Raw genomic sequence first — 288358 nt, 5'->3', positions numbered from 1 at the left:
GAGTATGAAGGAATGGTGATTCCATACAGATTGAGAACCACTGTCCTATGTGAGTGTGATCATCAAACCTTACCCTTACCAACACAGCAAACAACTCAGGAGTTCTTCTTCTCTTTGCCATAGATCATTGCAAATGTCTTCTGTTGCAGAGCATGAAGTAGACAGTGTATAAACTTGGCCTTACTTGATGACTGTCAGGAGTCCCTAATCTGATCCTCCTCATGAACAAATTACTACTCAGAGAGTGACAAGCTCTTCTTGTGACCTCCTAATGACCTGCCCTGATGCTATAAAACGCGCATTTGAATGTTGGCTATGAACACTTTCAACATCAGTATTCAGTATTTTATTCTGAAACTTACTTTCTGCAGATCCCAGTAAGTTATCGCTGCCAAGTTTCCTTACATGACAGTCAAAATATTTATGTTGGGGATATTGTCACTCATGTGTCATATGCTAAAAATGAGTAAGCTAAAAAAGTGGGTAGAAAGGGAATTGTGATGACTTTCTATCCCAGTGAGTAAATGTTGAGTTATTCTTCACTATTTAGTCACTTTCGGGTTAACCAGAAAAGTCAGAAGAAAGGAAATCATGGGGAGTCCAATTATCATAAAAACAAAAGTGGCCAAAAGATGGTGCGAAGTAAATTTGATGAAAATTAATCTAGGAAAAACTGCATGTCATGTTCTAAAACGTATTAGCATTATCTAGTGCCACCCTGAAAAATAAGTCAAAGGAGTATAAGTGTAGTCTTCGAAGACAGAAGTTGCAAACTAAGATTGCTAAAGGCACCAGGCAGGCAAGGTAACCTACTGAAGCCGTCCAGATGGGAAATGGCAAGGCTGGTGCCCAGTCCCAAGAGTGAGTGGTTGCTAACCAGCAATAGCCAATTCTTGACTTGTGGGAATGTGTCCCCATGGTTGTCAGTTCTTTGGCTTGTTCCACAAAAAGAATCTGCTTTATTATGAGAAATAATCCAATGTTTAGATGCTGCCAACTAATCTATAGTTTAATTCGATGCAGGCCAAACAGAATATTTCTGTAGATGGTTAGCACTGTGTAACGTGCAGATTAGGAGCACCGACCATCACATAAATTACTTGATGACAAAGGACCAAGAATACCACGAAGGTATTCTTGAGTTGCCGTTGTTGTTCAGCTGAGCCTGTCCCTGTCCTTTCCATACATTTAGTAGAAAGGTTCCCCCTCATCATTATTTTGTATTCTAAAATTGCTTCAGAAATCAAATGAATTGGTGGAGGTCCAGTCTGGGACTTCCACTCTTTCAAATTGCTCAACTTTAAATGTTTGCTCAACATCTGCCTGAAGAAAGAGTGAAGCTTGAGTCGGGTAAAGGTAGACAGGACTCCCCACACCCACCTCATTTAGTCAGTGAATCAGTCCTGCAGTGATTCTAACCCTTCACCTTGGAAGTTCAGAAAATATCTAAGGCAGGATCGCTCAACTTCAGCACTATTGACATTTTGGACTAGGTAACTTTTGGTGGAAGAGGAGGTCCTGTGCAATGTAAGATGTTTAGCAGCATTCCTGGGCTCTACCCACTCAGTGAAGTACCACGCCAACTCAGTCTGATGATCAAAGATGTCTCCAGACATTGCCAAAAGCACCAAGGATGGGCTTCGGGGCAAGGTGACCCCTTGCTGAGAACCACAGATCTAAGGGTATTCAAGCATGCCCCCTGCAGTCCCTCACCTCCTCTCAGACAGCGTACACTGTATTCTTCCTAAGAAGAGCTGTGGAAAATAAAATATGTTCCTCCGTGTTACATTCCCTGAGGTGGTTGATGTCATGGGCAACTGCCCAGCTGTCTGTCCCCTTGTCTTCATCCTGAAGGAACTAGTTTTATGGCTCTTCTCACCTTATGACTGCTCACGAATTTATTTGCTCAACTTTTCTTCCAACTCTTGCTCATTAATCATATGCCAGTGTTTGCATCTGGCTAACCAGCTAGAAGGCTTTAAGTTGCTTTCCATCCTAGTACTTAAAACACCATCTTACTGTGTAGGGAAGATTCATCTACCAAGGGTGTCCAAACCTTTGGCATCTCTGGGCCACCCTAGAAGAAGAGTTGTCTTTGGCCACATGTTAAATACACTGTGACATGTAACCACAAAAAAGATCTCATGATGTTTTAAGTAAATTTAAGATTTTGTGTTGGGCTGCATTCACAGCCATCCTGAGCCATATGTGGCCCTCAGGCCACAGGTAGACAGCCTTCATCCCAGACCCTTGACTTTCTTATGACCAAAATTAAGACAAATAAGCATTGACTTATCAAAGTCATCATCATAAGATTTTTTTCTCTACAACCTTTCCTGTTATATTTCAGTTTGTTTGCAGAATTTTATGACCCTGTTTTGTTTTGTTAATTTTCTCTTTGGAACTGGGAATACTCCATGAGTATTTATGTACTTATTTATTGAATTTAAGTATAGTTGGCATGCAATATTAAGTTAGTTATATTTGTCCCACATGTATAATATAGGATTTGACACTTTTATACCATATAATGTGATCATCCGACTAATTGTAATGTTTTTTATTGGGAATAATTATGGTCATTTATTCAGGTTGTTAGAGAATTACATGAGTCAAATTGTGTAGAACATACTTAACGTGGTGTTCAGCACAAAGTAAGAGCTCAGTCATGTTTATGACAATCTCCACCAGTCAAATTCGCACAGCTTGGAGCAAATAATTGTTCTCAAGTGTCTGAAGTCCATCCCGGTAGGGTGGTCCTGGGAGTGGGATGGGGGGTCCAAAGCCATGGTCAACAATTGCTTCTTTAAGTGGCCAGTTTGGGCAGCAAGAATGTTAAAGGCTGAATATCACAAACCATCTAAAGACTATGTGAAAGGCATGGTCAGTCAAGGAGAACCGCAAACACATACAAAGGGCTCAGTTCACTTCTGTGTGAGCAGGTTGGCTGCGGGAAGGGGGGGCTTATTTAGAGCCTTGTGATGTGTTATCTCTCACCATGATGGATCAGGGAGTCCCAGCAGCCAGACAGAAGAAATATGGCATCTCTAACAAAACTGAGCACAGTATTTCTTACCTGTTATTTGTTACTAGAGTTCTAATTAGCCAGCCAGGGGCATTTAATTACAACTTCATGATATAAATAACTTGCCACATGCCTGTTATTATTCATAATTACTGGGCAGCTTGGAAAATGGGCCTGTGCTCTGAGGACTCCATAATCATGGGTCTGCATGACAGACCCCTCTTTTCCCAAAATTCTGCGTGCCTCTCTCTGCTGGGGAGGTGGTGAGGGGAGGAGCACTGGTCTCTGAATTGAGGGAATGTGGCCTGTAGTTCCAGTTCTGCCACCCGCTTCCTGTGTGGCCTTGAGTGGACATTAACTTCTGTAGGTGTCAGGGGCCTCACCCACGGCACAAGGAAGCAATGCCAGATGACCTTGAATGACCTCTGGCACTAGCGTTCTGTGATTAACCAAATCTGTGCATCTAGGTCACGCTGGTGCCAAGAAGCCACAGGAAAGGGAGGAGGAAGAACAAGGACTTGTAAAGCACTCTTCTCTTCAGCCGATGTAGGAATGTGAAGTGCCAAGCGCCTTTTGAAAAGATTCTAGGTTCTTGAAAGCACTAGGCAAATTTCGTGTTCTTAAAATTCTGCTGCTTGTGTCTTACAGTTACAGCTCTTCACAGTTTAGATGTTGAGGGTGCTTTATCTTTTCTAAAATGTTTTCTGTATCCATGTTTCTTTTTAGTAGTCTGATAGGATCCAATAGTGATCACAAATTCACAATTACCCCAGCAAGCAACCAAGATCACATGGGAAGATTTTCATGAAGTTAGATAGTGTATTAATTTCTTCCTTTTACTCTCAAGTTTGGTAATGCCCCTCTTTTGCTACCCTCAAATTAGGCTTGCTGCTTGTTCTACCCCCTCTTTTATTTATGGACCCAACAATAACTATCCATCAATATGGCAACTGGTTCGTGACATTTAGCCCATCTGCAAAGTTATGAAAAACGTAGTAAAAAGATGATACATGGACATTTCCTTTTAGAGTGAGATTTAAAGTGCTCAATAAACCCATTGATAATTCTGAATTTCCATATGTTCGATGCATTCATATAATCTGTACTAATAATAATACATTGGTAGCCCTGGCTGGCATAGCTCAGTGGATTGAGTGCCTGCCTGCGAACCACATGATCGCGGTTCAACTCCCAGTCAGGGCACATGCCTGGGTTGCAGGCCAGTTCCAGGCAGGGAACGCACCAAAGGCAACCATACATTGATGTTTCTCTCCCTCTCTCCTTCCCTTCCCCTCTAAAGATAAATAAATAAAATCCTAAAAAAATAATAACAATACATTGGTACCACTTTTCTTACCCTGTATAATCAAACAATAATCAAGAAGAGCTGTGACTACTGACAGATGGGACTTCAGAAGCTTTGAGGGCAAATTCATCACCAGCACACATGCAACAGCCACTGCATAGAGTCTTTCCTTTCTTTCTTAAGTGCCCTTGAAACCCAGCAACCGAATTATATGCCAGGCCCCCAAGGAGCGCCACAAGGTTATAATTGTCTCACACGTAATTACATGCGTTGCCAAAGGTGAAGGGACAAAGTCGTTTTTGTACCATTTGTGGAGAAGAAGATTGCTTATGAATTGTGATATCGGCAGCTCACTGATTCGCAGAAAGGGGAAATGTATGCAAGAACCACGTCTAACAGTGATGCTGCTGTAGCAATACACAGCCAAGCCGAGAACAAGCGCCTTCACTGTTCTGGGCCCGGGCCCCCCTCACAGACCTGCTATTCTTTTCTTTCATGGCCGAGCGAGGCGGCTTGTCTTTCCCTTTTCCTTTACAGTTGTTTCTTTCCAGGCCATCTTCTTCTCTGAGTTTCCAAGGGACTGTGAGCTTAGTCCCTGGCCTGGACACCATCCGATATAATCAGAGAAATGAAAAACGCCATAGGAAAGAGAAGTGCTGTTTTGGTCAAAGCTGTACAAGAGAAATGATGCCACATGCAAGGCCTGTTTCCCGTAGCTTCTAGTTCCGCCCGCTCAGGAGGGACGTCAGCTTGCTGGGGTGAGTAAAAGCAATCTGGCCCTCCCGGGGCGGTGGGGAAGTGACCGCTAACTCTGAAGTTTTAAGCAGGCCCAGGATGGAGCAACTTTCCCTTATACCACATTTGAAATGGCATGTGGTTTGCTGGGGGTGAGATCCACATTCCTTTTGTAACAGAACACTGTGTTTTTCTCCCATCGGTTCCGTTAGGATAAGATGATGGCAAATGCTACTTCCTTATGCAATAGAGCTTGCAGCTCAAATGTACCTGACTACGTTTTATGACAAATAATGCATCCCGCGTCCATCCGGTGTGGCCTGAGGATGCAGGTGGCGTTAGTGCCTTGTTCTCAGAGCAGAAAGAAACAGCAGCTTTGAGGCCGAGAGTGGCATCATTACTCTGCTTCCCCACCCCATCTTGATAAACCAAAGCTGGCGCAGTGCAATGGTTTTCAGCTGTAGGTGGGAACTTTGGTTCGCCTTTGAATTCACAGGAGAAGCTGATGCTTTAAGGAAAGTATATTTACTCCCCGGATATTCACTGCTTGTCCCAGAAAAAGCCCCATATGTGCGTGGAGGCACCCTGACGAGCACCTTCAGGATAATCCTACGTTGGCACACTGTTAAGGCTGGGACAAAATACCTCCAACCACCAGTGAAACGTCCGTTTTTTAAAACCCCAAAGCAGGTGGTTGTGTAGCCTGCAAACGTTTTAATTCTGCAAACGTAGAATTCATCTGTCTTCTGGATTTGCTGTACAATCCTGGTCCTGGTAGCCCGACGGGAATTCAAAATTCCAGAGAGGAACTTGACCTCCAAGAGTCAGTCTAGCGCCCTGTTCCTTTTTTCTCCAACAGTCCTTTCTCTGTTTCCAGATCTTACAAGCACACACTCAAGAGTGCTGTGAGTATTATTCCATTAGCAGATGCACTGTTCCATGAGGCCATTAATCAGGCAAATCGCAGATGTTGTTTTCTTTCGGCGTGTTACTATAATTACTCCTAATAACACCTACTGAATTTGTCATTTCATTGCCATTGATGACTCTTTAAAAATGTCGCTGATGATTTATTTCTTAAAGTCATTCTGTATGGATTCAAGTTATATTCGTACCTGGGAGGGCTTAGGATCTGTCCCCTAGTTGTTACCACCTGTTTCCCAAGACTGTGGCCAGGTAACCTCGTATGTGGGTAAAGTCAAAGGGTCTTGAGAGGCTGAAGGTTGAAATCCACAGGCTGTTTGCAATCAGACCAAACTCTCCTGGTGCTGAAAGATGGGCGTTATCATCTTGAGGCACATGGTGCTAATAAATCCAGCTGAAGGAATCTGCGTCCTCACAGGCAGAGCTAGGAAGGAAACTTAGTCCAGCTGCCAGGTTTACTGGGGATGAAGCTGGGACCCAGAGAAAGGAAGGCAGAGTTGCTGAGACAAAACTGCGACCTGAATCCAGGCTTGTGGCTGTTCATCAGTCGGCCCTTTGCCCCACTCAGGATGGTCCTTGCTGTATCAGGAGGGACTAGAGGCTCCTTGACTTGACAGCCAACTGAGATTGGATTTCTGAGTCTACCCACTTAACTCTCCTAAAAGCAAAAAATTCAGACAGACCTTAAATCCTGATTTAAACCTAGGAAGCTCGATCTTCATTGCAGATTGAATATCACTGATCAGTCCTTTTTCAGTGACATTGTTTACATTTTTTTCTACATGATTCAAGCAACTGGAGCCCTTTCTCCTCCTCATCATTTAGTTCTCTGAGAAATACACTTTCATTGAGAGATTGAGTAAATAGATGGTGATAACAGCAGCTGTGCTGTGGCTTAGTAGGAAAGATACGCATTGGGATTGAACTTGGATTGGAATCCCTGTGTTCCTTGTTGTTAATTGGGTGACCTTAGACAAGTTACTTAGCTTCTTAAATCCTCACTCAGGGAGGGGGAGGGGCAGGGAGCAAGAGAGGGGGAGGGAAGAGGGAGAGAACACCATGAGATCACCTAGTGCAATGCAATGACTGCCTTACAGAAGACTTAATAATGATTAGTTATTATTATTAGTAGGAACCAGATGAGAAAGAGTGGTAACTCATGTTTTATGCTCTATAAGGTGTTAATGTCTAGAGAAAAAAATCATTTTCTACTTTTTGTGTCAGTGATCGCTGGCTACTGCTGGTGATGCAGGAAGCCTTTTGGACAACAGCCTGCAAACAACCTATGTTTGGGGGAGGAGGTGTTTGCATCTCTTGGCAGAGGTCGTTGCATCAGTGTTGGTGTGGGGCTGTAGCCGAACTCACTTGGTCAAAGAACAACACAGGAACACATAAGAACACATTGTCTCGTCTGCTTGGTAAAGTAAAAATTTCAGATCCCTATAATCACTAGCAACCTGGCTCACACACGTGCCACCCTGTGTCATCTGCCTTCTTCCCAGGTACCACCCAGAGCAGTGGCTCAGATGTGGTTCCCAGGTGTCAGCATTACTCAGGAACTTGTTAGAAATGCACATTCTCGGGCCCTGCCTCAGCAGTGCTGAGACAGAAACTCAGAAAGACAAAAAGTGTTTTTCCTATGCCTCCAAGGGGTGATGATCCTCTATCAGAACCTGAGATGGTGCTTATATACCACATTGTCTTTCAAAGAGAGGAGTCCATAGCGGACCATCCCCAAAATGATCTGAGCTAGGACAAAGAGGACTTCAAGGGACATCGGAACTACATAGTGAAAGTTTCCCTGCTGGTCTCTTTCAATCCTTCAGTCTCGGTTTACGTTAATGGATCTATAATACTTCTCTAATCATTACTAATCTCCTTTTTCAGAAAAGAGAGCAGGGTACAAATTCAAAGTCTTTAGGGAGCAGCAGAGTCTAAAATGTAGTGACACTTTGGGGTTCTTTGCATTTACTTTCAAGAATACATTTGATTCAGAACACATTGTATTTGTTCTAGATTGAAGCGGCAATAAGAAGTTTCCTTCATAAAAGTTCACATTAGTCAATTTAAAGAGCGTTTAAGAAAACAGTGATGCAGTTGGTATGTGGCTGTGGCTAAAACCATCGATGAAGGGTGAGTTTCTTCAGACCCACACGGGCGCACTGGAGGGAACCCGGGGTAGTACTTTGTAGTACTTTGTCCCATGGTGGCGTTTACTGGCTGCCTTGCTTTCCTTAGACTGGGTTTTCTCATCAGTCAAACGAGAGTGACGATACCAACACCGCAGAAATGATATGAGAACTTAGGTATGAAAAGTGTTGATGTGAGAACTTAGGTATGAAAAGCGTTTGCTTCAGTCCTCAGGAAAGAGTAAGTACTTGCTACATTCTTATCTGTGAAGCTCCATTTGGAAGTCCGATTGCCATGTGGCCTTCTGAATGCCATTTTTCACTTGAGTTTCAGAGTTCTTGCTTCCAAGACAAAAACTTATTCTCAAGGGGCCCTTCCAGCTCTTTCTAACTTCTATGTACTTGTACACACATATGTAGTGTGTATAATATACATATACTACATAAGTAATAAATTCTGTATCCCTTGCCTTTATATAAGCATGCTGTATTTCCTAGACATAAACCTTGAGTGCTTGGAATAATACTGAAAGTGGATGAGCTGTGTTGGAAAAATAAAAGTGTACAAGCTTATGATGTACATGTCAGAGCTCAAAGGTAATTGCATTGTACTTTATTGTCATCTGTCCAATTCAAAGCACAGCAGAGACTAGAAAATAGATTGTCATGGAGGTCTCTGATGACAGCAGTTTCCATGAGTTGGTGTAAATATATTCGGAGAGACTTGTTCCTACTTAATAACCTGCCTTTTTCCTCCTGAGCTGCTGATGCATTCACTTACCACGTTTGAAAGGCAGCTTGTCCTTTGCTGTCAAATGAACTTGATAGAATAATAGAAGATTCTGAAAAATTCAATCAGATCTTGTTGATTCTCCAAGGGAACTTCTTGGCTACTTATTCTATTTAAAGAGAAAAATAAAAGATGGTGTGTCTTTGGTCTTGTACACAACGCTGACCAAGTTCAACAGCACAGGTTCTAGTTAGCAGGGGCCATGTCGTTGCTCTTTCTGAGCATTCCAGGGCAGCACTGCCGGGGTTTGGGGGCCCTTTAGAAGGGGTAAGCAATACCTTTGGGGTTACTACAAGATTGCACTGTTACAAAATCAGAGGTGGTAGCCATCAGCTTATTTACTGCTCATAGCATTCTTGTCAATTGGGAGACTTACAAAATATTTTTCATGGTGAAATCGGGTTCTCTTCATCAGACTATAAAACAGCTTGCACTGTCTTTTATATAATTAACTACCAAAGCACCCCAGAAACGAGATCCTCTCCAATATTGGTGGTTCTGATAAAACACCCCAGTGGAGCAATTCAACTCAATGTAGCTGTCACTTAATTGAAAACTACTATACAAGGTGTGGGGAATGTGCTTGTAGCTGGGCTGAACAAGGGTTCGTGTTACTGTCTCACTATCTCCTAAGTTCCAGTCTCTTCTATAAACTGAAGATAAACTGTTCCTACTTTGCAAGATTGTTCTGAGAATTCATTGAAGAAATGATGGTGGGAATAACCAGAAGAATTAATATTCACTGAGTGTATGCCAATGACTAGGACCACTTCGGCCCTGATAAATCTCTTACGTAGATACTGCCATCCACTCCTGGTTATAGATGTGGAGACAGACCCCAAGGGAACTTCACTGACCTGCCAAACACTATGTAGTCTGGCTCTAGATGCCTCGTAAGGCTTTAAAACACTTGACATTTCCTCAGCACTTGAGTTGAATCAGGTGAAATTACAGATAGTCAACCATTTTCTCCTATATAAATAGCAGTTTCATGTGGTTCTAATTAATAAGTGTTGAGTACAGATTAACAGTAGCTATAATTGCTACAGCTAATAACAATAGCAATAGTAATGTTGTTTTTTTAGCCTTAAATCTCTCAATATAAGTAATGTAGGTGGCATTATAGTACAAAGACCCTGAACTTGGCAATCGGGAATTAGGTGAACTCTAGGTCTCAGTTTCCTCATTTTAAAATAATGAACTTGGCCCTTTTTTTTTTTTTAGCTCTAATAGTTGATGCCAAAGCTTTAAAATCTATCTCTGGAAATAACCCCTTTTCTCTCCAGTTCATCTTAGACCAATCATTAGTCCTGCCCTGAATGACTAAATGCATGGTGCATGTCCCCTCCACCAGGCAAGTTTACTGATCACATGCTTGGATCTCACAGTAGGTCCAAGTCAACATACTCCTTTCTGAACACATGTACTCAACTTGCGTGTTTAACTGTTGTAAAACAGTGATCAAGTGTGCATGACCTGGCACTGGGTCATGAACTCTATGGAGAGTGGCCTTGAAACTCAATGATGAATATAAGTAAATTCTTAAAGAAAAGGGATTGTGTGTGTGTATATGTTCCCCTCTCTTTAAAAATGTATTCTTTGGAGATTAGAACTAAATACAATGAAGAAATTAGGAAATTTTAGAAAGGAAGTCCACAGGTGTATGATACCAATATTACTTGGGGTGTCTGAATAAAATAGAGGAAAGAAAGCAATGTGTGTGCCACACAGTCTGTTAGTCTATTTATTTAAATCTTTCTTTTATTTAAACAATAGCCAACTACCTTCCATGTTGTCATGTTGGAAACAGTAGGGAAATAGAGGAGGTAAATGAAACGTGGTCCCTGTCCTCCAGAAGCTCACAGTCTAGGCAGAGAGGCCAGCGTATAAGCACAGAGTTTCAGAATAATAGATAATGCTCCGAAGGAAAACAAATGGATCCAATTGCTTTAATAGATACAGGACTATTTCAATTTTTTGTTTCTTATATCAATTGATAGGTTTTATTTTTATAAGAATGTGTCCCTATCATCTAAAATTTTAATTTTATTGATATAATGTTCCTTATAATATCTCCCAATGTTTTTTTTTGTTATTTGAATCTTTAATAATATTCGTTTCATTCCCTTTATGCTATTGGCTATTTGTGTCTTTTTATTATTATTATTATTAACCCAGGGTATAACAGTTTTGTTAGTTTTTTTCTCCTAAATGGCAACTTTGGGATTTTAAAAATTCTATTTACAGTTTCTTATTCTTAAAATTTCACTGACTTTTTTCCACTAACATTCTTTGGGTTTCATTTGCCTTTCCCCCAATCTTTCCCCTTGAGAAAGACACTCAGATCATTGATTTTAGTCTTTATCCCTTTCTAGTGTATGTGCTCAAGGCCGTAATTTCTCTCTAAGTATGGCTTTGACTGCAGGCCACAAACCTTGATATGCTGTGTTCATTATCATCCAGTTCAAAATATTTTCTAAATTTTCATGATTTCTTCTTTGAACCACAGGTCATTAGTAGTGTGTTGCTTAGTTTTCAAATTGGAAGAAATGTTTTCTAGTTACCTTTCAGTTATTAACAATATTTGTAGCTTATCTCCACTGCGGTCTGAGAACATATTATGAATGTTTCAGTTTCTTGAAATTTGTTGAGACTTGCTTTCTGGCCAGCTTAGAGTCTTGTTTTGATAAAATGTCCCATATGCACTTGAAATCCTATACAATCTCCTATGCTTAGACACTTGACTCCTCTCCTAAAAATAACACTGCCATAAGTAGCTTTGTGTATGTGTATTGGGGACTGCTGAGGATGTATCTTGGGTATAGACTCCTAGAAGTGGCATTGCTGGGTCAAGGCCAAATGTAGATGTAATTTATTAGCTTGGGCCAAATTGCCCTCTAAGGATTTTGCCTTCCTACCAGTCTGCACGCCTATCAGCCAGCAGCGCAGGACAGTGCGGTTTTCCACGGCCCTAGGAACAAAGTGCATCGTCAAGCTTTTGGATTTCTGCCAATCCAATGAGGGAGATATAGAATCTCCGTGAGTTTCAACTTACATTTATCTTAAAGTGAGTGAAGTTGAATAAATATTCATGCATTAGACTCATGTTTATATATTTTGCCACTTCATGTCTTTTATCCATTTTTCTGTAGGATTATTATTGTTTTTCTCCAAGCCTTTATTGTATATTAAGAATGTGGTCTGTTTTTCTGCAATGTACACTGCAAACATTTCTGTCATTTGCATTTTTTACTTGTTTCTGATGATTTTGTCACATGTAGACACTTTATCAATCCTTCATCACATCTGGAATTTTTAGTCACAGTTAAAATCTTTTCGTTGTAATAGGTGAGCCAGGCTCATTGATATTTATTCTTAGGTCCGGCCCAGGAGAGAGCGATGTCACCACACCAATCTCACTTACATTTATCAATATGACTGTAAGGTTTGGTAAAGTCTGTGATCTCATGTTGTAAATTCTGTGAGCATCGTATTGACCATGTTTCTTTCTCTGTTTGGTGTCTTCTGGTTTTCTCCCTTTGGCTATTTATAATGTGTCATATTTCTGCCAGTGTTTGGCTTTGTATTAATAGTACTTTCGATTCTCTTGTCTGACTCAAACTTTTACTATCTCAAAGCCATCGATGGGTCCCATCTCTGCGGATAAAATCTAGTGCCCTTGCTACAGCCCAGAAGGCCTCCCAACACCCCGTTTCTGACTATTTCTCTTGGTTTTTCCCAGATTTCCATTCACCCACTGAACCCCAGCAATATGGCTTCCTTGGCCTGTCTCAAACAGTTTACTGAATCAAGATTTTTGCAGCTGGGTTTTCTCTATCTGAGTATCTTCCTGCCAGACTCTTACAGTATTCACTCCTTTACTTCATTCATGTCTGGGCTCAAATTTAGCTCCTCTTCCAAAGAGTCCTGACCCCCATATTTAAAAGATCACCATTACATCAATCCCCAGCCCTGTATCCTGCTTGAGTTTTCTTCAAAGCATGCGCTACCACTTGCCATTATTAATTTAAGTCACAGGTAGATTAAAAAGGCCAAAGAAAATATTTGAAGGATCACTTTGAATAGTAAACATTCTCTATGAGGTTTTTTGCATGGTATTATTAAAACGCTCTCCAGCTAAAAATCTACAACTTGGAACTCTAGGTCGGGCATACGGGGGCTTTCAAATCCAGAGCAGAACTGGAAGGACATTCGGAGCCACTGCCTGACAACCAGGCGACAGCCCTGCCTGTGGACGTTATTGTCTAGGCTGTTTCCACCCCACACTTTGGAAGTTTCATCCGCATCTTCCTATGATGGTGTATGTGGGCCTCTGTTCCCATATTCCCTGGACCGTTTTAATGGGAATCCAGACTAAGGGTCCATTCTGAACCCATGAGTAAAGCTGTACAACGTGAAAAGCCCTAGAATGGAGGTCTAGCACCAGCTGTCCAGCGCGGTTTTCCAACTTCATGCCCCATAAAGCAGAGATGAGGGGCATCACGAATTGATGAGGTATAGCACAGTAACCTGAGGCTTCAAAATCTGTGCCAGATGAGAAGGCCATTGGAATAGGCTTCTAAGTGCCCGCATACTCTTGTAATTTTGGCACAAGTTTTGGATGAGAGATAGCCCCGTCCCCAATGGTGCCTGCAATCTGTGGCTATGTTGTACAATCCTGGTACAGAAAAATTTGGTTCTGATAACTTTGCTCAAACTTCTGTGAGGTAACGAATACCTTTCGACGCAGTGATGGTTATTGCATCCTAATGAGTTCATGATAAGTACAGAAATATCTGCCGGGTAAGAATGGGACGGAGAATGGATCATGAGGAAAGAATTCTGACAGTGGTTCTCCAGGGCTACGGGATAAGCCAGATGGTACTCTATTTGAAAAACGGGAGAAAGCTAATTGTAGCTATTTACATCTCTACTCTGAAGGTAATGCCTCTATTTTCTGTAAAATGGCTTTTTTTGCTAAGGACTATTAACTTGAGAGGGGAGAACTACCACCAAATGATATTTTAATGGCCAGCTAAAAAAAATGTGTTACTTTTGCTGTGATTTCATTGGGGGAAAAAACCCAAACAAACCCTGTTATCTCGGTAGAGAACCTTTGATCATATTTTAGAAGCTCTGTTGGGTCTTTCTCATGAAGTAAAATAGTAACAGCATTTAAGGAAGAGAAACGCTGACATGGACTTAACCCCTCGACACCGATCCAACCCAACAAGTGTTTAATGAGCTCTTGCTACGTTATGGCACCGTACGGGGTACCAAGGGAACATAAAGAGGAATTAAATATATCCATTGGCTGCCTCTGTGATTTTTGTGAAAAACTACTTCAACAGCTAAATCTTCCACAGGATATGATAAGAGACAGTAACAATATACAAGTGGCCCACCTCACCCACATTTATATAAGCAACTGATTTTTTTTATTGCTGCTTTTTAGTTGAGAAAAAAAAAAAAACATAAAACTCTTAGACCAGCCCAACAACTTGCAATGTTAGATCAATGTAATCAGCAGTGAGGAGAAACCACGACAGGCTGACTGATGAGGCAGAAAGACTTTTGACTCCCAGAGTATGTGATAAGACAGCAAATCCATAAGCCTTAGAAGCCAAATGATATTCTTTTCCAAAGGTTTTTTTACGCTGAAAAACCTTTTAAGAAAAGAAAAGTGAAATATTAAAGGTATTTTTAGCTTGAACAAGGGAATATTTGATCACTCCAGGAAGAGAATCTATTGCACAACCTCATAGTTCAGGGGGGAAACTGCAAGGAATAATGGCAGTAGGAAACACCAAAGAGAGGAAAAAGGAAGAGATGATGAACAGAGATGGGACATGAAGGAAGGCTTCTTGGAGGCGGTGGCCTTTAATCTCAGGCTTGAAGGATGGAGTTGGGATGAGTCCATGGGGAAAAACGATCATGTGTGAGGAACCAGAGTGAGCAAGCATAGAAATCTTGTGAGGGAAAACGATTTGTCTGCTGGGTTGGCGAGAGCTACAGGAGCAAAGATAGTTGGCAACTAGTTCCCAGAGAGTGTTCATTTGAACTTCGTTCAATCAGCAGTAAAGAAAACAGTGTGAAGACTAATGCGGTGAAATCAGGGTTTAGAAAGATAAACTGGAGGGGCAAAGAACAAGGAGAGTGCCTGTGACAGTTCCGACCAGAGACAGCTCCGTTTCGCTGTGTTCTCTACAAATAACTGGCATACCACGGAGCGCACGGCAGGCATTCCACAAATATTTTATTCACTCAGCACTTGATTATGGCACGTCTACCACACAGAAGCATCTGTGGAGGCTAGAGAGATGGAGAAATGTTCCATTGTTCCCAAGAAATTTAAAATTTTTATTGATTATTCACAAATTTACAAGGTTTTGAAGGTCATCCAAGGTTCAGTTGCCCAATTGTTTTTGAAATGGTTCTCATTCCGTTCTCAAGTGGTTTAGCATTGAATAATTGGGACCCACCTTCAAGAAGAAGCCATGCAAAAGATTACAAATTGCATGAAACAATTAAACTAACTTGGCTCTGTATTACATCTCCACATTATTCTCGCTGATTTATTTCCACTGAAATTGAAATGCTATCTAAGGAACAAGAATGAAAAATACCAGATCAGGCTACAGGGCAGCAATCAGAAATTGTACGGAGGATTTATTCTTTCTGTGTACTTCAGTGCATGAAGAGCAATCCCTGAGTAGAAGCCAAACCCCCTAAGTCCGACTTACTTTTTAGACATTATTCAAACATGTGTAGTGTAGGCAATAGCTGCTCAGCAGACAGGGATTTGGAATCAGGAAGTGGAAAAGACGTGGCAATATTTATCTTCACAATGCCGTGTATGCCCCAAATCTGACTTTACCCTTAATCCCCAAGGACAGAATAAACTGGATTCAAGCCAGCGGGTCAGGATCCAAATGTAGCTCATAAGCTTATTCCTGCTGCAGGCAGGAGGTCCCGGAGAACAGCGAGTTCTGTAAAACCTTGGGCATCAGGGAGGGATGACCATATGTTCCTCTTGCCATTTCTGCTTGTCATTTTCCACTCCCCGTCCCCCTGCAGGTGACCGATAAGCACAAGCTTAACTTTCCTTCCAACAACAACAAATAAAACCCCCACGAGCTATGCATCTCAGCTTGTTGTTCCGCAAGCACAGTCTGTCTCTGAGCCAGTGTTTGGAATCTGAATCGCCAACTCAACGCAATGACTTTGCTTCCCTCTCTCTGTCTCAGATTAACTTTGTGCCACACCTTAATCCAAGGTGTAAGAAACAGGGCTCCAGTGGAATTTAAAAAAACAAAAGTCTTGCAGAGGAATGATTTTTGCTTCACTCTACAACATCTCTCTTGGGTTTTCTCCCACTGAGCATGTGATCAGAGGAGTTTCTTGCCTCATGTTAACCTAATAGTTAGTAACCTGTATCTCAGCTGTTACCCCCAACCGTTTTTTTTTTTTTTTGAAACACCTTGATTTTCAGTTTCTAGAGAACACACAAAATATAATCTTATAGGCCCTGGCTGGCGTAGCTCAGTGGATTGAGTGCGGGCCTGTGAACCAGAGGATCACGGTTCGATTCCCAGTCAGGGCACATGCCTGGGTTGCAGGCTGGTTCCCTGCAGGCCAACTCCCAGCAGGGGATGCATGAAAAGCAACCATACATTGATGTTTCTCTCCCTCTCTCCTTCCCCTCTAAAAGATAAATAAATAAATAAAATCTTTAAAAATAAAAAAATATATATAATCTTATAAGAGACTTGGAAGTGGCAGTGTTGAATGAGGCAGCCCCAAATTTCTGGTAACTAGTTCCATAGTAACAAATCATGCATGGGCTAGAAAGCATGTGTAAAAATATTCTAAAATATCCCACAACAGTCGTGACCAGAGTTTCTCTGCCGGGTGAGAATTTATGTGTGAGGGTCCAGAAGGATGTTGTAAACTGAGAAAATGAGTCCCTTGAGCCCCCTGATTGAGATTTTATTTCATTAACTTTTAAGCAGGGTTCACCCTAATAGCATCTCTCTGCTTGTTTCTATTTTATCCAGGTTTCTGTCCATCAGCAGGAACTTACAGAGAATGTTGTCCTGAAAAAACAACTTCCTTTTGTTCAGATTCATCATATATATCAACAACTCACATTAATTGTTTTCTGCCACATCCAGCCGAGGCTGAACTTGACCAGCCTGGGCAGTATGCCCATTACACTGTAGCAGCATTATGCCTGTAATAGCATGTAAGAATCTGCTGTTGCCCCTTGAAAAGATGGAAGTAAAATATCCTCTTCTAAGAGAAAAGAATGCTTCTCTCTCTCTCTCCTAGGGACAGTCGTTTTCCCTGAAATCATACTGCTGGGATTGGAAAGCCTGCCTCTCATACACAGGCTTTTAGAAGCACTGTGTTGGTGTGGTCACCATTTTCATGTCGCCATCTGGTGCCCTTGGTGGCATGACTACTTCCAAACACAGTAGAACCAAGACTGCCAGTAAACCTTAGGGGGTGCATACATCTATACCGAACTGTGTCCACAGGGACAAGGTTTCCCTCTGAAGTATTTGAAATAGAGTTAAAGTATTTGAATTTCACATGAAAACATTTGGGAATTTGTTTTTAAAGTCACTTTGTAAAATTTCAAATACATTTGCTTGCTGCCAAAATGTAAACGGTACAAAATCACACAACGTAAAACTATGGTTCTTTTTTTTTTCAGTTTTCATTGCTTAGTTGAAATTCTTCGTCTCTTTGTAAGTTATTCGTGTTCCTTCAGCAGATTCTGTAACGTATTTACCATAGTTATTTTGAAGTCTTTGTTTTCTAATTCCCACATCTGAACTGCTTCTGTTGACTACTTTTTCTCTTGATTATGAATGATCTTTTCTTGCTTCTTTGCCTATCATAGCTTTTGGTTGTTTGCTGGAAATTTTGGCTAAAAAGAACTGTAGAATGGAATAAGATGAGTAAGTCCTTGGAAAGAGCCCTTCGGACTGCCGACCGATGTGGGAAGCTGGGTCCACCTGGTCATGTAATCTAGTCCTGAGCTGCATCTGAGATGTGTTGCAGCTGTAGCTAGGTTCAGTTCACCACTGACTTCCACAGATTCAAGGGCAGGGTCAGAGCTTTGTCTGCATCAGGACTTCATATCTTACTATTGAGAGGCTTGCATCCCTAGATACTCTACAATAAAGTGGCCAGCTCTCCAGGCTGTGGGAGATCTCTCTCTTCTTTATGAGATAGCCATGAGCTTTTTAGTTTTCAGCACCTTGTGTCACCTCCCCACCATCCTATCTGCCCACCAGCCTGCAGGAGACTGATGCCTTAAAAAAAGAGAGATGCTTTACGTTTAGCGAAAGCCCATGCTTCTGAGAGGAAATCTCTGTCCAATCCCCTGGCCCACCAGACTTCTGCCCTCGAATCCTGTGCACTTGGGAAGGCACTGTGGGAAGGAGGGGGCAGATGAGCTCATTTTTGCCATGGTTTGGATTTGCTCTGGATTCTAATTCATCATGCCAGCCCACACCTGGCCATGAAAAGATTATTACACATTAGTCTTGTTTGTCCCTGCCCCCATCTATGGCAGGTTTTCTCCTTGTTCTGCGATGACTTCAGGGATGAAAGAAGTTGTGGCATTCTTTTCCCCTGGGACAGTTCTTCTCTTTCATCTGGTTTTATTCCATCTTGCCCCAACAAGGTGTTCAGTGTCTATTTCTCTGTCAGTACAAGTAGAGTCACTATGTACTTTTGAACACTTGCAGAATATTGCATCACATTGGCTGAATTGTTTATCCAAGAAGTTTCTTACTAATAGACATTTAGTTACTGTTTTAATATTAAATAAGTTATCTGTGAACACTCTTATAAAGGTATTTAGAAGGTTTTTTAAAGAATTTATTTAATTTTTAGAGAGAAGGGAAGGGAAGGAGAAAGAGAAGAAGAGAAACATCAATGTGTGGTTACCCTTCACGTGCTCCCAACTGGGGACCTGGCCCACAACCCAGGCATGTGCCCTAACTGGGAATCAAATTGGTGACCCTTTGATTAGCGGGCCCGTGCTCAATCCACTGAGCTATACCATCCAGGGCAGTATTTAGACTTTTATGAGTATTTCTAAGGTTGAATTTCTAGAAGTGAAGTAGCTACTTAGAAGGCATTTAATTCACTTCTTTTATTTTTTTATTTTTTGACTATTTTTTTATTTAATTATTGTTCAAGTACAGTTTTCCGTCCCCCACTCCCATCCCAGCCCACCCGCCCATGCTCCCAACCTCCCTCCCATTTCCACCCCCCTTAGTTGTTTTCCATGTGTCCTTTATACTAGTTTCTGTGAATCATTCCCCTTTTCCCCTGAAATTCTCTCCCCTCTCCCCTCTGGTCCTTATCAGCCTGTTCTGAATTTCAGTGTCTTTGGTCATATTTTGCTTGCTTGTTTGTTTTGTTGTTTAGGTTCCTGTTAAAGGTGAGATCATATGGTATTTGTCTTTCACCGCCTGGCTTATTTCACTCAGCATAATGCTTTCCAGTTCCATCCATGCTGTTGCAAAGGGTAGGAGCTCCTTCTTTTTTTCTGCTGCATAGAATTCCATTGTGTAAATGTACCATAGCTTTTTGATCCATTCATTTACTGATGGGCACCTAGGTTGCTTCCAACTTTTGGCTATTGAAAATTGTGCTGCTATGAACATTGGGGTGCATAGGTTCTTTTGGATTGGTGTTTCAGGGTTCTTAGGATATAGTCCCAGCAGTGGAATTACTGGGTCAAAAGGCAGGTCCAATTTTAGTTTTCTGAGAAAATTCCATACTGTTTTCCATAGTGGTTGTACCAGTCTGCAATTCCACCAACAGTGAACTAGGGTCCCCTTTTCCCCACAACCTCTTCAACATTTGTTGTTTATTGCTTTGTTTATGATGGCCATTCTGACCAGTGTAAAGTGGTATCCCATTGTGTTTTTAATTTGCATCTCTCTGATAGCTAGCAATATCGAGCATCTTTTCATGTGTCTCTGGATCCTCTGTATGTCTTCCTTGGAAGTGTCTGTTCAAGTCCTTTGCCCATTTTTTAATTGGGTTGCTTGTCTTCTTACGGTGGAGTCGAGTAAGTTCTTTGTATATTTTGGAGATTAAACCTTTGTCTGAGGTATCATTGGCAAATATGTTTTCCCAATCAGTTGGTTCTCTTCTTATCTTGATACTATTTTCTTTAGCTATGCAGAAGCTTTTTATTTTGATGAAATCCCATTTGTTTATTCTTTTCTTTATATTCCTTGCTCTAGGGGACATATCAGTAAAAATGTTCCTGTGTGAAATATCTGATCTTTTTCTGCCAATGTTCTCCTCTAGGACTTTAATGGTTTCACAGCTCAAATTTAAGTCTTTTATCTACCTTGAATTTATTTTGGTGTATAGTGTAAGTCGGTACTCAAGTTTCATTTTTTTGCACATAGCTGTCCAGTTCTCCCAGCACCATTTGTTGAAGAGGCTATCTTTACCCCATTTTATGTCACTGCCCCCTTTGTCGAATATTAATTGGCTGTAGAGAGTTGGGTTTAATTCTGGGCTCTCTATTCTGTTACATTCGTCTATGTGCCTGTTTTTATGCCAGTCCCAGGCTGTCTTGATTACAGTGGACTTGTAATATAGTTTGATGTCAGGTATTGTGATCCCTCCTACTTTGCCCCTCTTTCTCAAAATTGCGGCTGCTATTCGGGGTCATTTATGGTTTCATATAAATTTTTGAAGTGTTTGTTCTATGAATGTGAAATATGCCATTGTTACTTTAATAGGTATTGCATTGAATCTGTAAATTGCTTTGGGTAGTATGGACATTTTGATGATGTTAATTCTGCCAATTTATAAACACAGTATTTGTTTCTGTTTGTTTGTGTCCTCTTTGATTTCTGTTTTCAGTATTGTATAGTTTTCAGCATATGGGTCTTTTACTTCCTCGGTTAGATTTATTCCCAGATATTTTATTTTTGTTTTTGATATATCAAATGGGATTTTTTTCTTGATTTCTGCTTCTGCTGATTCATTTTTAGTATATAAAAATGTCTTTGATTTCTGAATATTGACTTTGTATCCCGCTGTTTTGCCCAATTCATTTATTAGGTTGAGCAGTTTTGGAGTAGAGTCTATAGGATTTTCCATATACACTATCATGTCATCTGCAAACAATGACAGTTTTGTTTCCTCCTTTCCAATTTGGATGCTTTTATTTCCCTTTCTTGTCTAATCACTGTGGCTAGAACTTCCAATACTATATTGAATAGAAGTCATGAAAGTGGAGAACCTTGTCTTGTTCCTGATCTTAGTGGAAAAGATTGTAGTTTTTTCCCATTGAGTATGATGTTGGCTATAGGTCTCTCATATATGGCCTTTATTATATTGAAGAATGCTCCTTCTGTTCCCACTTTGCTGAGTGTTTTTATCATAAATGGGTGTTGTATCTTATCAGAAGCTTTTTCCGCATCTCTTGATATGACCATGTACTTTTTGTCTTTGCTTTTGTTTATGTGATGTATTACATTTACTGATTTGCAAATATTGAACCATCCTTGCATTCCTGGGATGAATCCCACTTGGTCATGGTGTATGATCTTTTTGATGTATTGTTGGATGCGATTTGCCAATATTTTACTGAGGATTTTAGGGACTATGTTCATCAGTGATATCAGCCTGAAGTTTCCTTTCTTTGTTGTGTCTCTCTCTTGTTTTGGAATTGGGATGATGCTGGCTTCATAAAAAGAGTTGGGAGTGTTCCATCATTTTGGATTTTTTGGAATAGTCTGTGAAGAATAGGAGTTAGCTCTTCCTTAAATACTTTGTAGAATTCTCCTGTGAAACCATCTGGTCCGGGGCTTTTGTGTGATGGGAGTTTTTTGATTACTGCTTCAATTTCATCTGCCGTTATTGGTCTGTTCAGGCTTTCTACTTCTTCTTCATTCATTGAGTTTTGGAAGATTATATTTTTCTAGAAATTTGTTCACTTCACCTAGGTTTTCAAATTTCTTGGCATACAGTTCTTCATAATAATTCACTTCTTTTAAAAGATCACAGCATAATCTTTTCATGCCACTCCATGACGTGCTTACAACTAGTATCACTGTACTGTTGAATTTAGGTGCCCTGGCCACTTGTTGACAAGTGTTAGGCTGTTTGCATCCAAAGTAGTGCCATGAATATTTCATTAGAAGGGTGTCTGTGGTCAAGTTTGGTCAGAAAGCCCTATGTACCACACCCACACACCCTCCATTCTAAAGTATTCAGAAGGTACTTCAATATATGAAAGACTTTGTGAATCCGTGTAGAAGAACAATCTAGTTAACTTTAACCCAGGGTTTTCCATACCTGTTGATCAAGGAACTCATTCATTGTCTATTACATACCAACATCCTGTGGATAGAACACATTTTGGGAAATATTGCTTTAAATAATTGTTTCTTTAACAATAAATTCAGTTGTTCCTGTTTCTTCTATCTCTTCCTTTATGATTATGCTTTCAGCACTCTCTCACAGCGAGTCACTCTTTTCTCTTAATCTCTGAATCTCCTAGCCCAGAAGGGCTGTTCCCTCTTACAGATGGAGAACCTCTATACCTCTTAGAATTGTCTGTGAACCAAAAATGAGCTGCAGACTTTGAGAGCTGGACAAGCTCCCCCTTGAGTCAACAGCAGAAATTTCAAATGCCTGAACTCTTGGACTTAACTTGGCTTTCCTATAAACTCTTCTTTTCCAGATTCTCATCTGCGTTTTCCTATCAGTAAAGTATGACATCCTTGCCTGTCTTTTGGCATCCTAGTTTGAGAAAGTCTCTTGCTTATGTAAGGCTTAGGCAGGAGGAGTGTGTCCTGCCAGAAGAGAAAAAGTAGGAAATTTCTGTAACTTAATTCCTTCTCAGCTATCAGAAGGGAGCTGTGTAGTTAAACAAGAGAGACCATTTCCTAGACAGAGTCACCATTCATTGTGAACTTACTACATGTCAGCCATGGTGCAAAAAAAATTTACCTGAACGTCTCATTTACTTCACTCAACAACAGACTAATAAAATACTGCCATTATCTTCATGGAGCAGATAAACAACCTTGGTTCCAGTAAAGTGTTTAAAATAATTCATTTAAAGTCACAAAGCAAATGGAGAATCAGGGGCAGGGCCCAGATTGAAAGTATGTCTGCCAGATTTCAAAGCCTGTCTCTAACAACTACACTATTTTGCCCACTGTGAGTGTGTGTATGTGTGTGTGAGAAAGAGACAGACAGACAGAGAAGGAAACTAACCAAAGCTGTTGTTCTGATATTTTGTCAGCTTGACTAGCATGAGAGTTGGGGGGAGAAGGCCAGGCCAAGCCAGGGTAAATTTCCACTTGTCAGTTGTCTGTCTGGATCCCGTTCTGTACGCTGCCCTCATTTCTCCTCTGCAGCTTTCATCGACATCGGTTGTAGAGCGTGCAATACAGCTCTGCACTGCGGATAGAATGTGGAATGGGGACTAGCCAGTATCTCTGAGCTAAGGGAAAAACAACCCCGTCCAGGGAGTTTCATATACAGAAATTTGGTTCAGTTCCTAACAAATTTGCATTACATGAACTCGACACTGTCTTCTCTGCGGATAACCAATCAATACACGTACAAAGGAAGGCTTAGATTAATCTGCAGCTGAAAGCACATTGGAGAAAACAAAGCACAGGTTTTCAAAGCTCAAAAAACTTTAGGCCTTTTGATCTAGCATCAGGGTTATAATTTGTCACATGAAGAAAGCATATTTATTCAGCAAACCTATACTGAGCGTCTGCCTTGCAAGCACCACGTCGGTTGCAACAATGCCTGCACAAACACGCAGTGGCTGCAGAAAAATAAGGAGTGAGCTGCTTGAGTGCAGCTGGGAAGATTATTTTAAAAAAGAAGATTAAAAATGTATAAAAAATATATGCTATTATCTTCTGACATCCCAATAAACACTAGCAGGAAATAATGTAAATGGCATTAGGGAAATGAACTTCATATTAGAAACCTCATATTCATTCAATAAATGTTTGCTGAGGGACTCTTATAGACTAGATATGTGCTGGGTCCTGGGAACGGGGCCTGAGGGTCAGGGACACATGGGACAGCTTTGACCTCAAACATCTCAATGCTCAGTGAGGAAGAGAAACGCAGCTTATTAAGGTATATAACAGTGGCGTAAACCAAAAAGTGAAGAAACTTTCAAAGAATTGATTATATGAAATGAAAGTACATAAAACTAGTTGACATGTTATATTTAGCCTCCTGAAATGTTAAAAAAGATTTAAGGGATTCTAGGCTAATGCCAGTTTTATCAAAGAGGAAACCAGTCACACAGAAAGAAGGGAGCCTGCCCGAGCTAGCCTCTGGCAGAGTGGGACTAGCAGAATTGCTGACACCCTGGCTAGTGCCCTCGGACACAGAGTTGAGAGTCATGCAACCTTTTCTGGCCCACTCCTCCCCTGCCAAGCAGTTGTGCCTACTCATGTTCTTTCCTCAGCCCCGTAGGTTAGAAGGAACATTTGTGATCATGCCCAACCAAAGCAAAATGCAAACAGTGTGAAATAAACATTTTCATTACGCAACGTGACACGGGCCAGTTTTTAGAGAACTAGCTTCCATTAGAATTAAGTGGGAAGTGCCGGTGTTTACTGGAAAAAGCCCCTTCTTGGCACGAGAACAATGCAAATAAACAGCTGCTCTGTTTGTGCAATGTCACTGCCGGAAGGCTGGAGAGAGTACCTCTTTGTCTGTCTCAGATGTATCTCCAGGCCACTAAGAGTGACTTTTCCAGGAGTTAGCTTAATGTCCTTTATTATTCATAAAATAATGAAACCCGGGAAGCCAGTGTGCAGCTGTGAGTCTGTGTGAATTCCCCTTTGGTTTTATTCATTAAACTATGTGCTACGGAGGCAAGGAAGCTTTGTAGAAACTGGTTGGAAATCTTAAGCAGGTTCGTGTACTTCAGCCCCAAATTCTACTTTGTAGAGTTTATCTAAGACAGCTTACTCAAAAGAAAAAAAAAGATTCACTGTATGAAACACACTTTTAATACAACTGTTTATAATAGTCAAAATAATGCCAGCATCGTACATGTCAAATAGTGGAGACAAGCTAGGTGTGTCGGATCGGTTGAAAGAACTTTAAACACCATTAGAAATACTAATTCAAGCTGTATAACTGCATGGGAAAAAAAAGTTTTAATGTAATGCTTGTTTTCATTTCTGACATTATGGCTGAATAGATAAACTTACAAATAGAAATCTTACAAGACAATTTGGCTATATACTGTGAAAGTCATCAACAAGTGAACATAGAACAAACCTCTTTTCATGCATTAGCTAAATACCCAAAAACGTAAAGAAAACCCCAACACATAAAAAACATAAAAGAGGCCCTGGCTGGTGTAACTCAGTGGATTGAGCGCAGGCCTGCAAACCAAAGAACTGAGGTTCGATTCCCAGTCAGGGCATATTCCTGGGTTGCAGGCCAGTTCCCAGCAGGGGATGCAGGAGAGGCAACCATACATTGATATTCTCTCCCTCTCTCCTTCCCTTCCCCTCTAAAGATAAATAAATAAATTTTTTAAAAAAGCATAAAAGAGCAAAAGAGAGAACTCGTGGGTGTGTTATGCTGAAGACCTGAAGTGAGTTTGGGGAGTGGCTGACAGTTTCTATAACATAAGAAGTTAGTATTTTATCACCCATGAGTGGGCCAAAGCCGAGATCTTAGGCCTCAATTATTTGAGGAATGTTGAATTAAGTTGTCTATATAAAAAAGCAGGAACTTCGAAGGACTGCAACTGTGGGGGGAGGGGGGGGATGATGCATTACTTAGAAAGGAATAAAGATGACAATTACTAATTTATAGAAAACATGATTGTGTACCTGGAAAGTCCTCAAAGAAGCTACTAGATTTATAAGTAAACTTAGAAAGGTCATAAAGTAAATATATAAAAATCATTTGTATTTTCATCAACTGAAAAAAATGATTTAATATAAATTTTAAAACACTGTTTAAACAGCATTTTTTAAACCACTAAACCAAATATATTACCTAAACACTCTGCTGAGAGAAATTTTTTGATCTAAATAAATCGATGTTAAATTCATGAATTGGGAAATGCACTGTTGTTGAGATGTCAGTTTTGTTGAAATTTGTCCATGGATTTCACACATTCTCAGTGCAAGCTCTCAAATATCCAAGCAGGCTTTATTGCAGGAATTCAAAAGATGATTCTAAAATGTCCATGAAAGTGCACAGAGCTAGTATAGCCAAAGAAATTGTACAAATGAAAGATAAAGTTGGAGAACTCGTGCTACCTGACTTGAAGCATCACTACAAAGTTGATGTCATCAACCATGTACCATTGACATACTTATGGACACAAATTGATAGAACCCTGGAAATAAGCACATGCCTATGCAATCATTTGGGTTTTTTTAAAGATTTTATTTATTTATCTTTAGAGGGGAAAGGAAGGAGAGAAGGAGAGAAATATCAATGTATGATTGCCACTCGTGCATCCCCTGCTGGGAACTGGCCTGCAACCCAGGCATGTGCCCTGACTGGGATTCAAACTGCGATCCCTTAGTTCGCAGGCCAGCGCTCAGTCCACTGAGCTACACAAGCCAGGGCCAATTGTTTTTTAACAAAGCAGTCAAGGTAATTAATTTGACAAGGAAAAGGTAGTTTTTCAACAAATGGTGCTAGAATAAGAGGCTATCCATATGAGAAAAACAATGAATCTTGAAAAATAAATTGGAAAAATAATGAACTCACAACAGATCTATTATGAAGATCTGTTCTTCAGATCTTAATGTTAAAACTAAAACTATAAAACTTCTTGAAGTTTTAATGATCTTAATGTTAAAACACAACAGATCTTAATGTTAAAACTAAAACTATAAAACTTCTTGAAGAAAAATTCTCTTTCATTTCAATTCTTTCTTTTCTTTCATTATCATTTTCTTGAAGAAAACATTATGCTCTATTCAGAATGTTAAAACTAAAAAAAACTGTATCAAATTAAAAATCTTATAAGAGAAATTCTCATGGGAAAATAAAACAACATAAACTAACAAGAAGCTAGCATAATAAGAAGGAAATAAAAAGCTGATGAGCTACAGAAAAAAATAAAACAAAAAGTCAGTAGTTGATTCTTTAAAAAGACTCATTACATGACATACACTCTTGGCAAAGTTGATCAAGGACCAAAAGAGAAAATACTTTTGAGGTTAAAGAGATGCAGAATATTATGTACAACTTTAGAACAATACTTGCAAAAGCTTTAGATCATATGTTAATGTCTTAAGATGTAATTTATCAAAACTGATTCAAGGAACAAAATAGAACAACTGAGTGATCATTAAAAAGCTTAATATCCAATAAAAGAGCTTAACCACTAAATAGGTTTTAAAGTCTTTTTTCTATCCCCTGTCCCTTCTACACATACCAATGCAGTATTTCAAATGAGTTTGGTTATGTGTTCAAAGAATAATTAAGTTCATCATTAAACTACTCTAGATGGGAAAGAACACTTTTAATCTATATTTAAGGCTAATATAATTTTGAAGTCAAAAGCAGACAATCAGAGTAAGTAAAAAAGAAAAACTGTTGGCAATCTCAAGAATGAGCCTAGATGAAATCTGAAATAACTAAAGTAATTCTCAAATCAAATGATAACAAGTTAAACTAAAATCAACAGATTTCAAAAATATATCTTAAATAAAGATTCAAAAGCAAGCTACAAGCTTGGAAAAGCATTTGAAATCATAGAAACAACTAAGCATTATTTTCTAGAGTCTGATTAAGAAAGCTTACAAATTGGCAACAGTAAAAAACAAGCTAATCGAAATGAGGGCAAGGTCTGTAGCAAGCCCTCAGTTCACAGTCAGACAAGAAACAAATATAATCCTTGCCCAGAATGTTCACAGCCCCGCAAGGGGAACAAGAAAATAAACAGGTAGAAGATCGTGTAGGATGAAGACAGGTAACGAAGGCGAAGCTTCTACAAGCCAAGGAGAGCCAAAGGTTGCCAGCAAACCCTCAGCTAGGAGGAAGGCCCAAAACAGGTCCTCAGAAGGAACGAGCCCTTCCAACACTTGGATTTGGGACTCCTCGCCTCCTGAACTGTGAGGAAATAAGTTTCTGCTATTGAAGCCAGGGTGTAGTATTATGTTACAGTGGCTATTGCAAACTGCACACAGTTGTTTCATGGTAAATGATGAGGCGACGTATTAGAGAACAGAGGAGGACCTGCCTAAGTAAAATGATCAAGAAAATCTTTGGGAGTTGTTTTATTTCAGCTGACATTGGAAGGAGAAGAAGAAGGCAGGCCAAGAGTTTGGGGCAGAACGTCTATTGAGAGAACAATGCGGCCAACCCCACTAAGGCGGGGAACCTACTCAAAGGCAACATGACTGGGGGGAGCAGTGACAAGAATTGATAGAATATAGATTCTCGGGCCTTTGGAAGGATAAACGATTACTAAAAACACAACTCAAAAGTCAAGTTTTTCCCAAATGTCACCAAGACCGTGCTCCCTTTACAAAATCTCCTGACGACCCTCAGAGACAGGAGAAGTGATGATGTCACCCCATTCCTTAGGAAGCTAATACCATCCTCAAGGTATTAGCTTCATAAGGAAGGAGGTGACATCGTCACTTCCAGGGAGGGGTAGAATAGTGAAGTCACAGGTGTATTGGACAGTCTGCCCTTTAGAGTGTGTTTACACCGTCTCTGGTGTCTTCACTGTGTATCCCAAGGTTCCCTGTCCACTCACCCCCTCAGAGCACAGCCCGTTCCGCTGCTCATCGCCGACAAGAAAGTGCATTCCTCACAGTGGGTACAAGGACATGGCACAAATTTTAAATGGTAAAAAAAAAATAGCTTACAGTGAAAAATCAAGCTCCTCTCCTTCCCTTAGCTCCGTTCCAAATAGCTTCCCTTACGTATACAGTCATTACTAGAAGTAAAGTCTGTGCATTTATAAATCTATGTGAATATTTTATTTTGGAACCCAGCCAGAGCTACTGTACACACATTTCTGCTTGTTTTTTTTTTCTCTTGGAGTTTCTGTATTGGTTCTAGAGAACGCATTCTTTTATTTAATAGGTCTATGTATACCTTTCTTCTGTGGTCCTAATTGGTTGCTAGATTCTCTCTTACTGATTGAACTCTGGCTGGACCTCAGTAATTTTTCCTCATCACTCTTCTCTGGAGCCCTTGAAAAGGAAGCTAATCCCACTTGCACTTCTTTGAACTCCTGCATGAAGCAAGGGACATTCCCCTGCAGTCCCTGGAGGCTGGCAGAGGGCTCTACTGCCACACACATCCACAAAAGTCAGGGCGATGTCTGGAGGGCAGTCAAGCCTATTGGTGAAGAAGACGGATTTCCAGATCTGGACTCTGCTACCTACACCTAAGTGATCTGGGACAGGTTACTCAAACTCTCCTTGTCTCTTCAATTTCTCCAACTGTACAGTTCAAATAACAGCGCCCATGCAGATAGGGTTGTTGAGGAGATTAAATAACATTTGTCTAATGCTCAGCACGTGGTAAGAGTTCGATCAAGGCTGAGCGTGGTCATTATCTTCCTTAGAAGATGGAGATCAATCTCCCAAGATGTCTTGGACATCAGTGAAAGGAAACCTCTACTCTGAGCTTGCATTTCTGTCTCCTGAACTTTATTCCCTCAGAGAAATAATTGTGTGAGTGTGCATGTGTGTACTCTTAAGGAAAGATGGCAACGCCCCATTGCCCTCCCAGACTCTGCCTGTAGCTCGTTTTCAGATCCTGTCCTTACTGACTGCAAGGGCAGTTAGACTTGGTCTGTCTCCAGGCAGTGCTGTCGGAAGTGCCCAGCTGCCTTCCCACAGCATCCCCCGCCTCAAGGCTGGGACCATCGGCTCACACACACAGTTGCCAAACTCAAGGATCCAGCAAGAGCATCTGGGCACTTGGCCTTGGCAATGCCTGTGTAAATACTCTTAAATGCCTTGTATTTCACTGTACCTGGGGCCCTGGCAGGCAGCAAGACAGGCTTCTGGCCCTAGAGAAGGTCCGTTAGTCCCAGGTGGGTGTGACCCTGTCAGTGTGGGGACTCAGGAGTGCCGTGAGTGGCCTCGCCAGGCCTCAGACTGACAGCGTTGCAGGCAGGTTTGGTTCAGCTTCTACATGAGCAGACAGCCTGAAACCTCCGGGATGATCTGCGTGGTTTCTGCAGGACACACTGAACAGGCAGATGAGTTTAACAGATGTTGTTAAATACCAGTGGCTGTTTAATAGGAAGCGGCTGAGGAGCTGTCATGTCAGAGATGTACGTTAGTATTAATCACTGCTAAATGCTTTTAATCATCTTTTAAATTTCAATATTTTTCTCAAATTGGGATACTTACGTATGGAATCCTAAGTGATATTATAGTCTTCAAACTCCCTTTTCTCTACAAAATAATAAGAGCTAATATGAATAATGTGTGGGCACATACAATAGGCCAAGCACTATTCTAAGCACTTTACAAATAATACAGTTATTCCTCACAGTAACACCATGAGCTACCTCTATAGTAAATATAAGGACACTGAGGCACAGAGGGGACATATGACCCAGAGTCATACAGAGGGTGATGGAGCCCATGTTTGATCCCAGCGGATGGGATCCGGAGACCACATGCTTAATTTCTGACTATGCTGTCGCCCAGCGATTGCAGACCAGCAAGTGTCCGGTTTCCAAACTCTAGTCCAGTCTAATACTGAAGGGACATGGGCTTTGGATCCGGGTGAACCCGAGTTAGACTGCATGCTTCCCAGCGGTGTGACTGGACTCCTGAGCCTGCTCCTTCACATGGGAAATGTCAGCACTAATGCATGTTCACATGGCAAGGTCACGCACGTGGCACGTAGCAGGACCTCAGGTTCACTCGAGGGCCTTGGTTACAGAGCCCTGTAGGGCCACCTCTGTGACAGACAGAGGGCAGAGCTGAGGCATGAGGGCTGCCCAACACGGCTCGTCTTACAACACACACAGATGAGGCCGTCACTGAGACCGGACAGGTGCCCGGAAGGACAGGGCCGCATGCCCTGTGTGAAGGGGGCTTTGATAGGAGCGTTGTCCGGAGTGAGCGTTCAGCCCTCATCTGAGTTTCCGAAACCACCCACCTATTCTCTAACGCTGCCGTCTTAGCCACTTTAGGGAAATCTACCATTTTGGAAAAAGTCAGTACAAAATTAAGGATGTAAGTGACATTACAACCTAAAAATGATTGCATCAAAAGCATGTCTTTAAGTTATGCAATAAATATTTTGGATTTGGGAAAATGGGGGCGGGCATTTGACAAAGGTAAGAAGCCTCCCTGAGGAGGTGAGGAGCACCTGTACTCACCCCCCTTCCTTCACAGAAGTGGCTGCTTGGCCAGGGGGGTCTACCGGTCTCTGTGCAGGGACACAGGGGTAGGACATTTGATGTTCTGTTTTGTTTTGTTTTGTTTCCCCCCAGGTGAGTTTGAGCATTAGAACTCAGGAGGCCCTCAAAGAAGAGGCTGGGTCAGGGCCTGGGGCCAGAAATTTGCTCCCTAACTCCCTGTGAGTCCTGCAGAATCAGGGTCACTGTTGAGGAAACCTCGGGGCTGCCCTCGTCCAACACACAGGAGGTGCCCAGTAAATATTAGTTCAAAGAATAAACACATCCAAAGCTTAGGGAAAAATTCTGCGATTTACATAGTACCTCACGGTATCCAGAGCTCTTTTTCTCTATATCATGAAGATATAGCTGAGTGGTTGGACTACCAGGTTGAAAGTATTCCATCACCTACAAGCTGTGTGATCTTGAGCCAGTAACATCTTCCTATGCCTCAGTTTGCTCCTCTGGAAAAATGGGGTGCCAAGAGGGTGAGATCCGGTCATGTGAAAGGCACTAGACACAGTTCCTGGCATGGGGTGATCTCCTGGCTATGCTGATCGAGGTAGTGGCCCATGGCCAGGGATGGTGTGGTTGTTTAATCCCAGCAGCACAACGAAATGATCAGTCTTAGCATTCTCCTTTTACATAAAAGAAAGAACTGAGGTTCAGAGGTCTAAGGCTACACAGCACATCAAATCCAGATCAGCAGGGTCTGAAGCCCCCAGGGCTGGTGAACCAACAGGGCGTGTTCAGGGCAGGGACAAGCTATGGGGAATTCAGGGAGGAAAAGGCTGCTCCGGGAGCATGTGCAAGAGTGAGGTCAGCTGGAGAAAACTCCTTCCTTTGAAGCAAGCGGTGAGTGGGCCCTCCGTTGACCACCAACTGTTTCCATCCACCCTTTTTCTGGAATGGGGTCGAAGGAGGCAGAGCTGTGGCACTGGAGAGAAACTGAATCCTTCCCTCCCGTGAGCTCAGCAGGAGAATGATGCGAAGCTGGACAAAGCATGTCGCTCTCCGCTGGGGCCTCTGGGTGCTGCCGCAGCATTGGCTGTGAGTCTGAACCCACGCTGCCCCCCACCTGGTGTGTACTTTCCACTGCTGGGAGGTTATGGCTGAGAGGCTGCAGCTGGGGAAGCAGAGATGCTGTAGCCACTAGCAACCAACAGGAAGCAGGAAGAAGGGAGAAAGGACTCAAGGGCGCTGATCATTAGTCACCAGGCTGTGTGTGGCTTCGGCAGTGTCCTCCATCCTGTGTTTTGGACTGACCCACGCGACAGGGTTTCTCACCCTCTCAGTACTAGTGATGTTATACACTGAATACTTCTCTGTTGTCGGAGGTTGTTCTTTACATTTGTGTAAAAAACCGTTGTGACCGTCAAAAATGTCTCTAGACTTTGCCTAGTGTCCTCCGGGGACAAGATTGCCCCCAGTAAAGAACAGTGACTTGAAAAGCGTTTGTGGCTATGGGTTAAGCCTGTTCCTGTCTTTCATTTAGGGGCAGAACCAAGAGTGTGCGGCCTGACAGTATCTGTGGAAAACTCCCCGTACCACTAGGCTAGATGTTTGTGTTCTGTCTTTGCAAGTTGAGGCAAATCAGGAAGCACTTGGCTCATCACTTTGTCTAGTGTGCAAGGAGACCACCATGAGGCACTCACCTTCCCCAGCTTCTATTAATCTTTCTAAGGCCTACCTACATTTTGGGGGGAAATAGCTTCTCAGCACCTGATATGAGGTGATATGAACCATGGCCAGAGAGGTGAGCTGGAGACAAAAGTTCTTGCCAAAATTCCTTCCGTGCCTCCCTCTCCACGTCCAGACGTGGCTGGAAGACAGCAGCAGGTGGGTGGGGACTCTGACAAGCTGGCAGACACTCATCTTGACCATCATGCCCAGCCATATCCAGCAAACACTGCTTGGGTACATCTTCTGTGCGAGGCGTTGTGCTAGATGATATAGAAGCTGCTAAGAGGAAGAAATTTGCAAAGGTTCGGTCTATCTGGAAGGACCATGTTTGTTCTCTATCTCTAACTAACTTCAAGACTGGAAATTGCCATCTAGATTTGGACTCGGATTTACTGGAACTTGGGGTGTACGTTGCCAGGGTCTGGGGTGGATGGCTGGGCTCTTCCTCAGCATCAATTTGCATTAGGACTTCTGTCTTCCCTGCCTGGATCCCCAGTTTGTAGGGTCAGGAGAACAGAATAAGCATTCATTTATTCATCCCATATGTATTTACTGAGCACAGCTATGCTCAGCACTGTGCTGCTCCGAATGGGAGATGGTGCACAGAGCACATTCCGTTCTTGTTCTAATGGGGAAGGCAGACATTAGGCAGAAATGTCACAGAATAATTTGTAATCACTACTAGTAATAAGAGCTACAAAGGAAAAGATCAGGTGGCCCCATCTCCCAGCCCGGCTGTAGCCTGAGGCTGCTGGGGAGGGGTGCTGCAAGCAGAAGCCAGAGAGCTGCTGGCACGAAGGGCTGGGTGAGCTGGGAGCATAAGCACCATGACTGCAGGATCCTGAAACAAAGTCATGGCCAGCTGCAGGCAGGGCCAGCACCTGCCTTTCTACGGGCAATCAGCACCATTTTACTTCCTGCTGGGATTTGTGGCTTTGGAAGCTCCCGGTGTTCACAGAGGTCCCTGGTGGCAGGGGGTGGGAGGTAAATACATCATTAGTGGTTCCTGGGCTACAGAAATCAAAGAGGAGGCCTGAGTTGTACAAGTTCCTATGACATTCCCCACTAGAAGTCCTGGGAGCAATGCTAGCTGGGACACTCTGGTTTTCACAGCATGAAAGCAAGACCAACAGTCAGCAAACTCTGCATTGCACACATATTGAAACTCTGCATTGCAAAAGAAAGGCCTGGCCATGAGCCCCCAGGTGACAGGGAAGGTGTATGCTCCCAGGAAGAGGCGGACCTTCACCTGAGCCTTGAAGTGCAGATGTTTTAAGTTGGTTCCTGAGCTGGTGTCGTCATTCCCAGATAGTATTGAGGAAGCACTTTCTACTTAGGCCAAGCCAGTATGGAGACTTAAAAGGAAATGGCATATCTCTATGGAATCTATGGAGGAAGAAAAAAAAACAATTGTATTAAGAGCTGAATCAAGGATGAATAGAGTCTATTAAGCAAGATCCAAGACTCTTCTCTGGAAGGAAAGTACTGCCTATAATTTATCAAACCACAAGTATTTACCCAGCATGTACTTTGTGTGAACCACAGTAGTAAGAAGTCTCGATCATAGTGTTATCACTGGTGACATTAATGGATCAAATCCCAGCTCTACCACATTTTAGCTGTGTGATAAAGGGCACGTTTCTTAACCTCTCTGTGTCTTTCAAGTTTCTCATCTATAAAATCTTAATAATAATAATTATAATATTTATGTGTAGAAGCATGCCTGGCATGCAATAAATGCTATACAACTGTTACTATTATTATAGTTTTTATCATTATCATTATTAAAGGCCATATTGTATTATAGGATTTCATTTAATTCTTATAAGATAGCACTTACATTATTTCCATTTTACAGATAAGGAAACTGAGGCCTGGAAAGATCTAGCAATTAGCCAAAATCACTTACCTATGAAGTTGCAAAGGCAAAGCCAGGATTTAAATCCAGGGTGTTAAGACTCAAAGTGCATACTTTTAACCACCACCCTACAAGGATGGGATTATAAGAAATAATGTATATGAAATACCAACCAAGATTTTTGACACTTAATAAATGGCACCTATTATCGTCGATGAAATTGGCATGTTCATCATTATCAATGGCACACAATTTCCTTCTCAATGAGATAATGAGTGCAAAATATTTGGTTGGACACCCTGCACATTGTTAGTGCTCCAAAGCAAAAGGCCTTATTACCACAGGCAAACAGTGAATTCCAAACTCCTCATCAGAAAACTTTGTGTCCTGAATGGAGGAGGATTATGGGTAAAACAATCAGCTCTAAGGGAAGAAGGAAAATCATTTTCTCTCAGACTCTGAGGAGCTGAGAACTCCAAGCCGCATAACCCTGAACACTCCAGAACTTTTTGGCATCTGCCCCACTACCCTATTTGACCATTCTTCCCGGCCACCCCCGCCAAGTTCTGTATTTTTCCACAAGCATCAGCCAGCTACAGCACTCATGAATGGCTTAATTCCAGCTGTGATTGGGCACCTGAAGCCGGTCATCCATTCATTGATTTTTTAGGCACATACTGAGAGTTGTGTTTAGAATTAGAAGAGCCCTTCATTCCTGAAATAAGCACTTTTTGCAGCAATGTCAGCAAAGCAAGCATCCGCATTAATTAACAGTGACTTCGGAAGGTGTAACGTTTTCCACTGGATCCGAAGGGGGCTAGGGAGAGAGGACAGGGGGCAACACGTGTGTGTGGTGGCAGGGAGGAAAGGAGCTAAATTCAGAATGCAGAAGTAGACTCCCGTTTGCCTAAAAATACAAGGGAAACGCTTAGAAGCCTCTGCGGTTAGTGCAGAGACTGTTCAACCAGATGACTGATCTCCCGAGGCCACGCCATCCCCGGTCAGTTGAAGACGCTGTAAGTGGCACAGGCGTCTTAGCCCTAAGTTCCGACGTGGGAAATTGTTCTCAGCATGAAGACTCTTCTCATTCATTTGACGCATCTTTTTAAAACACAAATATGGAAAAAAAAAAGAAGTCCATCTTGTCATTGCCCAGCACCCTTTGATGGATCTCCATTTCACCAGTAACGAAACAGTCTCTTTTCCTTGCTCTCATATGAGTTGCCCAGGGCTACGGTAATGAACCACCATGGTGGGTGGCTTTCAACAGCAGAAGCTCATCCTCTCACAGTTTTGGAGGCTAGCAGTCCTGAATCAAGGTGCCAGGAGGACCATCCCCTCTCTGAAGGCTCTGGGGGAGGGGGGAAGCTTTCTTGCTTCCTCCCGAGCTTCTTGTGACAGCCGGCAGTCCTCGCTTTCCTTATCTTGTAGCCACGTCACCCCAGCCTCGGCCTCTGTCTTCACATGGTCTCCCTCGCTGTGGGTCTTCCTGAGCGTTTCTGTTTTCCTTTCTAATAAGGACACTAGTCGTTGCATTGAGCTCACTCTGCTCCAGAACAACCTCATTTTAACTAGTTACATGGACACAGATCCTGCTTCCAACTAAGGTCACATGCAGAGGCTCTGGGTGGACTTGAATTTTATGGAGACACCGTTCATCCCAGAACACCCCAACTTCACCCGATGAGCTCTGGCCACCGTGGTCTCAGTGGAGCTCTCTGAAGGTATCAGTCTCTCCCACCTGTGCCCTTTGCACCCCCGAGTCTTGTCTGCCTGCCTGGCTGCTGCTCACCCTTCCGGTCTCGGTTTAAATGCCACCACTTCAAAGAAACCTCCCTTTCCCCACTCTGTTAAAGCTCCTTGATCCCGTTATTTCCTCATGGTTTCTCCACTGATTTCTGGCCTAGTATTCAGCCCAATGCCAGTGCTGTGTGCATGCATTTTCTTAGCTTTCTCACTAATTTTCACAACTGCTTTGTTCACTCCTGCTGTGTTTCCCCAGCACCAACCTCATCCCGAAATCGTGCACTAAATAGTTGTTTGTTAAATTAAACACTGGAATATCTATCCTATGCGTGGGGTACGTGAAATATAAGCCCTGCCTTTAAAGAATTGCGGCTGGGGGTGAGGTGAGAGGTGGACCCAAATAATTCTGAGGTTTCCTGTGTTGAGTTTAAGCAAAGAGAGACTGAAGAAGTGTTGTGGGAACAACCCAGAGCAAACAGCTCAGTGAGCTGGCAGGCAGTCTCATGGGAGTGCAGGGACACAGGTGGAGACACACTTCAGAAGTCACTTTCAGAGCAAAAGAGAGCTGGTATTGATGCAAGAGAGTGAGAGTAATTCAGGGTGCATGCCCCGTAGGTAACCTCCAGGAACCAGGGAACATCTGTGGGTCGCAGTCACGGAGCCGTGGGGAGCGGGGTCTGAGCCCAGCTGCAGCACAACCCAGGCAGTCAGGCAGAAGGTGCACAGAGGATGCTTCTTCCATATCGGGTCCCAGGCCCTGGTCCCTGCACCCCCAAGAGGCCTGGAAGCCTTGTATGTTTAATGAGTTCTGACAACATAGGAGTCTCAGGGGAAGCTCCCTTTGCCCACCCTTGGGTGCCCCTGGCAGCTGACGCAGGTCTGCAAGACAGTTTTCTTTAGGTTTCTGCCTCTCTGCCTCCCCTCCAACTCCAGCCTAAGGAGATTGTTCATTAAATCTCCAGGTGAAACTGATGCTCCTGGAGCAAGCGGCACTTGACCTTTTGCTTCAACAGACAGCTGGCGTAGAAAACCTGCCTTTTTCCTACTCCTTCTGGACTCGCTCCTGGTCCTACAGGTGCAGGGGGTGGCGCCTCAGTGACGTGTTCCCTCTCAAGATCCCCACTTCCTGTACGAGTCTGCCCTAGACAGTAAGGCAGAGGGAAGGGACGCCCTTGTCATGCAAAAACATCAGATGTAAGGTCGCCTCTGCAGTCTGCTGGTCAGCCAGATGTCCTGGAGGAGGGACATCTTTAGGAAAGGCACGTGCAAATGGAAAGCAAGACAGCGCTGCTTAGAGTTCCCAGGTACATGACGGTGAGCCTTATACTCTGAATATGTTTGCAAAGGGGTTCGTTTAAGAGGTACCACTTCGGGGGCTGACAAGGAAAATTCATCAAGTTTGCTTAGCACCGTGGCTGCCACATGAAAAACAACCAATGGTAGTAACTGTTAGTCACCATTACTACTATCATTACTGCCACTGTTGTTGTTTCCACCTTGCTCGTGGAAGTGGAAAGCTCTGTAGCACCTACGGTGAGACAGGACCCTCCTTGAGCACTTGCTGATGTGTTGGCGGAGGGGACCCAGAAGGGGAATGAGGATGAGGAAGAGATATGTCACACGGCCGAAGGTAGCTGGGGGACAGAGGTCACAGAGAAAAGGAGGAGAAATAGCAGCCGCCGTGGATGTGGAATGGGAACATGGAATGTGTAGGAAGGACTTTGCTGCCTGACGTGGATATGACGCCTCTTTAGGTTTTGTGTTGATTGTTGAAGTTTCTAGCACAGGCCCAGTGGGGTCACTAATGTGGGGACCTTAGAGAACTAAAAGGTTCTGGGCTAAGGAATCTGAGTCACGTGGTCTGTACAGATGAATGCTGTGTTAGTTTCTCAGCTCTGCCATAACAAATTACTGCAAATTTGGTGGTTAAAAACAATGGAAATGTATTCCTTCACAGTTTCAGAGGCCAGAAGTTCAGACTCACACAGGGCCATGCTTCCTCCAGAGGCTCAAGGAGAGAATCCATTATTGGCCACCTCCAGCTTCTGGTGGCACCTGGCACTCCTTGGCTTGTGGCCACATCACTCACCGTCTCTGTGGTCTCGTTGCCTTCTCCTTTGCCTCCAGTCTGCCTCTGCCTTTCTCCTGTGATGTCACTTGTCGTTGGATTTAGGGACCTTCCATATAATCGAGAACGATCTCCTCATCTCAACTTCTTTTAAATTACTCATATCTGCAAAGACCCTTTTCTAAATAAGGAAACATCCACAGGTTCCAGGAATCAGGATGTGAACATATCACGGGGGGAACTATTTAGCCCACCACAGGCACCTCGGGGCTGGGAAAGTTTAGGTGACTTGCTGAAGGTCATAACGCTAGTGAACAAAGGTGCCCAGTGCAGAAATCTGAGGGACAGAGATGAGAAATGGTTTACTCAAGACAATATGGCGGATACCAGGGTCAAGGCTCCTCTCTACACCATGCTTTAACCCAAAGATATGTGTGATATGGGTATTTCTTACAATGGTTTGAAGATATTTTTGTCTGGGTTAGTGGAGCCTTTAAGCAAGTTGTGTTTTGTTTTGTTTTGCTTTGTTATCTACTGAGATATCCAATCTGAGATTCAATAAATCTTCTCTTCTTAACGACAGTTTTAAAAGATGGTTTGTAAGAAAATAAATGGAGTGATTTCTGTCTAACATGGAGAAACAGTCATCTGCTCATGCATTCCTCTGCTTATTTACTCAACAATCACTAAAGTCCTACCCAGTTCCTGGCTATGTGCTTACGGCTAAGTAGACAATAATAAACAAGGTGAAAGTGCTCCTTGTATTTATAGAACAAAACACAGAATGGAAGAGATAGATGACAACAACAACAAGAAAGCAGAGTGCTATTTTAAAATTTGAAAATTGGCCCTGGCTGGTGTAGCTCAGTGGATTGAGCACAGGCTGCGAACCAAAGGGTCGCCAGTTCGATTCCCAGTCAGGGCACATGCCTGGGTTGCAGGCCAGGTCCCCAGTATGGGGCACAGGAGAGGCAACCACATATTGATATCTCTCTCCTTCTCTAAAAATGAATAAATAAATCTTAAAAAAATAATAAAATTTGAAAATTGCTATGAATGGGATAAACAGTGTTGTGAGAGAGTCTATTGTTGCTGATGCTGCTACTTTGGTGGGGGAATTAGAAAAGATCCCTGTGAAAATCACATGAGATTCGGAGAAGCCCTCCGTGCAAAGAGGCCGGTGAAGGCAGTGTGTTGCAAACACAGCACCCCAAGGGCCCAGCGGGCTTGAACAGTCTCAGAACCATCAAATTGTGGCCAGAACCCAGAGCTGGCTAAGGAAGGTGAGCAGCAAGTGATTGCAGAGGTGGCCAGGGGCCACTTTTCACTTCGTAGTCCAGGAGAAAAGTGGGAACAAAATTCAAAGTACAATGAATTAAAGTTGTTGGGGCAGGGAGGGATCTAATATGCATTTTTTTAAAGATCTATCTGGAGAACAGATTATTGCAGGACAAGAATGAAGCAAGAACCTAGTCTGTAGCCTCATCCAGGCAGCCAATGTTGAGGATTCTGACTTAAGTCGTGACTAGGCATATAGAAATGAGAGGATGGATCTGAGATACTATTTGGAGGTGGGTCCTACAAGTCTTGACTAGTGTACTAAATGTCGGGCATGAGGATAAAAAAGTAACTCAAGAGGAATGCTGGTGCCATTTAGAGAGATGGTGTAGAACAAGGAAGCAACAAAATACCGCGGAGGGCAAGGGGGATCAGATTCCGAAGGGTTACTGTAGAGTCACATTAAGCTGGAGAAGTCCATGAAGGGTCCAAATGGAGATGTCAAATCAGACACTGAACACATGAGTCTACGGCTCAAGGGTATGGTCTAAGCTGGGGATACGATTTAAGAATCATCAGCCTATAGGTGGTATTAAAGCAATGGGATTGGACAAGGTTGCCCAGGAAGAGAAGGATCAGGTACTCCCGCAGAAAACGGATTGACATCTCACTCTGCACCAATATAAGTCTGGGTTCTGATCACCTGTGTATTCTGCCCTTTTCTAGCTTACAGGTAAATTTTCCTCTGCTGCTCTGAGCCCTCTGGACCCTTAAAGTTCCCATGAATAAAACATAATAACCCCCACAAATGGCTTTACATAAAGAAATCAGAATGTTGAAGGACAGCCAATGGGCAAAGGGCTTGGGCGTGACCTTTCCCAAGAGGGGTGTTGAACTCTGCACTGGGGGTTCTCATGGGTGTTACCATCGCTTCCTCTCCTCCCAAATATTGCATGTGTTCACAACGATGGGATTTGTACTTGATGAGGTGTAATTACTTGAAACACACTAATTTCTCTCCTGTGGGCAAGCTTATGTTTACTATTTAACGGCATCCTGCTTGCTCAGTGGAAAAACAGCTTGGCGTAGAACCCACCCCCAACTACTATCTCATACTACCTAGGTAGTATGAGATAGTCAAAATGTAGCTGTACAAAAATTCAGCTCACCTGAAACCTCCCTTGACAAAATTCGGTGAGATTAGACAGAGCGAGAACTTCTTGAGCTAGATTTTCCCTTTTCATGTATCCCTGGTACCTTGTCCCAGAGTACAAGCCAGTCTGCGAGGCTGGAGAACTGGGCCAACTCCTCCGACCTCTCTTCCCATTGTGCCCTTTGTCGCTTTTTATACCTGGCTACGTGGCTTTCTTTGAATCTCTCAGACACACCCAGCTCATTCCAACCTCAATTTGTTTCCGTTTGTTCTGCATGGAGCGCCCTTTCCCCCTGTCTTCATGTGGTTGGCTTCTTTTTAGATTCAGATCTCAGCTCAAATGTCATCTTCCCTTAGAACCCTTCTCTGACCACTCAGTCTAGAGGAGGCTCTGTTTGTGTCTACCCCTACTTTATTTTTTTTATTTTTAAAGTATATTTTATTGGTTATGCTATTACAGTTGTCCATTTTTTACCCCTTTATTCCCCCTGCTCCTTCCAACATTTCCCCTTCCCGCCTTAGTTCATGTCCATGGGTCATCATATAAGTTCTTTGGCTTCTTCATTTTCTATAATATTCTCATGCCCCTGTCTGTTTTGTACCTACCATTTATGCTTCTTATTATCTGTACCTTTTCCCCTATTCTCTCCCTGGCCCCTACCAACTGATAACCCTTCATACGATCTCCATTTCTGGATTTTGTTCCTGTTCTAGTTGTTTGCTTAGTTTATTTTTGTTTTGTTTTGTTTTTTTACATTCAATTGTTGATAGTTGTGAGTTTATTGCCATTTTACTCTTCATATTTTTCGTCTTCTTTTTCTTAGGCAAATCCCTTTAACATTTCATATAATAAGAGTTTGGTGATAATGAACTCCTTTAACTTGACCTTAGCTGGGAAGCACTTTATCTTCCCTTTCATTCTAAATGATAACTTAGCTGAGTAGAGTAACCTTGGATGTAGGTCCTTGCCTTTCATGACTTGGAATATTTCTTTCCAGTTCTTCTTGACTGTTTTCTTTTGAGAAATCAGCTGATACTCTCATGGGAACTCCTCTGTAGATAACTGTCTCCTTTTCTCTTGCTGGTTTTAAGATTCTCTCCTTATCTTTAAACTTGGGTTATTTAATTATGATGTGTCTTGGTGTGGTCCTCTTTGGGTCCAATTTGTTTGGGACTCTATGCTTCCTGGACCTGTATGTCTATGTCCTTAGCCAAATTAAGTAATATTTTCCTTCATTATTTGTTCCAATAAGTTTTTAATTTCTCTTCTTCTTCTCCTTCTGGCGCCCCTATGATTTGGATGTTGAAACATTTAAAATTGTCCCGGAGGTTCCTAAGCCTCTCCTTATTTTCTGAATTCTTGTTTCTTCATTCTGTTCTGGTTGAATGTTTATTTCTTTCTTATGTTCCAAATCATTGATTTGAGTCCCAGTTTCCTCCCCTTTACTGTTGGCTCCCTGTATATTTTCACTTTTCATAGTTTTTCCTTCTTTCTCTATTTTGCAACCCTATTCAGTCATTTCTGTGAGCATCTTGATTACCAATGTTTTGAACTCTGCATCTGATAGGTTGGCTATCTTTTTGTTGCTTAGTTCTTTTTCTGGAGTTTTGATCTGTTCTTTTTTTTTTAATTTAATTCTTGTTCAAGTACAGCTTTCTGTCTTATATTCCCAGCCCTGCCCGCCCCCAACCCCATGCTCCCCACCTCCCTCCCATTTCCAACCCCCACCGTTAGTTATTGTCCGTGTGTCCTTTATACTTGTTCATGTGAGTCCATTCCCTTTTTCCCCTATGATTCTCTCCCCTCTCCCCCCTAGACCCTGTCAGCCTGTTCTGTATTTGAGTGTCATCGGTCATATTTTGCTCACTTGTTTGTTTTGTTGTTTAGATTCCTGTTAACGGTGATATCATATGGTATTTGTCTTTCACCGCCTGGCTTATTTCACTCAGCATAATGCTTTCCAGTTCCATCCATGATGTGGTAAAGTGTAGTAGCTCCTTCTTCCTTTCTGCAGCATAGAATTCCATTGTGTAAATGTACCATAGCTTTTTGATCCAGTCATTTACCGATGGGCATCTAGGTTGCTTCCAACTCTTGGCTATCGTGAATTGTGCTGCTATGAACATTGGTGTGCATAGGTTCTTTTGGATTGGTGTTTCAGGGTTATTCGGATATACTCCTAATAGTGGAATTGCTGGGTCAAAAGGCACATCCATTTTTAGTTTTTGTAGAAAATTCCATACTGTTTTCCATAGTGGTTGTACCAGTCTGCAATCCCACCAACAGTGAGCTAGGGTCCCCTTTTCCCCACAACCTCTCCAGCACTTGTTGTTTGTTTCTTTGTTTATGGTAGCCATTCTGACTGGTGGTAAGTGGTATCTCATTGTGGTTTTAATTTGCATCTCTCTGATAGCTAGCGATATTNCAGTTTTGTTTCCTCCTTTCCAATTTGGATGCCTTTTATTTCCTTTTCTTTTCTGATTGCTGTGGCTAGAACTTCTAATACTATATTGAATAGAAGTGGTGAAAGTGGACAACCTTGTCTTGTTCCTGATCTTAGTGGAAAAGCTTTTAGGTTTTGCCCATTGAGTATGATGTAGGCTGTAGGTCTTTCATATATGGCCTTTATTATGTTGAGGAATGCTCCCTCTATTCCCATTTTTCTGAGTACCTTTATCATAAATGGGTATTGAACTTTATCAAAAGCTTTTTCCATGTCTATTGATATGATTGTGTGGTTTTTGTCTTTGCTTTTGTTTATGTGGTGTATTACATTTACTGATTGGCAAATATTGAACCATCCTTGCATCCCTGGGATGAATCCCACTTGGTTGTGGTGTATGATCTTTTCGATGTATTGTTGGATGCAGTTTGCTAATATTTTACTGAGGATTTTAGTGTCTATGTTCATCAGCGATATTGGCCTGTAGTTTTCTTTCTTGGTTATGTCTCTATCTGGCTTTGGAATTAGGGTGATGCTGGCTTCATAAAAGGAGTTGAGGAGTTTTCCCTCTTTTTGGATTTTTTGGAATAGTCTGTGAAGAATAGGGGTTAGCTCTTCCTTAAAAGCTTTGTAGAATTCTCCTGTGTAATCATCTGATCCAGGGCTTTTGTGCGATGGGAGTTTTGTGATTACTTCTTCAATTTCCTCTGCTGTTGTTGTCCTGTTCAGGTTTTCTGCTTCTTTTTCGTTGAGTTTTGGAAGATTATATTTTTCTAGAAATTTGTCCATTTCACCTAGGTTTTCAAATTTCTTGGCATACAGTTCTGCATAGTAATTTCTTACAGTCCTTTCTATTTCTGTGGTATCAGTTGTAATCTCTCTTCTTTCATTTCTGATTGTGTTTATTTGGGTCCTCTCTTTTCTTGATGAGCCTACTTAAAGGTTTGTCTATTTTGTTTATCTTTTCAAAAAACCAACTCCTGGGTTTATTGATCCTTAGAATTGTGCTTTTAGTCTCTATGTCATTTAATTCTGCTCTGATCTTGGTTATTTCCTTCCTTGTACTTGCTCTGGGCTGTCTTTGTTGTTGTTCCTCGAGTTCTTGGAGGCATTGGGTTAGGTTGTTTGTTTGAAATGTTTCTATCTTCTTTAGGTAAGCCTGTATTGCTATGAACTTCCTTCTCAGGACTGCCTTCACTGTGTCCCATAGGTTTTGGGTTGTTGTGAGTTCATTTTCATTTGTTTCCAGAAGCTTTCTGATTTCTTCCCTAATTTCAATCTTGACCCATTCGTTCTTTAATAGCATACCATTCAGTCTCCATGCTTTTGTGTGTTTTGGGTTTTTTCCTGTGGGGTTAGTTTCCAATTTCAGTTCCTTGTGATCAGAGAAAATGTTTGGTATGATTTCTATTTTCCTGAATTTGTTGAGACTCATTTTGTGTCCTATCATGTGGTCTGTCTTTGAAAATGTTCCACGTGCATTTGAAAAGAATATGTATTTAGCTTCTTTGGGATGGAGGACTCTATTTATATCAATTAGGTCCATTTCATCTAGGGTGTCATTTAATGCTGCAATATCTTTCTTGAAATTTTGTTTGGAAGATTTGTCCATTTTAGACAGTGGGATGTTAAAATCCCCTACTATAATTGTGTTGCTGTCAATATCTTTCTTGAGGTCATCTAGGATGTTCTTTATATATTTGGGTGCTCCTATGTTGAGTGTATATATTTATTTACAATATTAATGTCTTCTTGCTGGATTCTTCCCTTGAGTATTATGAAGTGACCTTCTGGGTCTTTCTTTATGGCCCTTTTTTTTGAAGTCTATTTTATCTGATTTGAGAATTGCTATCCCAGCTTTTTTTTCTTGTCCATTTGCTTGGAAAATTTGTTTCCATCCTTTCACTTTTAGTCTGTGGTGGTCTTTTGACCTGAGGTGGGTCTCTTGTAGGCAGCATATGTNTCTTCTTGGTGGATTCTTCCCTTGAGTATTATGAAGTGACCTTCTGGGTCTCTCTTTATGGCCCTTTTTTTGAAGTCTATTTTATCTGATATGAGAATTGCTATCCCAGCTTTTTTTCCTTGTCCATTTGCTTGGAAAATTTGTTTCTATCCTTTCGCTTTTAGTCTGTGGTGGTCTTTTGACCTGAGGTGGGTCTCTTGTAGGCAGCATATGTGTGGGTCATGCTTTCTTATCCATTCAGCTATTCTATGTCTTTTAATTGGTGCATTTAATCCATTTACGTTTAAGGTTATTATTGAAGGGTACTTATTCATTGCTATTTGTGCACCTGTGTTCCTCTCCGTCTCTCTCTTTTCCTTCCTTTCCTTAAAGCAGCCCTTTTAGTAATTCTTGCAGAGCTGGTTTGGTGGAGGCGTATTCTTTTAGACTTCTTTTGTCTTGGACGCTCTTTATTTGGCCTTCTATCTTGATTGAGAGCCTTGCTGGGTACAGTAGCCTTGGTTGTAGGCCTCTGTTTCTCATTACTTGAAATATTTCTTGCCATTCTCTTCTTGCTTGGAATGTTTCCATTGAGAAGTTAGTAGCCAACCTTATTGGGACCCCTTTGTATGTTACTTCCTTTTTCTCCCTCACTGCCTTTAGGATTTTCTCTTTGTCTTGGAGGTTTGCCATTTTAATGATGATGTGTCTTGCAGTAGGCCTCTTTGGGTTCCACGTGATTGGGACTCTCTGCAATTCCTGAATCCGTGTGACTTTCTCTCTCCTCAACTTAGGAAAATTTTCCGTTATTACTCTTTCAAGTAGGTTTTCTATCCCTTGTTCTTCTTCCTCTCCTTCTGGTATTCCTATTATTCGGATATTATTACGTTTCATGTTGTCTTGCATTTCTCTTAAATTCTCCTCATTTTTCCTGAGTCTCTTTTCCATTACTTCATCCGTCTGGGAGATTCTTTCTATCCTGTCTTCTATCTCACTTACGCGATCTTCCGCCTCATTGATTCTATTCTTCATACCTTCTACTGTGTTCTTCAGTTCAGAAATTGTATTCTTCATTTCCTCTTGGCTTTTACTGATGGTTTCTGTTTCCTTTTTCATGTTGGTATAGTTTCCAGAGAGTTCATTGTAGCTCCCCTGTAGTTTCTGGTAGCTCGTTGTAAGCTCTTTGAATTTCCTGATAACCAGTGCTTTGAATTCAATATCTGATAGTTAGCTTGCCTCGATTTCATCTAACATTCTTTCTGAGACTTCCTCCTTTCCTTTCATTTGGGGATTGTTTCTTTGTCTTCCCATTGTTTGTGTTGCTCTTCTTGTTGGCCTCAGCTTCTTAAAGAGATCTGTTCTGGTTCCCTGGGTTTATGGTGTGAACTTCTGTGATAGGATGCCAGTGAAATTCAGTGGTGCAGTCTCCTGCAGGTATCTTGGTGTTCTCTGCTTCCACCTGCTCCTCTTGTTGGTTTCCAGCTGGTCAAACCTTTTCTTCTGGTCTCACTAGCTGCAGCAGCCTGAGGAGCTATTAGTGTGGCCTTTCTCTTGTCTCAGCGAACTCAGCTGGTCTCGCCAGTGCCCTCCCAAGATCCAGACTGGCAGTGCTCTCCCGCGCTCCACTGAGAGCAGGTTTTTCCCCAGGCTTCCCAGCCCTGGCCTGGCGTGAAGGCAGGCGCTGCCAGCCAGGCTTTCCTGGTCTCGCAGGCGTGGGTTGGACCTTTCCCAGTGCTGTGGCTGAACACACAGGGCAACTCACAATTCTTCCAAGCCGCCAGCCACAGCCTGACTCCCGGTGCTTCTCAGTCTGCGCCCGGCTGGGTAGAGATGGAGCTGGCCACTGGTGCTCTACAAGGGGCCCTGCCAGTAGTCTGCAGCTCCCCGAGACTGTGGGAACACAGGGGTGACTCAGTTCCCCAAGCCAGCAACCACATCCTGACTCCATGGGTTATGAGAGCTCTCTGGTTTGCTTCTCAATGCCCACTCCTCTCTCTGCCACTACAGGCAAACCGATCTCTCCTGGTGTTTTCCAGTCTGTGCCCTGCTGGTTAGAGAGGGTGCCGGTGACTAGTTCTCTCCCAGGGCTGTTGTTGCCCGCCCTCAGCTCTCAGAGACCAGGGCGACCAGGACAGGGCCCTGGCACGGCCCGGCGCAGGGCCTGCAGCCTGTGCGCTGTTCCCTCATACCTTGTTGATCTGCGGTCATCTCCTCTCCTCAACCTCTGGTCAGTCAGTGTCCGCTACACTTTCTGGAGTCCTGCCTTCCTATATGCTGGTTCCCTGTTGAGTATCTGCTGCGTTCCTCTGCAGATCAGCCCAGTTTTTCTCCGGCGCGTGGAGAGAAGCGAAATCCTTTGTCCTACTACGCCGCCATCTTCCCTCTAGATCTGATCTGTTCTTTTATTTGGGCCTACCCCTACTTTATTATCCATGGCCTGTATTACTTCTTTGAATTACTTATTTGTCCTTTTTTTCTCCCTTTGTAACCATCTCCCTCCACTCCACTACAGCAGCTCCTTGAGTATTAGGACCTTATGGGTCTCATCCTCCTATAACGTCGGGACTAAGACAATGTCTAGCTAATAGAAGACACTCAATCAATAAAAATCCGTTTCATGAATATAGATAGCATTAGAACTTTTGATAATATGTCAACTGCTCTGCTTAAAATTTTATAGTTACCTCATTATATTCTCATCAAAAGCCCTCAAGAGTGGATCATTATTATTTTCTCAAAATCACACAGCTGGTTGCTGCGGAAGCCAGAAATCAGAGCCAGGCCTGCCTGGTAGCTAAGCCCTTTTCCTTTAGTGCCACTCTGCTTTGCAGCGCTTCTGGAAAATGGATGAAAATTATGACAGAGATAAGACGATGGGATTTTTTTTCAATCGTAAACTCCTTTCCACCTGGCTGAAGGCATAATCATTGCAGTACCATTCATTCGTTCATTATTCATTTGAGAAATATGTCCTAAGCAACTATTCTGCTGAACATATGTATTGGGTGATAGAGACTTCCAGACAAGTGGACTCAAAAGTAGTGTTCACCTCTCTTTTTTCATCTATTATTTCAACAAATAAGGAATGAGCACCTACTATGGGTCAGTCATTGTTTTTGTATCTGGTCCAACTAGTCTATATCCTTTCCCGCTGCTATGACTGCCTGTCCCTTAATGCCTGCCTTTCCATCTCCCCACCACCTATCTTTACTGGACCTCCTTTTCTATTGAAAAGAGATTTTTTTCATGTGGTAAGAGATACTATCATGGTTGGCTCCAAGATTACATTACCGCAGCCCAGTGACGGCAAATCAAAAAAAAAAAAAAAAAAAAGGAGAAACCTCTTCCTCTCCCTGTTCCTGTATTGAAAATCCCAGAAGACTTTGATTGGCTTAGGTTTGGGTCATGTGACTTCCCTGAACCAATCACTTTGGCCAGAGGAACACAGTACTCNCTTTCTTATCCATTCAGCTATTCTATGTCTTTTAATTGGTGCATTTAATCCATTTACGTTTAAGGTTATTATTGAAGGGTACTTATTCATTGCTATTTGTGCACCTGTGTTCCTCTCCGTCTCTCTCTTTTCCTTCCTTTCCTTAAAGCAGCCCTTTTAGTAATTCTTGCAGAGCTGGTTTGGTGGAGGCATATTCTTTTAGACTTCTTTTGTCTTGGACGCTCTTTATTTGGCCTTCTATCTTGATTGAGAGCCTTGCTGGGTACAGTAGCCTTGGTTGTAGGCCTCTGTTTCTCATTACTTGAAATATTTCTTGCCATTCTCTTCTTGCTTGGAATGTTTCCATTGAGAAGTTAGTAGCCAACCTTATTGGGACCCCTTTGTATGTTACTTCCTTTTTCTCCCTCACTGCCTTTAGGATTTTCTCTTTGTCTTGGAGGTTTGCCATTTTAATGATGATGTGTCTTGCAGTAGGCCTCTTTGGGTTCCACGTGATTGGGACTCTCTGCAATTCCTGAATCCGTGTGACTTTCTCTCTCCTCAACTTAGGAAAATTTTCCGTTATTACTCTTTCAAGTAGGTTTTCTATCCTTTGTTCTTCTTCCTCTCCTTCTGGTATTCCTATTATTCGGATATTATTACGTTTCATGTTGTCTTGCATTTCTCTTAAATTCTCCTCATTTTTCCTGAGTCTCTTTTCCATTACTTCGTCCGTCTGGGAGATTCTTTCTATCCTGTCTTCGATCTCACTTACGCGATCTTCCGCCTCATTGATTCTATTCTTCATACCTTCTACTGTGTTCTTCAGTTCAGAAATTGTATTCTTCATTTCCTCTTGGCTTTTACTGATGGTTTCTGTTTCCTTTTTCATGTTGGTATAGTTTCCAGAGAGTTCATTGTAGCTCCCCTGTAGTTTCTGGTAGCTCGTTGTAAGCTCTTTGAATTTCCTGATAACCAGTGCTTTGAATTCAATATCTGATAGTTGGCTTGCCTCTATTTCATCTAACATTCTTTCTGAGACTTCCTCCTTTTCTTTCATTTGGGGATTGTTTCTTTGTCTTCCTGTTGTTTGTGTTGCTCATCTTGTTGACCTCAGCTTCTTAAAGTGATCTGTTCTGACTCCCTGGGTTTATGGTATGAACTTCTGTGGTAGGATGCCTGTGAAATTCAGTGGTGTAGTCTCCTGCAGGTATCTTGGTGTTCTCCACTTCCACCTACTCCTCTTGTTGGTTTCCTGCTGGTCAAACCTTTTCTTTTGGTCTCACTAGCTGCAGCAGCCTGAGAAGCTATTAGTATGGCCTTTCTCTTGTCTCGGTGAACTCAGCTGGTCTCACCAGTGCCCTCCCAAGATCCAGATTGGTCTCCCGTGCTCCACTGAGAGCAGGTTTTCCCCCAGGCTTCCCAGCCCTGGCCTGGGGTAAGGGCAGGCGCTGCCAGCCAGGCTTTCCTGGTCTCACAGGCATGGGCTTGGACCTTTCCCAGTGCTGTGGCTGAACACACAGGGCAACTCACAATTCTTCCAAGCCGCCAGCCACAGCCTGATTCCCAGTGCTTCTCAGTCTGCGCCCAGCTAGGTAGAGATGGAGCTGGCCATTGGCGCTCTTTTAGGGGCCCTGCCAGTAGCCTGCAGCTCCCGGAGACTGTGGGAACACAGGGGCGACTCAGTTCCCCAAGCCGGCAACCACAGCCTGACTCCACGGGTTATGAGAGCTCTCTGGTTTGCTTCCCAATGCCCACTCCTCTCTGTGCCACTACAGGCAAACAGATCTTTCCTGGTGTTTTCCAGTCTGTGCCCTGCTGGTTAGAGAGGGTGCCAGTGACTAGTTCTCTCCCAGGGTTTTTGTTGCACACCCTCGGCTCTCAGAGACCGGGGCGACCAGGCCAGGGCCCTGGCGTGGCCCGGCAGAGGGCCTGCAGCCTCTGTGCTGTTCCCTCGTACCTTGTTGATCTGCGGTCATCTCCTCTCCTCAACCTCTGGTCATTCAGTGTCCGCTACACTTTCTGGAGGCCTGCCTTCCTATATGCTGGTTCCCTGTTGAGTATCTGCTGCGTTCCTCTGCAGATCAGCCCAGTTTTTCTCCGGCGTGTGGAGAGAAGCGAAATCCTTTGTCCTACTCTGCCGCCATCTTCCCTCTAGATCTGATCTGTTCTTTTATTTGGGCGTACCCCTACTTTATTATCCATGGCCTGTATTACTTCTTTGAATTACTTATTTGTCCTTTTTTTCTCACTTTGTAACCATCTCCCTCCACTCATACAGCAGCTCCTTGAGTATTAGGACCTTATGGGTCTCATCCTCCTATAACGCCAGGACTAAGACACATGTCTAGCTAATAGAAGACAATCAATAAAAATCCATTTCATGAATATAGATAGCATTAGAACTTTTGATAATATGTCAACTGCTCTGCTTAAAATTTTATAGTTACCTCATTATATTCTCATCAAAAGCCCTCAAGAGTGGATCATTATTATTTTCTCAAAATCACACAGCTGGTTGCTGCGGAAGCCAGAAATCAGAGCCAGGCCTGCCTGGTAGCTAAGCCCTTTTCCTTTAGTGCCACTCTGCTTTGCAGCGCTTCTGGAAAATGGATGAAAATTATGACAGAGATAAGACGATGGGATTTTTTTTCAATCGTAAACTCTTTTCCACCTGGCTGAAGGCATAATCATTGTAGTACCATTCATTCGTTCATTATTCATTTGAGAAATATGTCCTAAGCAACTATTCTGCTGAACATAGGTATTGGATGATAAGAGACTCCCAGACAAGTGGACTCAAAAGTAGTGTTCACCTCTCTTTTTTCATCTATCATTTCAACAAATAAGGAATGAGCACCTCCTATGGGTCAGTCATTGTTTTTGTATCTGGTCCAACTAGTCTATATCCTTTCCCGTTGCTATGACTGCCTGTCCCTTAATGCCTGCCTTTCCATCTCCCCACCACCTATCTTTGCTGGACCTCCTTTTCTATTGAAAAGAGATTTTTTTCATGTGGTAAGAGATACTATCATGGTTGGCTCCAAGATTACATTACCGCAGCCCAGTGATGGCAAATCAAAAAAAAAAAAAGAAAGAAAGAAAGAAACCTCTTCCTCATCCTGTTCCTGTATTGAAAATCCCAGAAGACTTTGATTGGCTTAGGTTTGGGTCATGTGACTTCCCTGAACCAATCACTTTGGCCAGAGGAACACAGTACTCTGAAAAGCTAGGCCTGGGTCGCCTGTCTGCCTCTGTGGTTAGCAACCCCATCAGAATCACATGGTTGGAGCAACAGGGACACAGTTGCCCAGAGGAAGGAAATAATGAAGGACAGACAAGATGGAAATCCATCATCCCGCTCAAAATGCAGTGATGCATTAACTGCATACCAGATCTTTAGGAGTAGGAATATTGTCTGTCTTATTCACCACTGTTTTCCCCATGCTGAAGACTGCTCTTAGGGCACATTATTAGCTCCTCAAAAACTGTCTATTGTACTTACAGAATGAATTAAAAGAATGACATTTTATTATCTGAAAAAAATTATTTGCAATATAACATAATTCACAATGAATAAGCAAATGCAACTGTTATGCCACACTATTGTTGGGGACTAAAGAGCTAGGGACTGGGAATACTAATACTTATGCTACATAACTTACCAGGCTTCCCTGATGAGTAAATGCTATTAGATGTGAAAGGGCTTTGAAAAGTATTAAACAACATACAAACACAAGGCATGTGTTGTTAATAGTCAGCTAGAAAATGAATGCTCAGCAGAATTGTCAAAATAGACTTTTAAAGGGGGGTGGCAAAAAAATGGAAGTTTGTAAAGAAAATTTCAAATGTCAAGAAATACTTAGGCAGCAAAAGACAATTTTCTAAAATGATGGGTTTGAGAAGATGAATCAGCAATGAATTTCAGTGCAAAAAATTATTTAGGAAGTCTGGACATACTTCTGATTGAAGATATTTCAGTGGCTCCAGCAGGAGTAATAAAAATGCCAGGCATGAATCTATTCATTTAACTTTCCTAGATAACCAGGATGAAAGAGTCTGAGCTCACACCTCCCATTAAATGCCTTTGGCTGCTCTTAAGAGATGGCATATGCTTATTCAGTTGTATATTCAGTGCTCAAAGTCTAATCATGCTAGGCTAGGTGTCACCCTCCATGAGAAAGTCAAGTGGAAAGAAAGCCAGACTTCTGTCCATAGGCCAACAGACCAATACCCTTAAACATGGGAATGAGTGAAGGCATGGATAACTGCTGTCATGGAGATCAAGCTTAGGAGAGCAGGACTGTGTGCCCCTCACAGTTCAAAGGTGGGAGAGAGGTCTAGGGCAGGTAGGAAGCTTCACAAGGTCATTCTGAGTCACAAACTGGCCCTGAGTCAACATGTGGCTTCCATCTCTGGTTCCAAGGACACTGCTATACTCTTTTCCAGCCAACAGGAAGTGGGGAGAAGGAAGAGTCCTGGCAAGTAGATTTATTTTGATGGAGATGACCCAGAATTTGCCCATATTACTCCCATTCATATTTTATTGGCCCTAACTTAGTCACATGGCCACACATAACCCCAAGGGAGACTGGAAACTGAAATATCTAGTTAGAAGGGATGGGCAAGGGATGGGGGGTGAGTTCTAACAGGAAAAGAAGGCTGGGGATGCAGGGGGACAGACTGGCAGCGTCTGCTCGGTCATGCATACGTTGAGTTGATGCCACGTTTGGGGCTTTCAGCTGTAAGACAGAGGTCTGCACCCCAGAAGGCAAGAGACACTGTCCCAGCCAGGGCTCTCACACAAGGTGGAGTATGACAGGCGGAAGTAGAAACCCAGTGTTATGGAAGTTGGAGGAATGAGGGGGTTATTCCCTCTGAGTGGAATTTAGGAAAACTTCCTGGAAGAGATAAGATTTGAAATGAGCCCTCAAGACTGGACAAGACTAGCATAGATTGGAGATGAGGAAAAGAGGGAGAAAGGGGCCTTCTTCAGTCAGGATGGAGGAAAAGCTTGTACCCCACCCAGAGCCACACCCATGGCTGTGGCCTTTTGAGTATCACCCAACAAGCACTCCCCCCACTCATCCCACCAAATGAGTGCATGAAGGCAGGTATTGTTGGCTACTCCTCCAAATCCATTCTTTCCTATCTCCTTAGTGATGACAATCCTGACTTTTCATTGAGCATATTGTCCTCCTGAACCTTCTTTAGAGTTGTATGTGGTCAGGGGACCAAGCTTTGACCAATGAGATCAAAGGGAAAACAGGATGTGTAACAACTGAGAAGTATTTTTAAAGAAATAGCCTTCCTTTCATACTCCCTCCATCCTGCTGCCTGAGATTCAGACGTGATGGCTGGTGCTCTGGTAGCCACATTGGATCAGAAGAATGAAAGCTAACCCAGGAAGCAGCAGAACAAACAGTGGGGATCAGCCTTCTTTCCTGATGATTCTAGAACCGCCTTGGTAGAAAACCCTAGACTGCCTACCTCAGACATCTTTAAAGCAGAAATAACAACAGCAATAATAGTAATAATAATAAAGACTTTAGGTATTTAAGCCACTGTTGTTTGGGGCTTGTGCCATATCTGGGTACACTGAGTTCTAAGTAGCAGAGCCCCTTCTCTGCCCTGTTTTCTTCACCCACAGCTCTCCGAAGGCTGTTTTGTATAGAGCACCAACAAATGCATATTTCCAAGAATGAATGCATATTGAGTGAGTGAGTGAGTGATTGGTGGGCATCCAAGTCCTTCTTTAGTCAGTTCCCCACAGGGCAGTACGGTCTCATGGTGAAAGGCTTATTCTCTGAAGTCACACATAAGTCCAGGCCCCATCTTTGCGCTTTATTCTACCCATGTGTTTTTCTGGGAACTTCTGTGAGTCTATTTCTTGTCTATAACATGTAATTTATAATTACTGCTTGGCTGTTGTGAGGTTTCATGGAGATAACAGATAAAAAGTGCTTAGCACAGGTCCAAGTAGTCAATGAGGGTTCGCTGTTAATGTTAGTCCAGACCCCTTGCTCGTGCCCACGTGGTCTCCCCTTGGTGGCCAAAGTTAATTTCCAGCTTGCACACCCTTGTTTGCTTCAGTTATCCTGTCCCTCCAGCACTTTATACACACGTATGGATGTGTGCACACACTCATAACCATACCCAAGTATGACTGGAGTCAAAACCAACTTAAATAACATTTCTCCATGAAACCAACTACCACGGCCCTAGTCAAGAATCTATCTCTTCAACTTTAGAATTCTTGGATGATGCTGAATTCATATTTTTTTCCATTTATCACGTACAAATGCTCATCACAGTGTCTGGCTTATGATATAGAAACCTAGCATACTTTGGATGGATGGATTGATGGATGGAAAGTTAACTTATATTCTCTGGCAGTTCCACAGGAATTTGTTTATCTTTCTACCCTCCCTGGTCAGCCTAGTGCCTGACCCACAGTGAGGACTCACTTAGTGTTGTATGGATCGGGATTAGGGGAGAAGAAAATCGGAAAAAGAGAAAATCAAGACCAGCACCCACCTGGACCCATTCTTCTCTCTGTCAAAAGGACTTACTGAGAAGAGAAGCAGGGAGTTGACAGTCACTCTCTGGACTCTCTCCCAGGGCCTTTTTAGAACAGGAAAGTTAATTATGGAACCAGATTAACAGTTTCTTTTTTGATACAGTCGAAGTAAAACCAGCAGGATGCAATTTAGCTCTTCCCGGCTTTCCAAATAGCAGCAAATTTTCATACAAAACAAAGAGACACTTGAATTGCAAATTACTTAGAGAATCAGCTAGCAACCCCAACGGAAGACTATTTCTGCTACTTTGAAAACCTGGCTGTTGCCTTTGCAGATTTAACCGTGTAGTGGGACAGTCACAAAGGCCTGGACAGCTTGCTGTGTCAACTCTAGGCCAGGCAGGGAGGACTAGAATGCCACAGGATGGGCTTTTTGCTCAGAACATGTTTCTCTTCTCCAAGTCATCTCTGACTCTCAGATCATCCATCTCCAGTCACAGGATTAAGGCTGATGGGTTCTGAGAGGTCACTTCTGTCATGGTGGCAAGAGAAAATGCTTCCGAGGGCAAGCAAGGATGGAAATGGATAAAGTGGGCAATTGGGGTGCATGTCCACCTCCCCTGGCGGGTGGGTGAGGACTGGGGTAAACTCCCACGCCGTCACCTTTGCCATGGGGTGATGCTGGGCCATTGCCTGTCATTGCTAGGTAGTTCTGACAGGTCTATAACATGAATTCTGGCCTGAAATATTCTTCTTTTTAACTGTTGGCATATAAGTAATAAATTATTTAAGTACTATCTATTGACTGGATATGGCTCATAGCCAACAGTTTATGAACTACTGATCTACCTCAATTTCCTCCCTTGATGGGGAAACTGAGGCAGCAGGGAATCGTTTATAAAAGGCCACAAAATTGCAGACTCTTCTGGCTTCTCATCCGGTGCCTTGCTGCTCGCCCCACACGGCCTCTCTCAAGTCCCTGTCCCATGCAGCACCCGGGACAGCTTGCTTTTCACAAGAGCATTTATAAGACATTTGTTCTCTGATTCAGATAAATGACTCCTATTTTTTAGAGAATCTAGAAGATAAAGCAAGAATACGGAAACCTAAAATAAAATCATTCCGTGGTGCCACTGTGATTTTCTTTCTGGAGAGTGGGGAGGCTGGGGTGGGAAGCTGGCTAGAGACAAGATGCTTCCAGGCACAGCCACTGGAAGGGGAGGTGGTATCTCACCCAAGTCGGCCCCTAACATGTGGTAGGAAAGGTAGAACGGGGTTGAAATGGGTCTGCTCACAGCAGCGGGGCAGGGGGCAGAAATGAGTCAAGGAGACCCGACAGGGATTGTGGTCATGGAAGTAAACGTGTCCAAAGGACTCAGACAGCATTCAGCTTCAACCCGTGTCACCCTGAGGGAGCGCACACAGTGTAAACAGGCCTTCTGATTTATTTCTAAGTGGAGCTTGAAATCGAAGTTTTTATGTAACATTTTTTTGATGTAACTCAGTTTTTTTTAATGTCAGTCAAACAAAGCACCCAGAGGAGGAGGATTGGGCTGTGAGCTTCCCCTTTGTGGCCTCTGCCCAGTGACTCTCACTTCAGGTGGACCAGGCACTGCGCGCAGGTCAGGCAGCGGCTGGGTGGGGAGATGTTTGTGGTTAGTTCAGTCACAGACCAGCAGACAGGGCTGGCACGGAGATGACAGGGTCAAGAAGACAGACTGAGGAAGCGGAGGTCAACTGTGCCCTAAAGCAGCAGTCCCATGGGGAGAGAGGGCTTCCCCCAGAGCCCAGCTGCAGCCTAGACAGATCCTTCAGGGAGAAGGTTCTCTGTGCAAATCCAACGCACCTGTTGTGGCCTTCTATTGTGTGTGTGTGGGGGGGGGGGAGTAGGGGTGGGAGTGAATGCATGCATGAGCACACACACACATGTAACCATCTTTACTTTGCTAAAATAATAGAGATGAACTATTATCTCCCTTGGTAGCCCTGGGGAAGACTTCTCCATTTTCTCCAAAGCAGAAAGTTCAAGTCTGTATGTCAACTGTTTCTATTGTACTGTAATGAATGACTGAATGAGTAGGCTAGAGACTGCAGTGGAAAGAGCCCTTGAATGGAAGTCTTGACCTCCCTCTCCATCTTTACCTTTCTTTGAGTCTCCATCTCATACTTTGTAAAGTGAAAGCCCTGTGTTAGCGAGGATTTCGGGTTAGAAGGGACAGAAAACCCAACTGGTTTGAGCAACAAGAATATATGCATTGGTTCACACAACTGGAAAGTGACTTTCATTGGCCTCGATCAGGTCCTAAGCCCATTCTTGAGCCAGATGAAGTGGCCAGGAAGATGAGATGCACTGAGTTGGCTGGGCCAGCACGCCTTCCATAGCGCCATCAGGCACTTAGCTGGAGTCTGTGGGAACATGATGTACATGGCGGAGGGCGGCAGGTCGAGCAGCAGACCTGATTCCCTGGTGGGAATAAGTCGTTCCTGTTCAAACAGCTGCGTGGAAAAATGCTCAGCCTGATCTGTAGAGTTCGTTTAGAGCTGGAACCATCCAGATAAAGAGGAAAAGGCAAAATACATGATTACTGCCTGATGCCAAAAAGAGATGGTGCATTTAGTATTTATTTTCTCTCTCATGTCTTGCAGGCTTGCTTTATCAGGAGGGTTGGAACTGGAAGCACTCGTTTTGATGAAAGCAGGGGTGTGAACAGTGAGTCGCTCTTTCTATTATTCATTGGTTGCAAAATGGACTCCTCTCTGGTGCACCAAGATGGGCTATGTTAAACTACCCTTCCTTCCTTCTACCCATTTAAACAAATATCAGCCAACCTTGTTGGTAAAGCAGATGCCCAAGGATATGAATTAATTCTCTCCTGTGTGTGTTACACACAGATGGAGAGGCAGAGGGGTGGAGGTCGGTGGAGGTACAGACATAGGTGAGGATAGAAATAAAAACAGGGATACACTCGGTCCTCAGAGTAACGCAGGAGCTGTCAAGGTACAGATCACTTCAGATGTGTTCTCGGCTGCAAGTAACAGAAAACACAGACTGATGATGGCCCCAATAATAAGAACGAAAGTTATTAGTTCTCATAGTAATAAGTTCTGCATTAGGAAAGCTCCATGGTTGGTTCATTGAATAGCTCGAAAATATCACCAAAATCTGCGTTCTGACATCTCCAGGGGCTGTCCCTTTGGCCAGAACTCTGGCACATACCCTTGCTTAAATCAGTCCCTGGTGAAGCAGATGGGAACAGCCATGATTGGTCTGAGCCGATCATTCGTCCCTTCCCAGGCTTGGGTTGGGGCCCGCATTCCCTGAGGCACATGGCCACATGGAGGACAGTGAATATCTGAACAAAATTAAAGTCTTGTTAAAAAGGAGAAAGGAAGGATGAATGGTCCTGACAAAGGCCTCATATATATCCTGAGCCACTGGAGGAAAAGCAGGCCCCTCGCCTTGGCTTACCTCCCCGCCACATCATGAATAAAATTGGAGAAATGTTTAGAAATAATTTGACTCTGGATATAAAACCCAAGGCATTACCATAAGCAGACTGCTTCTCCAATTTGCATAATTATAAACTCCCCCTCAAAGAGTAAACATTGCTGCCAACTTTTTAAAAAAACAAACTACAAAGCAGCGTTAAATATGCCTTGCTAATTTGACTTTTTAATTTTCCTGGGATCATCGCAGAGATGCGCACAACTCTATAGATCCTGACTGCTTAATAAAACCTTCCACCTGTCTGAAAAGAAATCAAAAGAAAAGAAAAGCTGAAACCCAGGCTTTTTTAAGCCAAAGCATTTGGGTCAATGCCTGGAAATTAGCAGTAGGAGCTCATTGTATTCAAATGACTCTCAGATTCACTATTCATCGTGCGCTGACTCCCGTCATTCAGGTATCGGCCGTTACTTTGTGCAGCAGGAGGAAAATAACATTTTTCTCAGATGTCTCCATTCAGTTTTGAGAGTCATCTGTGAGCTCCCCGTGGTCTTAGAGTTGAATATTTATGGGAAGTGATCAGAGTGCCCCAAATCTCTCTCTCATTGATCTACTTAAAATGTCCACACCACTCCCTGACTTGGGCCCCAAAGGTCTCAGCTACAGCAGAAATACGCTACCGGCTAATGTGGACCATCTCCATTCAGTGCAGCTTGACTTTATTGTCAGCCCCAGTGAGGACCGAGACACGGGATAATGATGTGTAAATACATAGAAATCCTTCTGGAGCTCTATTACTAATTTTATGTACATATATCATTTTATATATTGTATATGCACAATAGAGATTGTACATATGTGTGTAAACTCAACACATGTGTATGCAATGTTACATGAATTGGATTCCTTTTTATACAAGCTATTCTCTCACCTGCTTTTTAAACCCAGCAATAGGTTACAGATATTGTGCATTTGCAGTGTGTGTGTGTTTATATATGTGCCATTTTTTAAATTTTCTTTAACTTTATTCATTTATCTCTAGAGGGGAGGGGAAGGAGAGAAGGAGAGAAATATCAATGTATGGCTGCCTCTTGTGCGTCCCCTGCTGGGAACTGGCCTGCAACCCAGGCATGTGCCCTGACTGGGAATTGAACTGTCATCGTCTGGTTCACAGGCCCACGCTCAATCCACTGAGCTACACCAGCCAGGGCTATATGTACCATTTTTTACCACTGATTAATATTACGTATTAGGAATGAATGGGCATTTATTGACTCAATTCTCTATTGAAAGATATGTCATTACTAGTTTCTATTATTACTATTTTAAAGTATACCAATCATCCTTGTGCACAGAGATTTTCCTCCACACATAAGGTTCTCTCTTGAGCCAAGTTCCTCCGAGGGTGATCTCTGGGGCAGTGAGAGGTCAGCTGGCTGTGTCACAGAGAACTAGAATCTTGACACTGCCCTTGGGCTACCAGAGCACCTTCTGGAGACTCTGGCTACGCCTGCAATGCCTTGAGCTTCTGCAGAAGGGAGAGGTTAAGTGATGGGAGGAGGAAAATTGGAACAAAGTGCACCTGCTGTGAACTTCGCCGTTGCTGCTGTTATATCCTGCGTAATGATGGACCAAAAAAAGAGAATTACTCTTATCACAAGCAATCATTTATTTTTGTGTTCATTTGNACAGAGAACTAGAATCTTGACACTGCCCTTGGGCTACCAGAGCACCTTCTGGAGACTCTGGCTACGCCTGCAATGCCTTGAGCTTCTGCAGAAGGGAGAGGTTAAGTGATGGGAGGAGGAAAATTGGAACAAAGTGCACCTGCTGTGAACTTCGCCGTTGCTGCTGTTATATCCTGCATAATGATGGACCAAAAAAAGAGAATTACTCTTTTTTTGGTCCAAGCAATCATTTATTTTTGTGTTCATTTATCACAAGCAATCATTTATTTTTGTGTTCATTTGAGTAATGTCTGTCTGTGCTAGACTGTAAATACCCTATGGGTAGGAGCCAGGTCTGGCTTCCCATTGTTCACTGATGTACAGCAGATGCCCTGCATATTTACGTTACTGTGTGAATGTATTTTGGGGGGTGAGTGAGTGAATTATAATAGAAAATGCTGCGTGATGGAAAGGGAGTTGGAAGGAAGTTCCTAAAGAGTGAAATGTCTACAGAATCTATTTTCTTCTAATCCTCTCACCCAGTACCAGTTGTGTCTATGATACTGTTTTGCCCGCAACAGTGGGAGTAGAGAGGCTGATGTATCCACTGTTTAAGGGCACTAGCAGATTCTTCTGTCTCAGGGAGTACTCTATAAGGAGCGGGTATTGTAAACGGCCACCCATCCCTGTCAGTCCAGAGTTCATCTTTAACATAATTCACTCAACCCCTGATGGTAGGGTCAAACTATTTTTATGACCAGTATTTGATTAACTTTTACCTTTAACTTCTTTTCCTAAACAAGATAAGCTGCTTTGAGATTATGGAAAATCACAGAAGGGACAAACTTGGAGGTGTGACTTCATACTAAATTCTGTCGCAAAATGAATGGGTTCTGTAATGTTGGGCCAGTTTGATTTGCTCCAAAACACACTGGAAGGATGAGACTGTTTTTCTCTTTCTATAAAACACAAAGTTGCCTTTTTTTATTTCCAAAAATGTTTCCTGTTCTATCATGCAGGGTTTTACCTAATTTTCTCACATTCTGTCATCCTTCCCAGGGCAGTGAGGGCCGTTGCCATGCTCCCTGCCCCACGGAGCCTGTCTGCATGTTGGTGGTCAGCCAAAGAGCTGGCTGGACAGAGACTCCCTACACCCATCAGCCACTGACCATTCCATTGGCTCCTGGACGTAGAGTCGTGATGACCCTAGAAATCCACAAACCATCTCTAAGGAGAAGAAAGGTTGCTACTGGGCTAACTGATTGACATCACCTGGCAGTTCCTTAGGAATGCACATTTTCTCACAACCCTTGGGTGTCTGGTTCACACACACACCTAAAGGACAACCCCTTGGGTTATTCTCACTGTCATCTGGTTTCCAAAATATCTCCTTGCTTTAACCAACAAAAGGAAGCTCACGTGAAATAGAGGATAACTACACACACATTGTGTCAGTAGCTTACAGTATTATCATCATGGGCGGAGAAAATCTTCCAGGCTAATTTGAAGGATATTTTCTCTGTTTACAAACAACCATTTACTCCTTAGAGCATTTTATCATTTCCAAAGCAGTTTTCCCTCAATTCCTTCATTTGTTCAAAATGGCAGGCCAACCGTGAGGCCAAACCATGGTAAACATGAGGGTGAGGATAAGGGGAGCTTTGGTGCTCCCAGCGCCCCCACTTCTGGGCTTGCCTCCCCTGTTCTCTGAAGGTTTCCAGCGCTCTTACACTCTCTGTCTTACCTCAAGCAAAATTTACTATTCGGACTACACACAATGCCAGCCATTCATATGTTATATACTTTTACAGATTTATTCTAATAATTTTTCATCATACCTCTCATGATGAAAGTCTTCGTCTCCCATTAAAAGAACATTGCACAAGAGAAACAGTGAAGCGTTAAGAGGTATTGACAGATTTGGCATATAAGTTCTATCTGTGCAATTGATGACTTCCTGGAGTTCTGTGTTAGGAAGGATTCTGAGCCTGCATCTGGGCTCACCAGGAAAAAAGTGTTTGTGATTAACCAGCGATGTCTGCTGTTGGCATGGAATAAAGATGGAGAAATGTTTCATACCAACATTCACTAAACCTTTGCATGGCATGCAATGTCAAGTCTCTTGCCTGCTGGCTTAGTTACCTATTGCCAAATAACAGCTTACCCCCACATTTAGTTTAAAATAATATTTATTATCTCACCATTTCTGTAAATCAGAATTGTTTGAGCAGTGCTTCTGGTTCTGTGTCTCAGAGTTTCCCACAAAGACAAAGCCGAGGTATCAGCCAGGCCTGCAGTCTTACTCAAAGGCTGGACTCGGGAAGGATCCCCTTCCAAGCTCGCTCATGTGGCCATTGGTAGCATCGCACTTCTCGAGGGTATAGTACCGAGGGTATAGTACCGAGGGTCTCAGTTCCTCACTGGCTCATGTCCAGAGAATGCCCTCAGTTCCTTGCCGCACTGCCCTCTTGAGAGGACAGGTCTGCAAGAAGAGTGAGAGAGAATGTTAGCAAGAGGAAAGTCACAGTCTTTTATAACCTGGTTATGGAAGTGTTATCCCTTCACCTTTGTCTGTTGCGTTCATTAGAGGTAACTCATTGTGTCTGCTCAAGGGGAAAGAGTTATACACGAGTGTAAGCGTTCGTAGGTGGGAATTGTTGGGAACCACCTTACGAGCAACCTGCCACGCACATCTTATCCTATTTAATCTTCACCATGACCTTTAAGGTACATACTGTCACTTTTCACACTTTTACAAGTGAAGAAGCGAGCATAAAGTCATTTATTCAAGATGACACAGCTAATATGGGACGGCTGGGGTTTTGACTCACATCCATCTGACTTTAAGGCTGATGTTATTGTCACTTGCCTTTTATAATCTTTAGAATTATTGCGTTGCCCTGCCCAGGTGGCTCAGTTGGTTAGAGTATCATCCTATGTACCAAAATGTTGTGGGTTCAATCCCTGGTCAGTACACATACCTAGGTCATGGGTTCAGTCCCCCGTTGGGGTGCATATGGAAGGCAATGGGTCGATGTTTTTCTCTCTCAATCTCTCAATTTCTCAAACTTTCTATCTCCCTCCCTCCCCCCCCCCGCCCACCTGCCCCTCTCTCTAAATCAGTAAATATATCCTTGGGTGAGATTAAAAAAAATAGAGCCCTGGGAGTTGTGACGCAGTTAGTTAGAGCATCATTCCATAAACCAAAAGGTCACAGATTCGATTCCCAATCAGGTCATATACCTAGGTTGCAGGTTCGATCCTGCATGCAGGTTGGGGTACATGCATGAGGCAACTGATCAATGTTTCTTACATCGATGTTTCTCTCTATCTCTCCTTCCCTTCCCTTCTCTCTCTAAAATCAATATGTATGTCCTCAGGTGAGGATAGCAAAAACAGAATAATCCTATTGAACAGTCTTCAAAATGTTTTGACCATGAATCTCTATTAGCAAAATCTTTCAGAATACACTTTTATGACATGCATATATATTTGTAAAGTGCCTCTTAATCTATAATTAAATACGAGTAAAGCTTACTTTGAAAAATGATTGTGACTAGAAATTCTTTTATCCACTCCTTAATGGGTGTCTCGCCCTCCCTTGGGTAAGTCCAACATTGGAGACTGCGGAGCTGGCGCCCTTCCAGCTGTGACTTCTACCATCCGCAGTTCCCTAGTGAGCAGTCAGGTGGGCTGACTGGAGATGGAGCTGGAGGCTTCTGCTGCCCAACCACTTAAAACAGGGACAAACCGTCAGCCTCCTCCTCGCCCCATGATGGGCGTTGGGAGAAAGAACGAATGAGTAGGTGTTTGGACAACTCCTTCCTCTCACTTGGTGTCATCAAGTCCCTTAAAGACAAAATGAGAGCAGCCTTCCTCCACCCTCAGAGCTGCGGGACTTCACTATGGGAGGGGGAAAAAACTGTCTTTCAATCTGGCTCCTAATCAGGCTTAAGGGATGGAGAAAAGTTCAGATGCAGCTTCCAAGTGAAGTGCTATCCTTTATTAAAGACCTATTTGTCATTGTCTAAAAATTGTGTGCATGGTTTTTAAAGAGGTAACTTGTGCATGTGGTACAAAAAAAATGTTTTATGCATTGGGGAGACTCAGTGACAGTTAAGCGTTCCACAGAGGCACTGTCCAACCTCTCCACATCGCTCCCCTAAAAGAACCACTTTGGCAGCTTTCAGGTCCATGTAGTTGAGCCGTGTGGGTGGTTCCCCAAATCGAGAAACTGTCACCGGAAAATGGGGGACTGGGTGCTGGCCAGGCATCCACCCGGAGGACGAACTCTCGAGGACATTCAAGCAGTCCTTTTATCAGCAACCCTTTGTCACCGTCACTTTTGTAGCTCTGAATCTCCCTGCCTCTCTCTCTGGTCCTCTCTTCTCAGTAAGACTAGATGGCTTCTGAGATGCCCCCTCCCCCCCACAAGCTTTCCCCAGCTGTGCAATGTGCCGTCCTGCGTGGGGGGAGGGCGGTGTCAGGCGCAGGCACCTGCCTTGCTCTCTTTGGTGCCCGTGGTGCCTGATCAGTCGGAACTCGCCAGATGTGGAAACCCGCCCCTTCCGCTTGCTTGCCTGGCCAGCTGCAACTGGGAACTATTCACAGTTGCCCAACTGGAATGCCTTCTGAATGCACGTGTTTGCTTTGCCTTTCAAATCAGTATTCTGGCCAGGAATTCAATCCTGGAAATCAATCCTGGAATTCCAACTGGGCAGGACTTTTTTTCCTGAGGACAAATTGTTATAAGCACGCGGATGACTAGGCTGACTATATGGTTTCCTTTTACCAAGTGTAGGGGTGGCGAGTGTATTGTTTTAATAATAATAACAGCAGCAGCAGAAGCTACGTTTGAGCTCCTATTCTATTCTGGCATCATTATGAGACACAGACATTGTGCTGAGGAACACAGGACCTGCATCAGTCTAACTGGTTGGGGACCCCATCTCCATCTCTCAGAAGCTGTGTCACCCAGACATGTCCTTCATGTCTCTGAACATTAGCTACACGATCTACAAAAAATGTTTAATAACCCAGTAACCCCACCAACCACATAAGGGCTGTTGTGGTGGTCAAACCAGGCAGCCCGCAGAGAACACTTAGCCCAGTGCCAGCACAGAGTAAACGCACAGTCCCAGCTGGCTATTCTTGGAGCTGTCTCTGCAAGGTGGTTTCTTCCAACTTCATAAAGGTGCAAACTGAGGAAGCAAGCAAGGTGAACCACTTGCCAAAGACTACAAGTAGCAGAACTGGGCTTCGAGCTGGGATTTCAAGGTAGGCCCATCTGCTCAATTCTTCAGCCTTGTGTCCCAAGCACTGGGAGCAGGGCAGCAAGTGAGGAACGCACAGTCTGGGTCCTCATGGAGCTGACATTCTAATGAGGCAGATGACATTGCCTCTGTGAAGCTGCCCCAGCATCTCGTTGAAGTGCCCCCTGGACGCTCTTGATGGCAACTGAAATAGCTAATACTTATCAGGGGCTACTGGGCACTCACTTAATCTCTCCTGCAGCTCTGTGAGGCAGCTACGATTATCATCATCATTTTTACAGATAAGAAATCTGAGGCTTGCAGAAGGCAGAATGACTCATCTGGAAGACAAGTATATAGCTGGAAGATGGTGGAGCTGGGATTTGAGCTCCGCACGGTTTGTTACATTGTCTTCAAGAAGTCACGGTGGCTCAGGACTGGGATCAGAGCTAGGACAAGAAGCTGTGTCACTGCTACAGTTCCCTTGTAATCACATATAAGGTGTATCCCTTTTTTTGTGCCCAGAGTTCCTGTAGTTACTTCCAAGTGTTTAAAAAAAAAACAAACTAGAAGAGACATTTAGCCAGGAAAATGAAGAAATCGGGCACTACCTATAATCAGGCTGCAGGATTTAAACGGATGAACTCTGCTCTCCTAAACTCTATCCAGTCATGTTTTCGAGAACCCCTGCATCCAGGGGCAAGCACCAGCAGGTCAGCCAGTGGCAGGTCCCTGCCCCCTTTGGCCTGTGAAAATGAAGCTTGACTTGTCCGGGTGCAGACCAGCGTGGCCTGAATAGATACAGGCAGAGGCAGAGTCCGGAGACTGGCTGATGAACACAGCCACAGTCTGGTGCCTTCTGCAGAACCGTAAATCACAGACAGGACCGTGTTCAAAGGAGTCAAACAAACTCAGATCTGCCTCTTTGACTCCAAAGATTTGTCTGCATCTCTTTAGGCGCCTGGGGGTGTCCAGCGAGCCAAGGATGCTGGCAGTGAGTAAGATGTCATGGCTCACAGCTCCCAGCCAGCAAAGTGTCTGCACAACCCTGAGGCACCATGAGATTGTTGACCAGGAGTTAAAAACAGGGCAGAGAAGAGAACCTCCCTGCCGAGAACAGAGAGGCCCTGCCCTTCACAAACAAAGCCAAACCCAGCTGGAGCCTGAGTTCAGGTCTGTGTTACTTACAGCAGAGAGCGCACAGCCAAAACAAAGGCTAGGTTTCTTCTCTTATTTGCAACCGGGAACGAAGAAATGTAAAGCAACAAGTCTTTCAAGGATTGGCTCCCCAGCTGCCCCCCCAAAGTGGACAGTCACCCCTGGAAAACATAAAGGACCACCCGGGGCTGTGCTGAGTGAGCCAAGCGTAGTTGGTGGAACCACACAGATGGGACATCATTGTTTTTAAAGGTCGCTGGTCAGCTGTCTCATTTGAACCTCACAGCACCAAGGGAAGGACAGACCCTGGGTATTTCTCTTTAATTCTCACCTGAGGATGTATTTATATTGATTTTGGGGAGAGAGAAAAACATTGATCGGTTGCCTTCCACATGCACCCCAACGGGAGATCAAACTCAGAACCTGTGTGCATGCCCTGACCGGGGATCAAACCTACAAGCTTTGATGTACAAGGACAGCACACCAACCAACTGAGTATTTGTAACTCACTTTACACAAGTACAATTTCTGAATATCCACAAAGGTTCTTGTTAGGTTGGAGCCACTCAAGAAACCAGACAGACCCAGCGAGCCAAGAAGCAGGGCTTATTAGTGGGGAATAAGAGGGAAAGTGGGGCAAACCAAGGGAGGTTGAGGAGCCAACCTAGGGAGGTTAAGACTCCCTCGGTTGTTCTTAGGGCAGGGTTTTTAGGTGTAAAACCCTGCGAAGGGTAACTGGTTGGGGTGTCAGCGTCTGATTGGCCAGAGCCGGTTGCTGGGTGCCGTTTCTGCTGACCGTTGTTCTTGATACACCTTGTCAGGCTCAAGTTAAAGCTGCATCCTGTTATGCCGGATAGGCCGACCCCAGACCCCAGTCTCAGCCGGGCGTCTGTTTGTCCTGGGCAGGGGCGGCAGGCAGTTTCCCACGGCAGGGTTTCCCACGGCAGGGTTTCCCACGGCAGGGTTTCCCAGTTGGTGATTTTCCATTCCTCCTAGGCCTGCCTGGGTCTGTCGGCTCTAAGATCTGCCTAGTGTCCCACAGCAATTTGACAGAAGCGGTGGAACCAGAACTCTAATCTCTGCTCTGGGAGTGCACGTGGACTTCCGCCGCGTCTCTAGGGCAAGTGTGAGACGCCCGCGGGGCGCTCTGCGCTGCTGGTGCCACCCGGGATGCCCTCCCTCCTGATTAGCTGGCAGGAAGTTGCCAAGACCTCTAATGGCTCTTCCCATTGGGCCAAAAGGAAGACCAGTGCCATTTTCTTTGGACGTCCGCCTCCTGGAGTTGCTCCCGCGAAGCTTCTAATGAACCACAGCGGAGGGAAGCATCATTCTCAATTAGACCCCTTAGGAACGCCTGGCGTGCCACATCCGGCCTGTGGAGGAACACGCTGCCTCAAGAGTCTGTGACTGAATACACAGGAGAGGGAGGTATGAGAGCTGTGATCTTTTCACGAAAGCTCGCATGCCTCTACACAGTGGCAAGTGGTCCTTCAGGCTTCAGACTCCCTGTATGGGATTTTTTAAGTGGCTTTTGTCATTTTTAATGGAAACACTGTGTTTTCATCCAGGCAGACTCTGCAATCACACATCAAAGGGGCTGGGAGGTCAGGCTCTGCAGATTGGGACTGTCTGGGACAGAAGCAGAGGTTTCTGGCACCCTGAAACGCTGTCACCCAGAACACGTCCCCACGCCACGGAAGAGGAAACTGGCAAGGTGGCCTAGGATCAGGTAGTATTCCATTCGAGACCTGGATCTGTCACTTTCGAGCAGTGTGACTCTGGAAAAACATGGATGGCTCTGAGCGTGAAATTCCTCACCCGTAAAATGGCACCATCCATACACCTAACAAGTGGTGCATGAAGTATTCATTCAAATCAATGCAACATCCAAGTGTAGCGGAATCATTCTAGTGGGACTGAAACTGATGCTGGAACTGATACCACCTCACCCGCAGGTTCCCAAATCAGCTCAGCCCCACTCAAGGCACTTGTTAAAGATGCGTGTGGCCAGGCCATGGGCATTCCCGTCCCGTGCAGCCTGCTTTTATGCCCTTCACCTTGACCTCTCGCTCCTTGACAGACGATTGCAGAGTCAGTTAAGGTGCTTCCAGTAACAAAGACTATATATATTTTTTGAAATCTCTGCGGCCAGGGACCAAGATGATTCTTAGGCCGTCAGATTAGCAAAAGTCCTTAGCGTGATCTTGGGGAGCCACTGACCTGAGCCCTAAAAAGGCTGAGACACCTGAGGGTCAGGGACCCACAGAACCAATTAGCAAATGATAATAACAAAACAACAAACACCCTGAGGTTTTTTTCATTTCTAGTCTAATGATCTCAACAAGTCAAGGCAACAAAACTAAGGAAAGAACAAGATGGTTGTCATGCTGGATGTCTCAAGTAGGGTCCATGTGGTCCACAGTGTGTTAGCAACTAACTGTTCAGAGCCCAAGCACTTACTGCGTGGTCCAGTTAGAACCACAAACCCAGGGCAGGGTGGGGACCTGTGCACTAAAGCATCGCTGGTTTGCCTTAGGAGAGGCCACATTGCCAGGACTCGAGGCCACGGCTCCACCAGGCATCCCAGCTCCACCCCACGCACACCACCACCAGGTGGCTTCCTGGAAGACAGGGACTGTGCCCAGGGCAAAATGACCGAATCAGAAGAGCACACCTGGCACAGAACCCTGCATGGGAGGGCATGTGTCGTCGATGTGACCTGGGGACGGCATTCAGGAGACCTCCTTTGCCCGGAGAGCCAACTCCGAGCCGGGAAAGGTGCTGAGTATGGAGGTCCCCTCCTGCAGCTGTCCGAGGACGATACTGCTCTTGTTGACCCCCTCCTCCTGTTTATCCTTGTTGTGCCATTCATCATGGCTGAGGATGAGGAAATGCGAGCTGGCGGCCAGATCACAGGTCTGAGATGAGCACAAAGTCAGGGAAAAAAGAAAGAGGAAAGCTTCCAACTTTGACTAAAAAAAGCAAAAATGTACTGTTCGCACACTCTGTAACTGTCAGTTATGACTTTTTTCAATGACAATATTTGTTGCCCTCTGTATTTCGCTAGGCTTCATTTTTTTCTCAGTTGTAAAACAGATTCATGATGTACCTACATCCTAAGATTGTAAAAGATTAAATGATTTAATGCACGAAAAGCACTGAGCCCAGTGAACAACTCGTAACTGTTCAGTGAGTGTTAGATATCGTTGCAATTACTATTATACTGTGATTTGGTTTTTAGAAGTAGTAAAATGTACTCCAGTCTAAGGGTGGGAAATACAGTGAATGATTCGGCTGAGTGCATTTAAATACATGATAATACTATGTTTCTATAATATGATTTCCACTTAGGCCTTTCACTATTGTATTGGCTTTTTATTGCTGTATGACACATTGCCAGGAACTTATTTATTGTGTTACATTTTCTGTAGGTCCAGGCAAGCCATGGCTGGGTTCTCTCCTCGGGGTTTCTACAAGTCTGAAGTGAAAGTGTTCATTGGGCTGTGTTCCCTTCTGTAGCCACTTCCAAGCTATTCAAATTGCTGGCCAAATTCAGTTTCTTGCCTTTGTAGCTCTGTAGTCCCCGTTTCCCTGCTAGCTGTTTTTTAGAGGTCCACTTAATTTCTTGCCATGTGGCTCTCTGTATCCATCTGTCTTCAAAGCCAGTATCAGAAAATCTCTCTCCCACCCATTCCCTCTCACACTTCAAATCTTTCTTACTAGGAAGAGCCCAGTTCCTTTGAGGGGCTCCCCTGATTAGTCCCACTGACCCGGGATCATCTTTCTACCTGAATGTCAACTACTTTGGGACCTGAATTACATCTGCCAAACCCCTTCGCAGAAATACCTGGTATAGTGTTTGTTTGAATGGGAGAAGGCTGGCATGGATCAGGGACCAGGGACCTTGGAGGATCTGTGAGGATTCTTCTTACCACAAATATACTTTCTCACCCACTCAGTGAAAGAGTGAGTGTGACTCCTTTTTATATACAGCTCATAACATGACTCTTTAAAGTCTGTTCTCATTGTTTTAGAATCCTGGAGCATTAGAAGGTGCTTGCCCTAGGACTGAGGCCCGAGTCACGATTCAACCCCAGCTCCATCCCTGTGGGTGAATGTTCCAACCACTCAGTGACTTGAGAGAGGGATGGCTAAAAGGACAGGCAAAGGATAATGACAGAGGAGAGATCGTAGTCTATGACGTAAGAGCGGTGTAGAACACGGCATTATTCACCCAGTGTGCAGTGGGGATGTAAACACAGGGGCAGCACTCATTTCTTCCAAGGCTGCGTTCGCTCTCGGGCCCCCTGTGAGGATTTTTGCCCTCAGTGCAGGCCGTCTGTTCATACTACCTGTAGACTGTGTGTTTTTTTCAACCAACTTTCTTTTCTTATCGATGAGACCATAGTCTTTGGTTTCTTCTGAGTTCATGTTAACATGAATGCATAGCTGTTAAAAGTGTATTGAGCACAATGACCACGTCTCCCACTAGACAGAAAAGTCACACACGTTGAGACGCGCTGCAGGAAGGATGGGAAACGCCCCCTCCTGAATGAAAGGCGGTCCTCTGTGAAGTCCCCCAGGAAATGAACTGAGAGCTCCCCAGGATTTAAAATCCTGATTTTGCTTGTTGAGAGAGTGCCTTGCATTTGAATTCATTTGAAGTTCAGCATAAGGACAGGGAATGGAGGGGTGCATGGTGGGGGGTCATATTAAGTTGAAACAAATGGAAATTATGTCAGGCCCAGAACTTACACTCAGATCTTTTTCATTCCAAGGCCAACTCTTTTTCAAATCACAGCAAGAAATGGGGCAACGGGAAGGAGGCAGCTGAGGAGGCGTGTGGGTTGGGGGAGGAAGAAGGTAGAGAAGGAAAGACAGAGGAAGAGAGGCTGAGAAATGGGCACCCAGAGAGAGAGACAGAGAGAAAGAACATTAGCACAGAAGTGGGGGCGGAGGGATTTGCTAAATTCTTAAGTGAGAAACCTTCCTTGTCACCCATTCGTGGGTTCTGTGGGTTTTCAAGCTCAGAGCCTTCCTCTCGCTTCTCTTTGTGTGTTACTTAGCTGATGGACGGCTCTTGCAGCTTCTTTTCTCTTAAGCCTTTAGACCCCCCTCTCAAAAGCCACGTGATGTGGCTGCTCACAAGGCGGAGTTATAAACTGTGCAACGTGCTCACGATCAGGCCGGTATGAGTCCAGAACCCAAAAATCAAACCTAGGTCCTTGACTCTGCGTCCCTCCCTGTGTGGTCTAAAACTCAGCCACACTTGTCGCATTATGCTAACCAACAGAAAATCATACTGACCAGGGGAACGGGATGCTTCCAATGTTTCCTTTGAACTTTCTACTCTTTGCGAGGTGGTCCTCACCTAGGATTTCTCGCAGCCATTTGCTTCTCCAGGTGGAATTCTCTGCCTTACCCACTGCCTGGCCCAAGAAGCACCACAGCACGGGTTGCTTGGCACCTGGGGAAGCGCACTTCCATTCGGTGTTTTAATTAGGCCCTGACATCTGGTATGGACGGGGGTGCTTACTCCAACACCTGCAGGCTATTAGCTGTGAAGGAGCCCAGCCTATCTGGAGATTACTAGGGCAGATGGAGCCTGTAGACAATGTACTAGAGCAATGGTGTGGGCCTTGTCCAGTGTGCCACCATTGTAAAATGTGTGTCGCCTCTCTCCCCCAGTTTCTCTGTACTGCACCTTATGTAAAGCACATTTTACCTCTTCCATCAACCTCCTTAACAAACACCGTCCATCAGAAGAGCAGCCTTAGAAGCCTTTCCAGGGAGAGGGGAAGAAGAGGTGGGGCTTGGAGAAGGGTTAGAATGTATCAAGACAATGCAGTTTGCCAAGGTCTTCAGTGATCATCGTCCCTCCTCTGTGCACCACTCCAGCCACATCTAACGAGCAGGAAGTCAACCTCTGGCAGCCAGAGGGAAGCAAATGGAAGGGGAGCTAGTCAGAGTAGCCTCCTGAGCGCTTGTGTGTCCTTGGCATTGGAGATGACCCCTTACTGTCCCATGCCCAGAGTTCCAACTCGTGACTGAGGCCCCTGTTTTATGAAACCTCACCTGGATCATCTGTTTTATTTCCCACTGTGTCCCACACACCTCTCTCAGGGCTTGAGGCAGCTTGTGTGCTCAATAGGCATTTGCGGAGAGAAGAGTGAATAATGAGCCTGCTGATGTAATATTGCTGCTGAGACCCATCAGCTTCCGAAATGCATCCCTGTGGATGCTCTCAAAGCTCCGGGCTCATCCTGGGTAACTTGCTAGAAAAAGTCCACCCGTCCATGTGCTCACTGGCTATAAAAGCTGGGTGCTTGTAGTGGGCGTACCCTGTTTGCCTGTGAATCCCTGGCTAGTTTACATTTCAGCGGTGGGTCTGGAAACTTGCAACACAGTGACACATGGAACAGAGTAGAATAATGCCTCTGTCTGGGTACAGGCTGAAAGTTCAGAAGAGAGGGACTTCCTGTGGCCCAGGAAGAGGAGAAAGACCGTGCTTTAGGGCTTGAGTATCAGGAGTCAGAGAAATTGTGCAGGTCTTCCAGATAAAGAGGAAAAGACAGAAAACCGTTGGCAGCATGGATTATGGACACAGCCAGTTTGCATTCCCAGCTCCACCATTTTCCAACCATCTAAATAGCTTAATCTGTCTAAATCTTAGTCTTCTGGTTTATTTTTAATCCCCGCCTGAGGATATATTTATTGATCCCAGAGAGAGAAGAAAGAAACTTTAATCGGTTGCTTCCTGTGCATGCCCTGACTAAGGGCCAAACCCATATGCTCTGACCAGTAATTGAACCATCAACCTTTTGGTTTAAGAGACCAACTGAGCCACACTAGCCAGGACAGTTGTGTTTTGGTTTTTTTTTTTTTAATGGGAATATGCATTTCAGTAAGAATTAGAATTAAATCTAGGAGGCAACATGTGTAAAGGATTTAGAAAAATTCCAAACATATAGCAAAAGCTTAATAAATAACAATGATGGGAGGAGGAAGAGGAGGAAGATGACAAGGTCAGCAGTGACCAGGACCCCGGAGCAGAAAATGACTGACCCGGCTGAATGAGGAGCAAGAGACTCGTGAACTTGGGGAGGAGTTTGGGGGGAATTAGCACCAGATGGGGGAAGGGACCCAATTCAAGGAAACCTGGAAGACTGAAATGACAAAGAAACACAGAGAGAGAAACATTCAGGATGGAAAAGGAAACGTTTCCTTGCAAAGAGCACGAGAAAGTCAGATTTCTGAAGGTCAGGCTCACCACGTGCAGAACACGGGTGTTTAAAGGAACGTACCTTGAAGTCACCCAGGATGGCAGGCATACGTGGTTTGTTCATGGTGGGCAAACAGCCCCTTTTTCACGCTATTGCCATGTTCGTGAAGGTCAGGGCATCCTCTCCAGTCCTCAGCGTCACGAACACATGGGAACACACTGCTTTGTTCGCGTTCCCAGGTTTATGTGAAATAATCAACGTTGTCATATTTAGGAGCCTGGAACCAGTCAGGGTAACCTGTTGTTTCTGTTTTGTTTTGCTTTCTGAGGAATTTTGCTTCTGCTGACATAAGAGCTATGATCCATTTCATGGCCTCGGATATTTCACTCCAAACTACGGATTTTGGAGTCAGACGTGTGGGCTTCAGACTCAGAACTACCATTCAATCAATGGTACTGTGAGCTCAGGCAACTTACTCACTCTCTCTGAAGCACAGGCGTATTATTTGTGGAAGGCAGCTAAAAGTACCACTGTTGTTTATTTTTATGGATTAAAATATAGGTAAGCACTCAGTGTAGTCAGTGCCTGGCACATCAGAAGCATTAAGTCAGAGAGAACAAGTTTTCTCGCATTCTCCAAAGCAGTAACTTTTCTGAATTGTCCTGGTACTTCAAGGAAAATGTGAAGATTAGAATATGGATTAGAACATTAGAAGATGTCAAGATTAGAATATGGACCCCATGACCCTGGGAGCCTGGAACTTCTCGGCTAAACTCAGAAACTCCCCCTGAGACTGAGCGAAGGCAGATGTCAAACTCCAGCTTTCTTTGACCATGTCCTGGGCAAAGGCCCACAAGTCAGTCTTCAGCAAAATGAGAAAAGTTAGGAAAATGTCCTATGTTTTTCATGAATTTAAATTTATGTAAGTTAAGGTACTATCTTTTATTCTAAGATCATGACCTCCCCGGTGTCTTTAACAGAAGAATAACCTCAGTGAGAGTAAAGGTAGTTTAATTTGTTAGTTTTTATATTTATCCTGGGAACATGAAAACTTGCCAATCCTACGTAAGATCCCCCAGTTTCCTTGGAGGCGTTCTTGTGCCATGACATGAAGAGAATGGGAACACTTTCCGGGGAAGTAGAAAACCCTCACTGTGTTGACTGGGACGTGAGGGGCAGTCACAACAGCTTTCCGGCAGGGGTGTTGCGTCTCCGGGAGTGCACAGGAAGGAAGGAGGATCTTGGGGTGAGGAGTCTAGCCCGCTCGGTCATCCTTTCAAGTTGCACGCACACAGTTTGGAAACCCCGTCACACCTCCTTGTGCTGCAATGGGGATGCTGCCGCTCAGTGTTTGTGGAGGGCCTGTTAGCAGCAAGCGGAGGTGTTGACTTATGTTCTGAGGGGAATTTGAGAGTCATACCCTAAAATGGGTAGTGCTTTGTCCAGCTACCTAAGGGTGCAGCTGTGAGAACATCTGAGAAATGCTGAAGACTGGGCCCGCCCTGCTCTGAGCACGGCCTCAACGCTGCCTCACAGCCGTAACTGTGATGAGAGTGGATGCCCAAGGGATGCCCGGGAATGCCCTCCAGAATTCATGATAACCAGCAAATCCCAGAGCAGAGCCTGAGCAACCACAGGGCAGGCATTGCTTTAGCCCCGCCCAAAACAGAATGAAGAAAAGAGGTCCGACCATCAGATTTCCGGAGGAAAGCACCTTCTTCCCTTTCTCCAGAGGAAGGTGCTTCTGAAAGGGAACCAATTCCCCTTTGGTGAGGGTGGAAGATGAAGAATAAAATGTTTGTACAACTTGGTGTAGAGATGATAGGAGGGAGCACAGAAAAGAGCAGACAGAAGGATATCCCTTTGGGTACAGATGTATTGGCTGTTCTTGCACAGCCTGTTGCTAGAGCTATCTACAAAGCATACACTCTCCTGTTGGGAAAGATTAGATTAAGACAGACCTCAGATGTTCATCCAGTTCAGCAAAACACATGGTGAAGCAAGGATCTTTTTTTTTAAGGTGCTTTTTTTTAACGTTCAGTGAAAGGTAATTACAGATGCATCAGATTCTCTTACGAAGAAGATTGGAGCCTTGGAGTGAGTTACGTAGTTACCTGTGTTTTCTTTGTGATGCAATTTAAAGACTATGGTATTGCTCAAAGGATGCATTGTCGTGCCAGAAGGGGCTTTGAAAAAAGTTACAATAGAGATTCATCCACCAGACAGGTACCAGGCAGGTCTTTCCTTATCATGAAAGATACAAAATACTTAATGGTGCCTGTGCCTACAATTCAATGTGAAGTCAGATAATCAAGCAAACTCAGAGAAAACAATTAGAGCTTCAAAGGACCCTGAAAGGCAAGTCCAACCTTCTTTTGCAGATTCTGGAGCATATTTTTTTAATTGGTAAAAGAAATTCTAAATATTATAATTCTTTAAATTCTAATGGCTGGAGTTGCTGGTTTCATGGTTATTTTGTAGTAATAGAGCCTGGGACAATAAGAGACCCAAATCCAGCCCTGCTGCCATTGTGATGGGTTTCCCAGGAAGAACATGTACGATTCTTCCCAGGAAGAATCGTTAACCATGGAAGGATGCAAAACACTACAATACTAAAAGTGGTAGAAATGCTGCAAAGCTCTAATAAAAAGGATAGGGCTTACTGAAGTCTCCATTTCTATTCTTTCCTGACCCCCACTCTCTGCCTATTTCCTATCTAAATCTGGACCCCAGTATTCCGAAACATGCCCACAGGATAAGAGTGATGACCGGGCCTCAAAAAGGGTCCAAGTACACTCACCTGGGGGACATTGAACCAGAAAAAGATGAGGGGCTAGCAGCCTTTCCCATAGTGGCCAGGCCTGCCTTTATCCGCTCACCACACAGAGACAGGAAGGCAGAAGCATAAGAAGGAGACTGAAGCTTTTCAAGGTTGTGAAGTGGAAGTAGGTCCCCACCAGTGGCTTTTGTGTCCCTACTTTGCTCAGTCAGGTAAGGCCTTTCCCTTCCCTTGCAGAGATGCCAGGAAGAGAATGGATGGGGCACAAGCTTTCTGATACTGGGAAAGGTTTCGGAATTGCAGGTGCCTCTGCCTCTGCAATAACAATAACAGTATTGATCATATATCGAGTATATTCTTAGTTCTTAGGTGCTGTTGAGAATGCTTAATGTACATCAGCTCATTTAATTTTCACAGAACCCTGTGGTGTTGACATAATTGTACCCACAATACAGATGAGAAAATTGAGGCTTAGCAAGGTCAGGTGTCACCTACTTTGTCTATCTTTTCAGTGTCTAAATGCTCACTGTGATTTATAGCCTACTGTTGGCATATAATATTAGAAAATCCCCCTTTCACACCACCCCTGCCCTAGGCAGCTTGAGGCTACCATTGGTCCTTGCGGCCATGACTGAGTTTCCCTGCCATTGAAGATATTGTCTCCCTCAAGCCTACTACTCTGAATACCATTCGTACCGTCTCCAGCAGTGGTTCCCAACCACGGCGATCTGCCCCCGTAGACATTCGGCACTGCCTGGCAACAGACTGGCTGCCACACTTGGGAGGGGACTCTTACTCTCGCTACTCATAGAGGCCATAGATGCTGCTAAACCTCCCACAGGGCACAGGCTAGCCCTTCACAGTGAAGAACCGCCCATCCTAAATCATCAGTAATGCTGAGATTGGAAAACCCTGCTCCATTGCTACACAAAGTGAACTGAACTACTCTCTAGAGCAGCCTTCAGGTGTTGGGGGAGAACAGCGATGGCATCTCTGTTTCCTCTACCTTATATCCACCCCCATCCTTACCACACCGACTAGCAAGTCTTCTGTTAATGGCTTGTTTCAATATTTCTCTTTTCTAAAAATGGGGGCTTAGAAGACTAAGTGAACTACTCAAGATCAAATACTAGTGAATGCCAAAGCCAGCCCTAGATTGAAGACCACCTAGTCATATTTTGACTATCTCCCAATCATACCACGTCTAATTTTTCAGTCCACTTATGAGTGGTACAATGTCTCTGTTCTCACCAGTGAATGTTAGCCCAGTCTGCTCCCTACTCATCTGTGTTATCCCCTTTTGCCATTTGATTTTGTCATGTCAGCTTTGAAAGCCAATGAAAAGATTCTAACTATCAAGCCCTTCAAGGAAAGCAGGACTATTTCCCTGTCGAATATAAGTCTGTTCACATAGATCAGTAAAACAGAATAGAGAGCCTGGAAATGGACCCACAAGAGTATAGTCAATTGATTTTGACAAGGGCATCACGGTACTTCAATGGGAAAAAGGTCACCTTCTCAACAGTGCTACGTCAGCCACGTAGTCATACGTGAAAAAAAGTTAAACTTGAACATTACTGCACACCATAAACAAAATGAACTCCAAATTGGTCATAAATCTAAATGTGAGATCTAAAATTATAAAACTTCTAGAAAAAAACAAACCTAAGAGAAAAATCGTAGCGACCTTCTGCTTGGCAAAAAGCTCTTAAATATGACACAAAAGCTTGGACTGGCAAAGGAAAAAAAAGTCATTTAGATTTCTGAAAATCTGAAACTTTGCAATTCAAAAGACAGCGTTACAAAAAAGCAAGTTACAGACTTAGAGAAAAATTTGCACGACATCTGTCCAAAACAGGGCTTATAGCAAAAATATATAAAGTACTCATAACAGTAGCAAGACAGACAATGCACTTTTTAAAATTAGGGAAAAGACTTGAAGAGATATTTCACAAATAGAAAGAAAGAATTTACAGATAACAAAAAAACATGAAAAGATGTACATTTCTTATCATGAAGAAAACGCAAATCACAACCACAATGAGATGCCACTACAACCCACTGAAATGGTTAGAAATTAAGCAGACTAACCCTACCGAGGACAGTCAAGAACATGGGGCTACTGCAACTCTCCTGGTAGGAATAAAAAATCATAACAATCATTTTGTGAAACAGTACAGTTTTGTGTTTCAAAAATTAAACGTATACCCACTATTTGATCGAGTCATTCTCCTCCTAAGAATTTACCCAAGAAAAACAAGAAGTATATATTCCCACAAAGATTTAGAGGCAGATGTTCAGAGAAGCTCTATTTATAACAGCCCCAAAGTCCACCGACAGGTAAACACATAAGTTGTATATATTGTTACAAAAGGAACAGATTAGTCACACAAGCTAAATAAATCTGAAAATATTTACACTCAGTAAAAAGAAGCCAGACACACACCCCCACCAAAAAACAAAAAAGCACACACAGTAGAGGGACTTTAAAACCCTGCAATTTATTTATAAAAATGTGTATTTATTCTTGCATGTTTAAACTTCAGTCACCTTCAAAGTGCTCTCCATTTGAGGCAATGCACCTATTAAGACTTTTTTCCACTGCTCAAAATAGGTTTTGAACTCATTGATTTTGATGCTTTTTAGTGTGTCTGTTGTTTTCTGTTTCACTTCTTCCACATCAGCAAAACATTTGCCTTTGAGGACTTTTTTTATCCAGGGAAAAAAAAAAGTCACCCATCAGATGAATAGGGAGGGTGGAGTATGGGAGTCATGCCTCTGTTGGTCAAAAACTGCTGAACACTCAGCACGGAGTGGGTAGTGTGCTTGTAAATTACCCATCATGAAATAGGCAAACGTGTTGAAAGAGTCTTTAAAAAAATCATTGAAGCCAAACGCAGCCTCTCACAACAATACCAGCTGGTACATTGATACACATGGGTTCCTAGAACACTCACCTAATGAGGAAGCCTATAGAACAAGGGGCCTGCCCTCCAAAAGATAATTCTGATGCTTTTTGGGTTCCCCCTTTGTATACTGTATGATTTTGCTTATAAAATGTTCTAAAAACCATACATTGTCTATAGGTCAGAAAACAAAGCAGAGGTTTTCTGCAGGACAGGGGTGGTGAGGAACGGGGACTTATAAAGGGGAAGAAAGAAAGGTCTGGGGTGATGGCTATATTCACTATCTTGATTGCAATGATTTCCTGACTATACTTACGTTGAACTCATTTACTGTGCACTTTAAATAGGCATAGTTTATTGGACATCAAACATACTCAATAAAACTGAGGACAAATGAGGCGAAACAGAATCAGAGAAGGTGGGTCTGTGGGTCCTTTAGTTCCCAGTCCCCATTCAAGGAGCTGCCACCCGGTGAGAGGCACCTGCTGTACTCCCTGTGGTACTGGCTGCAGGGGCTACACGGCTGCCTGCGTCCTTCAGGGCCAGACCAGTGAGGCCTCCCGACTCCTGTCACCTCTAGAAAGGTTCCCCTGGTGCAGTTCGCCATTCAGTGGTCAGCCAGCCCATCCACAAAGACCTGGAGAGGCAACGATTGCTAAGAAATTGCACGTGGATGACATCAGTGGCCTCATCTTGGGTAATCTTCGTCAGTAAGTGTGGACTGAGTTGCACTTTGAAACCCCGAGAGCATACAAGTCCCCATGTGCTAAAACAGAGTGCCTAAGCATGTCTTCCACAGGACCTGCGGTATATCACCTTTAAGTTCCATTTCACATCTGTATCTGTTCCCCTGGTTGATTACATGCCCTCGAAAGCTCATCAGTTTTGATTTTGGTTTTTCGGTGTCCCTTCCCTGACCAAGCAACAAAATCAGATTCATTTCCCAGCAACCTTCTTCTCGGGTACAGGTATGCCACGTGTGCGAGACTCAGGAATTCACATGGAGGGAGTGCTTGGCAACATGACAATGATGCTCTTTGATGGATTTTTGTCATCTAACCATCAGTTTTTCCCAGTCTGTGTAGAGAAGACAGAGAGTGGCTATAATGTTATGCTCTACATGAGAATCTGCCTGCTGTAGGAGAAACTGACTCAGGCTTCAGACTCCAAGCCTATTTGTGTAGAATTCCCCAGCTATCCGACACTGACTCAGTTGCTTCACTTTTGTGGCCCTCAGTTTTCTCTCCTGTCAGAAGGGATGGAGTTACAAGGGTTTAGTAACATGGACTCTTTAAAGAACTTTAAAGAACTGGACACCATCAAGTAAGTCATTCACATCTCAGGATCTGAAGTCAGACAGCCTGAAGTGACCTTGCCACTTCCTTTTAGTCCTCTGGCGGTGTCCTCATCCGTCAGGGTAGGGATGATATGACACACCTCCTTCGTAACGCTGCTGGGTTCAATGAGTTAATACATGTAAAGCATTTGCGATAGTACTCGGCCAAAGATGAGGAGTCGATAAAGGTTAGATGCCACCAGCATTATGATCACAGGTATTTGTCATGACTAGTGACACCAAAGAGGTGGGCATTGTTCACTTACAACCCTCCGTCTCCTCTGGTTTCCCAAACAACTTCTGTCCCCTGCAGCCATCCCTGAAGTACTTCCAAGAAAACCCAAACATTCTTGAGATCACAGTAAGAATGACACTTTTCCCCCATGTGTGTGTTGTTCAGCAAAGCAAATAGAATAATAACTAATGTGAGATTGTAATTATCACGTACGTCAGGGAGGCTGCCTTGTAAATCAGACTTAATTAATTCTGAGTACTTGCTGCTTCTCCAGTGCTCCTACCAGCTCAGGAGCAAGCCTGCAAGAAATATGCAATATGTAATAAATAGAAGTATGTAACAACTAGGACTATGGAAACAGCGAGGGTGTTTCTAGAAAGGTCGTTCAGAACAAGCTGGGAGCCATCCATACAGGAGCAGTTTCGCAGCGGAGGGTTTAGACTTTCCATCCTGTGTTCCACCTGAAGCGTATATCCCGGAAGAGGCATGATATTTCCTCACTGTAATATTAGATATCATTGGGTTTATTATCCATCGGAAAATGGTCCAACCTTTTTGAGCTGCTGATTTTCTCCTAAGCATCCTCTGGCATACTCCTTAATATAATGGGTTCGGTAATTTATCTCTTATGTGAAACAGTACTTTCTTTTATTTATCCAATGCGTGGTTTTCATGCTTGTTGTGTTTACTCCGACTAAATCTGGCGTGTAATTCACAGAGCGGAAAGCAAGAGGGGCTGGGGGGTGAAGGTTGGGAAATGAAGCCAGTGGCCCCTGACCAAACGCCACACACACCCCTGTCTCCTCCCGCTGCCCCCACCTGCTTCCCCCAAATCCAAAATGTTCTTTGAAAACTTTGAAGACTTTTGCCCTAAACGTACTTGCCTTCAATCAGTTTGCCAAAGAAGGTCTTCATGCCTGTGGGTTTCACAGAAATTCCATGGTCCCTCTGAGCTCACCGGTTGTGGTTTGACCCATTTCTATCCATTGCCTTTAAGCTGCCTACTTTCCAAAGTGAAAAATCCTAATTTTTTAAAAAAAACTATTCTTCCTACCATTCATTTTTCTGATCATTGTAATGACTGAGGGAAAAATAGGCTGAGATCTTCTAAATTTTTTTAATCTGGAAAAAAGCACGAGTGGAAGTTTGGAGTGACTGAAGTCTGTGGATGCCCATGGGGCTGGGAAGGAAAAGGTAGGTTTTTTCCAGCAAATTCTTCACTCATGGACCTAGGGACTCTTCCTTATAGCTTGATACTAAAGATCCACCCTGAGTCTGAAACTGAAGTTGCTCCTAAAGAGACTGGGTGAACTAACAAAGATGAGAAAGCTGTCAGTGGCCATTGCTCCTCGGTCTTGCGAGGGTGAGTCCATGACATGGGAGACCCCTCCCCACGGCCAATGCCCTGTATAACCTCTGAGGCAGAGGTCCCTAAGGGATCAGGGCACAGGTGCGACCTCGAAGTCCTTCAAAATGCAGAGCTCTGGCAGCCCCTCCCAGTTAGTTCATCAGCACTGGCCTGTGTACTAATCTAGTCCAATGGCCAGGTTTTACGTATGGGCAACAGGAGACCAGAGGGTGGAGAATTTGCTCAATATCACACAGCAGATTTGTGGTGATAGCCCTGCCCTTTCACCAAGCAACTCTGGGTCCTTTTCACTGAACACGCTGGAACATCTGTTGGACCCTATCTGAGAATGCCCGTGTTCTTATTCCCCACATCTACACGTACACAGCTGAGAGCATGTCACAGCCCACTTTCAATCTTGAGGTGGTTCCACCCTGACCATTCCGCTGTAGCCTTTTGAGACTGATGCGACTCGCACTACGGGTGGGAGACAGCATCTTGCAAAGGTTAAAGGCACAGGCTGTGTCTGGCCACGTAAAGCTGGACTGACAGCCCTGCTTTGCTGTGGACTTGCCACATGACCTCCAGAACGCAGTCTAACCTCTTAGAATCTCAGTCTTCTTGTGCATAGAGTAAATACCCCTCGCAGGGGTGCTAGGGGGGTAAATCAGATCCTCCATGTGAAACTGCCTAGCACAGGGCCCCAAACGAGGCATGTAAAAGATTTACCCATCAGAGATTTTCTTTCTTCGCTTTCTTCTCTCCTTTTCTCTTCTCTCTTCATTTGGTTCCACAAGGTATTAACATTGCCCCTCTGAGCCTCTTTATTTTTAAAACCAGGGTCATATTAGTACTGACCACACTGGGTGGCTATTAGGAGAAAATGGGGCTACAGCCACAGCAGCGGAAAACTCAGCTTGGGATAGAGAATCTTCTAGAAGACTAACCAGATTGCTTGAGCTTGAATGTCTAGCCCCAGAGGCTTTTTTTCATGCATATTTGTTATTGCCTATGGAAGAGATGCCAAGGAGATGGGGACTGTCCAAAGGCTCAGCTCACCCTTGAGAAGGAGTCCGTTATGATGGGCAGGATGGCTACTGGATGTCAGTGTGCAGGCCCGGATTCTCTTTGAGCCTGTCATGAGCTTGCTCTGTGACCTTTGATAGCTCATGTAGCCCCTCTAGACTTCAGGGTGATCCACCATGCCTACCTCCTAGCACTGGTGACCCAAAAGACAAATGCCCCAGAGAAATCTAAAGACTCTACAAAAGGAAGGAATCGTATTTTTGTCTTTTCCCTGGAACAAAAATGGGAGAGACCTGCCCCCTGGAGTTTGAATCAGCTCCAGTTTATCTTTATTCTATTGCATGCACAAATGTCTTTTTTATGTAAAGTGGGGTTTTTTTTTAAACTTAAGTTTGGAAATGTGGCTGTCCTACTTAGAGTCTGTGAGCAGCCGTCTCTGACTCCTACACCGTCTCCAGCTAGAGGACGCACCCCCATGCCGGCCCCGAGAGTCTGCTTCTGATCTTTACAGTGAAGACTCTGTGTTCGGAGAGTCCCTGAGTTAGTGCGTCTCATGACCTAGTTCAGCCAGGACAGAAATGTGAAACACCACTTCCCCTTTCCTGGCCCCCCTTCCACCACAGACAGACACTTCCCCATGTCCCCACGCACTCACACTCACGCACACTCTTTTCTCCAGACCCTTTGTGTCAAGCATTTCAGAATTCTTCCTGCCAGCGCTTTGTGAGACTCCAGAGGAACAACCAAGGGGAAGACACCGGTGACAGTGTTTGTTCTGATGGACTGTTTTGACCAGCATGGGAGAGTTGCCACAATGATATGAAAGTGCTAGGTTATTGAGAGTAAGTTCTTTGGGCTGTTAGGTATCTAGCAGATGGTGAGATAAATTGTCATCTCTTGCTTGTTATAGAAAAAAGACACACATTTCGCTCCCCCTACAAAGAAAGTGAAAGGACCAGACCGTTATTAGTTGCTGTGGCAACCCAGATGCACTGTATGCTCAGTTTAGCCTGTCACTATGGAAGACCAGAGGAGAAAAAGAAAACAACTCTAAGGTTTTTTTTTTTTCTTTGGTCAAATACTTTGAAGTGACATTTCATGGCATGAACCTGCAACAACTTTTTCTGAACAGAACAGAGAGAAGAACTTGGGAGGGGGCGTGGAATGAGAGAGGAGCGAAGGTCCTGGGGACGTGCTTGACAGGAACGAGCAGCACCAAGGAAACTGAGAGCAATAAATATTTACTGAGCCCTACCACACGCCTGGTGCTGTGCGTAATAATGAACCGTCTGCAGCCTCTCATAGCTCTGTGTCTGGAAAAGACAACTAAACAAATGATTGCAATATAAGGGCACATTCTTCCGGGGCATAAGGACAGGGTGTGATGGGCGTAGGTGGCACACCGTGCTGACATAGGTCTGGGGGGAGTAGATTTCCCACAGGAAATGTTTTATCAGCATCTGAAGAATGAGGAGGGGACACCAGGCAAAAACATTCTGGCACATTCTGGTTGGAGGAGTAAAGTCTCCCCGAGGCCTTGAGGAGAGAGAAACCTGGGGCCTGGACCCCGCAGTGAGGTCACTATGGCAGGAGCAGAGCGTGAGAGCACTTAGCTTGTTCGAGCATGGCTGCAGAGTAGCCAGGCCTACATTGTGAGTTATCTAATAATAAGTCGTATTTTGGGGTTTGGAATTTCTCTGCAAAGCAGTGAGGAGCCCTTGCAGTCTTTTAAGCAGGTTTGCAGCGTAATCGAAGTCGTGCCAGCAGCGAGGGGAGGATGGTTCTGGAGCGGAGCAGTCACGGGGATGGGAGACCCAGTGAAGTTAATAGTGTGAGTGGTGGAGCAGACGAGACTAGTGACCATGGACAGGCACAGGTGGGTTCTAGAAGTTCTAAGAATTAGAATCAATAAACATATCGGGGCTGAAAGAGAGACGTAGAAGTGAAAAGTGAAGCCTGAGTTGCTGAGCAGCTGAGAGAGTGACAGGGCCATTTGCTGTGTGGGGCGCAGGGATGAAGGAGAGGGCTTGGCCTCGTGTTGGTCCGTTACAGAGGGGCCAGGTCGGTTATGCCACGTTAAGCCTGTAGAAGGGTGCCTGTCGACGCTTTTGTGTGACATTGCATGTGGGTGTGCTCCGACTCTGAAACGGACCCCAAGGAACCCGATGAGAAGGTGACACGTTCACCTTAGAACATGATGAGGGACCTTGTGTTGACTCCACCACCAGGTGCATAAGAGCAACTACCGCAGAGCAATTCAGAGCACCTTCTGCTCTCCGTCTCTAATTACAGCCTGTACTCCCTCTGCTTCCTCCTTACCACTGCCGGCCTGAGTGGTCGGGCTTACCCTTAGCCTTAGAGGAAGAAGGAGGTGTCATTCCCCTGTTGCTATTTGCACTGGTATGTTGGAACTTGGCTCTCGTGGAGTCAGACTACTTAGGATTCAACCCTGGCATTTACTAGGTAAGTGGTCTTGGACAAGTCATTGATGAATTTCTGTGTCTTTTTCCTCATCTGTAAAATAAGATAATCCTTCCGCAATGTCCTTATGAGAATTACAGATCATTTATGTGAGGGGCCCAACACAGAGTAGGCAGTAGCCATATTCTTTTATTTATAATAATTTCCAAAAATAAAAAATGAGGGTCTATGCTTTTCCAAACGCTTAGCCCTCCTTCCCTCTCAAACTCTCTGGGAATTACTACAGCTGTGTAGGGATTTCTTCCCTTCCTGTGAAGAGCGTCTGAATGCAGCAGTTATGAAACCAGGTGACATGAACGAGGAAAAACCCTGTCTCTGACTGTCCTGCTCAGAAACCTCAGCCAGCATAAGGCCAGCTGGTCCCTGGAAGTCCCTCCTGCACCTCAGAGCGCCTCTGCATAGCCAGGTCCCATGGGGCTGTGCAGTGGGGAGAACTGAGCTGAGTGAATAGGAGGCAGAGAGCCAGGGAGACACCCAGCTGGGACTGTGCTCCTGGACGCTCCTTCTTACTCAGTGGCTGTGTAAAGGGTGGATGAAGGGTATTTGGTTTCAATTGGGAAATGCTGTCAATTGTCCTAGCTCATTTAAAAATCCATTAGCATTAGGAAGTGGATGGATTAAGCAATGAGGAAGGGAAAAAAGAAAAGCTGTCAATGGCCTGCTTTGTAGGGAGCAAGTGGCCTGTCCCAGCTCCTTTCATCAGCCAGGGATGTGCTGAATGCTAAGGAGCTAGTGGAGCTGATTTGGAGATGCTGGGAAGGGAGGGGGGGGGCCTGGGCCAATTCATTTACAGTCCTAGGCAAGCTTGCTGCTCTCACAGCTCCCAAAGTTGGTACTACAGTGACCCACGGGACGTATTTCAGGTTCCCGCAGCTGATTCTGGCAGCCTGGCCACGATACCACCCAGCTGTGTGGCCATATGGATGCCTGCAGATAGTCACCCCCACTGTCGCCTCTCTGTGTGCCCAAAGCCAAACTGGGCTCAGTGACCTCTTCATCCCGGGGGCACATCAGTCCAGCTCGGAGCCTGCAGTGGACCTGAGGCAGACAGCAACGAGGATGCTAGAGATGTACCCTAGGGTGGATGAGAGGGAGGGACGCCGAAAAGAAGGGAGGACACGAGGACTAAAGCCAGCTCCGAGAACAAGAAGTGGAGGGATTGTGTGATAGGGCTGTGTTTTCATCTCCCAGGGCTGCGGTCACAAAGTCCCACAAACTGGGTGACTTACTCTCTCACAGTCCTAGAGGCTAGAAATCCAAACCCCGGGTGTCTGCAGAGCCATGTTCCCCCTGAGCCTCTAGAGCAGGAGGCGTCCCCTCCGCATCCAGCTCTAGGAGCCCCGACATTCCTTGGCTTGTGGGAGCGTACCTCCAGTGATTATCTTCCGTCGGGGTCTGCATCTGTGTCTCATCTCTTCTTACAAAAACACATCCTAACTCAGCATGACCTCATCTTAACTTGATTGCATCTGCAAAGCCCCTGTTTCCAAATGAGGTCACATTCATAGGTCCTGGGGGTTAGGACTTTAATAGCTTTTCATGGGGACACAGGCTGTTCAGAGGGCTGCTGTCTGGTTAATCCAGTCCAGTCCTATGGAAGGCACAGGGGAGGCTGGAAAAGGACTAGCCAGGAGCTCAGGGTGACAAGTTCAAGTGCCTGCAGAGGCCAGGGAGGCACCACCCAAGTCTGCACCACAGGAAGACGGCAGTTTGTGGGAGGCAGTGAACAGGAGTGCTTATCTCAGGTAAGGGCAGAGACTCCTCTGTGCCAGCCACTGTTGCCTCATGGCACCAAGGCTCCTAAAGGCCAAACCTAGCGAGGAGTCAGGAATCCAGATTTGCATGTGAAAATCTCACAATTTTTTTTAAAAGAAAGCTTTGGCGATGAATTTTTTTTTCCAAAATGTGGTACAGGTCAAACTAAGCCCACCGACAAAATAGGAACAGCCATGAGCAGCCATTTGCCAGGAACAGTAAAGAGACTTGGGTTCAAGTGCAGGCTTGCTGTGTGATGCTGGGTGATTTACATCCCATCTCTGGGCCACAGTTTCCTAACAGGGTATGAGATGACCTTGATCATCCTGCCGACCACAGTGGTGAAAATTCAGAGGGGTGGGACGCCAGCCCACACTGGAGGAGTTTACACCTGAGTTCGGGAAACGACGTTTATAGCTTTAGTGACCTCCTCAGATTGTTCTGAGGATTATGTAAGTGGATCAGTTTAAAGCCCCTAGAAAGTGCCTGCCACAGCCTAATGCTGACTAATTCCTCTCCTCGTGCTTAACCTTCCCAGGCTCCTCTCTGAGGGAGACTCAGCATCTATTTTAGCGCCATGGTTACAAGCATGGGCTCCAAATGCAGACACGTGAGGGAGCTATAACTGAGTGGGGAAGAAAGGCAGACAGGCAGACGCTGATGACTAGAGCTCCTCGTGCGTGTTCTGAATGCAAGGCATCGTACCAAGAGCTTTTAGGATTATTTGCAATTAGTGTTCATGTCGGCTCTGTAAAGCAGATTTTAGGATGATGCCTGTTTCACTGACTGGGAAATAGAAGCTGGAGTTCCTGGGTTTCGGGCGAAGTCAAATTCCTCTCCATCATGGCAACTGAATCGAGTATTTTTTAAGAGGCTATGCCTCTTAAAAAACCCATGTACAAACTGAAGATGAGCAGCCACCAGTTGAGAGCCTTGAATTCCAGTGCCAGCTGGGCCATTTCCTGTGTGACCTCAGATGAATCACGTACCCTCTCTGGGCTGTGACTGAGATATTCAATAACTTGCCAAGGTCACAGAGCTTGTACATGGCAAAGCCCAGGAATTGAACCCAGGCAGTCCAAGGTCACCGAATGTGCTGTCTCTGGACTTGAAAAAACTTACAGGTCTCTGTAAGTGTTGCTGATGCTTGTTTAGGATCCTCCACCAACCAAGCCACCCAGATCTGGATGGAATGCCAAACCCCCCGCACTGGTTGATATCTTGACAAACTCCCATGACAGACAGTGAGAACGAACACGTCTGAAAGGCTAAATAAACTCCTTTGAAAGTGAAGGGCAACGACCAGGCAGGGAGGCCCCTGCTCAGCCCTGCAGTATTTGATCTGAGACTGCTTCATGGAGCTTCTTTTCCTGTCTGTCATGTGACCCTTTTGATTCAGACTTCAGAATAAGGAAAATCTGGTTTTAATATTGGGTGGCATTTAGTCTTAAAAGCCACTAGGTATGAAAATGAAGCTTCCCAGTGGTTTTTCATATTTATTTTTAGCAGAAAACCTTTTTTTTAAAAAAAGGGGGAACCTTATATAGAATGTCAGCATCTGAAATGGAATCAGCTGGTGTCCATTATGTGCTGCTAAAGCATAATGACAATGACCTCGGTAATGACTGTGGCCGCTAATCCTTGCCAAGCACTTGCTGTACACCAGGCACTACTGACTCTGAGACCTGGACCTACACTCATTTAAGCCTTGCAACAACCCCATAGGGAACTGGGGCACGGAGCTGTCAGCTGGTGTGCTCAAGGTCACAGCACCCAGTGTGGGAGTCAGGCAGGCTGCCTCTGGGCTGCCCATGCATGACCTTTCCCCGCCGACTGCTCGGCTGTCCACCTTGGTTTGCTGCTGCAGGCAGAATGCAGCAGCCGACTGCAAATGAGGGCCAACGACGGAGATACGCCTCTGAGTCTTATGATGCGGGGTCAACTGCTGTTTGAATTTATGAGTCACAGGGACTTCACACACGTGAGGTGTTTCTCCCCATTGACAGCTCCGCAGACCTGTCTGTCTTAGGTCATCTGTCTTTGAGGTGCTTCACAGGGTCTTTCCAGGAGATAGTCACATCTGCCTCCAATTGTATATGGTAAGTCAGACTATCCCAAATATTATTCTCCAAGTTTGGTGAAGATCTGTCCAGCTTTTAAAGTGGTTAGGAACCAAAAGGCACCAAATCCCCTATATTTATATAGATTTTTAAAAAAGGAACTACCCTGATCCCAGGGAGACTGAATGCAGTAGAGTCTGGAGTTACTTTCAGGGACCCTTAGGTTCCAGTGGCCTAGTCAGAAAGCCGTGCTTCCAGCCAGGGAGACACACTTGTTTGCTGTCCAGGAAGGGCAGACAACAGCGTCCTGGGCCGGGGAGAAACGACAGCACGTGGGAGCAGAGTCAGCTGATGGGAGGGTGGGTGGGGAGACGCAGCAGTCCCAGGCTCTGGCCCACAGGCCCATGAGCTCTGCAGCCCATCTGAGAGCCCTGATCGCAGCCGCCCTCAGCTGTGCCAGGTCACTGGGGTGTCTGGTTTGTCTGGGACGGAACACCTGCACTGGTCTGGGGCTGATGGCGCAACTAGCAAGATAAACCTCTCTTGGGCTGTATTTTCTTTATGTTCTGCTCATAAAATATAACTCTTAAATAAACCTTGAAACCTAAACATTAAGCTTCTAGAGAGTCAAACCATAACGTGTTTCTAAGCTTTGGCATTGTTGTCATCGGGGCTCAGTGATTCTTTCTTGCAGGAGCTGTCCTGGGCAGTGGAGAGCCTGTAAAAGCATCCCTAGCCTCTACCCACTACGAACCAGGAGCATGACCCCCAGACATGGCCAAATGTCCCCTGGAGGGCAAAGTGCATTACAGGAGAACTCTCAATTAGGTGATTTCAGAGGCACCACTGAGCTATACAGTCCTATGAGCCCTATGATATTTTAGATACATTTTAAATAACATATTTTGCCATATATAATGCATACTTGTTTGCCCAAATTTTTGAGGGAAAAATAAAGATGAGCATTTTACACGGATGTAGTGATCACATGGCATGGGTATAAAAATCCTGTATATAATGTGCATAAGAAAGTGGGTGTGTGTTGTACATGGCAAAGTGCAGTAAGAAGTTTAACTTTCCTTGGCCCCTGTGGCTTGGTTGCAGTGTTGTCCAGTGTATCAAAAGGCTGCCAGTTCAGTCCTGGTCAGTGTGCATACAGGAGGCAGCTGAGCCACTGATCTCTCCCTCTCCCTCCCTCCCTCCGCCCCTGCCACCCCAAGAGCGAACATATATCCTCGGGTGAGGATTAAAGAAAAAGTGAACTCAATGTATTTTTTTCTACTGCTACATTTGTTCTTTGTCTACATGCCCTGGTTCAAAGGTTGAGGCCAAGACCCTAGGGCTGTGTCGTCACTCTGGTCGCCCCTGGCTACATCAACCGAGTTGCTTAACAATTTTCTCCTGAGAAGCAGAGTCTTAGCGGTGAGCCAGTCAGACGGGTTCTTCTCAGCCTTGACTCCGTGAAGAGGCACTGCTGATGCACAAGAGTGGGATCTGGAGAGGGGATGGGTGACTCTCAGCACTAAGAGAAAAATATTAGTGAACATGGTGGGGAAATGTGGCCTCGCCACCAGACACGCACCTGCGCGCCCAGGGGTTGAGCTGTCAATTGGTCGTGAGAACCTCCCTCTTGGTCCCCAAGTCATTGTCTTTGTTTTGTTCTGTTTAGTCAGGCTCAGATTTTAAGCCTAAAACAGTAATTCTCAAAATGCGGTTCACGGACCCCAGGGGACCTCTGAGACCCTTTCAGGATGTCTGCAAGGTCAGAACTATACTGTGATCATATGAAGTCGTTATCTTTCCTCTTTGCGGTGTTGGCATTTGCAGCGACGGTGAGCCAAACCGGAGCGTGGGTCAGACGCTCCGGGCTGAACCGAGGCAGGGGCACCAGGCCGTGTTACTCACCGTTTTTTATTTACCGCCGTGGCTTGGGGCTAAAATACAGGAAGGCAATTTCATTTTAAAATATCCTTGATGAAACAGCAGAAATGACTCATTTCATTTTACAAACTTCATTCCTGGAACTCTTAGCTTCAGTTTTATTATCTGCAAAATGGGGACAATAATAGCAGCCCCCCAGGGTGGTCATGAGGACTTAATAAAATGCAGTGCATGAAGCGTCTGGGAAACTGCTGTGCATAGAGCAAGCATTCAGTACACACTATGGCCACCGCCGTCATCACCATCATAATTACTTTTAATTATCACTTCATTCCCTTTCCTCCTATTTTAGCTGGAAGGATCTGGATGTAATGACTTCAAGGCAGCCAGAGGATTGCTTTAGGGATTTTTGTAAGAAGAATCATTTCTTTAACAGCAATTAAAACTTATTTTATCAGACCTTTCATTCACCAGGAGATTACCAGCCAAGATGTCCGTAGGATGTCTGTGCTGACCTCAGCCAGCACCAGAATCTAGGAAGTCACCAAAGGCCCCCTCAACATCCCCAAATCTCTCTTCCTTTTCTTAGGCACCTACGAGTCCTCCCCCACCCCCTCCACCTTCCCAAATGTAGTTACTGTCATCATTTGAAGTGGCTACACTTGAGTTCAGGATGACAAGGGGGGAAAAAGATCGTTTCCTTGGTGATACTTATTTGCTCAGCCAATGAAAAGCAAAGGTGTGCCAGAAAGAGGTAAATCGCAGGCAGAGTAGCTGCTGCCTCTTTCTCAGGGCCCAGCCTTAACCCCTTGCTGCCTGTGTGTCCCGCATGAAAAATAGCCTTTCGGAATTTGAGAGTTCAAAAGACTTGCTGCCCAGTTTGTTGACATCAACAGAGAGTTCATGGACTCCTATTTCTGCTGTGTAGGTGACCGGCAATGAGGGGTCTAGGTGATGGCTTTTTAAAATATGGAATTAGTATGCTGTGTAGATAGCATCACGCTCGCACATCCTCTGTCTGAGAATGCACAGGCCTGGACTCAGATCCCAGCCCTGCCACCTGGTAGCTGTGAGAGAAGATTACCACCTCACACATTTCAAGACTCTCTCCTGTCCATTATCCCAGATGGTCCCCAGTCTAGCTAGACCTTGGAAGACCAGGAGTAGGTGTCCTTAACTCCATTCAACCAAGAATCAGAGAGGTACAGTTGCCCAAGATTGCATATCAATTTGCTGTGGATCAAAGAATCTCTCTGGCAAGTTATTTGATCTGTGTGAGCTTCAGTTTTCACATCTGTATTTCTCCTGCGTAGGGTCGTTCCAGTGTTTCAGTTTGTAAAGTGTCTGTGACACGTGCAGCCCACAGCCTGGCATCTAGTAGGTGCTCAATAGCTAATTCTGAAAATCATGGTTATTTAGAGAAAGATAATGGTGGCCTACGCAGAGCGGTCTATATGAAAAGACCCACTGCACTAGCAGTTAGGAGACCTACCTGAGTTCGTAGATTTGTCCGTAATTGTTATCTTGACTTACTCTCTCATCTCCAACTGCCAGCTTTCAAACAGGCTAAAATGGGCTTAATATTATCTGCCTGTAATTGCTTAGAAAGATAGTGAAGGGCTCCACCAAGCTACGGGGAAGAAAGTGTCCTTGACAAATGGAAAGCACAAAACATATTGGACTGGTCGCAGTTTTCTCATTCTTTGCATGCTGCTGTGGTCGTTTTTGTTGCATTTGACCCTGGGAATGGCAATGTGCAGGCTGGTTACCCACTGGCTCTGCTAGCACATTCCTAGGCAAGGAGAGACTCCTGCAGACAACCCGAGACAGAGGCAGGATTCGGACCCAAGCCCCTGATCTCTGTCTAATTTCTTTCTCACTCTTGGAGTGGAAGGGGCCCTCCCCTCCTCCCTCCGGGCCTGCTAGGGAAGTTGGATAATTTGACTGATGGCATTAGCAAAATGAAGAGCATCCGATGCTTCTGTGTTGCCATTCTGTTTGCTAAATTTACAGAAGCATTTCTTCAGAGCTATTTGTCTTTCCTTCCTTTCCTAGCTCTTCAGGGTAAAAGAGCGTGCAGCTGCTGACAGCTGGTGATGTGCTTTCCCTGCGAACAGTTCATAAAGCGTGACTGCTTCCAGGAGAGCTGTTTGTGGGAGCCTGGCAGAGGGCTCAGGCCACTGATGGAGGCAGCAGAAACTGCCTGCAGAATAAACACGCGACTTCTTAAAGATCATTATTCCATATTGAATCGCTCCCTGATGGAGGCCGGGGCAAGGGAAGGAAGGCCATTTCTGTTCCTTGCGCTTATAAACTTCCACTGAAACGGGAGCCGAGTTGCTTAGAGGGCTGTCAGGATGGTGATCTCCCAAAGCTGGTCAGTGACATGTTGGGGAGGAAGGTCAGACAAAGGTCCGGAGACTTGCACCCTGGCACCTTCTAGCAGAACTCAGCTGGAGAAACGCAACTAGCGCCATTGGGGGCCTCATGTATTGTACTTCACAGTAGCTAATACTGTTATGTAACTTGAGGACCGATTGTGCTAATTCAGCCTTTGTTTTGCATTGAGGTCACAGGCCTTTGCTGGGCTGATTACAGAAGGGAAGAAAAATCAATCTAGGACTGGAATTGTTTGGTACTAGAGAGGGAAAAAAAAACAGTAGAAGTAAACCCAATAGCCCTTCCGATCTTTGAATAACACTCTCAAGAACTTGAGGTTCAAGTTCCCCACTTGAAGTGTTCAAGCCCAGAGTAGTTTACACACTTTTGCACATGGACTTAGGGCTCTCCTGGAGTTCAATAAAGTCACAGCATGTGCAGACATTAGCGTTGACAGCCTTGAAACAAAAGTCACCTTTGGTCACAGTTTCTTTTTGAAGGTTTTTTAAATTTTATATATATTTATATAAATTATATATTTATATTTACATATAAATTACATATTTTATTTTTATATGTAAATTATACATACATATGATTTTGTTATTGGTACTTGATAAACATGTGTTGAATGAATGAGTGAATTCGTTAAAGTAGCTACAAGAACTTTCTATTGAGCCAGGATCACCATCTGCCTCTCGATCTTGCGTCCCTCCTGACACCACTTCACCAGATCCTCCATCCAGATGCCAGGGGCCCGGAAAAGCATTGAGTGGTGCTTGTGAAAGCCCCTCTCCATGTAATCTTACCCCACAGCAAACACTTACAAAGGTGTCGGGAGCAGCTACGGGCTCGCTTGCCGGAGACTATCCCCAGGTGAAGCCAAACTCACGCACGGAGGATCCGCCCACACGTGGCTCAGCTGGTCTCTGTGATAGAAGGGTGGGTCGGGACCACGTCGGAGTTAACACTTTTCATGTGTTTGATCTCACGCTGTTGTGTTCATAGGTACCCAATCAGTTAAATAGTCTTCTATTTTCTCATCCTTTCTTCATCATTCCCTCCTCCCCCCTTTCTGTCTCTCTCTGTTTCTGCCTCCTTCCCATGCACTCGTTCTCTCTGTTTCCTTTTCTAACCTTCCATCTCCACTAAGGATCAGAGGATGTCACTTCCGTGCATTGTGACTGATGAAATGGCAAACTCAGGGGAACCACATTCCCGCAGCAGCCTTACATTGCCCCACCCCCTAGGGACAGTCCCTGAAGGTATCTGTGGAACAAAGCTAGCTGTCCGGGCGGGATGAACAGGAGTTAACACATTGTAATGATTTCACTCCCCTCCAGATCTGGTGTAAATTGAAGATGAAAATGCGTTTTCCCAAAATGCCCGGGCTGCTGCTGCAGATGTCTGAGCCTGTTTCACCTTTGCTTACATGATAGTCTTGCCCAGGCTTCTCTCTTGAGCTAACAGGGGTGGCTGGATTCACATGCCGGGAAACTTGCCCAAGAAAAGCCCTGCACTTTTCACTGGCATTAGCAAACCGTGCGCCACTCACGGAGAAAGAGTCTGAAGCACCCCAGAGCGACACTGACCTGTCCTGCAGCCAAGTCTTCTGGAGACCCCAAGCTCATGCCATGCTGGGTTAGGCTTGTGCGTCACTCAGCGCCATCCCAGCGCTGCCTGCGATTGTTCTGTTTGGGGGAAAGCCGACCCTTCCCCAGACTCATATTCTGTGATTGAGATCGTCCTTCTACATGCACTTCCCCTCAAAATACTCCTCCTACAGAGCTACAGTCAGGAAGAAGAAGACAACAACACGTGGGTTCAGGGCCTCTGTGTCCAGACGGGGAAAGATCTGAGTCACCAATTTGGCCGCGTCCTTCGCAGCGCCTCTCTCCACAAACATGGCCTTTCAGGGTGATCGGTGATAAGGAGCTCTGTCTCAGAACTCCTCGATAAGCCTGTGACAGAGTCCAAGGCAATTAGAGCTGGGAAAGAGAGTGCCACGTTGGGACATTGCCCTTATTTTTCCCGCAAGGTCTGGAGAGAAAAGTCACTTCTCCGAGATAAAGACACTCTTAATCAGCTGAGTGGGGGACTGACTGATCTCAGGTGATCGGTGAAGACTGAACAGAGGGGAATTAAAACATATATCCAGGCCCTTTTTTTTAGCATATATTCAGACTGTTTTTATCTTTGGCCTCTCTTATTTAGCTTCAAATTATACTTCCCTTTGAGCATTTAGTCCTTTCTTTATCTTACTTGTAGTCATTTCTCCTCTTCCTCTTCTTGATCAAGCGTCATTATCTCTTTTGATCTTAATTTTTTACTATTATCATGTCAGGAAAAGAGGACCTCTTCCTTAATTCAGTAATTAAACAGATATCTGTTCAGTGTCTCCTCCACACAAGCAACTATTGTAAGCAATCTAAAGGATAAAATGGGCAAAACAGACCGAATCCCCTGCCCCCATGGAGTTTATATGGTAGCATAAAGCAAGCAATACAAAAAAACCTTTAAAAATATATATCAGATGGTGATAAATGCCTTGGAAAAATGTAAGGAAGAATGATAAAGAATGCTGAATATCAGATGGTGATAAATGCCTTGGAAAAATGTAAGGAAGAATGATAAAGAATGCTGAGAAATAGGTTGGCTGGGGACATTCCCAATGAAAAAAAATGACACTTGAGCCAGATCAAGGGAGCTTAGCAGGTATCAAGACAGAGGTAACTGCAGGTCCTTGGGCTTTGAGATGGCACATGACTACTATCCCCCTAAGAACAAATAGGAGGTCAGTGTGGCTTCAGCAGACCGAGCAGGAGGTCAGCGAGCTTCAACAGGTGGCCAGAGAAGAGAGGAGTGGCTGAGGAATCCAAACACAAAGGACGTCTACTCCGAGCGGATAGATAGGAGGCCACTTGGAGCATTTTGGGCAGAGCTGTGAAATCACTTGACTTTCATTTTTCAGCTGTGGCTACGCTTTTCAGAATAGGCTCTAAAGAACAAGGATATATTGTCTGGCCAACTAGGAGTTTATTGCAACAAGTCAGGTGAGAGATGGTGGTGCCCCAGATCAGAATACATCAGTGGAGGAGGTGAGCCCTGGTCGGACTCTGTATATTCATTGAGGTAAAGAAGGTGGTATTTCCTGATTCGTTGTATCTTTGGGTATGGAGTCCAATAGAGAGACAGACAAAGAGAAGGAAAAACGACACAACAGTTTGGGGCCAAGAATACAAGGATGGAGTTGCCACATGGTAACAAATCATGATTAACCTCTCTCTGACTCAGTTTTCTCATCAGCCACGCAGGGAAGCGAATCAGAATGATAAGGCTGTGAAAGTTTAATGAGTTGTTACAAGCAAATGCTGAGCACCGTGCTTGGTGCATGAAAAGCAAGTGACAGCTGCTGTTCTCGTGATTCTGGGCCCCTCCATGCTCAATTCCATCATAGAACTCAAGCCCCATCTGGTGGGATAGTGTCTGTTTCTTTTTCTTTGACCTGTCTGCTCCCCACCAAAATGTAAGCTTCATGAGGCCAGGAATCTCACCTGCAAGTTCATCAGTGTCTACAGCAGTGTTTCACCCTTCACAGATGCTTGATGAACACTTACGAGTAGAAGCGTGAAAGAATTTGTCACTCAGCCTGGATTTCCCATGACTTGTCTACCTGACCTATGGACTGTCCGTCTCGTATACTCATACCTGTTGTGCGTTTGCAGGTAAGAAAATTTGGTCACCAACAGTAAGGAGGGCTTTAGGAGGAGGACCGCACGTCGTTTAGACAATGCGCTCAGAAAGATCTCTCTGTGCAATGCCTCGGTGAAGGGGGTCCTTCTAGCTCAATGCAGCCATCCACAGGTGCTCTGAGATTCCAGGCAACGTGGTCTCTCACTGAAATCTCACTGTGGTGTTCTTTAATTAGCAGAGCCGCTGCCCTTGCCTCCACCCCCCGGGTTCCGCTGTCAAGATGCCTCTCATCTCCGGGCTGGTTTTCCATCCCAAGATGGTTTAGCTCGCTGTGCATGGCTGCAGAAAGGCAGGGAAAGGGCAAAGAGGCAATTAGATTGAAATGGAATCTGGTCTTTGGAGGCCCCTTGTCAGGGTGAGGAGTATTGGATGTTCCCAAAGATGACAGATGTTTCTTTATTTGGGCTGATCTCAGGGGCGAGAGGTCAGTTGTAAATAAGATTTGCTCCATTTGGTACGGCAAGTCCTGTTCTCCATGCCTTGCTTTTTTTTTTTTTTTTTTTTTGGTCCCTGAGTTTTGAGTCTTTTTCCCTGTGTTTTGACATGCTCACTGCCAGCAGAAAGGTCATTTGGTGTGGAATGAATATTTCAAGTCCTTGGGAGCTGCTGAAGTAGCAACCAACAGTTAGACAGGCTCAGTGAGTACCCTAGTCATCAGTTCACAGGGAGCTAACACAACCCAATGGGAAGAGAAAAGGGAGAACAACTGCTGTGATGGAGGGAGGCATACATGGGTGGATGAATGGATGGATGCACGGATGAATGAGTGAATCGATGCATGAATGAATGAATCCTCAAAAATTATTTCCTGTGATTTGAGCTAGGAGGAGAGAAGCAAGCTAAATTCTATTACTTCTTCTTTATGGTGTTGGCCTGAATAAATTTAGTATATTCCATAAAATGTAATCTTTAAGTAAATAATACCCCATTATGAATATAAACAAAAATTTTAATCCAAATCAGAGAATTTTTAATTCATACCCATGGACTCATAAGTCCATGAATTGCCTTAAATGTGGTTTTTTTTCATGTATTTAGTTAACAACTACTTATAAAGAAAGCACTTACTCTGGGGCATTCGTTCTTGAATGAATTAGAAATATGATCTCGTGAATCCCCACAACCCTAGTACTAGGGTTGCACAAGGGAGATAGTCGAGATACTAAGAGGGTGAGCAGGACTCACAGCTCGTAAGTGGCAGAGCTGGGGTTTCAGCCCAGGAAGTCTGGATCTGATTGCATATACAGTGTCACAGTAGGTCAAGGCAAGGGCCTGCACGCGGAGTTGTTTTTTGGTCTTGTTCTACTAAGGAGGGAACCCTGGGAGGAATCCGCGGATCTTGTAGAACCCAGGGCAGGCAGAGCAGCTGAAGGCGTAAGGGATGGGCGGCAGAGCGTGTCAGGTCATCGGGAGCCTTTGCTGCCCCTCTGTGGTGTCCTGCTCTCCTTTGTTTGTTCTCCACGAAACCGGCCTGCGCACCCTCCCAGCAGCTTGAACATGGCCCGTGGTAGCCGACCAGTGTACAGCCTCAGCTCCGTAGCCCCTTCTGCCTGGCTCTCACACCAGCCTCTATCAGGGACTCTGAAAAATATAAAGACTGGCCTAAATGGACAGAGTTAAAAAGTGTGACTTCCAGAGGGGTCGTTGGACATTTGGAGTTCTACCGCAGCAACCTGTTCAGAACCCCCATCCCAGGCTCCTGCCTTCACAACAGTGGACCTGGACAGAGGGGCGGCGGCAGGGTTGCCATTAGCCCAGGGATGACCGCGTGGAGATGCAGCAGATCCCTTTTTACCTCTTGAATCTTTGTTTTCCCCCTTTGATAAAACCCATCTTATAAATCTGTTCAATATCACCATAATCACCTATGGCCCCTCATTGCTCGGGAGGTATTAACATTCCATAGGACAGAGTATCACTGTCCTTGAATTCCTAGGTGTTCTGACCCCAAAAGAGCAGTGCGTGTGGCTGCTGTCCCCAGCCTAGGAAAGCCCTACAGGCAATTTCCCACATTTATACTCTATTAGTCATCACACACACACACACACACACACACTGGTGCACACACTCACACAACACCTTGGCACCCACAACCTGCCTTGAAACCCATGTAGCCCAGTTCCCAGCTGACTTAATGACACCCCCAATAATCAAAGACAATATGCTGAGTCCAGAAAGTAGGAAGGTTTTTGATTGCACGGACTAATGAAAACACATACGAATCATCTGCGTCTCCATCAAAGCCACAGTTTTGACCACAGGAGCATCTGTCTTTTGAAAGCTAACACATGTGACGCGTTAAGGATCATTGGAGAGAGAGGGCTGTGAACCCAGGGGGAGGTGGCATATGAACTCATAAGGGCAGTTTAAGGGAGTTGACTTTCATTTTAATTCAGTTCAAAGAGGCCTGGAGCAAAGAAGAGAGCTTAAGAAGCTTGGTAGAGAGAGATGTGCCAGGAGAGAAAGCCAATGTTTTCATTTCAAACTTCATTGCACTCAGATTTTTGTAAGGCCTCTTAAAAAAAAGAAGAGGAAGAAAAATTACAATGTAATTTTACATTCAGTCTTTGACATTCAGTATGTGTGTTTGCAAAAGCACATATTTGGGGGGTTCTTTTTCCCTTCAGATATTTTCATGATTAGTGTTGGGATTTTTATGGTAGATACCATGTCCACAGCGCAGTGCCAACTCGTAACATCACCCCCGTGGGAAATAAGGGCTTACATGAAGTCAACTAGATTTGCCAGCTGAAACAATTAGGTTAGTGGTTGCAGCTCAAGTACATTCAGAGTAGCCGTGAGATCACTGGTGCCCTGGGAGGAGATACGGGACATTGCAGAACCTTTTCTCAAGGAGACAAGCAACTTTTTGACTGCCCTTTGCCACTGCTGCAAAAGGAAGAAAAAAATTCGAATCGCCCCAACAGCCCGAGAGACCTTCACTTAAGTCCGAAGTGGGTCCTCCGTGATCGGTGTGGTCTTCAGGAGGTCACTTAGCCTGGGTCTGGGTCGCTTCCTTGTGACATGGTAATTATAAAATCTACTTGCAAGGTGATGGTTAAGCTGTAGTAACAATCCACTCAGCACCCAGCACGCAGGATGGACCATATCAGTGGTGGCCATAGTTATTTTGTTTCTGACCGTGACAATGACGGTGTTTTTACTAGACATCTGGGATCACTTTCAAAACAACCTGGCTCTCTCTATGGATCTCTAGAATGCCTCCTACAATTCCAGGCCATCATTATAAATCCCTGTTTTCATTTGATAATTCATCTCAATTCAACTCAGCAGCTATTCAGCGAGCATCAGGGGTGAAGTACACATGAATAATACATGGGCTTTGCCCTCAAGAAACGGAAGCTAATTTGGTATTTATTGTTCTGGGTGCTTGGTCCCAATTCAGAGGCCTCCACCAAACCTCCATCCTACTGAGTTGACTTATTATTCATTTATGTGCTCGTTTGTTTATGTAACAAACATTTAGGTCCCTGCCACGCACCAGCACTGTGGCAGGTCTTGAACCAGGCAGTCTCTGTCCTCAAGAAGCTCTCTGGAGGGGAGGAGTGAGCCGAGAGATGCAGGGCGTGGGCGCTGAGCCCTGCTTAAATGTCAGAGAGAAGTGGCGCTGGGGACAGCAGAGTGTGTACACGCTTCCTGGCCAGAGTCCCACCTCCAGCCCCTCACCGCCTCCTGCCCTGCAGAGGCGAGAGCATGGATAACAAAGGTCTGAAGAAGTACTTAGTTCTTCGGCTGTTGACCACTCTGAGCACTTAGTCCCTGGCTTGCCTGCTCCTTCATCTCAGCCTGCCTCTGTGTGACCCGCCCGGATGGAGATCCCACTAAGCCCATGGTAAACCCAGTCTGCTTTCCCACGCTAGACCCAGCATCACATCTTATCCCTGGTTTTTAGATACACACCAAGGGTTCTTTCTTTAGAAGGAGGTGAGGCTGGGTGAGTGACTGGACCTCAGAAGAGCTCGTTGAAGGGGCTCCGGACAGCAAGGTAATTAGGAGCCCAGGTTCAGAGGTCAGGCAAGTGTAGGTTCCAATCTGGACTCTGCCTCTGTGAACTCTGGGAACTTAGGAAAGATATTCAACCTCTGCGAGTCCTATTTCCCCTTCTGAAATATGGAAATAACCGCAGCTCTTAGCTCCAGGGCTCTTGTGAAGATTAAATAAGTTAATGCTTGCAAAGACCTTAGCTTAGTGCTTGACATTTGATAAGCTCTCAGCCAATTTAGTCCTGTTAATGCAGGCACACTCCCAAAATACTGCATTTTGGAACAAACTGTCTTGGGTTCGGTGAGGGCTTCAGATCTCAACAGGGGAGGCAGTCTGGGAGCATCTAGACTTTCTCCTACAAGAAGAGGGGATGCACAGCCCAAAAGGAGAGAACTGGAAACCCCGAAAGACGCACCAGGCCTTACCCTCCACCCAACTTACCAAATTTTAACGCCGTGTCATTTTTGCTGTTTTTTTTAAGTTAGTGTGGAAGTTCATTGTAGTATCTCCCTGTCTTAATGCCTCTCCTTCCCTCCTTCTCCAGAATAACTATTGCCCTAAATTGAGTATTAATAGTTCCCATGCATGTTTGTTTTTGTGCTATAATAAGTATATATAGGTCCATAAATAATATGTAGTGTCATTTTAAACCTTATATAAATGGTATTTATGACAGAAGTCTTTAGGTACCTGCCCGATATTTACTTTTCTTCATGGAGCACGTAGTTTATTCTGGACAACAAGGTACCCAACTGAAGGATTACATTTCCCATCTTCTCTTGCAGCTATAGGGCCAGCTGTGGGGTGGAAGCAAAGCTCATTGGGCAGGGCTTCTTAGATGATCTCTCAAGGGTCTCAGCGAGCTGTGTGCCTTTTGCTCTTCCTCCCCTTCTTCTTCTTCCTTTGCGGAATGTGAGTGTGGGAGACGAAGCTCCAGCAGCCCCTGGGTTCATGACCCCACCTTGAAGTTGGCACGGTGCTAAGGATGCCAGAGCAGTAAGGCCTCGGTCTCTCACGGCCTTGGAGCCTCATTGTTGCTTTTGTTTGTTTCAAATGTAGCTGAACCTAACCCTGAGTAATAACCATGCTGCATATCGCCTTCCAAATTGAAATTTTTGTTCAGCATTGTGCTTTTATTGCTTGGTAGTCATTGTGTTTATTTTATGAGGCAGGTATAGTGTTTAAATCACCAGTTCTAGCCCTGGCTGGTATGGTTCAGTGGACTGAGTGCCAACCTGTGAACTGAGAGGTCACTGGTTCTATTCCTGGTCAGGGCACATGCCTGGGTTGCAGGCCAGGTCCCTGGTTGGGGGCATGAGAGAGGCAACCGATTGATGTTTCTCTCCCTCTCTTTCTCCACCCCTTCTCCTCTCTCCAAAAGTAAATAAATAGAATCCTTAAAACATTAATTAATTAATCACCAATTCTAGAATTAGACTGGATCATTCACAGCCCAACTCTGCCGCTGACAGCTATGGAACCTTGGGTGATTAACCTCTCTGTACCTTAGATGACTCATCTACAAAATGGGGGGATGATATTACCCCCATCACAAGATGGTCAGGAGAATGAAATGAGTTAATATTCACATGCAAAACACTTAGAGTAGTCCCCACAGGAAAATAATGACTAAGCCTACAGGGACTTTTAACTATTCCTTCAAGCGCCGTATGATATTTCACTTTATGCGTGTGACAGTTCCGTTTTCCATTTTATGTTTGGCAGGTACTGGAGATCTTTCCAGTTTCTAGCTTTTAGGAAATGATACGCTGAACACGTCTGCACACGTCTCCTGGTGCCCACGTGTGCTCGTTTCACTGGGATGCCCACCTAGGAGTGGGAGTGAGAATAAGGGTGGGCACACTCGCAAAGCTGCGCTGTGTCCCAAAGTGGTCCTCACACTTTGGATAAGAAAGCGCCCATAGAGTCTCATCTTTGTGAAATCCCAATGGAATTCATTTTTTCCCCAATCTGATGGTGTAGCCAGGTATTACTGTGCTCTCATTTTCATTGGCATTTCCCTGATTACTAGTGAAGCTGGAGATAATTTCACATCATTTAAAGCCACTTGGATTTCCTCTTCTGTCAACAATCTCTTCCTGTCATTTCTTACCTTTCTGCTGGGATGTTTGCCTTTTCCTTTTTAGATTTGTACTAAATCCACCCCTCCCCACCCCACCAGGAGCGAGGTCTTTAATACACCTAGAATTTACTGTTGTGTGTGATGTAGAAAGTAGTCGTTGTTATACAAGTTAACGCTGGTCACCACACTATTGATTGAGTAGTCCCTCTGTCCACACTGATTTGTAAGGCCACATCTGTCGTGTATAAAGTGCCCCAATCTGCACATGAGTCCATTGCCTGCCTCTCTGGTGTGTGGCCTTTGCCTATTTGCTATCCCGGTGCCCACACACACTGATGCTCAGTCTCTAGGGGGTCTCCAATCCATGAGTTAATTCAGGGATCTAGGTTTGTAGTTAGGGCAGATTTTCTCCTGTTCTGGCAGCTCTTCCAACACTACGTACGTAGGACAAGCCTCGGTGCTGCAGGAGTGAGCGCAGCAGAAGGGGGAGTGGAGCACACTCAAACTCGCCCTTTACCTCTCTTCTCAATATATATGCCACGGTGTTTCAGAATCCAAAACCCATACCCACAATCTGCCGCTGTCACGGTCTACTGTACACAATGCTGTCTGCAACGGTCCCTCTCCCCATATGGCTGGACAGCAAAGCCATTTGTCTTCCTAAGGGTCCCCAGGTCCAAAGAAAAGGTGTCTCGATGCAGTATGTATAGACTGAATAATTATAAAGCTCTTGTGATAGAAACCATTATATTGGAGATGTAATACACCACCAAATCTCCACATGCACAACTTTAAAAAGATTGAGAAAATTGGAAATAAATTCCCCCCTAGCAGATGGGGTGTTATCTTTTTGGCACTTTCATGAAAAGACAGAATGAAGTGCTAGGGAGTGGGAGGGAGGGTGAGTGTTGCTATCTACAAGTGTTAATTTGTTTTTATTTCAATTTCCTATGTCAGAATAATAAGCCAAACAAAGCAATGTCTCTGCGCAGAAATATGCTTGCTTGTGGTTTAATGGCTCTTATAATAACGAGGAAGGCTTTCAGGCTCTCAGATGATACAAGGAGGTTAGTGTTGGCAGTCACGGAGAGCCCGGAGTTCCAGCCTTGAAAGCCAGACCCCTGTCCCTGACCCCACACCATCTCATTGAGAAACTAGCGTTAACTCCACCACTGCATTTCTTTGTGGCCTTACGCAAGTCACCTGGTCTCCCTTCATTCTATTATTTCAGAGACAAAAGAGCAATCAGATGGATGTTTAAAAATACAGAGAAATTCAGAATTATCCACAGCCATACCAAATATGAAAATTCCATCTAAGCAAATTTACTTCTGCAGCTCTTCTGGTTAATTGGACAATTTCAGTTCCAACATATGCAAATATCAAGTCACGTCTAAGAAAACAGGAAACCAGAGGGTTAGACAGAAAGATGGTGTGCCGGAAGTAAAGACATCTGTGAAATAATACTGAAAGCATGTGAATTTTGAGCTTGGCACTGCACCCTGAGTATATAGGGAGAGCCTTTGCTGAGAGGCGCGAGAGCGTGCTGTTCCAAGTGCTTTGGTCAGAAATCCTCCTGAACAGAGTTAAGGACATGTGTCGTGGGAAGGGAGTTTCAGAAATACTTCCCCAGTAATTTACCTCTCTCAAAAATCCAGTCATTCCGAGTCACTGAGACCTAAGGAGCCAGAAATCAAAAGCCATGGGTTTTGTTTTTATGCTTCGTAACAGATGTTAGCTATAAACAAAATTAATTTCAAGTTTCTGGTGTTAAGAGAGGCAAGCATTAAAAAAAGTTCTGGGAGCAGAGTCTGAGTGAAGTTGTGCCATGCCTTTGTTATTCAAAAGGGTGAATGTCATTTATATTGACTTTATTTACTGTGCCACCTTGATTGTTTTGTTCAATATACTTTTTATTACACTCTCAGAACTGTAATAAAACTTTTTTAGTACTTTCCTTGCTCGCAAGGAAAAGGAACCTCTATTGGTTCTCAAGACTCTTAGCCACAGACTCTTCTGAATGAGCACAGTGAGGAACTTAACCCCATGGCTGAGGAGACCCACTATGATACAGGCCCAACCTACCTACCTCAGAGGATTGTCTGGGGGGTCAAGTGGAAGTTCCCTGAAATTTTTAAAAATAATAGTGAAATGCAAACGTTTTTATTCGTCAAAGAAATGAAGCCTTTCTTGGTGCTTATCATTGCACCAGGCCAGGAGTGCTATAAAGTCCTCACCGCTCCCGGGAGGTGCTGGGTAAAATGACAATTGACCCTACCGGGCACTGGAGTAGAGTGGTTCCTGCTCCCATGAGACACTGGGGTCCAGTGGTGACCCCTCTAGAGAAGTCCTCAGTCCTGACAAGTGCATGGTCTCAACACGCAGAACTAAGAGCTAACACCGGCTAAGGGCAGAGCGCCGTGAAGCACATGAGTAGCCCCTCAGTCATACTTCAGAACCAAGGAAGGCTTTCTGGGAAGGGTGACATCCAAGCCCTAAAAGAATGAAGGGAAAGTAGCTGGGCTTTGGGGACCTGGGAGGTAGAAAGTGCTGATGGTGTTGGTAGTGACCGTGAGAGAGACACGAAAGGAAACAAAATAATTTCCTATGACTAGAGCTGAGCATGAAAGGGAGATTAACAAAAGGCAAGGCTTAACAGAGAGGCTGTGCCCATCTCACAGAGGAAAGGGTTCGTAAAGTATATTCAAGTTTTGTTTGGAATCCCGACCAAGAGAAATTGAAAGCCAGAAAGGGTTTTGAGCAAGGTGATGACGTGGATGGCTTTCTAACCTGGTGACATCTTTCTGATGTCACTGTGGAAATGCAGAGTGATGAGGAGCCAAGTTGGGAGGAGGGGGACAAACTATGAAACCTTTCAAGTGATTGAAGCAAAAGATGAAAGTGGCCAGGACTGGTATGGTGGCAAGGGGCTCGGAGAAGAGAAGAGAGAACGTAGAGAACTCAGAGAACATCTGAGTTATGGTCAGTGGGGCTTGGTGAAAGACTGGTACATTGGAGGGAAAGCATCGAAAGACTGGGCAACTAAAAGGGTAGCACTGCCATTCCAAGGGACAGGAAAGAGGGGGCCAGGGCAGATACAGGGGTAAAGACAGTGAGTCCAGGGGTAAAGACATTTGGAGGCAAACTGAGACTGACATTCCTAAAACACACCCAGACGGTGATGTCCAACAGACAGTCGGATATTTCCCGAAATTCCCCCCTACTTTGGGAATAGACATTTGGAGCATATCGAGACCTTTCAAAAACCTTGTTGTTTATATATGAATCTAATAAAAGAGAAGCAAGAATAAAGATGGGAGGGTTCAGTTATTTCTTTGGAATATGAGAATGCTCAGCCCAATGCATGTATAAGATAGTAATTCAACCAAAACAGATGAATAAAAAAAGGCTACATTTCTGAAAAGAGAAAAGACTCAATCACGTAGCTAAGATCACGTACCTTGTAGGGACTTGCTGTCATAGAAGGGAGGAATTAATCCGCCCTCTGCAAGGTCCCCTGTCAGAGTCACTCAAACTCTTGAATTCAGAAAAGTTCAGATGAGAATTGAGCCCAAAGTCAAAGAACCTGGGCCTTAGTGACTGCCTGGTCCAACTCCCTCATTTTACAGGGGAGGGAACTAAGGCTCAGAAAGAGTCACCGACCTGCCCACAGCCACGTTGCTTGTTGGTGGGACATGTAAACCAGGTGTCAGCGTGGCTTGCCCTGACCTTTAAACTCCAGCTGAAATCAACTTGACCCCCAGCCCATCTGTCATGGAAAACTGTATGCCATCAACTTGCCCCCGCCCCCAACTTCTGTGAATTCCTATGGGACTTATGTTTCTTCCGGTCATCTCTGGTTTGATTTCCAGCATTTGCTCCATTTCTCATTCTCCACTCTCTTGTGGCTCTTCCTTCTCTGTCTCCCCTTGGCATTGAGCCAAGGACGAGGACAAGTCCTTCTTGATTTCTAGACCTCTACCCCCCAATCAAATGATATCATTCATACAAGACCACTCTTGTGTTATAAAGTTTTACTAACAAATTTTAAAGTAACATGGAGGGATATTACATTATGATATAATAGCATATGTATTTTAAGTGGATAATCAACCCTTTGAAAAATGAACGTCTTATACAATGCAATATTTTTCAGCCATAAAAAAGAAAGAAACTTGCCATCTGTAACAATATGGATTGATCTTGGGGAGTCATTCTGCTAAGTGAAATGTCAGACAGAGAAAGACAAATACAAAATAATCTCACTTATAAGTCTAAAAAAAGGTTCATAAGTGCAGAAAACAGATTGGTGGTTACAGAGGTGGGGGTAGGAGTGGGTAAAATGAAGAAAGATAGTCAGAAGGTACAAACTTCCACTCATAAAATAATTAAGTCATAAGGATGGCTATGGCTAATAATACTACAGATGACTATGGTATGATGACTATAGTTAATGGTACTATATCATATATATGAAAGTTGCTATGAGAGTAGATCTTAAATATTCTCATCACAAGAAGAGTTTTCTGTAGCTGTGTGGTGGTGAACATTAATAAGACTTACTGTGGTGATCATTTTGTGATATATAAAAATATTGAATCATTATGTTGTATACCTAAAATTAATATGATCTGATATGTCAACTCTGTCTCAACTTGAAGAAAATTATCTGCCTTCTTCCGAAAACACACACACCAACCTGCTACCATCTTAATTTCCATTTCTCAAGCTCTTGCCAGCTCCTTCTTCCTCTCCCCTTCCTCTCCATTTTCCTCTTCCCATAAATCTTGATCCTTTGCCATTCATCCCAAAGGCTGATCAGGGTATATTCCCGCCTTAAGAAAACTCTGGAGGGAGATGCTAAAGTGTCAGATGCTAAAATGTCAGTTTCCCACCCCACTTCACAAATCTGGCTCTACATTCTTTGCGCTAAGCCAAGTGCCTAGTCCATTTGACCTTGAGAAAGCACCTCCCAAATTTCTCAGGAATTCCGGAGCAATTCCTGAGAAAGACTGCCCCGCCTCAGTCTTTCCTGGGTGGATCAGTGAACTCCTCACTCACACAGCCATGCACGGGCTTTGAGGAAGCTGGACTGAGTCCATCAGTGTGCACTATTGTGTTGCAGTTGCAATCAGACCCACAGAATTGGCACAACTCTCTTCACCCTTCAGCTCAGCACTGATTTATTTTGTCTCTGCAAGCAATTTGTTCACTTTTAATTAGACCCAAGTTAATTATTTTGTCGGTAAAATAAACCAAAACAATCTATAAGACAGCATTTAAGTGAAGTCACATCTCTGCCTGGAGGGATATAAGAAATGAAATCACGCATTTCATTTTACTTGCCTCTTACCCAACAAACCCAAAAGATTGCCCACATTGTCTTTTTGTTTCCCAAGATCGTGTGCCTTGCTTTAGAAGGTACCTGGGAAACCAGCCTTGGATTACAGGGAAGCAAATGGGGAAAGGTCGCTTTCAATGGAAAGCAAATATGCGAGTGCATAAGTCAGTGACTCTCCAGGTTTGTTCGTTGGCAACCCCTACATAGAATGACCTGGGAGCTAGTTAGAAGGGCGTATTTCCCACCCCATGCCCAGAGTTTCTGATACAGTGGGTCTGAGTCGGAGGCAGATTTTATACAAAGGTAACCATAAAGAGCATTAACAAGAGAACTGAGTCCTGACCAGTGTGGTTCAGTTGGTTGGGCATCACAGGGGTTTGATCCCTGGTCAGGGCATGTGCCTAGGTTATAGGTTTGGTCCTCGGTGGGGGCATGTACAAGAAGCAACTAATTAATGTTTCTCTCCCTCCCTTCCTTTTTCTCTAAAAGAAAGAGTGAAAGCTGACATGATCTTACTTACACTGTAGGAAAACAACTGGCTGCTATGTGAAGACTACATTGGAAAGGGAGCTAGGGAGAGGATGCAGGAACATTAGACATCGATTGCAGTGGTCCGAGACAGGAAATGGCAGTACCCTTAGATTGAAAGCGGTAAATGCTGAGGAGCAGGTGGGTTGAAAGACTATTTAGAAAGCAAAATTGGATGGAGCTCAAAAAATAGATTGGCTATAGCACATAACGAAGAAACCTGGAAGTGCCTAGGTCATTTGGGTAAATGGAGATGCTATTCACAGACATAGGCACTACTGAAACCAACATGGATTTTGGACAGAATCCGAGTTTCTGAAATGTTAAAGCTGAGCTGCTTAGACAAGTGGAGATGGCAAGTTAGTACTGGAGTGTGTTAGTCCCATCCAAAGCTCACGAGAGAGGTCTGAGCTACAAATCCGCCAAAATGAAGGTCAGCTTGCTGGGTAGCTGGGTAACCGGAGATGCCCTAAACGCTAATGAACGGGGGCGTTAATGAAGAACCACATAGCTGACGACAGAAATATCTTCTTGTCTGCTTAAAAAATAGTCGTCCTTGAAAATCTGTTGGAGTAAGGCTCTTAAGGCTGAGGAGCTAAGAGAAAAACCAATCAGGGATAAAACGCATTCACTCAAAAAGTAGAGAGAGAATGCTGAGCATGGGGTGTTGATGACACGGGAGTTTTGTCAAAATTTACCCTTTGCTCGTTCCTTTCCCAGGAAGGATTTCATTTGTCATATATTTTCATTATCATCTACAGAACAGCATTGTTTGGTTAATTTTATGTAAGGTGATCGCTGTTTCTTACTCATTCTCCCCTCCCCTTTCACACTCATCTTCACTCCCACCAACCTCCAAAGGCGATAATCCCCACCCTACCCTGAGCAAGGGTCTAGACGCACTTCTTATTCAATGTTTTTTCCTCTCTGGAGGAAGTCATCATCTGGCATCCTAATTATCGGACACGTTTTGTTAGTCTGTGAATGAGGTGAATCACAACTCTTTCTCTTCCCACTGGGAAGGACAGAGCACTTTCTGGGGCTTACGTGACTGGCTGCACATGCAGCCAGTGGCTGAGACCCCCCAGTGCCTGAGAACCAGGTGAATGGAGGCTCAGAAGTTCAGCTGTCCCCATGACACCTAGACTATCTGAAAACTCCACTGCAGAATAAGGTCTCTCCTTTGACCCTCCTTTCCCACAAAGGTCTCACTCAACTTTCCTGGGCAGGTCCCAAAACTGGAAACCTTAGTAAGGGAATTTCAAACTGTGAATTTTATATTCTGGCCTACAACCAAATACATATCCTTGACTCTCTACTGCCGCCAATGTAAGAATATGTTGTGAGGATAAAAAGAAAAAAAAGAAATGTTACCATATCAGTTATGTTGACATATCTTAGGTTCCAAACATTAAAATGGTGGGGTCAGGATGGGAGGGCACATCTTGGATTCTAGTAAATATAGGTTTTCCTTAAAGGAAGTAGGAAGAAAAGACAGATTCTAGAGAGGAATTATTCGGTTCCCCTCACCTGTATTCTATTCTTCATCTGTAAAATGGGTATGGGCAAAATAGGCACAAAATTTCCTGAAGCGATGGTCGCTTTTTCCAGCAAATCTAATCAAATATGTGAAAAAGGCGAAATGAACATGCAATTGATGACAAGATTGTTTTAGTGCAAATCTTTCTTCAATCGAGTAGACTGCTTGTGGAACGGATAGGAATCTGGTTCACTGGGGTTTTATTTAGTTCCGGGTTGATGAAAACCTTTTGGGACCGTTGCCATTTTAACACGTCTGTAGGAAACGAACAAACAAAAACTTGTTGAACACGTTAGCAGCGTTTCGCACATAGTAGGTAAGCCTCGAATGATGAAAATTATGGTGCTTTCTGAGCAATTGGTGATGTTTCCAAACCTGGTCTTCAGGACAGCCAAGAGAGATACAGCAGGTCTATTACAAGGCTGTAATAACAGGCCAACAGGTTTTATTGTAATAAAAAATAAGTCTTGTTAGTACCCATGGGGAAGAAAACTGGGTGTCAAATCCCGTAATTGTGGATATCAATGTTCTAGCCAAAATTGATATTTTAGTTTTAAAGAGCAAGTGGACAAAACATACTGCATTTAATGAAATAAATGATATTCAGATATGGCAAAAATTAGAAAAAGGGGATTCGAGATTGCTTGCAATTTGAGCAAAACTGATATAACTGATTGATTATACTAACTTCAGATAGTTTTTTCTAAGGTACTTGTTAACTAGGTGTCTAACAAGAAATCATTGTGTGTGCATGTGTGTGCATGCGTGTGTGTGTGTGTGAGAGAGATTCACATATTTTGTCCTCAAGACAGAGTGTTTAAAAAACCCCTGTGGTGAAGAGCAAACTTTTTTAGATTCTAATTAATTCTAATATCAGGTTAGTGTACTACTTCCTAAGAATCCAAGTGTAGATTAAATTTTACAGGGTTTTCCCCATAGTCCTGACTAACTGATACGCTTTTTAGAGAACTCTGTATCACAGGTGGAAAACACAAGGCCCGTGGGCCGAATCCAGCCCTCCACCTTGTTTTATCCAGCCCAGCACCTTGTCTCTACCCAGTGGCAGCGCTGACCTCTCGCTTAACTGTTAAGGAGAAGTTACATTTATATAGTCCTAACATTACATCCTGCCCTTTGAAGGCAACTAATGAGGCTAATGCGGCCCCCAGTGAAAATGAGTTTGAAGGGAAAATAATTTTTGAGTAACCACTTATTTCTGCTTTCTAGCCCTCCTTGAGTTTCATTTTTAAAGTCAACATGTTTACTCTGACCACAGGAAGCTTGCAAATGTGACTTCTTCCTGGAATGGTCCCTTACTTCCAGACATACATGTACATACATGCACACAACACATACACATATACTGTATGTCGAACACACACAGAAACACACAACACAGACAGATACACACATGCATACACACAGAAGGCCATCCAGTTACCTCTCCCTCATCCCCTGACCTCAGCTCAAGCCCCACCTCTTCGAGGACAAGGCCATGCCCCTCTATAAGGCAAGCACATTGCACTCCATTCTCCTTTGTGGCACTGATCCTGGTTGGTGAATATACAGTTATTTCTATGGGCGTGCATTTAAAAATCTCTCAGTCTTGCTAGAATGCAAGCTCTAGGAAGAGAGAGGTGGATGTGTAGGTTTTACTCACCAGCTGTGAAACGAGGGTTCTTTCAATAGCTACTTGTTGATTCAATGACTAACTGGCTGACTGACCTGTAGGAGTGAAAATGGAATTTGCTAGTGATGGGGTTTATTAAGATTCATTAAAATGGAAAAGGAAGGCCCCTGGCTGGTACTTTGGATTGAGTGCCCGCCTACAAACCAAAAGGTCACCAGTTCGATTCCCAGTCAGAGCACATACCTAGGTTACAGACCAGGTCCCCAGTTGGGGGCGTGTGAGAGGCAACCAATCAATGTATCTCTCCCACATTAATGTTTCTCTTCCTCTCTTTCTCCTTCCCTTCCTCTCTCTCTCTGAAAAATACTTTAAAAAAACAAAAGAGAAAGGAACTGGAGTTGATTAGAAAGCAGGATAAAGTTTGGAAGTGAGAACAGGATTTCTCAGCAATCTATAATTAACCCAGTATGTTAGGCTGATGATCCACCAGGTAGGAATGTCCCCCGCAACCACCATCTAGGGGACATTCTGCACAGGGAAAATGACGTTGGTGCTGCAGAGGATTGCCACTTCAAGCTGGAGTCATCTGAGTGTGAACCAGCAAAACTAGAGTTTATTATTAGCGAGAGGTGCCACTGCGGAAAAATGTGAGGAGAAAGCCTTTACAACTGGGAGGGGCTTGGAGAGTTTCTCCAGGCGTGCCCCTCCCTTCCTGAAAGCAGTAATAAACCACACCTCAGATAAAAGGGTTGCACAATCCCCCTGGGTTTCCTTTTCTGCTTTTGAAAAGCAGTAATTTATCTGGAGGAAAGTAGGAGCACGGACTAAGACGCTGCCTTCCTGTCGCTGCTCTTGGTCCTTGGTGGCCTGTTCTTGGGCACTTGGGCCACAGCAGCTCTGATCTGCTCACTCCCCTGCCTAGCGCTCTTCAGGATCCCTCCTACTTACTGCTTAGGGAACAGCCTTCACAGGCCACCTGGTCTGTCCAGCCTCAGCCTTTGCCACTCTGTGTCCCCTACTTCTGTGTACTCGGTGGGACACTCCTGTGAAGTGTCTCTTCCCAGAAACAGTGCTACCTGGCACAGTCTTCCACCACTGCCCTCCCTACCCAGCTAACTCATAGGCATTTCTTCAGGGGATTGTGAAAATAAATATTCTTTTCTCCAGGAAGTCTTCCTGACTCTGCTTCCTTGTGGTATGTGTGTCTGTGCGTGTACACAGATATACATCTATACACACATACAAATATAGACATTATTTTCTGAACCATTGGGATGTCTTGCTTCTCTACCCCTACCGAACTTAGCATGGATTTCCTAGGAACTAGAACATTTTCTTATATAACCACGATATAATTATTCAGATCAAGAAATTCAGTATTATTAAAATGCCACTCCCTAATCTGCTTTTGCATTCAAATCTTGCCCATTGCCCAGTAATATCCTTATGCCCATTCTTACCTCCGCCTAGTTCAGGATCCAGTCCAGTATCACACATCACATGAGGTTGTCATCTCTTTTTATTCTTTTTAAATCAGGAACAGTCCTCCGCCCTTCTTTGACCTTTGGCATTTAAAAAACAACAGGCTAGCTGTTTCATAGACTAGCCCCCAATTTGCACTTTTTCAGTGTTTTCTCGTGACTGCGGCAGAGGCAATGTCATGTCCTGCTCAGTATATCATCACATCAGGGGGCACGAGATGTCGAGTTACCCCGTCCTGGGGATGTGTGCTTTGGCTTTTGGGGGAAGGTGGTAACTGCCAGGTTTCTCCACGACAAAGTGATTCTTTTTACCATCATCATTAATAACTGGGGGCGGGGGGGGGCAGAGACTCTGAAGCTATGGAACTGTCCCATTGAACTCTCATCTACTAGTCTGGCATCCATTTTATATCTGCTTTATTTTTAAAGAAGCTTACTTTCCATTGTTAATAAAGAATATAATTATGATACATGGGCTCTTTAAACCACCACCTAAAATACCTGCATCTTCCATATCAACCCAACTTCTTTATTTATGAAGATCTCATCACCTGCAATTATGAGAAGTCCCATATGTATGGCACCAGCCAAGGCAACATTTCTCATTCGCATTTTCAACTCTATTCACGAATTATCCTTTCATTTCCTTTTCTTTTATAATAAAAAAAAATCCATGAGAGTGACATATTTTGATAATGAGAAAGAAGATACATAGAATATTATTTCTGGCTTGTCAAATGTCATAATACTGCTTTTGGTCACATTATGAAGGGCACCTATAATTGCATTTATTTTTTCACACTTGCTACAAGGACTCACTTAAGACTCTGAATAGCTTCTTAGAGCCTTGGAGTCTGAGGATTGAAAATCATTTGGATTGATTAAAGTCATGAGGAGAATTGTGATAAGGGTCAGATCACATGGGCACCAGGAAGGGAAAAATATTACCATTTAAACTAGAAGTGGGACTTTTTCTCCTTAAGTGAATCATGTTTACAATGACAGAGAGGTAGCTCATTGTGTGATTAATAATAGCTGACATTCGCTCATCCATTTATTCAAAAGAAAATCATCTTGCGAGCCTACTAGGTAAGAAGCGCCATTACATACAACTTGCAACTACAAAGGATATCTTTGAATAATATCCTTCTGGGTCTTCGGGTGAGCTTTGGCTGAAAGGAACCTTGAGGACTTGGCTTGTAGCTTTCACTGAAAGAGCTCAGAAACCGAAATATCCTGGATAACGCATCATTCGTCCACCATCTAGAGAAATTGTCTGCTTGACAAGGGCTCGGTTTCAAACCCCTCCAAACAGAGTGGCGAGTAAGAAAGGACTCTCCCAGCCCCAGCTCCAGACAACCAGGTGAGGAAAAGCCAGCTGGTGTTTCCAGAACCCCACACAGCACATCCCAGTCACCTGAGGCCCTGAGGCCCTAGAGAAGAACCTCTCTCTTCTGTCCCACCAATCACTGTCACTTGACGTTCTTGCCCCAAACGGGGTTCTCCGAAATATCATCTGTATCAGAAAATTTTAGGGCTGGAGAAGACCTACAGAACAAATACCTTTCCCTTTAAGATATATCTCAACCTACGTTTACATACTGACCAATGTGTTCCTCACAAAAAGCTCGTGCAGAAACCGAAGGGACAGTTCAGAGATAGCAATGACCCACAGCTAGAATTCTGACCTCTGGGGTCACAGCCCATCAGGCTGGTGGCCACAGCTAGGTCATCAGAGCCCTGCCCCCTTAAATGCTGTCACGGCACTTATCCCTGTCTTAGTTGTGTATTATTTATATGATTATTTGCTCGATGTCTCTCACCCTAGAGCAAACCTGGATGATGGGAATTGCACCTACTTTCCACACACTGTATCCCAGAGTCTTCCCTGGATGGATGGATACAGAAAGGGGTGAGCCGATATACCACATACATGTATTTCTTCTGACCATAGCCACGTCTCGTGTGTGTTTCCAGACCACAGCCTGCTGCAGGGAATGGCCCTCTCGGTGGACTCGTCCTGGCCCCGGTGGCAGTGGCGATTCCGAGATGACCACCTCCAGCATCCATCAGAAGCCACCCCACTGCTGTCCCCAGAGAAGGGGCCACAGAGCTACAACCTGACACAGCAGCGGGTCGTGTTCCCCAACAACGACACATTCCACCGGGACTGGGCAAAGGTCTCCAGGAGGTACTGCGGCAATAGGATCTGCACGACCAAGTACTCACTGCTCACCTTCCTGCCCCGGAATCTTCTGGAGCAGTTTCGCAGGTACACACGCCCCTGGCCAAGCAAAACTCACTGTGACCAACTGTCTGCCGCTCAGAGAATCTCAGAGTTGTGCACCATGGGCCCCCTTTTCTTTAATATCGAAATGCATGTACATAGAATGCACCCTGTCATTCATGGGATAAGTACTTATAACCACTCTACTCTGTGTTAGGCCATGTGTTGAGTTCTAGAAATACATGTGGGGGAAAAAAAGAGACCGTCCAGAGTTTATTGTCCAGTGAAAGAGATGCTAATTTTATAAATTATATAAATAGATGTAATATTATAACCCAGATAGATATTTTCATGGAGAGATATATGGTGCTGCTGGAGCAAGAGGGAAGTCTGGCCTAGTTAAGACAGACAGGGAAGACTTCCGGGAGGAACTGATGATTGAAGTATAATCGGAAAGAGGAGAATGCGTTAACTAGGTGAAGAGAGGCAGTCAGGGAAAGGAGCCGGGAAAATGTTTCTACACATGGATCTTCATGTGCAAAAGCGCTGTGGCAAGGAGGAGCAAGATGCCCCTGGAAAACTCGAAAATGCAAGCCGTTCTTTTAGGATAATATATGCAAAATTGCCTTTTACTTATAAAGCAAAACATGCACTTAGATATCAGCCTAGATTTTGTAATCATTATTAGAAAATACCACTTATTCTGAGCAACTAGCGTGCCCCCGCACCTTCTGTTGTGTACATAAATGTGACCCATGTACTATCTCTAAGAGCCCTTTAAAGTGGGCAACACTATTCCCATTTCACACAAGACAGAACATCCTCAGAAAGGTCACACACATCAAGTAAACAGTAAGAACCAAGTTCGAATCTAGATAGATTTGGCTTCAAAACCCTTTCCGTGATGTTCCAGGTGACGCTGAAAAAGAATGTCACTTGAAGAAGTTGGAGAAGGGCCAAGGGGAGGGTAGAAACAGTGTGGAGAGGCTATTTCTCTTCTCCACGATGCTCGCTCACACCTTGCTTGCCCCTTGCAGGTGGGCTAACCTCTACTTCCTGTTCCTGGTGATTCTGAACTGGATGCCGGCCATGGAGGTTTTCCACAGGGAAATCACCATGTTACCACTGGCCGCCGTGCTGCTCATCATCATGGTCAAGGACGGCGTGGAGGACTTCAAGAGATACCGCTTCGATAGAGAGATAAACTGCTCCCACATCCAGATATATGAAAGGTAAGGGGAGTCTTTCTTCTATGTTCTCTCTTGCAAATCGACTATGAAAACTCATCAGTGCTTTCAAAAGATTGGTCTCTCTTCTCACGTATTTTCTTAAGTTCACATAATTTCAGTGATTCTCAAAAGGGCCATCTTTCCCAAATGCAGAAGACATTTGACAGGGTCTGGAGACATTTCTGTTGCTGCTTCGGGAAGGAGGCTGCTACTGGTATTTATCAAATGGGCAAAGGCCAAGGACAAGGCTAAATCAACATCTTGCATTTGCAGGACAGCCCCCTCACAACGAACAGTTATTGTCCAACCCAAAATGTCAGTCGTGCTGAGACTTAGAAACCTGAGTTTCACTTGTGTAAACACTCATATCATTAAACACAAGGATGTTATCTTATTAAGAATAGGGCTAAGAAGTCTAGTGTGGACTGGACCATCTCAGGAGACCAAGTTTAGGAGCAGATCTTTGAGCGGTGACGGGCAGTGTCTCCCAGCACGACACTGAGTACCGTGTTTCAAGTGTCTGAGCCATTTTTAATGGATTAAAAATCATTGCCTTTAGAACTTAACCAGGTAGGTTTTAGGGCCCAGAGTCGGCACGCCTGTTCCCAGCTGCTGAGGGTGGAAAAGAAAGATACCTGTGGGTGACGTCTGCATTCCAGAAGGTGGAGTCTCAGCAAGTAGGAGGAAGTGGCAAGTGCACACCTGTTCTTTGCAAACTCTTTCCCTGTTAGATTTCTCCCCGGGTGTTTGTACACTGGCTTTTTATTTTTAGTTGGCCTTCAAAAAGGAGAGAGAAGTTTCTAGCAGAGAAGGGAGGTAAAGGATGTCAGGGACATGGCTCGCTGGTTGCTGACCAATGGAACTGAACAGGGAAAAGCCTCTTCTATGTGGAACTCACAAGCTATCCGGTGAGAATTAAAGAGACGGGACTGAGCGGAGATGAGAGAGGTAGAAGGGAAGAGAAGGCGGAAGAAGAAAGAAGACAAGAAACGAGTGGTGGTCTCCAGCCTGCCCTTTGAAGGAGGGTCCCACAAAGAGAACCCCAACAGGCACTACTGTGGGAATCAGATTAAGACCAGCAAGTATACCGTGCTGTCCTTCGTGCCCAAGAATATCTTTGAGCAGCTGCACCGGTTTGCCAACATTTATTTTGTGGGCATCGCGGTTCTGAATTTTGTCCCCGTGGTCAATGCCTTTCAGCCTGAGGTGAACCTGATACCAATCTGTATCATTCTGGGGGTCACCGCCATCAAGGATGCCTGGGAAGACCTCCGGAGGTACCAATCCGATAAGGTGATCAATAACAGCGAGTGCCTCGTCTATAGCAGGTAACGTGAAACACTTTGGCTCGCCTTGGGGGCCCAGCTCTGCTCTGTCTGTGGGTGCTACCCCTGCCGCTGCTGTGCAGAGAAGGGGTGAGGAGGGAGAGAGCATCTTTTTACCTCAGTGAAGCTGTTCAGTTCTTCACAGTGAAGGCTAGGGTGAAGGAGGGCTTTCTTATCTGGCATGCTCTTGGCTGTTTCAGACGTGCTTAGTGCTTAAGCCTCTTGCACAAATGCTCACGTATCCTTCATCCTGTGTGGCCGTGTGCGCACTGGAGCGGGTTTGGACACCCTCCAGGGCAAGAGGCATCTCTGTTTGTCGGCGAGCCACGTGCAGAGAATTGTGTTAGGAGAAGCAGCCTCAGAGACCCCACGCCTGGGTTAAACGCTGTGTCTGTCACTAGAGAAGTATGTGACCTCAGGCAACTCGCTGAATCTCTCTCAGCCTCATTTCGTCATTCCTAAAATCGGGGCACTTCCTGGGGTGGTCATGATAATTGCACAAGATAATCCTTGGAAAGAGCTTAGCACGATGCCTAACATGTAATGAACGCTCAATACATAGGCTGTGGTGGCTTTGTTTTTAGAGTGTAAAACTCCTATTTGCTCCTTCATCAAACCTGTCCTTCAGCTTCCTCTCTGACGTTGTCCCAACCAAAGTAAAAGCCGCTCACCACCTATCTTGCCATATTATTTGTTATTTTATATGTGTCATTGTTTTACAGAGGTTCCACTGAGCACTTGACCAGCCTCAGGTGTTAGGGAAAAGACATGCACTTGGTCAGGAGGGGAAGAAAGTAAAGTTATGGTTGGTCTCAACTCTGTGCTGGCTCGGGTGGGCTGGAAGGAAGCAAGACCGACGAGCCCGGGCTCACAGACGGGCTGCCTGACTGCGTGCTCTCTGGGTCAGCAGCAGATGCTTAGATGATGGACTCACCAGCAGGGGAGGGCGTGACGTCTTAGCAAATCAGGAAAAGGTGTCTCGCACACAGAGCACCGTCTGTCTGATGTTTTCCCTCTGACTTTGTCAACTGTAATTCAGCACAGCTTCCGCAGTGGCTCTGGTCATTCTGGCTTCAAAGTGTGTGCTGCACCTGTATGAGCAGAGACGGCATCCTTCTAAGGAAGGGTCTTCTTCCTCGTGGAGGGGAAGACCACCCGTTTGGAGCTGGGGGGTGCAAGGGTTGCTGAGCCAAGCTCCATTTGGAAAGTTGTCACCAGGGAAGCTTCTCATGCAGGTGACTCATTTGTCTCCCGGTCACCCCGAGAAAGGCTCCATGTTCTCTGTCAGCTTCGGATGAGCTTCAGGCCTCCATGCGGTCAGGGCCACACCTGCATCTAAGAAACTGAATCACAAGGCTTTTGTTTGGGTTTGTGGCTGTTTTCTCAGCTTGGCCTAATTGTCTTGAATGTTGCTGGCACAAGCTAGAGCTGAGATTGAGTCATTGCTCACCTGCGAATAAGGAATGATAAAGAGAGGGGAACTAACTGTGGGGGTTGGATGCCTTCCTTGAAGAGACTGGTTTTGTAGAAAGCATAGTTTTTCTCCTGTCACTGATCCACCCATCACTTTTTGTTTCCACCTTTCTCTTTGTTGTTATTTTCCTCCTTCCTTCCTTCCTTCCTTCCTTCCTTTCTCTCTCTCTCTCTCTCCCTCCCTCCCTCCCTCCCTTCCTTCTTTCTTTCCTTCCTTTATTTCTTTCTTTCTCCCCGCCCCCCCCTTTAGAGAAGCCAGTGAGCCAGGAAGCTGGTTCCCTGGGAGGAGTGCACTTGGACCTCAACTAGCCTGGTCCTGTTCTCCCTGCTCTGCCAGAAATCCTGTCCGAAGTATCCCAGAATAATGGGTCTGTTCTTTGGGATAATGTCAGTGTTGATCAGACCACAGGCTGGCCTGTGCAGGGTATTGGCACCGCAGAGACTGGGCTGCTTTCCTCAAAATAACTTCCAGGACAGCATAAAACCGGGGTGGTAACAATCCTAGCAAGAAGAGACACTCGTCCGCAGGCTCACTGGCAGAGAGGGGCATTTAGGGTTTTGTGGCAAAGCATATTTAGTGGAAAAATAAGGACAAAGAGATGTCTCTGAAAAAAGACATCCATGGCGAATATATATATATATATGGTGGCCCTCCTGCCCCATGGTCCATGAAGGACTAAGAAAAAAATACCCAGTAAAGAAACCTATTCATCATTGATTCACTCAGTGTTGGTGCAAACTTACTGAACCTTGGAGATATTTGTTAATATTTATTGCTTTTTCCAGGAGAGCCAAATAATTGATTACAGGGACTGGAAGGTAATTGAGTAAAACAGACTGGATACAAACAGGAAAGCCACATTTGTGTGTGTGTGCTTATACATGGCAACTGACACTTGGCATCGGCAATAGGAGGCAGTAGAGAGTGGTGGGGACTATGGCAAGGGGGCAGGGGGCATGCATTCATCTCAGGAGACAAAAATGGCTGCTGAGCTATAGCAGGTTACCATGTGGACATACAGCGTAAGACAAAAGTAGGTTTATAGTTGTGAGTACACAAAACAAAGTTCATTCTTGTATTATGTATTGACTGTGTTATTTTCCATACAAACAAATATAAACCCACTTTTGCCCCGTACAGTAAAGGCCTAATGTCGCTGGATTGCCCAAGTTTTTATTAGGAGAGCCAGAATTAATATTTTTATTTGAAATAACCTGCTTTTTAAATGTTGGTAACGGATTGATTTTTTTTTTCAAATACTTCAGACCTATTTTATCTGACATAAAGTTATGTTGCTTGGGAACAACTTTTGCCTCATGGTGTCCTAGGAATCTGAATTCTCTGCAAAAGAATAATTGGATTCTTCTTTCGAGATTTATCTTCATGGAGGGACCCTCTTACCCGCTTTGGGCAGACGGGGGTGTGGTCTAAGAGTCAGGGAGCCTACCCTCTCGGCCCAGATCTGCAGCCCACGGCTAATACAGTCAACTCTTGAACAACGTGGTTTGGGACTGCGTGGAGATCCATGTATAAATGAAATTGCGTGGCTCAAGCCTACCATTGATGTAATAGCTTAGAGATGTCATTTAAGTCTCGGGGTCTCAGTTTACACTTCTGTAACATTTTGGAGTCAGACTAGATCTTGCACTGGAGATACACTGTGAAAGAACAGAACCCACAGCCAAATAAACTTGGGAAAAGGTACCCCAGTACCCATTAACATAATCAAAGTTCCGAGAGACCCTTGGTAAGTAACCTAACCAGCTTTGTTTAACTCAGTTGTGCCTGTTGAAATGTCTTCTCAAAGCAGCAGAAAGCTCAACTCAAACGAGTTTAAACAACAAAGACCCTTCTTGGTTTAAGTCACTACAAACATGCTGAGGCAGACAGGTAATGAGACATGGTTCAGTCTGTATCCTAGACCCAACACTTAGCTGTCCTTTTCATTCAGTCCCCCTTTGTATCATCTTTAACTTCAGGCAAACTTCCCTCATGGTGATAAGATGGCTGCAGCAGCTCCAGCCTTCACATCTACATATGTTAATTCACAAAGAGAGAAAGAAAGGCACTCCAGAAGCACTGTTGGAGGTCAAGTCCCTCCTCACACCTCAGGGACCACAGTGGGTGACATGCCTGTCCTTGAATCAATCCCTGTGAGCAGGAGATGGGATTATGCTAATTAGGTTGTATCTGAGCCACAGAGTCCTACATGCAGTCTGCTTCCCTGAAAGCACATATGAGCTACCCAGAGAAGATAAAAAATCCAAATGCAGAGAGAGAGAGACTTTCTGAAAGAAGGGTGAGCAGATGTTAGAGAGGTCACCTCCATGTTCTCAAAATTAGTAAAGAATATTTGAGTTTAGACTCTTTATAAATTGCTTTTCACATGCATGTTTCCAAGGTCCTTCAAACTCTGGAGTAAATCAACTCTGAAAAACCCCGAGATAGGAAGCTGGGAAACGATAGACTGTGTTAGTTGTTATGTTAACGGATGGTGTTCAATGGCACATCCTGTTGTCAGGTATTGATGATACATAACAGGACGTCAGACAAAGAATACAAGATGTGAGGGAATCATTTTTTTTCTGAGAAGCAACATAATAGCTTCTATCTCAATCACTAGTTCTGTCCATTTTGTCTCAGATTCACACATCTGAGAAACTGATGTCCTTTTTCGAGGTTGTTTTCATTTTTATGCAATTGAATACTAGGGCCCTTCACATTTTGCTCCACCTAATCCCATGCGTCATCCAGCCTAGACATGTTTAGATTGTGAGGGAATCTTTTTGCAAACACCAGAAGCCTTGTTAACAGACTTAGAATCCTGTTAGAGCATTTTCTTTTAATACAGCAACTGTGCTTGTGGTCTAAAGGTGACCCATTAATCAGATTTATGGAATGACTTCAAGGAGAGATTAGCTTCAGAATTGCATTAGCTCTGTTTCTCCCAGGGCTCACTTTAATGAATCTAGAAGAAAAAAAATACCCAGCAAGAGATTTTTTTCATCCAGCTTAGTAAATTGTATTTGTATTCAGAAAACAGGCAATAAGGAAGGAGAAGTGGGAACCAAGAGAATCCAGGCCAATTTTTGTATATTGTATATTGTCATGTAGCAAAACTGCTTAAAGGGCCAGGCACTCGCTCATTCATCTGCTTAGCCAATACTAATTCAGGACTGAGTACGTTTGCACTGCCATGGGCCCTGTATGCCCTTGAGAGGCTCCCAGGGGTCCAGGGGTCAGGAGGAATTTGTGAACAGCTACAGCGGCCCATGTGCTTTGGTAGCCCATGTACAAAGGGCCACGGTCAAGCAGGGGGTATGATGACTCATCTGCATGTGAGAAACTTGAAGGCAGAGGGAAGCCCCAAAGAGGGGACATTTCAGGAGGCATCGAAGGGTTTGCAGCATTTGGCCACACAGAGGGAGCCCCTTTCAGCTCACAGCCTGTTCACGCGTCACCTGAAAGTTGCGCATGTGGCTTTATGCCACTATCCCAAGTACCATGGTCAGAAAATATCAGAAACGGAGAAGAATGATTTAAATGAGAAATTCTTCAATTCTGACTTTTACCAAGATTTGGGAACTGCCTTTGTGCAAAGTCAGGCAGCGGCCGTAACATAAAAATAACTGCGGGTGCTGCAGGCCAGGGGCCGGTCTTCTGACTGCACGGCCCTGAGGGCTGGTTTCCTGCAGGAGAAGAAAGGCACCTGGCCTGCAGCCTGTTGTGTTGGTACAGCAGTTGCCTGTTTTGCCAGGGCCCCCATCGGAAAGCCTGAGAATAAAGACACCAGAGGGCCTGATCCCGGTCTGCTGCTAATTAACCAATCACCTGAACAAAGCCCCTTAAGCAGTTGGGGCTTACGTGTCTGCCCACGTGTCTCATCTTCAAGTGGTGATCATAATCTCTCTAGGGTATCTTTTCTGAAAAGGGATAGATGGTATATTTTATTAAATGGTGTCCATCTTGCATACAAGATGCAATGGTGTCCAGCTGTGGAAATAGCACAGCTGTAGAAACGAAGAATGCAATGCAATGCAGTGTGGAAGGAGGGCAAGTAAAGCAGTCTCAACAAAGGCATTTAAAACGTGACATCTTCCTGGATGTCACAGAGTCCTCCTGGGACTGAAGGACTTTGACATCAGACCTGGGATTATCACAGAACTGCCGGGTACTAAACGTGGAAACCTATGGAATTGCTGGATCCCTCTAGCCTCCATTTCAACATCTGTATAATGGGGACAATACTGGCACCTTTCTGGTAGCTTGAATGAGATAATCCTTATAAACCATTTAACTCAGTGTCTGCACCATACCTGTTAGCACTAGGCAATTTAAAAAAAATTTGTTCCGGGCACGTCAACTCTAATTTTATCAACGGCAATCCCAGTCTGAGCCTTCATCTTTCTTGCAACATTCCCCATACATACGAGGGAGGAATCGCTTCTTTTACTAGGAAAAAGCAAGGACATTCACAGAGCCACATGTGCCAATGTGCAGGGTTCCAATGTTCTAAAAGCAAAAACCTGTGCTCTGCTCTCTCATTTCCCATCTATCCCAAGGACAGAATTTAAAACCGGAACTCGGGAAATCCCACTGGAGCCGGGATCTCTTCTCCTCCCAGCCTCTCTCCTCTCCACACCACACCTGAGCACACTCACACCAAGGTTTAGATCCAGGCAAGGGATGTGGGTGGCCTCATCCAGCCCAGAGCCTAAGCCACTTTGTTCAGCCCAACTTCTAACATAGAGCGTGCGTTACAATGGCATGCTTGTGCAGCTACTCGTAAAGCAGCCGTTTGGAGCCCATGCTGCTATTAATTCTTCTGAATCGCAGTTCTCCATGAAACCCAAAGGAGATGCAGTGATAGACAAGGAGGAATTTAGGGTTTGCCAGGGCCATTCTGACGTCTAAATACAATCATCAATTCATGTTTCACCCTTCAATTATATCCTGGCTCACTGCAGGTATTAAGATGTATGTAAAATGCTTAGTACAGTGCCCGGCATTGAGTAGCACTCAGGAAATGTGAGCTAACATATCACTGAGGAGACTTCTATGACCTTGATAGCCAGAAATCACCTTGAGCTTGACTCAAGGGGAGTAAGAAAGAAAGGCTAGGGTTTGGAACCGCAGGAGAAAGAAGCAAATTTTTTGCCACAGAAGTGGACCGCAAGCTGTAACGTAATACACAGCAAAATGGGGCTGGGGGGAGAATCTGAAAAATGCAGACAACAAAGAGACATCAGTGTCCTTTGAAGCATGACAATGACAAGCACCGCTGGCTGGACACTGTAGACCAGCGGACCATCACGTCCATCCCACAGGCCTCTGGTCTGCGTTTGGCACCAGCCAACCAGGCTCCTCTCGGAAGCATCAACTTTGCAAGTGCCGCCCTCTGCCCACTGTCCCACCCTGTGCTCACAGAGGCCATAAACCATTTGGGCCAATTCAGCTTGTCATTTCAGGATGGGAGGCGTTAGGTCTTCCCTGAAACTCAGCGGGTGGAAGAGTCATAAAACAAGAATTCAAGTGCCACCGAAGCTCTGCACTTGTGTCAACAGGCCTGGTTTGTATGTTAGCGGGTGAAGATTTACAGCCTCTGATTTGCCATTAAGGAGCTCACGGTTTCCAACAGCAAGGCTGCTGTCCCCAACCCCGCCTCCTTGATGCCTGTGACACCAGCTTCTGACACTTCCTCTGCTTTGTGGCTCATTCCCAGACAGAACCAGGAGACCACGAGGACCCACGGAGCTCTTACGCTGTCGCTCACATGTCCTGGTAGACACACCTATGTGACCTAAGTTAGATCAGCTTTCTGGGCCTATGTTTTTCATCTGTGAAATAGAGGTAATGGTAACAACAGAAGTCGTTTTATTGTTGCATAGCTAAGTGGTCATATAGGTTAAGTGCCAGGTTCATGACCAGCACTCAATATATATAAGTTTATTATATTCCATTACATTAGATTACATATTAGAGGATATACATTACCTGCATTATGTCCTAGTATATCACATTATCGCATATTATCATTATTGGAAGTTTCCACCGCTAAGTCCCTAACAAGAAGAGATAGATTGGATGTTCAAACAGCTAAAGATTAGCAAAGCTCCTTTAGTGCTGCCTCCTGTTCAAGACAAATCTTTTCTTATGCTCTTGGCTAGGAATTTTATAGTCTGCATTTTACATTTGTGTCTGTGATCCATTTTGAGTTAATTTTTTAGAAGGGTGGAAGGTCTGTGTCTATCTTTTTTGTGTATAAGTGTTCAGTTGTTCAGCACCTTTTGTTGAAAAGACTCTTTCCCCACCGGATTGCCTTTGTTCCTCTAGGATCAGTTGACTCAATTTTTTTAAAGATTTTATTTCTTTATTTTTAGAGAGAAGGGAAAGGAGGGAGAAAGAGGGAAACATCAATGTGTGTGTGCCTCTTGCACGCCCCCTTCTGGGGATGTGGCCTGCAACCCAGGCATGTGCCCTGACTGGGAATTGAACCGGTAATGCTCTGGTTCTCAGGCCTGCACTCAATCCACTGAGCTACACCAGCCAGGAGGAAGCTTGTATTTATCGAGCACTGGGGGTAAAGCCCTGAGCTCAGTACTCTACCTGTGTCATGTCGTCAGTCCTCTGAGGCAAGTGCATGTATTACCTTCAATTGAAAAAAGCAGAGGCACCAAGAGGTTAAATAACTTGCCCAAGATCACACAGGGAATGAGTGGAGATGCTGGGCTCCAAGCCTACTCTTCATCCCTGCACTGCGCTCATTCTCTCTGACTCTCCCCTTTCACCCTGGGGTAGCAACCCTGCCCATTCTGGGCTTGACATTGAAGCTTCCTGAAGGACAGCCCAGGTCAGCGAATCATCCTATGTTGAATAAAAAGCCCCACATCAGGAATGTAATCCTGATAAAGTCCCCCTACTCCAGTAACTTGAAACCCTTCTCATAAAACCCACATAATGAGAAGTGAAGCCTTAAGCATCCTCTCCTCCCCCACCCCCTCCTTTTTTACCTGTTTCACTACAGCATCCAGTTGGTTACAAATCTCCCTTGCTGTTTATTTACCACTTAATAAGCTCTATCGCCTCTCGGAAAGCCATTTAACGCCGCCCCACTTAATTTCTCCTGGAGGCAGAATCTGCCAGATGGAGTCTTTATCCCAAACCACGTGAATTTTTTGGCTTATTTTTTCAACATCCGTGAACATTCCATGAAACTAAAATAGCAGTCAGTCCCCAGGTGTGGACTCACTGAGCAGGGAGGTGATCCAGACTGTGTGGACGTGTCCGCCTGAGCCAGCTGTTCCCCACGGGCTGGACTAGCAAGGGAATGACTTCCTCAGGTGGCTGGAGGTGGCAGCTGGCGGGTCAGGGTGTCACGGAGTGCAAGAGCTTGCAACCGTGCCGCCTCAGCTGCATCTGGCCGCTCATCGCCTCCTCTGGCCGGACCTCCTGGGGCTGTGCGTCCTCGCCTGTTCCACAGTCACACGCTGGACAGTTGAAAAGACAAAGTGGACCCTGGGGATCGGGAGATGGGCACAGAGTGGCCCAGTGCTCAGGCGATGTTCCTGCTGTCTCTTTATTTCTAAAATTCCCACTAAAATTTGACTCTGATTTCATAACCTAGCCACATTTAGGTTAATATAAACATGATTCTTTAAATTATGTGCCAGCTAATTCACTCAACCATATTCCGTAAACCCTCCCCCCCTCCAAAAAAGCGCATCGTTTTTTAAGAACCAACACAGCCAAAATCATGCTGGTTTCATACCTTCATTACTCCCAGACACACAGGAGAGGCCACGTGCCTAGAGGTAGGCCTGCCCCTACGGGGGGAACACAGCCCACAGCTGGGCACGCCCGGCTTGGGGAGGCGAGCCTGGAGCAGGACTGAGAATGTGTGCCATCTTAGGGAGGAGCAGGTGACATCCAAAGGAAAGACCGAGACTGCTCTGACTTACAGCTTCTTGGTGGCTCCATTGTTGTGGGATTCCTATCATTGTGGCCGCGCTTGACAAGACAAACTCTCCAGCCCAAATCACAGGGGTGACTATTCATAAAAATGTGTGCCGTGAGCTTACCTCCATAACCTTCCGTCTTCCACCACCTTAATATTCCCTAAAAATGCAGTCCTTGGTAAGAAGGGGAAAGAATGAGATTCAGTGTCCATGGTTGAAGGTGTGCTAACCTTGCCATTGATAAGCCTGCGTCTGTTGCGCCCCCAGCTGGCATTTGCAAACCTGCACTGCGTGCTCTGAAAGTGCCGATGGTCAGGAGGCTGCCCCGAGTTAGACATGCTTTTGTGAAATCCGATGTCAGATACCAGCTGGAATTCTGGGGTTATCCAATCCACCGAGACCCCGCCGTCCCCAAAGGCATTACCCGATAGGACACCGACATCAAAGAGCAAGTGTGGGGAAGAAGGTAGACAAGTTGGATGAAAAATCTTTGTTCCTTGGAGCAATGTCGCTGTTAATATTTAAGAATGCTTTTTAAAGGCACACTCTCAAAAAGGGTAGCGGGGAGGCAATAGAGAAAGCCATAGCCCATTACCCTGTAAGATTCCTTTTCTCATAGAAAGTGTGGGCCATTCTGATTCCTTTCAACAGTGCTCCCTTTAAACTGCTCTAGAGAAAGACCAGTCATTCCCTGCATCCCTCCCTCAGCGAATTATCGAACAGCAATGCTGGCACTCCCCATGGAGGCGCCTCCACCCTAAACACACCCACAAATGCATTCGTGCATTTCTGAAATCACACTGAGAAACAGTCTGGGACGGCTGTTCCTCTTCTTCATGTGGAAAAGAAGGGGTGTGGGTCAGAGAGGAAGCGTAGAAGATGCTGGAGAATGCTTAAAACGCTGTGACGCGCTTTCCCACGAAGAGAATTATTACCAAACCGCTGCGGGCGCACTGCCCCCGCTCCGCAGACATGGTCTCCGTAGCTAATGGAGCGATGCCGCCCGTGGGTGGATCCTACCAGAACACGGAGCTCCCGGAACCACGGGCACTCCCGCAGAACTCTGTGGATCTTGAAGGTTGCAAGGCTGCTCTCCGGGGCTGCGGCCCCGATTGCTTTGTAGACGCTGAGATCTCCCCTGGGCCCTCCAAAGGGAAGCACGTTCATTTCAGGGACTATGAGAGAGTCCTCTCCAAGGGTCTTTTATGACAAGGAAAATAGGGTCCTAGGAGGACTTGCTTGGGGTTCGGCAGAGGGCCCCAAAGCAGGGAGGCATCAAACCCCTTGGGAATGTTTGTGAAGTCAAAGGAGAAATGGGACATTCCAGTCATCTCTGTCTGTCTGTCTGTCTGTCTGTCTCTCTCTCTCTCTCTTTCTGTCTCTCTCTGGAAGAGTAGGCTTGACATGCCCAGGGCAACCTAGATTCCAGTAGAAACAGAAGCAATAACACGCCTGGGGGCGCTCAGCTTCAGTAGAGAAATACAGCAAAGAAGGGCCTGCCTCTCCAGGCCTGGCACGGCTCAGAGGCCTCCACTTGCAAGCCAGCTGGGCTCCATCAAAAAGGGCCCATGTGGACTATTGGTCTGTTTCCAACTCCCACATTTCAAGAGGAACATTTCTAAATGCCACTTGAGACGGATGAGTCCACACCCCCAGGGCAGGTCTTGAAACTGTGTCACACAAGAACAACTAACTGCCAGGCACTTGGAAAGTTAAATGCAACTTGACATATCCGAAAGGCTTCCTGGGACACCTGAGGGATGCCTTAAATTATTTTTCAAATGGGAGAAGATGGGATGGATCCAATTACCTGGGAGAGCAAAGCTAGCTCCATGTTTGGCTAAGGAGAAGGAAGACTTTTTGAAATAAGAGCTCCTTGGAGTGCAATGCATAGCTTTAGGGAGTAGTGAGCCCTTTTGCCAGTGGTGGAAATACTGAGGCTGCCCTGTGACCTGGGAGGAGAGGGGGCGTGTTTCTGAGGAGGGAGCCTGTGTAAGCAGTAAAAACTGTGGGGTTTGGTATCCACTGGCCTGAGGCTCAGGTCCCAGCTGTGTTTTTTTGTAAGACCTTGGGAAATTGTTCTTGGATCCCCAATTGCCTCATTTGTACAATGGGTACAATCGTCTCTACTCCAGTGGGTTATTATGCAACTAAATGAAGCATAATTAATTAATACCTGAACTTGGCACAGTAGAAATGGTAAGTTTGCCCTTATCACTGATCAGACTGTTATTATCTGAGCTTATTGAATTGGATGGGAAGAGAAGTATGTCATATCCTTAGGTTTCTTCAGTTTTCTAATTCTATGATCACTGTGGGTTTCACCCAAAGTTCCTGGTGCCATTCTCCTAATTCCCTGACAGCCCCAAGTTTTCTGTTTCAGAACCACTCAGATCTCCCCAGATGGTGGCCTGTACCCTCAGCTTTCCCACAGCTACTCTCTTCTTGTAATCAGAAAGTCTTCCTATAGCCTGGTTTCCTGTGACCCTGCTTTCTACCATGATAACTGGCTGTTGTACAAAAAGATGTATATTCAGAATACAGGCTCGTGTGACTGTATAGTCACCTTCTGCTTTCCATTTTTCCCCCTCGTAAAAAGCAAAGCTGAACACAGTACCCAGTCAGCAACCAGCCGTCCATCAAAACTCTCAATGATCATAAGGATGGATCTTTTATGGGTGGGATTCTATGGCTCACGCTTCTCTTTTCTAGAGATTCTGGTGGTGGTCCCTGGGGGCGAGGGATAACTCAGAGCAGCCTTGTGGCAGGCTGACTCACCTAGGTGTGGGTAGGACCTTCCTCCACTTACTCAGCGATTTTCCAGAGAACCTCAGGACTCACTCTGACCCTGTCTTTCTCCCACCCAAGGAAAGAACAGAGCTACGTGCAGAAACGCTGGGAGGATGTGCGTGTGGGGGACTTCATCCAGATGCACTGCAATGAGATCATCCCAGCCGACATACTCCTCCTCTTTTCCTCGGACCCCAGTGGGATCTGCCACCTGGAAACCGCCAACCTGGATGGAGAGACAAACCTCAAACAGAGGCGTGTGGTGAAGGGCTTCTTTCAGCAGGTAGGGCTCTCTCTAACATCTGCAAGGGTAGGGTCAGAGGGAAGAAGCCAAGTCCACTGGAAAACTGAGCTCAATCTGGTGGGTAGAGGGGAAGGTAGTGGCTCCTCCTTTCCCAGCCACTTGGGTAAAATCTTCCCAGCAACCCTCTGAAATAGGTATCATGCCCTTGTCACAGGGGAAGAAGGGAAGCCTAGGAAAGTTAAATAACTTGCTGAAAACCTCAGAGTTTCTAAATGAAGACCCAGTCTGTTCATCTGATGAAATTAGGCTCTCCTCTCTAAACCTAGGAGTCTAGTATCTGTTCAATTACCCTGGGGACCAACCCACTTCTCTGTGTTTATCTAATCCCTGCTCATCCTGCTCAGCGCTTCTCCAATGGCAATTTCTCCCTCCAGGAACCTTCTCTAGTATTCCTTCCACCCCAGCCTGAACAGCAATCAGTTATCAGTCATTGTTACCATTTGTGTGTATTTTACCTTCTCAACAGTCCCTCCCAATAACCTCTTTGAGGACAGGGAGCAACCACTGACACTTTCGTTTAATCCCGCCCATACATGCGTGGGACCTTGGACATCGTGGGGAAGCCGTTATTGCTCAGTGGTTTAGAGCCCGGATGGAGGTCAACTCTCAGCCCAGCCTCACCATTTATCAGCTGTCTCACCTTAGGGAAGTTATTGCTCCCTCACACCTTCACTCCCTCATCTGAAAATGGGTGCAAAAGTAGTAGCCCCTCCACAGGATAACTCTAAAGATGAACTGATACGTACATGAATTACTTAACATGCAGAGAGACACAGAGTAAGAGACCAGTAAGCAGTAAATGTCCATGGTGTCCGTAGGCAATAAGTTGACCGATTGAAACTGGGTGTGACATTCTCATTTTCAATGAAAATTCCGCTTGAAAGAGTGGATTTTTCAGTCTGGCACCTTTCTCTGCCTATGGGAAAGAACAAGCTTCATCCATTGTCTTCACTCGGCCGGTCTTTGGCTGGGGAGGAATCAGACAGGTCCGGGGATCCAGGAGAAAGAGAGCAAGTGATTCTCGTGAGTTCAGTCGTCTCTATTGAAATTCTCAAGAGGAGACCATTCATCATACTTCACTCCGCCTCTCTCAAAGTGCTGCGTGAACAGTTCTCACAAAGTCCTTTTTCGTGTGATTAATCCAGCCCGAGGGAAGTCGGTTCTCTCGTCCTGACCATGAGAATAATAGTAGCCATCCCGTGGTTTTGCTGCGAAGTTTGAATGAGATGAAGAAAGTAAGAAAGAAACTACGGGGTTTGGTGCGGAGCAGACACACAGTGAATGGTCCGTCGATGCTGCCTCAGCTGCAGTGGCTGCCCTGGGAGTAGAACCCGCCACCTCGCCTTCGTCCTGCTGGGTGTGGTTACTGAGGCGGCTCTGTCTCCCTCATGGTCTCCAGGCCCTACCTGGGCCAACCACCGCACTGCCGCTTAGTGTCTGAGCTTCCTCTCCTTTGCTTGTCCTCACCACTTGGACCAAGTGCCCCCAGTGTTCACAAAAGGGCAGAGCCAGGTCCGGGTAAGTTCACAAAGCCATTCCAGACATGCAGTGATGACCCACTGCTGAGCGCAGGGCCCCGTGGCCTGTCCCCGAGAGCCAGGGCTTTCAGACTTTCTTAACCACACTTCACAATAAGAAATACACCATGCACACACATGCACATGTGCATGTGTGAACAGGCATGTGAGTGTGTAAAGCTGCCACCTTACTTAAACTACATGCCAAGCGTTCTGGGAATTTCTATTCTGTCTCCTTTTTTTAAAGTTCTGGGAACAGTGAACCTTGTATTTGCTTATACATCTCCCATCCACCTCCTCAGCCCACGATCCTCATCGCAATTCTAAGTCCCTTTACTCTCTCTCTCGGGCAGCCATTTTGGTGTTGTGAAGTTACAACCGTCAGTTGTTCTGTTTTGGTTTTTTTCCCCTGTCTTTGGCAGCAGCTCCCAAGCTGTTCCTTGTATATTAATTAGTCAGATAGTTTGGGATTTGACTAGAGTGAAGAGCCAGATGAAGGGGTCAGTTCTGCTCCAGTGCTAGAGACCAACCAATTTAATAACATCGCCCAAACTCTAACCCTGAATCCTCCCAGGGTTCTTGGCGTAATGACTTACAAACCAAAAACAAAAAAAACAGTAAATTCATTTGTGAAGAGTGGAAGATTTATTTGAGCTTGAAGATTTTCAGAGTTCTCTCTTCTCTTTTCATTCTTGATTCTCCCCCTTTACTTTTCGCAAGTGTATCTTTTCCATTTCTAGATAATAACAATAATATTAATATGCTCTTTATCAAGCCCTTTCTAAGGCTTTGCATGACTACCTTATTTATCCTCATAAAACCCCATGAGACAGTCGCTGTTATCATCCCCATTGTACACACAAGGAAACCGAGGCATATAGAAGGTTACTTGCCCAAAGCCACAAAGCCTCGAAGTGTCGGAACCAGGATTCAAAGCCATGTTCGTCTGGAATCTCACTTCTTAAGGTTGTCAGTAGCTCATCTCCCTAGCCCTTTGTTACCTTGAGATTACCCAGAGATGCTTATTTGAAAGTACACATTTATCATTTCCAGTATTCTTTCCACATGTAAGTAACAAGTGGCAGGAGGAATGAAGGTAGATTTAGCTCCCTGAGGGAGAGTTTTGCTGCTCTCTGCTACCTGGCTTCCCCCTTATGTCTTTTTTTAATGTTTTTTAAAATTATTATTTAAGTACAGTTTTCCATCCCCCTCTCCCATCCCAGCCCACCCCCCATGCTCCCCAGCTCCCTCCCATTTCCACCCCCCCTTAGTTGTTCTCCATGTGTTCTTTATGCTAGTTTCTGTGAATCCTTCCCCTTTTCTCTGAAATTCTCTCCCCTCTCCCCTCTGGTCCCTGTCAGCCTATTCTAAATTTCAGTGTCTTTGGCCATATTTTGCTTGCTTGTTTGTTTTGTTGTTTAGGTTCCTGTTAAAGGTGAGAAGAGATCATACGGTATTTGTCTTTCACCACCTGACTTATTTCAGCATAATGCTTTCCAGTTCCATCCATGCTGTTGTAAACGATAGTAGCTCCTTCTTTCTTTCTGCTGCATAGAATTCCATTGTGTAAATGTACCATAGTTTTTTGATCCAGTCATTGACCGATGGGCATCTAGGTTGCTTCCAACTCTTGGCTATCATGAATTGTGTTGCTATGAGCATTGGGGTGCATAGGTTCTTTGGGATTGGTGTTTCAGGGTTCTTAGGATATAATCCCAGCAGTGGAATTGCTGGGTCAAAGGCAGGTCCATTTTAAGTTTTCTGAGAAAATTCCATCCTGCTTTCCATAGTGATTGTACCAGTCTGCAATCCCACCAACAGTGGACTAGGGTCCCCTTTTCCCCACACCCTCTCCAACATTTGTTGTTTGTTGCTTTTTTATGATGGTCATTCTGACTGGTGTGAAGTGGTATTTACCCCTTATGTCTTTAGTGCAAAAAGATTTCTGAATCTGGATAGAATCATCTCCTGGCTGACTCTGTACTATAGTATTTCCCCAGCGCATTGAACAAAAACACTGATGACAGTAGCAAGAAAAATACATGTTGCACAGCCAGGTGAGGTCAGAAGGCAATAGGTTACAAGTTCACAAGTGCTGTGTCCTACGGGACTTCTCCACAAGCCCCAAGGAAGTGAGGGGGCAGCAGCCAGGGTAGCCCTTTCTAAATGCTTAACCACAGAAACATTTTATTCGAGGATGACTGCAGAAGAGGTGAGATCACAGCTTAACAACTCGCCCCCAATTACATTACAGGCATTTATTTTTTCCATGTACATGACCTGGGTCTGGACGTGCATATTTTTTAAGTGTTTCCCCAGATTATCTTGACAGGAACCTACCACCACCTCCTTGAAAAGCTGTACAATAAAGGGGAGGTGCCTTTGTATTCAAGTACTTCCCCCACACCCTAAAGAGAAGGGAGAATAAAACCACCCCCTTTGTGCGTCTTGCCTGCACTGTCTATTTTAGTCCTTGCTGCCGCCGTATGAGGTGGGCATTACTAGCCCCACTTTACAGGTGAAATGCTGAGGCACAGAAGAGGCAAATTTCACCGATTACCTCAGATTTTGAACACCTACACATATGGATTGTTTAGAAATCTAATATCTTAAATAAGAGTATTGATGGCTTTTGTTAGCTTGTCTTTCCTCTAAATCCCTGCTGTCTGTGAGACTTTTGCCTTTCTGAAAGGGTTGTCGCTCACCACAGGGATTTCTGGAAACTTCCCACCCCGCACATATCCAAACACCCATTCTCACCCTGTCACAGATGACGAGAGGTGGCTACCTCTGTCAACGCAAAGTCAGTCAGACGAATCTTGTTCCAGCTCCCCTTGGCCAGTGTCTCAAGGCAGAGTCTGCCAAACCCTTAGCTTGAGCCATAGTTCTTGAAAAACGAGGTTCCTAGTCAAAGCCTGTGTCTGTGGACTCTCCTTCGTCTTTCCAATACATATCAACACACTAAGGTCTCCAAGAAGGTTTGGAGTCAAAAGGCTGGTGAAACTCTCTAACTCTGAACTTTCCAAACCTATTTAACCTCAGAACCCTTGTTCAGCACAGTAATTTGGGGCATTCCTGAGGAAACTGGGGCAAGATATTACACTGGACCCTAGAACACCCAGCATGGCGATGGGCAGAGTGGCGGAGAAGTTGACAGTCCTTGGAGGCAGTCTTAGGCTGTTCACTCTTTTCTTTCCCATCGAGATTCTGAGGGAATTCTGAAACACGAAAGGGCTTCTCAACATACTCTTCCTTCTATCACAGACCATCAATCTCAAGGTTGCCAAACAGTTCGTTTCAAAACCCTTTTCTCAGAATTCAACTTGGACCAAGCCAGTTTTTCTTTTCTCAGTCGGATTTTTTACTGTGATGGGCCATCTCTGAATTTACAAAAGTATTGACTTGTTCATGAAATGTGTGTTCCCATAACCCCTTGCTGGGGAAAAGGGCAGGAGGAGAAGGAATCTCAAATTGGGATTACGCCGAGAGGAAGTCCTTAGAGAGATAAATTGTACAGTTTCTCTCCGGTGGCATTCTGCTGCCTGAAGACTCATCTTTAAAAGGATTTCCAAGAAGGGCACTTGGCATTTAACATCTGAAAATGAGTGTGGGCCATACATTTTGGGAAATGGAGCAGCGTCCAAACCAAAGAATCAGAAATTAATTCTTCCGATTAGGATTTCACATCAAACACATTCCTGGTGTTAAAGAACAAGATTCATCTGAGTAGATCTGAAGATGTAACCAGCTTGATTAAGTGAGTCATGACTCAGGCAGTGTCCTGTCTAGCAGCTAGGAGGCTGCTCTGGGGAGTTACAGAAATGGAAAGATTTTATGAGAAGAAGGGTGGGCAAGTGAGCTATTAACAAAAGAAAAGAAAGGATTATTTGTAGACTAGGACATATTTTAGAGGAAAAGGAACGATGAGGGTTTTTATAGTGCAGATTGATTCTTCTTTTTATGGGGTTGGGTGGCAAAGTTGGGGAGGGGGGTGACGAGAACCCAACATGATCAGTTACTTCATTGATGTTGACCAGAAAATTTCAGACTGGTTGATTAAGGTTACATGACTGAGAGAGGTTGACATGGGACTCTGACCAGGTAGTAAATCCAGATTTGGTATCATGAGCTTTAATGCAACTAATGCCATTTGGACCTGTGGTTTTTCTCTTGAACAACTATTACCTGTTCAAATCACCAAAGCCTAGGTTGTACTGAAGCACGTGTCTGATGATTTCCCGGTGCCAGCCAAGAACTTGCTACACCAAGTGAGGCTTGGGTGTAGACACTCACCCCCTACCCCACAGAGAACCAGAATCTGCAGTTGAATAAGACACCACCCACCCCACCCCACCCGTGGTTTGTGTACACATTAAAGTTGGGAAGCCCTGGCCTCGAGTATCATTCATTATTGTAGTCATTGTGCTTGCCTGTTTATTGCCCAAGTTCAAGATTCTCAATTGGCTCTCCCTTTTAACTAGCTGGCATCCCACTGATGGCTAGTGTTTTCAGCTGTTGCCTCAACTGTGAACAGCCATTGGAGCTTGTGCCCTCTGCAGTGAAAGTGCGTGCCGACTTGAACATCCAGGTGGGGCACAAGTAGGTTTACAGTTGTGATTACACGAAACACAGTTCATTCTTGTGTTAGTAATTATTGCATTACTTTCCAGGTGAACAACTGTAAACCTACTTTTGCCTGCCCTGTATTTAGGCAAAGGGGCACTTTGCTCACAGATTGAGAAGGGACAGGAAGTCATTGATTGCCATCCCAGTTCAGCGGTGCCACAGCCGAAGTTAAAGCAAAAGGTACCAAGCAGCACGTTGTCTCAATTCTGCCTGCCCTGAGAAGCAGAGAAAAATCCTTTCCTGGTGGATTCTGCAATGAGGCCTGCCCCTGACAGGTTGCTCCAAATTTCTGTTAAGATTGACATTTAGTCTTTCTCCCTGCTTAAAGGCTGAGTCACCATCATATTGTTTAGGGTTCTGTTAACATAGGATCTACATAATAACATGCAATAATAACAAGTAACATCAATCAGTAACTTGATTGAGGGCATGAAATAGGCACAGACGGTTCTTCTAAGTGTAAGGTGGACCTATTATCTCTTTCTAGTCCTCATATATAACCCTACGAAATGAGCATTGTTGATCACCCCATGTCACAAAAGGCAAAAGCAGTTAAGCTGCCCTGCTAGCAATCGACTCTCTTCAGATTTAAACTCAGGCAGCTTCCTTCCTTCCCTCCTTTTTTAAAAGATTTTATTTATTTATCTTTAGAAGAGAAGGGAAGGAGAGAGGGAGAGAAATATCAATGCGTGGTTGCCTCTCATGCGTTCCCTGCTGGGAACTGGCTTGCAACCCAGGCATGTGCCCTGACTGGGAATCGAACCACAATCCTTTGGTTTGAAGGCCCGCACTCAATCCACTGAGCTACACCAGCCAGGGCCTTCCTTCCTTTCTCTATCTTCTTTTTATTACGGAAAATTTTCAAGTATATGCCAAAGTACAGAGAATACTACGTCGAATTTTTTATGGACCACCACCTCATTTTAATAATTGACTCATGATCTGTCCTGTTTTATCCATATCCCCCCTTTTCTCTGCAAATTATTTTGAAGCGAATCTTTCGTGTCACAACATGTCACCCATAAATATTTTAATCTCTGCCTCCTCAGGATATGATCTTTTAAAATACCAGTTTATCACTGTCATGCCCGACATATTCACAATAATTCCCTGACATCAACTTGCAAGTCAGGGCTCCATGTTTTCAGTGTGTCTGAGTCAGGATTCAAAGGAGGCCAAGTATTGAGTTTAGTTCCCTAAACCTCTTTTACGCTACAGGTTGACTATGCTGCTTTCTTTTTTATTTTCTTTAATGTATGTTTAGTTTTTGTTACTGAGTAAACCAGGTCGTTTGCCCTGTAAAATCTCCTGCAGTCTTGGTTTTGCTGATTGTGCTGCCATTTAGCACATTTCCTGGTGTGATGCATTCCTAATATCAGTAGGTTAGATGTAGTGCCTAAATCAGATTCTGGGTGGAGTTGAGTTTTGTTTGTTTATGTTAATGTTTCATGCGTTGACTCCCTAGCATCTTCCAAAGGTGGCCAGTGCGTTTTTCCTCTTTATTTTCCATATGAACTGGCGGGTTTCAGTATATTTGGTGGATGTCAAATCAGTGCCATTATTATCTTTATTGACTGTCCCATCTGTAGCCAGTGGGAGCATCTTCAATTTGGCTCCTGAGTTCTTTTGCCACAACCTTGGTAGCCTTATGTTGACACCTAACACTCACATAATTTTATGTCAACTTATAAAAAAGGATTGCAAGATTACATTTAGTCAGTGTTTGTCCACTTGAGGAGAGGGAACAGACTCTAAGATAGAGCCTTCCTCCCTCAGCCCTCCAGTCCAATCCGGGTGCTTTGGTGGGAATCAGTCCCACAAGCAGAGACAAGGAGTGATCGAACACGCAGGCAATTTCCTCTTCCAGATCAGAGGGGCCATGACAGCAGGTCGCCCTATGGTGGCTGATCTTGGAAAGAACTCCTGCCCAACCCGGCGTCAGGAAGGTCACCAAGTTCTGGGGACTGTCGTTAGTTTTCAGATGGGATTCTCACACGTCTGTGGGTTCATTTGTATGCCAGGAAGGAAGGCTGGCTCAGCAGCTGGGGCATGAACATGTGCTTCTACAATGTATCCAAACCAGTAGAGAGAGGGAGAGAGGGAGAGAATGAGAGAATGAGAGAGAATGAGAGAATGGGAGGGAGGGAGGGAGGGCAAAGCTTTAAGTAGTATTTTTGCAAGATTGCATTGTCCCTCCTGCACAGCTGCCAGGGCTGGTGGAGACTGTGTACCCTGTCACCCCCAGTCCCTGCAAAGCCTGTGGGGAACTCTACAGATGAGTTTCCACCGCTGCACTGCCATCCTAACCACTGGGGGGGGATGGGAGGGAGGAGTGTTGCTTCTGGGCAACTCGCCTGAGGGCTGTGTGGGAACCAGACACTCAGAGCTGCACAGGCGCGTGGCGACCCCTGGTTCAACTCTCCCGTCCCACAGTGTCCCAGGGTCACAGTAAAAGCTCAGTGAATGAATGCATTCTGTGTTTAAGGAAAGAGTTTAGCTGATTTCTCTTTTTTCGATTTATAACGTCTTTCTTAAATATTTCCTAACAGCCAAGGAGGGCTTTCAAACTGGTCTAAGACACACTTCCTATCCTCTAAGACTTTAGGACTATGAGTCCATTGTATAACCTATAACGACCCTTGTGACTATCAAAACTGTTTGATAAGCTGCCTCATTTCCAAGCTCTCCCCCCTGAAAGTAGTTGCCCACTCAGAGTCCATTATTTAAGAAAATAATAGAAAAAGTTACTGTGAATCTGATCACTTCTTTTAATGAATTCATAATTGATTTCAAGAATTCCTATGTAAAAATTTGCAAAACCACATATGTGTGAGGCTTATTTTTACCCTGTCTATAGATGACATTTTGGTGCATATGAGAATTTGCAGACCAGTTGCCAAGTTTAATCTACCAACTGGCCTATAGAAACAGCTTGGCACTCGACACTTACAAGTGTAAGAAAAGTTCAAAGTGAGTGATATAGATATTTAAGAATTGTCTAGGGTCAAAGGAAGGAGAGATTGTAAGGGTCTGTTATGGATAGATGTGTCCTTAGGAGGTGTAACTGTTGAGCGTGTGAAAGTTTAAGAGACTTGTCAATACGGAAAACTTGCCCGGAAATCATGAAAAAGGCCCAGAGGGTTAAATGGTTACATCAAGCAAAGAACAGTGGACGTTTTAGAATCAGACACACCTGCGTGCTCATGAGCCGTGTGACCTTGTGTAAGTCCCTTAGTATAATCAGCATTCGGTGTCCTCCCCAAAACAATGGAATAACCTGTCCTGAACCTGTCGCAGGAGAGTTGGGAAGATCAAATCGGCTCAGATAAATAAGAGGCAGCATTTATTTCTGGACTCTAGTTTTACCAAATTCGTAAACATCACTGTTACTTTGTAAAAGCCAAGATATGCCACTGAGTACGCCACTGTGTTGATTAGGATTCTGTGTCTGCAGACAACAGACGTGATCTCACTTAAACAGAACAGAATTATTACAAAAACGTGGCGGAAGGTGGCGTGGAAGAAGGAAACGCACGACACAGCTCCCGGGAACTAGAACCAGGAAACAGCGCAGTGGGAGAGAGCGGGAGAGGCAATTATTTAATGCTCTCATTTGTTTTTTTCTTCCTTGAGTCACTCCATTCAAGTCAAAATCCCACAGTGGGAGAGTCTCGTGGGCCAGGCGGCTTGATCAATGTTCCCACTGAAATTACAAACCAGGGATGGGAGGTAGTTTCCCAAGAGGAAAAGGTTGTTAATGAAAGAGGAGTAGAATGGATGGTGAGTCTCCAGAGAACAGTGATCCACTCCAAAGAATTTCAGAAGATCATTCATGCTTTTATGCATTTATGTAATCCTGCGCACAGACCAACCTGAAAGGCAGCTGTGAAGACTAATGGAAAGCAAGCCTAGAAAAGTGAAAGCTGAGGCTAGTGCAAGCAAAATGGAATATACTTCAAGCTCTTTGCTTCCCCTTGANAGTCAGGGCACATGCCTGGGTTGCAGGCTGGTTCCTTGCAGGCTAACTCCCAGCAGGGGACGCAGGAAAGGCAACCATACATTGATGTTTCTCTCCTTCTCTCCTTCCCCTCTAAAGATAAATAAATAAATAAAATCTTTAAAAAAAAAAAGAAAGAAAGTAAGCCTAGAAAAGTGAAAGCTGAGGCTAGTGCAAGCAAAATGGAATATACTTCAAGCTCTTTGCTTCCCCTTGACCTTCCCAGGGGGCCTGGGAGGATGCAGTTTGCTCTGTCTGGGCAGTAGGTCGGTGAGGAGTACCTTAACCTGGAGGGTGGTTACACACCAGCCCTTGGCTGAGCTTCCTATGCTCTCCTAGACAACGCTGTTGATACACATGGCCTAAACTGGGAACGTTGAGTTGTTTTATGGCTGCAATCATTGATTTCCGTTTACCTACCTCTCCTCTCTGATTCTCCCTTCCCTGTGGTTCAGGAATCGTGGGCATTCAGAAATGTGTGAATGCATGAGTGAATGATGGGGAGACTACTCAGGCCCTTGTTGGGGAATTGAAGGAACTAGCACGTATGAAATCCTTAGTTGTTTCTTGACACAAAATAAGCATCCAGTGGAGGCTATAGCAATAATAATCCTAATAACAGGAGAAGGAAGAGGAATAAATGATGACGACGATGACAGTGATGATGCTCTTGATTCCAATTGGCTTTGGACTCCAATGACATGAATTGCAATCCTGACTCCGTTACTTACCCACCGTAAAACAATGGCTTTCGTGCAGAGTCTCCCTTTGCACGTCTGTCAAAACCTCTTAAGGTTACTGGGAGAAGTGAAGGACAGGTGCCTGGCACGTAATAAGTGCTCAGGGTAGTAGGTAGGCTCTGCCCGAAGAATGCAGAGACACCCGCTCTCCTTTCTGCAAAGGGCTCGTCTTTGCCTGGACCCTGACTGAGGGCTCCCAGGCCATTTTGCTGTCAGTAGGGCTTCCATCAAGAGGCTGTGCACAAAGAAGAGCTGGTTGGGTGGGCTCGGAGGAGCGGATCAGAAGGGAATCAGAACTCCTGATTAAATTAAGGACCTGGCAGATTTGGGGGTGGGCATGGCAAAGCCCTGCTGTCCTTGGTCTCTTTTCTCAGCTCCTGGGAGTGAGCTTCAACAAACCCATCCAAGCGGAGCCTGAGGGCCTGTCTTTGGCCACAGCAGGGTCCACATACCCCTTTCCATCGCCCATGTTCAGGAGGGGAGGAAGGTGCCCAGGGCACTCCTCCACGAGGAGAGACAGAGGACCTGAGCCCAGAGCCCAGAAGACAAGCAAAGCACTTCAGGAGGAAGGTCACTGGGAAACCCCTTGGAGGGATGAGAGAGGAAAACCTGGCCTTTGAGGGGGATCCAGCAGGTCCCATTAAACTGCCTACGGGGACTCACGGCAGCAGGGTCATTAAGCTCTCAGACCCTGTGGCCACTCCTCTCTGAAATGAGTTTGGATTTAGGAAGCCGACGATGGGCTGATGCTGTGGATTGGGAGGGAAGCACACGGCTTAATCAGGGGCATGAAAGCAGCTGACAAATTCCAGCGTGATTTGTCATCATCTCAGAACTCGGCAAGTGTTTGTCCCTGAAAGAATCGATACCTGGAGGGAAGAGGGCCATATTTTTAGAAACTCTTGGATGGGTAATTTATTTCAAGAGACTGGAGAGTTTATTTATGCCCGTGTCCCCACAGATCCAGTGGATAGTATATTTGCACGAAGCCAGAAAATGCTATCATTTCTTCAAATCAGTTTGCCCCTTTGAGCAGCGTACCTTGGAGCTTCCAGCTGTAAATTCACTCCCCATGCAAAAAGCTCTAGGCAGAAAACCTTTTGCCTCTAGCCCCGCCTCTAGTACTTCTTCCTTTTATTTGCTTAGCTCTCTGCCCCTTTCACAACTTCCCCACACTGATCCTATCTTCCAGGACTCTCCAGATGGACCGGGGAGGCGGGGCTGATCCCATTCTACAGATGCAAAGACTGAGGCTCGGGAGTTGAGTGCAGTCATAGTCAGTTTGCAATATAATTTAAAAAGCAAGATTTTCGTACCCTTAGTTGTGTCCCCTCCTCCTATTGGACTATAAAAGATTATACAAGTAAATTACCCATTGAAAAAGGAAAAATGGAGGAAAAAACAAGGAAGTATTTAAAGTACTTTGCCCCAGGAATATGGACCAGGGGGGCAGTGTGCTGTGCGAGTGACACCAGATGGTCTGCAGTGAGACCCGCATCCCAGTCCCGATGCCGGGGTGACCTTGGGCAGCCACCCTGACCTTCCCGAGCCACAGTCCTTCCAACTCCAAAGAGGGGATAATTAAAGTTCCCACTTCTTCGGATCATTGGGAGCTTGAAAATAATATGTGTAAAGTTCTCATCACAGAGTCTGGCAGAAATAAGAATACAGAAAATGCTAGTTACTTTGTTTTGTTAGCAACTATTTCCCCATAATTTTTGCAACAGCAGAAGAAATTGAAACAATGTAAATGTTCAATCATGAAATGATTACGTGAAATACAGTGGCATTCAGACAATTGGTTTCTATGCAGGCATTAAAAAGGACGTAGAAAATTTTAATGAGGTGTGAAATGTGTTCAAGGACATGAACACCAAATCTCTGTTTTGAAATGCATCATGGTATATGTGCGCCCATGCATAAGTGTGTATGTGTGTGTTTATTTATAAACCCTGGGAATATTATATACGCAAGAATACGAACTGTAGCTATCTCTAACTGGCACGATATATAATCTCTTCTTTTTGTCCATCTATTTCTGTGCTTCCCAGTGCAGAAGCCGCTAGCCACATGTAGCTATTTAACTTTAATTAAAACTAATGAAATCTAAAAACCAGTTCCTTAGCCATCCTACCAGGTTCCAACAGCCACCTGCCATTCGTGGCCTCCACGTGGAGCAGTGCAGACTTAGAACATTCCCATGGCTGCAGGAAGGTCTGTCGGGCAGTACTGGTCTAGCGACTCGACCCCAGGCATTTTGGCTGGTCACAGCTAGGGGGGATGCTGCTGGCCTCCAGGGGTCAGAGGCCAGAGATGCTGCTGCCCATCGCAGAAGGCACAGGACAGAGAAGTGCTGTCGTCCAGCTTTTCTCTGCTGTGCATCCAAATTTTATTTGCATCTATTTTCTCCTCCTTAATGAGGATTTAGCTTTTTCCTCTCGTGCATTAGGGCTAGCGCGGTGCAGCAAATCAGGGATTACCTTATTTGCAATGGTTCTAATCGTGATTAGCTCCCTGATGATCCTATTAAAACCAGATCCCTCTTAATAACCTCATGATGTCAAAAATAATAACAGTGATACCCTCGTGATCTCCTCTCTCTCACAGGGGGTACAGTTTGAACCAGAATGTTTTCACAGCACCGTCGTGTGTGAGAAACCCAACAACCACCTCAGCAAATTCAAGGGTTACATGTAAGTATCTCATGCCCGTGAGCTGCTAGTAAACATCTCCTCTGCAGCTAGAAATCATTGTTGTTGTTGTTGTTTTTTCTCAAAATGGCCAAACAGAGAAGCATTCAGGTCCTGAGGAAATGTGTTTCTTTATCACAAAGAAGGGCTAGAGAAACCTAAGTTGCGAAACTTTTCTGATTCTGTTTCCTTTCGCCGGAGTGACAGTTAATTATCTTGCAGGATTAGATTTCGTAATGTTGTTTCTCAGAACTCAGGTGAAATAGCGTCAGAATCAAGACTACACTCTGATTTAGGGGAGGCAGAGTAGATTTCACTGAGATTGGTTTTCTGAAAGCCCCTGTATTGCATTGTAGGTAAGAAGAAGGACATTGGAGTTTGACGGACGTAGGTTCGAAATCAGATTCTATCACTAGTGAAGCTGTGTGACCCTGAGTAAATTAATTAACCTCTCTGGGCCTTAGTTTTCACATTTGTAAAATAAAGATTATCATACCTACATTACAGGGCTTTTTTCCCCAAAGAATCAAATTGTTTATCCTATGCAAAGCCCTTAACACAGCTATGGGCCCAGAGTGAGTTTTCAGTTAATGGTGGCTGCTTCTGACACAATTACTGTTATTCTCGTTCCTCAACTTTGGCTCAGCCTGAGAATTTTACTGAAATTCTGCTCTCACGTTAGACTATTGGGTCTTACTTAAAAAAAAAAACCAGTAACAGATATAAATAAATGTCCTTATGGAGTGCTTGAACAGGTTTTAGAGTGGTTTTACAGAGCATCACCACATTCAATCCGCACAACAACCCAGGGAAAAATGACTCCGTTTTTCAGATCGGGAGTCGGATGATCTAAGACTTTTCAGGACTCACCTGAAGGTGCACAGCAGGTATAAGACAAAGCCAGGGTTTACATCCGGATCTCTTCACGCCACCACCAGCCCCCTGCCAGTGTGTTCCCCGCTGTTGGCCCTGCTGGGGCGACCTCTCCACCAGCTGGAGTGGGAAGACCGGTGTCCATGCTGCCCCTCCATCCACATTTCCTCAGGCCGTATGGGGTGTCATGAGGAGCAACGTGAGAGGGGACAGGGGTCAGAACAACACAAGAGGAAGAGCAGCTTTTAAACGCCACTGACCTTTTGAAACCACAGAGCAAGCAGATGGAGACAGAGAAGGGCATGGACTCCTGGGGGAGAGGAGGATTCTTGGCGGGGATCTGGCGAGGTAGAGTTTGCCACCTGCCCCCCAGCAAGGAGTCCGTCCCTCGCACCCGAGGTTTGTGAGCTGGGTTCATCCCGAGTCACTTGCTCCTGGAGTCACTCTCCTTCCTCTTCCAGAACAGCCTCATCCTGGGTTTCTGTTCTGCCCCAAACAGCTTGGGCCAGCAGCCAGCCTCTCTGAGCTTTCCACCTGGGTCCGTCCCCCCATCTCAGACAGAGCTCCCCCACCTAACCCCTAGCACTCCCTCTTCTTGGTTGCTGCCCCTGGAGACGCCCTCCCTCACCTGCCCAGGCCTCATGAGTGAGCTCTAGAAGCCCCTCTGGTCAGCCCAGTGGCCAAGCATGGAATGATGGAGAATCCTCCGCTATGGTCCTACATCCTTTTTAATCCTCTTTTTCAGGGTTAGGGATGTCAGATTGGAAAATGCAACTTTTAAACAAAAAGATCTCTATAGAGCAGTGGTTCTCAGAAAAGGAGCAATACCCACCCCCTCCACCACCCCAAGGAAACCTTTACAATGTCTGGAGACATTTTTGGTTGTCACACTAGGGAGGGGGCTGCTGGCATGTGGTGGAGAGAGGCCAAAAATGCCGCAGAACAACCTGCAAGGCACAGGACGGTCCCACGACAAAGAAGGACCGTGCCTAAGGTGTCGGCAGTGTCAAGACGGAGAGAGGCTGCTCTGTGTGCAGACAATCATTCGCCCAAGCCACCCTATGTGGGAAAGTTAGACACATAAGTGCTAGAAAAAAGTTAGCAATGTCCTAGCACCAAACAGAGACATGTCTCCCTGTTAAATTCAGAAGAACAGCCCAGGGAAGTGAGTCTGATTCAGTGTAAGGTAACGGGGCACCGATTTGCAAACCCTCAGGCAGTGGAACCGCATGAGGGTCGGGGTCACGTGGGCTGTGGGTGCCCAAGTCCTAGGATGTCTCACTAGGTGTCGGTCTTCAGAAAAATCTGTCACCCTCTCTGAACTTCGCCTCTTTCACAAGGAAGGGTACTCACCCTGCTTGCTTCCCAGAGTCTTGAAGGGTCAAATAACATGAGAAAAAGCAGTTTATAATACAGTTAGTCCTCACTGTATTAGGACTAATACAGTGAGGACTAACTGGCATTGAAAGGCGTATTGAGTTGCTGGGTTTGAATCTCTCCTCTGCCCCTTAGTAGGTCTGTGAACTTGCCTCAGTTTCCCCATCTATAGCGTGGGTGTGATCACATGACCTAGCTTAGAAGGCTGTCATGATGATTGAGTTGATACACAGAAAACACATATGCCAGATGTGGGAAATGAACTATTGGAAAGCTAGAAGGAGGAAGAGCCCTGAAGTTTCGGTTCAGATTATTATTTTTGGTCTCCCCGGTGTAATGGGGAAGTTATAGTTACACTCCCTAAAAATCCCAAAGGAACGCCATCCGGGCGGAATAAGGTCCAGATGCCAGGGATCACTGCATCGCCTGGACCCGGATCTTTCTAGTGTGGGGTGAAAAGTGCGATGCTCCCTGAGGCCAGAGCAAGGAAAAAACTCCATCCAGCATTAAGAAGCCGCCTCCCTGTATATTGCACTGAGGGCCACGGTCTACTTTCTGTGATGGAGCCAGAGGAGGGTAGTTCAGGAACTGGGCCAGTGAGAGAAGGAGCTGGAAGGAGAGGAGCCCGCCAGCGGCCCTTCCTTATCTGGCTCCCCCTACCAGAGGCAGGACTGCCTGGTGTCTGCCTGGACTCAGGGGGTCAGCCCATGCAGTGCTGGCCCCAGCCACTAGGGGACAGCCGGCAGGTGAACCCAGCCCGAAGGGAACATAACACAGTCCTCACAGGGCCAGAAGCCATTTCCCCCACAAAACGTCTTCAGGCTTTTTCAGAGTGCTGCTCTTCAGGTGGGCAAACGAGGACTTCCTTAGGGGTGGGTAATTCCCTTCTAATGGTCCAGCCAGAAGTTGCACCTGAACTTGGAGATTAGATTCCAGATTAATATCACTCTTCTGAAAAAGAGGGAGGGCAGGGTCGTTGTTCACTCACCACTTCCATCCAGTTCTGGGATGCCATTGAGGTTCCATCGTTCCCAGTGACATGACGAGGCCACCAAACTGCCCCCTGTCTTTCCTCGTCCCCAGGGAGCATCCTGACCAGACCAGGACTGGCTTTGGCAGTGAGAGTCTTCTGCTTCGAGGCTGCACCATCAGAAACACCGAGGTGGCTGTTGGCATCGTCATCTATGCAGGTGACAGTGCATTTTGTCCCTTTCCTTTAACTTTCCTCCTCTGTCCCCTCCTCCAAATCCACCTCCAAGTCTGGGGGATCTCCCATCAATTCCAAGGGGTAGAGTCACATGAACTTCCCATTTCCCAGCTGAGCAAACTGAGGCTGGAATCCCAGCTGCTCATTCAGTTCACAGGAGACAGAATTAGAGTCCAAGGGACTGTCACTCAGCTGAACAAGACAGGGAGAGAGATTCCCGATCATTCACCCCAAATGGTTTTGCAACACTAGTGGGCAAGATGCAGTATATCTTACTGAGCCTGAGGCTAAGATAGTAAGGCTGAGTAATGCAGAACCTCACCAAACTGAATAACTTCATCTTTCATGCCTTGGTTTCCTCATCTATACAATGGGGGGAAACATCTGTATCTGCCTCAGAGAGAGAGCACTCATGAGGATCAGATGAGCCAACACAGGAAGTACCAAGGCCTGACCGGTAGTCACTGTGCTGTTTTTGCAATTAAGTCTTTATCGTTATCTTGATTCATTTTATGGCTTGAGTTATGGCGGTTGGTCTCTCCTTGCCACTGCAATTTTGCTTTCTTGTTAAAAAAAAAAAATAAAGACAGCAGCCTTTCTTACTATGAAATCTGAAGTCTTAGAAGGCGGTCTGAAGACTTCTGTATCCCTGGAATGCATAGCCTAGTGCCCCGAGAGCTTTTAGTAAGTGTCTGTTGTTACCTTAACAACAGCAGGCTTCTTCCCTCTGTAGGGAAACAGACTCCCCGAGGTGTCCGCTTTCACTGGAAGACTCCAGAATGCATTTGCCTGGGGCTTCCACTCACTGGGACACTTTGGAGTAGTTAGTTTGCTTGCTGTGTTGTGTGATTTCTTTTATTTATTTTTGTCTGAGGAGAACCCCACTTTTGATGGACATAGAAGAGCATGTGAAGCATCGGTCTACCTAAGAATCATCTTGGGGGACTGTCAGAGAAAAAAATAAGCATTTAAACATCTCCCTCGTTTGAGGGAAGGGAGGTTGTATTTGTTGGTTCAGGTGACTGTTTGTAATGGTGTTCGGTAATGGAGTTCGGTGCCCTCTGGCAGACCTACTGAAGATAACCTCTGTCCCACCAAGAAACCCCACGTAGGCGTACAGTTGGCCTCTCTGAGTGGTCAGAAACACAGAAGCGCTGTGTGGGCTATGGGAGTGGTACGTGGGGGACAGATTTGGAAAGAGAGTTCACTGTGGTTCTGGGGGCGTTGGCCCACCTGCGGTAAAGTCCACTCACCGGCGGCACGCGCCTGAGCTAGTTTGGCTGAGCTTTCAACGCAGGGGAACTGAGAGTTCCTACCTTGTGGGGTCATAAGGTTCCCACGAAGTGATCTGTGAAGGGGACAAAATGCCTGGCGCATAGTAACTTCACAAATGTGTACTGGGAGGGTACTGATCATCCCCCCTGTTGTTACCTAGAGCGGGGTGCTCAGCCTCGCACAGCCGACACCTAGGCCCGGCTTGTTCTCTGTGGCGGGGCTGCCCTGTGGGATGTTCAGCAACATCCCTGGCCCCTACCCACTAGATGCATTGGCACTACCTTCTCAAGATGTGACAACCAAAATTTCTCAAGGCATCGCCAAATGTCTTCTGAGGAGTTCAGTCCCCCTGGCTGAGAACGACAGGTCCAGAGTCCCTCCCTGGATAGTTTGGGTGGGCAAAATTGGAGCAGCTCGGTGTCAAAGCCCCAAAAAGCCAAGCTGAGCTTTCCAGGGAAGACAACCCAATGCGGAGGTGTGCGCCCCTGCTGTGTATGAGGAATGCGTGTAGGTGCTCTGTGTATATTCATTCACTCCCCCGCCCCAAACACATACGCAACCATTATCTCCCATTTTACACACAGGGAATTGAGGTGCCAAGGGGTTAAGTCTGTCAAGGTCACTTGTCTCCTAAGATTAATTCCACGTAACCCAAGGTCAAGTGCCTGCAGAGTCTAACTCTGACTCTAGAGCCCACGTTCTAACTGCTGCACCACGCTGCCTCCCCCTAAGGCCAACTTTGGCTGAAACCACAGAGGAATCGAGAAGGTGAGGAGGAGCAGGCATTTGAAGAGGGTGGTCCCAAGCCCCCTTGTGTGGGGCGACCCTGAGTCAGGCAGGAGGGCGCAGTGTCATCAGCATGGTCAGCCTGTGCTCACGTGTTGGGGAATGCCCCTCGCAACAGCAGCGACCCTGGTCCCATCCAACAAGCCTAGAGTTTGCTCACTTCTACCATCTGGTTGCACTTTACATCCAGGGGGCAACCAGCTGAGTGGCATTAAACCCATGCACTGCTGGAGCTGATGCATTAGTCTCCTTTAATTTTGCACAGAAGAGATGTAAGTGGTGGTTTGCCACTTGACTGTGGGAAGGCAGCACGGCAGTTAGAATTCAGTAGTTCCCAAGCACAGGCTCCAAACACAGAGTCTCGGTTCCACTCTCAGCCGTGTGCTGGTGGGAAGGGAAGTGGGCTGGGAATCGGGGTCCGGGGCGCTCCGTGTGGCTCCGGAGCTAATTTCCTCTTCCGTTTTAGGCAAGTCCCTTGTACTTTTCTCTAACTAGAAAAAGGGGTGATTGGATGAGATTGATAGTTTTCCAATGTTGTTGTCCTTTCTTTGAACAAAACTTTATGTGGGCAGAACCCCAAGGCATGAGTCAAGCTGCACAGTTTATGTCGGGGTGGAGGCCTCGGGCCCGACCACTCTTGCCCAAGCCATGCCCACACCTTAGACAAAGAAACAAACAGGAAAACAGCTGGCCCTAAGCAGTGTCCTGCCCCAGGGCCTTGACACCTACGGTTCCCCATCCCCTTCTCCCAAGTCTTCTCTCTCCCTTCAAGTCCTTTTCAAATGTCATCTCTTCCCAGAGGCCTTCAGGAATCATGCTCTCTGAAACCATCTCATTTATTAGCCCTCCGTTGACTGCTTATTTCATGGGACATATTACTAACTGCAGTTACTTATTTATTTCCTTGTATATTTTCACCAGAAGGTGAGTCATCTGTCTTAGCACTGTCTACCACCACTCGCCCCTAACAGTGCCTCTGTGCAAGTGAGAAAAAGATAGCCCTTCCTGAAAATAGCTTCAGCCCTTCCTCAAAAACCACTTACTGTCATTCACCAGAAGTGGGCCACCATTAACTTACAGATCCATGACAACTGCGAAATGAGGGGTGCCTCTAGACCTGCGCAGGGCACAGCCGAGCATGGCAGCCTTGCCAGCGCCCACCAGGGCCTGGCATGTTGGGGTGCTCAATAATGTGCAGCCACTGCAGCAGCTCTCAGCAGCCCCCCTGAGGCAAGGCAGATGCGGGCTGGGGGAGGAAGCCCCCCCGGGGCTGTGGGCTCCTGGGAGAAGTGCCCAGGCTGTGGTCCAGGCCAGAGGCAGACGGGAGCCAGGAGACTGACAACCTCATTTTTCCTCGAAGGCCACGAGACGAAAGCCATGCTAAACAACAGTGGCCCCCGGTACAAACGCAGCAAGATTGAGCGCCGCATGAACACCGATATCTTCTTCTGCATCGGGCTCCTCTTCCTCATGTGCCTCATTGGAGCGATAGGTACGGAATGTTCTGAAAGAACAATACACACTGCCACAGGAATCTTTTCCTTTGCCTCTCTGAGCCTCAGTTTCCTCATCTATAAAATAGAGGTCATCAAATATAAGGCCTCCCCTGTCCTGTCACAAGAGACCAGGGATCTAAAAATGCCTGTGAAAATCTCCTGGAAGTACTAATTACTGAAACTGTTAGGAATATCGTCTATTATTTATTTGTCCGAGAAATACTTACAGAAGCCAGGCCTCTCTCAGCATGAGAAGACGAAACAAGGTGAGTCCGTTGGAGCCCCCTGGTCCAGCAGGAAGGAGCCGGCACGTGGACGGGACCCGTAACAGTCTGTCCCCTGGGGAGGGCCACAAAAAGTTAACACAAACTTACTGGTTTAGAACGGCACACTCTATTCTGTTAGCTCTGGGGTTCAGAAGTCCAAGATCAATATCACCATGATAAGATCAAGAGGTCAGCAGGCCTGGCTCCTTCTGGGGGCCCCAAATGGAGAATGTGTCCCTTGTCTTTTCAGCTGCCAGTGACCACCTGTGTCTCTGGGTCTGTGGCTCCTTCCCTCGTCTTCAATGAGTATTACTCCGCTAACACACGTCTGATAATTCACGTCTCACTCTCCTCACGTTTTTTTCTCCCTCTGCCTCCCATTTATAAAGACACTTGTAATTACACCCAGGGGCCCACCTGGTGACCCTGGGTACTCTTCCTCATCTCAAGACCCTTAACTTAATCAGTTGCATCTACAAAGTTCCTTCTGCCATGTAAGATAGCATATTCCCAGGCCCCAGGGTTAGGGACGTGGACACCTTAGAGGGCGTTATTCACTCGACTGGAGACCACAGGTGTTGAGGAAGCATGAAAGAGCAGTAGGCACTCTCAGAGAAGGTCGGTAGGAAGGGGGCAGGGGCAGGAGGGGGCGGGCAGATGTGAAAAGTAAGAGAGAGGTCACTCTTGGCCCCAGGGACAGCACAGACATAGAAAAGGCAATCAGTTCGGACAGAGGAGCAGTTGGCTATTTGGTGTGGTAAGAGCAAGGCAAGAATGGCGACCCAATCGGAACCTAGCCGGGCTGAGTTCCCCACCTGCACAGGGTGGAGAGCCATGAGAGGCAAGGCGCAAGTGGTCCAAGCCATTCATGTTGAGCCTTGGAATGTAGGCACTGAGGGACCCTTGTTCTCACCCACTCTGCCCCCACTAAGGTTCTCTCTCAGGCTAGTTCTCAGGACCCTTAAGGAGCCCCTAAAAAGCTCCAAGGAAGGACAAGAGGGAGAACGCCCGTACTGAGTCCAGAACCCCCTGCTGAGCAGTGATGATGTTCGCTCTTCAGTCACCTGCATCAGCTACTGTCCCCTTCGCTGGTTTTAAAGGGGAGAGTCTAAAAGGCTAAGACCTTCCTAGGACCTGAGAGCGTATGTCTGTGCCATCACCAGTGGGAAGACAGAGGAAGTCAGTCCTCTGGACAGCCCGCAGTGTTTAATTAATACTTCCCAGACGTGTCTAATGGCAGTCCCCATGCGAGTGGCCCACGGCTGGAAGGAGGGCACCTGAAGGGAGGGACACAGACAAGCAAGGAAACCGACCCCGTGTGGGCACATTGTGGGTTCTCAGACACTGCAGTAACTGTCGCCTTTGCCTCAGGACCTGCTTTTCAAGGAGTGTCGGAGCTGGAGAGGACGTTTGAGATCACCTCACTGTGTCTCTAGAGAAAGGAAGTTAGTGATTATAAAGGTCACACAGTGAGATAAGGCACAGACAGGCCAGAGGTAGCTTGGCAGATCGCCCAGACAATAAATAAATTGAGCAGGCATGGGAGAGGCGGAACGCTATTCTTTCTGAGAGTTGATGACTAATGCGCAGAGACGTCCCTGCAGGATGGGAACGCTTTTAGCCAACGCCATTCCGAGTTCTTTATCACACATTTGCCTTGATTGTGTAACAATTGTGCCTATTTTTTTTTATGGCCAAGCATGCCCTCCCAGGCCTTTCGGAGCACCCCATACCCACCCAGGCTCCAGGACCCCGCAAGGCCTCCTCCACTGTGCAGCCTTCTCTGGCTTCTCCCATGAGTCTCTGGCTCCTCTGAAGGCCAGTGGCCCTGACTCTGTACCATGTGTTGGCCCCTAACCTCGTGCCTGGGAGTCTCCTTTCTCCTGCCACATATGACGGGATTTGCCCCAACCTCCTGGGAAAAGAAGCATCTTGGAATCCGGGCAGCATTTTAATTTTTAGTCCCTATAGTACCTACTCTAGAGCTGGGAGCACTGCAGAGCACATTTAGGCTCTTCTGGACTCTCAATAATCCTGTAGGGAAGGTAGTATTACAAACTGGCAGGTGAGGATGCTGAGACCCAGGGAGAGGCCAGCAGGTGCTGGATGCACTTCATCTGGTTAGTCTTCCCACGATGGGTGTTCTCCCCATTTGCAGGCCGTGAAACAGAGGGCTCAGCCTGCACCAGATGCTCACGGGGCATCGCAGGCTTTGGCACAGAGCCTCTCAGGCCGTAGGGGATGTGTCCCTGTACAACTGGCTCCCTGACTTGGCAGGGAACTTCTCAAGGACAAGAACGAGGACCGATTCCTTCTTGAATTGATAAATGTCAGAGGGAGGGAGGATGGATGGAGGGATAGATGGATGGGTGGAGAGATGGATGGAGAGATGAATGAACAGAGAATGGATGAGTAGGAGAATGGATGGATGGGTGGGTAGATGGACAAGGACATGCATAGGGGGAGAGACTAGGCAAAGATCTGGGTGTGTCAGGACTCCCCAGCCATGCACTTTCGTATCCCTTTCCCATTTTCCAAACCCGATAGAACAGAACTTCATGGAGATATAAGTAATGCCCATGCTAGTCACCTGTGGTGAGACAGACGGGATGCCTAGGGAGAGACTGATGTGTAGGCTACAAGAAGGACCACGGCAGAGCTAAAGGAACACAAGCTCACACACACAGCTAATTATATAAAATAGGGGTGGGCGGCTCCAAAGCCCGCTCGTTTCCGGGAACAGGTCAAGGGCTGATGCAATTGCCCAGCCTCAGGACTGAGTGGAGATTCTGTCTCACGCTGGCTTTGCCTCCTCTCAGGTCACAGCCTCTGGAACGGGACCTTCAGAGAGCACCCTCCCTTCGATGTGCCGGATGCCCAGGGCAGCTTCCTGCCCCTCGCCCTTGGGGGCTTCTACATGTTCCTCACGATGATAATCCTGCTCCAGGTAGGACGTCCCCTCTCACTCGTGGTTACGAAACCTGTGGCCAACACCCGTACAACCGTGTGAAATGACAATCAATGCCAGCCCCAGGAAGGAACTAATGGATCTGAGATGGGGAGACGTTCATTGCTTTCGTGTGGGTCTTTGAAAATATTTGCACTGGGGTGAAGGCGGGACCAGGCCTGCTTTGTGAGGGAGACTCGCCCCCAGATACTAGTGGAAAAGAATACTTATCAGGCTCTTCTCCATAAGAGTGAGATTACGGCAGAGACCCACGTACGCCTGCGCCTTTGTCAGGCGCTGAACAGGTGAAACCTAACACCCGGGAGTGAGATAACGCAGTGCAGGGAATGACAGAGAACTGTCGAGCCCTAAACACTGAGAGAAAGAAATCACAGGTGCTTGAGCATTTGATAAGTCAGGATTTTAATTTTTTTCTAAAAGGAACTGACCCTGTATAGGAGAAAGAAACAAAAACACAGAGCACCTACATGAGAGGAGGGAAAAAATCTTCAGGCTCTATAAGAAATCACAATCTATGAAAAGACGAGGAGGCTTCATCTGCATTTAATGTCTTGCCCTATTAGAGAGCGGTTCATTATCCTCTTACTGGCGAACGTTTTCGAGTCGTTGGCTCATTCATTCGTTTAGCAGAGTAATCCTTTCTACGTGTGAATCAGATCACACCCTGCTCTGCACAGGCCTCTCCAGTGGTTTCACATCCTCTCAGAGCCCAAAGTCCGTACTGCAACCAATCAGCACTGAGTGATCTGGACCCTGACCCCCTCCCTCCCAGGCTGCTCACTCACACACCTGCTCTCACTTCCCAAACACCCAGCCGCTCCCAGGGCCCAGCGTTTGCGGGAATGCTCCTCCTCCCACAGATAGCCTCGAGACACACCCTCACCTTCAGGCGTCCACTCCAAGGTCCCTCCCAGCCATCACCCTCCACCTCTTTTTCTTTATGAGACTTACCAGCACCTGATATGTATTTATCTGTTTGTTGGAATTTGAGGTCTTCAAGGCCAGAGATAATGTTCTGCTCAGGGCGGTGTCTAGGCGACACACAGAAAGTGCTCCATGAATATTAGGCATTGAATCCCTGGCCAGCTGTCGACAGTAGGTCTGAATCCCTGTCAGATGGGAGGCCACCCTCGGTGACACTGACATCCAAGGAGGAAGGAAGTCCTGGGACCCTGCACAGAGGCAGGACAGCACCTTCCCTGCTCCCCGCTCCACATTAAACAACCAGTGGCCAGTGCCTGCCTCACCCCGGACTCCCCTGCTGGAAGAAGGCATGTCTGTTTTTCAGATCCCCCCAAGAATTTCAAGGGGCACACGGAGCTATCGACCTTTCCTTTCTCAGAGCATGTCCGTCATGTGAGCCAACCTCAGCTTTCCATGAAAAGCCTTTGCCGCCTGCCAGACAGGGTCCTGAGACAAGGACCCGACCTGGGGCCTGACTCGGTGGGACTCGATCTCTCGCAGGTGCTGATCCCGATCTCCCTGTACGTGTCCATCGAGCTGGTGAAGCTCGGGCAAGTCTTCTTCCTGCACAACGACCTCGACCTGTACGACGAAGAGACGGATTTGTCCATTCAGTGCCGGGCCCTCAACATCACGGAGGACCTGGGCCAGATCCAGTACATCTTCTCTGACAAGACAGGGACGCTGACCGAGAACAAGATGGTGTTCCGGCGCTGCACCATCGTGGGCAGCGAGTATTCTCACCAAGAAAACGGTAGGAGGCCTCCCGGGGCTCCCTGTCCTGTCTAAGGGAATCATCCTGCTCCCCCAGAGAAGGGGACAAAAGACGTCACCCTGGCTCTCCACAGCGGCCGCATGGCTTGTGGAGAGGAGCGTCCAACATCCCTGTGGCTTCCTTGTCACAGATCGGTGCTGCTCTCATCACCTGTGAACTCACATTTGTTCACAAGGCTACCAGGGACCACCTGTGTGTGGCCCTGCCACACGTCCCAATAAGGTTCCAAGGTTTAGGAATTTCTTGGTCTACCTTACCCGAGAGGACAGGCCTGGGTCTAGGTGTGTGGTCAGGTGGACACATCCCGGAAATGCCTTCCATGCTCACCCATCTCCTGGATGTTCAGAGGCAAAGCTTCAACGTAGGAGACAGGGCTATAACATGCCCAGGCTGTCGTCTCGCGTGGACTGAAGGTGACCTTTAAACCTGATCTGATTCCCTCGGTTGCCCCAATCTGCACACCCAGCCCCACCCCGTGCACACACACTCACACACACATTTTAACTAAAAGAAGAAACAGGAGAGCAGCGTTTATTCTTTTGGGTGGGATGGATGGAGAAAGAGAAAGGTGGCGACATTCTAGGGAACCCAATTCCCTTTGCCTCAATGCTAACCACTTACATGGGAGCTTCTGATCCTCTCTAATAATCAAAACAGCTATACTATCAGACTCAGAGCATTCTAAGCTTCAGAACAACTCTTAGAGTTCAGTACTCTTTTAAGACTCTTAAGGAAACAGAGGCACAAGTGTAGCCGAAGCTCAATGCCACGTAGCTAGGAGGTAGTAGAACCAGGGTTTGAACCTGTCATTTGGTTGCACCCCTTTCTCCAGTCAGGGCAGCCAGCTCCCTACTTTCCTGAGCAGCACCGTGTTCTTCATCTTTGCTCTGACCCCCACTCCCAAAGTCTGGGGTTGCCCCCGCCACGGTCCAGCCGAGGTATGTCAGGGGCAACCACAGGATTTCTTTCTTGCAGCCAAGCGACTGGAGGTCCCAAAGGAGCTGGATTCAGACAGTGAAGAGTGGACCCAATACCAGTGCCTGTCCTTCCCAGCCCGAAGGGCCCAGGGCCCAGCAGCCAGGAGGAGCCAAGAAGGGATCCAACCTCTGAGGAGGAGCCAGAGCGCCCGGGTACCCATCCAGGGCCACTCCCGACAAAAGTCGGTGGGGCGCTGGGAAAACGCGCAGTCCCCTGTCGCCTTCAGCAGTTCCATAGTAAGTCCCGGCCTTTTCCTCTTCGATTTGCAAGTGGTCTCTGCCGGGGAGAGATGGGGGAGGGCTCCAGGGTGTGAAAAGCAAAGGGCGGTGTAAGCCCTGAGGGACTCTCAGGATGCCACCCCTCAGTCTTATGTCTAATCTTCCTACCTGTTTTCTTGAGCTTACGCCATTCTTGCTAAATCCCAAAGTGCAGTATTTAGAATCAGGGGATTTCATATAAACGTAGATTTAGGGCTTCTCTTTTAAAAATGGAATTTGGAAACTTCTCCACACTGAGCCGGCATTTCCATGTGGAAGTAATTGCTCAAATTACAGAGTTGGTGCCATTTAAACGGGGCATGTCATCCTCGGTTCATCACAGTCCCCCGCCCCGCTTCTCTGTCTGTCCCTGTCACTGAGCCGAGAGCCAGCGGCATGCTCATTACACGGGTTTTTCCAATGATACAGGTACAAGGAAAGAGAAATATTTGCCATGCCTCTGTTTCTATAAAGTGGAAAAACCAAAGATAAGATTAGTGGCTTATGCATTTCAAGAAAAGTGTGACCATCAAAAAGGGTCTTAAATTTGTTATGGAGCAAAGAACCTCTATGTCAAAATTACCCATGCCAAAACTCCCTTCACTTACCTGCCCGGCCCCTGTGGTCATTGGACTCTGCAGCTTTGGTCTGCGGCTTTCTGCGTATGGTCCCTTCACACTTGACCCACCGGGACATCCATCACTGAATGTCCAGGTTGCAGGTGAAGAAATTGAGTTTCTTCTCCCAGATTTCACAGTGTTGCCTAGCAGTCACGGCCAGAACCAGGGCCTCTGGCCTCTGGCCCATTCCATACTCCTCTACACCAAGCTCTCTCTCTCTGGGGGACATGTCATCTGGAATCTTCTGCACTTACTGAAAAGGGCACAGGGAACCTCAGCCTCTTGAGCAAGTCACATGCTTAAAGAAGAACCTAAAGTGCTCTTATCCCATGACTAGAAAATTAGATTTTCAAAATGATCCTTCCAGTGAATTTCCTGCCAGTATTTATTGTCATTAACACACAATGAGAGAGGGAGAGACAGAGAGACACGTCGACATCAATGAGAAAGGGAAGCATGATGGGTTGCCTCCTGTGGGTGCCCTGACCGGGATCGACCCCACAACCGTTTGGTGTACAGAACAACCCAGCAACTGACTGAGCCAGCCTGCCAGGGCTCCGTGTTCACATCTTTAAAAACTTCTGCCTCCCGAGGTCCTTTTGAGGATTTCATCATTGAAATCATGCCTTCTAGATGGATGGGTAACTAACCGAGGTTTTAAATAACCTTTCTCAAAGAAAGCTCTCTGCTTTGGACACATGCTCACGTATCTGGAGACATGGGAGGAAAGTAGGAATTTTTAATAAAAACAGTGCTGAGCCCCCTCCCCTGAGATTCTGGTATGCTTGGTCTATAGCAGGACCTGAGCATTCATACTTTTATTTCTGATGATTCTAGTGAGCGACCGAGACAGAGAGTCTCTGGAAGCACGCCCATCCACCCCGACTAGGAAGCAGTCTGCCTTTGGCTCACATAGGCCCCTTCTCCAGCTTGGAGGGCATTGGCTGAAGGGAGTGATTTACACAGCCTCATTGGGCTCTGACACCCCCTGTAAAACATCCATGGCCAGCTCTGGCTGGTGTGGCTCAGTGGATTAAGCGTAAGACTGTGAACCAAAGGGTCGCTGGTTGGATTCTCAGTCATGGCACATACCTGGGTTGCAGGTCAGATCCCCAGTGGGAGGTGCACAAGAGACAACCACACATTGATGTTCCTCTCCTTCTCTTCCCCTCTCTCTAAAAATAAACAAATGCTATCTTTAAAAATATATCTGTGGCTAGAGTGGCAGGTCCTGGAAACAGTCCGTGGGCAATGTCCGGGCAGCCCCAGAGGATCTCCCAGCTCCCACCCCTCCCACTCTCGGCCGGCTCTCGGAGCTTGCCTCCTCTGCCCCCAGCCCACATGACACTCAGGCTGGTCTGATCACCTGCCGGCACCAGCAGGTCTGGACCTTGCCTTCGAAGACGCAGTCAGAACCTGCCTCTGAAGGCCCTGGGTGCCCTGTCATGGTGGAGCACCTGACTGCGTTCCAAAGGAGCCTGGTCTTGGTCTCCTCAGCTCTTTGTTCTGAATCAAAAATATAATGAGTCTCAAGGAGAACAACAAAGGCTGGGTTTTTTATTTTACTACAAAGAACAACGAAGCGTGCGTTATTTTTTGCCTAATTGAGTGCTATAGAATTTGTGGCTTCAGGGTAGGGCAATATACGCGGGCAAGTGGTGAGTGCTGAGCCAGCGTTTAATATTGTTGATGGACAGACAACGAAATGCCTTCCCCCACCCCCACCAGCCCTCCCCCTCAGTAAGCAGCCAAGATGGGAGCAGAGGGTCTTTGTTTAGAAGTGCTACTTGCAAAATGCTTTCCAGAACCATCAGACCAAAGAACATCTTCCTAATCTTGAAATTTGCGTTGGGGACCCACGTATTCCCAGACATCACCCCTACTCTGTGCTGTGGGCACGGCCCCTCCCTCCCCTCCAGAAAGAACACCTGGCCCTTTGCCTCTTTCCCTTATCTCAGTCTTCCTTTCTTCCTTAGTGAGAGATTTGCACAGCACTCCAGTCTCTTCCTGGTGGGAAGGACGACCCACGTACACCCTGCCATACCCCCCGCCACGGGAAGGTTTGATAAGAGTCCTGGTTTAATTAGCCAAGCGCAGGGAAATCTTTTGGAAGTGATGTGACCACACGGGCAGGAACAGATGAAGGCAATCTCAGCTGTGCTTCCCTTCGTCCCCAGGGTCCCGTATGGGGACACATGGCTGCAGTGACCCTGTCCACAAAAGATGGAAAATGCCCTGCTTGCTAGGCCCCTGAGTATTTCCCCCCCCGGGGGCTTAGGTCCCATTTGGGGAAAGCTGGCCACAACAATCCACGTGCGTCCATTTAAGCACAAATTCACAAACATCAGGCTCTCCCAGTTCTTGAAGCAGACCTGCAGCATCAAGGGCACCACAGCCTCAGCCAGGGCAGCATCACCTCCCTGAACAGTATTTCAGCCTCCAGCTCCTCAGCACCCAGGGAGGCTTGTTTCCACCACAGAAGTGCAACCACGTGGTTAAGCAGTGAAAAGAAACCAAGGGGCAAAGAGTGGAAAGTAGGTCTCCCTCCCTGCCTCTCCTCTCTGTCCCCACCACCCCAGAGGAAGGGCGTGGTTCATGGTCCCTGTGTCCTTCCCAGCGGTGTTTTACCTGCAAGGAAGCAAACAAGCATGGTATGAGCATGTCTTTGACCTCAAACGGAAGTATACCCCACACACTGTTTTGGACTTTGCTTTTTCCTTTTTACCGAATGAATCTTGGGAAATACTTCATGTACAGGGAGGGGCAAAAGTAGGTTTACAGTTGTAAGTGTGTAAAAAGGAATAAAAGACTTTATTCTTACATTATGATTTGTTAATTATAGAATTATTTTCTGCCCTGGCTGGCGTCACTCAGTGGATTGAGCCCAGGCCTGCAAACCACACGATCGCGGTTCAATTCCCAGTCAGGGCGCATGCCTGGGTTGCAGGCCAGTTCCCAGTGGGGGACACACCAGAGGCAACCATACACTGATATTTCTCTCTCTCTCTCTCCTTCCTTTCCCCTCTAAAGATAAATAAAAAAGATCTAGAAAAAAAATTTTTTAAAAGAATTATTTTCCATAAGAATAACTGTAAACCTACTTTTGCCCCCCCCCCCCCGTGTGTAGACAGACAGACAGGCATTCCATAGAGTGCTACTTTATCCCTTTTTATAATGGCTGTTAGCAATTGTTGGATGGTGGAGCCATCATCTGTTTATACGTGTGTGTGAGTTTTTCTAGTGTTTATTCTTAGAACATCACTACTAAATTGTGAGTACGTACATTTTTTTTTATTTTGATTGACACTTCCCAAGAGGCTGTACCAGGTTCGACAGCAGCAGAGAAGCGTCTGCTTCCCCCCGCCCCTGCCTGTTCTGTGGATCTCAGCGCCCACTACTCAGACTCTGGTGCTGGAACCGGGGGCCGGAGCACCACTTTCGGGAGCTGGTGGGAACCCAGGTGCTAGACTTGCTGAATCAGCATCCGTGTTTAACCAGATGCCCGGCTGATGCGTGTGCCCGTGGAGTTGGGGGAGTGCCAGCGCAGTGTTTCAGGGTTCCGGTTTTGCACTGGGCAGAACTGGATCCAAGTCCCAGCTCTTTTGTGTGTGTGTGTGCATGTGACCTCGGACAAGTTGCTTGACTTCAGGGAGCTTCAGTCACCCCTTAATTAAAATGCGAGGCTGATAGTAACTATTTCAATGCTGTTCTGGTGATTAAATGATGTATTTGGAAGCACTTAGCAAAGCACTTGACTTTGCTCTAAGTTGTCGGTAAATGTATGTGAGGATAGTAACAGGATCTGCAAGGTATTGTGTGAGGTCCAAGGTCACCTTCCTCAGAGAGGGTTTGTACGAGCTGTAGGTCATCCTCAACAGAAAGAAATCCAACCGGTTGGGTGTCTGACCGCCACAAAGCACTCATCTGAACAACTGGTGGTCCCACAAGTTTGTATTTCTTTTTGTTCAGAAAAGTAGACTAATCAGAGAGCCCCAAGGTGGGCAGTGCACTGCTTTCTCTAACTGTCCTAAGCACCACGATCCTAAATGTTAACGGATCAGACAGGAAACCAGTGGGCTGTGGGCGAGGGGAACCACAGGGACCCTGCCCTCCAGCAGCAGGTCCGTGGTGACTGGATAAACTTAAGTGACATCTGCAGCGGACACAAGCAGGCCGGGCCCTCTGCCAGCGCTGGAGAGAAGGAGGTCCTGTGCAGAGATTTTTTTAAATGTGTCCCTGTTTGATTGGGTGGACGGGCACCAAAGAGGAGTTTGAACAGAGGGGCCCGTGAGCTACCCCGTGGTGAGGGAGCGTGGCGTCTTAGATAGGAGTCAGCCGACAGGTTTGCGTGGTGCTGTCTGCCAGGCACCGGGGACACATGGCTGTCTCTCCTGATGGTACTGAGACTAGAGGGTAAGTGGTCATGGTATAAACAACCGTTAAGTCACTTTAACTTTGTCACCATTCAGAAATACATAACGCATAGCTTGCGGCGAAGCAGGTGTGTCCGAGGCTGGGAGTCGGGCGACGGGAAGGCTGCCCTGGTTCTGACCTGCATTCAGTGTGTGATCTTGAGTGGTTCACCCCCTTCTCTCTGCCACTCAGTTTTATTGTCAGCAAAATAAGGGGGTTGGCTCTGCTGACCTCCAAGCTTGTTCCCAGCTCTGGGTATCTGTGGTAAGAACTGAAAGCACCCCACTCCTGTATCCCCCCTCCCCCACAACAAAGAAGTCTATTTCGTGAAGAAAGGTTCCCATAACCCCTTTATAATCTTGTCGTCTGTCTGCTGAGCACTAAGGATTAGATACACAAACCCATCCGTTGTGTTTGGGATGCCAGACCCTGAAGATGCTGGCTGCCAGCAAGGACCAGAGCACTTTCTTCTCATAAGGTTATTCCCTGGCATCGAGGTTGAGAGCATGAACTCTAGGGTCATATGATCTCGAATCACCTGGTGTCACATGATCTTGGATCAACTGAAGGAATCTCTCCCGCTTACGGTGTGACTTTGGGTGAGACACGCAATCTCCCTGGGGAGCAGTTTCCTCATCTGAAATGTGAGGATCACTGTACATTCCTCCTAAACTTTCAACCAAACTCGGATTACTGATAGGAGTGGTCTCACGTGGAATCTTCTGTGCAGAACGGCCTTTACCATGGCTAACTGTTGAAAGCTGGTGGTTGTTGAACTTCGGCTTCAAACAGAGCAGTGGTCAGAGCTCTGGAAGATACAGCTTTGTGGTAAATGCAGTCTCTCTCTGTCTTTGAGGCTCTAACCTCATCTCTGGAAAGGATGGAAGAAATTTGACCTTACAACATAGGTCAGTTATGTGCTGAATTCCAAAGGGTGGTATAAGTGGCAACTTCTACAAAGATGCCAAAACTTGGAAACCCACAGATCCAGCCCACAGACTGAAAATAATAATGAGTTCCAGATCATCTCAGCTTTATCTCAAATAATCACGAGGTTTGGCAAAGCAGGCTGACACTGGAGCATCTTACTAGCAGGGCCGTTGCCAGCCTTTCGGTGAGGTAGGACTGGCCAGCGCTCACAGCCCACACGTCCCACAGTGTCCTCCTCTGCGCTCGGGCCCACTTCCCTCCTTCACCGGGCCTGCTCAACTGTGGACATTCTGAGTCAGGAGCCTGCTCTTGGGGCTCAGAAAACAGAGAACTCATTGTGGGCGGATAAGCTCTCATGGGCACATAGGCCTTCGCATGGTTGTTGGAGTCGAAGTAGGGTTTTGGTGGACAGGAAGGGACCTTCCAACCAAGGTGAGATCAGAGGCACAGAACAGGACTCTTCACCCAGGAGGCAACAAAGAGACACCCAGCTAAGCTGAGGTCTGCGTTTAGACGTGGTGGGAGTAGAGGGTGGAAGTGCAGACTGCGAACAAGGTCAAGTGAGAGTAAATGGATTGTGTTAACAATGAAGATCTCCTGAAGGTCTGTCCAGTTCAAGAGTGCCTGAGGGAAACTGTGTTTTAGGAAGATGTGTAGGTGATACATATGAAGGGTGAGAAGGAAAAGAGGCAAGAGACAGCAACATCAGTTTGGGGGTGACGAAGAAATCAGGATTGAGGGCTTTAGGATCTGAGCCTGGCTGGTAGCATCAGGAACAGAGGGAGGTACTGTGAGGGGAGAACTTCCAGAGCCTATAATGGGTGGGCACGTGGGTGAAGGAAAGGGAGGAATCAAATCGGAGTCCGTAGTGCCTGACTTCGGGGTAGGGGCAGCCATCTGGATTCCGGAGTGCAAGGAAGACGATCATTTTTGCCCCAGGTGTGCAAAGAACCCAGGTCTGGAGGGGGCCTTGCTTTGGGAAAGACTCACCCAGGCCTTTCTCTTTCAGGAAAAAGATGTGACTCCGGATAAAAACCTACTGACCAAGGTGCAAGAGGCTGCCCTGTGGCTGGGGACCTTGCCAGACTCCAGACCCGCCAAGCCTGCCCTCTCTACCACCTCCTCCATCGCTGACTTCTTCCTTGCCTTGACCATCTGCAACTCCGTCATGGTCTCCACAATCACCGAGCCCAGGCAGAGGGTAGGGGCTGGTGAAGGTGGGGTGGCAGGGAGAAGGGGGGAGGGAGGAGGGGGAAAGACAAGAGGTGAGGCTCTGAACAGGAAGACAAGGCACTTGGGCCCTAGCCACAGACTCCAGGACCTTGAAATCATACACTTCCTGAGCCTCAGTTTCCTCATTTTTAAATAAAATGAAAAAGGTTATTTATGAGCTTTCTGTGTAGCTTTCAAATTTTGTGTGTCTGTCTGCAGGGTAGATAATAAAGGTTAATATTTACTGAGCGCTTGCTACGTGCCAGGCTGCACAGCAAACACTTTGGCTGCATTATCATTTAATCCTCACAGTGGTATGACTTTAGACTTAACAAGTGAAGAACCAGAGGCTCAGAAAGCTTGAGTTATTCAACAAAAGTTGTATGTTTAGTACCTGACAGAACCATCCGTATGACTCCATAACATCTTGCTACACTGGTCTCTGCTTTAGTGATGAAGACAGCTTTGTCTTTCACTACCCATCGACTCTCCACCAAGCTCTCGTGTGACTCACTGCTGAGAATATTGGGTGTCACAACTTGTGACTATGAAATTAAGAAAAAGATTCACCCAGGCACCTACTCAGAGCCTCCCCTGCTTATGTCCAGATCCCAAAGCACCCTGAAAAGTCACTCCAGGCACTGAAAATTCGCCCAGTTATCAGAAGTCTCCAGGGATCTCTGAGAGGACGTTAGCATCACCGGAGAAATTAACTCTGTCTCCGTGAGGGGAGGCAGTAACCTCTGCAGGAAGACAGCCTCCACCTCCCAGCGTTTACATTAACAGGGAGGCTGCAGTTGGCAGGGAGCGGACGATCCCACCCTCTGGAGTCAGACAGAACCGGCCCTGAGTCCCAGCTCTCATGCTGGGTGATGATGGCCCATTTACTCAACCTCTCTGTGCTTCAGTTTTCTCATCCATGAATTGGGATGATAGCAGCCCTGAAAGTTGCTGGGAGGATGAAGTGCAATGAAGGCTGTGGTTAGGGCCTGGGGAATGTGGACTCTTAGTGTGGGTCTGGCTTTTGTCTCCTTTCCTTTGTCTCCGATTAGAACGGATGGTCATTACCAATCCCAAGAATGTCACAAGTGGAGGAAACATCTGGCCTAACAGTCTCATTTTCTAGGTGGGCAAACCGAGGCTCACCTAGGGGAGAAGGCTCGCCCACAACCCGGGAAGGCCCAAATAATTTATTTAAAGCACAATGACCTTCAGAGTCTGCCGTAAGACAGCTTGATATCTTTTTCCAACTTTGAGAGTAACGTTCTCCTTCCCCCCTTTGATCTCAAGGTCACCCTGTCCTCCTCGACCAAGGCTCTGGGGACATCCCTGGAGAAGATCCAGCAGCTCTTCCAGAAGTTGAAGCTTTTGAGCCTCAGCCAATCTTTCTCATCCACGGCGCCCTCTGGCGCCGACTTGGGGGAGAGCGTGGAGGCCAACCTGCCCACCACAGACTCAGATGAAAAAGAGGACGATGCCTCTGTGTGCAGTGGAGGCTGTTCCTCTGATGGCGGCTACAGGAGCAGCACATGGGACCAAGGTGACACGCTGGCATCTGGGTCGGGCGCCTCCTTGGAAGAGGCCCTGGAGGACCCGGCCCTAGGCCTGGCCAGCTCTGAACTCTGTTACGAGGCCGAGAGCCCCGATGAGGCCGCCCTGGTGCACGCCGCCAACGCCTACAGCTTCACACTGGTGTCCCGGACACCCGAGCAGGTGACCGTGCGCTTGCCCCAGGGCATCTGCCTCACTTTCAACGTCCTCTGCACCCTGGGCTTTGACTCTGTCAGGAAGCGAATGTCTGTGGTGGTGAAGCACCCGCTGACAGGTGAGATCATCGTCTACACCAAGGGCGCTGACTCGGCGATCATGGACCTGCTGGAAGACCCTGCCCGCGGTGAGTGCCCCTCCCCAGGGCTCCCGTTGGACTGGGCTCTGAGGGGTCAGAGCAGCCTGGAACAGTAACGGCGAGTTCCAGTTATAGCATCACTCGGCCCAGCCAGTCCCTCAGGGACACAGACCCACATGCCGATCTCCTCAAAGCAGGTTCCTTAACACACACTGCATCCCGTGTCTCCTCGACCTGGAGAAGGATGGTCTTATAAAAGGAAAGCCTCTTTGTTATCCCAGTTTCTAGTTTTCCAACCTCATTGAAACATGGACTATCCATACACTATTTTTAACTAGGGCACCCATTAATATACCCTAGAATGTGCTGTGCCCCTAACTCTAAATTTTGGAGAGAAGCCAACTAAACCCACAGAGGGAAGTGACCTAAGAGAGGTGCCCTGGTCACTAGGGGTAAATTCTCCGCCCAGGTATGGTCCCTGAAGCCTAGCCCAGAGCTCCCTCCCAGCCTCCGAATTCTGCACCAAGCTCGGTTCACTCTGAGAAGCCTCCGGTGTCCCTCTTTATCACCCCTTTCCCCAGCCTCTCCTAAGTAGATTTTCCTAAACCTGCACCAAGCCAGAAGAATGTTCCAAAGTCTCTCCCTCTCAGTGTCCAATTTTGGAGCAGCATGCCTCGGTGCACAGTGACTCCTTGGTTACTAACAAGGAGCAGACAGTGATGGGGCTGTGATTCTCCCGGGACAGTGGATTCCAGCCAAGCTTCGGAACTGCCCAGGCAGCCCTGGGCCTCCTGCATTGTCAGCTGTGAAGCAAAGCCAAGAGGTTCATAGCGATGGATGAGTGTTTAGAATGGGAAGGGAGCTAATGAGGTCTCTTCATTTCCAGACTCTGGCAGACAAGTGAATTCAGTGTCTCTGAGTCCCTGGGCCACGGCCACCAGAGCCGCCCCAGAGGTGTTTTTTATTTGTTCCTCGGCTGATTGCAAAATGGCTTAGAGATGCTCCCAATAAAAGACACATGATCAATGTTGCTAAAGCATTGAGAACTAAAGCTTTGAGATGGACGAGGGGGAAAATAGCCTGCGGTTTAACATAGCAATGGGGTTTGAACATCCGATTGGACCCCAAGGTTTCTGTTAGCCCAAGCAAAACAGGTCAATTCAAAGGTAACCAGATAGAAGGCAAAAGGGTTTAATCTTAGAAACTGATGTCTTTGAAAATAAAATATTGCACATAGTGCTCAATAAGACAATGCATAAAGACTGTGCTTAAGGCACCGGGAAAACAGTAACACCTTTGAAAAAATGAGAAAATAATCTCTCTGAGAGAAATTTTGCAGTGTATAAAAACAGCCTTAGACTGCTATTGTGGGGGGAAAATCAGAGCTCATTGGGCTTTCTTATACTTATCTTACTTTTAACTATTGTATCTTTAATTTTGCATTCTATGGAGGGATGGATGAAGTGCACAAAATCTGTTTACTACGTAGGGCCTCTGAAGATCTCTATCTAGACCTGTTTTTAAAATAAACTCTGACCCTTTTTCAAGCTCAGCTTGTAAAGGGTGGCAATTGATTGGTGATGTCTGTGGCGTCTTAGATAAAGCAAGCAGCGATAGCATCAATCCTGCCCCATACCCACTAACCCAGGATGAAAAATTCTTTTTATCTGGTAGATAAAAGTATGGGAACTTCAAGAGAAAAAGATAACTTTTTCTAAAAGAAATGTATTGTGTAGGACTTTCTAAAGGGGACTGTGAGCAACACAATGAAGTATTTTTCATTCTAAATACTAGATTGGTAGGAAATGCAAAAAAAAAAAAAAACAATTTCTAAGACCATTTCTTATCTAGAAAGAAAGCCTAATTCAGCAAACCCAATGTGGTGAAGAATTTAGCAATGAGAGTCGAGTCCAAAGCTGTCTTGGGACCTAACCTGATGTAAGGGCTGAAGTAGATGCCAGAATAGGTGCTGGAATCTATGTCTAACACTTAGCAAACAGTTGGTCATCCAGGGCTAAAGCAGCTACCAAGAAAACACTGTGAATAATAATAAAGATTCCGATTTCTGGTGCCCTGGTTCCAAAGAGCTTCGACTGGACCTGGGAATCTCCATTATTTGTTGAAGGTCCCAGAGAATTCTGAGGTCAACAGGCGTTTGGGAACAACGCATAGACCATCTACTCTGCTTAGACAGTGCTCTGCCCAGCCAGGCTTTTGACAATCAGCTAGAAAGAGCAGAGGACGGAAGGGGCTCCCAAAGCCATCACATCACCTTCCTGGACAGCCAGGAGAGCTCCCCTGTATACAGGGAGGGCTGTAAGGGGCCCCCCCCCTCTTAACAAGTCCAGGATGTTAGGAATGGGATCCCTGAGATTTTGCACATGACTTCATGGGAGACAATGACTCTTTCACAGTGACCGATGCCGATGTGGAAAAGAAGGTGAGGAGAATCCAAGCCCGGACTCAGAAGCACCTAGACTTGTATGCGAGAGATGGCCTTCGAACTCTGTGCATCGCCAAGAAGGTGAGAACAGATTCCCCTCTACGACGTAGCGGAGGGGCCTCGACCCTGATGTTAGTTTCTTTTCAAAAGGCCGTTAATGTTGGTTGCTGTGATAACTTTCAAATTGAGCTCTTCTGAACTCACCACAGACCCATGACCTTGACAGTTTTGCTGGGGCGGAAATCGGAACGACAAGGTTCCACCAGTGTGGCTTTGTGGTACCCTGCCTTCCAGGGTCTATGGAAGCTGGTGACCCCTCGCTCACAACGTAATTTTTAATGTAATTTTGCTTTCAGCCTATTCTTTTTAAACTGGCATTATTTGCATAGATTTGGGATTTGGCAGGTTTTATGTGATCCCATAAAAATGTAGATTTCTGGTTTCTCTTGAAAATAGAGAGGATCTGTCAAAGCGGGTCTCCGATCTCAAAGGGCAGAAAACAGCGACAGCCATGTCGCAGCTGATGCCTGATGAGGAACATATTCTGTTGTGTTGTGGTCACAGTCCCCACCATTCCCAGCAGGATTGCCCTTGGCCCAGCTCTGGGCACGTGGATGACCCACCTCACCCCCTGCAGGTCTTTAACTTGGCAAGAGAGGCAGACAGGGCTGCCTACCCCAGAGCAAGGGCATCTCCGGAGGCACCTAAATCAGGCACCTAAACCTGTGATGGGCAGGTTTCCAGGTGGCTACACTGATTTCTCCTCCATCAATCCCCAGAGCTCATCTCTTCTATGCCGCTCAGGCAACCACAAAAACATAAAAGTTAATGAGCACCCGCTCCGAAGCCAGACCTACCCGGTCCAAGTCCCCATCTCACCACTTACGTGTTGTGGAACCTTGGGCAAGTCTCTTCGCCTCTTGGAGTTTTGAATTTCCTTCTCTGTAAAGTGGTGGGGTCATTGCTCCTTACCTCCCACAGCGGTCATGGAGATTAACTAAGGGGCACATGTACAGGGGACAGCAACCAGTGCTTACTACACTGTAGATTGTACTTATACCCTTACCACCTTCTATTTTCCATTGAAATGATGTGCGCCTATTTTGTCTCCTCTAATAAGACGTAGAATTTCATAAGAGCAAAAGGCCTGCCTGTGTCCACTTGGTTCTCCCTGTAGAGCCAGGCACAGAGAGAAAATATATTTGATGTTTGGACAGAAGATTTATCCATTGCTGTAGAAGGCAGTGTTCATGTAATGCCCACAGAAGGCTCCCAAAGTGCCGTGGGACTCCGAGGGAGGAAGACACGTCCTCCAGTTGTATTCTTCTGGCTTTTGGGTAGCACCTCCAGTAGCCAGCTGGTAGGGCTTTCTACAAGGCTTTGCAAGACCTGGCTTCTGCTTACCTGTCATACCTCATTGCTGGCTCCTTTCTATCTGGCTCCCCATTCTTTAGCCAACCAGCATGTTTAAGGAACAGACAAAACCAGGTTCACTGCTTTCACAGCCTTTGCTGTTGGCCCTCCCTATGACCGAACCCTTCTCATCACTGGATCTCAACTTGTACATCACCTTGTCTAAGAGACCTGAAGATGCCAATGAAACAGCCCCTCCCCCATAGCTGTCCCCCAACATCAGTATATCATCCTCTTTCATTTCTGTATAGGGCGCCTTGAAATAACCCATTCTTTTAAAGTATTTACTTGGATAATGTCTCCCGCCCTCTGGTAGCAGCAGGTAAGCCCAGGCGTGCAGGGATCGGTCTGTCTTGATCCCTGCTGTATCTCCAGTGCCCTGAGAAGGGCAGAGCCTGCTCAACAGATGTTTGGGGATAATGGAACATAATTGATTTATCGATTCGTGCATATAAAGAAACAACCATTAAGGACAAAGCCCTATCAAATAGTGTAGATATGTCCTGACTGGTGTGGCTCGGTTGACTGGGTGTCGTCCCGTAAGGGAAAGGTCACTGGTTCCATTCCTGGTCAGGGCACAGGCCTAGGTTGCAGGTTTGGTCCCCAGGTTGGGGCATGAGTGAGAGGTAACTGACCGATGTTTCTCTCTCACGTCAGTGTTTCTCTCCCTCCCTTTTTACTCCCTTCTCTCCCTCCCCTTAAAAAAATGTGTAGAGAAGCTCAAACAGACACGTGGGAAGGGTGAGGGATGCACTCAGAGTTGTGAATGAGTCTATGCCTGTCCCACAGGTCATTAGCGAGGAGGACTTCCGGCGGTGGGCCAGTTTCCGGCACGAGGCTGAGGCGGCCCTTGAAAACCGAGAGGAGCTCCTGATGGAGACCGCGCAGCATCTGGAGAATCAACTCACCTTACTCGGTAGCTAAAAATAAGTCCTCATGAGATGAAAAATAGGAGCCTGGCAAGCTGGGAAGGGAGTTCTTGGCCCCGATTCTGACACTGCTACAAATGTGTCTCAATTAGGAGCCTTCCCTGGGGCGCCTTTCTGGGTATGTGGCACGCACAGGCTGTGCCAACGTGCCACCCACACTCCCCGCACAGCTTCCCGAGGGGGCCCAGGGGCATCCCTGCACTCCCTGCCGGGTGAAGCCTTGGTTGCTGCTTCTGCATTCGCTCAAATGCTTATTGAGCACCTACTGTGTGCCAAAACAGTACACTAGGCATTAGGGCTACAACCAGGAACAAGAGCACAGGACCTGCCCTCCCATAGGTCAGAGTCCAGCAAGAAAACGGATTAAATGAGTCATTAAACAAAGTGTGGTGGGGGCTGGCCTGGAAGATGTACCAGCTGGGGTGGAAACACAAAGAAAAAGGTGCCAACCTGGCCTGGGGGCCGAGGAGGGGCCAGGCTGGCTGGACTGAGAGGAGAAGCAGACTTGGTTGGGCCAAGGGGAAACACGAGTGTTCCTGGCATGGAGAGAAAGCCTGGGCCTGCCGGTCCTTCAGGTCTGCTGTGGCTGGCCCCCCGAGGTTGGGGGAGAAAGGGCCCAGGTCATGAAGATCCATGTAAATCGCACAACAAACATTTGGAGGGAGAGGCGAAGGGAGTGAAAGCGGGGATAGATTTGCGCTTCGCGGAGGTCCCTCCAGCTGCTCCTGCACAGAAGCGAGGTTGCCGCGCTGGGGGAAGGTGAGCAGCACGCAGACCACAGCTCAGAGACAGCGCTGTGTATTTCTGTTGGGCAGGAAGCATGGCTGAGAGAGAAGGGAGCTCTACTTCCCAGAGTCAATCTCTCAGCTCGGGAGTAAGATCTTGGAAAGGCCCTTCGGGAGCTGCGTGCACGGGAGCAGCGTGCACGGGGGCAGCTTGGGCACAGGGGCCACATGGCAGCTTCCTTTGCTCTCGTGAGATAACGCTGCCTTAGGCGCAAGGGCTACATCCCGGCCCTGTTCAGACCTTGGCCCAAGGACACATCCCCGCAGCCCTCTGCGCCTTGGCTCCTCTGGATAAAACGCACTCCCCCACACTGCCCAGCCCGGCCAGTCCCTGTAGGAGCAGGATGCCCTGCTACACATACAAAGGTACAGCATCGAGATGTGGCGAGACGGGTGGCATCTGGGGACAGAGTTCTGCCCCCCACCTCCTCCACCCTTTTGTTTCCGTGTTTCGAGCGCAGGGACCTTTGTCTGCGGCCTCCCAAGGCCCCCTTGAAAGCTGGTGGGAGGAATTCATGTCAACAGGAACCAGGGGGTAGCTAGGCCACAGCTCCGTCCGCCACACAAGGTCACCGGAGCGTCACCCCGTTAGGGCGCCGAACCCTCTCACCCGCCGAGGTTTCTTGTTTCTGGTCTCAGTTGGTGAGAAGGGCTCTTCAGCTTGAAAGGTGGACACACTTGTCAGGACCTGTCTGCTGCCTTGGCAGGGGATGGTTTGCCCAGCTATCCCGTTTCATTTTCTCTTTCACACAAATGTGCTTTTCTCCTTTCCCCTTCACTCTGCCTCCCCGTAGTATGAATCAGCTTCGGAGGCCCACCTCCCCAAGCTAACCCCCGGAGGGAAAGATGAGGCCAAGCCATCCCTCCTCCTGGGGCAGTTTACCTGCGTGTTTGGGCCTCAAACACAGAACAGACGCCTTTGGGGACAGCGCAGCTATATTTCTTCCCTCGAGGTGCTTCTGGAAAGAGACAGCTAGGGCCCGGCAGATTTCACCATGCCACCAAGAAACCGCCCTGCCCTTCCAAACCTGCCTGGCCTTCACGGTCGCTCCCACAGGGAAATGATCTTTCCACTGCGCATCCAGCGTGACTGGTCTGCCAACCTGTCACTCAGAACTACTGCAAGAAAAGAAATGCCTTGCTCCCGCCCAGAGTGAAACGGGCCTGTGCCCCGAAATGAATCTCAATGTAAATGCTGGTTTATTTTATTTATTTTTTTTTTTTGCTTAATCGCTGCTATCCAGTATTTGGGTTGGTGCAAAGCTGGAGATGATTCAAACACCAGGGAAGCTGCATGTTTAATTCTCTCCCAGAATATTAGCAAAAACCTGGGTCTCTATTAATTCTGCCGTGAGCGGCTGCATCGCGAAGATTTCGGTCCCTTTGTCTCTCTCCACTCCACTGCCACTGCGCCTCCAGCTCTGTTCCTGGCTTGTGCTCAGCCCCACTGGCCCTGAATTACTTCGCCCTGCGTGCTCCAAACTCCAATCAGTTCTCTAGAATGGTGTTCTGAAAGCTCAAAACTGATCCTGCCACTCTCCGACTTGAGTCCCTTTGATAGCTTTCTCAGCTGTGAAATGAATTCCAGTCCTTTAAGGCCCGATCGGAACAGCCTTATCTCTTGGCCCTCTCTCACCCCATTCTGCCTCCTTTTCTGCACCTTCTCTCACTCTGACCCCTGGGCCTTGGCAGAGGCTGATCCCTCTGCCTGGAATTCTCTGCCTTCTCCACCTCTGGACTTTATCTTCCAGGTCTGAGCTGAAAGGGCACTTTGCCAGCAAGCCTTCTCTGACCTTCCATGGTACCCTGGGCTTCTCATGCAGCTCAGTTATAAACCCTCATCAACAGGCCTCGGAGCTCCAAGAAGGCAGGGGCCAGCTCTGTGTGTTTCACTGCTGTATCCGGGGTGCTTAGCACAGCCTGGGACGTGGAAGATATTTAATAATTCCTGCCTGTCTTGATAGGGCTTTGGGGAAACGAAGCAGCTACTTTCCCACCATAACTGTGCTCTCCGGTGTCTTCGATCCCTCCAGGAGCCACCGGCATCGAAGACCGGCTGCAGGAAGGAGTGCCCGACACCGTGGCCGCTCTGCGGGAAGCCGGGATCCAGCTCTGGGTCTTGACTGGAGACAAGCAGGAGACAGCGGTGAACATCGCCTACTCCTGCAGACTGTTAGATCAGACCGACACTGTGTACTCCATCAACACCGAAAATCAGGTGAGGACAAAGCAGAGTCCACACGTCCAAGTGCGGCACAGCCCTCAGGCCAACTGGAGACGGGCTCATGGGTGGTGTTTGGGCATATGAGGAGGCCACGCCACCAAAACCTTGGAGCTCAGAGGGCCCTGGAAGTCATCCAGCCCAGGACCCTCCACCGCACACCCACGTAGGGGGAGCCAGTATTATATTAGGTCTAACCGCAGGTAGTTGAAAGTTATTCCTCTCCTGAATTCTACCCTTGGCCCAGCCTCTTCATTCTATGTATGAGGACACTTAAGATCACAGAGGCTGTCACCTGCCCAGGGTCACCCTATAATTTCTCATAGATAAGTCTAGAAAGCCGGTCTCCTTCAGGCCACAGCTGTTTGCATGATACCATACTGTTTGCTCACAGAACCTCGATGGTTCATTCATTATAGTTTGGATTAACTCATCCATTCAAAAAAAAAAAAAAAGCTTCACTTAAATTGAAATAATTCTGAGTTTAAAATTCCAGCTCCAACTTGTAGGTCAAACTGATTTGCCACAGAATAATTCCTGAAGGGAATGACACGTGCAACCAGCCCATTTTGTTGGGATGGGAGAGAAATAAGCAGAGTTATGACGAACACTGTGATTTTCAACCTAAACAGGCTGTAAGCGGCAGGGAGCAAGGTTTGGAAACAAGGCTGTGCCCAGTCTGGAGACGTGTGTTCAACGTCGTAACACCATTTTATATTTAGGAGGAAAAGTCTATTTTCAGGCTGTGCCCAGTCTGGAGACGTGTGTTCAACGTCGTAACACCATTTTATATTTAGGAGGAAAAGTCTATTTTCACAGTGCCAACTGCAGAAAAAGTAAACAGCCCCTCTCTCCTAGGCTGATGAATATGGGAAGTGGGTGTTGACCTGTCTGCTCCTACCGAAAGGAAAGGAAGCAGGGATTGGATGAGATGTGGGGCGTGGACAAGGAAAGCACTGCAAGGGCGGGGGGCGGGGGGGGGGGGACCTGGACACCTAGAGCACGCCACAGAGAAAGGATAGAGCAGAGAGAGGTAAGACGGGAGAGGAAAGACCAGCACAGGAAAAAAAAGGGGGAGAAGGATGACAGAAGCCGATCAGCATCCAGAAATTTGTGAGGTTTAAAATCTGGTTTTTATTTCATGAAGAATACACTTACACATTTTTTTAAAAAGGGTAGTATATACTGTGAACAGTGCCGGAGGCCCTTTAAATTAATTGGAAAAATCATTTACTTTCTTGTCAGGTGCACAGGTGATGCTACAGTTAGATTAAACCCCAAAGAATTTTCAAAATGAAAATAATATCAGGGAAATCTTTGGCATTAATATTATGCTTAGGAGAAAAAGTAATTTGCAGCTTGCTTGAGTTCTCAATCCCTGCAAGAGTGTTGATGTCTTCCTGCCCTGCTGACAATGGAAATTTTGTTTGCGAAGATTATTTCACTCAAGGTGATACCAGAAGGGCATTTGCAAACCCGTGATGTGAGCCGGGCGGGGAGCAAGGGGGCTGTGTCTGCAGGTTCTGTTAAATGCAGTGCGTTCCTGCAGGAAGCTGGGAGGTTTGTTGATTAATTAGCCAAAGCTTCTAGAGAATGGTGGGCCACACTCCACACTGAGTTCAGTCACCGTCAGCTTTGAAAGTTGTCTGGGGCCCTCCGAGAAGGTGCCTGAATGCTAGGCCCCACCCACACCCCTGGGGTGCTAAGCCCAAGAGTCTGTCTTGTCCCCTTGTCTGGGGAGAAGAAGTGGATCCCTAGATAGGTCAAGACAGCCACTGGGGAAATCCACTCTAAACCCCAGATTTATTTAAACACCCATTTAATGTAATTACATATTCAGTGGACATTTCCTCCAAGGGTTTTTATCTGCCTCATCCGTTATAAATTGATTTAGGGCTACCATTGCTTTGCTATGCATCTTGAAGCTGTAAGCAAGTTAGGGGGCCTACATAGACCTCAGGGTTCTCATCCGTAAGATGAGAATTAACCACCCATCCCTGAAATATCAATATGTCACGGAATCTTAGATGGGACTGTAGTGTTAAGTAGGAACTAATAATAGCAACTATTATTGTTATTATTAACAACATATTGGAAGGCTTAATATTGTCCAGATACCGTAACTCTCTGAATTTCATTCTCTTCATGGTAAAATAGAAATTAAAAAGATTTATTTCAGAGGCTGTTTGGGACAGTTAAATAAGATCATAGAAGGAAAACATTTATTAGCACAGTATTTGTATTAGTTAATAAATTACTTCAAAACAGAAAACAACACTTTCATTATCGCGTAGTTTCTGAGGGTTAGCAGTCCAGGAGTAGCCTGGGTGGGTACATTCTCTGGGTCAAGGTCTCTCTTGAGTTTTCAGTCAAGGTGTCAGGGTTGTGGGCTCATCTAAATGCTCAATTGAGTGGGTCATTTGGGACTGGAGAGGAGTCCTCCTTCAAGTTCAAAGACATGATTATTAGCAGGCCTCCGTTCTTGCTATGTGGGCCTCTCCACAGAGGGCTTCACACCGTGGCAGCTGGCTTTCCCCAAGGCAAGCCGTCGGAAGCCGAGTGAGGCAGAATGCCTTATGGGTAACCACACTCCATAAACTACCTGGGGGAGTGACCTCCTGTCGCTTTTGCGGAACTCTTTGTTAGGAGTCACTCTTTGTTAGAGAGGAGTCGCTAGTCCTGGCCCCCACGCAAGGGGAGGAGCTCACACTAGGGCGTGAGTACCAGCCGAGGAAATCACCGAGAATCACCTAACAGGCTGCCTACCCCGGTACCTGACATACACTAAATCTTACATGAATGGTAACTACTGTGATTATTACATAGAAAATTTGAAATAATTTGGAGATTTTATTTGGAAGCTTATGTTCCCAATGATTTGGTGCAGTCCTGAGTTGAAGGAATCTTTATTTAGGGTGACCCCATCTTCAGCAAGGACTGTCTTGATCTCTTTCCCAAGAAGTGTTTTGGGTACGACCAGCGGCTCCTCTTGCTGCTCCCTGTGGCCCCCTGGGTTCTGTGCACACTGTCTGCCAGTTCAGCGTCCCCTAGAGGGAGGATCGGGAATAATGAACCGCAGTCCCACTCGCTCCAGACGAAATGACAGCATTCTCAGAAGCTTCTAGATCAATAGTTCCCAAACCTGTCATTTCAGAACAATGATTCCAATTCTTGCCAAAATCTGCATATTACCTGTGCTATTTTTTAATTGAATGATTTCACTTAAGTTGACTCACTTTGAACATTTAAAAGTTTATTTTCAGAAGGAATTTTTGGCACAACAGTAAATGGAAACTGTCACCCTGGACCATGCCTAAAAATACGCTGCTGAGTAAAGGCCGAGTGAGCAACACGATGCTGTTAAAACTGGTGATACAGTTGCCTGCCACAGTTTGTCTCCACCTTTGTTTAACAGTGAGGTTTACAGAAGGTAAAGAGGATTAAGAATATATTTAGAACCAAAATCTGACTCGGTATTTGATATAATCAAAAGTAGTGGAGGAGACTTGATTAAAAAAATAACTTCTTCACTATGTTTCAGGGAAACACCAGAAAAAATAAGAAGTTTCTTTAAACCAGTAAGACTTTCACATCCACAGTCAGTTTTAAACAATACAACCAACACACTCATACCAACAGGTAAATGCACAATTAAGGTAATTTTACAACTGAGAAGCCACAATTTGAGTGGTAATGATCTGCCTCTAGTACTAAGTTGGATGACCTTGGACAAGTTAATGACACTTTCACTGTTTCCATTTCTTCATCTCTAAACAAAGTTAGAGATGCACCCCACTTCCAAAGTTACTACACAGGAATGTCCCGAGGAACACAGGAGAGCTGAAATGCCTGTGACTCGTAGAAAGCACCATACCAGCGTGATATATTGTCCTTATTTACTGTCTGACTAGGTTTATTATCTCACACCATCTCAGTATCTGTCTCTAGCTTGCTGAGCTATTTCCATTCCCAAGCAGTCTCCCCTGTTTTGGACATCAATTTGATTCCCAATTAATATTCCTTCGATGCTATTTGAAATAGTGCAGAGAAGCATAAAAATCACAGAATGATTCCCAGGTAAGTAATCTGTGTGGTGATAGAGTTTTGTAACTATTTTACTGAAGGATTTTAAACATACATTTCCAATGTTGCTCACTCATACCGAATGTGTGATTCTGAATCTTTACAGGAAACCTGTGAATCCATCCTCAACTGCGCGCTGGAGGAGGTAAAGCAATTTCGTGGACCACGGAAGCCAGACCGCAAGCTCTTTGGGTGGCGCCGACCTTCTGAGACACCTGCCGCCACCACGGCGGGAGCAGCAGGTCCAAAGGTTGGCTTGGTCATCGATGGGAAAACGCTGAACACCATCTTCCAGGGGAAGCTGGAGAAGAAGTTTCTGGAGTTGACCCAGCACTGCCGCTCCATTCTGTGCTGCCGCTCCACCCCGCTGCAGAAGAGCGAGATCGTCAAGCTGGTGCGAGACGAGCTGGGCGTCATGACGCTTTCCATAGGTACCCATCATGCTCGGGTGTGGGTGGCACGGTGGCAAGGCTGCTGTGACCAGAGGCCTGGACCAGAGGTGGGGGGAGGTCAGGCATCTAAGTTAAGATGCTTAGGCTGAGGGGTCGCTGTCCTAGAGGGAGAGAGGTCAAAGTGACAAGATGTGGCAACCAGGAGACGAAGCAGAGGCTAAGCAGAGTGGGAGAGTGAACCAAAGATCTCAGGATTAGCAGGTGAGCTAAGGAAAACTTCGCACTTGGCAGAAGGGCAAAGCCAGGAGGGGCCTCAACTTTGGAGCATCCAGGTACCTCAGTAACACACGCACAGGCCAGCTCAATTCTGGGACGCAGACCATCTCCCGTCCAACCTTCCCACACGGCACAACGCTGTGAACCTCAGGGGTTGTGGGTTTGATACGCTGCTGAGTGCCGATGGCTGGCGGGGAGATTTAAAAGCCGGGCCTGTTCCATATTTAATTTTGTATGTTTACTCCTAAATTCAAGGCCCAGCACAAAGCATACACTGGATTGAACGCTGGCTTGTTGGTCAGTGAAGAATTCTTCACGGGAGAACAAACTTGAATCGTGGTGGAGGCAGAGAAGTAGAACCTTCCAGGAGAACCCAACCCTGGTTTGCAAGAATCTTACTGATCGGGTCTCCATTAACCCTCCAGCCATCTCTCTCCCCAGGTCCCAACCCAACAAAACTGCTCCCCATTCTCAGGAGCCTCGTCCTCTCTCACACCCAGGCCCTTGCACAAGCTATTCCCTCTATAACCACCCCCCTCTGCCAGTCCCCCCTAACCTCCCTTTTCTCTGGGCCTCCCCTGAAACACATCCCCCCTACCCCCCAAACGCCTGGATGCTTCCTGTGATGGCCTGCTCAGGAGACCAGGAGTCCCCGCATAGAGGGACAGTGCCAGTCTTACCCACCGTTTCATCCCACACCCAGCACGTACCACACGGGGCGTAAATAGCACATTTATTTAGGGACCTGCTTACCGATGGTTTCAGGTTCTCTCCTTCCTGCACAGGCGTGGAGAGATTTTCCTTCCTGGCATTCCATATAAGAAGCCTATTATACATTGTTTTTTCTCCTGGAATTTTGGTAAAAGCAAGTAGAAATAAATAAATTAGGGAGTGGGCACCAAAAAATACAGGGCACAGAGCTCTAGCCACTACATTCTAATCTTATCCCCCGAATCGTCCTCTTCGAAACTTCAGACACACACGAGGCAATAGCCCAGGACCGATTCCCTGAAGAAAGACATGGGCTCCACTCCCATAGCAAGAGAAACAAAGCCAGTGGGGCGAGAGAGAGCGTGATTATACACCGCTACTCCTCCCACTGGTTTGCTAATAGAAGAGGGTAAAGGGTGGATTTGTTCTGCCACAGGGAAAGATTAAAATGATGTGCTGTTCTGCTATCAAGGAAAAAAAAGTCAGTATAAGAATAATGGCTACTTATAATGATAAAATGTTTAAGATCAGTAAATTTTGTTGCCAAATAATTAGGGGAAGGAAATGCTCTCCCCCGGTGCCATATACTCTATGAAGTCTAATACAGATTTAATTGCAGACGCTGAGGACCTACTGGAAAGCAGTGGGGTCAGAGGGTTAAGGCAGTATAATGTCTAAGCCACGCCCCACAAGCTGAATCCAGCCCACTGTGTGTTTTTATAGGGATGCTAAGAATGGTTTTTATTCTTCTAAATGTAAGGACAGTTGTATGGTTTTGCTTCTTGGCCGACAAAGCCTAAACTATTTACCATCTGGCCCTTTACAGAAAAAAGTTTGGTCAACTCGAGTGTGAAAGATAAAGCATTAGGAAGACCCGGGCTCGCAAGCTCTACAGCTCCTTGTCCAAACGGCTTGCCACCTACCTGTCTGTGGCTATGTACATTTAAAGTCAAAGTTTAAATAGAATTCCATCAGCCACATTTCAGCAGTCATATGTGGCTAGTGGTTTTCATATTGGACAGTCAAGATACAAGACATTGCCATCACTATAGAAAAATCAATCTGGCCTTAACCTCCAGTTCTCTGAATTATTCACTGAATGGCAATTCAGTGTGACTAAATGTACCTCAGTCCAAAAAGTAGTCTCATTTTTCTATATTCAGAAACAAAACTGAACACTGTCCTTAAGGCATCTTGATAATCTGATGCCTTAGCTGTCCAAACATCCCGATGGTCTCGATGTGGTCAGCAGTTCGTGTTATACTGAGTTAAGGAAGGCACGCTAGCCTTGGAATCAGAAAGATCTCAGTTCCGATTTCTCTGGGTCTCTTCACTGGCTAGATTACTCTTGCCAAGTGTCTGTGTTGCTCAGATGCTCCATTTGCTCCTCACTGAAGTCCCTCGTAGCATTTGTAGGCCTTTTGTGTAAACTATAAAGCAAAGCTCAAGTCTCACTTACTCACCAATAATTCCCGACACCTAACCTGATGCCTAGAAAAAGGATTCAAATATTTGTTGATTTAAAAAAAAAAAAAAAAGTAGGGCTCCTTGTCCAAAGAAGAAAAGACGTCTCTCAGGCCAAGTACTGTAGCAATTGACTTTTCCTGTAGGACTATTTAGAGCTATGTTAAAAGGATTCAATTAAGTACAAATGGGACACTTTAGAACCATTTGTATACAACCCTCCCCCGTGTCCCGCATCAGCAAGACCAGGAATAAAGATCCCCCGTGACCTCTCTTCTTTCAGGTGACGGAGCAAACGACGTCAGCATGATTCAAGCTGCGGATGTTGGGATTGGAATATCTGGCCAGGAAGGCATGCAGGTACAGCTGCCTTCGCCTGTTCTCATTTCTTCCTTGCTCTCGTTGCTCCCTGTTGGGGAGTCAAGGCATTCTGCAGCGTGGGTTAAACTTCTCCCTGAGAGTTTTACGAAAGTATCATCTGAAAGTTAGGCTTCCATGTCATAAACCTCCATCACCAGCCCCCTACTGCCAGGCGCTTCCCAGCCCAGAGAGGATCAAAGGTGCTCAGCCTTTTACAGACAGCTGGTGACAGCTGTGTCCTAAAGCCCAGTGGTACCCAACCACTCAGGGGGGTGTTCCCAGAAGGGTTTTCCTTAAGTCCACCTGCCTGCATGCACTGGCCCTAAGGAATGCAAACAGGAGTTTCCATCATAGAAAGTTTTAATATTGCATTGGCTAATCCAGAAGCAGGGAGCCAAAGGTAAAGACCTGACTTCCCAACGGTGTGTAGGTTACAGATCATATAGAGCAAAATCGTAAGACACCGTGGTTTCGGGTATGTGCTGGGAGCAGAGTGTCAGGGGCAAGAGAAGACGCTGAATTGCTTCTTCAAGTCTTGAGGACAGCCTGAGGTCTTTTCTGCTTGTCCTTCTGTCTGGTCTCATGGGAAAGTAGTCGGGGTCATCACCTTAGGGCTCAGAACCAAAACATAAGTTAGGTCAAGATGTTATCATTAGCCTGCCATGCTTTCCAGACCAGGTGACCAACAGCTTCTCAGGTTCTGGCTACTGTCTTCTGCTGCTTATCCAGGGGAAAGGTTGCCGGAAAGACATGGGGCAGGGGGGGAACATGTTGAGAGAGAGAGAGATTTCTAGAATTAGGATTTAAAGCTACATTTAATCAACATCATGAAATCCCCCCGTTTTATAAGACTAGGCCTCCCTCTGACTCCATGCCTCCCTGGCTAGGTTCATACCAGGCTTTATGACCAGACTTGTCCCAACTTCAGAGTCTTAAAAGAGCAGAAGGAACTGTGTTTTCTGAGGACACAAGACACACTGCATCGGAGAGCGGAGCAAATGGCCGGCCTCAGCAGGCGACCAGGGGTGTTCAGAGGCTTGAGGATTGGTTGCCCCAAAGCCCCGACTCTCCAGGCCACCATCGCATCCCTAGCATGGTTCCCGAAACGTGCAGGGCCACAGTAAATGCCCGTTAGATAAATGCAGATGAAGGCCCAGCTACACTGTGGGCCCCTCCCGACCTGCCCTTATTGGATTCCAGGGAGGTTTGGATTTCCTGGAGGAGAGGTGGGGTGTCCAAGTCAAAAGAGCCACCCAAGGGCACCACATACTGGCCCTTTGGATCCAGCACAAAGCCTTGCCCTGGGGGAGCCTCCGTGGTGCCCCGACAGCTGGGATGGGGGCTAACGTCTCTGCTCCGCCCCCACAGGCTGTCATGTCCAGCGACTTCGCCATCTCCCGCTTCAGGCACCTCAGGAAGCTGCTGCTCGTGCACGGCCACTGGTGTTACTCGCGGCTGGCCAGGATGGTGGTGTACTACTTCTATAAGAACGTGGTGAGCAGCCCACGGCCACCTCCCACCCGCGCCTTGGGAGTCCTGGGCCTGACTCGCTCTGGGGCCTTGGGCAAGACAATACACTTCTCTGCGCCTCGATTTTTGTCTTTGACAACCTGCGTCTCATACTAGCTGTTCCGCGATGTTATTGTGAGGCCAGCAGTGCTGTGCGTAAAGCACCCGGTACCTAGGAGGCAGCGGGAGCGGTTACCACCGTGGACTCCGCAGTCAGACATATCTGGTTCCAGCCTAGGCTCCTGTATTCCGTAACGGCCCTACACACCTCAGTTTCACTGTCTGTAAAATGGGGCTGGCGAAAGCGCCTTTCTCATGTATTCACTGAGAAGATTGAACGAGAGCTCTTGGGTAAAATAACTGGCATGTAGTAAGCACACCGCAGAGTCAGCCTTTGCTTTTTATCACTGTTGCTTCCTAAGTGAGATTTATTTTCTGGCTTCAAGGAAGGAAAGGCTTTGAAGACCAACTAGGGTGACTTTTAGATGTCCTCGCCAGACACAGCCGCCCTGACGCAAGACCCACGGTCCACCCGTTGGGGGAGTGCAGGTGAAGATTTAGGGTGAAGTTCTTGACTTCTACCTGACTCTACCACTCACCTCCCAACAGGCGGTTGTGAAGGGTCAGGACACTAAATAACGTATCTACTGACAAAAATGTTTTGAGTGGAGAGGTGACCTGGGAACAGTCACGTAGCCTCTCTGAGCCTCGGCTTCCTCATCAACACCACGGGGAGACTATGACCCTCTCCGTGGCATCTACAAATACGAAAGCATGGCTTCTCCTACGAAATGTGTTCACCTCTGTCTTGTTGGTAAGGGTCCAAAGCAGGCACACACCAGCTGGGGTCGTAGAACTGTCAGAGGTTCTGGTTTGAAAAGCCCTGGATGAATAAGGCGTCTAGGAGGACGTCAGGATATTGCCTTACTAAGGGAGGGAACTAGGGCCTGAGTTGTTCATGATCTAGTTCAAGGACTTGTGAATAATCCCCAAGAGCCTCCATAGAGAATCCATTCCTGTTTGCATAAGGAAAGAGGGGTGGGGGAGCCCTGAAACCAGGGCGATGGACGAGAAAAACGGCCTAGTAGCAGCCTCAAAGTTCCGTCTTCCCCCCTACTCCCCAGTCCTGCTGGCAGGCGCTGCGGCTGTGTCTGGGGCTCAGGCGTGAGCACTTCTGCGCAGAGGTCAATATGTATAAACAGCACGGCAAACAATAAAGGTAATTCGATAAGGTGAATGATACTCTTTCAGCAAGTCTCCGCCAAGTCACGCAATTTGCCTTGAAAACTCACCCTGAGCATGAGAGACTGTTTACTTAGAATTCAAAACACCCATTTAATTTTTTTTTCTTTTGGCCTCTAAGGGAATAGTTCTTTTGAATGAGCCCAGCCTCCCCTCTGCATTGAATTTGCGAACTAGAAAAAGAAATGGTTCCAGCCAGCCGTGCTTTCAGAGCTTAAATGATATTTATTTCCAGCCCGATGCCACGCTCGCCACGGCGGTACTGATGGCACATTATCTCCCCTTTGCAATTAGGAGGTGGAGAACCATGACTCCCACATGCGAAACCAGTTCCAGAGGGGCTTCAAACCCCGCCTGCTCGGAAATGTGGACAATGCACGAATGACTGTACTGGGGCCCCCTGGGCGCCGCCATCGTGGGCCTCAGCGCACTCCCTCCGAGGCTCCCAGACTGCAGCCAGACGGAGGCAGTGGAAATAAGCAAAGTCCTCCAGGGCCTCGGAGGAAGAAAACACTCTGTGGTGTTAAGACTCCAGCCTGAGCGTTAGGAGAAAAGAACTGAGATAAATGAAAATTGTTCAGATTATTATTGAACATCTGTGTCAGGGACATTCTCAGGCACTGGGTATGGAGACAGATGTAGTCGCTGCCCTCACGAAGCTCACAGTCAAATCAGGCCTCGGCAAACTTGTTCTGTAAGAGGCCAGATAGTACTTTTAAGCTCTGTGGCTCATCCAACCTCTGTCGCGGCTACCCGCCTCTTCTGTGGCAACGTGAAGGCAGTTATAGACACTCTGCAAATGAATTGTTGTGGCTGAGTCCCAGCACCTGTGGCTGGATTGGTTTGTCAACTCCTGGTCTCGATAAATCTTGCTTTTCTAAATCCAGTTTAGGGACCAGCAGCATTAGCTTTCCACAGACACATTCAGAAATGCACATCCCCGTGGTCCACCCAGGACCTGCTAATTCGGGATGTGCATTTTTAATACGATCCCTATGTGATTCCTGTGAAGCTAAAAGATTCCTAAGCACGAGTGCAGGAAAGAACGGAGACATATCTCCCTAGAGGAAGGTCAGGGTGCTATGGACACATCTCTAGGAGATGAGGAAACCAAGGCTCAGAGAGGGTAAGCGACTTCTCCACGTGCACACAGCATGGGAGAGTCAGCAAGACTAAAACCCAGATGACCTCCCTGCTCTAGACATTTTTGCCACTTTACTAAGTGTCCTGACCTCTGTGAACTCCCTGTCGCAGGGCCTCCGGTGGAAGCCAGAAAGAAATGCGCATTTCAGCCACGACCTGAAAGAGAGTAAATAAAACTGTCCCCTTGCTGACGGGGAGAGGCTTGACAGCCTCCGTCCTTATAGGAAATTATTTCAGGCAGCTTATGTATCATTTTACAGCATATGTTGGACCTCATTCCAAAGAAGTGTAAGTAACTCGCAGTAAAAACAGTAGGGAAGTTATAAAGAAAATATAAGAGTATAGATCAGGGGAGGGAAGTTGTGCCAGGACCCTGGGATAAAATCCTAAGTATTCGACGTCTGACTGAAACAAGCAGACCAGTTCTGGGGCGGGGGGAAACCATATTTTCTTTGCTCTAAATTCAGAGATTAATTTGTCAAGCAGACCTTTCGAAAAAGGCCACACAGAAACCTTCGGGAACTTGCCTTCCCTGGCATTTTTGTAGGGAATGAAAATTAACCTCTGTCTATGGTCAGCCTTTTTCCTAACAACCCTTAATGAGAGTCAGTATTAAATTATAATTCAGGAAGGGCATTTCTATGGGAAACCGAGCCAGCGATATCGAAGGACAGAGCATTTTATCCCTTTAACTAGGACTTGGGGAAGCCCTTCAGCACCGCCAGCGCCTGTGGCGTAGGGCAAGGAGCTTCAGAAATGCTGTGAGCTGTATGACGCCCAGCTCACCGGGGTGCTCCACCCCACCCACCCCTGATGTCTGCGCCATTTCCTTTGTACTCAGTACTGCTTGCTACTGTTTGGCAAAGCATTACCAACGGTAACATCCACCACTAGTTACAGAGAACCTATCAGGTACCAAACACTGTGCCAAGAACTTCACATTCATAGGTACCCATGAGAGTAAGTGGAGTACAGGGGCTCAGAGCCTATGTGCTGGAGCCAGACCAGGTTCATATCCCAGCCCTGCTCTGCTATTGAACAGCAGTGTGGCCCTAGGGAACTTGTTTAAGCTCTCTGTGTCTCAGGCCCCTCATGTGCAATGGGGATGCTCCCTAGCTCACGGGACTTTTGTGTGCATAAATGAGCTGCTGTATGCGAGCTGCTTCAGACAGCAGCACCTCACCTGGTAAGTGCTTAATGTCTCCAGGTTTAACTAGATGATGGGGCCAGTGGTGGCAGCAGGTGCTAACAGCCCTGTGGGGTGGGGACAGGACACTTCCCACTAGTCATCTGGGCAGAGAAGCCCCGGAAGGAAGCTCCTGGGCTGGAAGAACCGCAGCCAGCCTTGCTGTTGCACAACCCAGAGATGGGCCTGAGAAGGCTTGGGGTGGTCGGAGAGCAAGAGCCTTGAAACTCGGGTTGTGCCACAGTCTAGCTCTGATCATGGGCAGGGGATAGCTCATGATTCAGAGCCTCAGGGTCCTCACCCCTAGAGGGGGGCTAGTAATGTCGTTATCCAGATATGCCATTAATAAACACACAGGCATAACCGTATTATTAGCAGTAATAATTATTAATCTATTAAGCAGATTATTATTAATCTTGCAAGGCTGTAGGGACAAATTATAATGTACATCACATTTGATAATATATAATATACTAATATACTGGCACAGTATGTGTATGTGTGTGTATATATATATATATATATCACACACCTGGCACAAATAGAAGGTCAAATACTAATTATCAGTGTTACTAACAGTAGTATTAACATGTTTGGATTATTATTACAATAATAAATAGAGAGCCTCTTCAGAAAAACACTGGCCCAGCAGTTAGGGAATGAAAATTCTAGTTTGAACGCAAACCTGCTGAACGATTTCTTACAATACCCTTCACCTGTTGTGCCTCGGCCACACAGAGCAGAGAAGTTCTGGTCCTGACTCCAGGGCGCTGCTTATGTGGCCTTGCTCAGGTCACCGAACCACGGCATGGCTCACCATTATCAGAGCTCGTGGTGGTGGCCAGCCCATCTCTGGAGGGGAGGGGTGGGGCGTGCGTGGGAAAGAGCTTTAGCAAGCAGAACGCAGCAGTCAGGCAGCAGGTTGTCTTGCTCACCAGAGTTGTGTGACCGTTGGGAGAGTGTCGAGAGAGACCTCCTCACACAGTCTTCTTCCCTCAGTCCGTCTTCCTTTAGTCCCTTTCTCTCACCAGCCTGCTGGTCCCTGCTGCCTCTCAGGGTCACGGGCCATGGTTGAGGTACCACTACTCCCACCTGAAAGGAAGCAAGAGGGTGTTCAGAAAGGGTGAGCACTTTGCCCAGGGTCACACAGCTAGTAAGCAACAGGACAGGCGTTTGGTGTCAGTCCTCTCTGCCTCCAAAACCTGTGCACTTCACCAGGTCCCGAATGTGGTCGGTAGCTAGTCGCAGCAGTAGTTAGTGGTGACAAGAGTGTCAGGAGCTGCTGCTCCGAGGATCTGAGTTGTCTCCATCCTCACCTGACTCTGCATGTCCTGAACGGGGACACTGAGCCCCCTGTCAGCACAGTGCCCCGTCAGAGGCCCCCGAGCACACGGGTCCTCGCTCACACGGCCACGCCGTCTCTGCCCGCAGTGCTACGTCAACCTGCTCTTCTGGTACCAGTTCCTCTGCGGCTTCTCGGGCTCCACCATGATCGACTACTGGCAAATGATCTTCTTCAACCTCTTCTTCACCTCGCTGCCTCCTCTCGTCTTCGGAATCCTCGACAAAGACGTCTCTGCGGAAACACTCCTGGCGCTGCCCGAGCTGTACAAGAGCGGCCAGGACTCCGAGGTGAGGGGCTCGGGAGGGTGGGCGGGGGGTCAAGGAGCCCTGTGTTCTAGTCACCACGCTGCCACTCACCTCCCATGTGACCAAGGAACTTCGCTCCCCATTCATGGCCTGCTTCTCATTGGCTGTTGAGGGTGGTGGACCGGACTGGAGAGTGTGTTTCTTTTTAGTAATTTCTTAATTTTACCATCCGTTATGGGACTGCCCTCGTTGAAAGGGCCGAGGACATGAAGCCAGCCCCCGAACTCCAGGCCTCCGTCAGAACACCTGGGGTCGACAGCCAGCGCGCTCAGCACTGGGTAACGCATTCACCATAAAGCAGGGCTCCCACCACACAGCGGGGAAGGCAAAACCCAAGATCACATGTGGCCTGGAACTTACTGGTATCAGGCAGACCAGCGGTCACCTACCTTTTTGGTAACTGGGGCCTGATTCATGGAAGGCAGTTTTTGCGCAGACCAGGGTGGGGAGCAGGGAATGATGGTTTGGGGATGATTCAAGTGCATTACATTCAAGCTCACCTCCCACCAGGTAGCCCGGTTCCTAGCAGGCCCGGACCAGTACCGGTCCGGAGGTTGGGGACCCCTGAAGTAGGTAAAGAAGGCCTGGGAAGCCATCGGTTCCGTAAAAGACCCAGAGAGGGCACAGTGGCACCTGACCAATTGGGAGAAGTCAGATAGCAGGCACGCAAAACCTCAGGAGGTCAGGAGGTCAGGAGGCAGGAGCCGGAGAGGGAAGCTGCCTCCGAGGAGGAGCTCCGGGAAAAGGGACAGTGAAGCACCTGAGAGGAAGTCCCGCAAAGCCCGGTGTGGTGCTTAAGAGCTGGTGACAGTTGTGGCCAGAAACAAAGAATCCCAGCCCTGACCCGGAGTCAGGGGAACACAGCAGGCCCACCGCCCAGGCGAGGGAGACGTGGGGAGGGCTCATGTACATCCCAGGCCCCGCCTTTCCGCACCCGCGCCGGCTGGCTGCTGTGTTGTTCCTTGAGGCCCTAATGTTACAAGAAGTTAGTGTAGAAAAAGCAAAAACTGTGAATACTTTCCCTTTCCCAGGGAAGGCACAAAAGGAGAAGGCTTGTGTCCAAAGCCACTGAGCTCTTGGCAAACTGTGACCCTGGCCTGTGACAGATCTTCTTTTAAAATGCCGTTTAGGAGCCTTAGAATCTCTAAACTTACCAAGTTTTTTTAAAGAGGGTTTCTTTTGTTATTCATTTACTTGTTTTTTTTTTAATTCCACATGTAAGTGAGATCACGTGGTACTTGTCTTTCTCTGCCTGAATCATTTCACTTAGCATAACACCCTCCAGGTCCATCCATGCTGTTACAAAGGGCAAGATTTTTTTTTTGGCTGAAGAACATTCCAGTGTGTGTGTATAAGTACACACACATATAGGTATATACATATATATACATGGCCATAGGGGTACATATACCTTTTTTAATTCATGATTTTGTGTTCTTCATATAATCCCCGAAGGGGAGTTTCTAGATCGCATGGCAGCTCTCTCCTCCATATTTTCAGGGGTCTCCACACTAGTTTCCACAGTGGCTGCCCCAAGTTACAACCCTCCGAAGGTGCAGGAGGGCTGCCTGCCCCACGTGCCCACCGACACGGGCTGTTTGCTGCTTTCCTGCCGACGGCCCCCCGGGGGTGGTAACTGCTGTTGTATTCTCTCCGGCAGTGCTACAACCTGCGGACTTTCTGGGTCTCCATGGTGGATGCGTTCTACCAGAGCCTCGTCTGTTTCTTCGTCCCTTACCTGGTGAGTCACATGGTTCCAGCCATACACACCGCGGGGCGGGGCTGGCCCTGTTTATGTGACATCCTCAGCCAATCATGTCTGGACACTTCAGAGCAGAGGTTCAAAGCAGGCGGCCCGCAGACCCCATCCAGCCTAGGGCACCTGACACGTCAGAACGGTTTCCCCAAACATTTCACTCTCTGCCAGGTTTTGAAAAACTGAACGCTGACACTGCGTTGGATCATTTTTCCCTCGTGGCAGAAATCCAGAGTTAACACATAGCTCCGCTTAGATGGGGCCCATATTCTCCAGTTGGCCATAGTCCCCACCACTCCCTTTTGCTGTCTTATACTTGGCCACCTTCACTTATTTACTCTTTCCTATGGGAGCGCTGTAGGGATTTGAATTTATAACCCTTGATTTCGATTTGTGCTTCTTGGGTCAAGACAGCAAGCATTCAGGCAGCAAGATATAAAGAATACTCTAGCACCTGAAATAAAAACAAGAGTACATGCAGCAAGGACAGCAGCCCCATCTCAATATGGCTCCCCGGTGTAGTGTGAGAATTTAGAGAGTGAAGGAGATCTGTATTTCTCCTGGACAGAGAACCAGAACGTGGGGTAACTGCCACCAGGTAAACGGCAGTGTCTACCCAGTCTCAGGGCTCGTAGCCTTTTGCAATTAGCAACATGGGGGTCCAGAAAGCAGGCATTTTACTCTCTATTTGAATTTCCTGGCTTACAAATCTCTCCCTGGCCTCTGCTTGCCTTTTCTGCTGAGTCTTTTGCTCCCACTGTGAGCTCAGCAGACCCACCCCGAGGACTATTTGAAGTCCTACAACCTCAGTTCTGGCCTTCAGCTGGACTGCCTTTCCCCCTGCCCTTCAAGACATTAACTCCTCTTCTTACGGTCTCAGCTGACACAGCCCCTCCTCTTTACGCCCAGTGTGCCTTGCACTTGCCCCCACTGTGGCATTTACCCCCTTCAATCATGCTGCTAACCCTGCCAAGTAGGCTGTGAACTCCTGTAAGGCAGACACAAACTACCTTCAGCAATTAGCATCATACCTAGTGGGTGCTCAGTAAATTACTCCACTCATCCCAAGCGTTCTGGAATGCCCACTGTGGCTCCCTGCGAAATGGGTTTCTAAATAATGTAGCCCCATCACGTCCCCCGTCATCTTGTCTGCTCTGTGGGTCAGTTCCACACAGGTGGCAGCTGGGTGTCTTCTCCCCATTCCTCCCACCCCTTGACACCTGCCTTCACCGATGCTTTGGAATCACTGTGTCAAAGACACGGCCTTGAGCCCACAGGCACGGCTGACAGTCCCCCTTCGTTCCGCCTCTGCAGACCTACAGGGACTCCGATGTCGACGTCTTCACCTTTGGGACCCCCATCAACACCATCTCCCTCGCCACCATCCTCTTGCACCAGGCGATGGAAATGAAGACCTGGGTAAGTGCCTCCCTGGCTTAGAATTTGCAACCACGTTCAAATCTGCTGTACTTCCTACCATTGATCCACTGGATAAATCATACTGAACTTTTCCCTGTGTCTCTCCTAAACAAGGATAAAGGAGGTGTGGAAGGTAAAATTTCAGGCTTCAACTTGCTTATCAGCCAGCCAGGAGGATGAAGCTAACATATATAAAAAACAATGAGACCATTAGTTGCAAAAATTGGTATTAATGAAAAAAGTGAAGGGTATTTTCAGAGGCAAGGAGAACGTCAGGCTGATCGTGCTGTGGTTGAGAGATGTGCTCCCCTTTAATTTCAGGGTGAAAGATTAGAAAACTATATGTAACCACATCTCAGTATCTAAAAGGGCAACACCAGCTTTGTCATTAAGTTCTTCTGGTCAATAATGATAAAAAGACATTAAAATTGTATGCCAGGTACCTAGCTACACAATTTTAAGGTATTATCTCATTTAACTTCCCAAAGCCCTTTGTGGTTGGTGGGCTTTTGTTTTGAGATTTAACGGACGCACAGCTCTCTGTAAGTTTAAGGTATACAGGGTAATCACTTCCCACACACATGTTGCAAGGTGATGGATGTTAACAAACTTACTGCGGTCACTATTTTGCACTACATGCATGTGTTAGGTGTTTTATATATTCCCATCTACAGATATAGAAATAGGTACAATGATGTTTAAAAAACAAAACTTGCCCCAAGCAAGTTCAAGAGAGAAACATGCTTGAACCCTGGCAGTCTGACTCCTGAGTTTTTAACTGCTGTGCTTATAGTGCGAGAGACCACTGTACAGAAAGAGTTGTCCTTAGCCAAGCTGAAGTGACTCTTTCTGAAAACACACATATTAAAAAAGTTTTTAAACGGCCCCCAGGAGGCACGGTGTGTTCCCTGCATTGTACAGGGCAACTTCCTCCCCCTCCGCGGTCACAGGCCAGACCAGGCCCTGACATGCTCAGTGATGGCTGGGAGGAGCCACCCAAGGGGGCTTCGGGATCAGCGAGCTCCCGTTTGACAAACCCGCTCTGCTCGCACTCCTGCCCCAGGCAAGTAGAACAAAGTGATAAAAGCGAAAAGGCAGAGCCATGGTTAAGTACAGGATGAACGTCTCCAAGAACCACCAGCCCCAGAAGAGGCCACAACATGAGAGGAAGGTACTGGACAGGAGCAGGCAGCGGGGAGTCTGGCTCCTCTGGGGTGAGCCCCAGGTTTCTGCTGGGTCTCAGGCCTGAGCTCAGGAAAACAAGCTTAAAAAGTGACAATGACAAGTACTTGGAGTTAGTTTTATCAGAAGCAAGAGCTTTATGAGAAAGGGAGGCAAGAGACAAAGATATAACTTTAATACTAGGAACTGAGCCAACCTAGGAAACATTTAGAACTCTTGACATTGAAACATTATCACTGAAATTAAAAATGCGATTTGTGGTGTCTTAACAGGTCTAACATACATTTGATTAAACTCCCAGAAAGAAATGGGAGAGAAACTGAGACAGTGGGAATATTTTAAAGGATAGTGACTTGAGAATTTTGCAGAAGTGATGAAATACATCAACCCTCAGTTTCAAGAAAGTCAGTAAAACCCAAACATGATAAAAAGAAATCCACATATCTCATATCAAAAAGAAACTGTAGAACACTAAAGACAAAATAAAAATCAGAGAAGCAGGCCAGGTTTTAAGTGACGGATGTTCTATGGAACAACAGATGAAGAGTAACTCCGGGGGGGGCGGGCAGCAGAGGGTGAAAAAGGAGACAACGGAACTTGAGCAATAATAAAAAAATGAATAAAAAAGAGTTACTAATTTCTCGGTAGCAACAAGGGAAGCCAGAACACACTGGCGTGCCATCTTCAATATGCTGAACGAAAATAACTGCCAACAGAAATGCTGTGCCCATCAAAAATGAGTAAAATAAAGTGTAAGGAAGAGATCACCAGCAGACTCCCCACTAGGGGCAATTCTGGAGGGTGTACTTAGGAAGAAAGGAATCGCTGATGGGAGGTCCAAGATTCAAGGAGGAATTGAGGCATACAAAGTAGTAGACATAACTAAATGTTAATAAATAGTGACCGCACTAAACCATAATAACATGTGTGCTTTAAAAATGATACAGTAGCAGTAAGATACGCTGGGAGGAAGGTTAACAGAGCGAAGCACGCCAAAGCCCTTGTAGAATGCAGGAAGAGAGAAAGGCGTTCTAAACGGTAGACTGCGGTAAGTTAAAATTGCCTGTTATTATTTATCGAGTAATCCCGGAAAGAATCGAAATGGAGTACGTAACTTTCAAACTAGTAAAGGGGGAAATAAAATCATACAAAATAGTCAATACATTTAAAAGAAGAATGGGGAGAGAAAGCAGCACAAAGCAGGCAGGACAAAATACAATTCGACTGAACGTGGAAAACAAACCACAGCCACGTGGGGAAAAAACGGATTTGTCATACAAACATACTGAAGAGGGAAAAAGCTATACAAAATATGATTCTATTACTAACACCTAAAAAAAAAAGTCTATGCAGAGAAACACAGAAACGCGGTTAAACAGCAAAGGCCAGCTTGGGGATCATCGCCCAAGCCAAGGCTGAGGCAGAGCTTTAGGGGTGCTGGGGGGTGCACGCCCCCCCCCCACCGACCCAGGAAGGCTTAAACCAAGTGAGGAAGTGAGTGCGCTGCCAGCTGACCCAGGCCCTCCCTCAACAGCCTTCCCTCCCTCTCGTCCACAGACCCTCGTCCACACGCTGGCGCTCGCAGGCAGCTTCCTGATGTACTTCGTCGTGTCCCTGGTGTACAACGCCACCTGCGTCACCTGCAACAGTCCCACCAACCCCTACGGCGTGATGGAAGGCCAGCTGTCAGACCCGACGTTCTACCTCGTCTGCTTCCTCACACCGGTCGCGGCTCTTCTCCCAAGGTGTGAGCAGGAGCCTCTTTCAACCTGTCCTACAACCCCCCAGCTCTCCTCAATAAGCCATTCTCATAGCCCGGAGTCAGGAGCTTGACTTTTGGTGGGGATCCTTGAGGCTACTGTTTTCCAAGATAGGGCCCTGGGACAGAAAGAACAATGAACTCGGAGGCAAATAGGACGGACTGTGGTCCCAAGTCAGCCGCAAAGGAGCCAAGTCGCCGAATCCGGCATGGCCTCGGATGAGACATCTGTAAAGTGAGAGTGGTCCTTCCCGTCCTCCAGCCTTACAAATTTAGCTGTGTGTAAGGAAGGGGTCATGTTGAAAAGCTTGATGGGTCCTTTGTGAGCCCCAGGGCCTCATACAAAGGCCTGCAGAGACGGGCAGGCAACCAGCTGAAGCACAGATGTGGGGAGCAAGACCTGGGCGCCTTCCCCCATCATTGCCCCCAGGAGTAATCACGCCGAGCATTCTCGAGCTTCAGATTTCTCCCACAAATTCAAATTTTGCATGCAACAGCCAACTTTTTAATATTAGTCAAATTTGTTAACACACGCACAAGATGTATTAGCCAAATTAATCATTCATGCCCAGGGACTATTTCTAACATTTTCAGCCTAAACCCTCTGCACTTGCCCTTTCCAGGAAACTAGCAACAACGCCTTGTGTCTCCTTGGAGCTTGTTCTTATCAAACACTGTATCTAGCCCCTCATTTTGCTTCTTCTATCACCTAGAAATCAGGAGGAGCTGTGGTTCTAGTCCCACTTGTTCACAGCACAACTCAAGTGCCAGCATGGACCAGAAATGTGCCCAGGAGCTCGCCACGAATCCCAGTGGGAGCTGGACTCTCCCAACTTGGTGGCCAGGGTTCTAGTCTCCATCCACACTCTCCAGTCAAGCAGTCAGTGAACTTGACAATCACATACCCACAGACTCAACTCAGCCCCTCCCTCCATCCTTGCAATCTCTCCACTCTGAACATCCAAATTCAGCCCCTTTATCATTATAAGCTGTCGGGAAAACAGACCATCGCAACGTTGTACAGAACATGTGCTAATGCAAAATCGGCAGACAGGGCTTCCTTTGATAAATTTGGCAGCTGGTTTAACCTAGGTTGGCCTCCATGACCTCTCCTGAAGCCACCTCAAACCTTGACCTCTATGCAAGGCTGCAGGCCAAAGATACCAACATGTGGAACTCCCATGTTGGCTGAGTCTGAATGGGCACTGAGTGCACCCAGCTCCCCCACTCCNCCCACAGACTCAACTCAGCCCCTCCCTCCATCCTTGCAATCTCTCCACTCTGAACATCCAAATTCAGCCCCTTTATCATTATAAGCTGTCGGGAAAACAGACCATCGCAACGTTGTACAGAACATGTGCTAATGCAAAATCGGCAGACAGGGCTTCCTTTGATAAATTTGGCAGCTGGTTTAACCTAGGTTGGCCTCCATGACCTCTCCTGAAGCCACCTCAAACCTTGACCTCTATGCAAGGCTGCAGGCCAAAGATACCAACACATGCAGGCCAAAGATACCAACATGTGGAACTCCCATGTTGGCTGAGTCTGAATGTGCACTGAGTGCACCCAGCTCCCCGACTCCAGCCTCGACTCCGGCCTCGACCCTTGGGCCAAACACCGCCAAACTGCTCGTACTTCCCTAAAGGCCCCTGCCCTCTCCCCTTCCCATGGTAGCTCCTGTGTTCCTTCTACTCAGAACGCCCTCCCCACTAGCTCCTCCCCCTTTGACAGTAGTTCAGGCAGCGCCATTCCAAGCCCTCCCTACCTTCACCTACCTTCCTCAGTGAAACAGATTCCTCTTCCTTGCTTGTTCCATGACCTGGGTGTATCTGTCACTGCCCTACGCATAAATCGCCTGTTTGTCTCTGTCTGCCCATTAACTCCCAGACAGAAGGTATCCCCCTTATTATACGACCCACACTTAGCACGATTCCTGTAGCGATGGCTGCACTCGGAGACAAAGGAGCAAAGGAAGCTAAAGGGACAGAAGAATGGGGTCCTTGCTCTCAAGAAGCGTGCAGTGCAGTGAACGATTCAGACCTCAGTTTGGCTATAATCCAAGAGTCAAAGAGACGAGTATTCACAGAGGGCCCTGAGAGCCAGGAGTGGGGAGCGATTAAGAACAAGCACAAGCCTCAGACAACACATCTCCCGCCATGCCCCTTCTTCAGCCCCCCCCTCCTCGGGAGCTGGACCCTGGGGGAGACTGTGAGAATCGCTCCCTGGCTGGAAAAGGGCATCAAATAAGTGGCTTAAATACTTTGGTCCACACTTTGGGGGTTAAACACGGCTGTGATCAAAACTGACCAAGAACTGATCTGTTCTGTGTTTTGGCGGGGGGGGGNTTAGGTTTTATTTTGTGGGGGGGGGGGGGGGGGGCAGGCATATAGAAATTGAAAATTATCAGCCCCCTATTCTTTGTCTTATCCTTGGCTAGAAAACATACTTGGAGCGAAAAGCTACCAGCTTAATGAGAAGCCCTGCAAAGTCTGAAAGACTGTTAACACATGCTTTGTAAAGGCAAGCACTGAACATTCCAGCTTGCTAAACAGACGCATTAGAAAAAAGTGAGCAAATATTTACTTGTTGGTTACCATAGCACATAAGTTAAATCTTTGCTTATTCTACATGATCACCATAAAGTTGTATTTCTGTTTAATTCTGTTTACTAAGTAAAGCAAAAAGGTTTCTTCTGAGAAAGGATTATTTTAATAGTTCCAAGGACTGTTGACTTGTACCCTTGGAAAAATTAATGTCTGTTCTAGAAATCTACATGATAGAACGTTTGCCCTATTTGTTCACTTAAGGTTATAAGCTGTATTTGCCATATTGGAGGTAGAGTTCACTTACCAACCTTGTGATAATTGGCCCACTGACCATGACCTCACTAATCTTGGTCTAATTAATTCAACCAAAGAACTATACCTCCCTCAAACTAAGAACATGTAAATCGTTGGGCAGATAAAAACAAAAGAAGCTAACACGTGAACTTTAAAACATAACGAGCATCTTGATTAGCTACAGCACGGGACACCAGCCCTCGGACACGCTCCCCGACGCCGCTGCGTTTTTCTCCTGTTTCGTGTCCTTGACACAGTGTATTGTCAAGCTTTGGTCATCGGTCCCTTTGTCTTCTCCCTTTACAGTCTCTCTCCACAGACATAGCAACCCCTCTTGTGAAGGTAAATATGTTTTACAGACGAACCTCCAGAGTAAACTCCCAACCCAGATCTTGCTTCTGAATCCCAGATACATCTTTGTAGCTCCGCTGTGCCGCCTTCGCTCGGTGCGTGGGTTCGAAGAAAGGGAGAGACATCTGTGATTGAAGTCATAATCTTCCTGTTATCGCCAGCACCTTCCAAGAAACCTGGGTCTGTTCCAGGGTTTCTTCCATCAAATGCTACCCCGCTAGGACTCAGGCAGCCCTGGGACTCATCCCCTCTCCCCTCATCCCCACGTCTAGCCCATCACCAAGAACTGCCACTTCTGTCTGCGACATTTTTCTCAGCTCTGCTGCCGTTTCCATTCCTACCACCACCACCACCGTGGATCGGTTATAACCCCTTCATCCCGAATCACTTCCAAAGCCTCTTATTTACTCCAACCCATTATCACTGTGTCAAAGTGAGCCCATGTCATCGGCCTGTAACCCCCCCAGGGCTTCCCCTTTACCATACAGCACAAGGACCCACCGTGGCTCTCAGTCCCTGTCTCCTCTGGCCCCCACAACCCCTTCTGTGTCGCTTCCCCACTCTTGTCCTCACTGTCCCCACTCCAGCCACTGCGTGGACTCGGTCTCACTTCCTTTGTCAGGCTGCCTCCTATGCACCCCTTGGTCCCCAGCTGAAGTGTCTGTCCCCCATGCCCCATCCGGTGTCTGACACTGTCTCTCTCTGCTCCGCTGCTTCCAGTTCTGCTCAGGTGCCTCGGGGGACCAAGAACCTGGTCTGGCCTGTTCTCAGCTTAATCCCAGGGGGCGCCTGGCCCTTGGCCGGGACTTGGTAGGGATCTCTGGAAGGAATGGACAGAGAAGGAAAGCGGTGGCTGGGGGGGGAAAGGTTTTAAACTGAGAAGGCGCCAGTTTGCAGGAAGGAAGTTGAGTCTTTCCTGACCCCAACATGGCCGCCTGTACTGCCTCTCTGCGTGAGAGGAGGAAGAAGGGGGGAGCTGACCTGAAGCCATGGGGGGGCTGAAGAACCGCCCCCCCTGGCCCACTGTGAGGCTACCTAGCGCTTTCAGACGCAGTGACAGGATGGGGGCCTCTCTGCCATAAGGCTTTAGAAATAAACATTTTAATGAAAAGGATTACTTTGGGGAAAAACCTTAGGTGTCTACTTTTTAGGTAAAGAAACTGATCCCCAGGGAAGGAACGTGGCTTGCCCAGTATCACGAGACGGTTCGGGCTTTCTCCAGAGACCACGCAATTGTTTTCACCTTCTTATTTTTTTCCCCAAACGTGGGACAGGAAAACACTCCAGGCACAGGGAGAGACGCCCAGTCCCAGGTCCGGAACCGGCTCCATGCCGCTGGGCCGGGGAAAGGAACCCTGCGTTAACCAGGGGGAGACCCAGGAAAACCCATCTCATCTCTTGAAGAGCCTCAGCTTCTTCATCTGGCAAATCATGACAATACAGCAATGCCGCAATGCCATGAAAATCGCATGGCCCCCAGATGCAAGAAGAGAATACGTATTTAGAAACTACCTAAGTTCCACAAAGGGCTGCTCTTGCGAAGCATGTACAGGTGCCTCGGTTAGAGTTGCCCAGAGTGAGAAAGGACTGCCCTGCACACGGTAAAGAAGAGAAAACCCAGGGATCCAGGGGGCTCGGTGCGGACGCCAGTCAGTCTGCTGAGTGGCTCTGTGCAGATCCCTGTCTCACTGCCTCGGTTTCCTCGTGTGTAACACGGGGGGAGGCGGGGGGAAGCACCAGCCGCGTAGGACTGTTGGGAGAGATGAATTAACGATATTTAAAGCATTTAGGATAGTGCTGGCACATAATCAACATTAGCTATTACGTCTTGTTATGGAACGAACTCCCAAACCCCAGACGTGCTCAGCCATACATTTGATAACCATCCGTCAGAAACGCAGCAAAAAGGACCGTGTCCTGGGTGGGGAGATGGATTCAAAGATCGCTTTCAATGCTCAAATTCAAGAAGTCAACAAAGATCAGCAAAGCTTGATTCTGCTGTTTCTTTTTTCCCCACCAGGTACTTTTTCTTATCTCTACAAGGGACATATGGGAAGTCCCTGATCACCAGAGCTCAGAAAATTGACAGACTCCCAACAGACAAGAGAGACCTGGAAATCCAGAGCTGGAGAAGCAGACAAATGCCTGCCCCTGTCCCCAGAGAGCCTCAGCGCCCCCACCATCCAGTGCCACCTGTCCCTGAACAGGACTTCAGAACCAGCAGCCCAAAGAGCTCCGGCCCTCCCAAGCAGAAGTGCAAGGAGAGCTGGGGGTTGCGCGGAGAGAGAAGCAGCACAGAGCACATGAGGGATGACCCGTGCTCAGCGGACGCCTCAGCTAAACTCCCATCCAGAGAGCACCTCCTTCTGGGCGGCATCATGGCTCCCGGGGCACCCCCCAGTGGACAGACCGGTGCATACCAACGCTCGAGCAGGGGCAGCCATCGCCGATCCCAGAGCGCGATGACCATATGAGGGGCCTGCAGAAATCCTCACAGACTGAGAGGGGCCCGTCCAGGCCCTGGCCCCATGAACCCAATTCTCCTCCTTTTCACAAAGGACAGAAGGACCCAGTCCTACTCTTCCATCCCCACCAGTCTTGACTTCCTTGGAGGAAGAGCTGGTCCCAAGGGGTTTGACAAAAAAAAAAAAAAAACCAACAGACTGGAAACCAATCAACCTCTAGTTTTCCACTGCTGCCAGGCAGCACACCTTGCAAACAGAGTTTTCTAAAGAGCCTCTGTTTCTATTGGCACTGAGTTCCCAAATGTTTTTGCTCTGAGATGTTCTTCTGATCTGCTAGATAGTAAGTAAGAGCCTAACAGGCCCAATGCCTAAGTTTCCAACATTCCAAGAAATATATCAACCCAGGCGACCTCTCAGGCTATAGGAGTTTCTGGGCTTGTCAAACCACCCCCTCACCCCGTGGGTGCCAGAGTGTCCATTTCAGGAGAGACCCATACACACAGGGGTTTCGTCTTGTTGGTACAGCAGAGACGGCCGTGTCGGAGTTAACATGTCTTCCAACCACAAAGAGTCAGGTCGCTTTTTGTCTCTAAGCCAAAGAAAACCACATGTAAAGATTAAAACTAGACCTGAACTCAGTGCCACAGACACGTCAGGGAGCTGTAGGGCCACAGCTGGTACAAGAGGCAGAAAGAACTTCTTTCTTAGTGGGCTTCTGCACACTAAGGGAAACGGGTGTCCCAGAACCCAGGCTTCACCTCACAGACCCTACGTCCCACAGCCTCGGGAATCTACCGAGAGCAGCACTTTTTGTAAAGCTATTTATTGTATTTATTTTTAAAGAAAAGTACTCATGCTCATCCAGCTCTCAGAACAGGAAAAAGCTAAGACCAGTAGCTCTTAGCACACCTGCACCCAGAATAGACCCACAGGATAGGAGCAAGTCGGAGCCCAAACAATGACTCCTTTAAGGCTAGGGTCAATGTCAAACCCTGGTCATTAAGCCTAGCCCAGAGGAGCACCAGCGGGAGGACTCGGGCACGTGCTTCCATTCAATTAGGGAGACTCGCAGGGAGTCTCACTTGCAGGGAAAAGAAGGACTTCTTAGGCTCCTAGAGGTAGTAAATTCTAAAAATGTAATCAGTCAAAACAGCGTTGAAATAAAAGAATGGATGGTTGGTAGAATTCTAACAGGCTCTCAAGAGAAGCTTAGGTCTCCTGTGGGAAAGGAGAGCCTGTCCCCCCTCTTTTAAGGTAAGTCAGGGAGGGCTACTAAACCCTTTCTCCTTTAGGTGGTGCCGCCTCATTAGGCAAAATCCCTTTTGGTTAGGAATAAACGTGATGAGTCTTTGAGCCCAAGAGTCATAGCCACCTCGCTTGAGTAAACTTCCCAGCAATGATGCCCGAAATGAGCTCAACAGCCAGCTTGGCAAACGGCAGCCTGAGCTGGTCCTCTGACACCTGCAGACAAACCTGAACTGGAGGAGCTATTTGGAGCATCGCCCTGGAGCCCAAACACTGGATCCCTTTCACTGACTCCCACAGAACGACACCAGCCCTGGCCAGCTGGTGGGTATCCAGGGGAATCCTGTGCAGTAATGATATGCATTGTCCCAGACGAGGGGATTGAGTCAAAACTTGGATCTCAGGGGCCCTTTCTCCATGCAATTCCTGCCCAGCCCCAAAAGCCAGATGAGACAGGCTGTTTCAGAAAGGAACTGAGGAGTGGGGAGAGCACAGCCTCAGGCGAGCTGGAGTCTGGAGCCTGGAAGCAGGAATCCCCACCTACAAATTAGGCTTGAACTGCCCTGCCTCCCAGGCTAGGCCTGAGGATCAAGTCAAAATGGAGGGGGTGGAGGGGAGGTGAAAAAGCTTTGAAAGCTGTCACGCCCTCCCTCGCTAATGACGCAGGGATTCGTATTTCAGAGCTGAGAGGAACCGAGGTGACAGAGAAGTTGAGAAAGTGCCTGATCCTGACACCTAAAGGCCAAACCAAAACTGTCACTGGGATGCCGCTCTGTCTCGGCACGACCGACCTCCCCCGTTAGCCGGGATTTTCCCGGTCTCAGCACTGCAAGTCCCACGTCCTGGGAACCTGCTCAGGCCTGGCCAGCTGGGGCAACTGGCCACCCACTCCTGCCCTTTGTAAACCAAATCAGCTGTGGCCATGCCACGTAACTACTCACCTACGACATCGTGTTAATGATTGCACTCAATATATTTTTATACTTTTATGTTCTTCTACTGATTGGCTGGAAATGTGCCATCCTTCATTAGAAGAAAAATAAATAAATTTTTTTTTTCAGAATTGCTTACAGTTCTGATTGGTCTGTCATCCATCCATCCTTCTTTGCATTCACTCATCTGCTCATTCATCCATCCATCCATCCATCTACCCACTGAATTTCTGGCGGGCCCCTGCTACATGCCTGGTGCTGTGCTAGGGGCTGCCCGGAATGCCTCCCTGCCTTGCAGAAGCTCACAGCCTGGTTGGGCGCAGAATATCAGGAACGTGTCTGATCCCGTGGAAGAATGCGACACAAACCAAAAGGGCTACAGGAATGAGAAGCAGCACACACAGTCCCCTCTCTCAGAAACCCTGACCTGGCTACCCACCCTCTTCTAGGAAGCCTGACCACAACCTCAAACCTTTATTGATCACGAGCCCCTTTGCATTCACTTGTTCGGCAAATACCCAGCAAGTGCCTGCTGTCCGCAGCATTAGGGCAAGCAGCAAGTGTAAAAGAGGGACCAGAAAAGCCCCACTCCCACCCTCCAGGAGTTCACTGTCTGGGGGGGGGGGGGTGCGAGGAGGGGGGAGGGTCCAGAGAAATCCAAAATTTCAGCTTACTTAACCAGCAGAGAATGAAAGTATGAATACCCTGAAAAAGGAAATAATTGGTAGATACCTCTCCCCAGGCAAGGAAAACAAAAGAAAAACTAAACAAACAGGACTATATCAAACTAAAAAAAGTTTGCACAGCAAAGGAAATCATCAACAAACTAAGACAACCCACAAAATGGGAGAATATATTCACCGGTACATCTGATAATGGGTTAATAGCCAAAGTTTACAAAGAACTTGCAAAACTCAACACACACAGACAAAAAACAACCCCATTAAAAAATGAGCAAAGGACCTGCCTGAATAGACACTTCTCCAAAAGGACGTATGGATGGCCAATAGAAATATGAAAAGATGCTCCACATCACTAATCATCAGAGAAGTGCAAATTAAAACCACAATGAGATACCATCTCACACCCGTCAGGATGGCCACCATCAAAAACCAACAAACAACACACGCTGATGAGGACATGGAGAAAGGGGGACCCTTTTGCACTGTTGGTAGGAATGCAGACTGGTGCAGCCACTGGGGAAAGCAGTGTGGAGATACCTCAAAAAATTTAACATGGATTTGCCTTTCAACCCAGCTATGCTGCTTCTGGGAATATATCTGAAGGAACCCAAAACACTAAGTTGAAAAAACATGAGCACCCCGACACCCGTTGTCATGTTATTCACAATCGCCAAGATATGGAAGCTGCCCAAGTGTCCATCAGTAGATGAGTGGATAAAACAGCTATGAGACATTTACACAATGGAATCCTACTGGGCCGTAAAAAAAGAAAATTCTGCCCTTTGCAGCAGTACAGATGGGCCTGGAGAACACTATGCTAAGTGAAATAAGCCAGTTAGAGAAAGACAAATACCATATGAGTCCACTTATATGTGGAATCTAATGAACAAACTGAACTGACAAGCAAAACGGTGACAGAGATGGAGACACCCACTCACAGATGAGGAGCAGGATGACAGCTGGGGGCAGGGAGGGAGGTTAAGAAGTTGAGGGATTGAGCAAAAAGGAAAAAGATGCAGACAAACAGTGTGGTGATTGCTGGCAGGAAGAGGGTATAAGGGGACTAAATAGTAATGGAAAAAATAAAATAAAGATTAAATAAAAAAATATTAAGGGAGAGACGAAAAGAGGCCCGTGTGGCTAGAACCTGGTGAGCAGGAGGAAAGGCCCAGGACGTCGTCAGCAGTAACAACGGCACCCGCCACCGCGGGCTGGTGCTGGTCTGAGCGCACATCCGCAGTAAGCTTCGCCGCAACCCTGCAAGGCAAGTACTGTTATTCTCCCCTCGTCCATTGCCCTTTGGCAACATACAAACAACCCCCAAACTTAACAGATTGGCACAATTAGTTATGTGTTCACCATGCTGCGAGTGGGCAATTTGGGCTGGGTGGCTGGGACCTTTCTCCCCACGTCTCTCACCCTCAGAGACGTCAGCTAGCCTCGTCGCGTGGCAGCAAGGTTCCGGGAGTAAGGACAGACGCTGCAACGTCTCGCGACATCGAGGCTCAGAACTCACACATCGTCATTGCCACCCCCTTCTCTCGGAAACCAGTCACAAGGCCAGCCCAGTTGCAAGGGGGTGGGAAAATATAAGCCACATTTAATGAGAGGAGTTACAAAGACATGTGAGACCCTATGTAATCTACCACATCCCACTTACAAAAGGAGAAACTGAGGCAGAGAGCAGTTACAGACATTTGGCACAGTCCCACAATTAACAAGTGGCAAGGCAGCATTCTGATGCCCAAAGCCTGAAACCAAAGCCTGTGTATCCTCTTAGCCACAGAGCTATACAAATGTGAGACGGGGCTGGAGAGATTGGACCACAGAGCATACGGTCTTCTCAACATCCTTGTGAGAGACAAGGTAGTACAGTGCTTAGCGAGCCTGAACTCCATCCCATCTGTGCCACAGACCAGCAAGGTGACCTGGGGAAAGCCCACGCCGTATTCAGGTGGGTTGTTCACCCAGTCAAAGGCTTCAGTAAGCAAGGAAGATAGCAGCACCTACAGGGACCTGAAACTCCAATCTCCTCCAGCTGATCACCCAGCCAGGACTTCCAGCTCTGCACACAGAGCCCCCAGGAGAAATCAGTCCCACAGGAGTGAGTTCTCCCAGGTCACCAGAGAACCCGTGGCAGGGTGGGGCCCAGGCAGGACCACACAGATTCAGAAGGTGGGGCCCGTGGGCTGGGGCGATGCCCCAAACAGGGAGGCCCTTTCAGGCCAGAGCCCAGACCGACAGCCTGTCGTTCGGAGGCGTTCTGGCGCCACCTAGCAGCCGCGGAGGAGCTGCTGCACCTGGGGGCTCTCCCGGCAGCCAGAACGCAAAAATAAATAAAAACTAAAAAATAACCAGAACAGAACAAGGAGGGAACTGGGACCCAAGCCGGGTGTCAGGAGGCCACATATTAAGCCAGGCTCTGCCAGCAGTTTCTGCTGTGACTCCAGACAAATCCCTTCACCAGCTTCAACCTCAAACTGAGGTTTAGCCAGTTTCCCCAAACGCTCAGGGTGGGGACTGGTCTGGTCCTAAACTGCGGTGCATTAAAAGCTACTTTGGGGAGGCTGGTTACAGTATAGGAATGAGCCCTGGTAAATGGACTATTGGATTCCCCTGTGTGTGTGCACAAGCACACACATGCACGCACGCACACACAATGGAAGATCCCAAGGGAGAGGGCCCCCCCAACCCCCCAACCCCCCAACCCTGCCATCTGCTCTCAGCTACAGGCCCAGTGCTCAGTGCTGAACACTGGTGTGACTCTGGCTGTTAAAGAAAATCAGAGATGGGGCTGGTCTCGGCAGGGGAATGAGAAGGCAGGGGGGCAGGATGCACATCTGCGAAGATGAGGGCCCCCCCCCCCGTTGCCTTTTTCAGACCACCAGATATTAGGGAGCTGCAAATACCGCTGGAGCGAGCAGAGCAGCCCCATTTCCGCCATCAGAAGAGCACTCAGAGGCCTCTTTCCCTGACCCGGGCTTTCATGGACACAGTCCAGGTGCTAAACTCTGTAAGGAGTGGGGAAAGGGGAGCTTCCCTTTCCTAAAATCTCCATCAGCATCTCCTACCACCCCCCCAAAAACGAAGAGCTGCTCACCACCTAAATGATGCACCGAGACAAGTCTCCAGTACGCCTTCCAGGCACAGCGCAGCCCCCAAGCCCCGCCTGTCCCCCAGTCAGCCCACTACAGGGGCCAGCCCCTCACAGCTCACACTGGGGATAGGTAAGCCCAGGCACCTCGGGGACCAAGGATGCCTAGAGCCTGTCCTCAGGCCCCTGTTCAGCCAATGGAGACTGGTTGACAGACACATGACTGAATTGAGGGGAAAATGGGTTTTTGTTGTTTTTTTTTCCAGTACCATGAGCCCTTCCTACCCCTGCTGACCTATGTTCCCGTAGATGAGGTGAGAGGCATTTCCGAAGACAACAGAACTCAGGTGAGAGAGAAGCAGATGAGCCCAGAGCCACCCAGAAATTTAGAACGAGAGCTGAGACTAGAACAGGGTCTCCAGAAGCCCCTCAGCGAGGGCCCCTCAACCACCTCACCAGCCTGAGATGAGTAACTAGCAATTCTTTCCAGGGCTGCTTGGCCATTTCAAAATGAGAAGGAAGACTAACACAAAAAGGGATAATTTTTTAAAAAGGCCTCTTGGCAAGTGAATCGGATCTGTTTGACTATGGAATCCTTCCCGAACGCCCTACGTTGCCCTGTTTGCAAAAGGGCAGCCTCGGGGAGGGAGGTGCTACACCAGTAAGAAGTCCCTGCTCAGCATCTCCCATCTGCAGAGACGGAAATGAATTCTGTACTCCAACAACTGCCGCTTCTGAGCCTCCAATCCTGTCTTTAAAATAACCCATCTTTTACGCACACGCACTACATATACACAAACACATTTGTTCCTTTCTCCGGATGCAAAAGACAGAAGTGTGAAGAGAAGCATACAGTGGCCAACCCCATTTATAAGAAGCTCGTACATCAGGCAGTGAAAGTTCTCTTTCAAGAAGCAAGTACAAGAACCCTGGGCAGTGGGCCACTGGTGCCGCATTTGCACACAAGCAGCCCTCATCAACTCATGCTGAGAGCTTTCCTAAAACTTCTCAATGGCCACAAACCCCAAACCAGCAGTGGCTGGCCTCAGGGTCTTCTGTGCCTCTTGCTGAGCAGCCCCGAGCGTGGCACAAGCAGAGACCAGTCTCAACGTGCATTGTAACTCTCATCACATAGCACCAAGCCTGGCATAAGCTGCAGCCAGTGTTGTCTTGGGACGTAGCCTCAATAAGCAGCCACGGACCTGGAACACATGGCAGTTGGCCTCAGCTCACAATGTGGTTGGTGCTCACCAAAGTGTCCCCAGACTGGCACTGATGGCAGCAAGCCTTGAGTCACAGCATAGCCTCTCCCAAGTGCCTCCAACCCAGTACAGGCAACAATGACCTTGGTCTGCTCAGGGGCCCCTCCCAAAAGACTCCAGAACAAACACACCCGTGGTCAGCTTCAGATCACACCATGGACCAGCCAACCAGCTCCACAAATGACACCAGAGACCCTGCTACAAAAACTCCCACGCCATGGGTTCAGCCCCGACATAACAGCTCATCCAGTGTAGTCACAGCCAGCTTTCACAGCCAGTGAGGCCTGAGAGGCATTCTCAGTCACTGACCTGCCAACAGCAATCAAGACTCAACTACAACAGGAGAGCACACACAACCCACACAAGAGACACCCTGGAGCACCTGGCTCAGGTGAACAGGGAGACTGTGCCATGGGGCTTCACAGGACACCTACTACATAAGGTCACTCTGCCAAGATTCTGCCTAACACATAGAAACAAACACAGGAAGGCAACCAAAGTGAGGAGACAAAAAAGATGTCTCAAATGAAAGAACAGGACAAAACTCCAGAAAAAGAACTAAATGAAATGGAGGCAAGCAATCTACCAGATTCAGAGTTCAAAGCACTGTTCATATGAATGTTCAATGAACTAAAGGGAAGACTAGAAGAACTCAGTGAGAACTTTAACAAAGAGAAAACATAAAAGAGAACCAGTCAGAAATCAATAAAATAACCTAAATGAAGACTGCATTAGAGAGAATCAACAACTGATCAGGTGACACAGAGATTAAATAAGCAATCTGGAAGACAAGGTAGCAAAAAACATTCGATGGGAAGATGAAAAAGAAAAAAGAATTTTAAAATATGAGGATAGATTACGGGGCCTCTGGGACAACATCAAGCATGCCAACATTCACCTCACGGGGGTACTAGAAGGAGAAGAGAGATAGCAAGGGATTGAAAACCTATTTGAAGAATAGTGGCTGAAAACTCCCCTAACCTGGCAAAGCTCATAGATATATAAGTCCAGCAAGCACACAAAAGTCCTGAATAAGGTGAACCCAAAGAGGCCCAAACCAAGACACATTATAATTATAATGCCAAAGGGTAAAGACAAAGAGAGAATCTTAAAAGCAGCAAAAGAAATGCAGTTAGTTCCCTACCAGAGAGCTCCCATAAGACTATCGGCTGATATCTCAACAGAAACTTTTCAGGCCAAGAGGGATTGGCACAAAACCTTCAGAGTGTTGAAAAACAAGAACCTAGGGACTTCTGGCCAAGATGGAGGCGTAAGTGGAAACACTGTGCCCCCTCCCACAACTAAATTTAAAGACAGCTAAGTTTTAGTAAGAAAAAAGCAGCCATAATAGTGAAAATGAAACTGTACGGAAGTCCAACAACAACAAACCACTCAGCCAGACTGGTAAGAGGGGCAGAGTCAGTGGAGGAGTGGGGTCGGGCTGGAAAGATCCTTCGGTCTGACTGACCCAGGAGCAGAGGCAGAGGCGGTTGCTGGATCCCAGGCGTGGGGTGGCGAAGGGCAGACCCAGTGAGGGTGCAGGGAGGCTGGCTGACTGCAGTCACACATTCACATGCAGATAAACCAAGCAAAGGAGTGAAGAGTAAGACAGATCTCTCAGGCTAGGGCCTTAGTGATGGGAATTAGAGCCTGAAAGCACCAACTGGAAAGATTTTCTCAGGGTCGAGGGGCCAGAAGAGGCTCCCAGGCCCACAGAGAATTCGTTGGAGACCCAGAGGGTCCTGGAGGGTACATGGGCCCACACACCTGGGAACCAGCACCAGAGGGGCCGAATTTGCTTGTGGGAAGCCGCAGAGGGGACAGAAATCTGAGAGCGAGCGGAGTGGAGCAAAGCACCATTTTTTCCTCTCTCTGACCCCGCCCCCACATACAGTGTCACAACCCAGCAACTGGGTTGCCCTGCCCTAGTCAACACCTAAGGCTCCGCCCCTGATACATAACAGGTGCGAACAGACCAAACATTCTGACTCAAGAACAGCTCAAAGCCCCAGAGCCTATAATTCTAAGTGACCAAGAAATAGCCAGCCTTTCAGATGCACAGTTCAAAATACTGGTGATCAGGATGCTCACAGAATTGGTTGATTTTAGCCACAAATTAGAGGAACATATGAAGGCTAAACTGATTGAAATGAAGGGAAATGCACAGAAAACCAATAGTGATGGAAAGGAAACTGGAACTCAGATCAAGGGAGTGGACCAGAAGGAAGGAAGAAACAACCAAACAGAAGAGAAGGAAGAAACAAGAATTTTAAAAAAATGAGGAGAGGCTTAGGAACTTCCAGGACATCTTTAAACATTCTGACTTCCAAATTATAGGGGTACCAGAAGGGGAAGAGGAACAGCCACGAGTGGAAAACTTATTTGAACGAATAATAAAGGAGAACTTCCCCAGTCTGGCAAAGGAAATAGACTTCCAGGACGTCCAGGAAGCTCAGAGAGTGCCAAAGAAGTTGGACCCAAGAAGGAACACACCAAGGCACATCATAATTACATTAGCCAAGACCAAAATGAAGGAGAGAATCCTAGAAGCAGCAAGAGATAAGGGGACAGTCACCTACAAAGGAGTACCCATCAGACTGTCAGCGGATTTCTCAAAAGGGACCTTACAGGCAAGAAGGAGCTGGAAGAAAGTATTCCAAGTCATGAAATCCAAAGACCTACAGCCAAGATTGCTTTATCCAGCAAAACTTTCATTTAGAATGGAAGGACAGATAAAGTGCTTCTCAGATAAGGTCAAATTCAAGGAGTTCATCATCACCAAGCCCTTATTATATGAAATGCTAAAGGAACTTATATAAGAAAAAGAAGATAAAAAATATGAACAGTGAAAGGACAGCAAACTCACAGCTATTAACAACCACACCTAAAACAAAAGTAAACTAAGAAGACAGCTAGATCGGGAGCAGAACCATAGAAATGGAGATCACATGGAGGGTTAGTAACATGGGAGTGGGAGGAAGAGGAGAAGGGGGGAGAAGGTACAGAGAATAAGTAGCATAAACAGTAGGTAGAAAATAGACAGGGGGGGAGGGCAGGAATACTATGGGAAATACAGAATCTAAAGAACTTCTGACACACAGACATGAACGAAAGGGAAAGAATGGTGGGGAGGTGTGTGCAGGGTGGAGGGGAGTGAAGGGGGGGAATTGGACAACTGTAATGGCATAATCAATAAAACATATTTTTAAAAAGAAAAAAAACAAGAACCTAAAACCACGATTACTCTACCCAGCAAAACTATCATTTAGAATCAAAGAAGAGATCAAGAATTTCCCAAATAATAGAAAAACTAAAGGAGTTCATCACCAATAAACCAGCTATAAGAAATGTTACAGAGACATCTTTAAAAAGAACAGATTTAAAATATGAATAAGAAAATATAGGGAAAAAACCTCACAGTCAGAGACAAATACATAATAAAAGCAGTGGATCAACCAACTCTAAAGGTAGTACAATGGTTAAATGGCAAAAGTAGGAAGATCATGTGTAATTCGAAAATAAGTTAAAGAATACACAAAAATACCCACATGAAAAAAGGTAAAAAATAATAACAAAAACATAAACATTGAGAGAGTAAAAATGGTAGTGATTTTCAAATGTGTTTAAACTTAAGTGACCGTCAACTTAAAATGGACTGCTATAAATAACTTGGTATATAGAAAGAACATAGTAACCACAAATCAAAAATCAACAAGAGAGAGACAAGAAATAAAGAGAAAGGAATCCAAACACAACACCATACAAAATCATTAACATGCAAGAGAAGAGAGCAAGAGAATAAGAAAGAATCTGAGAACTACAGAAACAATTCCAAAACAATTATTAAAATAGTGATAACTACATACCTATCAATAATTTTATATGTAAATGACTAAATGCTCTAATCAAAAACAGGTGGCTGAATAGATTTTTTAAAAAACAAGATTCATACACATGCTGCCTACAATAGACCTTTAGATCAAAAGACACACACAGACTGAAAGAATAGTAATAGAAAAAATTATTTTCTTGCAAATGTAAGGGAAAAAAGCTAGAGTAGCAATGCTTGTATCAGACAAAACAGACTTTAAAACTAGGTCTCTAACCAAGGAAGCACACACCAAGACACACTGTAATTACACTACCCAAGATTAAAGATAAGGAGAGAATCTTAAAAGCAGCAAGAGAAAAGGAGACAGTTACCTACAAAGGAGTTTCCATAAGACTATCAGCTGATTTCTCAAAAGAAACCTTGCAGGCAAGAAGGGGCTGGAAAGAAGTATTCCAAGTCATGAAAGACAAGGACCTCCATCCAAGATTGCTCTATCCAGCAAAGCTTTCATTTAGAATGGAATGGCAGATAAAGTGCTTCTCAGATTAAGGTCAAGTTAAAGAAGTTCATCACCACTAAAACACTTATTATATGAAATGTTAAAGGCACTTATATAAGAAAAAGATTAAAACTATGAATAGAAAAATGACAACAAACTCACAACGATCAACAACTGAACCTAAAAAAAAAAAGCTAAGCAAACAACTAGAACAGGAACAGAATCACAGAAATGGAGATCACATGAAGGGTTATCAGCGGGAAGGGGGGAGGAGGGAGAATGGGGCAAAAGGTATAGGGAATAGGAAGCATAAATGGTAGGTACAAAATAGACTGGGGGAGGTTAAGAACAGTATAGGAAATGGAGAAGCCAAAGAACTTATATATACGACCCATGGACATGAACTAAGGGGGAGAATGCAAGTAGGAGGGGAGGTGCAGGGCAGCGGGGATACAGGGGAGAAAAAATGGGACAACTGTAATAGCATAATCAATACAATATACTTTTAAAAAGTCACAATAACAAAAACCAGGGCTCTAACAAGAGACCAAAAAAAGGATATTTCATGATGATAAAGGAACCAATCCAATAAGACAACATAACTCTCATAAAAATCTAGCCACCCAACATGGAGCATCTACATACATAAAGCAAATCCCTACCAAAATACTAGTGGCATTTTTCACAGAACTAGAACAAATAATCCTAACATTTCTAAATTTTCTAAATGGAACCACGAAAGACCCCGAATAGCAAAAGCAACCTTGAGAACAAAAGAACGGAGTTGGGGGATCGCACTAGCTGATATCAAACTACACCATAAGGGTAGTAATCAAAAAAGCATGGTACTGACATAGAAACAGACACACAGAAAAGGTTAACAGAAAGGAGAACTCCAAAATAAGTCCATGCCTATATGGCCAATGAATCTGACAAAGGAGGCAAGAACATACAATAGGGTAAATACAGACTCTTCAATAAATGGTATTGGGAAAACCGAACAGACAAATGCAAAAGAAGGAAACTGGTTCACTGTCTTTCCATATACAAGAATTAACTCAACATGGATTAAACACCTAAATGTACAACCTAAAACCATAAAATTCCTAGAAGAAAGCAGCAAGCTCTCTGACATTGCTCTTAGCAATATTTGGGGGGGATATGTCTCTCAAGCAAGGGAGACGGAAAAAAATCAACAAATGGGACTACATCAAACTAGAGAGCTTTTGCACAGTAAAGGACAAGCTGGAAAGACAACCTACTGAATGAGAGAAGGCATTCTCCGATGACACATTTCATAAGGAGTTAATACCCAAAATATAAAGAACTCATACAACTTAATACCATTAAAAAACCCAAACAATACGATTAAAACATGGACAGAGAACCTTAATAGACACTTCTCCAAAGAGGACACACAGATGGCCGATAGACATATGAAATACACCATCACTAATTATCAGAGAGATACAAATGAAAGCCACCGTGAGATATCACCTCACTGCTGTCAGCCTATCTAGCATCGATAAATCAACAGACAACAAGTGCTGGCGAGGATGTGGAGAAAGGGGAACCCTCACGCACTGTCGGTGGGAATGCAGATTTGTGCAGCCACTGTGGAAAACAGCATGGAGGTCCCTCAAAAAACTAAAAATGCATCTACCATGTGACCCAGCAATTCCACCTCTGGATATTTACCCAAAGAAATCTAAAACACCAATTCAGAAAAATATACGCACCCCTATGTTTGTTACAGCATGATTTACAATAGCCAAGATACAGAAGCAACTGAAGTGCTCATTGGTAAAGATGAAGAAAATGTGGTATGTATATATAATATATATAATGGGATATTACTCAGCCATAAAAACAAAATAAAATAAAATCTTTTCATCTGTGACAACATGAATGGACCTAGAGGGTAATTATGCTAAGTGAAACAAATCAGAGAAAGACAAATACTGTATGATTTCACTTAGACGTGGAATCTAAATAACAGAATAAAGGAACAAACAAAACAAACAAACTCACAGATACAGAGAATGAACTGATGGTTGCCAGATGGGAGGGGGTGGCGCATGGGTGAAAAAAGGGACGAGATCAAGAAGTACAAATTGCCAGATATCAAAATAGTCACAGGGATATAAAGTGAGGCACAGAGAATATAGTCAACAGTGCTGCAGTAACTATGTGTGGTGTCAGATGGCTGTTAGACTTAGTGGGATGATCACTCCCTACATTATATAAATGTCTAATCACTATGTTGTACCCCTGAAACTAATAAAATGTTATAGGCCGACTGTAATTGAAAGATAAAATTTTTTTTAAAAAAAAGAACCCTGGGCAGTTTAACATTTGCTACGCTTCCAGCTGAGCCAACCTCTTTTTAAGGGACAAAGGACGCAGCGAAGGGTTGCAAGACCCCAGAAGGGGGACATGAACTTGCAGGAGGTTGAGGTCTCTTCAGCTACTCTAGCTTGCCCCATGAGCCTGCTGACTACTCATCTATTTTTTTTTTTAAATCACTCCTTCTAGAACGTTAGAGCCTGAGGTGACAGGTCATGCAATGAATCCCTTCTGGGCCATCTTGGGGCTAGAACCAAGCTTTGGCCAATGCTAATGGTAGCCCAGCTCATGAGAATGTCCTCTCGTCTAGTCCTGACCACAAATCCAGGAGGCAGAGGCAGGACATTTCTTTCCTCTGCCTCTCCCCGTACCAGGACGTCTCCGTCTCAGCCGCCTGTCTTCTCCTCCCCACTGGCAGAGACTGAGTGATGACCCAGTGATCAAAATTCCCGGAAAATCATTAGTTCTTGATGACCTGTCTTACAAGTGTTCCGTGTAGATTCTGGACTCCTCTCTCTGCTCTGGATTTCTTCCTTCCAGGGGGTCAGCAACCCCAACAGAGCAGAGACTCACCTCAGGTGGAAGCCAACCTCTCTCTGGCTCACTTTCCTCTCATTCACTTTTGGCCACTGGACTGAGTTATAAATAAATCATTGTTTCCAGCCCTGGCTGGTGTGGCTCAGTGAATTGAATGCCAGCCTGCGAACCAAAGGGTTGCCAGTTTGATTCCCAGTCAGGGCACATGACTGCTTTGTGGACCAGGTGCCCGGTAGAGAGCACACAAGAGGCAGCCACCCATTGATGTTTCTCTCCCTCTCTTTCTCCCTTCCTTCCCCTCTGCCTAAAAACAAAACTAATAAAATATTTTTAAATATTACTGTTCCCACCCTGTTACTGTTTCTTCTGACACTAGTCTGGGTAGAGGGGAGTAGGAGAATGGGGAAGTGGGGGCCCAGATTGGGGAGAAGTGATTGTCCATATGGGCTACAGACATTCCCGAGTTCTATGTCCATGAGGCCACCAAAATACCATTAAAATGTCCACTGTAACTCATCACCAATTTACAGGTAAGCAAACGGAGACTCAAAACAAGTAGCTTAACGAAAGATGCACTAAGAGGTAGACCAGTATTCCAAACTGGGTCAGACTCCCAGCCCCTTCACAAGTAGGGCAGCCGGTCTTCAAGGAGCAGCACGACGTGTGATTTGCCCAGAGTCCTATCTCACAACCCCCCTCAGGGTTCCAAACTGTACCTCCAGCAACTTAAACATCCCTGCCTCCTCCCTGCCTGACTTCTCTGCAGGCACACCCTCCATCCACTGCCACAGAGCCCAGGAGAAAGGCTGGTGCCCTAGAAGACGCGTTGACGTTGGCCTGGCTCTAATTACTGCTCTGACAGCCTGCACTGTGCCTGGTAGACAAGCCAGAGCAGAAGCACATTAATTTCTGCCCCAGCTGGCTCCCACCGTGGGCAGGCTCCCATTGGCATGCTGAGAGGGGCCCCGCCCAAACNGAATACGAGCCTGAGGTGACAGGTCATGCAATGAATCCCTTCTGGGCCATCTTGGGGCTAGAACCAAGCTTTGGCCAATGCTACTGGTAGCCCAGCTCATGAGAATGTCCTCTCGTCTAGTCCTGACCACAAATCCAGGAGGCAGAGGCAGGACATTTCTTTCCTCTGCCTCTCCCCGTACCAGAACGTCTCCGTCTCAGCCGCCTGTCTTCTCCTCCCCACTGGCAGAGACTGAGTGATGACCCAGTGATCAAAATTCCCGGAAAATCATTAGTTCTTGATGACCTGTCTTACAAGTGTTCCGTGTAGATTCTGGACTCCTTTCTCTGCTCTGGATTTCTTCCTTCCAGGGGGTCAGCAACCCCAACAGAGCAGAGACTCACCTCAGGTGGAAGCCAACCTCTCTCTGGCTCACTTTCCTCTCATTCACTTTTGGCCACTGGACTGAGTTATAAATAAATCATTGTTTCCAGCCCTGGCTGGTGTGGCTCAGTGAATTGAATGCCAGCCTGCGAACCAAAGGGTTGCCAGTTTGATTCCCAGTCAGGGCACATGACTGCTTTGTGGACCAGGTGCCCGGTAGAGAGCACACTAGAGGCAGCCACCCATTGATGTTTCTCTCCCTCTCTTTCTCCCTCCCTTCCCCTCTGTCTAAAAACAAAACTAATAAAATATTTTTAAAAATTACTGTTCCCACCCTGTTACTGTTTCTTCTGACACTAGTCTGGGTAGAGGGGAGTAGGAGAACGGGGAAGTGGGGGCCCAGATTGGGGAGAAGTGATTGTCCATATGGGCTACAGACATTCCCGAGTTCTATGTCCATGAGGCCACCAAAATACCATTAAAATTTCCACTGTAACTCATCACCAATTTACAGGTAAGCAAACGGAGACTCAAAACAAGTAGCTTAACGAAAGATGCACTAAGAGGTAGACCAGTATTCCAAACTGGGTCAGACTCCCAGCCCCTTCACAAGTAGGGCAGCCGGTCTTCAAGGAGCAGCACGACGTGTGATTTGCCCAGAGTCCTATCTCACAACCCCCCTCAGGGTTCCAAACTGTACCTCCAGCAACTTAAACATCCCTGCCTCCTCCCTGCCTGACTTCTCTGCAGGCACACCCTCCATCCACTGCCACAGAGCCCAGGAGAAAGGCTGGTGCCCTAGAAGACGCGTTGACGTTGGCCTGGCTCTAATTACTGCTCTGACAGCCTGCACTGTGCCTGGTAGACAAGCCAGAGCAGAAGCACATTAATTTCTGCCCCAGCTGGCTCCCACCGTGGGCAGGCTCCCATTGGCATGCTGAGAGGGGCCCCGCCCAAACCCCTGATGCTGGAGGAACACCCCCAGCTCTGCCTCGCTTCCTATTCTTAATTAGAAGTTCCATTAGAACCACTACAGCAATGAGGCACACGCCAGGCAGCATACTTCAGGACAATTAGCACACTCCTCGGGTTGCTAAAATGGCCTGGGCCCTGGTTTGAGCCAACATAATTACACCAAAACATATAGCCTACCAGGAGGCGCCCATGGTAAGGGGAAGGAAACAATTAGGCAGCACAATCTATCAGGCAGTTAGGTCTGTAGGAAATTATTCTGTACACAGAGTTTACCAAAGGTTGAGACACATGGAGATGATCTCTTGCCTATGGCCCAATCTGTCCATAAACCCACCCCACCCCGTGCTGTGAATGTTCTGTGCATTTGTGCATAGATGCCCAGCTCGTGGGGAGACTGGCTGTGACCATCTCGGGTCTGGATCGTTGTAGGTATGAGCGTCGCTTTCCTGGACTGGGGGACATAGTCAGCGGGGCACAGGGGTTCAGGAATCTGCACCTACCTCCCTGCCACTTTCTGAATCCCAAGCCACTCATTAAAACCTGCCCCTAAGACAGATCCTGGCTGAGTCATCCTGCTGATTCTGAGGAGTACATAAAAAAGAGCAAATTAGAAAACAGGGAAGAGCCCTCTGAACAGCAGGAGAGCTACGGAAAACCACCCGAGGCTTCCCAGACTCTGTTCGAAGCCACACCCTCAGGTTCTGCACACAGGACCGTCTTGTCTGCCTTCGATTTCCCGCCCAACCCAACCGCTGCACCCTCTGCAGGCTAGCAGTGCCACCGTCATTAACATTCAACTGGCATTTCCACTGCCCACTCCAAACCTGTTCTTCCAGCCCTTTTGAATCCTATTCAGACCAAGTAAGCTTTGCCCTTGTGTTGTGGTTTGAGCGGCAGCAATTATTAAGACTGCAGATGATGGCTTATTAGCATTTATTGAATAGCCACAGAGCCCCGCGCGATAGCAGTGGTCACTAGGTGTCCGACTCCCAAACTGAAATTAACAAGCCAGCAGGACACAAGTGCAAGTGGTGGGAAGAGGCCATTTTGGGCAGAATTGTTATTCGTGGTTTTTCACCTAAGGCTGTAGATAGGGTGGAAGGTAGTGAGGCTTTGGGGAAGGGGGTGGTCAGGCTAACAGGAGGCAGCCACTGTTCGGTCACTCGTTTTAGCACGGACCAGAAACTGAAGGACAAGGGCACTCAGTGCCATAGACCAGTGGTTCTCACACTTTAACAGACACCAGGGCCACCTGGGAACTGACAAAACAAACATTCCTGGCCCCACACCCAGAGTTTTTGATTCAGTTGGCCTGGGCTGAGAGTCGAGACCTTTCCAGATCACAAGTGACACTGGTGGGATGCTGACCCCAGGACCACACGTGGAGCTCGGCTGCCATTGACCCTGGAGTACAGACCAGCCCCCTGGGCAGGGTGGAAAGTTGACCTGGAGGAGGGAAAGGATGATGGGCAGCACCTGGGCATGCACCCAATCCACACCATCCGAGCCATTAGACCCAACAGCAAATGCTGCTTGTAAAGAGCCGAAGAGTGAATATCTTGGCCTCTCAGGCCGAGCCTCTCTGTCGCTCCTCCTTACCCCCTGCGATCACAGCACCGCATAAAGGAAAGACAGTAGCTGTGTTCTGAGAAAAAGTTACTTCTACTTCATTATTTATAACACTTTATTTACTGTGAACTCATTTAAGGCTTCCCCACCTTTGTATCTCCACAGTGTTCAAAACAGCCGCCACAACCACTCCCTGAGCGCCCACCTATGCACACCAGCCGCTTCTCAGGGCATCGTCTTCGTGCTTCCAGGAAAAACTGAGATTCAAACTGTCCCAGCCAGGATCGGCGCTTGGGTGGCTGTCAGTTCAATTAAGCCACTATAGTTCATCGGCACTGTGTGTCAGAACTTGTGCCTGCTAGTCGTTCCAGAGCCACAGGAATCACAACAGCCACAGACCCTAGCTTTGAAGGTTAGTCAGCTAAGGAGACATCAGTTAAGGTTTTTAGGTCACAAGCAACAGATGTGAGACTGACGCACTTACACGAAAGGAAACGTGTTGGGAGAATACTGGTGTGCCCGTGGGCTCAAGGGACAGACAGATGGGCCATGTATTGAGAAGGCCAGAAAGCAGCGTAGCCCTGAGGAGAGCCACCGGGGCCCAAGCCCAGTCTCGGGACTCTGTTTAACCCAGTCTTGGATGGGGACCCAGCTTACGCCCAGGGACACCTCGGAGACATCGAGCATTCAGCTCCAGGCCATGCGGGAAAGCGATATCACAACAAAGTGAGTCATCATTTTCCTGACTACCATTTGTAAAAAAAAAAAAAACACATTTGTGAAGCATCGTAAAGCAAAGCACAATAAAACGAGGTATGCCTACAGTTTTAGATTTTCCCCAGATGATTCCAGTTTGTACCCATGGCTGATGACCACTGCTCAGGTCTCTTCAGCAGAGGTATTGTTGTTCTCCGTCATTCCGGTTTTTAGCAGATCACTGACTCCTGGTAAAGTTAAAATCAACTTTTTTTATTGTATTTTTTCCGTTACCAGTTAGGCCCCTTCTACCCCCGTCCCCCCAGCCATCACCACCCTGTTGTCCATGTCCATGAGTCCTGTTTCCTTTCTGCTCAGTCCCTCTACCTCCTAACAACCCCCCGCGCCCCGCCACATAGCTGTCAACCTAGTCTCTACGTCTGTCTCTATTTTGCTTGTCAGTTCAGTTTGCTCATTAGATTCCACAGATGAGTGAAATCACATGGCCTTTGTCTTTCTCTGGTGGGCTTACTTCACTTAACATAATGTCCTCCAGATCCATCCATACTGTCGCAAAAGGTAACACTGTCTTCTTCTTTATGGCTGAGTAGTATTCCATTGTGTAAATGCCCCGTAGTTGTTTTACCCTAGAATCATCTTTTAGAAGTCCACCCCAAGCCGCCAACTCCCCAGGCTCACCAGATGGATAGAACAGCACATTTCTTGTCATTCTCAGGTGTCTCATCTCAAATGACTCTCACAGCTGCCCTGTGAGGTAGACGGCACAGAGGTAACGTAACTGTTCCTCCTTAAGGTAAGGAAGCCGGTGATGGATGTGCCCACATTCACACAGTGAGCAAATGGCACAGCTAGGGTGAGAACCCGGGTCTCCATAGGGCTGTGGTTCTCCCACCTTTAGAGGGACTAAGACACACTGGGACCCTTGTCCCAGTGCAGTGTCCTTGGCTTCCAACCCAGAGGTTCTTGTCCAGTAAGTCCTGAGTGAGGCACAAGCACCTATGTTATCGCCAAGCTGCCACTGTGCATACAGCCCCAACGCCTCAGTCGGTCAAACACTGCCGCTGAGGAAATCTGCTCTGCCAACGGCTTTGAGTATTCCCCTGCCCAGAAGAGAGTCCGCCAACTCACGATCTCAAGGTGCTTTCCGAACCTATGGCATTTCATTGGCTTTTCCCTTCATCTTCTCACTGATGTTAGCTTTCCAGAGCAATAATAGGCAAAGACAAGCTCCAGATCAGGGGTGGTGAGTTTAAGTTCAACATGAGATCTCCGGTCCACAAGCAGGGGCTTCTTACAGCCTTGGCGTGAGAAGCAGTGAGACGGTAAGAGGCACTGGAAGTATACTTTGGTAAGTTAGTAACGTCTGTCATGGGCCTGGTGAGGATGCTGGTGGCCAGCCTAGCACTGCTCTGGATAGTCCCCTGGCCTGAGTGCTCTCTTATTTTTTTTTACAGAATACGTCTGCAAAGAGAGACCTCGTTTCCGACTACAGATAATAAGAAATGACTTTTTAAAATTGCCTCCATGCTACCCATAACTCTGGGTTCTGCTTGAGACATTTGGATGCCGTGATTTAAATGTAAATATCCCCTGAAATCCATCAATGTCTGGGGAGCTGATTAAGCACCATGGACTAGAACAGTGTTCTTTTTTCTGATCTTCGGGCGTTTTTATTTTTGTGAGCTGATATATTACCATGGTGAGGGGACTTTCTCACACATTCTGCTCATGATAACAGACGAGGTGTGAAATTGATTCCGAGCACCTGGGAGGGTTATGATTTATCATCATACATTAGGCCCCGCGGAGCTTTGCTGGATGAGTCCCAACTACACCCAGATCCAACTGCACTTCTGGAAACAGGACACACAGTGACTCAGGATACGTTCAGCACAGCTATTTCAAGCTGGCACCCAATAAGCAGCTCCCTTTCATTCAGTCAGTCAACAAATATTTACTGAGCATCTACTATGTGCCAGGTACTGTTTTAGGAGCGCAGATAACACACTGGGCAAGAGAGACTCATCCCTAGACTTGCCTCCTCTCCCCAGTTATAACTTACACTCCTCATTGGGTAAACACGCCAATAGCCTGGTGCCTAGGGATCAATGCCTCACGTGGCCTGAACAAGACTTCATCCTGCAGTTTTCTGGACTAAAGATACTGGGCGGAGCCGATCTGACAATGGCTAATGCTGCACCTTCATTGTTGCTCTCAGTACAAAGGATGGGCCCGTGGAAATTTTTACTTTATTGATTTTAGAGAGGAAGGAAGGCGTGAGGGAGGGAGAGCAGGAGTGAGAAGAATCAATTTATTGTTCCATTTACTTATGCACTCACTGGTTGATTTTTCTCTGATCAGTGCCCTGATCAGAGATCGAACCCACAACCTTGGTGTTTTGGGATGACACTCTGAACCCCCGAGTACTCGAGCGAGGGCAAATGGAAATTTCTAATGAGGGTGCAAGGCACATGAGCCCCACCGGAAGCCACTCAGTCACGGGGCTCAGGCAAAAGCCTCCCCTAACTGGAATTGTGTGGACATCTAGAAAGAACTCTCTCTCTTCTGCCAGTCAGTGCCTAAAACCATGTTCTTACACAGGACTGGACAAGGGACAATGGGGCAGTACACCAGAAATTCACTAGGAAGTTTTCTGAAAAAACACACTCCTGAGGCTCTGTTCTGACGCCCCAGAAGCCTGCCTCTGAAGTTCCGAATGGGCCTCAGACAGATAGGTCTGTGTTTGAAAAACACCCAGTGGTGATTCTGATGAATCTAGAAAACACTGTTTCACTCAGATATGGGCCTGGCCTCTGTCCAGATACGAGGCACAATTTATAACCAAGGGCATGGAAACCTGCATGACTGGGAACCTCGCTGCCGGGGTTCCAGTCCTTATGTCGTCTTCAAGCAGCTGTGTGACCTCAGGCCAGGCATCAGGCTCTCTGGGCCCCATTCATTAGACGCACAGGAGGGGACAAGGAGTAAATGACTTCTAGAGTGTCTCAAAGAGCCGAGGTTGTGCAGTTATGTTTTTCCACATTTGCAGGCCAGTTTCAAACACTAATTGATTAAGTCCAGTATAAATAATCACTGACAAATCGTTCTTACAGGAAAGTAATGCACATTTAAAACATATTTGTGCCCAGCCAGTCCTTCGCATGTTTAAACATCAGGATCCATCCATTCTGGGTGCTCCGTGTAGGGTGTTCATGGACCTCCCAGCAGCAGAGTCACCCTTGGGCTCTTTGTCACCCTGCCTTCCGCCTTCATGCCCTTGACCCACCTTTCGGATGTCCCCACAGCCATGGTACTTAGTCACTGTCTGACTGTCAAGTGGAAGCTTCTAGGTTTCTCTAAGAATATCTTCTGTAAATTCCATCTTCCCATGAAAGAATCCAGAGTTGTGTCTTTTTACACACCTCCAACAGACTGACTTTTCACCTAATCATCCCCCTTTGATGAATATTCTGGCGCTTTCTCATTCTGATCACCTGCCTCTCCGTGCCTCACTCACGAACACCTGCAAACACTCTGTGCTGATGGCTAAGCAACCAATCAAGTGACAAGCACCAGGATTGTTGTCCCTATTGCTTCTCCAGACAGATCGTTTCCTTTGATGAATGGGACTGAAGTCTGACTTTCTTGCCCAATCAAACTAATGATCTCCTCCACACCCCTCCCTCAGTCCTTCGCCAGTTCCCACTTGACCCGGCCAGTGGTCACCTTGGGAAAGGGGCTTGTATTTCACCACTGAGCTAGGGTCAAAGCACATGAGAACAGGTATCAAAACTTCCCCGTGACAAGAGTTCCTTGGGGATGTGGCAGCCCCACGCTCCCCGTTGCACCCCCTCCTCCATGTCGCCAGGCCCGGAAGCATGCACACTGGGTTTCTCGCCCGAGGCTTTGGTTAGATTCGGCCAGGGTGCAGCTCTCTTCTGTCAAAGTCCCTCCTGGGCTGTGCTGGGACAGGGGAGGAGGAAAGTCGGGGAGGCAGAGGGTAGGAGGGAGGCCAAGGAAGAGAACCAAGTTTCTCTTGGTTTTCGTATACAACATCCAGACTTCTCGGAACCTGCCTCCCTCCAAAAACACTCCTTCACTATCTAGGGCCAGTTAGCAGCCGTTTGGGGTTCTTAGGATGTTTTTTATTATTCAAGGTCCATACCCCAGTCATAACCAATATATTTCTTTGAAAGACATAAATTGTGCCTCCCAAAAATAGCCTACTGAATAAACTTGTCTCCAATAACGTGTGTGTGTACACACGCATCCGGTATTTTGTAATCAAAATCCCATCAACACACAATGAAGGCTATGTTCCCATTTATACATTATAAAAAACATCTTGTCAATACACTTTTACAATTTCATTCTCAACGCTATATAATATTTCATTGATTGTATGTATTGATTTTTTTTAAGTAATGGTCTACTGTTGGACAGCCAAGCTATCCAATATTCTTTATTTTGGATATCTAGTTATTTCAAACTATAAAGCAAGGGAAAAAACCTCTTACACCACCTTTCTCATCTGCTCAATTATTTCATTAGGATACACTCTTAAAAAGGAGTAGCTCAGTCAAAGAAAAACAACGGGCACATTGAATGAATTGATATGTTTTCCCAAAGTTTTCTCCAGGTCTAGACCAGCAGACATCCTATCAGTGACATGAATGTTTACAAGAGAGGGTTTGGAAGCCCCGGTTATAAAGAAAGAAGAAAATACACATCAAGAAGCCAGGAGGCCTCTCCCTGGGCACTGGTGCTGTATCTGTTCCTCCAAACAAGTTGGTCTTTATCTCTGCCCCTTTGTAACCTTTGAATAATCTCTGCCCCTGAAACCCTGACTCTTCTGTCCCCACCTCCTCCCCAACACTTTCTTGGACAGCCAAAATGACTGGAACAAGAAATATTTCATCCCCTAGTCTCAGTGCTTTCTATACTGGTGTGCACCGAGTTGTCCCTGTGTATTAGACAGCTATTACTGCAATAATACTGCTGCGAAACAAAACATCACAAAACTAAGCGCGTAAGAGCAAGCATGTATTTTCTTGCTCACAGAGCCTAAATTTGTTTTGGGTGTTAGGGCAGCCACTCACCCATCCCAATTCATGGGCAGCAGTCCTGACTGCCTTCCTGCTATAACGAAATGCAGGGCTCTGGGACCCTAGTTACTATCCGTTTTATTGGTGAGTCATTGAAAGGCTGAGGCAGTGCCTCATGTCAAGTCATGGTTCAGAAGGGCATCATTCAGCCCATGGCAACTGCACTGAAAGAACAACAAAATGTAAAACATGAAGAGGAGAGAACACTTCCAAATTCACTTCACAGAGCCAGCCATTACCCTGATATCAAAACCAGACAAGAACACTGCAAGAAAAGAAAATTACAAGCTCAGATTCCGGATGAACACAAATGTAAGAATCTTTGACAAAATATTGGCAAACCAAATTCAATAATGCAATTTATTCCACAGATGCAATGGGAGTTTAACATATGCAGAATCGATATGATACATCACATTAACAAAATTAGGGATAAAACATCACATGATCATCCTCAATAGGTGCAGAAAAAGCCTTTGACAAAATTCAACATATGTTCATGATAAAAACTCTCAACAAACTGGGTATGGAGGGAATGTGCCTCAATATAATAAAGGCCACATATGGCAAGCCCACAGCTAACCTCATACTCAATGGTTCTAACAAGAACAAGACAAGAATGCTCTCTTTCAGTATTCCTTTTCAATACACTGTAGAAATCCTAGACGAGCAAAAGAAATAACAGGCATACAAATCAGAAAAAAAGAAGAAAAAGTGCCTCTACATGCAGGGAACATAATGTTATACAGAAAAAACCTTGCAGACTGCTCAAAACACTGTTAGAATAAACAAATGCAGTCAAGTTGCAATATACAAAATTAATATATTAAATTCAGGTACATTTCTATACACTAAATTATCCTAAAGAGAAATGAAGAAAATGATGTTATAATATCCAAAAATCCAAATGCTTAGGAATAAATTCAAACAAGGAGGTGAGAGATCTGCACACTGGAAACCATAAGACCTTGACGAAAGCAAGGGAAATCAGAAAATAGATAGTCCAGCCCTGGCTGGCGTAGCTCAGTGGAATGAGTGCGGGTCTGCAAACCAGAGGATCGCGGTTCGATTCCCAGTCAGGGCACACGCCTGGGTTACAGGCAGGTTCCCTGCAGGCCAACTCCCAGCAGGGGACCCCATGAAAGGCAACCATACATTGATGTCTCTCCGTCTCCTTCCCCTTCCCCTCTTCCCCTCTAAAGATAAATAAATAAATAAAATCTTTAAAAAAAAAAGAAAATAGATAGTCCACACTCTGGGTTGGGAAAATTAACTAATGTTAAAATGTCCACACTACCCAAAGCAATCTACAGTTCAATGCCATCCCCGTCAAAATTCCAATGAAAATTTCACAGAAATTTTTCTAAAAATCATAAAATTTGTAGGATCACGTAAGACCCGAGAGCACAAAATTCTGGCCGGTTGCAAGATCAGTAAGTTCTGGGGATCCGATGTACAGCATAGTGATTATAGTTAGTTAACACTGTTTTATCTATACTTGGAAGCTGCTGAGAGTAAATCTTACATATTCTCACCATGAAAAAGAAATGGCTCCCTGGCTGGTGTGGCTCAGTGGATTGAGTGCTGACCTGTGAACTGTAAGGTCTCCAGGTTGATTCCCAGTCAGGGCACACGCCTGGGTGGCAGGCCAGGTCCCTGGTGGGTGGCATATGAGAGGCAATCAAGGGATGTATCTCTCACACATTGCTGTTTCTCTCTCTCTCTGTTCCTCCCTTCCCCTCTCTCTAAAAGTAAATAAAAATATTTTTAAATGGTAATTACCTGCTGTGATGGAGGTGTTGGGTAATATTATTATGAGAATCCCTTCAGAATAGAGAAGGATAGCAAGTCAACACCTTGTACATCTTAAACTTCCAAATGTTTTGTCAATTATATCTCAATAGAGCTGAAAAAACCTACAATAAGTGATTTGGAAATTAGAATAATTTGACCCATGATATGCACTACAACTTACATCATTTGCCAAAGAGTTTTTAAAAATATGGAGTATACAGACTAAAAGGAGTTTCCTATTATTCTGTATTTTGGTCTGTATTACCAAACAAGTTATTAACTATTTTGAGCATCACCTCTGCTTGTTCTGCACCAAGTACATTATAATCTTCTCACTCCTGTACTTCTCTCTCCTGTTAGAGTCTGACCCACCCCATTGCCCACCTAGAAGGCAGGAAGGCCTTCCCTCCCATCCTAAGATCAGCATGCTGGCTCGAAGGGAGTGTCTGCAAATACTGGCACCACAGACTCACACAGCTGAAATGGACTTTTAGAGATCCGGTCCGTGGTTCCCTTTACACGTGAAAAACTAAGAGCTGGGCAGAAGAACTGACTTGTGCGAGAGCAACCAGCTTGGATTCGAACCCAGACCTCCTGTCATTCGGGAGGGACACTGTAGCACAGGGGTTAAGGACTGATGCCGAGAGATGTGGGTTCCGATTTTAGCTTTGCCACCTACTAGTTACATGATCTTCTTTCACGTCTCTCAGCTTCTACAAGACATAGACATTCCTACATTCTCAGGTTGTTAGCAGGGTCAGTGAACCTATGTCTGTGTGCATGAATGCATACTCATATGTATAGATACATATATGCTCTCGTTATCATCATTTTGGCTCCAGAAAAATCTCTTACTGTCTCATCCTAATCCAAATCACCTTCTAGTCAGCTGCCCTCTCCCAGAGCCACAAAAAGAGCATGAAAAGGGTAGAGAGGAAGCAATGAACACAATGACAATGGGCTGTAATAATGAGTAACAAACCTATCCAGATGCTCCAAGCAATACAAACAACCAGGACTTTAATGCCTGCTGGCTCCAGTGTCAGGGGGGCTCTGGGGCACCACCATGGTTTCTACGTTACTTGCAAAATTGTGCCAGGGAAAGCAGGCCAGCATGCTGACCCTTGGCTCAGAGCAGTCCTCACTGGGACTGGAATAAGCCTGCTCCTGGGTCAGCAGCATACTCTGTTGTCCCAGGGAACACTTAGAATGGGTCTTACAGACTCGCCACTAGGGAAATACCCTGAAAACAACAAAACTAACTTGGTTAGAAAATAAAATTAAAATCTGGATGCCTTTTATAAGCACTCATTGGGCCTTTCGCTAATGACCCATTGAGTCGTCAAGAAAGGGCAAAGTAGGTTTTGGGTGAAGTGGTAGCATGTTATGTTGTTTCACTTCCATCTGTGGTGGGACAAGGGGTTCAAAATAAACAAACAAACAAATAAATCTGTAAGATTGTTCAAACCCCCACCAACTGAAAAAGATTCCTGGTTGAAAAGGTCAAAATTTCCTGGAAAATATAAGATTGGGGGAAAACTGGCATAACCCAAATAGAACCAGGTCTTCCAGCTCCTACTTTGTGGCTCTTCTGAGTGATATCACACTCAAACACAAATCATTCTCCAAAGGCCTCCAAGAGGAACAAAGTCTTTAGAAAAGGTATCTTGAAGATGCACCAAAAAAGAGTTAATTACATCACAGCAGGCAGAATAATTCTGAAATTCCCCCAAATCCTCCCTGGCCATTTGCACCTCCTTGTCCCCAAAGGTGAGAAGCGATTCCCCTCCTCCTTAGCAGGCAAGAATGGGAGACCAAATACTCGTTCTTTACTATTCTCCCCTAGGAAACGACTTTTAGTGCCATTCAGTGCTTTTCCAGGCCACAGTCAAGTTCTGAAGAGCGCCATCACAAGCACTGAAAACCAGCAACTCATTTTCTGAATCACTTTCTTCTCCTGCTACCCAGAAAAGATCACTGCAGTTCGGAAAGCTATTTAGGCACATTCTCCTGCAGGTTTTATATTCAACAGACTATTCTGGTCTTCCTAGGGTTTACAAGGAGCCCCTGTTAACTTGAAAACTTAACCTCTTTTTTTGGTTTCAGTCTTTCTTGTTTCATCTTCTCAAGCCTCAGCCAAAGGCTTGGAGACCACACGACTGCTACTCAAACCTCAGCGTTTGTAAAGGGCTTACATTCCTAGGCCTGGATTCTGCGAACAGCTGAGCAGGTGAAACTTAAATTAAGCCGCACCTGGGCACATTGGTTCTCCTGGAAAGGGGAAACTATCATTAGGTTCGCATTTTAAAGTGAGTACACGGAGTTACAAAACCACGACAAAGAATATTTTAGTGTGTGTGTGTGTGTGTGTGTGTGTGTGTATAAAACAACACTATATCCAAATCACAGCATGCCAGGATTATGACATTATTAACAGACTCGCCAGGGGCCCCATGTCCCACAACGTCAAAGGGCCGAAAAGCCTTTGCCTCATCCTGGACTAAGTTTACTCCTGCAACAAAAGTGATCTTGCTATAGAAGAACGGTCACAATCCTTGAAATCAAAGGACCCAAGTTCGAGTACAGCCCTGACTTGACCTTGACCAAATGCTAGTAAAGGATTATATTTGTTGATCTCCTGGTAAACTAAATGTAGCTACGAATTCTTCGCAGCTTCTGCCATCTACAAGGGAGCTTCTCCAACCTTTACATCTTAGCTGGCCTTGTGACCTGCTTTGACTAACAGAACATGGAAGACACAACATCGTGGAAGTCCCAAAGCCTTAGGGCTTCTCTCTCCAGCATCTTGGAATGCTTCCCTGAGACCACCATGTAAGGGAGCTAACCCAGCCTACTGGAGAAGCCACATGGGGACAAAGAAGGCATAGCCTACATCTAACACCAACCGCCAAATAGACAAGCGAGGCCTTCTCCTACCTTCCAATCCAACTGACCTGCCAACATCCAGCATTTTGAGTCCAGGGAAAAGCAGCAGAGGCCAGCCTAGAAAAGCATGAAGAACGAGTCGTGTTACTTTCAGCTTCGGGGTGGTTAGTTACACAGCGAAGGCTGAGTCCCAATCTCCTCATTCAAGGGAAGGCAACGCCCATCCAACTGTTCGTTCATTTATCCACTTGAGCTCTTGATGGCCCACTACACAATATCCACAGAACACATAACTGCACATAATTTTGAGAATCAAGTGAGATAATGGATGTTAATATACATGGTAGTATTGGTTTTATTATTGTTACTAGTGCCTTCCTTTCACTGCACTCCCATATTTTTTAAGCACTTAACTTCACTTGCTTTAGGTACTCTGGGGCTCAGACGGCATTGTGTCCAGTGCTCTCTGATAGAACTGACCTTGACACCTGCCCTTCTACTCTCATTAGAAGGCAGGTCTGTCCTTAAATGAGGGAGCTCTGGGACTTTCTTTGCACAGGTCCAGAAATTCAGTCGTTTGGGGGGAACACACAACCACGGCCACAAGCACTCACACTGAGGGCTTTTCCTTACCGTCCCGAACAACAGCCTCTCAAAAAATTCTGCAGTTATAGTAATAGCTAAAATTTATTGAGCAATTACTATGTGCCCAGGGCAGTGCTGAGCTCTTCAGCGAACTGTAGTCTGCTCAACAGCGCTCTGCGTAGGTGCTATGACCATCCCTAATTTGGGGTAAAGGCACTGAAGCCCCAACGACATTAAGTAACTTGCCCAGGGGCAGGTGGTGTGAGGTGGACTGATATTCGTTCCCTGGGAGGCCGAGGCCAGAGCGCCACCCTTACCCACCACCCTGGCCCACTCGCTTGGATGTCCCATGCCGTGTCTCACTGTGGCTCCCAAACCTTGTCCAGGACAAAGAACATGTCTTTTTGAAGCTGCGTTCATCAGAGGTTAAGTTCTGTGACCTTGACCAAGCCATCTCCTACTCTAAACCTCTGCCCCACGCCAAGTAAATCACGCAGGTTAGACCAGGTAATGTAGAAAACCCCTTCCAGCCCTGAAAATTAAGATGGCAAATTCTTCCCCAACATCTTGTTATAGTCGGAGTTTTATTCTCTTTCTTACTCGGGCGACTAAAGAGCATCTGGGGAGGAAAGAAAAAGCAGATGTTATAAGTGTGTTTATTCTCTAACATAAGAAAATGAAAGGGCTACAGAGGGGATTCTGCTTCCATCTCCCTTAAGGATTAGGCCATGGTGCGCACTGTTTGACTTTTTTAATGCATTCAGTCAGAGCTGAGAGCCTGTCGGGTGCTCTTTAAGCCTGACATTGAAGGAAATAATTCAAATAAAATAGGCTGAGGCTTTTGCAAGGTATTAAACCCCCTGAAGAGAAGGTCTAGGAAGGCCTCCAGGCGGCGTGGGGGAGGCCGTGGGAAACTGGAAGAGCTGAGGCAGGGTGTCTCTGGAGGAGGTGTCCCGTCGGAGCAGAAGCTGCACCTGGGGCGGGGGGGGGCGGGGGGGGGGGGACCGACTGGGCCCAAAAGCTTCCCAACAGCCCAGGGGATAAAACCTACCCTCCCATAGCATGGGAAGGGGTTTAACAGCAATCACTCACAGGTGCCATTCACTGCAAGCTCGCTGTATTCCAGGAAGGGTGCTGACCTAAGCCCTTGACGTGCCTTATCTTATACAGGCTTCGAAACAGGGTGGGGTTGAGTCTCATCGAGCCCAGTGTTCGTTTTGACAGCACGAAGACTAAAATTGGAACGATTCAGAGATTAGCCATGTGCAAGGATGACACGCAAATTCGTGAAGCGTCCCATGTTTTTCTGTAATGGCTTGTACTCATTTCTTTACATTAAAAAAAAAAAAAATAGCCCTGGCTGGTGTGGCTCAGTGGATTTAGCACCAGCCTGTGAACCGAAAAAGTCACCGGTTCAATTCCTGGCCAAGGCACATGTCTGGGTTATAGGCCAGGTCCCCAGTTGGGGGCGTGTGAGAGGCAACCACACATTGATGTTTCTCTCCCTCTCCTTCTCCCTCCCTTCCCCTCTAAATATTTTATTTATTTATTATGAAGAATTACAGTAAACAATATTAAAATTTAAAAAATCATGAAGCCCATTTTATAAATAAGAAAACTGAGGTGCCAAAAAGAGCCATGACTTGCCCAAGGTTACCTGGTGCCAAAGCCAGTGCTTGTCAGCTCCGTGCCACTCAGAAAGGCCAATGGCACGTTACTGCAGGAATCTGAACTTGGGGAAGCATGTGGACACAAAGAGACGGAGACACAGTCCCTTGCCTCGGGTACATCCAGGCTGGTCAGCAAACATGACTTCGACTAAACTACAAGTGACTGAGCTAGGATCTGAATAGGAGAGCACGTGTGCACTTCAAGTTCTGCTCACGGGAGCAGAGCACAGAAAACAAGAGTGTGGAAAGAGGAGGATGTGAAACAGGCAAAATGAGGGCCAAAAAAACCACCCTTCAGTTGGGCCACCCCACAGGGGCCCGGTTAGCCACTTTTTTTAAACCCTGATAAAATTCTTGACTCTAATTCCAATGTTCTGGGGGGTGGGGGTGGGCACAGTGCCTTCCTTCCCACACCAAGTAATTTTCCCATGCCCACTGGACATTTGACAATTCAACTCAATTTGTCACTCTTTTCCCAGAGGTAGCATCAGATTCCACAGGGGGAAGGCCCAAGCCCACGAGATGTCCCACCCCGTGTCCCCACTTCAGATGCCAGGTGCAAGCCCAGGTTTTCCGACTGTCCACTATAGGTTAGAAGTAACAGTGACCTCCTCCTTAAGCTCAATTAATTTACTTAGAGGGACTCACACAACTCAAAGGAGCCTTGTACTTACAGGATCGCAGGTTCACTGTGAAAAGATGTAACTCGGGAACAGCCAGATGGAAGGGACACGGCTTTCATGCTCTCTGGGGACAAAACTACCTGAACCTCACAGACAGGAAGCCCTCCCAAACCCGTCCTTTCAGGTTTTTCTGGAGGCTTCTTTAGGCTTGATGGATTAAATCTTTGGCCATTGGTGGTCGACGTCAATCTCCAGGCCCTCTCCCCTCCCCGGAGGTCAGGGGGTGGGGCTGAAAGGCCCAGCCTCTCATCCAGGTTTCTCCTCCTGGCAATCAGCCCCCACCTTTAGGGGCTTTTCAAAAGTCGCTCATTAACACAACAAAAGACACCTTTCCGGCTCTGGCTCTCCTCTCAGGAATTTCAAGGGTTTCGTTTGTGAGGAGGAAGACCAAATATATATTTATCGTTAATCACAACACCACACTCGGGCATCCCCATGGGGTCAGGAGCTGACCCAGCTCACTTCTATTTAAACAGTATCTGGCACCTCCATTTTGTTGGGAGAACGGGACAAAGACAACAGAATACACACAAAATTAATTAATCAGAAAGAAAAAGAAATAATCCTAAACTTCACCATTCTCCCCTGAAGGGAAAACAGAAGAGAGAGCACCCACACTCGAGCAGGCTGGAGCACGTGGAGGAGGGGGGTGGGAGGCGGCGAGGACCTGAGATGCCCGTTGGTTCTGATGGGAGACCTGGACAGCTGAAATGACCACCTGGAATTGCTGCCCCTCCATCAGTACTTATGGAACTTGAGTATTCATTAGAATCACCCGGGGAGCTTGTTAAAACGCAGACTGCTGATTCACCCGAGTTTCTGACTCAGGCGACCAGGGAACCTTGGCATTTTTAACTAATCCCTGGGTGATGCTAATGTCCCTGTTTCAGGGTCTAGCACTTCGAGAACCAATAACACTCAGCCTTCACTGCACATTAGAGTCACCTCGGGGCTTATAGAAACACCCCGGCCGAGCCCCGCCCAGATCCATCGGAATCCACGTGCCCCTGGGGACGGGACACACGCATTTGTGTTTCTTAAAAACAGGGACCAGGTGGTTCTGCTGTGTAGCCAAACCAGAGAGGAACTAATAGGAGAGCACGTGTGCACTTCAAGTTCATACACCGTAAAAATAACAGTTAACATTTATTGAACAGTTATCTTGCCACCGGTCACTGCTGAGTGCATTGCTGCATGGTCTCACTTAATTCACACAGGCACCTTTAGGGTAGGGACTATTCTCCCCATCTTAGTGATCAAGAGAGTCAGAGAAACGAAGTAATCTGTTGTGGGCCACAATGCACTTTCCCTGAAGATCCATCGAGTCAAGACCACACACTGTCTCCCATCCACCAGACCTGAGCATAAGGCAGTATCCTCCCTCTCTTCTAGAACATTCTTCGTCCTTCTCCTGTAATACGCCTGCAGCTTTTAAGCTTGTGTTGTCACGGGACACCACCGACCACCACTCCTGTTTCAGCCCCACTCCCAGCCTCACATGCTTCATTCTTGAATATTTTGCTCCTGTCTCTCCTCTCTCCAATTGCAGTTCTGTCTTCATTACTGGTGATTTTAATACCTACTTTTTTGTGTTTTAAATTTTTATGTTTTATTTTATTTATTTATTTATTTATTTTTAGAGGGGGAAGGGAGGGAGAAAGAGAGAGAGAAACATCAATGTGTGGTTGCCTCTCGTGTGGCCCCCCCTGGGGACCTGGCCCGCAACCCAGGCTTGTGCCCTGACTGGGAATCGAACCTGTGACCTTTTGGTTCACAGCCCGCGTTTAATCCACTGAGCTACGCCAGCCAGGGCTTGTTTGTTTATTTTAACAGTTGATAAAGTCACATGATTCAAAATTTAAAAGGAATATCTATGGTGTTATCTTACCCCCCTACCCTCCAAAAATCAAGCTTTAGTCTGCACAAGTCTCTATCATGACCAGTTTATAGAAAGTACAAAAACCAGAGGAGGAGCATGGTAAGCAATACCATGTGACTGCATCAGCAACATCCAGAGCATCTACGTTTCTGACCCTTCCCATGTCCTGTTCCCTCAGTTTCCTGATTTTCATGCGTCCGATGAGCTTGTTCTCCATCCCGCTTCACCGGTCACCCCCATTGCCTCGCCGCAGGCCCCAGACCTCGTTGTTACCATTGAGGCCCAGGGCAGGCTGCCCCAGGATAGCTCACTGCGACATCACTTAGAGGTAAAGTGACTTTAAAACCGGCCATGCAAGCCCTGGCTGGTGTAGCTCAGTGGATTGAGCATGGGCTGTGAACCAAAGGGTCGCCAGTTCAATTCCCAGTCAGGGCACATGCCTAGGTTTCGGGCCAGGTCCCCAGTGGGGGCCATGTGAGAGGCAACCATACATTGATATTTCTGTCTCTCTTTCTCCCTCCCTTCCCCTCTCTCTAAAAATAAATAAATAAAATCTTAAAAAAAAACTGTCCATGCAAGAACACTCTGACCTGTCTGTCCACTTGTCTGTCCCCCGGAAAGCAGGAGGTAAATGTTCCACATGAAAGCTGCCCGCCCGCACCTGGAGGCTGAGGGAGGTGCCCTTACCAGTACAGTGAAGGGATCCAGGCTCAAGAAGGTGACAGAAACAAACCTGGTTACTAATCTCTATCTAAGCCCAAACTTTGTCAGATTCCTCACTAAGGGACACCCCAGTGCCCTGTTGATTCTTCAGAAATGCACTGTGTCTTCATCTGGTAAGTATAACAAGTTGGGTGCATTGACGTTCAGGGGGCGTCACCTATGACCTCCCATGCACACATGTTATTTGTTTGTTCTGTTCACCTGTTCTTGTGTCCACATTATCAGTCTAGCCACAAAAACCCAAGACGGGGAGTGGAGGGGCTCCTCTCCAAAATCTCCCTCTGAAGCATCCCTTCCTCCGAGCCAGCACGTGGCATGGGAGAGAGGGAGAGAGACAGTGACCAGAGGCTCAGAGTTTCGGTCCATCGTTATTACCTCTCCCTCTGGGCCAACCCCCTGGCCTCTTCCCACTTTGTCACACTCTCTTGGCTAATCCACCCATTTCTCAGTTAAAACCAAGTCTCTGCCTGCTCTGCACCTGCACCCTGAGAATTTAAAGGGAAGAAAAACATAGCCACGCCAACTGGGTTCCTGTAAAGTCGACCTTGAGCCTTGAGCGGCTCCAATCGTTAGTCCACGCACTGTTCTGCCTTTCCAGATGATTCTTTCGTGCCTTTTCTCATAGCTGCAAACCTCAAATTCCCATTCCCGTTTTCAACCCTTGACTTTGCTTCTCCAAATCGTTAAGAAAATAGAAGGCAATTGGGTAGGAACTTCCACAAGCTCCCACCTTCATTTCACTCTCCTGTGTCTGCACCCAAGGTCTCCGTGCCCCTCCCAGGGCTGTGATGCAGGGACTCGAGAGACCTTCCCCTCTGGCTGCATCCAGGGATCCCAGACCCTCGGCACCAATAAACCAATAGTGCAAATTCTCTAGCTCTGCTAGATTGAAGGATACCACGGAGACAGAAAATGAACTGTGGTGGGGGTGTAGGTCTCTTTTCTTTTGTTAAATTGGAAATTTAAATTATTCTTTTGTGCTATGTACCCGAGTAAAGGATAAAGCCCTTGACATGCTATTATTTAAACAAACAGAAGGCTAGGCATCTCTATTGTTCTTCCCTGGATGTCTATTTATCTGGCTCTTTCTTATTTCAAGGGCAGTGACCCAAAGAAGACAGACAAAATAGAATTTGAAGTCCTTAATGTGTTGTGTGTTTACTGAGATTTACAAAGACCAATTGTTCGATTTGATTAGCAAAAATAAAATTGCATTCAGTCTTTTTCTCTTGTAACCATTGGAGGTTCTCAACGTGAATCATGTATTGGGTGGGAAGTATAAATGGTGGGGGAGGGCGGGGAAGAAATATTATTTTTGTCAACTTTTTTTTAAGTCTTCACTTGCCCCAGTTTTTGAAAAAGAGTTCAAGAGATCAGACCCAGTAATCTCTGGTGAAGTTAATTACTTGGCAACATGATAAAAAAAACGGCCAGACTGATCTTCAAGTCCTCTTCCCATCCCACGCCTATTGCTGATGCTGCTGTCTCCCGAAAGAGGCCTCTTGTCCCCAGGCAGAGACCCACAGTCCTGAATTTCCTCTCTCCCCATCCACACTGACCTCTCCTACGGCCCATCTATCAGGGAACCTTTCCCACAGGGAATCTGCTCACATTATCAACTATAAAGTAATCAACACTGAGTGTTAGGTTGGTCCATGATTCGGGCTGCGAAAGAATTCACAAGGAGAAGAAAGTATAGAGTAGGGGTGTCCAACTCATTTTCACCAGGGGCCACATCAGCCTCAAGGTTGCCTTCAGAGGCCCCAATGTCATTTTAGGACTGTACACATGTAACTACCCCTTAACTGTTGAGGAGTTGAAATTACATTAGGCCCTTTGAAGGCCTAACTGCAAGGCTGATGTGGCCCCTGGTGAAAATGAGTTGGACACCCCTGGTATGAAGTTTTTATTCACTCTCCAAGAAAGGAGAGGAGGGGCATGGTGTGGAGAGGTACACCAGCATTGAGGGGTGGGGGCTTTGAGCTTTTATTGGACTACAATTGGATTAAAAAGGGTGGGGGTGCTGCTGGGTGGCCCCTGGGCTGTGGGGGGCATTGTAACTGAGGGTGCCGTTTGTTCCAATCTTACCTCTGCCTGGGGCTGTGGAGGGCCATTCGTCCTGTTCTTCTTTCTTTCTTCTTTTTTAACACCTTTTTAAAAATTTTATTTGTTTATTTTTAGAGAGGGGGGAAAGGAAAGAGAAAGAGGGTTAGAGAAACATCAATGTGTGGTTGCCTCTCATGTGGCCCCCACTAGGAACCTGTCCTGCAACCTAGGCATGTGCCCTGACCAGGAATCGAACCAGCGACCCTTTGGTTCACAGCCCATGCTCAACCCACTAAGCTACACCAGCCACGGATAAACATTTTTTATTGTTGTTCAAGTACAGTTTCCTGCCTTTTTCCCCTACCCCTCCCCACCAACCCAGTTCTCCCACCTCCCTCTCCTGTTTCCACCCCTCCCCCGTGTTATTGTCCATGTGTCTTTTATACTTGTTCCTGCAAACCCTTCACCTCTTTCCCCTGAAATCCCCTCCCCTCTCCCCTCTGGTCACTGTCGGCCTGTTCTCAATTTCAGAGTCTCGTTTCTCGTCACTTCCAGGCCTGGAAACACAAGCTCAGAACAGTAAAACGGCCTCATGTTTACCAAGGTCGCAGGCCTGCCTGGCCAATGGGTCCACGATAGCAATGGGGCTCGCTCTGGCCTTTCAGTAAGGGTGAAAGCTGTTAAGAGATTAAGGTCTCAAAAATAAATAAATAAATATATAAGAGATTGAGGTCTCACGGGCAGATGTAGGAGGGTGCCGCCAGGGAGTCCCCAAAAGAAGGATTTGTAATGGGGTCCAGAACTCAGGGTGTCCAGGAAATATTAAAAATATGGGATGTCCTCACCCCCACAAGTCTGAGCTGGGGGGATGGAATACCTGGAGCAGGGCCATTGAGTTGTTTTGCATAGCAACAGTTTCTCAGATAACCTCTAGAATGGTCATTTAACGTATCTATAACCTTTAACTGGTTTCATAGATATGTTAAATAGCTGTGGCCAGGCTTTGAACCACGGAGAAGGGAGTGAGTTCCACCCAAGAAGTAACTGGGAGGCAACTCCCAGACCCCATTACAGCCCCTGCGTGAGATCTTGGAGATGATTGGCTCCACACCATGGGGCCACGCCTGCCCAGACTCATTATGGCAGCCCAGTGAAGCTGGGAGGATAAGGGAGGCCTGGTAAGTGTAGCCGATTGTGGGAGGAGTCAGAAATGGGGCTGCAGAGGAAGATTGGCGCTGGGATTTAAATGCAGAGGTGGCAGCCCTTGAGGGCAGAGCCAGGCACTTTTGGCCAGAACAGGGACTCTGGCAGCCCTGTGACAGAGAATCACCACATAGCTTTAGCAGAGAGAACCATGGGCTTTGGCCAGAGTGGGGGGACCACCCCCACTCCCGCAGCCGAGAAGAATCACCATGCAGCTTTAGCAGAGACCCACCACATGGCTTTGGCAGAGAATCAACACGCAGCTTTCTACTTCTTTTCCTGAGATACGGTACCTTGGACTGGGCAAAGGGGGGAAGAAGGACTGGGTGTGTTTGTGGGTGTTTGAAGGGACTTTGGGATTCTTGATGAGGACATTAAGTCATGACTCTTAAGTCTGTATAACTTGAATAAATAATTCCTTTCCCTTTCACCAATCTCTAACATGGAGAGCTATAATTCTCTGGTGAAGGGGAAGGCGAATCTAGTACAGGGGTAGGGGTACCGCAGGAGAAGGGGGGGTCAACTAGGTAACACTGTGGGACCCCCTTCCCTGGCAGTCAATCTGGGAAAACCATGAGAGACCACATGTGCAGTAGGTTTAACGTAATACAACTACTTGTGCATGCACAGTAAAATCCCGCCAGAACTAGCCAGGAAGGATCCACGCTATAAGAACAGAGTCCCGGCCCTGGCTGGCGTTGCTCAGTGGATTGAGCGCGGGCCTGCGAACCAGACGATCGCGGTTCGATTCCCAGTCAGGGCACATGCCTGGGTTGCAAACCGGTTCCTTGCAGGCTAACTACCAGCAGGGGATGCACAAAAGGCAACCATACATTGATGTTTCTCTCCCTCTCTCCTTCCCCTCTAAAGATAAATAAATAAATAAAATCTTAAAAAAAAAAAAAAAAGAACAGAGTCCCTCCAGCCCATGAGGTCAATCTCTGCTTGGAGTTGGCCTGCTCCCATGTTCTTGGCTATAGACTCTGGGTGTTTGGTTCAATTCTTTGTCCCCATCACCAAGAACCCGGTTACCTGTGTCCACCTGTGACACAGACACATACGTACATACTCGCCTTAACAATGTGTCTGGATTTGCCTCTCCAAATCCCTGCACCTATTGCCAGTCGCTCGTGTTTTCCAAACCAAAATGGAACATTTGGACTTGGACACTGCTGACAATTAAGATGATTGGATTTGATTCTCATTATTCTTCATTAAATCGACAATAGAGGCTTATATATTTTTCTGTTCACTTATTAATCTGCCCTAATATTCCTGCACTGAATATATCTTCATTGCAAGAATTTGAATAATGAAAACAATGAATGTAGAAACTCTATGAAGGATAAAGAATGAGCTCTCATCCTGATGCCCTGGATGACGCTTGTTTTTTTCATGCTCTTTCTCCCTCCTCCCTGGCAATTAAAAGACAAGCTCTGTGCTGGGGGAGGGTGTGCGCGTGTGTGCACGTGTGTGTGTTAGAGCAGAGGTGAACGGCAGGACAGTTATGCCACCGCCGGTATGGTAACACCGTGGCGTGGTAACTCCATGTCTTGACTTGGAGAATCAACTCAACCCACATTTTACAAAGATAATGATGAGTCTCCTCCTGGGTCCGTGTCAGATCTCAAAGGGAATGTCCTGCCTAGACAAGACACAGCACAAGGGGTCCCAGGTGCATGTGGCATGGAGGTCCCCAACCCTGGCTGCTCCTTAGAATCACCTGAGGACCTTTAAAAAGAGGTCACGCCTGGGCAGCACCCAAACCGAGACAATCAGGCCCGCCAGTAGTGAGGTCCAAGCCTGGGGACAGAATAGCTCTACAGGTGATTCCCATGCACAGGCAGATGCAGGGACCTCTGCTGGTGAAGCTTCGCACATACAAGGAGAAAAATGCAAACAAGCGGTATTTACTCACTGGGTGTGACTGATGAAACTATAATGCATCCACACAATGGGATGCTGACCAGTCCTATCTTTTAATTTTTTTTAATAAGGCAAATCTTCCGGTGTTGTTCAAAGCCATTCTCTCCATCAATGCTGTGGGCACAATAATTGAGGGCTGTAAGTTTGGGGGAAGCCTATAAAAATGTTAGAGACCTGAAAAAAGAGTTGAACATGTGGAAAAACAAGAGAGGAAATCAGAGTTTACTGCAAAGGACCTGATTCAGGAGCTGGCCATTTCTCTTTGAGTCCTTGAAGTTTCCCAGTTCTCCGATTTTACGAAAACAGTGTGGTATTGATAGGGAACTTAAGAGTTGGAAATTTTTAGTTTAAGTAATAGCTAATAAGCTTAGTAATCAATGCCTGTGAAAGCTTTTTGTTCTAGGAACTGAGGGTATGACCCACCCTGACCCCAGGAGACCATAAGCAGTTCCACCTTTGTTCCTCAAGGGGATTGCAAGGAACTCAAGATGTTATCTGAGCCATTGTACTCCAGGTGAAATGACCACTTCTCAGGACACAGCTTAAGACTACCACCCAGGATGAGAATGCTGAAGTTTTTTTCTAATCCAAGTAACTTCAAACTGAATTTCAAAACTGCTCACCACACCTTGTTTATTCCCTGTTACAAAAAACTTGGGCTGGGCCCTGGCTGGTGTGCTCAGTGGATTGAGCGTGGGCCTATGAAGCAAGGGGTCACCAGTTCAATTCCCAGTCAGGGCACATGCCTGGGTTGAGGGCCAGGTGCCCAGTAGGGGACATATGAGAGGCAGCCACACATTGATGTTTCTCTTCCACTCTTTCTCTTTCTCCTCTCTCTAAAAATAAATAAATAAACTATTAAAGAAAAAAACTTGGGCTGGAAAGAAAAGACAAGATGGTCTGTTAGGGTATGAACCCACCATCTTCTCAGATTGCCAGCCACTTGAACAAAGCGCCCATAAAGATACAATCCCTGTCTCTGCTTATTGGGTTTGGTAGTGACAGGCAGCCCGAACTCCCGTGTCTTTTCCAGTTTCAGTATGTCATCTCGTCAGGTTGTCTGCTGCTCACCTGCATTTGATCTGTTTGAAATATACCCCATCCTGTCTCTACACTTGTTTTAGGCACTTGGGGGTCACGTGCCCCACTGATATTCTACTGACAACTGAAGACCCTTTCTCCAGAAAGCCTACGTATGCAGAAAATCTTGCACACAATTTCAGTGGATACTCAACCACCTTAAGACTTATGTGACAATCATTTGTTTATGTGCTCATTCACTTGCTCACTCACCTATTCACTCACTTACTGTTAATTGCGGAGATCCAGGTGCCGAGTTAGTTGTTGGAGATGAGTGAACTATGGTTCCTGCCCTCAGGGAGTCTGTAGTCAAGATTAGAAATAATAAACAGACCATCTGTGACAGTAAACTTTATGTGTCAACTTGACTAGGCAAAGGGGAGACCAGAAGGCTGGTAAAACATTACTTCTGGATGTTTCTTGAGGAGATTAACATTTAAATTGGTTGGCTGAATAAAAAAGGTAGCTCTCACTAATTCCGGGGGGTATTATCCAATCCATTGCTTGTCTGAATAGTACAAAAAGGAGGACAAAGGGTGAATTTGTTCTGTGCCTTGCATCTTCTGCCCTTGGACACCGGCATTCCTGGTTGGTGGGCCTTCAGACTGGACCTTACACCATTGGCTCCCCTGGTTCTCAGGCCTTTGAACTCGGATTGAATTATACCACTGGCTTTTGCAATTTTTTTTTTGTTGCGGTGAAAGATAGACAACAAAAAATTCATTTTTAAGTGTGCAAATCAGTGACATTAAGTATATTCACAGTGTTGTACAAACATCTCCTCCCACTATCCATTTCTAAAACTTTTTCATCATCCCAAACAGAACTCTGCACATTAAATAGTAACTCCCTATTTCCCACTGCCAGGCCCTGTCACCTACCTTCTATTTGCTGCCTCTATGAATTACGCCATGACCTTTGGGGAGCTCACAGCTTCAAGGAAGAGAAAGACAATCCTCTGCTCATCTCCCCTAGTCATCAGGGAAATGCACATTTATGTTTTTTAAGATTTTATTTGTTTATCTTTAGAAGGGAAGGGAAGGAGAGAAGGAGAGAAATATCAATGTATGGTTGCCTCTCGTGCGCCCCCTGCTGGGAACTGGCCTGCAACCCAGTCATGTGCCCTGACTGGGAATCGAACTGCAATCGTGTGGTTCACAGGCCCGTGCTCAATCCACTGAGCTACACCAGCCAGGGTGAAATGCACATTTAAATGCCAGTGAGGAACATTTTTAGAACCATCAGATTTTTTATGAGGACACAGGAAAAGGGGGTGCTCCTGGGAGTGAAAACCTAACATCCTCCCGGAGGGCAGTGAGTCAGTGCTCACCATATACCCTACCCTACCTCGCCCTAGGGTCAGCGTGGCTTACCTTACCAGCCAGGAACCCTCCTCCTAGATATGCACCCCTGGGAATTTTCACACTGAGTCCTAAGAGGACATGGGGGAAGTTATTTTCCAAGACTCCTGGGAATACTCTTTCAGCCTCCTCCTACCTACGGAGAATGTGTTAGAAACGTTGGTTAAATAATGCTCTACCACCGGCGGAAGAATCCACAGGCAATGCCCTTGACCTGACCTCACCACCTGGCTCCCTAACTCCCGTCTTCAACCAGGGAGTACAATTTATCCGTGTTTCCAGGTCGGGTGGGGGCAGTTATTGGAGGACAAGTGTTCCCTGGATGCTGAAGGCAGAAATCAACTCAGAACCATGGCCTTAGATTTAGTAGACGTCTTGGTGGTCACTGTATGAGAATTGGAGACCCATCTCACTGGGTCCTTCCACGTAGTCCTCCGTCTTTTGTGGGTTGAATACTTAAGAGCACACATATCGAGGGAAATCATTTTCTATTTTTTTCCCCCGAGACTATTAAAAACTTAGGTACAGGAGAGCTATGAACCTAATGGATAGAAGGGACTAGAGATACAAAGGGAAACTACAATTGAACGCAAAGGTTTTGAGAGTGGAACCTGGACATGACTACTCTGTAAATTATTTTAAAACAACATAGTTCTCACTATTAATGTGCCCTAAGTCGCTTAAGAACTATTAATGTGCTCTCAAGTCCCTTAAGAACCTGAGGGTCTCTATGAGGATTTCAGAGGAGCCTACCTTATAGGGCTCTTGTAGGAATAAATGAAACAATAATTTTGAAGCATTTAGCACATAACAGGGAGCCCATAAATGATAGTCATTATTCACAAAAGTTTTCCTTTTATTTTCTCAGCCAATAAAGTTTTTTTAAAGATTTTATTTATTTATTTTTAGAGAGCAGGGAAGGGAGGGAAAAGTGAGGGAAGGAGAGAAACACCAATGTGTGAGAGACACATCAGTTGCCTCTCACATGCCCCCGGGTTGGGGGTCTGTCCCACGACCCAGGCATGTGCCCAGACTGGGAATTGAACTGGAAAACTTTCAGTTCATTGGCTGGCACTCAGTCCACTGAGCCACAGCAGCTAGGGCATAGCCAATCAAATTCATTAAGCACTTTTGTGTTCACTGAACTAGCCCTCAGGTATAGAAAGTTAGACCTAGAATTAGAATGTTTTAAAGGGGAACAGTAACTTAGGAACCATCTGGTCCATTTTTTCCATCTAAAACCTTCACTGTAACACCAAAAAATAGTAATAAAAATAGAGCTGTTCTCACAGGATAGGTCAGTGAATGAAGACCTACCCTGGTGGGTACCCGGGAAAACATAGGGAAACACAGAACACAGCGGAAAACCTCAGCTCGGTCAACCTCTTCATCTTACACATGAGGACTTGGGACTTAATGGTCTGGCTCTAATTGCTTGTTCAAGGTCACCCAGCTAATCAGAGACAGGCTGCCTGGGTTAGGAGCTGAATCTCTGATGTCAAGGAATTTACCAACCAGCTGTTGGAGACAGGATATATGCATGCTGGGATGTGGAAGAAAATATGGGCTCAGTTTTTTGTTGTTGTTTATTTTTGAGTTTGGGGGTTTTATTTTTTTATTTTTATTTTTTTTAGAGAGAGGGGAAGGGAAGGAGAAAGAGTGGGAGAGAAACATGAATGTGTGGTTGCCTCTCATGTACCTGGCCTGCAACCCAGGCATGCGCCCTGACTGGGAATCGAACCAGCGACCCTTTGCTTCACAGGCCCGTGCTCAATCCACTGAGCTACCCCAGCCAGGGCTGGGCTCAGTGGTTCAAGTTGTATTAACAAAGCAGGGGCCTGTGTGTCTCAGCTTCTCCATCAATCTTTCTGCTCTTAGTAAGCTATGCGTAAGCATCCATTCCTGTGAAAAGAAGGATCACTTTCATGCTCAGTGACTCCCGCCAACTTTTCATCCGGTATTTTTATGAATTCATGGATTTGTTATGAATTTATTCCCTAAGTAAAATAAAAATGCAAATATGTTCACACTGTAATTAAGGAAAATAGTTTTAAATAAAACATTCTGAGATTTGGAAACACATAGAAAAAGCTCTGAAAGCAACTATTAAGTCTGATTTCTATCTTCTCTGTGCCTCACACAATAAAGCCTATATCATCTTACGCAGCACGGGAGCTTCATTTTTTTTAAAAAAACTTGTTAAGACATATTTCAGATACACGAAATAAGCTGCCCTGCTCTGACACCTTATTCTAAGCGGGCAGAGTACCAGAGAGCCGGGCAGCTTTAATTGAATGCAATTCTTCCCTAATGGCAGGACAGAAGACTAAGCATTTCTGAAGACGGGGGTGTCCTCCTGACTTCCCGGCGGGTGGGAACAACCCAGGGGGAGTGAGGCTTCCTTCAGCCCTCTGTCCCCCAGGGCCTGGGGCTGCCGTGTGCTGCAGAGAACCCCCAGACCCTCCCTTTCCATCTCTTTCAACACTGCAGGCAGGAGCTTTTCTTGGGAAACCCACAGCTATTCCATCCATGCGTATAGTCTTATTTAAAAGACCCCAGATGGAAACAGAGAGGGGTTTCCACCGGAGCACACAGCAGACGGAGTGGGGGCCAACCCCCTCCAGCAGCGGCTCCTCCCCCCACCACCCCGGGCCCAGCCCATACACTGGACACAAAGGAAGACAGAGGCCCAGCCCCTGCTGGCAGAGTTCACTGCCGGTGGCTAACAAACTCCAACACGTAGACACTGAAAGGAATAGACATTTCGGGGAAAAATGTTCGATCAAGCGAGTTCAATTAATTGAGAAGCCATGGGAATTTAAACCACAAAATCATTTTAAACAGTCATTGCTAGTATTTAAAAAAAGGAGAGAAAAAAAAGAAATGAACCATGAACTAAGCCTGAAATAATGCTAACAATTGGGTATTCGGGATGGAAGGTATTCTAAGTGGGGGAAACAGTGAACAGAGGACCCCCTCCCACAAAAAAAAAGAGAAAAAGACAAGATGTATGAAAGCAAGTGGGAAGGTTCATCTGGGCAGACACAGGCTGTGGTTAGAGGTGGAAACTGAGGCCAGACCCTAGAGCAGGATTTGTGGTTGGCCTGTTAGGAACGGGGGCTGCACAGCAGGAGGCGAGCTGTGGGCAAGGGAGGAGCTTCACCTGTATTTACAGTCACTCCCCATCACTGGCATTAGAGCCGGAGCTCCGCCTCCTGTCAGGTCCTTGGTGGATGGTGGATTATCGTAGAAGGAGACCCCTACCGGGACCTGCACGCGTGAGGGATCTAGGTTGCGTGCTCCCTATCAGAAACTGATGCCTGGTGACCTGAGGTGGTGGTACTAGTGCTGGAGAGCAACTGCAAGTAGATTATCATGAGCAGAGAGGGTTGACTGCACAGAGACCGTAATAAATCCATTGCCTGCAGACTCAGAGCAAAACCCTACCCATGGGAGGCAAGTGACAATTAAGCTGCATCCCGTGGCGGGCTTTATAGTGTCAAGGGCGTTGATGTGCTTCCATTGTACAGCTGCATCTGCATTAAGGTAAATTGTAGAATTCTTTCGTTATATATTACAGTATACTAATAATAGAAATAAAGTGCACAATGAATATAATGTGCTTGAATCATCCCGAAACCAACCCCCACCCCACCCCTCCACTGTCCATGGAAAAATTGTCTTCCACAAAACCGGCCTCTGGTGCCTAAAAGGTTGGGGACCACTGCTCTAAAGGGTCTTAGTACCCTCCACCCTCTGGTGACACTGATCTGATACAATAATTCATAAACAGTGCTCGGTGGCACGTGCTTTGGCCCCTCACTCTCCGAAACCCAGCGATGGAAAACGCCTTTTCTGTGTCACACAAATCCCATCAGTTGGTAGACGCTGCAAAGAGAACTCTGTCGAGAAAGATGCTACGGTGACCGCTGAGTTCACCGTGAGTGCGGAGATTGACAACTGCTTCCTGTCAAGGACAGCACGGGAGGAACTACAGTAAGAAGAGCAGTGCGGATGCTCTGTATTTGCCAACTGTGCCTTATGCAAAAGGGATGGCATGGCTATCGTGGTGAGAAATTCAGGCATCCAGTTTGCTTAACGGGAGAAATATTGTGGAGCAGAGAATATCTCACAACTTCTGCTAGTTAGGTGAACTACCAACTCCGTGCTTAAGACCAACCCCAAATGAGTATTCTGCCTGAGACTATCAGCGCAAATATTGAGGCTGACATCTGTCCCCAGCAGTACAGAGTACTGTAATTGATTAGTGATGTCTGCCATGGGCTCAGCAGTAAGGACCGGTGCTCTGCATGCTACATACCAATTTTGCCTAGCTTTCCTAGAAGGACCGACCACACAAAAAGTACTTCAGGCATCAGAACCAACTGATATAAGGCTAGGTATTCTCGTTTAGCTTGGTTTAGTTTGAGGTTAGGAAAGATATGTTTTTTAAACTATTAAAAACTCAGTTGTGCCCTGGCTGGTGTAGCTCAGTGGATTGAGCGCGAGCCTGTGAACCAAACAACTGCGGTTCGATTCCCAGTCAGGGCACATGCCTGGGTTGCAGGCCAGTTCCCAACAGGGGACATACGAAAGGCAACCATACATTGATATTTCTCTCCCTCTCTCCTTCCCTTCCCCTCTAAAGATAAATAAATAAAATCTTTAAAAACAAACAAACAAAAAAACTCAGTTGTTATATAACCAAGCGGCAGGTATCTTTCTGCAAATCTATGTAATTGCTAAGATCAGGCCACAAGGAACCCAAGGCAGGACCACAGAGCTCACTCATAAGAGAGCTGAGGAATTTTAAAGCCTTTAATCACAGCAGTTGTGTTTATCGTTATCTTTGGCGAGATCCACCCAATACTTGAAAACTTGCAGCCCGCACCCTGCCAATAATTCCTGGAGCAGACCAGCCCTTCCTGGCAGCTTCTCCCCCTTGTCTTTGATCTCTCTGCCTCTAATTTTCTCTGCTGCTAGAAGCCCTCCCTCCCCTCCCCTCACATACTCCTGGGGATGATGGAGTCTGCTGGCAGAGAGAGCAAATTTTTTCTTCTTCTTTTTATTCTTCCTGTAAATGCAAACAAATGACCGGCACTACAAGAACTTTCATATTTGCAAACTCTCTGCTGTGTTTCACAAAAATCAATTTAACCAAGATCCATAAAATATAAATTCACCTGCTGCAAAACACGGGATGACTCTGGAGAGTTCTCCCCCTACCCCCGCATTGCACAGCGTCCATACAAATGACTCTGGAAACTGCACCAACTACTAAAGCCACTGGATGAATCTCAAGGTCAGGAGCATTTGCAGGAAAAAGAAAGCAAATGAAATGCACCGTTAGGGAGGTTCCCTGTGCAGCGTAGAGACTGCCCCGGTGCACATTCACACACAAGTACGTGATTTGGACAAGAAATAAATCATCCGCCTTCCCTTTGGGAGACCGCAGCTGAGAATCACAGTGCCACCGCCCATTCCCAGAGGCAGTTCCTAACCCAGAGCCTTGGTGATGTGTTTCTGTCGATGAGGAAGATGTGAGGACTGTCCTGGGAATGGGAAGAGGCAGACAGAAGGGGCATAGCTGCGGAATGTTGATACATATAAAATGGTTACCTCTAATTGTAAAAGAGTACCCTTACTTATTGGAGAAACTTTACAAAACACCAGGAAAAAAAATTTGAGTCCTCATCCCTTCCCAGCCCCTGCAGTCTCTGAAGGCTTGGGGCACAATCTCCTGGTGAAGACAGCTGGGCCACGGGCCACGTCTATGGAATCCAGATTTTTGGAGTTGGATGGGTCTCCCCAACTGCACTTTCTAAAATCACCCTCAGAGATTCTTACGAGGACCTCCTCTCTGAACTGTATTCCAGGGCCCGTCACACGGGAGGTCCTCAATAAAGACGTGTTGAATAAATAAATAAATGCTATCCTAGCTGGTTTCTTTGCATAGATACATTTTTCTTCTCTTCCCTTCCTTGTTTTCTTCAAATATGTTTTCATGGTTTTCACTTAACAATAGGTAAGTCACTTGTCACTTGCTTGTAACTGTCCCCTGAGTTTTACAAGCATTGTCTTATAACGCTCCCATAAGGTAATTATTATTTACAGCCCTTGTTCTCCCATGAAATATCTTAGGTGCAGAGAATTTCTATAACGTGTCCAATGTCATAAAGCTAGAAAGCGTTGAAGCAGGTTTCAGCTTCAAGAGTATAAATCCATAGTCTTCACACTTTATGTCTGCATCCATCTTGAACTTCTTAGGTTTTCAATGTTGTTCCAATTTTTTAAAAATATTTATTTATTTTTACTTTCAGAGAGGGGAAGGGTGGGAGAAAAAGAGAGAGGGACGCATCAGTCTGTGGTTGCCTCTTGTGCGCCCCCCTACTGGGGACCTGGCCCACAACCCAGGCACGCGCCCTGACTGGGATTGAACCCACCACCCTTTGGTTCACAGGCTGGCACTCAATCCACTGAGTCACACCGGCCAGGGCTGCTCTAGATTTTTTAAATGGGAATATGGCATTTTACTGTACAGATGCATCAGGATTTGAGAATTATTAGGCAGTTCCTCTCTGTTTCACAATGCTGTATAAAGAGCATGTTAACTAAATTTTCCCATAACCTTATTTTTATTTCCTTAGAGTCAATTTCTGAAATGGCATCAACAAGTCAAAGGGTATGACCACTTTTTGAGCTTTCGATTCAAACTGACAAACTGTCCTAAAATATTTTAATATGTATATGTCCACAGCAGCCTAAAGGTGTCTATTTCTTCCCTTAAAAAATACAGAAACTCTGGCCCCCGGTGTAGTTCAGTGGATTGAGCGCAGGCCTGTGAACCACACGATCATGGTTCGATTCCCAGTCAGGGCACATGCCTGGGTTGCAGGCCAGTTCTCAGCAGGGGACTCACGAGAGGCAACCATACATTGATATTTCTCTCCTTCTCTCCCTCTCTAAAGATAAATAAATAATTTTTTTTAAAAAAATACAGAAACTCTGAATATCATTAAAAATAGGAATTCATGCCTCCATTGTGGGGGAGTGTGTTTTAGTTTTTATTCTGGCAGGCGCATCTCTCATGCACAGGGCCTGATGCTGGCAGTACGGTGGGCAAAGAATTAGGAGGACACAGCCCCCCTTCCCCCACACCCCAGGGAAAGCCCCGGGTGTCTCCCAACCCAGTGTGGGTTTTGTTTTGTGCTTTCATTTTGTTTTGTTTTGTAACCTCTTCACCTTCACTACTTTGGGGTATTTCGATTTCTATGCATTTCACAAATTCACTTCCTCATATCCCAGCCCTTGGCTGGGCATGCTTCTCAGAAGATTTATGAAAGGCCCGCTAAGGGCCAAGGAAAGCCTTGTCTGCTGTGATTATCCACAATGTCCCGATAAAGAAATCGAGTTCAGCCAGGCTGAGCAACTTGCCCAGAGTCACACAGCTTGTACAGAGACGGTGTCTGCATTCTCAGACCTGGAGCTCTTGACCACCACCCTCCACGACCTCTCCATGAGAGAATAATCCCGAGCTGTGAACCAACCATTCCCAGGGCCGGCTGACCTGGCAACCCAACTGCCAACGTACAGATCGCTTGCCCCTGTGCGGAGGAGAGAAGGCAGGGCCTTCCTGCCTTGCCCGAGAACTCGGAATGTAACCACCGCTCCTCCCAGAGTCACTGGCTTCAAACGCTGCCTCTGGTGGAACTGCAGGCACTATCGATCCAGAGTGTTCTCGAAATGAGCTCACAATCCACCAAAGCCCGCAGACAGCCAGGTTCCTAAGGGCAGCTGCCCCTGTGATCAGCCCTTCCCGGCTCATATTTACTCTGAGAAATTAGAAGTCAAAAGTAAAAGCAAATAGAGAGGGACTTTAATTATTCTGAGCAAAGACATGGCAACCGTGGAATGCTGTTCTTCTCCTCTGATAAGCAAGAGGACGGCTGAGTTGGCACACAGGCACTGCCCGAGCTGACAACTCTTCCGCTCTGTTCCCAGCATCTCTGTCATCCACTGATTGTGTGTAAGCTCTGTGGGGGCAGGGGCTGTGTCCTGTCACTCAAGTGCACTAATTCTTTCCTGATGAGAAGCCCAGAGGAAGGTGGCCGCAGACTGGGCTGACAGCTGAACCCAGTCCTCAGGATCTGGGTGCCCCTACTCTTCTGCTCTGCCTTCCCGCTGTGCAGCCTCACCGCCCCCACTTTCCCCAGCCCCAGCCATCAGCTCCCCACTCGAGGCAGGAAATCAGGAAATGGGGTGGCACCACCAGGTACCCTTCCCATCTGCCCTTTTGCTCAGAAGAACAGACCCTTCCCCAGAGACAGCCATCCTTCCCCTCACATCTTATCCAGCTCAGGATCACGTGCCCACAGATGGGGTGGGACGGGGTGGGATGGGGCAGGTGGGGGGACTGTATCCTGATCCGCCTAGAACGAGCACTGAGGCGTCACTAGAGTCTAACAAATTCTTGCCCCTCCCCCACCAAAAAAAAATGAGGTTCTGTGAGAAAGGAAGAAAAGAGGGCCCGGCAAATAACAATGTCCGTCACAACTGCACACTCCGCAGGCAGCAGAAGGCCTGGCCTGGAGACCGCTGTCCCGTAGCTGAGGGTGGAGACTGCAGGGCCGACTGAGGAGCAAGGTCCAAGGGGAGGACAGAGGAGGGTGGAAGGAACAAGTGGGAATGGGCTTGAGCTCCAGTGGGTGAGGGCGTGACGGCCAGAAACTGATGGCACCACAACTCAGGAGTATCCCAGCAATATTTTGGAGGAGGGGAAATGGCTGGGGGCTCAGTGTTCCCAAGAACACAGAGACAACAGGGCACAAGGCCAGGCCACCACACCACCCAGCAAAGTCCTGCTCCTTGCACGGAGAGCCAAATTGTCCTCGTGATGGGCCTCGAGGTGGGGGGGGGGAGGGGCGTGGCTTCTGCGGGTGGGTCCCCAGGCAATGGACTCTACCTGTCAGGTGGGAGCAGAACAGAGGAGCAGGGAGTCCACACAGACTGTGGAGGACAGGCTGGCTCTGGGACTACTTCAGTCAAGCCATGGCAATCCCAGAAATCACCAGGGGATACTTAGATGGGGAGCGTGCTGTCAGCCAAGCAGGCTTCTGCCAACACAACTTGTATTTGCAGGCTGGTGACATTTGGGTTGCAAATGGACATAGTGAAGTTGGCTACGGTTCTCCCACACAGCCCATAGCCTCTTGGACAGGCTCGAGAAGGGCTGGCCTTCTGGGTGAGGATGTGAGGGTGACGGCCAAGCAGGACTCATATCCCACAGGGCACCCACTGGTGGCCAGGACTCCCACTACCGCTAGGCTACATGGGGACCAAGATTCACTTCTCACTCACTGCTTCAGACAGTCCCCTCTGCTCCCGTGGGCCTCTGTCTGCTCAGCTGTAAGATGCAGGGACCACATGGCATCTCAGGTCTTCTCAACACTCACATTCTATCTCGTTAATTAAAGAATCAACAAAGAAGAAAAGCGTTGAAATAAATTAGAGCAACTAGCCTGAGGGTATGGCCTGACCAACAGGCAGGAAGATTCAGTGGTTGAGAACTTGGGCTCTGGACACGGCCAGACCCAGGCTTAGAGCCAACATCTGTCACTCACTCTACGATCCTATGTTTGTAAGCCTGAGACCAGTTTTCCTCACCTATAAATTGGAAATAATCATCGCCATCTCATAAGGCAGCACTGAGCATTAAACGATACTTACGCTGGCTGATGAAGTGCCAGGCAAACACCAGGCGCTTCAGGAATGGCCCTTTCAAAAAACCAAAAAGATGAATCCTCAAGGGACCATCATCCTTTAGCACTTTTGGAATCTAAAAATCCTGGTTTGGGTTTCCAAGTCTTTGCTCCAAAAGGACTGTCCATTTTCTCACATCCAACTCGGGGCTCAAGGAGGGTGTCAGAACCATGCCACCTTCCCGAAACCTCGATGACCTCATGTTTTATATGGGTACAGCCAGGGTTCATCCGAGACTCAGGTGGGGGGTGGGGCAGGGCCCTCTTTCGGGGAAGGACCCACCCATCTTCCTTCCTTGCGCCTTGTTGGAGAGCCGAACAAAAGGCTCTGCCCACTCACATTCAAATATCTATTCATTAACGGGATGTAATTCACATTACATGCCACTAATTACCCGAGGAAGGCAGTAAAAATTAATAAGGATCTACAGTTTAATTGTTTGATAATGACAGGGAGTGCCAAAGTGCCCTCTTGAGTAATAGAATTAACATTTAAACTAGTTCAGTCAAAGAAACTTCCCTTAAATATAACTCGTCACGATTAGCCTGGCTCATTTATTTACTTTCTCTTTGGGTGGCTCTCCAACACCGTAACTCATTACCAAACCTTGAGGAGCTGCCCAGTGGTCCAGGGCAGTGACTGGAGCGTCTGCAGGGTTGAGGGTGAACTGTGGGTGGCACCCACGGCCCGCACACACAATGAAACCACAACCCACGACGCGCACGCACGATAAAACCACACTGTCCTACGTGTATTTAACAAGAGCCCAGGAGCCAGTGCATCTCCCTAACGGGAGATGGGAGCCTGGGCCAAATCACTGCCTAGGGTACAAAATCCTACAAAAACTCAGAAATAAAATGTTTGCTATAGGGCCATTCCTTCGCTCCCGAGCTGATAGTGCTATTCTAGGGTGCTCTCTGGGGTTTTGCTTAAGGGAATATGGTGGTTTTAAAATATGCCTGTAAAAAAAAAAAAGTTGAGTGTAATCTCCTTTCCCTTAAACAGAGTTGGGACTTGGTGATTCTCTTCTAACAAACAAAATGTGGCAGAAGTGACATCGAGTGACTTCCAGAACCAGGTTCTAAAGGGGTTTCAGCTTCCGCCTGGCTCTCTCTCCCGAGATGCTTGCCCTGGGAATCCAGTCACTGTGTTGAGAGGAAGCCCAAGTACGTGAGAAGCCACACTTGGGTGTCCCGGCCAACAGATGCAGCTAGACCCCCACCCAGCAACAGTTCAACCACCAGACTCATGAGTGATCAAGTCTCTGGATGACTCCAGCCCCCAGCCTTGGACTCACCCCAGCTGAGGTCCCACACCTGGTACAACAGACACGAGCCCGGTGCTCTGAACTCCTGACCCAGAGAAGCAACAAAATTATCTGAAGCCACAAAATTGGGGAACAAGCTGTGACACAGTTAAGAGCTGGCTCCTACAGGAAAGTGTAGAGATGTCAAGCTTCCTGGCTCTTGAACCAAACAAACCCTTAAGGTCAGGAAGGCGTGTGCAGCCAGGGTGAAATGGGAATGTGGGGAGAGGGCTCAGCTGCCCCTGCCCCTGCCCCATCCCCAGCCTTCCAACACGCCTGTCACGCTGCAGAGCGCCTTACCCCCAAAGAAGCTCTTTAGCCCTGAGCAATTTTAAGGTTGAAGGGTTGTCTTCATTCACAGAGAGACTAAGCACAGTTTATCCACCTGGGATGCTCGCCTTTCCTGAAGAGCTAGGGATTGGCATTGATAATCCCTCGAAAGTGGACATTTCGAGAGCTTCATCATGTTGTGACTCATTTCGCACATGCTTGGGAGAAAGAAAAAAGCCAACAGAGAGGAAATGGCTGTGTCCTGGGTGGGTCATGCCCACTCCTCCCCGCTCAGCCCCAAGTCCACGCCCATGTCCACTGTCTCACAGCAGAGCTGCTACCCTCCCAGGCCAAGCCAGCTGTCCTCCCCCCTCATTCATTATTCACTCACTCATTCATGCATACGCGTATGCATTTGTTCAGTATGTATTGAGTGCTTGCTGCGTCAGGGGAGACAGACATTAAAAAACTAATCATAGAGGTAAAGAATTCCACTTGTCCCAAGCAGGAGGAGAGAGAAATACAGAGACCTATGGGGAGCCAGGAATATTTAAGTTGGGCTCCCCCCAAAACAAGAGAATTAGCGAGGCTGGCAGGGGTGAAGTGGGGGCATAGGGAGAGCACCCCAACCAAAAGGCCACACTGTAGGAAGAAAGCGCATGCTCTCTGGGAGCCTGAAGAAAGATGGGATGCTGGGAGAGGGGAGAGCAAGAAAGAGAGAACCCCAGAGGGTCTGAGGAGGGAGGGAGCAATTGAGGGACCACATGAAAACATTCTGTCTGTGTGCAGGAACAACAGGCAGCTCAAAGTTTATGGCAGGAGAGTGACAGGGTCGGACTGCATCCGTTAACTCATTCCAGGGCTCCCCTGTGCAGCCCAGCTCATGTTATGTCACATCTAGTTGCTTAGGCATCTTTCTTGCTCACCAAGCTGAGGGCCTTTTAAGAGGCCTCACCATATCTGTGGCTCCATCCGGTCCCCACTGCTCTTGGGATCAAGAGCAAACTCCTTTTGTGGCCTGCAAGGCTTTGGGCCATCCATCCCTTACCCACCTCTTCAGTCGCCTTTTGCTCTCCCGTCACCTGGCATGGTTCAGACACAAGGGCAGACCCCTCACTCCCTCGGGGACCTTCCAAGGTGCCCTGATTAAGACAGCACAACTGCTGAACGTTCTCAGAGCAATCAGTGCTTCCCCGCCAGAGCACCTACCAGGATCTTCGTCATAACTTATACACATTACTAATGTGATGTCTGTCTCCCCTCCCAGCCTATCAGTTTCAAGAAAGCGAAGAACTTGTTTGTCTTGGTCACCATTATATCCCCAGGACCTGGCACTTCAGGAAGTTGGCACTCCAGGTAGAGCTGTTAGGTAACAGCATGGATAAGAAGGCATGAATAGGGTACCAAGACAAATAAAAATGGCCCAAATGGAAGAACCTATCAAAGCTCCAGAAAAAATACAACTAAGCAACAAAGAGATAGCCAACCTATCAGATGCATGGTTCAAAATGCTGCTAATCAATATGCTCACAGAACTGGTTGAATGTGGTCACAAATTAGAGAAAAAAATGAAGGATATGCTAAGTGAAATAAAGGAAAATGTACAGGGACCAACAGTGATAGGAAGGAAACTGGGACTCAAATCAACAGTGTAGACCGGAAGGAAGAAAGAAACATTCAAACAGAACAGAATGCAGAAACAAAAATTCAAAAAAATGAGGAGAGGTTGGAAACCTCCAGGACATTTTTAAACGTTCCAACATCTGAATTATAGGGGTGCCAGAAGGAGAACAGGAAAGGCAAGAGATTGAAAACTTATTTGAACAAATAATAAAGGAGAACTTCCCCAGTCTGGCAAAGGAAATAGACTTCCAGGAAATCCAGGAAGCTCAGAGAGTCCCCAAGAAGTTGGACCCAAGGAGGAACACACCAAGGCACATCATCATTACATTAGCCAAAATTAAAATGAAGGAGAGAATCCTAGAAGCAGCAAGAGGTAAGGGGACAGTTACCTACAAAGGAGTTCCCATCAGACTGTCAGCTGATTTCTCAAAAGAAACCTTACAGTCAAGAAGGCGCTGGAAAGAAGTATTCCAAATTATGAAAGGCAGAGACATACATCCAAATGACTCTAGAAAGCTTTGCTGACTCTATCCAGCAAAGCTTTCACTTAGAATGGAAGGGTAGATAAAGTGCTCCTCAGATAAGGTCAAGTTAAAGGAGTTCATCATCACCAAGCCCTTCTTATATGAAATGTTAAAGGGATTTATCTAAGAAAAAGAAGATAAAAAATATAAACAGTAAAATGACAGCAAACTCACAGTTATTAACAACTACACCTAAAACAAAAATGAAAGCAAACTAATCAAACAACTAGAACAGGAACAGAACCACAGAAATGGAGATCACATGGAGGGTTATCAACAGGGGAGTGGGAGGGGGAGTGAGGGGGAAAATGTACAGAGAATAAGAAGCATAAATGGTAGGTAGAAAATAGACAGGGGGAAGTTAAGAACAGTATAGGAAGCATAGAAGCCAAAGAACTTACATGTATGGCCCACGGGCATGAGGTAAAGTGGGGGAAAGCGTGGGAGGGGGTGTGCAGGGCAAAGGGGAGAATAAAGGGGGGAAAAAGAAGGCATGCATAGGAAAATGGATGAATGAATGCAGGCATGCCCCCAGTGGCCACCCAGGCCAGCTCATCAGCTGATATTGCACAGCTGCCTCTCTGGTCACCCTCCAGCTCCTTCGGGGACATGATATCTTTGCTGGCCTCCCTACCTCTCCACTGGAAGAAATCAATGGTAGCAAAGCCCTTCCGGAATAAACGGAAAGTAGAAATGAGTAAGTAGAGAAATTGCCAGGAAGGCATTTCTGGCAATCTCTGAGTAGTTATTATCTTAACCGTTCCGCCAAGCAGGAGGAGGAAAGCTGGCAAACACCCGTACTCAGTAAATGAGCCCACGCACGCACGGGGCTTTGGCTGCGTTCCTCAGCTCCCCAAGTCAGGGGCAGTACGAATGCTGAAACAAGAACTAATGGGGTCAACTACAGTCCTCTAGGTCAATGCCTCTCAAAACTATCTCTAGTAAGGGGCCGGGTTTTACTTTTATTTTTATCCATTATTGATCAATCCTTCACGAAACACAGAAATTATACACTTGGATGAGGCAGCAATGTCAAACTGTTTTAAAAGTTTCTCACGGCTCACATCCCATCTTTGTACTCATTTTATCGTGAGTAACAAATGACTTGCAGACCTAGGCCCACCTGCAGACCACACAGTGAGTGGCGCTGACCCACGTGACCTTCATTCCCACGGCCTCACTCTCCAGCCATGGCAGACATTGCCAATCGATCGTCACACATTTCCCCACCGAGCTCATGTTTGGCTTTAAAAGCTTTCTCTTCCCCCAGTTCAAGACAACCACCACCACACCAACATTCAGAGACTCTGCAGACAAACTTATTTACCATCCCTGCTCTACGTGGTCCAAAGATTGGCCATTTGTAATATTTATGCCCAGAATAAGAAATGACTGTATTTTTATTTCCAGTCTAATGAAGAGTTCAAGGAGAATGGCCGTCTCACCAAAGGGAGCCCCTCCTGTTCCTTCAGCCCATTCCCAACCTTTCGGTAGCTTGAGATACACATACCAAGAGGAGACAGAGCACTCTAGCACATAGAGAAACTTCTGCTGTGGTCTCAGATGTAAACTGTGGGGACCGCGCGTGGGAACCTGAAATCGCTGGCCCCTCATTGCTTTGACTCTTTCTCTCAAATTCTCTATTCCTGTGGCTCACCTGCTTTTATTTCAAGTCATCATGAGGGCCCCTTCACAGGGGGATGTTTTCACTCCTCATCACACTCTTGGACAGCAAAGGCCATCATCCCTCCCATGCTCAGTCTTCCCCCAGTAAGATGACCCCTCAGCCCATCTCAGTCTTCTCACCGAGAGGCCAAAGAAGCCACCACAGGGGAAGAGAACGGGCCTGTGATCCCTGGGGTTCGAATCGGGAACTCACCCTGGAGAAAGACAGCTTCCACTTGGAACCTTGTGTCTCAGCCTGGACTACAAAGTTACCTTTGGAATGTTTTTGCACCTACTTTTTGGCCCCCGCAAGCCACAGAATCACACTGTTAGAGCTAGAACAGGCCTTGAACAGCACGGGCTAATCCAAAGCCCTCTTTTGACAAGGGGAGAAACAATGAGTGAGGTTTGTGTGAGCAGTCAGGAGACCGAAGGCCCTCCCTCACCAGAGGATGCCCTCAAAAGAGCTAACTCCCCTCTCTGAGACTGTCCCCACGGAACACAGAGAAGACCCCTAAAGTGGCATGAGTGTGACCCACTCACACAAGGCTGGTTGAGAGTTAGATACTGTGAACAAAAAGAGCTCGAGGCTGTGAGTACCGTATGAATGCCAGGATTTTAACCGCCCTTCTCAGAGCACCATGGGAAACTGGAGGCCCAGGTCCAAATAGAAATACTGGGAGTAGAAAGGAGCGGATGGGTGATCCGATACGGCTTTTGACAAAGATCTTCTATGACTACTTTTCTGACTATTTGTAGCCCAAGCAAGAGACGGATGTAGCTCGAACTAGGATGGAGCTTATGAAAGGAAAAAGGGGCAGATTCAGACATATTTATGAGAATCATCGGGGCTGGGCGATGGTTTGGATAGGGGAAGGAAGAGGGAGGGCCATGCTCAGGGTAACATTTCTGGGTTATTTAACTGGACAGCAGTGTTGTTTGACCAGACAGGAAGCAAGAGGGGGAAAACAGGAGGGGAGGTCCAGGTTGGTGAGCCACCGCTGGGAGAGCAATCTCTACTCTGGACATGTTCAGCTTAAGGTGCCTTGGAGACTTCCAAGTGGAAATGTCAAATAGGCCATCAGGGCTGAAGGATATGTGTGACGCAAGTCTGTCCACACAGGTGGGAACTGAAGTCAGCCTCTAGGATAAGGTCACAGAGGGAGAGAATACCGGGTGGGACAAGAAGTGAGCACAGGACGAGTCTTGAGGAAGCGCAGAATTGAACGGCAGAGGAGAGTGAACCTGAAGAGAGACTAAGGAGAGACCAGAGAGACAGAAGGAAGTCAAGGGAAGAGCACAGTTCAAGAAGAAAGACATGACCAGTAGCATAAAGTACTGATAAAGAACTTAAGATAAAGATGGATGTTAACTCAATTAGCAACAGAGGCCACTGGTCCTTTCGTGCAGAAAGCAGACCCTAGACCCTTCCAAAGAGAGGGTCTTCTTTCCTGTTGCCCACCCCTCTTACCACCCAGCATTCAAAACGGACCGCAAATCTCAGGGAAAACCAATCATTCTTAGGGTCCTCCCCACGATGGCTGTTTCAATCCAACAGCTGGGGGCTTTCACAAAGACTAATTTTCTGGAGGACCCACTGAACCCTACGTAGGAAGAAATCCATACACTGAGTTGGGTTTACTCTAGATCGCAGGTGGCTAATATGCAGCATGCCTACAAAACCCACCCAACATCACTGACGGATGAGGAGTTTCCACCTAAAAACGTGTCCCTCTAGGGGGTCCCTGTCCCCTCCTGTCGAGCTCCAAAACCCTGGATCCCCTGCCGGTTCATTTAGCTCCATTCCCCACCCTCCCCTGAGGCAGGGAAGACATCAGAGCAGACAGAGAGGAGACGCACTCCACGCCACACCACATCTCCTGTCCCCAGTCCCGTGCTCCTGGCCGACTGGCTCCCTCAGCCCGCAGCCAGACTGTCGCAACTGTTCCCGATAGCGATGTGACTCACAGCGATTTGCTTTGGAAATCAAAGTCTGGGGACGGTGCGTTTCCCCTGCAGAGCAGGCCCCGCTCCACTGGAGAAGGGGGATGGCTTGGCTCCCGCACAGCCGTGTGTGTTTGGCGGGTCCTGTTGGACATGAACACCCACCAGGTCCTGCCCAGCACGGACGGTGCGCGTGCCTCCTTGCCAGTCTGATTTGGGAGGCAAATAAGCTAAACAAAGGAGCAGATGATCTCGGAGGCTTATTTGCAGTCTGCAGGGTTTATATTTAGCCGTCCGGTGACTGGGTTGCAGGCTCTGTGTGATGATCGCCCTTGGGAACTTCAGTCCTGGGGATGCAGAGGTGAGGCGGACCTGGGAGGGGGCAAGGAGAGCTTTGAACTGCCGCTCTGGGGCACAGGAAAACAGGCCAGACCACGTCTGCCCACTTAGCAATCAGCTGGACACCGCTCAAAACATGGGAGAGATGATAAAAATGTATAAGAGGGGATATTTTTCTCACTAAGCTGTAAATTGCCAAGCACAGGGGCGTGTGGTCCCTTCCTCTGCCCTCCACGACCACCCTCAGGAAGCCTGGCAGCTTAGCAATTTAGAACGCCTGGATCCCAGTCCTCGTCTGCCATCGGCCAGAAGCCGGGGCCCTGCTCTGTAAACTGAACGAGCCAGAGAGGATGATCCCTAAGACGCTGTCATTCTTCCCATGACAAGATAATGCAGGTGACCCCCAGGATGTGCAACGGGTGGGGCAGGTGGGGACCTGCTGGTTAAAACCAGTGGACAGTTAGAAGGAAACATCTGCAGTCCTTAAAAACTGTGAGGCAGATGCCACCCTGCCAAAAAAAAAAAAAAAAAAGAACTTCCATGAAATGTATCTTAAAACTAAAATAATTGTCAGAGAAAAAATGGTGGTGCTGATCTATATTAATGGAGTCTGAAGGTACGTTTAATGTCTCATGGAGTGAGAGTATTATGCAGGAGCGAGAAGCAGCGGCTGACTGTCGATCAGGCAGTGGGGGGGGGGGGGGACGGGAGAGAGTGAACATGGAAGGCAAACGGCCCAGAGAGGGTCACTGAGAGGGAGGCGACCCCAGACACCAAGTGGAGCCTCACCTCACCCCTGCTGGCCCTTCCCACTCTGTATTCTGGGACTAAGTCATCTGGGAAGGTGAATTCCAGAAGCTGATACAGCCAGAGAAAAGATTTTGTCCGGGGTTTTGGTGCTTGCTTATTTGGGTTTATTTTGGTTTTCAGTCTCTGTGATGTTTCATGAAAGAGAACTTGGAGAGAAAGCCGCGTCCACTTCCTTCCTCAGCTGGATCCAACAGGGGGTACATGGGGATGGGAGCATTCCCATGGGGGCTCCTCTTAGAACAAGCCTGCAGTGGGAACCAGCCTCCTAGAGACCTCTTGTCTGGGCCTAAGTCTTCAAATTCCAGAACGACAAGGCAGCGAAGGGCCTTAAAACTCATCCCCACTCAACCCCAGGGAGGTGCAGTTCCCAGGCCATCAGCGGGCAGCCCCGTGGGTGTGGCGGTTCAGTGAAGCTCTGGGTTCCAGGGTCGTGAGGGTTTTCACGTGAGTCTCAGGGAGGGACTTACTTCTGGCAAATACTGCCCCAGTCAGTCTCCCATATAGGATTCAAAGGCCTCATCCCCTCAAAGGCAAAGAGCATTCTGACCACCCTGGTGGATTTGAAAGAGCCGAGAGTGTCCCTCCCTGCACTCGCCCAAACTGCCCGCAGCTCTGCATTCCTCTGTGTTAAATACAATCGCTTGCTCAAATGAAACGAGGCGTGAGTCAGGAAAGCGAGACTGTCACATATGAGAGAGCCCCCAGATTAGAAATCACAGTAGCAGGCGTGTAAGGGCCCAGCTATCTTCCCCACTGGATTCTTTGACTCAGAAGGGACTTTTCACAGCATCCCATCCTCTCATAAAGGGGCAGTTAGGCCCCAGGGGTTATGCCTTTCAGCAATGTCACGCAGCAGCACCCTGGGGGCCCGGACTGGGGCCCTCGGGCTCCTTCGCACGTCCTGAAGGGCTCGGAAAGGCTAAACTCCAGTCCATGGCACCGTTCCTCTGTTTTACAGGCAATAGGAATGCCCCCTTCCAAAAGCCCCCTTTTATAAAAATTTTCTCTTCTGGCACTAGCATCTGTAACGATCAACAATATGCAGAGTGCGATCATCACCGTAAATACACCTGTGTCTCCGCATTGAGACTCTCGGGGCTCAGGGCTTGGGAACTTCACGGGACCCCAGACCAGCCGAACCCTGTCGGACTGCCAGTGTGTTACCTGCGGGCTTTAGTCCTTTGCCTTGGCGCTCCTGCCCTCTAGTGGCAGAAAGCTTTACTGCAGGCCTTCATCTGCAGACAAAAGAAATGGGAAGAAACGCTTGAGGGGATAGCGGCAACCCGCATCCTTCTCCATAAAATCAGGCTTGGTTATAATGGGAAATGTTTTAACGTCACACTCATAAATGCAAATAACTAGACGTTAGCCCGCAGCAGATTTGAACCTGCGGAGAGGTGAGGCTAGGGTATCAAGGATCCTGGGTTGAAAATAAGTTATATAACTGTCTCGGGGACTTGTGGGACAAATGTGCGCTAAGAATGTGACGGGGGCAGAAATAGGACAAGCTAAAATCGCAAAAGAGGGGGTGCTGGCAAGTGGAGGCCAAGGAACACTGGCGTCGATGCGTTCTAAGGCCTGCCCAGCTTTGCACAGGCTGTTCCCCGTGCTCGCAGCTCCGGTCCCCACCCCTTCTCGGCTAATCCCTGCTTCTCTGCCCAGCTCAGCTAGAGCTTCCCTGGTCTCAGTACCTGAGACCAGCCCTCCTCGTTTGCTCGCACAGCACCCGGTCCTCTCCCTTCATGAGACTCTCACAGTCCCTAGCGCTGTGTTTCTCGGATCATTTTCACCTCCACACTGAAATCGGAGCTCCTAGAGGACAGGCACTGAGGCGACCTTGTTGACTATTGAATCTGTGTCCCTAAAAGTGGTGAGCACACAGGAAGCCCTCAGTGAATGCTTTTTAGTGGAATTAATGAAATCACAAGTGGTGGTTGAATGACTGAATCGCATCTGTTTAGACCATTAAAAAACAGAGCTCATCTCCACAGATAAAGCGGGTGAACTGCCTCTCGGGGCTTTGGTGCAGCACCCCCTGGTGGTCACTGCTTTTTGGGCCACAGATCAGGGTTACTCCTCACCTATAAAAGGCAGATTTTTGCCCTTGACTATCACCCCAAATGCTCACCATGGCCCTTGGGGAGGGTAGCTGGGCTGGTGTCTTTGTCATAACTACACTTAGCGACAGTCAGCCTCCGTTGGCTGGGCTTTGGTCCCTGAATGGTGGGAAACCCACCTGAGGGCTGAGGGACTGGCAGGCTGGAGGCTTCAAGGACGTCAGGAGACCTGACCTTCAGGGCTGCCTCTCTATGTGACACCTGCCTCATTGGAGCCTCCTTGCCCTGGCTGCACTTGTAAAATAAGATCTTGGAGTAAGTAACATCAAAGTCATTGGTTTCCAGGTGCCAGAAACCCAACTTAAATAGCCTCAGGGTAGAAAAGGGGACATACATTTGCTTGTGAAACTGAAAAGCCATGGGTTCAGGGTTGACTCAATCCAGGAGACCAAGTCACATCACCTGAGCCTGGTTTCATTTCTCCGTCCTCCAGCTCTGCCTCCATGGGTTAGTCCGCTGGTGGGCCTGCCCCTGTCAGCGGGGGTCTCCAGCAGCCCCAGCCTGTCATCCCCACAGCAGAAAGACAGAGGGGGCTTCCTCAAGGCAGGACCACACAAAAGCCCCGCGCCAGCCCTACTGGTGCCTTTGGGCCACATGCTCATCCATGAGCCAGAATGTGGGGGAATGGCTGCGAGACACACACACACACACATATACAAAATAGCCCTTTAGAGTTCCTGATCCTGAAGGGCTCTCCCAGCTTTGAATATGCTGATGTCACAGATTTGGTGCTGGGGAAATAGAAGGGAGAATAAAGCCACAGACACGCTCTGGAGTCAGCCCAACCCCAAGCCCCTCCAAAAAGCCTAAATGCCAAGTAAGACCCCTCACCCCTCCTAAAGGAAGTGAGGGGTGGCACTGGCAGCCCCAGAAAGCCAGCAGTGAACGCTGACCCTCCAGAAGCCGAGGGGCACAAAACGAATGGTATTTCGATAACGCCACTAAAATAGAACATTTCTGTTTCCCAAAAAGACAGACACTGTCAGTAAAACTCATTTTTTAAAAAAACTTATTAAACTTTCCCTTTCACTGCCTCTTTGTATCTCTGGTTGCAACGGAGCAGGATGCAGGTTGCCATGGTGACAGCTGAATTTTTAAATAACAGGGCTCAGGAGCTCCGGCTGCTGGCTGTACCACCCCAGGCGGGAAGCAGTGGGGGTAAGGAGAAAGGCAAAGAGAGAGAAGGAGGAAAGCCGCAGGGCTCGCCTCAGCTCCTTGGTCTGAGGATGAGGTCTCCAAGTCACACACTCCGGTTTCCTCACAATGTAAGAGAATGCGGAGCCAGAATGCACAAGGACAGGACATTAGAAGTCCCTCTGTCCATCTGCCACCTGATTTTCTCCCGTGACAGATGGGCTTTTCCTATACTTATACCTCTCCCCAGGCACGATGGGCCCAGCCCACCCAAGTTTTAGACGGGCCACTGGAAACCTGGCCCTCAGAGAAATGTGCCAAGACCTAGAGACCCTGAAAGCAAGGGCCGGTGGGGTTTTTAAGTGAGGGGAATTTGAGGACGAGGGCTTGGCTGCTGTCCATTCAAACAGCCCCTGCCACAAACTCCAGTTCCGGTCTTTCACTCTTGGGTGGCCCCACCCCTTGTCCCCTGAGAGAAATGGCAGGCCACCGAGTCCATTCAGTATTTGTAAGAGTGCCTTCTGGAAGTTGAAAGCAATAGCGGTAATAGTAATAAACACAATGACTGTGCCTCCAAGCTGGGAAAGTGGCAGGATTACCACAGTGGGAAGTGTCTGGCTTTTCCCCAGAAATCAGGGGAGCAGAGGCCCTGGGACAAAGGGGAAGATCCACAGAGATGGGGGCCCTGGGCCGGAGACCTGCCCCAGCCTGGTCCTGCGCCCTGGGTCTGGCCATCTAGCAGCGTGGAGCCCAAGGGTCCTGACCATCAGCACTCCCCAGGCAGATGGCGAGGAGCAGGGAGAATGGCTGCACTTTAAGAGAGAGACAAAAATAACAATAATAAGCCAGACTCAGAGTGAGGGGGAGGTGGGCCACCCTCCTGCACCTTCCTGAACAGAGTCAGGAACTCCAAGGCCCCCGGCCATGCAGAGGCAAAAGGTGGCCAGCCAGCACTTGGCCTGTCATTGACGCTGCCTAAGACCTACTGGTCTCTCTTCCCAAGGGCAAGCTTAGGTCGCAAACCACCACCCCCGGCCTCAAAAGTCAGCGCTGCCTGCCCTGCAGGTGTGCGCCTGCTCACGCACAAGCCTGGAACAGGGGCAGGAGCCGCAGGGGCCTTAGACGCGGAGCCCAGGTGTCTGGACACGCAAGGCTTGCACAGCTCCGGAGTGAGGCCCAGGTCCATCAGCAGAAAGACACCAGGGGCCCAGCTTAGGGAGGTAGGAAGTGGGGGGCCTGTGTTTCTCCCCATGCCTTTTTTTAGACTTTTCCCCACATGCCTATGTTGCCTTTTCAAAAGACAGGTCCTGCTCTTCTTTACAGAGCACACATACTGAATCTGTCCCCTGTCCCGGCCACTTGACGCCGGGAAGACAAAGTCCCAGGTCTATTCCGCCAATAATACTGAAGCAGTGTCATGCCAGTCTCAGTCCTCCCCCCAACACCTCGTTTCCTTCCCGGGAGCTGTAAAATCGGGTTGCTTAGACCTACCCTACCTTCGTCACAGGCAATGTAGGAGTTCGACAAGATACAGTAATAGCTGTGAAAACAGCTATTGGATATGGACTGCTCAATCCTAAAACAACCCTATCAGATAGCAACTAGTATGAGCCTCATTTTAAGCGATAGGTAGATAGATAGATAAATAAATAAATAAATAAATAAGGCAGAGAGAATGAACTTCCTCACGCTCGCGCCATCTCGCACCTGGCCTTCTGACTCTACAGCCAACTCTTTAACCCACTAAACACGGTATGCCAGTTTGATATTAATATTCATTATTCCAGATGCAGCTTCCTGTCCCAAGAGGCTTGGGGGAGCGATCGGATTGCCTCCGCCTGTTTGCCCCGATATTGGAGTCTCTGCCTCAGCTTAAGACAATTCGGGGAAGGGCTAGAGTCTAGAGATGAGGGGAGAAGCAGATCCCAGGGTGGGATCCCGGTCCTAGATGTCAGCATTTGTTTCCTGGCGGAGACCTCTGCCTCTTCCAGCCCATCTTGAGGCTCCTATCCACGCTGCTTGTCACGCCCCCACTCCCACCATCGCCGTGGTGACGAGGGGCCTTGGATGCCAGGCCTCAATCCTTGTTCCTGATTTGCCATCTTCCTAATTCACACTTCCCCTTTCGGCGTCTCCTTCTCTCCCCTGCAGACCTCACAAACCTCCACGACATCCCACAGGGCGAGCAGCACGCCGTCCCCCAGGCCCAAACCCGTCTCAGTCGCCCCTGAACTGCTGGCAAAGACTCTACTCTCTTGCCCTAAAATCTAGCTCCCCATTTCCTCAGGCTCTGGCTCACAGCTCCCCCTGACAGCCCCTCCAATACCTGGAGGTGGTCCTCATGTTCTGCCTGGGCCTCTCTAGGCCAGCGAGCGGTTCTCAGAGTGGAACATGCATCAGCCGTGCAGATCTTGCCAAACCACAGAGGGCTGGGCCCGCCCCCAGAGTTTCTGATTCGGGGGACCTGGGGTGGGCCCAGAAAGTTCCATCTTCTCTAGTGGCCGCTGCTCTTGGAGATCCTACTTTGAGAACCTCTGCTCTAGATAAACCCTCCTTGTTCCTTCGAAAACTCCTTCTGCGGGAAACTTCCCCAGGCTTCCTTACTGTTCTAGCCTCTCTCCTTGGGACCTGCTCCAGTTTGCCAATATGGTGCCCAGAACTAGACAAAGAACCTTAAGGACAAGCTTCAGGTTACAAGGAACAAAGGTTCCCTCAGGCTACCCCAAGTACCTCAAGTAATAGGAGGTGTTTATCGTGGACTTCGGAAAAAGAGGAACATCAAGTTCATGGCCTGCCTGAGTGGACCAAGGGCTGATGAGGCCTTTGGGGAAGAGTACAGCTGGCAATGTTATCGAATCTCTACCCACAGGACAAGAGAGCTTGCCAGTCCCTTGGCAGCTGTGTGACATTTATCCTCAGTGCTCTCTGCCCCTCTGTCCACCGTTTCTGCCGCCGCCACCAATTCCTTATCCCCTCTCCCTTGCAGATGCTCCCCACCTCCTAGCTTCTGCTTCCCCATTCTCACTTCTGTTTTCTGACGTTCCATCTTTTCCTCTCCCACAGCGTGGCCTCTCTCCATGAACATCTCAGCTCCTGGGCCTGCCATCAACTCTCTGAATTTCTCTCTCTTTTTCCCCCTGAAGACAGAATTCCCAAAGGAGAGAATCAGAGTGAGCGAGCTCGTTTCCCCATTTGGATGAAGCTCTTCAAAGCAGCCTATGGGCCTGTGCCCAATCTGTTGCAGCTGACAAAAGGCTGGACCCCATGACGTAAGCATGAGCCATCCCCGTTAGAAGGAGGTCACGGGAAGACCATGCAGCCCATTGGCTACCAATAGGTTTCAGCGCGTGGGGCAGCTCCACGCGAAATACGCTGGCTGCTGTAAAGACTGTGGAGAGCATTCGGAGGCCACATCGAAACGCAGTGGAATGTGATTCATTAACGCTGTCCACTGCGGGTAAGCACACAGGGATCCTCGGCGCGCATGCAGCTCCCGGCCCGCCCCGTGTTAGAGCGCGTGGTCTGATGAGGACAACCTATGCGGAGGCGTCGCCTTCCTCTTTCTGGACTTCCAGCGTCTCGGTACCAGCGTCTCTGTACTGTGCCAGGAGAGAAAAGGAACCAAGCAGCTAGAGTTTGCATTTTTCCCTGGTAGACTCTATCTCGCTTCCTTGAGCCTTCCTATGGAGTCTAAATGATGTCTTTTTCTGGACTCTTCGATAAACCGCTCAAACTTTGCCTGCAGGCACCTGTCCAGGAAATGGGGGCTCAATGTTTATCCTCTTACAGCATCGACGCGAAGGTAAATCTAGGTCATTTGTTCCCGTGGACCGGACCTACTTTGCACCACTGGGTGGACCGTTGCTCGGTAATTCCAAGGACGTACTTCCGATGACCATGCACACGCGTGTGTCTGTCCAGGGTGAGGACAAAGACAGTTAAACTACTTCATGAAGGCAGCTCCTTTTCGAACAATTGTTGTCACTCACTGAACCACCATTCTGGGCAGTGAATGCTTCACTACCCTATTTCTGTCCCTGACAACAACTTGAAGAGGCCGTTTTTATCGTCCCTTTTTTTTTTAGGGATGAGACAACTGAGGCATAAAGGCTCAGTCACCTTTCAAGATCACACAGCTTGTATGCGGTAGGGCTGAGTCCCAGCCTCCACCTGTCTGTCCCCAAATCCTGTGTCCTTCCCAAGGGGTCCAGGGCCACGTGCTTGTCCCTGTGCCCGCCTCGCCGGAAGACAGCAACGCTTGCTGGAAATGACCCAGGGCAGAGGTTGGGAATTTGAATCTACTTAACAAGGGACCACCTTTTTAAAAAAGCACCACCTACATTAGGTTTTAAAGAGTGTGGTCTAGCTTTGGAATGCTACACAGTCGAAGAATGGGGTCGATCTACATGTATTCGTACAGAAACATCCAAGACTTTTTGTCAGGTATGTCTATCCTGATCAAGTTTCTCCAACATTACATTAACTCTTGTGGGTAGGAAGTACAGATTGATGGGGGACTCTCTGTCTCTATTTTTAACATTTCCGTGTTGATTGGATTTTCGCATTTATATACTACTTTTAGAATTCAAAAACAATGTGTCAGAATCATCAGTCATTCCACCCCTTCAATCCTGAGTTTCTCGCATCTGCACGCTGAGTAAAGAGCGGAGCCTCCGGTGTCTGTGGGGATGACAAGACAGGCACTGTCGTGCCATGGGGACCTGAAGTGGGCGGGGCTTGGGTTGATTGACTCAGTGGTTTACTGAACCCTGACGGTCTAAAGGGTCTTTGCTCCCTCCCAGGCCCAGCACGAGACCTGGCTTCCTACACCTTGTTTCCTGGCTGTCTCGGTCTGGGGCAGCCGGAGCTGCAAGGGTAATGGCCAGTGGAAGGAGAGGCAGCTGTCTTCCTCCACCCACCCCTTCAGCAGCGAGAACACCCTATTCTACCAACATCCACGGGAGACTTCTCACGTCCTGCTAGTCGGAACTGCGTTCCACAGCCCTGCGAAAATTAACTCAACATTGGTTAAAGACTTCAGTGGAAGAACCAAAGCCTAAAACTCCTAGAAGAAAACCTAGGTGGTAAGCTCTTAACATCGCTCTTAGCAATGATGTCTTAAATAGGACTCCGCAGGCAAGGACAACTAAAACAAAAATCAGTAATCGGGACCACATCAAACTAAAGGCAAGGGCTTAATGCCCAATGCATGTAAACAGCTCACATACCTCAACAACAACAAAAAATCCAATGAAAAGTGGGTGTGTAGGAGGTGGAAGAGAGTAAAGGGGGAATAAATGGTAACAGAAGGAGGCATGACTTGGGTGGTGAACACACAGTACGGTGTACAGATGATGTGTTGCGGAATTGTACAGCTGAAACTTATACAATTTTGTTAACCAGTGTCACCCCAATGAATGTAAATAAATGACCAAGCAAATAAGGAAAGGACACAGGATCCGAATGAACATTTTTCCATAGACGACACACAGCTGGCAAACAGTCACATGAAAAGATGCTCAACATCACTAATCATCAAGAAATTATGAGTCGACACATGAACACGTATAAAGGACACATGGACAATAACTAAGGGTGGGGGGCGGAAATGGGAGGGAGGTGGGGAGCACGGGGCGGGGGCGGGCAGGGTTGGGAATATAAGACAGAAAGCTGTACTTGAACAAGAATTAAATTTTAAAAATTTTAAATAAAAAAATAAAAATAAAAAATAAAAAGAAATTATGAGTCAAAACCACAATGAGATACCGCCTCACACCAGTAAGAATGGCTATTATCAAAAAGACAAGAAACAAGTGTTGCTGAGGACGTGGAGAAAGGGGAACCTTTGTGTGCCGTTGGTGGGAATGCAGACCGGTTCAGCCACTGTGGAAATCGGTACGGAGGTTCCTCAAAAAATGGAGAATAGAACGACCACATGATCTAGCAATTCCACTTCTGCGTATGTATCTGGAAGGGGAAAACCCACTCATTTGAAAAGATGAATGCATCCCTGTGTTGGCTGCAGTAGTGTGCACAACGGCCAAGGAGCAGAAACAACCTTAACGACTTAGACATTAGTGCATGGAGAGGTGTGCTGTGCACTCACACAGTGAAATACCACTCAGCCATAAAAGAGACAATAATAATGAAACCTACCAGGGCACCACATAGAGGCACTTTGAGGGTGTCTTACTAAGGGAGATAAGTCAGACGCAGAAAGAGGAATGCCATAAATGTCACTTAATGCCATAAATGTGGAGTCTGAAAAACAAAAAGAAATGAACAAAGAAAATAAAACTCGCAGATACAGAGAACAAACTGGAGGTTGCCAGAGGGGGCGGGGCGTGGAGGGCTGGGCAAATTTGGGGAAGGGGTCAAGAGGCACCAACTTCTGGTCATAAAATCAGTAAGTCACAGGGACAGAATGTGCAGCCTGGTGACTATAGTAAAAAATATCATTTTGCATATTGGAAAGCTGTTAGGAGAGTAAGTCTTAAAAGTCCTCACCGTATTAAAAAAAAAAGCTTTTTGTAACTTTGTATGGTGACAGATGGTAACTAGACTTTTTGTGGTGACCATTTCGCAATGTATACAGTTATTGAATCATTATTTGTAAAACTGAAACTAATGTAATATATCAATAATACTTCAATTTAAAAAACTAACAAACAGACCTGTCTTGGATATTTAAGACCCAACTCCCTATAAAGAGGGTTTAGTGCATTCTGCCACTCCTCGGAAAAACTCAAAGTGTCACCACACCACAGAGTTCAGCCTTTTGTCCACTTGGAAACTCATCAAGGCCAAGGTCTCAAGCCCCATGTTGCAAACATGAGGAATCTCTGACATGGAATCAGTGACTTTCCTGGCAGGCGAGGTTGGCCCAGCAAGGCTGCCGGGGAGAGAGAGTGAAGGGGGTGAGGCTTCCCCAGCCCCATCAAAGCTGAACCTTGAGTTCCCCGCTGTCTTCGCATCTCCCCCTATCCGTCATCACCACCTGTCCCCTAAAATACCCTGGGCTTTGACTTGCCTCGTGTGCTGGATGCCTTCATCGGTCCCCAGTGTGGCTCTCTCCATTCTTCTGCACCCTGCTCTGTGCCCCCAGAGCCTGCAGAAGTGAGTCAATGGGCCCCTGCCCCTTGCACTGCCAGGTGGGTTTGGCACTGGTAGCAGACCAATGGGAAGGAGCAGAGAGAGCTGGTGAGGTTGGGGCGCTCATCCTCCAAGTCCCCTCCCTGAGGGGTTGCCGAGGGCTGGCTGCATCCAGAGGCCTCAGCTCAGGTAGGGCAGCCCTCTCCTCAATTCTGTCTCCCCAATTCCTCATCTGCCCCCAAAGACTTAGGAGTGGTAATGGAACCCCACTATTACAAATCTGGGGTGCTGCGCTGTGCCTTTGTCATGGTCTCCCTACACTGTGCCCACGCCTTTGTAAATAGTTTCTGAAACTCGGCTTGAAGTATCTGTTTCCTGCTGATACACCTCTCAAATTTGATCTTATGTGGGCCAGATGATACTTCTGTTCCTGACACCTGAATCACCGTTCTGCACAGTAAACCTAAACCTCAACTTCTAGTCACGTAGAATGGGGGGGTCATATCCCACTCCGCCTTCTGTAGCTAAGCAGACCTCAGGCCAGTCACTGTACCTCTTTGAGCTTCAGCTTCTTCATCTGAAAGTGGTAATAATAATAATAATGTATCCACTCTATAGAGATCCCCTGAGGATCAAATGAGACAATAGGGAGCAGTGGGGAATGTGACATGACAAAGTACAGGACTCATGCTGCATCTCTGAGAAAAGGGAGGCAGTCGCTCCCCAGACCCAAGAGATAACTGTCTTGAAGAAAAGCCAGCCCAGACTTCAGTTTTTCTGCTACTTCAGGAGGCCGGAAGTCCAGATTTTTACATGAAATCTCCCCTTTACTAGACTGTCAGCACCATGAAAACAGTAGTGACTATTTTATTCATTACTGTGCCCCCCCACTAGAATAGTGCCCAATACATAGAAGTAATCAAAAAGTATTTGTTGAATAATTATTCCAATTTTAAAATATTCCATCTCGTCAGGGAAAAACAAAACCAGGACCAGGGTGGTGAACACACAATACAGTAAACTGTTGATGTATCAGTGCTATGGGATTATACACCTTAAGCATATATAGTTTTATTCATCAATGTCACCCCAGCAAATTCAATAAAAATCTTTTAATTGAATATACATGTCTACAAAATACAAAATAAAATAAACAGTGCTCAGCTGTAAAAACAAAGACAAAAGCAGGTCCTTGCCAGAGCTGCGTGGCCATGGGAGCGCACTCTTTTTACATCTTGCTNCCCAGACCCAAGAGATAACTGTCTTGAAGAAAAGCCAGCCCAGACTTCAGTTTTTCTGCTACTTCAGGAGGCCGGAAGTCCAGATTTTTACATGAAATCTCCCCTTTACTAGACTGTCAGCACCATGAAAACAGTAGTGACTATTTTATTCATTACTGTGCCCCCCCACTAGAATAGTGCCCAATACATAGAAGTAATCAAAAAGTATTTGTTGAATAATTATTCCAATTTTAAAATATTCCATCTCGTCAGGGAAAAACAAAACCAGGACCAGGGTGGTGAACACACAATACAGTAAACTGTTGATGTATCAGTGCTATGGGATTATACACCTTAAGCATATATAGTTTTATTCATCAATGTCACCCCAGCAAATTCAATAAAAATTTTTAAATTAAATATACACATCTAGAAAATACAAAATAAAATAAACAGTGCTCAGCTGTAAAAACAAAGACAAAAGCAGGTCCTTGCCAGAGCTGCGTGGCCCTGGGAGCGCACACTTTTTACATCTTGCTTCCCAGGTGACTCCCTCCCCAGCTCCAGCCCAGCCCTGGACACACCACTCCTGCGAACTGCTGTTTAGATTTACACTGAAGAAATAACCACGATTGAAAGGTGCTAATAAATAGTGCATCCTTTGGGGGGCCCTGCTGTGTGGACACAGGCAGGTTTTCGTGAAGGGGATACAGTGATCATTTTCAGAACCTCCACTGCTCAGCCCCAAGCCCGCTCACCTGCAATGAGGCAGGTGACTCAGTGCTCGGGGCTGAGGGGAGATGCAGCAACTCGTTTGAGCCCAAACAGCTCACACCCACCCCTCCCTCTGCCACAGCCTAAGGATACAAACCCAGTGCGCTGCAGATTTGTTACCCCATTTATAAATGCCAAGGAAAGCGCTCTCCAGCAAAAGAATGACTCGGAGGACACAGGGCAGATAAATAATGTATGAGACCACTTCTATTTTAACGGCACTTGGCGGTGACACTAATATTGATGAAAAATGTTAGCATGTGTTGGATGGTGTTGTCTTCGGTGAGAGATGAGGTTTGACAGGCCCGGGCACACTTCTGGTCTCAGCCAGAGATGTGAGAAACAGCAGCTGCCAGCCAATGGGCGTGACTCCCCGCATGCAGCAGGCTGGCTGGATTAAGACCAACGCTTGACCTTGGCAAGTATCTTGTGGTGGCCGCTGCCGGTCAGCAGATCCCTCCATTGTCGTCAACTCCCACTCTAGAGGTTGGCAAAGTTTCTCAGCTGCTCCTGCAGTTGGCAGAGGTCAGGTAAATCACAGCGATTCATGAGTGGGATTCTGCAGGGGGGAGGAAGGGGTTCTGGGAAGAAAAGGTGCTTTCCCGATAAAAGAAGCCAAAGTGTCCAGTCAGTACCATCTGTCTCACTCTCGTCCTGCCCTGAACTGGGATGTGATGTCGAGGGCTGTCGCAGCCATTTTACAGCCAAGAGGCGCGGAGAAGAAGACTGCAATGACAGCAGTCTGGACGTCGCCGAGCCTCCGAACCAATGCTAAGAGATGCCAATTTTTGGATGAGAGGAGAAAAAATAAGTGCCTATTGATGTTAGTGTCCGGTAAGCCAGATGTTCTGCTCAAAACAAATGAACGCATTCTGACACTTAACCTCACTGCGCCTCTGAGGTCTCATCTGTATAATGGGAATAATAACAGTATCCACTACTGTGTGAGAGATTGATGGCCTTAATGAGTATCTGTTCAAAGCCTTGAAATAGAGCTTGGCACATAGTAGATCCTTAACACTAACATCATTACACATTAACGAAGCTGCTAAGCTTTTTCAACACTCCTAAAACCATCACGAATAAAGCATGAATCAGTGTAACCAAAAGACTAAAAGAAAATAGAGACAGATATGGGGTGGGGGGGGGGGGACGTGCAGAAGCAGCAGATTGGGAATCAGGAGAACCGGTCCTAAATGTCCAGTAACAGGAAATAATCCTGTTAACAAGGGACCATGTATCTGGCCATTGGAAATGGATGGAAAAGATCACGTGCGAACATGGGGAAATGCTTATGATAAAATGGTTTAAAAAATGAAAAGAAACAGAACACGCACACAAATTACACTGGAGGGATGATTCCATTTACATTTTAAAAAGTGAAAATGAAAGGAAATAACCCTGAATGGTAATCTCTGAGCACATGGGAAATGGTTTTGTCCTTTATGATTTCTCTGAATTTTCCAAGTTTTCAGGGGGAAAATGCTTAATCGCTGTATAATAAAAATGTCCAGATAATTTAAATTTTTTTTCTCATTTATATGTTTTTGCGTTTGTAAAATTCTCTGCAGTAAACTCATGTTATATAAGAAAAATTAGTTTTTCAAACAAGAAAATACATTGGCTGCCCAGAGAGAGATGGGATCCGACCAGTCTTAGCATTGCACGACCAAGAGCAAAGATGCATCATGGTTTCTTAAAGGCTGCCTACTACGTGCCTTCAAGAAATGGATGCTGTAATTTTAAGATACTTTAAAGTGTGAGTGTGCCCCTGAGGGTGGACTTGGTCATGTGGAAAGTCCCCCTCGTGCTTCCCAAAGACACAGGGGTGAGCCAGAGTGGACCTCAGCATCCACTCCTCTAGTGTTAGTGATACTGGGGACACAGAAGCAGGGGGGTATTTACTCTTTCGTTCCTTCTAAGCTGAGGCGTACCCTATGAATTGTTTAGGTAAAACTATCTTTTTATTATACAGATTTGGGAGTTGAGGCTCAGCCTCGCCCATCACCAGCTGTCGGACACAGGGACAGACAAGCCACCTAACTTTTCGAAAACTCCATCTTCCCGTCTCTAGAATGACGGTTATGCCATCGGCTCCACTGCTCCACTGGGGAATGCTAGGTCCAGCACATGTAAGAGCGTGCCAAAACACTTGGCAGTCGGTAAAGCCCAGGGCCAACCTGGGAGAGAACTCAGGCTCTGGTGAGGCAGCCTTGGGTAACATCCCAGCCGTGACACTTTGCAGTGCATGGAAGTTAGGCCAGGGATGCAACCTCTCCGAGCATCAGTTTTCTCATCTAGCAAATGGGGATAATACCTTCCTGGTATATGAGACACCTGGAGCGTTGTAAACGCCTCATATAGGAACGTTGCAATTGTGTTGCTGCCTGCACTTTCCCGAGAGCAACCCAAGTTAGCTCTTCCGCTTGGAAGAGCTGCCCTAGGACACAGGAGCAGGACTTGCCTTCAAAAACAGTGAGGGGAGAGGGGGGAGTGGGGGGGCGGGAGGGGGTGCTGGTGTGAAAAGGCAAAGGGGAATAAAGTTGGCAATACCGCAGTGAGTTTACATGGTGAAAGGTAATGGCTAGAATCAGTGGGGTGATCACACTGCAAGGAATAAAAATGTCAAATCGCTATATTGTACATGGGAAACTAATCCAACCAATATAAGCCTGGATACCAACTATACCTAAATAAAAATAGAAATAATAAGAATTCCCCCCAAAGCCCCTTAGGGCTGTGAAGACCGAAGAGGGAGTGGGCAAGGTGCCCGATTCCCCGCCCACACCCCCAGCGCATTTTTCCACTCTCCTCCACCAGCCAGACACCCCAGCTATGGACTGCCTCTCTGAAATAGTATCCAAAGAAGGGGGAGGAGCAAGAGGGCCTAGAAATAAACGTATCTTTTAAAGGAATTGCAAAGGTCAATGTCATGTCAGCCTGTATCAAACATGATTTGGGGTGTGTCTCAGAGGATGCTTTTTAGATGAGTTAAACATTCGAGTTAGCAGGTTGAGAGAAGCAGACGGCCCTGCCTACTGTGGGTGGGCCCCATCCAGTCAAGAGGAGAAGACGTGAACAGAGCAAAAAGGCTGGCCCACTGCTGGGAAGAGGGGACACCTCCTGCCTGATTATTGAGCTGGGACATTGGTTTTCCTCAGTTTTGGATTCAAACGGAAACATCAAGCCTCTGTGGGTCTTGAACCTGACGGCCTTCGGACTAAAACGGCACCTCGGCTTTCCTGGTTCTCAGGCCTTCAGACTCCGGCTGACCCACACCCTCAGCTCTCCTGGGCCTCCGCCTGGACGAAACACCTGTGACCTTGGGACTTGACAAGTGGGACTCAATAGTCACACGAGCCAATTCCCTATAATAAATCTATACACTCACACACACACTATACACACACATATGAGGTCTGTCCAGAAAAGTCCAACCATTGTTAATATAACAAGAATGGTTTTTGCAACACCAATGTAACCTGGCAGCCCAGGAGAGTGGACTGGGATGCACGTGTGTGAACAATGACGACTTCACTGTACTAGTCGACGGGACCCAGGAAGCCACTGTGTCCCTAAGTCAGTAACTCCCAGCAGCCATGGATAGGTAGTGACTATTGAGTAGTGTGCCCAGCCTCCTAACATATCCCACCAATGTGAGCTGTCACCTGAAGACGGCAGCCCTGTCTCCTTCCAAGTTCGGAGCAGAGAGGACAATGAGTCTGCTCCCAAGACCCCAAAGCAGGAAGAAAAGGATGAGAAGGAAAGAAGAAGTGGAAGGGGGGACAGGGGAAAAAAGAAAGTCTGAAAAAGCCTAAAACTGTTGCTCAACATCTTGCCGGAGAAATGCCTCGATGGGACTTCCCAATGGTGACAGTGAAAATGGCGGACCCCAGGAGATGCTGAGGCTGCGGGTCAGGGGAGGCCCCAGGAATCTGCTGCAACTAATAACCTCTTAGGGTGACTTTATGCACCTCAAGTTTGCACTTTAAAAACTTGGGGACCTACGGTCACGGGTGTAGATGATCACTGGTTGTGAACTTGGGGTTCTGGAGTCCTGCTGTGCACCCACTTTTCCGAGACAAGCTGCATGGAATAGCCACACATGCACGTGTAGGAGACCAGCATCTTTCTTTTTTTTAATCATTTTTTAAAGATTTTATTTATTTATTTATTTTTAGATTTTATTTATTTATTCTTAGAGGGGAAGGGAAGGAGAGAAGGAGAGAAATATCAATGTATGGTTGCCTCTCATGAGTCCCCTGCTGGGAACTGGCCTGCAGCCCAGGCATGTGCCCTGACTGGGAATCGAACTGCGATCGTGTGGTTCGCAGGCCCACGCTCAATCCACTGAGCTATACCAGCCAGGGCTTATTATTTATTTCTTTTTAAAGAGAGGGGAAGGGAAGGAGAGAGGGAAAGAAACATTAATGTGTGGTTGCCTCTCACTCTCTCCCCCACTGGGGACCCAGCCTGTAACCCAGGCATGCACCCAGACTGGGGAATCAAACAGGCAACCCTTTGGTTCACAGGCCGGCACTCAGTCCACGGAGCCACACCAGCCAGGCCAAGGCCAACATCATTCACACCGACATTGGCTGCACCTCAGTTGAGTGGAGGGGGTGCCCCATGATTGACACCAGTTCTAAAATGTTAGGATGCGTTTGTCAGCTGAAGGGTTATTGAAACGGAAATCGCCGGGCCACTACCAGGGTTTCTAATTCAGTAGGTCTTGGGAGGAGCCTGAGAATTTGCATTTCTAACAAGCTCCCAGTTCATACTGATGTTGCTCATCCAGGAAACACACTTTGAAAACCACTGATGAGCACGACGGGCGAATTCTTGGAAAGCAACATGTATACTGAGGGTTCTTTCTTTTCTTATTTGGCCAGAGAAGCATAAGCAAAGGCGAAAAAAGAAATCACCTGCTACCTTTGCCACCCACTACCCACTGGACTTAGACACACTTCTCTTGGAATCCCTCCGTGGGGGATTGCCTACCTCCTTCCCTGAACACACCAGGAACCTCCCTCCAACTCCCCCATGACACATCTCTGCAACGTAACTTCTAACCAATGCCCAGTGCCCACACTGTCTGGATTCATCACAGTTGTATGTGACACGTCTTTCAGTAACTTTGTTGTTTTAATTAAACATGTTCAGCATGAGAATCAAGCAATGGAGAAAAGTACAAGGAAAGGAAAATGTGTCTCAACTCTCTCTGCCCCAGAGGTACTCCCCAATAGTAACTGATGTGCTTCTTTCAATGCACATAATCCTCTATACTTTTATAAGTTTACATAAATAGAATCATATAATCCTAACTCTTTGGTACCCTGCTTTTTCCACTTTTATAAAGTACGTATAGATAAAGCAAATACAACCTCCAAAATTCTCGGAAAACGTATTAGTGGAATCTGAACACGAATCCTCTTAGGAAATGAAGCGTTCTTTTATACTGTGAATTTTCGCCGACTCCCCATGATCCACCAGGTTACTGTGTGTGTGCACACCTGCACGCAGGTATGTACTCCCCATTGCATCTGTCAGGGTCACTTCAGGATGAGTTCACCTGCAATTAGAATGTCTTTTGTAGTCAGTCGGAGCTCTGAGTCTAAGTCGGTATTCACGGCAGCAGTGGTCCAAAACAGAGTATTGAAGCCTCTAATGTAAACTCTGAATTTTCTCTGGGGGGTCTAGGACTGACGACACTGAACTCTGGTCTCAGCTCAGTTTCCCCCCTGTTCTGGTTCTAGAATGAGTCACCGGCTAAGGGTTGCCTAAGCCAAGGGCAGAAGTGGGCAGAGTGAGAGGGGTGGGGCAGGTCCTCGACAGGATCAGCAGGGGCCAGAGAGCACACCCACACCCCACACCCATGCTGGGGGGCTTTCGGAGGAACCAAGCACCCCTTTGCACCCACAGGGGAGCACAGGACAGCCTTTTGTTCATCTGTCCTCATTTTCCAGATGAGGTTTGGTGTGAGACTCACTGGATCACGCACAAAACACCCTGGCCCGGTGCCTGGGACACATTGCCCACTCGACGTCACTGAGAAGAGTGGGCATCCGCGTGCTGGAGGGTCGCTGGGCCCCGCCGCGCTTTCGGCCTACAGACTCCAGTGAGATGGGCATTCCAGGACGCCAAGAGACGGTGAGGAATCGAAGATGAGCTCCCCAAAACACCAAGCACACTCTTTATTCCCCGTCGAATATAAAGCCTTAACAAAGTCCGGATGGCATACACACAGCCCCCAGCCCTCCGTCTGAAGGTGGAAATCCTCATAGCAAGCCCGGCCCAGGAGCAGAGCCAGCTGATTCCGCGGAGGAGGGGAGCAGCGCAAGGGCGGGGCCCACAGCACACAGCCGCGTGCCAGCAAGTGGAGGGAGCCTTCCCAACCTCGCATCCCTTTTCCCTGAGAGAAACTGGGGTCGAGCATAAGGACAGTCTTGTTTGGAATACAAAGACACAATGTAGCCCTAATGTTTTTACAGAATGCAGGGAGGTTGAGATTCAAATAAAGGGAGAGGGGGGCCGTAAGAGGGATGTACCCATATTTCTCATCTTTAAAAGGAACCAGGACCCCAGCAATTCATGCAGAAGAATACTTGTCGTGTTCCCATGAAGAAGGGGGAAAGTCGCTGCAGGACAGAGCCAGGTGTCTCAGTTTCACTGCAGTCATTTGCCCAAGAGAACGGAAAGCAGTGAGTCCGGTACCCGGCTGGCTGTGAGTGACCAGTCCACGTAAAGTCAACCTGCAACAGCAGCCGTGGCAATGACTCGCCAGGAGCATTTGTCCGGCTCGTTGGAACCCTGCTTGGCACAGAATGCAAGGCTTCTCGCAATGAAAATGAGTGCTTTTCCTCGTGAACCCGCCCTCCCTGTTCATTCAGAGCTGAAGACTTCACCCAGCTGTCTCCAGTCTTCCAAGTTCTTCAGCTGACCTTGGGGCTGCTCTGTCCAGCGTCCCTGGAGTCCATGATGACAGTGCTATCCCAGCTGAAGAACTGAACTTCACAGGTCTGACATTGACACAACCCATGGAATTCAGTTCTCAAAGCTGAGGGCACACAGCGTCCTTCCTGAGTCAGCGCAAAGCCCCCCTCGGAGCAGTCCGGGCCCATCCCCAGCCTGGAAGATACAAGAGGAAAGCCAGGTGAACCCAGAGCAGCTGCCCCCTGGGGCCCGGTCCAGCCCTGGCACCCACCCAGCCTGAGCATCTGAGGGCACGTGCGTGGTGGTCACGTGCACCGTGGACACGTGCATCACGGAACATCACTAAACATCAGAGCTGGTCTTTCCCACCTTGTGGCCCCCGCACACGCTCTCTCCAGCCTGGAAAACTCTTCCTTCTCTTTAACACCAGCTCATCCTTTGGTTCTCACCTGCAACGCCACTTCCTCAAAGAGGCCATCTATGGTAGACACTGCTAATTGTTCGCCCAACCTCTGTCCACCCAGAACCCCGAAGTTAAATCCGGGCGCATGGATACCTGGTGCATGACGTCATTTCCTGGCTCCTGGGACGGAGTTCTGAGCAGAACTGATGAGCCATCCGCTGTTCCCTCCCCCGCTTCTCACTGCTTGGATAGTAGACATGATAGGGGGCCCCCACGGGCCACGCAGATGAGGGCAGCCCCCCAACACCAAGGGAGGGACAGAGCAACCTTCTAGGAGATCCCTGAAAAGGTAGGCCTCCAAATGAGCCCAAGACTGCCCTACACCTGCGCTACCGAACTTGACCTCTACCTGGTTTACCCACTGCTATTAGGGGCTTTCTGTCAGAACACCTAAATAGTGTACTTTCCTAATACCTCTTTGCTAACCCTCACTAGCCTGCTAGTCTCATGTCTAATACCCAGTTCGATAGTGCTTAACGCAATTTGTAACTGCAAATCTCTTTGTATCATTATTGGATTAATATTCGTCCCCCCCTTAAGGTTACACTTTTCACGGGAGCAGAGGCTATGCTAGGATTTTTAAATGCACATAGAAATATCTGGAATAGCTTTATGGAGACATAATTCACACGCCATACTATTCACTTATTTAAAGCATACAGTTCACTGGCTTTCTGGTATACTCACCGAGGACACAACCATGGACATGAGCAATTTCAGAACACTTTCATCATCCCCCAAATACACTGAATACCCGTTGGCAGTCACTCCCCACTTTCTCCAGCCCTAAGCAATCACCAATCTGCTTTCTGTCTCTACAGCGTTCCCTATTCTGTGTGTTTTATATAAACCAAATCATGCAGCGTGTGACCTTCTGTGGCTGGCTTCTTTTATTTAGCATCACGTTTTCAAAGTCTGTGAGATGGACATTTCAAGACACCAAGAGACAGTGATGAATCGGAGACGAGTTCTCAAAGCAGACGAAGCACACCCCTTACTCCCCATCAAATCTACAGCCTAAGGAAGTCCAGAGAGCACCGAGGCAGCTCCCAGCCCTCCCCCAGAAGGTGGAGACTGCCGTTGGCCACAGCAAGCCCAGCACGTCTCGGGCTCAGCCCCTATCAGCACTTCATTGCTCTTATGGGTGAATGATATTCCGTGGTTTGGATCCACCGAATTCCGCCTGTCCGTTCATTAGGTGGTGGGCATTTAGGTTGCTCTTATTTCTCGCCTGTTGGAATGATGCTTCTGCAAACACTGCCTTACAAGCTCTTGTGTCGTTTCATGCTTTCGTTTCTCTCGGTTCGACACCGAGGAGTAGAATTGCTGAATTATACGGTAACTCTGTGCCTCACCTTTTGGGAAACTCCCTGTCTCCCAGAGTGGATATGCTATTGTCCAACTCCATTAGCAGTGCATGAGGGCCTTCATTTCCCCACATTCTTACCAACACTTGTCCTTTTCTTTCCTTTGATGGCAATCCTACTGTGAACTGATATTTCGTCGTGGTTTTGACTAGCATCTCCAGGATGATTAATGATGTTGAGCATCTTTTCCCGTGCTGACTGGCCATTTGTGTGTCTTCTTTGGAGAGATGTGTATTCAGATCCTTTGCTGATTTCTTAATTGGGTTGGTTGTCTTTCTTCATTAAGTTGTAAGAGTTCTTTCTATATCCTGGACACTAGCCCCACATATATAAACATAATTTCAAAACATTTTCTTTCTATAGGTTGTCTTTTACCTTTCTTGGTGTGTGTGTGTACATGACATTATTTCCAGTTTCAAGCATGATACCTGGGTCATAGCCAGCACTCCAGTAATTAGGAAGGATGGATGGAAGGAAGGAAGGAAGGAAGGAAACTCACAGAGAGCGTGTGGTTTAATTCCTTATTTTATAGGCGGGGAAACTAAAGGCCTAAAATCATGAAGACGCCAGCATGATGAGATAATAAAAACAAGGAGCTAAAGTCACACTGGATTCTAGTCCCAGCTTCTCTTCCACCAGCTCTGAGAAGCAGGCAGGTCACGTTCTCTCTGCACATGGGAGACCTTCTCCTTCCAGTCGGGTATTGGAAGGAGCAAAGTAAACTAATGCACGAGACAGCATTGCTCAACCATGAGTTATAACCAAGGCCCAAGGTCAAACAGCTAAATCATTCAAGTCGGTAAAAGGTAGTCATTCAAGTCAGTAAAACTGGTGACCCAATTTCTGGTCCAGGGCACATGCTGGGGCATCATGATTCATTTTCAGAGTGTTGCTGATTTCCATCATCAGTTGGGACACTTTCTGGCTCAACACAAGGAAGGCAGCACTGACTTAGTCCCAAATCACAAAAATCCCGAGCCTTCCCACCCACTCGGAGTCCTAGACGAGAAGCGATGTTTCCGCCAAGAGTAGCCCTGAGCAGGGGCTGTGTCCCATTGACTATTGAATCCTCAGCATCTAACACTCTCTCTGGCACATGGCAGAGGCCGGAAAGTACTGTGTAATCGATGAGTGAACAAACAAATGAGTGTCTACTGCATACGAACTTGAGCCCCACAATCTCGATAAAGCAGATGGGAATGAATTTACCAGGCAGAGGGGTCCTCAGGCAGCCTCTGGCGCACCTGGAGGCAGTAAAGCACAGCGGCCAGGGAACAGGCTCTGGACTTGGGCTGCCTGCACATGCTACCCTCCTCTCTGAGCCTGTCTCCTCACTCACATCTGAAGGTATAACAAGAGATCTATCTGCCCCGCTGAGTTGTTGTTGGGAGTGATCAAGAGGATATTTGTAAAACGCAGTGCCTGGCGTGCAGTAAACACCCAGGAAATGTTATTTTTATAACAGACTCAGGAATGAGTGGTGTGATAGATTAATGAAGTCTGCCGCAAGTGCCAAGAGGAAAGAGGCACCTCGTGCACCTCTGCTGAAACATACACCTGTCCCTATCTGCCACTGTGAGACACCCGTGCGTCCCAGGCCTTCACTCTGTGTCCGGCTTCCTGCTCCATTCATCCATGGGCCCAGCCAAAGCTCCGGGCACTTGGTGTTCCAGGGGACCCACCCGATTTGGTGGTTACTACATGAACGTCTTCCATGGCTCGTGGGGCAGCCTCAATCGCACCCACTCAAAATGGTCCACTGTGCCCTCGCTTGCCTGGGGAGGCACCCAGGGCTTCTCCATCAGCCTCAAATCGATGCGGCCTGTTCCACTAAGAGCGCAATGTAACGTACCACGCGAACGCCCACAGGGAGGGTCTCCCCTGTTTCATCGCTTCAGTCGGTCTTGCTTCCCCCTTTCACGAGATGGAAACCCAAGCCTTGAAGGGGGAAATGTTATCCCCTCATCCTAGAGTGCTTCGACCCAAACGACCCTGAGAGATGACAGCCAGCAAGACAGAAGTGTGATGGGAGGGGGAGCCACACAATGTAAAGACCCCCAAGTGACAACTGCCCGCCGGGCCCAGACAAGGCACTGCACGCGCCAGCCCCCCTTCACTCTCACAGCACCGTGAGAAGCAGACACGTCCGCCACCTCCAACTGACCCAACAAGAATAATCTAACGGATTAAATCCAATCAAGAAGGAAGAGGAAGTGGGGGATCAGAACAAGAAGGATGGAGAGAATGGAGACACGGGGAAGGGGAAAAGATGTTACGCAGTTAAAACACTCACCCCGGCACACCTAACTAACAATTTTATCCACGCTGCCCCACTGTCTGCCTCTTGGAGAAGTTTGTTGTTTGTTTGTTTGTTTTTAAGTGATTTCTTCCCTGGGGAAAAACAAGCAACTAACTGTAGAAGGCAACAGAAAACAGATGCTAAGCCTGGTGTCCACAGCAGAGGCGCACAGCTGGTTGGAGGGAGACCTCACTCTGGGATTGATCCCTGGGAAGGCAGGCTCTTCCCACAGTCCACTGACTCAGTGAGTGCAGACCCCTGGCCCAGGTTAAAGCCTCGGCATGCCTGGGGGACTCCCCTCTCCCCTCTGTTCACTCCCTCTGTAAGCCCTGAGAGCTCCGCCTTCACAGTACACGGCAGCCTGCCCTCTCCCCTCCCCCCAGGCCACCAGCACTTCCCACCCAGCCCAGCCACAGGCGCCCAGCGGGTCCCCTGGATCCACCCCTGCCTCTATTGTCCACCTTCAAGCAGCAGCCAGAGGGATCTAATCAAAAGCTAAATCAGATCATGTCAGTCCCCTGGAAGGCTCTCCAACAGTTTCCACCACATTCAAAGCAAAATCCGCCGCCCTTGGCTTGGCCTGCGAGGGCCCTGCTGTCCGGCCCCTGTCCTGTCTCCAGACGCCTTTCCTCCCAGGCCTCCCCCACGCACCCTGCCCACGGGGCTCCCGGCGGACTCAGGGCCACCACACAACACGCACCCCTCACGTCTTCCAGACTCTCCGCCAGTGTCACCTCCTCAGAGCCACTGGACCCCTGCCCTAAAATGACCGCAGATGTTCCCTCGCTGGCGCTCACGCACTCTGTCCCCTGCCCTGCTTTCCTTCACGGGGCTTCTCATTCTCTGACAGCTGTGGTTCCTGCCTTGCTCATTGCCATCTGCCTCACCAGAGTGAAAGCTCCTTGGGGTGGGCACGTGCGCCCGAATAGCACCTGACGTGGTGCTGCTCAGCTCCCAACCCTTTCTTCCTGCCCCTGAAAGAGCCTGTTTTCCTAATCACCCCCCGCCGTGGAATTTTAATACCACAGGTACAGTACACATCTGTTTACATACTAGATGTATATCTGTGCTAAAAAGAGTAAGACTTTTTTCAGGCCCAAGAGCAAATTTTCGTGCCCTTCAACGATCAGTTGACGGACTAGGGCTCGCTAAGCATCTGTCAAAGGCAGGCAACTCCTGAGGTGGACAGCTCGCTGTAAGACCGCATCCTTCAAGACCTTGGGCTCAGCTGGGGAAACTCCAGGCACCCTCCCCACCCCGCCCTCCCATCTGTAGTGTGAGCACATCCTGTCAAGCTGTGTCTGGTGACTAGTGGGTATTTTTCTAATTCAGGTTCTCGGCGTTTTTTTTTTAACCCCCATCTTGTTTTGCACCCCAATTCTTTCTGCTGCTCACTACTGAAATTTGCTCTTCCGTCCCCCTCACCCTCAAGCTTGCTTTAACATCCAGGTGAGCCCCTTCATTCCTGCAACTTTTATTCTTCCTCCCACAAACCTTCACGGAGTTTCTGTGTGAGCCAGACGCGGGAGATGAAAAGACCGTTGTGGTCTAAGCCCTGCCGTCCAGAAGCCGTTGGAACACAAGGGCAGGCAAACAGGGATCCACTGCCACGTGCCCAGTCCCCTGGTCCTAGGAGATGCTTTGAATGGACAATTGCATTGACCCGGGGGGGGGCTCTCTCCTTCCACGTCCACCCATTCACTCACTCACCAGTCATCACACATTCACCCAGCAGGACTCAGGCCCTGGGACGATGCTGCGGATACAGCAGGGAACACGATGAACGTGGCCCTTGTCCTCATCCTCGTGGAGATCACCACATGACAGCACAGACCAAGAGCTCACTGACAGTCTCACAAAAAACAAGTGAGCTTAAATGGCAGAAGTGCCACCAACAAAAAAAAGCACACGATCCCATGAAGAGGAGACGCTTCAGGAGAAGTCCTGAAGGACGAACAGGACGTGGTCTGGGGAGGGGCAAGTCAAAGGAGGTCCAGGCACAGGGGACAGGATGTTCAACCACCCTGAGATAGGACGTGACAAGCCACACAAGTGGGGACTAACAGGGGCCCCGCGGGGGCCAGGAGGAGACCAGGAAGGCACAGAGGTGAGGGAGGCCCAGGCAGCCACAGGTCAGCGCACACCATCAGCCTTGCTTAGGAATCTGGAGTCCACCCTAACAGGGGATAGACGAAGCAGGGAACGGGTGTGATCCCCACTGCATTTTTAAAAATATTCTGGCTGGGGCTGGTGAACCGTTGGGAGGGGGCAAGAAATAGTCCCAAGTATCCACCGCCTGGTCACGCAGTGTGACCCTGGGTCCTCCGGGTCCTGAGTGCATCAGTCAAGTCACAGGCGACTGTGAAACTCTCCAAACAGCCTCGAGATGTTCAGCCTCTCCCGCTGCCCCTTCACAGCCCATAGTAGGTGGTTAGAAAATGTATCTCAAGCAATTATTTTGTGATAACTAATAATTCTATGGTTTCCTCGTGACCAATAATCGCTCCCTTCTGCCCTCTGAAAGACCCCCTTCTGTCTCTGATCCAGACAGTCACTCCCCCACTCTCTGCCCGATGAAAACCACCGGAACTTCCAGGTCAGGTCCTTTCTAGTTCTCCGAACCACAGGGAGCAGACGGGGACACCAGAGGCCACCAGGGTCTGACTGGTGCGCCCTTTCAGCCATCGTGGTCTGCTTCCTGTGCCTAATCCCCACCTGCGCAGGGGTTAACCAAACCCTCCAGCCTCCCGCTCCTCAGTCTGCATTTCAGGGTCAAAATGAACTTAAGCTGCACGGTCGGGACCATTTCTCCAGCAAACGGAGGGCAGGACAGAGCAAGACAGCAAAGTGACTGCTACCTGTTTACCAAGATGAACTCGGTGATATGAGCCTTTTCGTCAGCATCATGAGATTTGCAGTCAGAAACCGTGGAAACAAAAGAACAACACAAAGGTCTTTTACCCACTGACCACTTACATTTATCGACACTGCTGTTAGATGTATTATTAGCATTTCCCCAGCGCAGAGCCCAGGAAACTCACATTGTGTGAAATCCATAACAAGCTGAAAAGCTGAGTTCTCTGTTGAGACAGAACATTAACGTGTGACTCTGTCAGGTAAATGTATAATTTGCCCTTTGAGAAGAAACGTCACACCTGCTTTGGTCTTGGTGCATTATGATAAAGAAGCTATTCATTTCTATTTCCAAAAGTTCATCCCCTTCTCTTTTATGTATTTTTCCCACTATCAGAGGAAAAAATAAAAACTAATGTGAGTTATTGTAAAGAGGATTTTGAAAAAATTCTCCTGTGGCACTTTGCTCTTG

General features: G+C 46.8%; 1 protein-coding gene, 1 long non-coding RNA gene and 2 pseudogenes across 3 annotated transcripts in view; 3 read left to right on the top strand and 1 right to left on the bottom strand.

Annotated features, from left to right (window-relative positions):
- The first annotated feature begins 58089 nt into the window (after positions 1-58089).
- ATP10B (ATPase phospholipid transporting 10B (putative)) lies at positions 58090-203096 on the top strand. Of its 2 annotated transcripts, XM_037032259.1 has the most exons (23): positions 58090-58146; positions 116706-117000; positions 117993-118187; positions 131807-132011; positions 145520-145605; positions 148936-149042; positions 152481-152612; positions 155702-155829; positions 157315-157567; positions 158564-158802; positions 165796-165987; positions 167289-167892; positions 170259-170368; positions 172490-172616; positions 175448-175632; positions 179825-180149; positions 182845-182921; positions 184290-184415; positions 189433-189633; positions 191312-191392; positions 192722-192826; positions 195566-195753; positions 200979-203096. In XM_037032259.1, exons 2-23 carry the CDS (start codon positions 116726-116728, stop codon positions 201430-201432), a joined length of 4395 nt encoding a protein of 1464 aa, XP_036888154.1. In that variant the 5' UTR covers positions 58090-58146; positions 116706-116725; the 3' UTR covers positions 201433-203096. The 2 variants fall into 2 exon arrangements, with proteins under 2 accessions (XP_036888154.1, XP_036888858.1); XM_037032963.1 differs by lacking the exons at positions 58090-58146; positions 116706-117000; positions 117993-118187 and adding an exon at positions 118879-119512.
- Positions 203097-228644: 25548 nt separating this feature from the next.
- Positions 228645-228772, top strand: LOC118984523 (uncharacterized; annotated as a pseudogene).
- A 3259-nt stretch (positions 228773-232031) lies between these two features.
- LOC118984847 (uncharacterized) lies at positions 232032-232129 on the top strand (annotated as a pseudogene).
- Positions 232130-274160: 42031 nt separating this feature from the next.
- Positions 274161-288358, bottom strand: part of LOC118976610 (uncharacterized) — a 21046-nt gene continuing 6848 nt past the window's right edge. Inside the window, exon 2 of the long non-coding RNA XR_005064355.1 lies at positions 274161-274481. This is a non-coding gene — a long non-coding RNA (uncharacterized LOC118976610). The remainder of the gene's footprint in view (positions 274482-288358) is intronic.

This window comes from Sturnira hondurensis, unplaced genomic scaffold (genome assembly GCF_014824575.4).
Source record: "Sturnira hondurensis isolate 20B ecotype Veracruz unplaced genomic scaffold, ASM1482457v3 Scaffold0000022, whole genome shotgun sequence".
NCBI lineage: Eukaryota > Metazoa > Chordata > Mammalia > Chiroptera > Phyllostomidae > Sturnira > Sturnira hondurensis.
The sequence above is the reverse complement of the archived record's forward strand: the minus strand, read 5'-3'. Positions and strand labels throughout refer to the sequence as shown.

Coding starts and splice junctions, on each gene's coding strand:
- ATP10B (XM_037032259.1), top strand. CDS start 116,726: ATGGCCCTCTCGGTGGACTCGTCCTGGCCCCGGTGGCAGTGGCGATTC. Junction 157,568..158,563: donor GTATTCTCACCAAGAAAACG/GTAGGAGGCCTC, acceptor TCTTTCTTGCAG/CCAAGCGACTGGAGGTCCCA. Junction 189,634..191,311: donor AGAGCGGCCAGGACTCCGAG/GTGAGGGGCTCG, acceptor TCTCTCCGGCAG/TGCTACAACCTGCGGACTTT.